General features: G+C 47.2%; 3 protein-coding genes across 31 annotated transcripts; 1 reads left to right on the top strand and 2 right to left on the bottom strand.

The window, feature by feature from the left end:
- Positions 1–49,427: 49,427 nt before the first annotated feature.
- Positions 49,428–143,305, bottom strand: MYLK4 (myosin light chain kinase family member 4). Of its 21 annotated transcripts, none has more exons than XM_082345660.1 (15): positions 126,061–126,194; positions 87,650–87,761; positions 85,380–86,372; positions 77,003–77,081; positions 76,215–76,770; positions 73,315–73,420; positions 69,405–69,498; positions 69,221–69,330; positions 68,187–68,328; positions 63,885–63,955; positions 62,982–63,110; positions 62,182–62,334; positions 59,426–59,504; positions 55,927–55,999; positions 49,428–53,330 (listed from the first exon to the last, which is right to left on the bottom strand). In XM_082345660.1, exons 5-14 carry the CDS (start codon positions 76,414–76,416, stop codon positions 55,952–55,954), a joined length of 1,134 nt encoding a protein of 377 aa, XP_082201786.1. In that variant the 5' UTR covers positions 76,417–76,770; positions 77,003–77,081; positions 85,380–86,372; positions 87,650–87,761; positions 126,061–126,194; the 3' UTR covers positions 49,428–53,330; positions 55,927–55,951. The 21 variants fall into 21 exon arrangements, with proteins under 21 accessions (XP_082201786.1, XP_082201790.1, XP_082201800.1 ...); XM_082345664.1 differs by lacking the exon at positions 126,061–126,194 and adding an exon at positions 122,151–122,258; XM_082345674.1 differs by lacking the exon at positions 126,061–126,194 and adding exons at positions 95,010–95,154; positions 110,996–111,165 and having other exon boundaries at positions 85,380–92,810.
- Positions 143,306–143,441: 136 nt separating this feature from the next.
- WRNIP1 (WRN helicase interacting protein 1) lies at positions 143,442–158,072 on the top strand. Of its 8 annotated transcripts, none has more exons than XR_014232355.1 (10): positions 143,442–144,379; positions 146,217–146,408; positions 146,848–147,089; positions 150,280–150,327; positions 150,835–150,882; positions 152,754–152,983; positions 155,483–155,638; positions 155,886–155,995; positions 156,725–156,804; positions 157,363–157,503. XR_014232355.1 is itself a non-coding variant. In XM_082345649.1 (10 exons), exons 1-10 carry the CDS (start codon positions 143,642–143,644, stop codon positions 157,636–157,638), a joined length of 2,166 nt encoding a protein of 721 aa, XP_082201775.1. In that variant the 5' UTR covers positions 143,442–143,641; the 3' UTR covers positions 157,639–158,072. The 8 variants fall into 8 exon arrangements, 7 of the variants coding, with proteins under 7 accessions (XP_082201775.1, XP_082201777.1, XP_082201776.1 ...); XM_082345649.1 differs by having other exon boundaries at positions 155,840–155,995; positions 157,363–158,072; XM_082345651.1 differs by lacking the exon at positions 155,886–155,995 and having other exon boundaries at positions 157,363–158,072.
- Positions 158,073–178,736: 20,664 nt separating this feature from the next.
- On the bottom strand, positions 178,737–188,776 carry SERPINB1 (serpin family B member 1). 2 transcript variants are annotated; one of them, XM_082346158.1, is made up of 7 exons: positions 188,645–188,776; positions 186,606–186,780; positions 184,778–184,915; positions 183,982–184,099; positions 182,476–182,618; positions 182,223–182,390; positions 178,737–180,099 (listed from the first exon to the last, which is right to left on the bottom strand). In XM_082346158.1, the coding sequence occupies exons 2-7, from the start codon at positions 186,771–186,773 to the stop codon at positions 179,698–179,700; spliced, it is 1,137 nt and encodes a 378-aa protein (XP_082202284.1). In that variant the 5' UTR covers positions 186,774–186,780; positions 188,645–188,776; the 3' UTR covers positions 178,737–179,697. The 2 variants fall into 2 exon arrangements, with proteins under 2 accessions (XP_082202284.1, XP_082202285.1); XM_082346159.1 differs by lacking the exon at positions 188,645–188,776 and adding an exon at positions 187,690–188,067.
- Positions 188,777–202,680: the final 13,904 nt, after the last annotated feature.

The raw sequence follows: 202,680 nt of genomic DNA, 5'->3' as shown, positions 1-202,680 counted from the left end.
ACCAATTCCATTTCCTGAAATTCATCCTACGGAAACAAGTCTAGAAGTGATCATGGCAGTACTTGCCCATTGAAGTCCCGTGGAGTTAGGTGGCCAGGGACTCCTCCCACTTAGGAGAGAGGGACGCAGCCGAGGGTCACCGGGAGGGATGCTTATGGGGGCGACACAGCATGCATTGCCAGTTCCTGGAGGAAAGGGGTCTGGAGAGCTAAAGAGGGCATCCAGTAAAAGGGTACCATACCAGGGGGAGTGCTCAGATCTGAAAACAAAGGCCCCACTCTGGGGGCCCAATAAAAAACTGTAGCACTCAGGGAGCAGAGCCAGGGAGACTGAGAATCGTCCCCCACACCACCCCCCGCCCCTGGTTAGCGTTTGCATCACCCTCTTTTCAAGTTCAGGAGCATAAAGCTGAGAAAGAGTGTTACCCAAGCTTTCATTCTCGTAAAGGGGGAGCAGATCTAACCCCGGTCTCCTGTGTTAAGTTCCCTGCTGTTCGGGTCTGGCTTCCTTCTTGGCGCCTTTGCTGCTCTTTCTGCTCCTTGCTTTCTCCCAGGACCAGGGTAAAAGGTCTTTCTGCGGCAGCGGTCGATGTGGCAACCTGCAAACCAGGCTTGGGAGGGACAGGCACTCGTGGAAGCGTTTCCCAGTGTCACGGCCTCCGGACTGTGTCCGCTGACAGTTTCCAGAAAGTATCCGAGAGGTCTGGAGGCTGAGAAGGAGCTCTGTGTGCCAGGGTCGGGTTTCTCCCGGCTTCTCTGCATAAATTTCCCTTCATAAGTTACAGGTCCTGCCAGCGAGTTGTGAACAGAGACCAGTAACGTAAGAGGTGATTTGGAGGTACACAGAGGCCTCTCCAGTTCTTTAAAAGTCAGTTCCTTTTTGTTTGTCTGTTTTTACCAGGAGGTGGAAAGTCAGGCTTTGAGGACCTCAAGGGTCTCAGCAGAGCCTTTGGGAACCAATGTTGGTCAGGATTCAGTTACCTGGTCTGAGCCCGTGGACTGAGTTATTAAAAGATTGAAAAAAACCTTCTCCTCCAGACTTAAGATCACAGACGTGGGAGGTAGATTTTGCGTCCCCTGCCCTTTATTTCCTCTCTGACTGTTGCACCTGACCACTGAGCTGGCGGTTCCCGGTAAATCACAGAAACGTGGATGTTCTGCTGTTTGGTGCCCCTCCTTCTGGGCCAGGCAGACATTTTCTTAAAGAGCCAGGGTGTGATTTTTCTAGGCTCTGTGGGGTCAGATGGCCTCTGTCACAACCGCTCAACTCTGCCGTTTGAAAGTAGCCACCGACAATCCCCAGACACATGGGCGTAGCTGTGTTCAAATAAAACTTTATTGACAGGATATGGCTGGACTTGGCCCCCAGGCCATGGTTTGCTGACCTCTGTTCCAGTCAAAACTCCTGGACCTCACATTCTGTTTTTCCACTTATTCCATCTCTTTTTCTTACTTCTTCCAAGTTTCATGTAACTTCTGTAATATAACCAGCCCACCAACAACCAAAAAGGAGAAATTTGGGGTTTGAACAACTTGGTACCGGGCGAATCTGAATACACCCCTTCCTCTGGATTCCTGTTCCCAGGGTGGGTACTTATGGTTGTCTTTAAATGTCTATTTTGCATTTCCCAGTCTATCTGAAGCGGCTGGTGCTGCATGAAGAGATGGGGCCCAGGGACTAATTTTGCAAGGCAGTGTCCTGAGCTGGATTCTCTTTGTGGCCAATTATTAAGAGCATTTTTACCCCCTGCTTTTAGCTACTGTTTGCATTAAATGCGCACGGGCAAGGAGGGAGCCATTCTAATCCCTGCAACACCCTCCCATTGCCTATAACCCCTGCTGCTCATAAAGGCTGCCATCACCCTAGCATAACACTTAGCCCTCGCAGTGTTGGATTGAATCGTAGCTCCTTTGATTGAGATCCTACTAAGCGCAAAAAAGCCTCCAGGTTACTATGTCCTTGTTGCGTATAATCACCCTGACAACTCTGGTGTCCCGTTAGCCGGAAGACATGATAGACCTAGAGGTTTACTCCACTGTGCAAAAAGGTGCAGCCAAGAAGGAGGCCTAAGTTTGTCTGCCTTCCAACCCCGTGACTTTAATTATTATACAACTGTTATTATTAATTTGCCCATTTATGCCTACACTCACCCACCAAATACTCACCAAGCTTTTCTCATTCCCCAGGTGCTGGGCCAGGTACTGGGGACGTAGCAGCGAACGAGGAGACCTAGTCCCGTGGACCAGGAGCTCCAGATGCTCACCCGTAATCACGCATAAACGCATCAACATGACTGTGGCTTGAGCTGCGAAGAAGAGCCCAGGGAGACATGTGGGAACATGACCAGGGGGCCAAAGCTCCTTAGCCCACCTCCCATCATGGTCAGAAACTTATTCAAGGACCGCGATTGCCCTTGTGTTATCTGCTATGTTATGTGACTGTCCTATTGGGACAGTTCTGTTTTCTTCACCTTCTCTATCTGGGTGCACACAGATGAATGGTGGTGGAGACCAGCGTGACCTCTGTGGCATCCTGTAAGCAACCGGAAGGAATGAGATGAACGTATAGCAACATGGAGAGACTGAAAGCCTAGGGCCGTTGGGGGAAAGTAGTAAAAAGAACACAATGTATACGCAGCGCCGTTTATGGAAGTCGAAGCACATGCATACAAAACTACTCAATATAGTGTATAAAGAGGTGCATGATTATTTAGGGATCTGTACAAAACACCCTGTACGGGGCCTGGGGGCAGGCGTGGGGGGCTAGCTGGGAAGTCAGGGATAAAGGGAAAAACCAAAGCAAGAGAGGAGCCTTGCACAGCCTGTCCTGAGAAATAAGGTTGATTACATTTCTGTAATAAACAACAAAAGCAAAATGTCATTTGACAAAGGAAGTCACCTCGATGTTGTACTGGATAGAGGGTGATGACCTTTCAGTGCTGCCCCTGAGCCTCAGGCAGGAAAACGGGCAGGAAAGACAGAGGCAGAGAGGAAAACAAGGCAGAAAGCAAGCAGAAAGCACAGCCCCGAGGACAGTGAGGGACGCGCCTGTGTTTATATAAACACGTGCCCTGAGGGGGGGTGACCCCTTAGCGATAAGGACCATATCTTCAGTACTTAATAGAAGACTCTCTCAAATGGCCAGCCAAGGCTGAGTGGTGTCCCCAAGTCTTTGAGGGGCGGCAGCAGGGACGTCGCTGTCGAGTGCTCTTCCTGGAACATTCACTGTGCAGTCCGTGCGGGGCTGTGAAACGGTAGCTGATGCCTGGCGTCGATGTTCTCACGGAGTCGTGGGTCCTCTCCGACACAGCGTGACATGAAGAAACGCTGGCCGGGACCCCCAGAGGAGCGAGCATCTGGGCTCTGCCTCATCCACAGACTGTTCCAGAAACTGTCTGTCATTTCAGTTATTTGCAGCAACAAAGCCACTGCATTTGTTAGGAAACACCAAATACATCTTTCCGCCCCCCCGCTCCCCAAGGTAATGAATATCCAGCTTGGAAAGGAAAGAATGCAGGACATCTCCCCCAGCGGTCAAGGGCCAAGAAAAGTAGGCTACGTTTTTTCTCTTGCCTCCAAATAAAATCTTGGACAAGATGGCAGTGGCCTCGAGAGGGCTCACCAAAGCTGTTTTGATTTGCCAGCGTTCTGCTCGGAGAACTGATTTGTAGGTTAAAAGTATGCAGTGTACGAAAGCGGGAATCATTTATTTCTTGACTGACCTTGGGCCTTGATTTATCTCAAAACCGAGAGAACTTTCCTCTTGGTGAAGGAGGGCTAATTCTTTCAGTAAGTCCTTGAAAGCTCCCTGCCATCAAAAACAATCCATATGCTGAATGCACAGAAACAGGAACGCTCTGACTTTCAGGAAGGTGTCGTGGGGAGTAGCAGGGAGGGAAGGAGATGCGAGAAGAAAAAGAGGCCGGAAGATCTAGGAGAAAGGATGCTTAGCTAATTATGCACGTTTCAAGATGGTAAAGAAAGCCCAGTTTGGGGAAGGATGAAGGTGGTCCTTGCCCCGCGGCCCGCGAGCCCTCCCCGGTCCCCTCGCTGGCTGACCTCCCCCTGACTCAGGGAGGGGAGAAGAGTGAGGCCCTGTGTCCTCGCGGGCAGGGCCTTCCTGTGACCCGCCGGGGACCCCGCGGCCCCTTTCCCACAGCCCTCCCCTAGAGCCCTGCCGCAGCTCTCGGTTTATTTGTTCAGGTGAGTAAACTCTGTATCGAATGCTGGTTTCTCAGTTGCTTTTAATTAGGCTTCTGGGCTCCACTCTTTCATCTTGGTGGAATCTGCGTCACTTTTCTCCAGCTATTTTTGGTTCTAAAGCCCTGGGTTTGCTTTCATTCGGCTAATTGAAGGCACACAGGAAAGGAGAAAGGGGATAATCCCCATCACTCGATGTTTCTTAAGGTTGTGATAAACCACACGTTTTTTTAGCGGCAGAAAATCGCTTTCAAAATGTTAACTCTGCAGCCTCTTCCCTGAGGGGCCAGGGTGCCGACCCACCAAGGCTCCAAGCGAAGGTCATGTGGGCTCCTCGGAAGCCCAGAATTCCAGGGAGAAGGTGGGCGGGCAGGTGAGACGTCCGATGTGGCCAAATAGCCCCTCCATGACTTTCCCTTTCCAGCCACTCAAGCCCTTCGGCTCTGGCTGAGATCCTTGAATGATACATTCGCAAAGCTCTGGGTGAAGGCTCAGGCTGACACCTATTAACATCAGAGAACAGTGCGGTTGGCGATGACCTTGAAATGTCCCTTGAAATGAACAGCCAGCTGCCAGGTGCTTCTTTAATCTCAGAAAGGGCAATATATATATATGTATTTGTGTGTGTATACATATATATTAGTATAATTTTATTAAATCTTACTAAAATTAAAAGATGATAAATATAAAAAGATCATTTTTTTGCCCTTTGGACCAAAATAGTCTCTGAAAACTATATTTATGAAGTATGTATAATTTGTTGTTTTTACCAAGGCTATTTAGTAAACTTTAGATCTTGTTAGAGTAAGAAAAATAGGTTTATGTAGGGCAAATATTTAGGTTTATCACTGTTACTCTATTTTTATAATTGATAGATATGATTATGGGTGCTCTACACAGTTTCTACAAAATGGAAAAAAAAACCCTACTTTTTTGTTACCAAAAAAATAGAAATCATATTTACATTTCTATCTTAATATACTGTTGTCCCCCAAGTCCATTCCAGGAGACAAAACAGTACAAACAACCAACTACTTTTTTTTTTTTGTATAATGTTGGGTTTATGTGAGACTTTATATCTTTTTTTTTTCCAACTACTTTTAACTTAAGAAATAAAGTACTTACATGGATCCAAGACAATCAATTGACAATAAATTCAAGTTTCATGTTAAAGTAGCCTTCATAAGACAACGAATGGGAAAAATAGTTGCAATTCATACACAAAAAGGGGCTATAACTAATACCTAAATAGCTCTCACAAGTCCATGAGAAAAAGACCAAGATCCAGTAGAAAATGGGGAAAAGGACACTTTACAGACACGATCACAGACATTTAAATGTATGAGAAGGTGCTCAACCTCACTCGCAATGAGTAAAATGCAAATTAAGCTAGACTGAGATTTCATTATCCAACCCCCAGTTTGTTTGTTTGAACAAAATGAGTAACATGGTATGGTTGCCAACGGAGGGAAAAGGTCGCTCACGAAAAGCTGATGGGAACACATGCTGTTTTCAACTTCTATGGGGAATCTGGCAACAGATATTAAAATTATAAATGCAAATGCTCTTTGACCCAAAGTTATTTTTCTAAGAATTTATCCTATAAAAATATTCATCCAGGGGAGAAATAAAATATACACAAGGTTGTTCACTGGCACTGGCTGCAATAGCAGAAGATTAGAAACAACCCAAATTTCATCAATAAGGGTCTGGTTAAATAATTTTGTTATAACCCTGTGATGGAATATTATACAGCTGTAAAAAATGAGGAATCTCTATTAAACAATCCCCACTACATATTATTAAGTGGAAAAAGAGTAGTGTCTGTAATACATTATGACTTGCTAATAATAGGAGATAAATGTAGATGATAGCGGCAAGGAATAAAGGCAGAGATAACCAGTGTCTGGCACCTACTGGGTTTGTGTTTGTTTGCAACAATATAAAATAGCTCTGGAAGGATATATAAGAAACATTTATGTGCCTGCACAAGGATTAGGTGTACTGGAGAACTAGGTTGGAAGAATTTTTGTCATATACACTATTATTGGTTAAACTGTGTCCCCCAAAGATATGTTGAACTTTTATCCTATGAATGGGACCTTTTTTGGAAATAGGGTCTTACACTGAAGATGTAATCAAGCTAAAACGAAATCATACTGGATTGGGTGGCTCTAATCCAATGTGACTGTTGTCCTTATTAGAAGGAAAAAGACAGACAGACACACACACACACACACACACACACACACACACACATACACACAGGGAGACAGTCGAGACAAAATGAAGGTAGACATTGGGAGGACGTGTCTACAAGCCAAGGAACCCCAAAGATTGCCAGCAAACCCCCCGAAGCCAGGAGGGGGGCCTGGAACAGAGCCTCCTCCCAGACCTGAGAAGGAGGAACCCAGCCATCACCTCGATTTCAGCTCCCGCCTCCAGGCTGTGAGACAAGGAATCTCTGTTGCTCTAAGCCACCCAGCTGGAGGTGCTTTGTTACAGCAGCCCCAGGAAACGAATGCACACCCTCTGTAATTTTTGAGTTTTGAACCGTGTGAATGTAGTATCTGTTCAAAGAAATAAATAAGTAGATTGAAAATTTTTTGGCCAAAAGTAAGAAGAAATATAAAGTAGGTTTTCTTATCCCACGGCTCTGGTGTCATTTCTAAAACCATACAGAATTTCACAAGATATCTGGGGAATTCGTTTCAATGGAGTCAGCCGCACTTAGGCGAACAGTGTGAAAATGAAAGAACTAAACCAGCAGAAGCCGAGGGGATGCGGGACTCCGCCCTCTGTGCCGCTGTCCCTGAACGCCCGCCCCGAGCTGAGACTCAGCTACGGATAGAGTGGCTCTTTTTCCATCTTGCCTTCATACCACACTTTTTTTTTTAAAAAAAGAAAGAAGGTGAAGTCATTTGATGAGCAAGAGAGTCTGCCTGAGCCCATTGAAGCGACTGGAGCTATTAGGAGATCTGGTCTGGAGGGCTTTCAGCCACCGTCTGTCCACAACTAGCAGTGACAACAGATCAGCCCCACAAGTGCAGTGCTGGCGCCACTGACTCCTGGGCTCCTTCTCCGCTTCTAGAGTTAGACTGTGGCTTCTTGCAAACTGGGACTGGGTCATATTTATATTTGATATTAGCTCTGAAATCGAAAAAGTTGTTGTGATCTCAGTGCAACCAAGACATTGAAATGTCTGATCAACTCAATAAAGTCAAACAAAACCAGCTATTGACATTAGATGGTCAACTGAATTTTTTTTTAAAAGAAAGTACTTTTTAAAAGGATGTTTTAGATTTATTTAAAAATTATAAAGATAGTACAGAGTGTTCCTGTTTGTCCCACATCCATTTTCCCCTATTTTTAAAAAATTATTTATTTATTTATTTATTTATGGCTGTGTTGGGTCTTCGTTTCTGTGCAAGGGCTTTCTCTAGTTGCAGCGAACGGGGGCCCCTCTTCATCGCGGTGCACGGGCCTCTCACTATCACAACCTCTCTTGTTGCGGAGCACAGGCTCCAGATGCGCAGGCTCAGTAGTTGTGGCTCACGGGCCCAGTTGCTCCGCGGCATGTGGGATCTTCCCAGACCAGGGCTCGAACCCGTGTCCCCTGCATTGGCAGGCAGATTCTCAACCACTGCGCCACCAGGGAAGCCCCCATTTTCCCCTATTTTTAACCTTACACCAGTTTGGTACATTTGTTACAATTAATGAACCAATATGATAACATTGTTATTAACTAAACTTGATACTTTATTCAGACTTTCTTACTTTTTACCTAATGTCCTCCTTCTGTCCCAGGATCCCATCCAGGGCACCTCATCACACTGAGTTATCATGGGATAACTTAGGCTCCTCTGGGCTGTGACGATTTCTCAGACTTTCCTGGTTTTGGATGACTTGGATGGCTTTGAGGAGGGCTGGGCAGGAATTTTGTAGAATGTCTCTCAGTCGGGAATTGTCTGGATTTTTTTCCTCATGATTAGCTTGGATCATGGTTTTGGGGAGGAAGACCACAGGCAAAATGCCATTCTCATCACTTCCTATCAAGGGCACACACTGGCAGGGTGACTTGTCACTGTCAACATTGACCTTGACCCCTGGCTGGGGTCGTGTCTGCCAGGCTTCTCTGCTTCAAAGTCACTCTGTTCCACCTGCTTTCCACACGGTCCTCATTGCAAGGAAACCACTGTGCACATCACACGCTTAGGGGTGAGGGGTCCTGCTCAGCCTCCTTGAGGACAGAATGTATCCATAAATTATATGGAATTTTCTACAGAGAAGATTTGTCTCTTTTATACCCATTTATTTATTTATTCAATCATTTGTTTATATCAGTATAGGCTCATGGATATTTATTAAATTCAGTGCTACTTTATTTACTTAGCTGAATCTTTTTATTAAATAGAATGATTGTTTTGGCATTGTGAGCAGATCAGCTTAAAACCCAAAGCTCACCACACAACTGCACCCCACAGTCTCTGTGTGTGTTCACATGGTAACGAGGGACCAGTGCTAGGAACTCACTTTTTGACCACGTGGGGGCCAGGGGCGCCCACCGTGCTGCGTGAGGGCTGCACGGCTGCGAATGGAGCAGGCCGCGTGCCCCCCGCATGCATCGTCAACCTCGGGTTTGGCTTGTTTATTTGCACATAGCATTAGAATGTGGGGCAACGACAGAGACCCTCTAATTCCTGTCCTCAGGAAGCTCCAATAGTCATCCGAGCAGGCAAGAGGCACCCCCAAACTCACACAAGAGGAGAGAGAAAAGCAAGTACGGAGTAATTATAAACCAAAGCATGTCAGGTGTGCTATAGGACACAGTTTATCAAGGATGCTTTCCTTGACATGGCACAGGAATAGACTATTTTAGAAAAGTTTTATTTTTAAAAAAGCGAGAACTGGAGATGTGAGACATCATTGGAAGGAACAATGGGGTCAAGTGTAGATTTTTCTACACTAGTATTTTTGAAGGAAGAATAAACAGATTATCCATAAAACTGAGAAGGAGAATGTGGTGAGATCCCAGAGTGTGGATGAGGGGCCCCTGGACAGAGCAAAGTCTTTGAGGCACAGAAGTGACGGAGGGGTTGGGGTGGGAAAGACAGTGGAGATGAGGGTGATGTTACACCCACGGAGAGCGTGGGGAAGCATGAAACACCCGCATTTGACCTCAGAGGGAATCTGTGTCATCAGGCTCCATAGGGAATGAAGCAAAAAGAAGAATATTCCTTATCTGGGAGGCAAAATAGTCCATGGATGCTTTTCTTTTTCAGTTTTATCGAAGTACAATTGACAAATAAAATTGTAAGATATTTACAGTATACAATGCAATGATTTATGGAAATATACATTATGAAAGGATCCCCCCATCTAGGGAGGAATTCATTAACACACCCGTCACCTCATGTCACATGTTAGCTTTTTTTTTTTTTTTTTGGTGAGAACACTTAAGTTCTGCTCTCTTAGCAAGTGTCAGCTATACTATATGGTGTTAGCAACTGTAGTCACCACGTTACACATTAGAGCCTCAGCCCTCACTCACTTTATAACTCTGTGGGTTGGAAACATCTACAAAAAGTTCATTACGTTTTGGGGAAGCGCAGGTAGGATGATTCCGAAAGTCCCAGCTTGAGCTGCTGGAATCGTTCTTGAGAAAGATGGTTTCAATCCTAGAAGTTCACCACATTTTACTGCCCACCCTTCTGCCATGGCCCCAGGAGATCTGCTATGTCTAAATCCTAATATGATCAGAACACTTCCAAGGACTGAAAGAAAACAGTGACATTACAAATATTAGAATAACAGTGGTGTGGTTTAAATGTCCTCTACACACCATAGCTGCTAACAATGATTTCTTGTTTCCAAACCTCATACGCTGCTTTGCACAAAGCAAATACAGTTACTGGGATATGTTTTAAAAAAACAGCTACATCTCTACAGAGTGAAGTAAGTCAGAAAGAGAAAAACAAATATCATATATTAACACATATGTGTGGAATCTAGAAAAATAGTACAGATGAGCATATTTCCAGGGCAGGAATAGAGATGCAGACGTAGAGAACGGACGTGTGGACACAGGGTGGGAAGGGGAGGGTGGGATGAATTGGGAGATCTGGATTGACATAAATACACTACCACGTGTAAAACAGATAGCTAGTGGGAACCTGCTGTATAGCACAGGGAGCTCAGCTTGGTGCTCTGTGACAACCTAGATGAGTGGGATGGGGGGCTGGGAGGGAGGTCCAAGAGGGAGGGGATATAGGTATACATATAGCTGATTCAGTTTGTTGTATAGCAGAAACTAACACAACATTGTAAAGCAATTACACTCCAATAAAAAAAAAACAACAAAAAAAGCTTGGAGATAGAAGTTTTAGTTTTCAGTCTGAGATTTAAAAATAAATGTCGTACTTAACTGTTAAATTACCTTTTAAAGCATGGCATCTGCCTTTCCTCACCCAAGTCAAAGTTCTTTGGGTTCCTTACATTTTCTCCAAAACTATCATCCTCTTGTGCTTCCTTCCCCAGAGATTCCACCAAACAGATGCTGGATATGAGATTACAAAGGTACAGTCTTTTCACTTACAGCATTGCAAATGTTTGAAAAAGATCACAGCGCATGTTCTGAACAAACGAGGACAGTGATTTTCTCTCAGGAAGCTTGACGTGGCAACGGTTCGGGTGACAACAAATCCCCTGGCCACCAAGTGAATGAGCACCGTCAGGGTATTCACATCTTAACTTCCTGCTGATATTCTGAAAATGGTCCGTGCTACTCTGTTCTCAGTTCAGCTGACCTCACATGGACCAGCCAAGTGGCCATGGAGACTGGGGACGCTGGGTTCTATCCCTGTTGTCACCTTGTTTCTTAGGTGTTGGAAGTAATGGGAATCCATCAAAACCCCAAATCCTTCAAACAAAGCTCACTGGTTACCTGGAGATCTGCTCTCTCCCCCTCGCTAAGAAGCATAAATGCCTTTTCGGCTGGAAAGTGTCGCAACCAACACTTTCAGGTGTCTCCCCATCTTGTGTTTGTGACACTTTTCTTTACAAACTTCGTCTTTTGTGTCAGACTGGCTACAACGATCATAGCTAACATTTATAGTCATTTGTATTCATTTACCCCTTATAATGATCGCTGGCAGGTACTGTTCTTACCCCATTTTACAGATGAGAAAACCAAGGCACACCTTGCCTGTCCAGGAACAGACCCTCGTCATCGGGTTCCAGACCCCACACTCACACCTGCTCTGCTACCCACCCTGGCTTCCAACCCCAACTTGCTGTGTGAACGTGGGTCAGTCAGCTGACTTCTTTTATCTTTGTCCTCTCATCTTTAAATGAGGGTGATAATACCTATCACAAGGGGACGGGTCAGAATGGAATGACATTGTAATTTACGTACGTTCCTGCTATGTGCTCCATAGATGTTGGACGTTACTTTTATTTGGGGTCACGTTTTCCGTTGATAACATTGAGCTGTATTATATGTCAGGCACTAGCCTCACACTGAGGGTGCTGGTGTATTAGTTTCCAGTTGCTGCCATGACAAATTACCATAAACGTGGTAGCGTGAGTTTGTTATGTTAAGCTGTGTGGGTCAGAAGTCCCAAATGGGTCTCATTGGCTAAAATCAAGGTGTCAGGAGGGTGGCACACCTCTGGAGACTCCGGGGAAAATCCATTGCCTTATCGTCCAGCATCTAAAGGCTCCTGCTTTCTTTGGCCCTTGCTCCATCTTCAATGCCAACAATGACGGTTGAGTCCTTCTCATGTCCACTGTTCCGACCTCTGCTCCCATCACATCTTTTTTTTCCCCTTGTGATTGCTCTGGGCTCACCCAGATGATCCCGGATGACCCCCATCTCAAGGACCTTATCTGAAGTGTGCCTGCAAAGTCCCCTTTGCCATGTAAGGTAAAAATCTTCAAAGGCTGGGGGAATTAGGACACGGACCTCTTTGGGGGTCATTCTTCTGCCTACAGATAGTCCCTGATTTAATGAGGTTAACTTATGACCCCATCTCCAGCTGAGAAAGCTTAGAAATAAGAGATGAAATGGTTTACAGAGGCCGTTGGAAAGGCCAGTGGTGCTGAACCTTGTCAGACCATGTTAAGATTTGGGGAAACTGAGCTTTTTATGAAACACTTAGATTCCTCTCTAAAAACACAATACATCCGATTAAAAAGAAAGACAGAAAAGAGAAAAGAAGTCAGTGTACAGCTTTACATGAGCCCGGCCTTCGTGGAGCACTTGGGAGATTTAACCACACCGTGCTTCCCATTTGGAAGCTGGGACCCCCCTTGCCAGCGGAGCTGGCTTTACTCTGATAGACCCCAGCTGAGGTAGGTAAAAGGCTGTAACATAGAAAACTGTCTCCACAAATCAGGAAAACAACTGATTCTCATGGGTTTTTAGTATGTAGGTCAGTAAGTTTGCTGAAATTGCCATTCGGTTCAGGAACTGGAAGAGATCGTTTTGGTCGTCTGCCCTAACTTCATTGTTTGCTGGATGGGGTAGGTGGGACCCAGAGAGGCCGCTGGTGGACCAAGGCCGCCCCCCAGCGAGCGGCAGAGCCAGGGCGGGCCTGGGACCAGTGACTCACATCCAACCTTCCTGGGTTCTGACTCAGGGGGGAAATTCTTTGTTTTAAAAGTTAAATCTTTCTGTCTCAAAACTACTGGACTTCCTGCATCTGTAGGGAAAATAGCACTGTGTGTGTGTGTGTGTGTGTGTGTGTGTGTGTGTAGCCAAGAAAAAGTGGTGGTAAAACCACATGCCATTTAATAGTGAAATGATGGCATCAAGGATGAGGAGTCAAGAAGAAGATCCTTCTTATTAGCTTTGAAAAGAAGTCTGGATGTAAGTAAAGATTTAAATCTGCAAATACTGCGCTTCCTCAGTTCACGTCGTGAATACACATGAGCCCCACCCCTCCTCCTCACTGCCGCCTGCAGACCCAGGAGGGGTCGTCATCGCCCCCGTTGCCTAATTGCTTACACCCCCGCCCGGCCCCCCTCCAGCGCTCCTCCTGAAACAGTCTCTCTAAAAATGCAGTGTGTCCCTCCGCCCCTCCGAAAGCTCCGTGCCTCTGCCTCAGTCTCAACACAGGGGCCACCTCGCCCAGGACCCTGCTCCCTGGCCACTGCTTCTCCAATCCCAACCCCCTGTTCTCCCCCCAGATCACAGGCTCCAGACACGCCTGACAGAGCAGCGTGCACAGAACCGGCCACCTGGCTCAGCCCCCGCGCCCTTGCACGGGCCCCACCCGCTGCGGTGAGATGCCTGCCCCGCCCCTCTGCGGTGAGGCGTCCCTGCAGCCCGTGCGGACTTCATCTCAAGCATCACCTCCTGGGCGGCATCTCCTGGACCCCCTTTGGTGCCACTGTCGGGCCCTTGTTGACCACTATAGCCCCTGTGCCCTCTTCACGGTTATTTTGTTTACTTGTACATCCTTCAGGGTCTGACACATACAGGAGCTCAAGGCTTATTTGACGGATAAATGAGTACATAAGTCTCTGAATTTAGCTTGAGGCAGGAAGTGGTGAAAAAACCCGTCTTAGCTGAACAAGCAGTCCTTCCAAAGGGCACGGCTAACCCTTTCCAGCGTGGCTTTTCCGAGCATCACGCTGTGCTTGACTCCCGGGAGCATGAACGTGCAGGGAGTCTGCATTTCTGAATGGAAACACATCCTGAGGAAGTGGGCTGTGTGGGGACTTTCTCATGCTTTGTTCTTTCTGGCTCTTACACATCACTGTGTATTCCTGCAGCAGAAACGCCCCAGATAGGGAGCCCTGGAGCACACTGGGCCATCAAGGGGTGGAAACTCGCATTAGAGCTCCAGGACAAGAGAGCAAAGGGTTCCAGAATAACTACATACTGACCATCTACCCAGGCTCAGGGAATTGCTCAGCTCTCCTCGTGGGCGCATGAAGTAATATTTTCTGTACGTATTCAGTAAGAGGCTCAGTGGTGGAGCACATGGGCTCTGGAGGTGGACCAGCCTGGGTTCAGTCCCAGCCTGGACACCTGCTGAATGTGTGACCTTTGATATGCAAGGGCTCTAACCCTCCATTTTTCCCTCTTTGAAGCAGTGGTTGTTGTGAACATTGAGAAAACGCAGGGGAGACACTAAGCAGGGTGCCTGGCATATAGAAAGCAATCGACATGTTCAAAGCTGGTGATGGTCCTTCAGTTGAACTTTTCTACTTCGGAACAAGTTGCTGGCTTGAACTGTCTCCAGATAAACGCACCATACCTCGTATGTCATCTTATAACCCATGCTACTGGGATGTCAGGGAGATAATCCTCTTCTTATAGGTTGCAGTTAATTTGCTTCAGTTAATGGAATCGTGTGTGTAAATTCCATTTGCTCACCTAAGTGACTCACATGATAATTTTCCTGATACGTCAAGTGGTTTGGTCCTCTGTTGCTGCATAAAAATACTACCCCTTAAATGTATATTGCTAAGAGAAAGAAGCCAATCTGAAAAGGCTGCCTGCTGTATGAGCCCAACGATATGACATTCTGGAAAAGGCAGAGCCACGTAAAAAGACCACAATGAAAAGATCAGTGATTGTCGGGGTTGGAGGGTGAAGGAGGGAGGGATAAATCGTAGAGCACAGGAGATTTTTAGGGCAGTGAAATTTTTCTGTATGATACTGTAATGGTGGTCGTGTGACATCGCAGATTTGTCAAAACCCATAGAAAGTATAACATGTTGCTGGAAAACTGGAGCACAGTGGCATTGTTTGCAAATAATTAACAGGAGGGGTGGTTTAAATTCATGAAAATTCTCAGTTATAGTCATAAAAAAGGCAATATTATTACTTTCAAGCACCAGCACCATTAGACACAGGCTAACTGTATTTCTTGCTAAGCTCTTAAATAGTGCAGCAGACATCCATCCCAACAAAGCCACTGGGAGGGATGGGTGGGTTCCTCCCGGGACCTTCGGGACGGATGAGTAGGTCCAGTTCTTCCCTCCACGACTGGGCCCCAGGAGTCTTGGATGGAAGCAGTGTCTCGGAGACGTGTGGTCCTGCCGCCTCCCCGATGGCTCCCCCCCGCTGTGCCGCGGCCTCAGGGACTCTCTCCTCCAGCCTTGCCCTCCTGCTACTGGCTAGCACGTTTGCCTGCATCCTAAATCTTTTCTCCTCTAGTGACTTACACGTGGGGTGCACAAAAGCCAGAGGCGTTCCTAGACCATTTTTCTTTCTGGCCTGGCACCTACCTCCAGCGAGTCTGAAGAGACTTGGACAGATGTCAGTGTCATAGAAGGAAGGCAAGCCAAAAGATGAACTGGGGCTGAGAAAAATCCGCGGACTGGAAAAATAACGAAATCACAGGGCTGGGGGAGAAGCAGAGTGTGCTAATCAAAATGGGGCTCATTTCAGGATGGACAGATGAGTTGAGGGACTCCCTAGGGGAGGAGGGGGGGGAGAGGGGGGATGAGGGGGCTGAGGGAGGGGGGGAAGGGAAAGGAAGAGAAGAGACAGGCGAAGGAGGAAGAAAGCGGTGGCAGAAGAGCCAGATTCCATGGGGAGCAGCTGGAGGAATTCTTTTTTTTTTTCTTTTTTTTAAAATAAATTCATTTATTTACTTTTGGCTGCGTTGGGTCTTCGTTGCTGTGTGCGGGCTCTTCATTGTGGTGGCTTCTCTTGTTGCGGAGCACGGGTTTCAGTAGTTGTGGCATGCGAGCTCAGTTGCTCCGCGGCATGTGGGATCTTCCCGGACCAGGGCTCAGAACCCATGTCCCCTGCATTGGCAGGCGGATTCTTAACCACTGCACCACCAGGGAAGTCCAGCTGGAGGAATTCTGGCAAATATTTTGACATAAGACAGGTTGAAGTAAAGCCCAGGCCAAAAAGACCCTCTTTTCCCTGGGGTTATAAAGCCAGGAGTGCATAGAGAAGCACAAAGAAAGGGCTGGGACTTGAGGGGCTGGGCAACAGAAACGGTCCCCTGGGAGGAGAGCAGCAGAGCTGAGCTCACCTGGGCTGCGCGGGCAACGTGGGACCAGGTGCCACTCAGCAGGGCCGGGTGGCTCACAGCGTCAGCGGGACGGGCACCTGCAGGGGTCCCACCTTTGCGACATGCACTCATAGGGCGGCGCGGGTCTCCGGGAGTGAGGAGAGGAGGGGAAGGACCGCAAATCCCACCCGAGGCCGTGCTTTTGGAAGGGAAAGCTTTTCTCATCCTTTTGCTGGATGACAGCAGCCAATTTTATCCAAAGTGAGCGTCAGGGGTTAGGCGAGACACGCTATCTTCTCGGTACCTGCACAGCTAGGGGGTACAGGAGCTCTATATAACAAGCGAAAGTTTATAATTCATGCATGAACTACCTAGAAATGATTTTCAGTTGTTTAGAGTATTTTATGGCCTTAAGTAGGCAGAATATTCTACCACAGTTGCACTATTAACATAGCCTTTCTCCTTGGAGAGAACGAAAATAAACTTTAGTTAATGCTCCCAGCCCATATTGCAAACTTGGTAATCTACATGGTTTTCTTTCTCTTTGTACCACTTCCCTTAGAAAGATATGCACCCATGACCTGTATTACCCAGCAATAATCACACATGTCACTAAGATACGCTGTGTGCTCTGAGAACACGAGGGAGTGGATGCCAAAGTGTGTTTGTAACTAGCTAGCAAAGGCTTTGCCTCTAGAGCACAGTTACTCAAGTTCTGAAAATCATTTCCATCTGATGAAGGTTTGGGGGCCTAGTATGACAGGAGGGGATGGGGTCAGCCAGTAATCTGATCTCCACAAAAATTGTCACAATTATCACCTATGCGGGTGGTCTTGGCCCAGGTTCAAACTGACCTGGAACAAAGAAAGAATCACTTCTCTCATTCTTGTTCTTGGAGGCCTGGCTATCCTAGTTCCAGGGCTCTCCGTGGTTAATGAAGGGTGAAATGCATGCTGTCCATGAGGCTGAAGCCAGCACAGGACTTGAAAGACCAAAAGCCGTTCATCTCAAAGCCCAGCGCACTTAGAAGACGGCTGCCATGGGCAGAATTCTAAGATGCAGCCAAGATTTCCATCCGTGGTGTGCACACACCTCCCCGTTGTTCAGTTAAAGGCTAACCTGAGCACTGCTGTGAAGGGATTTACAGATGTAAGTGAGGTCCCAAGTCAACTGACCTTAAGATGGGGAGGTGATCCAGTGGGCCTGACCTGATCACACGAGGTCTTTCACTCTGATGTTGGGCTCAGAGATTCAGAGCAGGAGAGGGATTTGACACAGCCTTGCTGACTTGGAGAGGAACGGGCCACATGGCAAGGAACGCAGGTGACCGCTGTGACGGAGAGCAGGTCTCCACTGACACCAGCAGGGAAAGGGGGACCTCAGTCCTACAACCACAGGGCACTGAATTCTGCCAGCAGTGAGCATGGGCTTGGAAACAGATGTTTTTCTACAGAACCTCCAGACAGACAAGAACCCAGCCAGGCAGTGCTGGACTTCTGATCTACAGAAACATTAATAATATTGAGATAACAAATTGTAGCTTTAAACCACTCAGTCTGTGATAATTCTTTATTCTGCAGTGGAAGACGTGTACAGCCCCCCTCTGCATCCTACACCACAACACCTGCAGCCCTCGGATTCTCAGAGGTGGGAGAGCGGGTCCAGAACGATGGTGAGATGAGAAAGGCACAAAATTCAAGGTGGGGGTGGGGAGGTAAAAAACTCAGTCATTAAGATAAATAGCATTTCAAAATTGTGATCAAACGCACATAACATGAAATTTACCTCTTAACCATTTTTAGGTTCAGTGGTGTCAAGTACATTCACACTGCTGTGCCCTGGCACCACCCTCCCTCCCCAGAACTCTTTTCATCTTTCGACACTGAAACTCTGCCCCTTTCATACAGCAACTTCCCAGATAAATAACATCTGAATGCAATACTTTTTTATTAAAGTTTATTTCTTAGAGCAGTGTTAGGTTCACAGCAAAACTGAGAGGAAGGTGCAGAAATTTCCCGCCTCTCCCCTGCGCCGCCTGCCACATGCACAGCTCCCCGCATTATCAGAACCCCAACAGTGACACAGTTGTTCTGATCGATGACCCTGCACTGACCCATCGTCATCACCAGAGTCTGATGTTTACATTAGGGTTCACTCCTGGTGGCATACATTCCATCGCTTTGGACAAATGCGTAATGACATGTATTCATCATAACGGTGTCGTATAGAATAGTTCCACTGCCCCCCAAATCCTCTGTGCTCCACCTGCACATCCCTCCCTCCCTCCCCCCAGCCCTGGGCAACCACTGATCTTTTCACTGTGTCCATAGTTTTGCCTTTTCTAGGATGTCGTGGAGTTGGAATCCTACAGTGTGCAGCCTTTGCAGATTGGCTTCTTCACTTCGTGATATGCCTTTAAGTTTCCTAATGCAATATTTTTTAAAGATCAAAATCAATGCAAAAAAATCCAGGATGAACAAAATATCAAAATGTACAGGCTGGATCGGTATTAGCGGCCCCTAAAACATCTTCACACTTTAACTCACTCCGCAATCTGATCACGTAACAGACTCTGCCTTGTAATAAAATTGGGACATTTGCTTTGACCATTTGCTGCCAATATTTTCGCTTCCTTTGAGGAGATCGTCTAAGTGAATTATTAAGTCGGCCATGACAGATTGGACAGGGAGCCTGGCAGCCTCTCGGGTATTCCTGCTCGCCCAGCCCCTCCCCTGCCGGACATTTCTGGGAAGTTCATAGGTGGTGGGTGGTGTAGATTACAGCTGAGAAATTAGTCCAGATCATGCAAATAAATAAGGATGGGAGAGTCAGCGTGGAGCACGTGTCCTCAGCTTCCAGCACAACCTCCCATCACTGTTTCCAGAGCTTTTCCTGGCGTGGCTTCAAAATAACTTCGTTCTGAATTTCAGCAGAAAAGTACTTCCAGGGGTGAGAGAATTACTTTGTGACGGGAAAGGCAGAGTCCTGTCCCTTTCCAGCCCCCTCCCCAGCCATGGGGCACTGTGACGTGGGGATGGAGGGGCTGCAGATGCTGGTCCCCTCCTTTAAACAGGGCTCTGGGTGGGGAGCAGCCCCAGGAGGCAGCCCGAGCCTGACGGCCTGTGATTCACTGGGACCAGCATCTCCAAGGGACCCCAGAGCTCATCGCAGGGACCGGGAAGGAAAGACGTCATTCCTTTGAGCTGGGTCCAGGGAGGATGTCAGAAGATGCCATTTCTGACATCTCTCTGATGGAAGAGGGTCTCCAGGCTTCTCAGATGTCAAGGAGTGACTTGGCCAGTGTTGGTTTCTGAGGGGGTGGGATCCGTGGGTGAGGGGGAAGCGCTCCAAGTCTGACAGCAACTGTGTGGGGAGATGACGGAGGAGAAACACAGTGGTCGGGGCCGGGAGCGAGAGCAGCCTGAAGGCTCTTCCGGGCACGTCCACTCCCGAGAGCCACCTGGCTCCGGTCCAGGTGGTGAGAAGCCATCAAGTGCTCTTTCTTGCTCATGAGATAAAAGGCACCCCTCCCTCCTGCTCCCAGGAGAGAAGAGAAGGTTCCTGAACAGATCAAGGAAACCCATGGGCTCACAGGAATGAAGCACTTGCTGCTTTCTTATGTTTATTCTCCTGTTATGAATACGCCACTTTGAAAAAGGAATATAGATGGTTTTTATTGTTGATCTCCTGGAAACAGCTCTTAGCTCTTAGAGCGGAGCCTCCTTGAGTTTTCAAGGGTCTCTGAAAGCAAAGGCCGGAAATTCTGCATCTCTTCATAAGTTTTATGAATCTTGACACTGGGAGAACAAGATCCACACCCTCCGCTAGAGTTGTGAGCAGTTCCTCAGAAGCAACTGCCCTATAGAAAAGGAAGAGACAGACTGGAGCGTGCTTTGGGGCCAGATCCCTGCGCCCAGCATCTTCACGTAGGCCCTTTACACCGGCCTTCACACCTGCTGCGCGGGGAGGATTCATCTCTCAATTTCACTGATGAGGAAACAAGCTCTCGAGAGTTTAGGCCTCTTCCAGGTCAGCCAGCCCCTGCCCTTCTCACTGTGTCCGCCGGCCCCAGAGATGGATTTTGCGGAGCTGAGTGTGGCGCACGGGGTGGGCGTCGAAGGGGCAAGAGTGCTGTGAATGAGCCAAGTCAGACTGTGGGTTTGTCCCCAGTGGTCTAAGGCTTGCTTTTGAGAAATGGGCTGTTTTATGCTCTGCATTTTGCTAGCCTGGGTGGGATAAAGTTAAAGGGACAGTTGGGCTTTATTGTTATTTTCCCAGAAATGGTCATTCTGGGATTCCCGGGATTCGAATCCAACTGGCCCTGCCTTGGAAGAAAGTGAAGACCCCAGAAGCCCGTGGTGGTCCATGCACCCCGGACCCCACCTTGTGCAGCACAGGTGTCTCCGCGTGATCCAGTCCCACAGGTGGGGATGTGTCCCCCTCTGCCGCCCACCATGCTTCCTCCATGCTCTTAGAGTGATACAGGAGGTACAGGGGCCACAGTACCACCTTTGATGCACATGTAAAATGAGATCCAGAGGCTAGGAGCTTTCCCCCAGTAGCGAGACTTCAGCTGGTGTCCCGATGGCGTGTTTCCACGGCAGGGAATGGTGCAGGATCACCTGACACCTCATGCGGCCATGGCGGGGCTTGTTGGATGAGGGACCTGGGATGCCCTGGGTCTCGTCCAAGGCCTGGCAGAGGCCGACTCTTTTTTCCTGACCTCAAAAGAGAGGCTGGGTGCTGCTCCCCTGGTCTTGCCGAATGGCTCAGGGCAGGGGTGCGGGTCCGAAGGGGGCTATAACATTAGGTGCCTCCGACAAGGTGAGTATGACGTACCCACATTTTCTCAGCGTGAAAACTCACTCCCGGAGCTGCTCAGGGAGCGGCCGTGGTGCGCTCTCCCTGGAAATTCTGCCCATGTTGAAGTATGTAATGCAGTGAATGTGGCTGCCTTTTTGTTTGATACAAAAACAGCAAAAACGAATTTCAGCTCTAAACCACCTACTTCACCAACACAGAACTTATCTGAAATAGTCTCGAGAACAGCACACCCCTCACCACCAAGATCGTCTCTTTTCCTGATGGTGAAACGCAAAGCAAAGAAGCAAAGAGGAGAGGGAACGGGGAAACATTTCAGACTGTACAGGTGCGCTTCTCTGTCATCCTTTTAGTAGGGAAGTTCATACAAAAACAAAACAAAATGCAAATAAAATTACAACCTTAAGCGTTGTGTGTTTATTCTAAATTCGTCTCGATTGGCATTACCACTTGATATGTCTTCCCTACATCCTGGGCCTCTAATTGTGATTTTCTTTCCTCCCCCGTTAGATTTCTGTTCTTTTGAAGTTAGGAAATGTCAGTGGTTTCTTTCAAGCATTTCTGGGCGAGACTTTTTTTTTTTTTTTTAAGAGTCAGAGCAGGAAGAGGCCATTCAGCTTATCTCGTTCACTTCCTGAAATCCAAACAAGCTCTCAGAAAACCGCATCACACCCCATCCATTCAGCCAGGGTCTCGGCACTTGGACAGGAGATTTCAGAGCCATTTCGACTTTATAAAAAACCTTCAGAACTGGTTTGAAAAGCCTCCAAAGATTTGGAGAAATAACTTAGAAAGTTTGAGGCTAAAATTGGTGTGGTTATTTCCCTCCCGAGGAAATGATTCAGAAAAATCCTTTCTTTCCTCAGAGAATTCCATCCCAGTTGGCCTCCCAAAGCTCCCAAGTGGACTGATGGCTGATATTTTCAAACTTTTGTTCTAATTCTATTTATCCGTTGAGTAGAGGATACCTGCAGCTGTGCTTGTAACTCCTGGTCCTAATTGAGAACCAGACTTTGAGATTTGCATGTGATGGAAATGAACAGTTTTGAATGAATCTACTTGCCCTCATCAGATAATACCTATTTAAGAGTCATTTACAGAACCTTAAGCTTCTCACTATGCAAAAAAAAAAAAAAAAAAAGCCCAAATTCCAATCCAAACTCCCCATCTCATTTTCTCAAAAAAGGTTTGAAGCTCCTCGCCTTTAAGACAGTTACGAGGAGAACCAGTGGTCAGTACAAATCAACTAAGTTCCCCAAAACAGCTCCATCTTGGGCAATAATCTGTGTCCTTTCAGGATTCCTCCCATTTTAATGTGGGAAAGCAGAAATGTCAAGCAAAATATACTGCTAAGGACCAGGCAGCAGGAAGCAGGCAGTGTCCAATCCACCCTTCTCGTTTGACATGACAAAGCTCCTTAGAAAGTACCTGGCGTGGTCTTGGCAACTTGACAAACAGTGTGGGTTAGTGTGAGTGAGTCTTTAATGCCACAGCCATTAAGGCTACAATTAACTCTGAGTGGTCGAGTCTCTGAATAGAAGCAGTTGCTCCCAGGGGCCTGCAAGGGTTGCTGTGTTCAGTGCTGGCCACCAGGAATCTGCTTGCCGTTATCAAGGCAGACAGTAAATGTATTCATCCATCAACCCCGCTGCTCGGTGGTGGGAGCCCTAAGCCAACACTCATCAGAGGAGCCAGGCTGGGCTCCGGCCACAGAATGAGCCCAGCCGTCCAATGTGGGTTTTTTTTTTTTAAGTTTCATTATCAAACCACAAGGTTTGTAGTCATATTTCATTGTCAGAGTTAAAAATAAAAGTCAGTCCCCAAATCACGACGTCCAATTCTTTCTATTAGGGTGTGATTGCTTGCTATTTTTGAACGAATTCCAGTGACATCGTAAACAGCAAGCTTCTTTGATAAAGGAGACACTATTCACAAGTGAATCACGAAGATAGTTCTTGCTTATCCTTTTAAGCAGCACAGTTTTATATGAATCGTATCCATTGCGGTTACATTTTTTTCCAAAATATATTACAGACTTCTCAGCCATCATAATACCTGATTTTTAAAAAATTACAGTAACATATACATAACGTAAAGCTTACGATTCTAATCACTGTTAAGTGTACAGTTCAGTGGTGTTAAATACATTCACACTGTTGTGCAACCGTCACCACCATCCGTAGCAACTGATTATTTTTAACATAAATGAACCTTGCTTTGACGACTCAGCGTCACCATTATAAACCTCAGCGCTGTGTGTGTTGTAATATTACTCACGATGGGGACAAATGAAGTGTTTGTGCAGTTTATCCCGTATATTAGGTAACCTCAGGCCCCTCATGTTTTGGGGTCGTGATATGGTTTCTATTGCTCCTGTTTCTGTTGTTCTCTGTCTTCTCCCATCAGGGTGTAACAACCATTTATCTCTGCTTTCAGGACACTTTCGTGTGACACCCACTCTATCTGAATCTCCTGCAGGGAAAGCCAGTGATCAAACTTGCCGAAATGTGCTGAACGAAGAGCCCAGCCACCGAGAAAGCTTTCCCGTGAGTAAGGGTCAAAATAGCCTGTGACCGGGCCTCACGATGTGCATTTTCGAGCTTTGGAAAACATTTCTGCTTCTTTCAGATTCTTCACTGTGTCTTGGATTGTAGTGATTGACATACATCTGACCTGTAAATAAGGGAAGACTCTTATCCTTGTGACTCTTGGTTGCCTGAAGCTCCCTTGACATCAAAAGGCAAAAGGCAGCAGTACCATCTGGAGGCCTGTTCCCCACTGTGAAAGCAACGGAGAAAATTCAATTAAGGAGACAAAAATTTAAGCAAACTCCCTTTCAGACTCCTATCATTTCCTGCCATAGAAATAAAAGACAGATTCTTTCTCTATTTGCTCTCAATTTGTCTTGACCGTATCATCTTTGCTCATGAGATTATTCCTCCTAAATGTAGCCGGCAGAGAAATAAACTCAGAACCTAGACGTTGAGGCCACCTTGGAGAGGGTGAAACACATGAGGAGACCGTGTCTGCAAGTACCTCCCTCCTTTCTGCTCAGTATCTGCTGGGCAGACTGGGTGGGTGAGGATTTTCTCTGAGACCATCTGCTACGGGTACTTCATTTTGCTGTTTTAATTAAGTCAGTGGTTCTCAACTGGGGGTGATTTTGCCCCCATGGGACATTTGGCAAGGTCTGGAGGCAACTGTTATTTTCACAGCTGGGGAGGGGTATCGAGAGGGTAGAGGCCAGGGAGGCTGTCGAACAGCCTCCAAAGAACAGGAGCCCCTGCTGTCCCCCACCCAGCATGGACTCTTCAGTCCTCATGTCAACAGCGCTAAGTTGCGGAAAGCCATGGCTGAGCGGTCCTGAGGATAACAGAAGAGACGGATGCTGCAGGGAGGGGACAGAGAGGAACCCGGTGACTACAAGTGTTTGTGGGCGGAAGGAGTTCCTGAGAGTGGATTTCTGAAGCTAGAGAACTATTGGTTTGGGGGGGGACTAGATCTTAGAAGATGTAAATGATCCTGTTAAGAAGTTGAGGCTGCAAGGTTTAGCTGATCTGAGCGTTCTGAGAACTGTTGTAATTGTGTATATTACAACCATTTTATTTATATCTATACGGAGAGAGAGAGGGTGCTGTATCTACATATAGAGAGACATGGATAGCTAATTTACATACACACACGCACACACACACACACATACACACACGCTATTGGCTCTGTTTCTCTGGAGAACCCTGTCATATCACTAACTGGTTTGTAAGAAAAAACTTTGAAGACAGTTTAAATTTCCAACATTAGGAGCCAATATATTCATATAAAGGAATACAAAATATTCATTAAAATGAACAAGTAAGTTTACGTCTGGATCAGCTTTTGAAAACAAAATGTTGAATATACAAAATGGTCCTAAACGATGTACACAACAGGATGACGCTTATGTAAACTAAAAACAACATAAAACAATACTATGCCTTTATTATGGAAAGTAGAAGTGTAATACAACTACAAACGCTAGGACTGGAAGGAAACACATCAAGGGAATCAGAGCTGTGGCCTCTGAGGAAGGAGGGGATGGATGAGGAGAAGAAATGGGGCCAAGAAGGAGCCCAAAGAAGGACCTCAGTGTCCTGAGTAATATGTGGTTGTTTCATAAAAAATGCCTGAGGCATGAAGGACAAGATGTCAGCGTTTGCTCTTTGTAGATGGTGGTTGTCATGGGTTGAATTCTGGTCCCTCTCAAAATCCATCCAAAAGGAACCTGAGAAGGTGATGTTATTTGAAAAGAGAGTCTGTGCAGATGTAACTGAGTGGGGGGTTTGGGGTGAGATCACCTTGGATTCAAGTCGGTCCCAAATCCAAAGACAAGCCCTTCCCATCATGGACTTCAATTCTGCTTCAAATATGTTCATACACTGGAGAAAGAATGAAGGCACCATGCAAAAACGTGAAGGTTAGATCTTGTCCTTCTTGAGGTGGTTCCAGACCTCTGGTTTTGGCATCAGAATATGGTCTTAAAAGCATCCCGCCTGCCCTCGGTCCTCTCTTCCTTGCCGTGGCAGCCGTGGAGGACACATGCTCCCTGGCAGAGCCACGGGGGAAATGGTCTGGACTCCTGCTCACCTTTGAGAGAAGAGCCGCCCTGCAAGGTGGCCGGCCTGCCCTTGGATAACAGAGGTCAACTTTCGTTGCGTTACGAGACCCAGGGGCTTCTTTGTTTCTGCAGCATGGCCCGTTTTTCCTGACTAATACAGGCCCTGCAGCAGTTGTCTCATTCTTTACTCCTCTGGCCCCCTGGAGCGTCAGCATCCACAGACCTGCCATCGAAATTCTCCGAATGACTCGGTTCAGTCCGTTCTCCTTAGGATTATTCAGCCATTAGCAAACACGCATTAAAATCCATTTATAGTCTCTGCCACTTGGATTTCACAGATACCGTTTTGTAGCCAACAGTTTACCTCTCTCATCTAACTCAGAAAAGCATATTGTACTTAGAACACCATCTGCACCATAATGAAAACAAAGCCGCGTTCACAGCTGGTGCTGGATCCCAAACGTGGTTGGACCAGCACAGGTCTGCTTATGCATGCACTCTTCAGAAAGCGGGGGTCAGCCCGGTGCTGGTGCAAGGTGTGTGCGCACGTGTGTGTCTCTGTGGAGTCTGATCCCTCCTGGCCCCAAACTGCCCTTTTCTGTAGACTTCTCTCACACAAAGCAGCTCCCGTGTGATGGAGACATGGCTTTTAGGGAAGCAGCGAGGTGACGCAGGGCACAGCCTTGAAGTTGGAGGGACCTGGGTTCCAAGCCCGGCCCCTCTCGGCTGCGTGTGCTTGTGTTATCTCCTGAGTGATTCCATTTCCTCGAATGGAAGATGGGCAATCGTGTCGCCTCATGGTATTTGTCATGAGTACTGAAAGTGCTTCACAGAGGGCCTGGCTAGTCTTGAGCTCTTATCGTAGTCGAATGGCCGGACAGAAATCCCCGAAGGTCTATTGCCCACAAATCAAAAAAGAAAGAGGATGGATGTGGTTGGCATCTCCACGACCACGTCTGTAGAATCCTGCCTCCCAGGGGCAGAAGCTGAAATATCTTGGAAGCTGATGGGAGACCAGGTTGGGAAGAGCAGATGTTAGCAGCAGCCCTGCCCGAGGAGGGGAGCAGACACGGGGCCGGGTGAGGACACCCTGCAGCCAGGAAGGCAATTCCCTTCATGGAAATTCCAGGCCCACTCTGTTGGGCAAATCTGAAGACCAAACAGCCACCCGCTTCAGCTCGATCAGATGTGTTATGACCAATTTTCAAGCAGGAAAAACCTGGGTACTGACAAGTTCGTCTTGAAATTAATGCAGAAGAGAGAAGTCCTGAAGGCTATTCATTACAATGTTCCTGGTTATCCCTGCATGACGGTATTTCAGGTGATTTTTCATACTTTATTTTACAAAAGCAATAAAGTCATTTTCATAAGAAAAATAAGAAAAAACAATGGAAATAAGGAGGAAGTACCCCAAGTTCTGAGTCAGAGACCCAACTTCAAATCCCGGCTCTGCCACCACCAGCTGTGACCCTGAGAGAGTCCCATCCTCTCTGAGGGCCTCAATTCCACATCTCAGAATGGAGATAATAGTATTTACCTCCTAGGTTATCTGAAGCTTAAACTGCATAACTTATGGCACACAAAACAGCTAGAATAGGGCTCGGAAAGCAGTACAGATTTTTAAAAATTTTAATACTCCAAAACAACCTGCCGGGGACCAGAAGGTATTTACTTTATGGGACAATGGGACCACCCCCAGCAAAGTCTGAGAAGGGCCATGTTCTCCCTCGCCTCCCAAGGCCTCCAAGACCCTGGCTTGGGGTAGGGGGCTCGAGGGAGAAGGGGATGGGGAAGTCTCAGCTGTGGAAGCCGAAGGATGATGTCGTATCTCCCATCAGATTGCGGCTCTCACAGCCAAACTGACATTCAGCCCAGAGAAGTGTCTGAAGCCACAGCAACTGTGCAGCCCCCGTACATGTGCCCCCCACCCCCAGCCCTGGCCATCCCACCCCGAAGCCCTCACCCAGAGGGGCAGTGGCTCAAGCCCATCTCCACTGTAAACTGGCGTCCGGGCTCTTCTCTGTGGGGCTCCTTGTTGGGGGAAGACTTGGGGCGGGGGTGCCGTGCGTCTCACCGCGGGCGCCCTCTATATTTGTCCTCTGTTTCCTGCTTGCTGCCATCCATCTCTTTCCAGAAGCTGGCAGGTTAGCTGGAGGTGAATCCCCCTGCCAGCTCCTCTGTCTTCCCATCTTCAGTTTAGATTTCTCGGGAGGGCCGGGAATCCACACTCGGCTCATCAATAACGTCATCAGCAAATCCTTCCACGTCCTCCTCCTCCCCTCCTTCCTCCCCTCACTGGATTACGACCTGGCGGCCCCGGGGCTCCAGCCTCCCTGTCTTCCCGTCTCCCTCCTCCCGGGGCCCCAACCTTTCCCTCCCTGTTTTACGCCTCCGCTGACCATTTCATCACTGCAGGAACACTCAGTTGCTTTACCGTGACATTGCCATTCTTGGGGCTTTCCCAGGGCTTGCAGTTTTGTAGCAGAGAGGGATTTCTTACCTAAAGCAGAACAATGGTCTTGTTTTTAAAGGTAGCAAGCAGTAGGCTAAAAGGATAAGGTATTCTAAAGGTGTTCAGCCCACGGCACTCACACTGAGAGAAGTGATTTTCCTGGGCACAGTTTGCCCCCTTTCCTTAACCAAATGTGCACAGGCCGTGGCCTCGGTGACGCTGCCTGGGCCTCCCTCCATGGCTTGTCGGACAGGTTCCCAGGTGCGTCCAGCAGGGTCCCCTCCCTCCCTCCTACGCACCGGTGAAGGGTGGGCTGCAGGAGACCCTCTGGGCCCGGTCTTCACAGCAGCCCTGGGCCAGCCCCGCTCCAGACTGGAGCAATGGAAGGAAGGCAGACAGGCCGCCGAGCTCTGGACGCCTTCTCCTCTCCGCCGGTGGGAAGGCCTGTGGGATAAAGGCGACATCCTTATGCCCTGTGTAGACACGCACGCCCACGGCTCCAGTCTTCTCAGGAAGTAGCAAAGTGCAGCTGAGGGACCTGGTGTCTGAGAGCCCAGGGGCTTCGTTCCAGCTCTCAGATGTATCTCGTTGGCCATGTAACCTTGACCATCTGGCCTTCAGCTTCCTCCTCTGTGAAGACAACGCTGCTTGGCTAGATCGCTGGGAGAACCGCTTAGAATAAAGTAGGTAGATGCGGCACGTTTGATGGGCCGGACGGGGGACGCAGAGCACGTGGGCGCAGGCACCGCTGAGCTGGAGGTGGGCGCTTGCTCCAGTCTGTGGTTTTATTTTTGTTTTTATCCCATCCACGCGCTGCCCTCGGGCTCGCCCCCTTTCCAACGTCCCGGAGCCGGATTTATAATTTTTCAGCTGCCGTTCAAAAGGCTCCATCCGCAACCTCCACGCTGCTCAGAGCGCTGCCCCGGGCACCCCCTGCCCCTGCTCAGGGCCCCCTTTGCCTCAGTTCCCTAAACCACCAGGAGCGCGTTCGACCCCCCCGGAGCCGAGCAGGGCCTTCCCGAGCCGGTCCCAGCCCTGGACTGAGGACGGGGCTGAGCCGGGCCCAGCAGGTCCCGCCGGAGTGTTCGGACTGCTCACGTCCAGAGCTGGTCCTGCCTCTGTCTTCTGTGGGAACAGTCATGCGTGCGCCCCGCTGGCTAGAGCCGCTTTCCCTGCTGGCTGGGACACGGGTGGCCCTGCTGCTGACCCCTCCCCACCCTGGCCGCTGCCTTGGCCGCCAGGGCCCTTGTGTCAGCAGATTTCTTTCCAGACGTCCACTTGCGTGCGTCCATCAGACCACCTGACGCGGTGCCGGGGTTGCTCCCCTCGCTGGGTGAAGCTTCCGCGGGCTTTCTCTGAAGCAGCTGGGGGCGGGGAATCTGCGGAGGAATGGCGCTTTGTAAATCAAAAAATAATAACGGAGCGCAGGCTACGCGCTGGAGGCTGGACGTGCCTTGGCATCCCCGCCGGCGCGGGAGCCGCGGGGCGCTAGCGAATGACCACACTGCCCCCTGGTGGCCAAGCCGAGCTAGCGCCGAGGGTGCACGCGGACCCGTGTCACCACTAAAATCCCATAGAAACCAAAGCGGAGCAATCAGAAGAATTCCCCAGGAAGCGTTCAAGCTGGGAAGAAGCATAGGCGAAAACTCCCATTTTTTTAAGACTCTGAATTTTTTTTGGTCCCCCAATAATGAGCCGAATTTCTGAGTAGTTCAGAGCTCACTAAAGAAGCCTAGACTTTTTAGGGCATTTTATAATGCTGCTTTTCATAAACAAAATATTTAAGACATTGCTATCTCTGTTAATAAGAGTGACCAGAAATGCTTGTGAAACTCTAAAAGGAATGAAAGTCTGTGCTTCCTTTGCATTACGTAAAAATGCAGGGTTTTAAGTTTAATTATTCAGACTGGGAACTTCACATCTAAACTCTGAGTTTAGGTTCTTAGCCAGAAACCTGGCCTCTGCTCCCATCCACACGCCCGTGAGAACGGCATGCGTGACATTGGATGTGTAAGCCAAGCTTGAAGAAGTCTGCCCTCTAACAGAGCATTTCATTAAAGTTTCAACCACTGGCTGTAAACATCTCCAGTCTAGACTGAGGAAAAAGCTGAAGCATATCTGGAAATCGGGGTGGAGTTTCGTAGTCCAAGAAGGCATACTCCTTCTGGTATTTTCCACTCTCTCGACTATTTCTTCATAACTGGAAGAATCCTGTTTCCCGTTCCACCCCATTATTGCGTGAGAAAGATTAATACGATGGATTTTTATAAAGCACTTTGAGCTTCTTTCAAGGGAACAGCTTCATGAAAGTAACTTCAGTCAGGGAGGAGAAACGCGACCGATATTTAGGTGTGTGCTCCCAAAGAAGAAGCGCTCTAAACATTATGGATCAAATCTGCCTTAAAAGAAACGGCTATCAACCTCAGGGAAGCATGCAAGTGGCGTTGTGCATTTACTTTATGGTGCTTACACACCTGATGAATAGATATATTGGTCTGGAAGAAGTGATGTTTTCCAACGGAGCTAGAAGTATCACAGTTAGAAAAAGTAAAACCCAAACAAACACAGAGAAATATACAAAGGCCCTAAGTGTGTGAACTGGGGGCTTTCCCTCCTCAGATGGGGGAGGGGAACTGACCGGAGGGCTCCTTGTGCAGAGAAAGAGCAGCTACTGTGGCTGCAGGTGGGCGCCACCCCTGCAGTGAGGTGGGAAACCATCTCCCCGTCGAGAGCTCTTCTTTCCCTGGTTTCAGTGCTGCTTTCTTCTTTTTTTAATTGTGGTAAAATGCACCAAAGGAAAATCTACCATCTTAACCACTTAAAGTGTACAGGTCAGGGGCGCCAAGGCCATCACCACCATCCACCTCCGGAGCTCTTTTCTTCTTGCAAAACTGAGACTCCGTCCCCATTAAACGCTGACCCCCCTCCCCGTCCCGCCAGCCCCTGGAAACCACCCTCCTACTTTCTGTCTCTATGAACTTGACTACTCCAGGGACCTCGTACAAGTGGAATCATCTAGTATCTGTCATTTTGTGACTGGCTAATTTCACTAAGCATGTTCTCAAGGTTCATCCATGTTGTAGCCTGTGTCAGAATTTCCTTCCTTTTTAAGGCCACATAATATTCCATTGTGTGGATGGACCACATCCTGTTTATCCATCATCCAGTAACAGTTAGGGTGCTTCCACCTTTTGGCTACTGTGGATACTGCTGCTGTGAACATGGCACATTTTTGAGTCCTTGCTTTTAATTCTTTTGGGTGTATATTCAGAAGAATGAAATTGCTGGATCATATAGTAACTCTATGTTTAATTTTTTAGGAAATAACTGTACTGTTTTCCATAACAGCTACACCTTTTACATTCCCACCAACAGTGCACGAGGGCTCCAATACACCGGTTTTCTGTTTCTTAGATGGAGGCTCCGGGTGGGTTTCAGGTGACAGAGCTGCCGCCCTCTGGTTAGTGAGATGCTCACACCCCCTGCCCGGGGGTTTTACAGTAGGTGATTTCTTTTCATAGTATCTCAGGAGAGAAAGTGGTGAGTCGAGCTTACTCGCCATGGACTTGTGATGACCCTCTTCCTTCTGCCCCACCCCCCCAACTTCTCCGGCCCTCCCTCCACAAAGGACCTTGGGAGCTGGTGGAGGGAGGACCTCCAGGACTTGGGGACCCTGGAGCCCATGTGGCCCAGTGCCTGGGTGGGACCCAGGGGGCAGCAGCCGCCAGGCTGGGCCTCCCACCACCTCACAAAGCCCCAGCACCCCAAACGTATCAGCCTCGAGGTCCAGGGCCCAGTGGCCACCTGGTCAGGGGCCTGTGCTGATATGGGTCCCACGGGAACCTGGGAATGAGGAGGGACCCCAGATTATAAGGGAACAAGACCCTGATAGACAGAAATGACCCCTGGGAAGCTGCTGTGGCCCCAACCAGGTCTGGGAGTGAGTGGGATGGAAAGTCATCCCAAAGAGCCTGTTTACGGCCAGCGCTGGCCTCCTCAGGCACCATTTGTATGTGAGGTGGCGATTGTGGCCCAGCTGTTCTCAACTGGCCATTTTTATCACTGGCCTTTTATTTGCACTTGATTTTATTGTAGGGAGCAGAGAATTATAACCCCAGACTATTGCTGTGGTTAGGAGATATGCACAGCTTCCCATGAAAGCTTAATCTATCTGCCTGTTTTGGTGTTTGAATATTTAAAACAAGATAAAAATAATTGGAAGGGATCATCTCTTTTTTCACTTCTCAGCACTCATCTTTACTTCCTCAGTTTCCTACTGAAAAATCTACATTAACTCTGCAAATTGTCGCAAATATAGACAAACCTCAGTTATGAACCCATTTCAAAGGGCGGTAAGTGGCGGCACTGGGGGACCAAGCATCCCACAGTCATGGGGACTTTCTTCTTAGGGACGGAATGGAATTCTGTATGCGGTTAGAGCTTCCCCAAGTGAAGACCGCAAGAGTGGACTCAGTGAAACACACCTGAGAAATAAACAGAGTCATGTTACTCAGTAAAAAACCCAAGTTGCCATCTTTCCTACCGTTAGAGTCATTCCCCGGGTTTCACGGTCCTGCAGCTTCTGCTTTTACCCCCGTTCCTTCCGCAGTGAGTGGTCCCTGACCTTGATACACGTGAGGACCGCCGGGGAGGTCTTGACGAGCTCAGGGCCCAGGCTGCCCAGAGGGAGGGATGGCAGTGGCCAGCGTAGGGCCGGGCAGCAGGTGTGAAGGGTCCCCAGCCCACTGGCAGGTGCAGGCCGGGCTGGAGACCACCGCACGCAGAGGGAGCGCACGCGACACCTGAGCTGCGGGGGGAAACGCAGCAGCAGGATGCTTCCCAAGAAAGGATGCATCGAAGATTCGTCGGCTCAGGTGGCCTCGGAGAGAAGCGTGGCTTTTTAGGCAATTCGAAAGTAAAGCAAAGCACAAAACACATCAACACACGTGCGAAACCAAAACTGAGAGTGGAGTCTTGTGAACCCCTTTTCACCCAAAGACTTTCCTCCTCCAGCCTCACTAAAAATGCTCTCTAGGTGTGACTTTCACTAATTCGCTCCACAGAGTAAATGACCACAGAGAACCGGAGTGATGCCCTGGGGTTCTCGACCTCAATCCCTCTCCCCGTGACCTCTGCACGCACATGCACATGCACCCACGCAGTGCACACACGTGTATACATGTGTGCACACAGGTACCCAGACACATGCACGCACTCTCACAGACACACGCACTAATCGCCACAGTATGAATCTTCGTCTCCCTTTCCAGCCTTAGATTAGCTTTCTTCTTGCCTTTCAAAAACCTCCTCCTCTTTCCCTGAGAGTCGCTATTTCCCAGGGCCCTTCTACACTTCTAAAAAATAAATCTACAAGTTCTTTTGATTTTAGAGAATCTCGTTTTTAAAAAATACAGAGAAATAGACCAGGTCATAGAAATAGCAAGCACAGGAGATAAGAATATAGAAAATTCTGGAACCATGGCTCCAACACTGCTAATTGCCTTTTCTAAGATATTTGGAAACAGTCTCCAGGCTCTGGCTTCTGGCTGTGTTTCCCAGGAAGCTAGAGTGCCTCAGGGCTTTTTATGCCTGAGGGTGAAATCCACACCTCTGGCAATGCCCCCGGCACTCACCGTAAGTCCAGTGTCACGAGGTCCCTTTCTCAGCACCTTGCTGAGGGCTCTGAGCCTTAACTTCAAAGACCAACCCTACCAGGGCAGAGACAAATGGGGGAGGGAGAATCGAGTGACGTGGGGTCTTTGCTGCCTGCTCCCTGAACATGGGGGATACAGGGACGGCTTCCTTCCTGCAGACTCCAAGTGGGCCGAGTTGGTGGAGGGAGAAACTTGACCGCACAGTAACTTCCAGCCCTTGCTAGTTTAGCCAGTTATTAAATCTGGTAGAGATGGTTAGAGGCTCATCAGCTTAAAAGAACAAAATATGGGGCAATGTTGAATAACCGACGAGTAATGTCAAAATACGACAAAACACTAATGTCAAAACGTGCCACCAGCCTGTGAAAATTTCAGGTTGCTAACGTGTCTTTCAGAGCAGGTGTTCCAAGCTCTCGGGAGCACGTGGCCTGCTGAAGCATCCACGTTCTTGGAAGGCTTGCCCCAGCTCTGCCGGAAGCAGCTCGACTCAGTGATTTAGCTGCCAGGGCTTCAGATCTTCACGGGTAAATTAGCGGTGGTAACATCTACCTAGGTCAATGCTTCCCCTAAGAATATTTTAGGACATTGCTCACCAGCAATCATATCTGCACAATCAACACCTGAAAAGGTGCTCAACATTGTTACTCGTCAGAGAGACGCAGACTTAAGCCACACTCAGATAGCACCAGTCTCCTCAAGTAATCAGGGTTGGCTGGACCCACGATCCCAAGGACGGGGAGCAGCTGGGATTCGTCTCCTATGGGGGGAACACACAACGGTACAACCACTTTGGAAAACCATGTGGCCGGATGGTAAACTTGTGCTTACCTACGACCCGGCATCCAATGCTTGGGTATTTACCCAAGGGAAAGAAATCATAAGTCCACGAGGAGACTCAAACGCCGACACTCAGAACTGGAAACACCTCGAATGCCCTTTGGCTGCTAAATGAATGAACAGAGTCTGGAATACCCATGGGATGAATGATCCTACTCAGTGATAGAAAGGAACAAAAGATTAGCACAAGCAACAGCAGAATGAAACATTGTGCTAAGCGAAGGAAACTGACTTCCTTCACAGAAAACTGCATCTTGCTTGATCCCATCTATATGAAAGTCCAGAAAAGGCGGGACTATAATGACATAAAGGTTATCAGTAGTGGCCAGGGTTAGGGTCAGGAGAGGGCATGGACTGCAGAGAGGTCAGGGACATGTTTAGGGTGATCGTGGCAATGGCTGTGGAGAAAGCTAGCAGAATTCATCACACCGTACCCTGCAGTGTGTGTGAGGTGCACAGTGTGTGCATTTCAGATACCTGAATTTTATTATGTGTAAATAATGCCTCAATAAGGCTAGAAAAAATTAAATCCCCCACCGACATCCTTTCCAGTACCATCATTGCGACGTTATCCTGGGGGCGGGCTAGGCGGGGTACCTGCTGGTTCCCACTCACGGCCCGCATCGCACACTCATGGGACAGGTGGCAAGTTTAGGGCTCAGTCCCTGTGGTTTCTCAGGTGATAACTGTTTTCCTTTGGGACAGAGGCTGGTGGCAGAGCGGCTCTCAGGTCCCCTTGCTGTCTCAGGGGGCCCTCCGTGGGGTGGCGGGGCCCTGCAGGGAGGGATGGTGCGGGCTGAGCAAAGGGGCAGGTCGCAAATCCAGTGCGGGAACGTGCAGCGGGGAAACCGTCGCGGGAAGGAGCCTTCGTGCTCCCGTTGCCTCAAAAATAAACACAAGGCCGTCTGTTCATTCACGTGGCAGGTGGATGGTTGATTCAAATCAATTGACCTTCGCTTGCACTTGGTGGAGTGGCGGAAATGACCTGGGCAGTGGTCGTTTTGCCTCAGGACGTGGGGAGGGTGTCTGTTTTAGTTTGAGTGAGTTTGAAAGCAGAGCCTGAGACGTGACTTTGGACGCAGTGGTTTACGGGGAAAGCCGTCCCACGAAGGAGTGAGGGGAGGAGAGAGGAGGACCTAGGGGCAGCGGGGTCTGTGGAGGCCGTGTCATTGGGAACGGGCTGCGCTCCCCTGGGGACTCTGAGGATGGGGTAGGATGTACCTCAGCCCCCCTCTCCCTGGCGGGCTTTGGGCATTTCTCTCTGATCCAGTTCCCATGGGTTGGGGGTCCCCTGGGGTTTTCCTCCAGGGCTGCGGACGAGGTCACTTTCTGTGGCTCAGGAAGAGGTCCTGCACCTGGAAAGCCAGGTGAGGGCTGGGACCCGCCCCTGCAGCTGCCCCGAGCCCAGGCGTGTGGCACCAGCTACAGGTCAGAGTTCAAAGAAGGGCACAGGCAACAACAATCTTTCTGGCCAAAGAGAACCCAAACCCAGCACCCTCTGAGACGCTACAGGGGCAGAGGGTTCATCTCGTGGGGCACTTTGGGTGGCCCTCCGTGCTGCTGCAAGGCAGGAAGGCTTCCCAAGTCGCCACTGGCCCTCCGGTCCTGTGTCCCTGTCACGGTGTGGGTCTCCCTGACTCCGGAAGAATCAGAGGTGTGAGATTGTGGTCACGTGCCTCTCATCCTAAGACTTAGGCTAACCATTGCACAGACAAGACTTAGGCTAAACCATCACACAGACAAGACTTAGGCTAAACCATTGCACAGACGAGACTTAGGCTAAACCATCACACAGACAAACACAGGGAGGAGGTTTAACTGTTTCACTTTATTGGTGTCCAATTCCTCCCAAGGAAGCCAGGGTCACACTTCCTGCCCTGGGCCCTGCACCTGCAGTGAAGGCCCCACATCTAAATGGAACACAAGGTGCACTGGGGAGAATCTGATACCCCAGCCTCACTCCTGGGGCCGGTGGATGGAGTGTACACGTGGCTAATAAGAGCTCCGGGCGGCCAGACGCTTGCCAAAGGCCTGACGGATCATCTGGGCTTTTTGAACTTTTCTTTGGAGACGGGGGATGACCAGCAGGTTTCTGCCATTTTTGAAATATCAGCTGAATGCACCCGGCCTGCTCTGCGGAGGCCACTCCACCCTGGGGCTCTGAGGAAATGTCTCTGATTCTCCAAGAAGCTCACATCCTGGAACAAAACGCTTGTCCTCTTGAAGGAGGAGAGCCAAAGCCCCCGAGCAACTCACAGAGGGGGAATCAGAGGCAAGAGGCAGAGTCCAGATAAGCTCTTAGTAACAAACACGTTTTATTAACAGTGGTGTTTCCCTGCATCACGACTTCCCAGGACCTGGCTGCACACTCTGGGTAACTGCGAGGCCAGCCTATTCCCAGAGCACATTTGACACTTAACAAAAAAAACCTGCACTAGTTTAAACAGTTCCAGAATGGCTGACCAATATGAAAGAAGCTGTATAGTAGAAGGAAGAGTGAAAACGTAACAGAGCATTTTCCTTTTGAATGAACAGATAGATCGTAACACAGAGATGACAGATAAGTGCACCTAACAAGTCAAGCTCAGAGGCACGTTTCCAGAGAACAATTACCTGGTAAACGCTGACCTGGCTGAGGAGAAGGCTGGGGTATCAGGTGAGCCCCCAGGAACATCTATGTCTTCAACTTAGATTTGTGGCCCTCCAGGGCAGGTGCTACAAGGCAGCACATACCCCACCTGTGTCTGTGTGTGTGTGTGTGTGTGTGTGTGTGTGTGTGTGTGTTTAAACAGTTTTCCATCCTTAACCTAAATTTACTCTGATGTTTGACATATGAATTCATGATCGTTTGGCTTAACCTTTGTTAAAGGTTTCCTTGAAGGTGAAACCCTGTGTGTGTGTGTGTGTGCGTGTGCGTGTGTGTAGCTTCACGCAGAATAGAAAACAATACCAGTGAACATGGGCATAAAGAGAGTTTCTTTACGGTGCCATTGGTGCCATTGGGCCGTCACGTGTGTCAAAGGAGCTTCTCCTCGGTAAACCCTCGGGAGAAGATGCATTTTTCACAATGGAGAGAATTTCAGAGTCTCTTGAATGGGCTCTTTTGCCTTGTTTCTCCCATGCCCCTTGATCTGGGACCATCCTCACCAGACCAGCGCGCAGCCTGTAAACAGACAGTGGAGACAGTAGAGGGGGAGCATGTCTCACTGTGGCTTTTCGGATGTAGAAGGGCCTTAGGGTAAACCCCGACCTGTCCACATTCAAAGCAAGTGACCTCACAGTTACCTCGCTGTAGAAGAATCGGCTCCCTTGTGTGGAGAGTGGCATTACAGCCCAGATTCCTACAGAGAGGAAGCTAGAGAATGAGGGTAAATCTCTTAGCACAGTATCACGCACAAATTATCTGCTTAATTAATGGTGATAACTATGGACATGGTACACCAGATGGCTTTTCATGCACATAAGCACCAACATTTATGTCGACTGAAAAAAATGCACAATGTGAGAGTTGTGAGTTAAGTTTTATTTGGGGTAAAATGAGGACTATAGCCCAGGAGGCAGCATCTCAGAGAGCTCTGGGGAACTGCTCCCAAGAGGTGGGCTTTCTCTAGTTGCGGCGAGCGGGGGCTACTCTTCGTTGCGGTGCCTGGGCTCCTCATTGTGGTGGCTTCTCTTGTTGCAGAGCACGGGCTCTAGGCACGCGGGCTTCAGTAGTTGTGGCATGCGGTCTCAGTAGTTGTGGCGCATGGGCTTAGTTGCTCCGCAGCATGCGGGATCTTCCTGGACCAGGTCTCGAGCACGTGTCCCCTGCGTTGGCAGGTGGATTCTTAACCGCTGCGCTACCAGGGAAGCCCTTTTAAAGTATTTTTAAAAGAAAACCCAATATCCATTTCTGATGAAAACTCTCAGAAAACTAGGAATAGGAGGAAAGTCCCTTAACCTGATAAAAGCCATCTATGAAGACCGTAGAGCTAACATTATACTTAGTGTTGAAGGGTTGAATGCTTTGTTCCCTAAGATCAGGAGCAAGACAAGGTTGTCTGCTCTCACCATGTCTTTCAATATTGTACTTATTGCCAGTGCAATAAGATAAGAAAAGAAATAAAAGCCATCCAGATTGGAAAGGAAAAAATTAAAATTGTCTTTATTTGCAGATGACGTAAACATATATGCAGAAAATTCAATGGAATACACAAAAATCTATGAATATTATTGAGCTCAGTAAAGTCAAAGGATATAAGATCAATCTGAAAAAAATCAACTTTATTTTTATAATAGCCAATAAACAATCAAAAACTAAAACTTTAAAAATACATTTACCATAGCATCAAGGAACATGAAATACTCAGTGATAAAATCTGACAGAAAGAGTGAGAGACCTGAATACTGAAAACAGTAAAACACTGATGAGAGTAATTAAAGAAGGTCTAATTAAACATATGAATAAACTGTGTTTATGTGTCAGAAGACTCAGTATTTTTAAGACGTCAGTTCTCCTCACATTAATTTATAGGTTCAATGAAATCCCAGTCAAACTTCAAGCAGACTTCCTTTGAAGAAATTAACAAACTCATTCAAAAATTCATATGGAAATGTAAAGAATATAGAATAGCCAAAACAATTTGAATAATAAAAATGTTAGAGGACAAATAATACATAATTTTTAGACATTATAAAACTCTAGTAATCGAGAGAGTGTGGTCTAAGCATCAAGACAGACAAATAGATCAATGAAACTAAACAGAGTCCACACTGCACAAATATGTTCAACTGATTTTAGATAAAGACATAAAGTCAGTGCAATGCAAAAAGAATTTTTTTTAACAAATAGTACTTAAACAATTGGATATCCATAGGCAAGCAAATAAACAAACATTTACCCACACCTTGTAGCACAAGAAAAATTAACTCCAAAAGTATTATGAATCTAAATGAAAAGTTCCAGAGGAAAACAGAAGAGAAAATTTTTGTGACTTTTGGTTAAACAAAGATATCTTAGATATGACATCAAAAGCATGATCCATAAAAAAATAAGTTGATGAATTGAACTTCAAAATTAAAAACTTCTGCCATTTGAGGATTATAGACCTAAATGTAAGGCCAGACACTATGAAACTCTTAGAGGAAAACATAGGCAGAACACTCTATGACATAAATCACAGCAAGATCCTTTTGACCCACCTCCTAGAGAAATAGAAATAAAAACAAAAATAAACAAATGGGACCTAATGAAACTTAAAAACCTTTTGCACAGCAAAGGAAACCATAAACAAGACGAAAAGACAACCCTCAGAATGGGAGAAAATACTTGCAAATGAAGCAACTGACAAAGGATTAATCTCCAAAATTTACAAGCAGCTCATGCAGCTCAATATCAAAAAAATAAACAACCCGATCCAAAAATGGGCAGAAGACCTAAATAGATATTTCTCCAAAGAAGATATACAGATTGCCAACAAACACATGAAAGGATGCTTAACATCACTAATCATTAGAGAAATGCAAATCAAAACTACAATGAGGTATCACCTCACACCAGTCAGAATGGCTATCATCAAAAAGGTCTACATACAATAAATGCTAGAGAGGGTGTGGAGAAAAGGGAACCCTCTTGCACTGTTGGTGGGAATGTAAATTGATACAGCCACTATGGAGAACAGTATGGAGGTTCCTTAAAAAACTAAAAATAGAACTACCATACGACCCAGCAACCCCACTACTGGGCATACACCCTGAGAAAACCATAATTCAAAAAGAGTCATGTACCACAATGTTCATTGCAGCACTATTTACAATAGTCAGGACAGGGAAGCAACCTAAGTGTCCATCGACAGATGAATGGATAAAGAAGATGTGGCACATATATACAATGGAATATTACTCAGCCATAAAAAGAAATGAAATTGAGTTATTTGTAGCGAGGTGGATGGACCTAGAATCTGTCATACAGAGTGAAGTAAGTCAGAAAGAGAAAAACAAATACCGTATGCTAACACGTATATATGGAATCTAAAAAAAAAAAGGTTCTGGGGCTTCCCTGGTGGCGCAGTGGTTAAGAATCTGCCATTTGAAAGACATTGTCAAGAGAATAAAAAGATAAGCCAGGATGGACAGGGATAAAATATTTGCAAATTGTATATCTAATAAAAGACCTGCCTCCAAAATATATCGATAACTCTCAAAACTCAATAATAAGAAAACAAACAACCAATAAAAGGGGGGAAAATCTGAACAGTTACTTCACCAAAGAAGATATACAGATGGAACTTAAATTCACAAAAAGATACTCAGATTAAAGGGCCATTAGGAAATTGAAACTAAAACCACAATGAGATACCACTACCCATTTCTTAGAATGGCTAAAATGAAAAGTGCTGACTACACCAAGTGCTGGCAAAGAGGTGGAAGAACAGGTGAGGATGTCAAATGGCACAGCTAATGTGGAAAACAGTTTGGCAGTTCCTTAAGAAGTTAAAATATTCATCTACCATATGATTCAGCCATTCCACTGTCAGGTATTTAAAGAAAACAAACAAACAAAAACACATATGTCCATACAAAGACTTGTATGTGCGTGTTCATAGCAGCTTTACTTGCGATAGCCCAAATTTGTACAAAACCCAAATGACCATCAACAGATGGATGCATAAAATGGGTTAATACTCGGCAATATAAGTAAAGGAACTATTGATATCACATGGATGGATCTACTGATATAACATGGATGGATCTCAAGATAAGTGGGTTGCATGAGAAGAGCCAGACGAAAAATAAGTACACACTATATGAGTCTGTTTCTATGAAATTCTAGAAAATGCAAACTGATAAGTATCTGATCAGTTAGAAAACAGATCAATGTTTGTATCGGAAGGTAGGAGTGAGCTTCGAGGGATAGGAAGAAGTCTCACCAAGAAGCACACAGAAATTTTGGAGGGCGATGGCTATGTTCATCATCTTGATTGTGAAGATAGTTTCACAGGTACGTACACATGTCAAAACTTAAAGTGTACACTTTATAAAACAGGGCAGTGAGCTGTTCCTGAATAGGAATTCTAAACACGCGCGAAGTAAAGAAAACGTGATCGCAATAAATGAATAGCTACAGAGGATGACTATTTTGAGGACAACAGTCATTCAAGTGTATACGTTTTAGGTATATTTCTAAAGTCAGTACCCTCAACATCTCATTAATTACTTTATGTATTCCATTGTTTCCAGGTGGTTATCATTATATCTGCCTCTGTCGCAATAAAGGAAAACTGGAAATGGTGAATAGAATTGGCCTAGGAGTTTGATCTTTCAGGTCAAGTATATATTGATTAAATGAGTTTTTATTTACTCTTAATTTCTTTCCATTGCCTTGACAATAGATAGTCTGTTCACAAGTCTAGGGATGTGTGTGTACGTGCATACGTGAACATTCAGAAAAGACTGTTTTTAAGGTCAGAAAGTCCATTGCCGCATACACCCATCTAAGCCTGATTTTTTGTCCCCAGCTGCCTCTGTAATGTTACCACATAATAATTACCAATAACTAATAAAAGTGGCTATTAAGTTGCTATGCAGTAAAACTCCTGTTTAAAGGCTAAACAGTAAACCCTGTTTACTGTGACAAAATGGAGCCCTTACTTTGCTGATATGGACAAAGTCTCTCTTACCCTCTACTTTAAAGAGCATTATTTTGAAATTACAGGTCCCAGTAGATTGTCACAACAGGGACCATCATTATCCAGTTTGTTCCTTTTTGTGTTATTACTAATGTCCTTATGTGGCAAAGTACCCTAACCAAACAGTTTATGTTTTAAGAAACAGCTGGACGTTAGCCGAATTTGTAAGCTAGCACAGCCAGGACCAAAAGAACTCCTGAGTGAGACAGAGGCAAAGTGAAAGCTGTTGCAGGAAACCCGACCAAAACTGTGGCATCCGACTTACTAGGAGTTAGCAGAAGGTAGGCTTGAGAGAGTAGTGAAAACCATATATCCCCTTGGAGAGCTGTGAGCTACTGCACACAAGAAAAGCTGCTAAGTGAATTATGGAATGATAAGATTTGGGACAAATAGGTAGATTTTCAGTGAAAGAGGTTTTTAAAAATGATTTTAAAAGCATTTATAAAAGCAGACCATACATTGTCTTTTGAAACCTTAGGAAAACTTCATAATGTTTTGAAATATAAAGTTCAATTTTATAAACATATGGGTAAGTTTGAAATTACTCAGAATATTAAAATTAATTTGAAAACAATTAAAATTCAGAAAAACCTCAGGTGTGGGTCCAAGTTCTGGACAACATTAATATGGTATGAAAATTGCTAAGGAAATTTACAGTGAACAGGTGTGTGAAGTAATTGAGGGGAGAAGAAGTTCAGACATTAATGAGCAAGAATTATGAATAACCTTGTTAGGTCGTTCTCTCTCAAGTTGACATATTTTTAAGCATATGCAGAAAGGAAATATTTTTAAAATTATGAGTACACATGGAAAATAAAATCTTACTTATGCATAATATTCTGTACTTTTGCCATCGATCACTTAATGGGCTGTAGAAGGAAAACAAAAAAGGGTCTTAAACCAAAAGAAAAATATGATTCTAAATACTTTTGGAAATTCATTCAATAAGTATGGCTAATAGTGTTGAAATGGTCTCATTCCAAATCCAGCAAAATAAGGATTCATGTACTCAAAACTTAGCTCTCTTGAAATGTGGAGAGAAAAGGATAATTATGCCCCAAATAAGACCCCACATCCTACACTCAAGGAACTTACAGGAGGAGGGAAACCAGACCCAAAAAGCAGAAGCTAGAAAGTAATGTGACAACTGCTACGAGAAATATATAGAGGGTATGACAAGGACATAAGGGCTTTGCCCTGGATTGGGAGACACGGTGGGAGTTGGGGGCTTATCAGGTAGAGAGACCAGTGGAAAACATTTCACACAGAGAGATGAGGACGTATGAAGCTTCAGAATCATAAGCAGGTGTCTTGTACTGGCGCCGTCAGCATGTAGAGCATCACCATAACGAAAACCCAAAAGATGGGAGAGGCTTTGGGAACAGGCAGTGGGAAGAACCTGGAAAGACTCTGGGGAGAGTGACCTTGGAAGCGTGAAGAGCCTTGAAGAGTGTTTCATGAAGTCCTGATGCCCTTGGAAGAGGCTGAGAGTGAGGGCTTGAAGGAAAGCAAAGAAAATGTTATTTGAAACTGGAAGAAAAGGATCTTCGGTATTGAGAGGCAGAGAGTTTAGCAACACTGTTACCTGCAGTAATGGGAGAGGTGGAGGGGACTTCCCTGAGTGGTCCAGTGGTTGAGACTTCGTCATCCAATGCAGGGGGTGTGGGTTCAATCCCTCCCTGATCAGGGAGCTAGGATCCCATGTGCCTCATGGCCTAAAAAACAAAAACAAAAAGAAACATAAAAATAAGACAGAAGCAGTATTGTAACAAATTCAATAAAGACTTAAAAAAAATTTTTTTTTAAATGGGGGAGGTGGAAAACTTACCAAATGAGCTGTGTGGTCTAGCTAAGGAGACTTCCAGGGACTGTTGAAAGTCCTTCTTGGTTTCTTCTTGTAATTGCTGCTTGTAATAAAATGTGAGAAAAGACAGCTACACTACAGGAAAGACTTTTAAATAAAAAGAAATTTTAAAACTCAGCCTCTCCAGACAACAAACGATACTACAGTTAAGAAATGGCTTCCAAGTAAAGATCAAATCCAGGGCACTCTGAAGAAAACATGGTCTGATCATGAAGCCAAGAATTTAAAATCTTTGTTAAGACCTCAGAAATATCCAAGGCAGTACATCAGAGAATCATTCAGCCAAACAATAGGGTTTCTGGGAAGTTTGAGGGCGTTGCCCTGTAGGAGGCAGAGGTCTGTGGGTGTGGCCTTTTTCTACCGGAGTCAACCCCAATAAAACACGCAGATGACCTCTAACGCTTTTAAAAGATTTCTATTGCCAGGTGCACTGCCCGCTTGGAGTGAAATGGGCAGAGAGAACACAAAGAGGAAAGAGACCTTTGTATCCGCCAACTTCTCCTGGCAGGAAGAAGGCCGAGAAATTTACACAGCTGCACACAGACTAGCTTTCGGGGACAAGGAAGGAGGACTCAGAGGGTGAAGCTGAGATCCCAGAGGGCAGAGCCGAGAGTAAACGGTGAGTCATTCCTGGGAGGAGTGAGGCTGAGTCCTGAACAAGGAGCTCCCAACATGAGCCCGCTGAATTTTACAACTGCTATGGACCAGTCACTCTCGCACGCTGTCCCTTTGCCCTCATTTTGAATAGGAATATTAGTGGCTGTCCTATGCCTGTGCACCATTGCGGGTTAGGTGTGTGTGTGGTGAGGGAGGGGTGGCTTTTCTCTTTCGTTCACGTGTCTTTGGACCAAGGAACTTCACTAAGGAGCTTCGCTAAGGAAGACTCATTCACAACCAGACTCAATGTAGATGGTGAGATTCCTGATTCTGAGCTGCTGTCGTAGCAGGATGAGACCTTGAGGGGCCTTTGGGGTGGGTGAGGTGTTTTGCATATGTGGGAGGGATGTGTGTCACTGAGGAGCCATAGGGGAGACAATGGTCACTAGCCTTCAGAATGGCCCCTCATGATTCTCACCTCATGATTCTTGCCTTGTGTCATCCCTCCCCATGTGGGGACATGAGGGAGTAGGTCATAAAAGAGATCGAGATTTCCATCTTTCTCTCTCTTTGATTCCTCGCTCTGAGAAGCCAGCGTCACAGGAGCTGCGCCATGGAGAGGTTCACCTGGCAAGGAGCTGTGGTCTCCTGCCAAAAACCAGCATCAATTTGCGAACTCTGCAATCCAGCCGCCTGGGAAACAGATTCTCCTCTAGTCGTGGTCTTTTCTAGCACGAGTTGTCTGTGATAGAGAGAAATAGCACACACATAGTGTGAACCCTTTATTGGTGCCTGAATGGTCTAAAGGCATTACTTTCAAACTTTTAGCAACCGTGGTGTCCCAAAAGACCCACATCTAAAGCCCTAACCTGGTCAGAGACACCATATTATGACCCCGCTGAAAGCCTAGGAAATAATTCCTGTGTCTTTAGGGTGGGAGTGGTGGAATGCAGCAAATGATGCTGAAAAGTAAGGTCGATCCCACTAGCATGTGAGGGTCTCAAAGCTGACATTAGGGAGTTTAATTTTTTTTTTTTTAGACTAAAGTTCTAAACTTTAAAGTGATATAAATAATTAGATTTGTGTTTTTGAAATAAAATTAACAACATGGAGGATTGGAGGAGCAAGAGACTTGAGTCCAGGAGAGTAACTGTGAAATCCGGGAGGGCTATGAAGTACGGGGTGTGTATTGGCAGGTGCCGCCAGGTGAGGGATGGAGAGGGAAGAAGCAGGAGGTGACCTGAGAGGGGCAGGTGCTCATCACAAGTCCAACTCTCCACAGAAAATTGCAGGATCTTAGTTTTAAGAGGAACGTGGGCTCAGAGGGGCCATCCCCCTGGTTGTGATGAGTGTGGCCCTCGAGTCTCCTAGAGCAGCAGGATTCTTCCTTGGGCTTCACATCTACGTTAGGGACATGCATTGTTAGACTGTTAAGAGGGACAGAAAGTGCTTGTGTTTGATGGTCCTGTAATCATCCACAAGCATTAGCTGATTCTGTATGGCAGAGATGTCACTAAAGGTAACAAACAGGGAGCCAGGGGGTTTTATGAGAGCTGCATTTTGGAGCAGGACAGATCTTCATGAGAAAGAAGGGAGAGGAAGGGGGCTGTACGTTCCTCAACCAGCTCAGTGATGGGCCAAACGCAGAAGCTGGAGGGCTTTTTTAAGGAAGAATTGTGTGAAATGCTATAGCCAACCTGTATGATTTTGTCTGTGATTTATTGGAAAAGTCTGTGACATAGAAGTTAGTTAACATTTGAAGGATGTTACCCTAATCAAGAATTTACACTCCAGGACTTAGTAAGTAGCATTTAAAGTCAACATAAGAAGCCTGGTTTGTACAATCTCTTCTTCTAGCCTCATATCCATTCAACACCAGAGGAGTTTGAAATTGACATAATGGATACTAGAAAATGATTTTTTTCTGATTGGTGAAATAAGTAGTGTTTAGAGTATGGATTGGCTAGAAATGTTGTACAGACACTTCCACTCTTAAGTGAAGAATAAGAATATAATATAATATTAGAATAATAATAATAATGTCATAATCCTTTTGTGATAAGAATCCAACAAGCTCAGGAGCCTATACGCTTGGGAGAGGCCCCCAGGCATTAGAATTTTGTTGAGGCTGATGTCAGACCTTTATCAAGGATGCTGTCATCTGATGTCACTAAATAGTAACTTGGATCTTGGGATTAGAATTTTTTCACATCTATCTTGAGCGACCCTTGCATACAAGACACTGTCACGAGACCTAAGAGGCCAGCGAGCTGAAGCTTCACTGGGCTCACACAGCAGTTTATATAACTTTGGCTGTTCCTGCTGCCATCATTCGTAGGAAAGGCAGAATTCAGCCTGAACCTTGCTGTCACTGGACCAAATACCACCCAGCAGCCGGGTTCTGGGGGAGGTTCACTCAGCTCTACCTACTGGCTGCTGGTAGTAGCTCCCGAGAGCCTAGCAGGTGTGGTGGCTCAGGTCTGAGCACAAAGACTGAGGCGGACAGGCGGTGAGCCTTCTCCACGCTTCCCCCTGGCTGCCTGGCTGGGTGCGCAGCCTGAGAGTGATGGGGGCCCCGGGAAACCCCACATCACGTACCTGGAGGGCTGCCAGGAGGCAGCGCCCTCGGCAGGGCAGCAGGTGTCGGGTGGACCAGAGCTGCAGGTGAACGCCTCTCCCTGGCACGCTGGCGCCTAAGCTTGTGTACGGGTATTTTAGAATTCTCTAGTAACAGCTGCGTGAGCTGTGAGGGGGCTGAGCTCTGCAGGGGAGGCCACGAGCCACCTAAGCACAGGTATCTTTCCCGAGAACCTATTTGTACCCACAGCGATGTCCGGGGACACAGATCACAAGCTCCCGGGAAACCCTGTGTTAGGGGCAGCAGAAGTAAGTTACTGAAGGGGGGGCTTCAGGAGCCCCTCATCCCCCTGATGGGTCCGGATCCCACGGTGGGTGGTGGTCGCCGTTCAGAGCAGGGAGGGGTCGGCGAAGTGACGACGTGGGTTTAGTGTCTCCCTTGGGGAGAAGGTGAGGGACACCACCCCGTCCCCTCACCCCGGGAGAAGGCGAGGAGAGGGGCCGGGAGGGCAGTGACCAGTTCTTGCCCCCGAGCCCCAGGCCCCAGCCGTGAGACTCTTCCTGGCAAGGGTGGAGCTGGACTCCGGGACCCGCCTTGTGCCGATACCAGAGGCTGAAGGAAAAGTGCTTCTCTGCTCGGAGCATTTCTGACAGCAAACGTGCAGGGTTTTTCTCGCAGGAACGGTCCTGACACTCACTGCTTGGAGTCAGCGCAGACCCCCGGCTTCCAGGCCCACAGACTCCCCCCAACCCAGACACGCTTCTGTCCGACTGGACTACACACCAAGGCTTCCCAAGACTCCCTCCTAAGCTTCAATAATTTGAATTATAACTGGTTAACAGAACCCAGGGAATAACTTCCTTACTATTCGCAGTCTATTAGGAAGGATACAGTAAAGGACACAGATGAACAGCCTGATGTAGAGGTGCGCAGGGCGAGGTCTAGGAGGGTCCGGGGCACAGGAGCTTCTGTCCCCATGGAGCTGGGGTGCGTCACCCTGCAGACCCCTTCATTTAGGGTTTTTAATAGAGGTTTCAATACACAGGCGTGATGGATCGACTCATGGGCCATTGGTGACTAGCTCAATCCCTGGCTTCTTTCCCCTCCCTGGAGGTGGGGGGCAGCAGGGGTGGGGTTCTCTGATCACGTGGTTGGGTCACTGACCACCGGCCTCATCCTCTGAGAGTCACCTGAGGGGCAGTAGCTCAGGTGTGCTTGCTCAGGAAATTCTGAGGGTTCTAGGAGCTCTGTGCCAGGAACTGGGGACCAGAAGCAAAGACACAGTTGTGCTTATGTCACAACATCATCTAAGAGGGCCCGTGAGGTTTTCTCCCTGGGGAGGAAGTCAGAAGGCCTCGCCTGGACGCTGGGTAGGAAAGACTGAGGCTCGAACGAGAGGGAAGGAAGGCTTTGTGTGAACACAGGGCCCACTTCTGCTTCCAATGGAGACACCAGAAAACTCAGCAGGTCCGTCTCAGCCAGGTGCGGGTGGAGGGCCCCGTCCCTGCTGGGATAAAGTGGGGACACCGGCGAGGCCCCAGGTCATCCTCAGACACACGGCTCAGAGCTGACCAGTCACGGCAGCGTTCGAGCCGGGATGCTGGCCCAGAAGGCGACCTGGCGGCCCCCCACTGGGGGGCCGTTTCGTCCTGAGTCTTTCAGTGGTAGGTCTTCTGAGGCAGACATCTTTCTGGGTGTGAAGAATCTGCCCCAAGTCACTTTAAAGAGTGAGCTGCTGCTAATTGCCGCTATAATTTGTCACACACTGTTCTGGCACTAGACACTTCATATATATATCTCTGTCAATATATTTGTGTTAAAATTAGGGGAAAAACCCTGAGCCTTGTGTTGGTTCATCGTACACACTATGTTTTCAAGTGGGGGGCGGTTTTCCCCAGGGCTCCTGCGGATGGTCCTGGGGCCCCTGCAAGTGTAGCTTGGGTTCTTGATATCACAGGACATAATATGTCAGCCTCATCTGAAGGAGAGCGTTTGGATGGCATTTGCAATGTCCACGTCATTGCATAAATTAGCTCATTTACCAAAGGATAAACAGATCCAAGTTTATTCTTCAATATAATACATATATATGACTGTTACACATCTTTATAAGGCAAAGGAGTACAGCTGAATGAAACTACGTTCAGAAATAGAAAATACACACAATATATGCAACCACCACATTATGGCTCCGTTTTTATTTCTTATCTCCACTGAGAAACCTCATCCAAAGGGCTCGCTGGCGTCTATCAGCCAGAACAACTACAGAGCACACAGGACTCAACATAGGCCCAGGCGGGTGTAGGGCATCTTCTGCCCCTTTGAGTGGGCAGTAGGGGGTGAGTTAGAAGCCTTCACGGAAGGTGAAACTGCCCATACAAAGACCACTTAGGGAAAACACACCTGACTGCGTCAGAAGCTGGGAGAAACACTCAGACCTTCTAAGGCGAGAAGCTGTAGATTTCATGCAACGCACGGAAGTCACCCTAATCCGGGAAGTCACATCCAGTAAGTGCAGCATCACGTTTCCTTTAGGACAGAAAGCAACTTGACTTTTGGAAACATACTTTTCATCTCACAGAGGCTCTAGAGGAGCACGGTGATGGATAAGAAGATGCACTCTGATTCTAACTTAAGAAAAAGAGAAAGAAGTAAAAAAATAAAAGGATGGAGCAGAAGCCAAGTGGGTGGCATCATGGCCGCTGAGAAGGGCGCGGCCATGGAGGAGCTCCCTGAACCCACTATGGAGTCGCCAGGGGACAGAGCTGAGCTGAGCCCCCGCCCTCGGCCGCTGAGGTCCCCGCCCTGCCCTCGTTACCAGGTCACAAATCCGTTTCCAAATGAGGTCCCCCCGACTGGCCTACATTTCAGACTGAAGAAGCTCACGTCTGATACTGCCCCCCTACCCCAACCCGGGGGGTGGGGGGCGGGTCAGGGTAGTGGGAGCGGAAGGACAAAAAAGGAATAAAACGAGAGCCTTGCTCGTTTCCCTAATACAAAATCCATACTTTGATTCTAAAACAAGAAAAAAATTTTGCTGCACTAATTTCCATAAAAACGGTGAAAACGTTGGTGTTCACACATCTTCAGACCACATCACATCAGCGTCGGCGGCAGCGTGACAGTGCACCAGGCCAGTTTACATTTTTGAGGAAAGAAAGCAAAATAATATCAAGTCAGACAGAAAGCAACTACAAGCAAACCTACGGTACTCAACAGATGTGAGTTACCCAACTTCAACCCAGAAAGAGTTTCCCCGAGTTAATTCAGGTGAGAATCCATTCCAGAGGGTTTTATGTCACAAATTGGGCATGAGCTCTTTTCTCCCTGATTTTTAAACAGCAACAGATTCTGGGTAACCGTTGGTATCTGACGAATTACGAATGTGATGTGCTTTTTCCTTAATAGCTTGTGAAGTTTACTTCTCTCCAGGCAGCAGGAAGTGCCCCACTGGTGCTTAATTTCCTGCACTTACTGGAGAAACGGCAGCGGCCTAAAGGGAGTGAGCAAGATTGTCACGTCCATTAAGAGGGTGGAGAAGCAATGCGGCCTCCAGGCCTCGTGACTTCTTGGAAAAGTTGATCACAATAACCCCAGTGCAGCCAGACTCCGCTCCTCGGGTCCACGCTCGAATCTGGTTTGATTCTTCCGATGTGCAAAGCCCGCTTCCCATCAGAGCGGCCACGTGCTGCAAGGCGTGGAGGGAGGGGACCGGCCGAGCAGGAGACCGAAACTCTCCCATTTCACCGTAACCGCAGACTGTAATAATCAGCTCTGCAGTGCAGACTCTCCCCCGCTCCCATATAAAAGGCCCCCTGCTGGCATGGGGACACGTCCCCATCCGAGGTGGAAATATAGCTGCAAATCCTAAGGAGAGCCATTTCCAAAGTAGAGTCTCCTTTCTAAACCCCTAAAAAGAAATCACACCCACTGACCGTGGGGTCATCAGTGGATGAATTTGGCAAAGAAATCACTGCTTCATTTGGCCGAAGCCATCCCCTTCCTGTGTGTGCAGCAGGGCCTGGGGAAAGTGAGCCGGGGTGGATGCGATCTGCACGCCCTGCAAAGGCCCCCTGCTCGGGCCGGAGGGGAACACACCAGACCCCCGTGTCCTGTTCAGCATTTGAGTGGATGCCAGCTCTCTGCGGGCTGAGTATTAAGCCTGCACCAGCTTGTATGTTTCCAGACTCGATGAATACCAGCAGCTAAAGATAGCGCGGTAACATAACACTTCAATCACAGGGCTGTGTGTGTGTGTGTGTGTGTGTGTGTGTGTGTGTGTGTGTGTGTATTTTAAGGAAACTAAATTAAACATTTGAAACATAGTCACAGAACAGGAACAGGAGAAGCCAACCTTGGATAAATGCATAGGCCCAAGGAAGAAAGAAAGAGATGCATCGTAATGCAAGAGCAGAGGCCGGAAAGGAGGACCTTCCACAGCCAGCACGACCAATAAATTGGCGTGTGGCCTGAACTAATGACACCTCGTCTTCTGCCTCTGCTTCCCCCGTACCTGAAACACAAGAAAAAGGATGTTGCAAGCGTAGTTATCCGTGGGCAGGCGATGAGGATTCACCGGTGGGATGCTGGGAAAAGCCAACGCACGTCAGGTCCGCCCTGGCCCAGGCAGCCCCGAGCTGCTCTTATTTTGTTTTGTCGCTGTTGAGACAACTGCAGGCTAGAACGATTTAAGCTAAAAATAAAGACATTATTATAGCTGATCTCAAGACAACAGGTACTTGGAAGTGGAAAATGTGAGGGAGGCTTAAGATGCTAGTGGCGGGCGTGGTGCTGGGCGTGTAATCCCTCTGCATCGCTTCTGCTTTGTAAAGAAACAACGCCCATTCCTGCAGCAGGGCTCACGTCCCCTGTTAAATGTCTGTGACAAAATGGCACACGAGCTCGGGAACAAGAAGACGCTTCCAACTGGAAATCACTGTCACATCCCCAAAGTGAGCGGAGGTGCCCCTGGCCTTCAGTGTCCAAGGCTCCCTGCACGGGGCTGAGCCACAGAGACGCCACGTGGGTGAGGTCACTGGTCCTCACACGGGCTGGCATTTATCTGGGTCACTTTGACAGGAAACACGGCACTGTCCCCCTCAGGACCCACCAGACCCACCTCTTCTTGTTGCAGGCACGTTGAGGGACGCTCTCGGGACTGTTAACATTATTCCAAAGGTCCTGATTGTAAAGACTAACCATACACCATCTCTCAAAGCCAGTGTGCTCCATGTGGATGAAGTTTCCCTCGGAAGAGCGCGGGGTGCAGGGCGACAACACACGTGCCTCGCTTGGAAGTAGATCTGCTGCTTAGAAGACACTGCTGCTCCTGGGGGGGATTTCAGAATAAATGAAGATAGAATGTCTGATGCTTCTTGCCTCAGAATTCAAAGGAAGCTTATGTTCCAGAAGGCAAATTACTTATCAATTGGATTCACCTGATTTCAGACCAAAGCCAAGTAATAGAGTCTGAGAAACTAAGCGGTCAAGGGCGCACCAGACTTAGAATTTTTTCTGGCGCCGTACTCACCGCTTTGAAAGGCAATTCTCCCTCTAAATGTATCCAACGTGGTTTTTTTTTTACATATACATACATGCTTTTTCTTATTCTTTTCTGTTATGGTTTATCACAGGTTATTGAATGTAGTTCCCTGTGCTCTACAGTAGGACCTTGTTGTTTATTCATTCTATATATAATAGTTAACCTCTGCATCCAACATGTTTTAAAATCTCAACTAAATCTCCAGTATGATTGCTCTAGGGATCTGAGAAATTGCAGAAATAATGCACCCCGTGCCCCAGTGACTGAGATCGAAAGTTCTAAAGCTCAGGATGGCAGGGAAACGTCTTCTGGGGTGTGCACTGCTGCAGGGAGTGGGCTGTGAGGCGGGGTGCAGGCTTGCCTGCCCCCTGGGCCGCAGCTCTGGGTGCCCCCGGCCCCACGAGCCTGGCAGAGGTACTCAGAGTTCTCTGAGTGTGGCAGCTTCCCCTCCCCCAGAGCCACCAGTCTCCTTAGGGGTCAAGGCATCAGAACTGCTGATTTTTCCAAAAATCTTCTCCAAGCAGCAGCAACCGCAGCAGTTTTCCTGCAAAGCAAACAAAATATGACTCTTGTTAATTCAGCAGGGCTTTTAAAATTGTAATTAGTTGGTTGCGCCCCTTAGGAAAACCACAGATGACTTTTTATAATGTGTGTGTCTGTGAGGAAAAAAAGAAACCCCTTGAAGGATCCCACTGCTTACCAGAGCTGGGTGGTTTTTCTCTGTTGTTGTTGTTTTAGTTTATGCAAGCTATTTTAATACTATTTGCCATGTCGAAGGACAAGACCTCTTTGTTTCACCTGAAGCACAGCCAGCTCCAAAGCTGCTGCCAGCTTGACCCGCTTCAAAGTGAGGCTGGGATGCGTGTGGGAATCTTCCCACGTGCTTTACGACCACATGTGACCCAGGGCCGCATCTATCGATACGTCATTCCTATAGATCTGAGGGCGTGTCCCCAGGGCATGTCTCACGGCCTGGCAAAGAGCCATGGAAATGAGAAACGAAAACGCCACCTGGTTGATTTTTAGAGCGTTTCCTCAACCCATCCAAAAACCTCTAACCAACTGCAGGAGATTCCTATGCCTCAATTTACATTGCAGATTAGGCCTTACCATAAGGCCTGGGAGCCGTTCTTTTTCCGCAGGAATCATCTTCAACCACTAGATTTTAGAAATCAATATTGTCTCAGAATTGGTTTTACTCGTATGGTGTCTTGCCGAAAGCCCTGTCTTAGCCTGGCAGGAAGGAGTGTGGAGAATGATCTACTTTTCTAGCACAGCGCTCTTGTCAAAGGAGTCTGCTCCCAGAGTAAATATCTGAAGCTTACATTTTCATTTGAAAAAGAAAAAACAGTGAGAAAGTCAGCCAGGAAGCACCCACATGGCGCGGACATGCAGTGGTAACGGGTGGGCTTGTGTGGCCCCTCGAGGGATTGGGGGGCCCGGGAAAGGAAGGCGGCCAGCCCGAGCGGATGGCGCCAGGCGGACACGGCCAAGTTTGGCGAGGTCTCCCTGAGCATCTCCAGCAAAGACGCCGTCTCTCTGTGCCAGGGTGACCAGACCAACGCTTCTGTCTTTGTCCTCCGCATGCCTGGCGGTGCCTGGCCGCTGCCACCCTCCATCGCCTTGGGCTTAAGGGCCAACCTCCTTGGAAGGACTCAGCCATCTCCCGCCACCTTTTCCCCTCATCCTGCCCCCCCAGACCCTGGCAACAGGCCTGCCTCGCTGTCCCCCACTGAATTCCTTCCCTCCAGGCCTCCAGAGTCACCCCAGTGCTTATGGTGGGAAGCTGGTTTGTGGTCAACCCTTGGGGTTTGTGGTCGCTGGGGACGAAGCTGCCTCTGGGAGGGATGGGGTGGGGGGGCGGGGAGAGAAGGACCGACCAGGCCCAGCTGTCTGCGGACGCCAGGGCTCCCGGCTCCCGGCGAGGCCGGGCTGTACCACGTCCCAGGCCCCGGGGCACGGAGCGCCCTCCACACTGTCTCCAGACACAAAACTACTTCCTCCTGTCCCCAAACTCTGAGTCCTTGCTATTTTGGACAGACAAGAACGGCCTTTGTACGTAGAAAGCAAAGCCTCCCTGTTCACTGCTCCTCAATCTCCAAATAAGTGACAGAATCCTCAGTAAGTGACCCTCATACCAAAGGCTGAATGCTCGCCTAATGCTGGTCCGTGACTTTGATGATGATTTACTGAATTATTGCTGTGCTACCCGATCTTATTCTACAACAGATTCAAGGCAGCTTACAAGAGTATATACAGTCAAACAGACAAAAAAACCCCTCAGGACCACAGTAAATATGAATCAGAATAAGAGATTAAGGTGAGTGGGCAGCAAGAAGGCAGCCTCACGAGCCACGAGTCCAGCAGAGGTGGTGAAGCCGAGCTGCACAGCCGGCCGTGGACCTGCTGCCCGAGACGAGGGAGCTGGCTGGCTGGGGGGTGAATGTCCCCCGCGCCGGATGCAAATGCTGGGATTTCTAAAAGTCCTCTGTAATAAGTACACTTCCCTAGGCCTCTCCTATAGGCCATAAATCAGGCCATTTATTGACGTAACAGAAGATATGCACATGTAAAACTCTCTCTCTGAATAATTCTGACAAAATTCTAAGCAGGGCAGAGGCTTTGTATGAATAGGTCGTTCCTTGGGGTCCCAGAGTGGGTCCAGACCCAGAGGCAGCTCATGGGGGTAAAGAAGCGTGAGCTTTAGGGTAGGATCTCGCTCTACCATTGACTAGGGGCGTGGTCTTGGGGGGTCAATCCTAGGTTTTCCCATCTCTACAAAGAAGGTATTATTTCCCCTGATCTCACACAGTTGTTGCAAAAACTCCCAAGGACCGTTTCTGTGCAGGTGTTACTTCCTGAGCACCTACTGTGTGCCAGGCCCTGGTCTCCGGGCTTTGCTTGGATGATCTCATTGGAGCCGCTCAACAAGCATAGGAAGTGAGACTATTTCTGGACCACAAATCTGGAACCGGAGGTTTCTGCACTAGAAAATGGCAGACGGGGTGCAAACACAGCAGCCCGGTTTCAGGGCCCCCCCAGAGGAAACGCTGCCCCGCTTCCCACACAGTCAGATAGCCCTTCTCTCCCCTCCCCTCTCTAGGCTCAAACGCCTCTTCAGGAAAAGGCCTGAGACCAACCTTTCAAGAGGGCGCCCTCCGGGGACTATTTGGCCACCAGGTCCTGGGCATCAGAGCAGCAATTCTTCCTCTTCTAGGAAAACCAAGAAGAGAGTTTCGAGAAGGATTAGAACCTTTCATCAGCTCCTGACTTGAGATCTGACAACACTTGAAGAGGCAGTGACTTGTCACCGGGCATGTCCTGCCCTTGCAGAGACGTCCCTGGAGGCTGAACGGCTGACGGCCTCTTACAGACGCACCAACCGGCCCCAGAGTCCAGCTCGAGGGCGTCCCCACTCTCCCCTAAAGCTCCATCATCACCACCCTTCCCCTCAGAGTCACGGACAAAGAGCTTTGTACCACATGACACTTGACTTTTACACGTGTGTGTTTTGTCAAAACTCATGTCAACAACTGCTCACTTCGACAAAGCACAAGAGTCAAGACAGACTGACCAAAGCATGAGTCAGACACAGACACTGCTTTTTCCAGACGTTCTCAAATCCAGCTGAAAAGATTTAAGTGCCGGGGCAGAGTCTCGAGAGGACGGAGAGAGTGTCCCCAGTTTGGGGCTTGAGAAGGCCTTCCTGGAGGAGGTGGCAGTGAAAGTGGGCCTCAGAAACTGGCTGGGATTTGGGCTGATCTGGAAGGAGCCGTGGGGATAGGGCTGGGAACATGACATCGGGATGCATTGGGGCCCTAACTGCTGGGTGTGGGTGTTCATGGTGCACGAGGGGAAAGACTGGAAGATTTTTTTGATCAGGGAATCATATAATCAGAACTGTAATTAATGAAATGATGATTTGGTGAATTAGAGAAGAGAGTGGGCGGAGGTTGAATATCAGCTCGAACATTATCTTATTAGCTCACTAAATGGGAAGAAGGGCGTGAGCTGAGGCAGGTGCACGGGGGCGGGAAGGAAAGGTGGAAGGTCATTAGCTCTGGGAGGAAAGAGTCATGTCGCCTTTGTTCAGTTTTCCTTCCTCTGGCCACAAAGCATGGAATACAGGAGGTGCTTGCTAAGTTCTCACAGATTTGCAGTGAGGCTCTGCTCCTTCCCAGGTGAGAGCTGTTTCTGATGGAAGATGGGTCACATGTGGATGGTGACACAGGGGAAAGGTGAGAACCTCAGCCTTGTAAGCGTAACAGAGAAGGCAGAGAACTTCAGGGCCTCAGCGTCTAAGAAGGAAAATCCTTCCTAAATTCATTGACCACAGTCACACTCAGCGGTTCAGAAACAGGAAGTGCTTTTAAGCACGAAGTAATTAAACGAGATGAAAGTTTATTAAGAAAACTTTTAAAAATAGAATTTAGATTTAAATAGTTTGGGTAAGAGTTAAGTTTTCAACTTAGAGTTGAATTCTGATTCTGTAGAACATAGAACCAAGATTATTCCAGAAATGAATCTTCTGGGAAAAATTAGTCTCAATATTTCACTGAAAAATAAACTATATTAAGCTTGAGTGTTGGCCTTCAGTAACACCAACGATGTCCTACAAGGATGGTTCCGGAATCGTCACAGCAGGATGGCGGAGTGGGGACCCTCGTCTGACTCCTGAGCCTGCTGCCGGCCACGGGATGCTGGATGGGTCCATTACCCGGTCTTCAGCGGCCTCATCCACATAGCGGGGATGTCAACAGCGCCCGTTTCGGAGGCTTGGCCTGAGGGCCAAATGAGCTAATTTTCATAAAGCAGTTAGAACGGTGCCTGGCACAGCACTGTATAATTATAACTTCCATGGAAACTAACTGGATTTATACAATGGAATTTTTTTAAAAATCCTCACTGTTCTTGAAATATCTGTTCACCTTAGGTACCAGCAGTTGGATAGAATAACAAAAAGGTGATTTTTGTTGTTGTTGTCATTATATGGTTTAAAAAATATTTTTAAACACTTTTAAACTGTATAATGTCATTAATTATCTGTCGCGGTTTCCATATTGTCGACCACGTCAAAGTGTATTTGGACACCAATAAGCTTGGATAAAAATACATCGGTGGAAAATTGGCCCAGAATAGGTTGGTAACCCTAATAAGCAGTTTATGCAGTCTGGGTGAGGTACCTACTAGGGAATAAGCCTATTTTTACTTGACATCAGTACCAATTATCAAGGAAAGGTATATTCAGACACAAATAAAACTTACTACTGATGCTGAATTTAGAAGTGAAGTTAATTTCAATAAAAACTGGATGTGGAAAAAATGAGTACCAGGGGTATAGTCATCCCAAGGTTTTGGTCAGTGGAAAAGCTCCATTCCAAAGTGCCAGGAGGTGCAGGAGCAGAGGTGGAGGAAAGGAGAGCGTATCACACACCTCCGGCACCAGGACGCGACAGCAGCCGTCCCAACTGCTACTCGCGCCAGGCCTGCATCCCCAGAGAGGCCTGACGGCAAAGGGTGCTCATTGCCTCTCTGTGTTCTTGCCCCATTGACCACCCTGCATATTCAGCAAAGTTACTTAAATGTTACACATCTGCTTCTGTGTTATTGCTGTATTCCACAGTATTTGGATGGAGATGGTCTGAAGGGGGCTGTGCTAGTAATTCAGGTGACAGGCGTCCCGGGCAAGATAACCACTCGGATGGAGAGGATTGTACAGATTCCAGAAATAATTGGGGAAAATCATGTATAGAAACTTGGAGATAAACTACAGATGAGATGAGGGGATTGAATGAGAGGAAGGAAGCAAAGAGATGCTCTGGGGTCCAGCTGAGGCCATTCGGGGTAGGTGCCACTCTGGGAGGATGGTTGAGAATGAGGTGAGGTCGGGGCGGGGCGGGGCAGGGTGAGTTCCGTTTAGGGCTGAGAACATCCACGTGGAAATGCCCCGCGCACAGGTGGCTGTTGGGATCTGAAGCTTAGGAAGGGAATCTGTGCTGAAGAGGCAGACGAGGAAGTTGGGGTGTCAACAGTAATTAAGGCAAAGAGAGCCAACGGGGTCTCCATTCAAGAAGTGCCCACAGGGCACCGCTCAGTTTCTCTGAATGTACACTCCAGGAACCTTCATTTAGTTTTTGGTAAGAGTCTCCTTCACATGTACTTGTATTAATTTCTTGACCAAGCTGAATATTATAGGTTTTTGGCACCAAAGCAGACTAAACCAGGTAAGCACAGAAGTTAGAATTCTGAGTTGTGTTTTAAGGAGAATATTTACCTTGAATGTACATTAACATGTGTTCTCCAAAGCTTTACATGTTTATATACCCTAGGCTATATGTGTGCGTGGGCACAGTTACAGGGATACAATTCACTTTGTAATGGATACAGTAGTTAAATAATAAATGTAATAAATAGTTCCGCTGAAAATAAGTCTCTACTAGACAATGTAATTAGCATTCATTAAAAACATAAATTGCTCAATAAACGCTTTTGAAGCAATTTAACACTTTAGCACAAGATTTGAAGCCCAAGAGAAATTAATTAGAAAGAACTTCACTCAAGGCTAAGGTGCCTCTAGCATCTGATCATCAGAAGATTGAAGCCGACTAGAAAAGAGGGAAAACCAGGAGCCACGGTTACCTGTGCGCTGAGCCTGGAGTGGAGCTTGTGATCCGACAGCCAAGGGTGCTTGAGGGCTTCACTTGCACTTATTCTCCAACTAAAGGGAAATGCAGGGGGTTATTGTATCCCCTGCATTTGGATCCTCCCCTTCCACCCAAGGCTCTAAACGAGATAGAAATGTATCTCTCTCTCACATAATAGTCTAGGGCTGGCCTGGTTCCAGGCTCCAAACACGGCAAAAGAGACCTCGGCTCTGACCACTGCCTTTGGGAGACCAGATGGCTGAATGTCGAAGACAAGCAAGGCAAATAATTCAGAATTCTTGTTAATAACTGAACATTTATCTTCAAATAGAAGTAACCATTCTTGATGGAATGTCTGAGCTTCATAAATTGAACTTCTATCAGTCAGTTGAAGAATAAACATATATTTATTAATATAAGACAAAATTCTACTATGATTCTTGATGATTGCAAAAGCAATTTATGTGTCAAAACTTTTGAATAATATGTACTGCTAATGTTTGAATTAAGAAGTTTTGAGAGTCAAATAAATGAAGAAATAGATGGAACGTCAATGTAAGTATTGAGAGAGAGTATATTAGAAATTCTTGAGCCAACAAAGGTTTATACAATTAAAAAATATATGAGGAAGAATCATAAAGATTATATATCATAATTTTAAGCTTTGTAAACCTGTCTTGTGTGCTAATGTTTATCACATTAAACAAAATAACCTTTCAAACTAAAAAATTATGAGTGAGTGCAATAATCTGAAGTCTGCTTCTGAAACAGTATCAAGAAAGTAGTTTCAAGCAGTCATGAAGTTCAGTCTCTAGAATTGCTTCAATAAAATTGCTTCATTAGACACCAAATATTTAAGTATAAGAAGAGGATGTAATGGAAAAGAATCTGAAAAAGAATATATATGTATAACTGAATCACTTTTCTGTACACTTGAAACTAACACAGCATTTTAAATTAACTACACTTCAACTAAAAAGAAGATGAGGAGAGAAGTCTTTACTTTAGTCAATGAAGGATAACTTGGTGACAACATCACCAGTAGGACCCTAAATGAATAGATATAATTAAAAAAAAAAAACTCTGGACCTCCATCAACTTCAGCTGGAAGAGTTATTCTGTTGACTACCATAAATTTTCCGTGTTGGACCCCAGAAGCATTGCAACAGCTGATCGTGCTAAAAAATTATTCCTGCACTCCAGTGTCAAACTTTTAAGAGCTGACTATTAAAAAGTTAACTATAACATTGTACTAATAATTAAATATTTAATACAATTCCAAGTTTACTTTTGTAGCCCAGAAATTTATTCTATGATAGTCATGGTTGGCATTGGCCTTGGTTTCATTCATGCACTGACTTGAATGCTTAGCCAGTTGTTTTTCTGCCCAAACACGCAATTGTTGCTCTTTAGGTAAAGAACGAAGCCCTCAGACTGAGGGTGGGCAGAGCCAGGGTGCTGGAGCCCCTGAGCCAGCTGGGCCGCTGCTTCCCTGCTCTGAGCCTCAGCTCCCTCATCTGGAAAGTAACTGTGACAGCATCCACATGCCACAGGATCAGCTGGAGGATTAAACCAGCTGACACATAAGAGCACGTGTGTAACATAGGTTCGCAGTAAGTGTGGATTTCTCAGCCTCCAAAGATTTGACGGAGATGACATTTTGCATCTGTTCTCTGCTGGCATTCAGCAATGTACAGACAGCGATGCTGGTTACATCATCAGCGATGCTGGTACAATATACAGACAGTGATGCTGTCCTTCCTTATCTTTCTTGGCTCTAAAGAGCTCTCCGATTGACACTCCAGCCGGGCTAAGCCCTCCACACCTTTCAGGCTCAGTTCTGGCCCGTGTCAATACACTCCATCTTTAATAAATGTTAACCACATTTCACTGCCTCTTTTAAAATATACCCGTGTCTTCTATTAGCTCGTGACTTAATTAAAGGCAGGGACTGGGCTTTATACATCTGTTCTCAAAGCCCCAGACATATTTCCTGGCAGCTTGGAGATAGTCAGTTAAGTGCCGCATGAAGGAGTATGTCAGGCTCCGCACCAGACCCGTTACCCCTGCCGTTCCCTGACCCCCATCACCCCCATGGTTCTAAAATGCAAGCCCCTATATTTCAGTATCACTACTCTTCATCCACTGAATTTTGAATTATGTGATTTTAGCAGGGCAGAAAAATAGAAGTCCATGTAATACATAACACGGCCTTGCGTTGATTATCGGTTCTGCCACTTAACTAGCCGTATGATCTTGGAGTCTCATGCATAGAATATTATTGATAACTTCCACCCATGGAGCTGGGTGGGGTTAAAGAGATAATGTCTGTAAGGCAGTTGGTACAGTCTTGTCCATAGCAGGCTCTCAAATGAAATGATCATCAAGTGTTCACCTACATGGAGCCACATGTGCCTCGTAGATGTGAAAGGGATCATGGGAATAACTTGTCCCAAACCCTTCATTTTGAGGGTGAGTGCACAGAGGTCCAGCAAGAGACCCTAACTGCCTTGTTGGAAAAGGCAGAAGGATGGGTTTTTGCAGCCCCATTCAAGCCTCGTGACCATGGCAGTCCCAGATCTCAGGAAACTGGGTCAAGAGCATCAAACTCATTCTAACTACGACTCTGCAGGTGCATCACAGATGTCACTGAGGGGGGGATAGTTCTCTGACATGAGTTCTCACAACCCTGGTGGAGCGTGCGTCTCTGTTACCCCTACTTCTTCCTGAGCACAGAGTGGATGTGATCACCTCTTCTCCTTGATCAGAAGCTTGGAGATGAACCCCCGGGCCTCCTCCGAGATGTCCTGAAATCCTTCATCCTCCAGATCCCACCTGCAGGCCAGGATGTTGTTCAGGGTCTCGGCGTCGTTATCTCCCAGGAAGGGGGACAAACCGCTGAGTCTGTAAGACACGGCGTCCGGGGTGAGTAGTCTTTAAACACCTTCAAACCTTGTACAGATAAGTTGCCTTCTTGGTTCTGTCCTTTAAAACTGAAAGAAGGCAAATCACCAAGAATTAAGCATAATTTTATAATATGTTTTTGCAATCGAGAAAATGTTATGTCTCCCACCCAACTCCTAACTTAAACAAGGTCACAATGAAGGCGGCAGCTACCCTCAGATATGAATCTCAGAGAAGAGTAAAACTGTCTTTTTAAAGCACTTTACAGCTAGCAAAGTGCTGTCACATCCGCAGGTGGCAACTGCCGGGAACGCCACTTCTGAAGAGTACGGCTACTCAGTCATTTCAGGGATCAGGACACAAGTTTGGGGGCGGTTGTTTTTTTCTAACTTCTTTGGGGGCACTAGGTGTTGTCCTAGGGTTAGGGTGATGAATGAAGAAGACATCCTTTTACTTTTCCAGGGGATGTACAGGGAAAGAGTTGACTCCTTTCACCCGCGGGAGTCAGCAGAACCCAGGAAGTATCTGACTATGGAACAGAGTTATTTATTTTCGAAAGACCTAAATTAGGGTTTTTATTCAAAATAGCAAATAGAATATGCGGGGCGATTGAGAACAAGCGTCAGAGGGGCTGGGGGTCCACTTACAGCATGTAAGTGATGACTCCCACGCTCCACATGTCCGTGGAAAAGGAAACAAAATCATAGTTCACAACTTCAGGGGCGAGGAATTCTGGAGTTCCGAAGTTCACCTTCAGCTTCTCTCTGGGTTTGTATCTGAAATTTAGGAGACAATGCAGAGGAATGAAGAGGGTCAATCAAAAGTCAAAAAGCACGGAAATGCAAAGGATGCAGTCTACAAGCAAAAGAACTGCAGCCACACAGCAAATTTAAAATAAAGAGACGCTAAAGGAAATCACATATTGAAGAGCTGGTGTCCAAAACTTGTAAAGAAGCTTCCCACTAGAAAGCCTTAATAATCTGAAATTATTGTGAGAAAAGCCACTTGGAATAATTTCGAGCACAAATTATGGAACACGACAAAAGGAGCAGTGATACAGACTGTGACGTGTTGATGGCTTGAATGAGCCTGTTTTAATGAATAAAGAAGATGCGGTAATTTACGACCATTTAATATTTTCACTAATGCGCTGAGGTCCATGCAAAGTCTTTGCTCCCTTAAGAAGCTTATCTGTGCCAGAACCCTTTGCAATCTTGCTCACACTATTAATTTTTTTAAGTAAATATTCTCTTTACACATGGAACAAATATAAAAGACTAAGACAAACTCTTACAAATCCTGAATTAATGTCTTCAAGTTTAATAACTGCACTATATTAGGTTTTAATATTCCGTATTTTTCTTGCGTGCACTGTGGAAACTCCTAAACGTTCAAATTCTGAAGCCAGCAAGGTAAAGCTGAAACATAACTCTGGTTAATTCTAAATGGGGATATGAAACCAAGGGGTAGATCAGATTTTTCTTTGCAAAGAAAGAGCACCCATCATGCTCCCTAACTCAGTTCATACACCTATGTCCAAATTGACATACCTTCTGGCCAATCCAAAGTCAATAATTTTTATTTGTTTAGTATCCCGATTCACACACAGGATGTTCTCAGGCTGCCAGGAGAAAGAGACACATTAGCAATGAAAACAACCATCCTTCACTCAAATTGTCCCTGAACCACAACTAAAAATACAACGATGCTCGGGAAAAACATATCAGGCCTTTCCCTCTGGGGCTGGCTTGTCTGCGTGGGTATTTTCTCCTTTAATTATGTGGTGGACAAGGCTGGAGGTCCCCTGCCTAGCTCGCCTGGCCCTGCCCATCCCTTCCCCAGCTCTGCCGCCGACGATCACGCCTGAGTTCAGGCCGAGGCCTACTGCCTCAGGACTTTCCAAACGGACTGGTGGGGGCCATCTCAGCCTTGACATCTGCCCCCTAAAATTATTAAGTATGAATTTCCCCTTCTTGGAGGAATATTTTTCCTGAGGATTTATGAGTTCCAGGAGAAATGGCCTGATTCATTCCACCAGCCACACTGAATATGCACTGTAATGAGAACGGCCCTGACCTCCAGACTCCCCTTGTGCTCAATCTGTGGGAAAGTCACATGTAAAAGGAGGGCTCCCTCACCCCCGCTCGCTCTTCCTTCTCAGCAATTCCAGAGTTTTGCTGAGTTTGGTCTCAGTGCCTAAAACCCTTGACTAAGTGTTCCCTTGGAGTTTGAGTCTGGAAAGACTTTGCCCCGCCAACCGGACAGTCTCAGGGTGAGGAGGAGAAAGGTAGGTAGCACTACAACTCAGTGTTTACAGAATGTCTTACAAGTGTGCCTACCTTTGTTAAGACAGAAAAACCGAGGTCTGGGAAAAATAAGGGATTTGTTTTAAAGTCAAGGTCATCCATAAAAGAGAAATAAAATTTTCAAAGAATTGCCTGAAACTTCCAAGCTCTAATTAACCCCAACCCTTCCCTAAGTGCTGGGGGGAAGGGGGGGTTAGCCAAGTTGCCAAATCCCCAGGATTCGTGTCCCGTCCTTCAGGTGGGATCATGGCTGCTCCTCCCCTGCCTGTCTAGGTAGAGAAGAGGTTAGAATGAGATCAGAAACTCAGAAACACTTTACGAAATGACCTAGTGTCACCTTGCCGATAAGCAACAGTCCATTTGGTTGGGCATAATGTCTTTGGAAGCCTTTTTCTAAAATATCTCTAAAACAGATGTCTATAAGAAAAGGCGACTTATGGAGAAGTTGGTGCTATACAAGAAGATTTGGCCTCATGCTTAAATAACTGATCGATCATGTATAAAGCTGTCCAATTGCCAAAGAGCACCGTGACATAAAATATTTGCATGCAGAATGTAAAGAAACAGCTCTGGGGGCACTTTAAAAAGTTAAATTTTTTTCCTAATTATGAAATTAAAGCATATTCATTGAATAAGTTTTGCAAAACACAAAATATATATAAAGGAGACCATTCTTAAGCCACCTATAATCTCCCCTACATAGTGACAAGCATTCAATATTTTGGGCCCCTTTCCTTCCAAGGAGCTTTCTGAAAGGGATGCCTGACCCTTAATGATTCATCCAGCTGTCGCTTTTATTATGATCTTTACATACAAGCCACAGCTAAAATTGCCCGTTGCAAGTCCTCAATCAACATTATGAAGCCACATATGGAGTTGTTTGACTTATGACAGGTCAGGTCCTCATTTCAATTGCCAATCAAACCCCTTTAGGGATATTTGTAGAATATCTACACTCAATGAAAATGCTCCGTGAAAATATGCATTATCAAACCAGTTCATAGCCACGGGCTTCGCAAATGATTTTTAACCTCTGACTTTGTCATTTTATATATCGCTTCCTCCTGCCCTGTGAGTGGGAGAGGCAAAGGACATAAATCAAGAGAGTAAGGGAAGCCAAGTTAGAGGAGCAGCGGCCCATGGAAACCTATTTAAGGAAGTTAAATTTATTCAGCTCTGCAATCCCTGATGACTTGCAGTAGATGGTATGTTACACAGAATATATATTTTATCTCACTGTCATGCTGTGCAAACAGGGAAATGAGAAAATGACTGAGCCACACAAGAAGATGAACTTTATGAAATTAGAGCTGGTCGGAGTTATTGGTCTTTCACTGGTTGTAACTATGCACAGTCCAATTCTAGGGACTTCATAATGGGAGAGAGAGCAAAAGGAAAGGCTCATTAAGTAAGAGGAGAAAGAAGGCTTGGCTCCCCGCTGTTGCCACAGGCTTTCCACTGTTCCCAGGGTGCTGCCCAGCCCCACCCTGCCACCCTTCTGCCCCTCGCCCTTTTAGCACCTCCCTCTGGCTGCCCTGTATCCCATTCTGCCATAGGTTTCTCCTCTGTGCTCTAGTATGCCTGTAGAAAAACAATCCCTAAAGTCCTCAGTTTCCTAAAAGGTTTTAGGAGAGTGCAGGGAATTCTTGGAGAGCTGGAAAGTTTGGCTACAACCAGGAAATTCTGAGTTATCTAAAATTCTCCCACCTACTCATCCTAATAATGAGAGGATGCAACACGGATGCTGTGATGGTGTTGGTGATGGTGATGATGGTGCTGATGGTGATAATGGTGGTGATGGTGGTGGTGGTGGTGGTGGTGATGATGATGATGGTGGTGGTAGTGGTGGTGATGGTGATGGTGGTGGTTATTATGGTGGTGGTGATGATGGTGATGATGGTGGTGGTGGTGGTGGTGGTGGTGATGGTGATGGTGGTGGTGGTGATGATGGTGATGGTGGTGGTGGTGATGGTGGTGGTGGTGGTGGTGATGATGGTGATGGTGGTGGTGGTGATGGTGGTGGTGATGATGGTGATGGTGGTGGTGGTGGTGGTGATGGTGGTGGTGATGATGGTGGTGGTGGTGGTGATGGTGGTGGTGGTGGTGGTGATGATGGTGGTGGTGGTGGTGGTGATGGTGGTGGTGGTGGTGGTGATGATGGTGATGGTGGTGGTGGTGATGGTGGTGGTAATGATGGTGATGGTGGTGGTGATGATGGTGGTGGTGGTGGTGATGATGGTGATGGTAGTGGTGGTGATGATGGTGATGGTGGTGGTGGTGATGATGGTGGTGGTGGTGATGGTGGTGGGGTGGTGATGATGGTGATGGTGGTGGTGGTGATGGTGATGGTAGTGGTGGTGATGATGGGGATGGTGGTGGTGGTGGTGATGATGGTGATGGTGGTGGTGGTGATGATGGTGGTGGTGGTGGTGATGATGTTGATGGTGGTGGTGATGATGGTGATGGTGGTGGTGGTGGTGGTGATGATGGTGGTGGTGGTGATGATGGTGGTGGTGGTGGTGGTGATAGTGGTGGTGATGGTGGTGGTGGTGATGATGGTGATGGTGGTGGTGGTGGTGATGATGGTGATGGTGGTGGTGATGGTGGTGATGGTGGTGATGGTGGTGGTGGTGATGGTGGTGGTGATGATGGTGGTGGTGGTGGTGGTGATGGTGATGGTGGTGGTGGTGATGGTGGTGGTGGTGGTGTTGGTGATGATGGTGATGGTGGTGGTGGTGATGGTGGTGGTGGTGGTGGTGATGATGGTGGTGGTGATGATGGTGATGGTGGTGGTGGTGATGGTGATGGTAGTGGTGGTGATGATGGTGATGGTGGTGGTGGTGGTGATGATGGTGATGGTGGTGGTGGTGGTGGTGGTGGTGATGATGGTGGTGGTGATGATGGTGATGGTGGTGGTGCTGGTGATGGTCATGATGGTGGTGATGATGGCGATGGTGGTCATGGTGGTGGTGATGATGGTGATGGTGGTGGTGATGGTCATGATGGTGGTGGTGATGGTGGTGTTGATGGTGGTGGTAGTGGTGGTGATGGTGGTGGTGATGGTCATGATGGTGGTAATGATGGTGATGGTGGTGGTGGTGGCAATGATGGTGATGATGGTGATGGTGGTGGTGATGGTGGCGATGATGGTGATGGTGGTGGTGGTGGTGATGGTGGCCATGATGGTGATGGTCATGATGGTGGTGATGGTGGTGGTGATGATGGTGATGGTGGTGGCGATGATGGGGGTGGTGGTGGTGGAAACCATCCCCCATGTGAATTCCTTTAACAAAGGCAAGTTACAAGAATCTGAATAGCTGTTCCCTACAGATGGAGACATGCACATATTAGGAGGTGAGAGAAGTTGAGAATGGGGAGATGAGGCTAAGAATCCAGATTTTCAAATTCCTGAATATGTACCTAGTGACAGGATCAATCTCCCGAGCTGGTGTACAGTACCCAACAACACCCCCTGATTCAAGTCCACTCACTGAGGGGAGGGTTTGGGAAGGGTTTACATTTCAGATGATGCAAAACACACGCTACCTTCAGGTCTAAGTGTAGGATGTACATCTGATGCATGTGTCTTATCCCCTCACATATCTGCCTGGTGAACAGGATGGTATCAAGCTCGGTCAGATTGTAGTTGTCATCAATGATGCGGTCGAAGAGCTCCCCTCCGTCCACACTGCAGGGAAAGAGGGGGGCGTCCTGAGTCACGACCTCCTGATGAGCACGTCTTTCTCATGTCTGAGCCTCTCTGACCCTTCCAACAGGTGTGTGGGCAGCTATGTCTCTACCTTCTCAGTTAGATGCCTCTTACGTTGGAAGGCCCTTATTTGAGCCACCATCACTTTCACAGATGGAAAGTCTCAAAGCCCTCTCATCCAGTGGCTACAGCTCTGGGATGGGTCCATCTCTGCCGTCTCCTAATGCATATGGAGGATGAAGAGGGTGCTAAGAAGGCAGGGAGAGGGATTCCAAATACCACGGGAAGGTTAGACTGATTTCAGTGGTAAAATGCTTCTATGTGGCTGATGCTGGATATTTTATCATCCAAAATCCCCATTGCACAGTGATAAACAAAACCCAAAAGGGGGGCTAGGGGTGGGGAAATGATGTGAATCACAAACACCGATTCAGTGTCAGAATGACTCACTTTCTAACTAAACACTTACTACGTTTTTATAAAAGTAATTTGAAACAGAAGCTTCTTAGCCCTACTTATAAGAGTTTGACATGAACTTTGTATTAGCAATTAGGTCAAAGGTGAGATGCAGTTCAAGATTCACTTTCCTCCAGGTTACCCAGAACAAGAGTTAAGCTGGGGTTTTGACAGTGCAGCTTGGAAATAAAGCTAAATCTCTGTTGTCGTCCTGCTACTTATCAACAAAATCTCACATGGAGACGTCAATTCCTGAGTAATTTCCTTCCCGAAGTGGATGAGATTCTGACACATGCAAGTCAGAATCAGGGCGCCCCAGCATGGTCCAGCAGCTCCGAGGCAGGACAGAGCTGCAGCCGCGTATAAAGGGGCCCTGGTTGTGTGTGGAGGTTTGGGGCAGTGGCGGGGGACATACTACTCCATGACCAGGACGATGTCGTTCTTAGACTCGAAGGCGTCGTAGAGCTGGATGAGGTTCACGTGGTCCAGCTGGTTCATGACGTTGATCTCATTCTTCACTTCATCCTGGGAAGAGGGAAGGGCAGGTTTAGCGCCGTGAGGACAACATCCAGGTGGGGTCCACACTGCACAGCCCTTACCTTGTCCTTCATGCCTCTGGTCTTGATGATCTTGGCCGCCAGCTTCAGACCTGTGGCTTTCTCCTCACACTTGTGAACCTGGCCGAAGCACCCCCTGCCGGAGAAGAGGACGAGGCCCAGCATGAGGGTCTGTCCCCACCAGGGCCCTGCTCCAGTCACTGCCCAGTGGACAATACAGCTGGCCGGCACCCCTCTTTTTGACTTTGAATGAGCAAGCCTGTTATGCACGTGCTGTAGCCAATATCTCCTAGAACAGGGACTTCCCTGGTCGCACAGTGGTTAAGAATCCACCTGCCAATGCAGCGGACACGGGTTCGAGCCCTGGTCCGGGAGGATCCCATATGCCGTGGAGCAATAAGCGCATGCGCCATGACTACTGACCCTGCGCTCTAGAGGCCGCGAGCCACAACTACTGAAGCCTGCGCACCTAGAGCTCATGCTCCACAACAAGTGAAGCCACTGCAATGAGAAGCCCCGCTCACTGCAACTAGAGAAAGCCTGTGCACAGCAACGAAGACCCAACACAGCGAAAAATTAATTAATTAATTAATTAATTAATTAATTTAAAAAAAATCTCCTAGAACACGTCAAGTTCTGATACAGGCCACTGGCATCAGAATTCCCTGGGGGGCAATGTCCCAGCCCTACTCCAGCCCTACTGATGCAGGAAGGCCGGGGGAGGCCCCAGAAGCTGCACTTTCACGACACCCCTTGGGTGGTTCATATGCACCCTAAAATTTGAGAACTTCCATCATAGAAAAAATAGAGTCTTTATGAATACATATGAATGTAACAAGCTAGGCTTCGTAAGCATATGAGTGATACAGGCTGTAGGTCAGGCATATCAGATTACTTTTGGAAACTGCATATAAATAAGTAAGAAGTAATAACAAAATTGCATATAGACACATTTAATCAAAATACGTATTACATAATCACCTGTGAGATTTTGTGACAGTTTAGCTTGGATATAAATTTAAATATACTTCTTCTTTTTTAATAAATTTATTTATTTTTATTTTATTTATTTTTGGATCTGTTGGGTCTTCGTTGCTGCGTGTGGGCTTTCTCTGGTTGTGGCGAGCAGGCTTCTCACTGCGGTGGCTTCTCTTGTTGCGGAGCACGGGATCTAGGCGCGTGGGCTTCAGTAGCTGTGGCACTTGGGCTCGGTAGTTGTGGCTCGCGGGCTCTAGAGCGCAGGCTCAGTAGTTGTGGCGCACGGGCTTCGTTGCTCCACGGCATGTGGGATCTTCCCAGACCAGGGCTCGAACCCGTGTCCCCTGCATTGGCAGGTGGATTCTTAACCACTGCATCACCAGGGAAGTTCTAAATATACTTCTTAAGACAGCTTCTTTCAAATATCCTCACATACCGAAATGCACACTCAAGAACAACCTTCAGATTTGACTTGCTTGCTGTGATGCCCGATTTAGTGAAATAACTGGAACCCACGTGCCTGCCTGTGTCGCACTGGCCGCACGCAGGAGCAGAAAGAGAGCTCCCCAGCGTCGTGGCCAGAAGCCCACAGCAGAGGGAGGGCTGCTGCAACGGTGACGGGGTGGGAGTCGGGGTGAGGGCACCGCATCCACCCGACTCAGCCACGCTCCCTGAACAGAAGCAGATGGGTCCGTAAGCACAGCCAAGTGTGACTTCAATCCCACCCAGCGGCCCAGGCGTGGTCTCTTTCCTGGAGCTCATGAACCTACAGCCCCAGGCGCTTCAGATGTGGCTGTTCATTACGAAAGGGCTTGTTTCTTAATTAGCAACGGCCCCCAGGACAGCCTGGCCCAGCAGTGGTGCCACATCACTGTTTTGCTTTAGGACTACCCCGTCCGTCTCTCGGGCCTGGTTTATTCTGCAAAGCCTTGAGTGATGAGGTGACCTCACAGGGTCCCTGCTGGTCCACCAGGCTGATAACCTCATGCTAACTGAACGGGGTGAGCAGGGACTCTAATCCCCCTACAGGCCACGGGGGAGATGAACCCCAGGAAAATTCAGGGGCCTGACACCGCATGCAGGGTCCAGGGATCCTTGCCATGGTGCAATAGCTCTGCCCAAAGTGCAGGATGATTTGCTGCATCTTGACTCTCCTACTACTGAGAAGGAGGTCCACCTGCTGATGACCTCTTTGCGTTTTGAGGCAAACGTACACATCTGACTGTGTTCCCCTAACTTACTTACTGAGCCCAGAACAGGGGGTGATGGGCAGCTGGTCCTGCCTGCAGGATGACAAAGAAGAGCGAACGCTGCCCAAAGGGGCAGGAAGGAAACTCTAAGAGTCACTGACAAACCTCGACCAGAAGCACGCGCAAACCCTGGCGGTTGTTTCAAAGCCGCTTCTGCAAATAACTTCTCTCCTTTAGAGAAACAGTCGCTGGCTTGCCACCCAAGTATCCCTTTCCCCCTCAGCCCATCCTCACAGGCTGAGGGGCCTTCACCACAATGGATCAGCCGGCCGGCCGAGGAGGAGGAAGTTCAGGTGCATCCGCGCGACAAAGGGCAAAAGGTAAATGGGATGGGAAGAGGGGGGAGGGGCTTTGCAAAATCAACCTCACCCCCAAGGACCACAGGCAGGAACGCGCTCTGTAGTAGCCACGCGGGTTTTCCCTGTGTTGGTAAGTAAATATCTATATATTTGTATAAATGTTCTGTTTTCCTCTTCCTATTTTACATGGATATGCTGATGGGAGTCAACTGAATAATTTAAGCCTTAAGTTCCAAGATCTCACAGGGTGATTGTGACTGAAGAAGGAACTTCCCCCAGTGATGGACCTGCCCCCGATAGACCTGACTCTTCCTTCTTCAGGGAGATGTGGATGTCCTGCCAATAAGTCCTTCTGAGAGGCAAGTAACCGACTGAAATACAGTAATAATAGTAACTCATACGGTAACAGCACAAACGGAAACCAACAATGACAAACACGTGCCATGAGAAATACAGTGTTCGCTCATTTCTACATTCTGTTCCTCGGTTTTCAAGCTTCTAAACCTTCTGGGGACTCACTCCAGACACGACAGCACAGGAAGTGAAGTAGATGTTAAATGTGGAGGGTAGTCACCACATCAACCTCTCCGGCATCAGTGACGATTTTCAGAAATGGTTAACATCTCTTAAAATGTTTGCTTATGATGTGTCCGGTTCTCTGGTTGAGACTGGCAAACACTTATGAAATTCTCAAGATCCGTCTCTTTGTTCATAGCGGCACTATTTACAATAGCCAAGACATGGAAGCAACCTAAGTGTCCATCGACAGATGAATGAGGAAGATGTGGTACATATACACAATGGAATACTACTCAGCCATAAAAAAGAATGAAATAATGTCATTTGCGGCAACATGGGTGGACCTAGAGATTGTCGTACTAAGTGCAGTAAGTCAGACAAAGACAAATTATCATAGGATATCATTTATAGGTGGAATCTAAAAAAATGATACAAACGAACTTATTTACAAAACAGAAACAGACCCACAGACATAGAAAACAAACTTATGGTTACCAAAGGGGAAAGGCGGGGCAGTGGGGGGAGGATAAATTAGGAGTTTGGGATTAACATGTACACACTACTATATATAAAATAGATAAGCAACAAGAACCCACTGAATAGTACAGGGAACTCTACTCAATATTCGGTAATAACCTATAATGGAAAAAAATCTGAAAAAGAATAGATATATGTATATGTATAACTGAATCACTGTGCTGTACACCTGAAACTAACACAACATTATAAATTAACTATACTCCAATATAAAATAAAAATTTAAAACATGAAAAAGCAGTACAAAAACTAAAACAATAAAAATAAAAACACTTATAAGAATTGAAACAACAAAAAAAGACCTCTCTCTTAGAAAGCACTCTTCTTTCTTCTTTCGTCGAGAGAGTATTGAAGCTGAGCGCTACTCACCCTCCCAAGACTTCTGTTTTGCTCACGGTGTAGAAGCTGTTGACGGCGGCCTGCTTGGCTGTCACGATGCGGTGATCAAACGGCGCAGGCGGTGCCCAGGCCTCGTCTGGAGGTGAGAGAAGGGCCGCGTGAGAAGCGGCCCGAGGGCCAAGCCTGGGCCTGAGTGCAAATGTGCTCATTTAATAATAAAACACAATGGGCCACCTGTTTTATTTCTAATGATCCAGGGAATGTAAGTTTTCATTTCATGTTAGGATTTATGGCTCATGAAGGTGACGCGCAACACCTTTGAGAAAGGGTGTCAGGGCCTCTGAACCGTGGCATCTATCTCCCTCAGGGCAGCTTTCAGAAACGTCAAACAACTGAAAATCTCCAAGCCCTGTACAGTCCAAACAGGTAATACTTCCAAACTGGAGACATTTGAACACAAACCCCAGAAACTGTTTGACCCATTTTTTTAAAAGCACCACTGATAAACTCCATTATTTTCTTTAAGGCACAGAGAAAAAGATGAAAAATTTCTTCATGTCATTGACAGTTTTGATATTACTATATATGACTTTCCAAAATATTTTAGCCAGTATTCAAGACACATTTAAGGCACACAGATGCATTTTTCCTGGCTGAAATAAAACACCCAGTAAAACTGGCGAAGTATATATTGTACAGCTCTCAAATTTCTCCCGCTTTCCACCTTCCAGCCTAAGCATCTAACCTCCAGTCCGGCTCAGTTCTAAAATACATAGTTACTCACTAATATTCTTCCAGTATCCTTTTTACTTTTCCATGGTTACTGCTGTTAAAATTTGCTTGCCGTGAACCTATTCATTTCCCCATTTATTCATTACTTAAACATCTACTGCGTGCAGCTTCTTACATGTGTACAAAGGGTACAAAGGGTACAAAGGGAAGTGAGTAGATAATAACTTTGCTTTCAAAAATTTACATTTATTCAAAATGTAATTCTTGAGCACTTATCTTGAGCTAGGTACTTTGCCAAGTGTTTTTTAAGATTCAGATAATATAAATCTCTGGGCAATTGATTTGATGGGGGCATTCTCCCTTCACACCATAAATATGCTGAAAAGTGAAGAAGGTAGGAAAGAATTCTCTTGGTGGCATTCGTCTCTTCAGACCAAAAAAAACCCCAAAAGTGATTGAGTTATGAACACAAATGGCATCAATGTGGCATGACGTCTCCTTCAGGCTGTTAGGCTAAGTGAAATTTAGTCGGAAATGTTTGCTGGAAAGGTTAGGGAGCTTTAAACGGCTGGAACAAAAGCCGTTTCCTACCCAGGGGGGTCACCAGATCTTGCTGCCTGGGGGGTCTTTGCTCCAGGGAACCCCAGGACTTTGTCTTGTTGGTGCCCCCGGCGCCTCCGGCTTCCTGTGTCCTCCATGTGCATCTGTCACCTGCACCTGCCGCATCTATTCTGCTCTTCTTGTTCTCCTGGACCAAGCTCACCTCCGCCCCTCTCTGCTTACTGACGTCCGAGGGCTCTGTTGGATCAGAGTTCTGCAAAACAGGTCCTGTCGCTGACTTTCCTGTGGTTCGGGATGTGAAAATAGCTTTTATGCTGCTGATACACCTGGAAAATAAAATCCAGCCACAGCTCTCAAAGTTTCCGGGAGAAAACTTTCAGATGGCCAAATTTCTGAGCACTAAAGCTTCCTCAAGACGATGCTTTGCTGCAGGGACGTAGGCTTCGTGATGGGGAGTTGGCGATGTCAGTGTTTGGGGTGAGATGAAGCAGGATGTGTCCCCATCATCGCAAGCAGCACGGTTACAGGCGGAGATGACCAGCGTCCCGGAGACCCTCCCTAACAGCCTCGCAGTGACCCCAAGTAGGTCCACTGACCCTTTACAAAGGCAGTCATTTTATGACTCCCTAACTAATTTGAAATTCATTTTTCACTTCCTTTCCTTAAAGAAGATAGAAGTGACCACGTTAAAGCAAAATCAAAGGAGCAATGGTCTCTGAATAATAACAGCAGTGAGAGTCAGCCTTTACTGGTGAAAGAATTGACCTAATTTAAGTTTCCCAATAGCTCCAGACCTTACTAAAAACATCTCTGCAGTGATGGACTTTCTTAGTAAACATTAGTGTTTACATTTAATTCTTGGAAAATTAGACTTCTCTACAATTAGTTTCCAAAATACATTAGTTAAGAATGAAATAAGGGGAATTCCCTGGCGCTCCAGTGGTTAGGACTCCACGCTCTCACTGCTGAGGACCTGGGTTCAATCCCTGGTCAGGGAACTAAAATTCCACAAGCTGCGCGGGGAGGCCAAAAAAAAAAAAAAAAGAAATAAGAATTATGTCTTAAATCCCTAAAAAATACCACAGATGTTTGAATTGGGATGCTCTTTGTTCCAAACAGATTCTGTGGCTCTTCATAACGTAGATTAATTCATTTTAGCTGGCTATATAATTGCCTGAATTTATATGTGAAACTTCACGGTTGATGAAGAATCATTCAATAACCTACTGTGTACTCAATCCTCACAATATTTGGGAAGCAGCCAATTTATACATCTGATCAATGTGATCAGTTTTCAGTTATCGATCTTAGGAAGGATGTGCTCTATACTGCTAAAAATAAGAAACTTTTACTTGATATTTAAAAAATACTGGATGTGATTACTACTAATCATTATATCCATCTACCATTTGGTAGAAGACTTAGAAAACAATAAAATGCCTGAAAATGTCACAGGCAAGAAGAAAAAATAACGGCAAGAAAACGTGGCCAAGAAAAATCCACACAGCTGGGAAAGCGGCTTCTACACCACTGCTTTAAAGAGTCACTTCAGTTACCCTCCGATATGGACTTAAATTGCAATGGCGCATAGATCTGCAGAAAACGTCAGCTGTGGAAGCACATGCTTTAAACCCTACCTTTCATAGGATTGACCACTGTCAGTTCTATAAACACACTGCTCTTTATTTGAACTCTTGTCCAGCACTGTTTCATCTGGAATTTCAGATTCTCCTTTTTCCTTAGCTTCTCGGTCACCAGGCTTTTCCTGAGAACGAAGCCCATTTTTCTCTTCTTTGAACACTGGCCATTCATTTTTATCTGCAGAGCCTTGCTTATCATCCCCAGAGCTATTATTTTCTTGTCGGCTCAGTCTCTCTGGGCATGAAATGCCTCTCCCGTCTTCGCTTTCTCTTGGCTCTGTGGAATTTCTTAGAGCAAAATCTTCTATTTCATCCTGTGGTCTTTCTGTATGAAATGCGGCGAAACTTCTCTGAACTAGAGGCAGGGGTCTTCTAAGCCTGTTTCATGTTGAGCTTTATTAAACGTTTCTTTCTCAGATTGTTCTTCTGGGAAGATCTCTCTAAAAGCCACCATAGGACACAATGTTTTAACGGAGGACGCATGTGATCGGTGTAATTTTGGCTTCACAGAATGGCATCTCTATACAGGCTTCTCTTTATCGGCAGATAAAAGCTTTGGGGAAGCAAAGTAGGAGAAAACGTGACCAATGGACTGACAGCTGGGCCCCCAAAGAATTTCTAGTTTGTAACTAGTAGGACCCAAAGCCAATCAAACAAAGGTATTCAAACAGCACTTCACCCGACACAGGGCATCACGAACATGTAACTTCCTTTGAACAAGAACAACCTCGCGACTTGTATAACAGAGCTTGACCCACAAATATCTAGTCTTATAAAAAGGTTACCTGTGGGAGGCACTGTCCTTTTGCCTTTGGCTGGTGCTCTTTCCTTCTGGCCGGGGTGTGAGCACAACTGCTCCTTAGCCTGTGGGCACACGATTGAGTAATGAGTAATGTGACTTACACATCACATCAGGCTCTCTCGACCTCAGCACTTCTGACACTTGGGGCTGGAGAATTCTTTGTTATGGGGAATGTCACGAGGATTATAAGACGTTTAGCAACATCTCTGGCCTCTGCCCACCCGAAGCCCACAGTACTCTCCCCCACCCAGGTGTAATAGCCAAAAAAAAAGCCTCCAGAAATTGCTAAATGTCTCCGGTGGGCAAACTCACCCCATATTGAGAACCATTATATTACACAATTCAAACACAGAAAAAAATACCAAAATAAATAGTAATTTAGAGGGCAGAACAGCCTGAATTAATGAAGGCCTGTACAGACTATAGTATTTGAAAGCAAATGACCTCACTATTTTAAAAGAAATTTTGTAAAACTCTGGCATTGTTTGTAGAAGAAGGCCCATCTTCATGGATAGATAAAGGATATTGTAACGTGTTTGTCACCCTTGACCTCTGTTTGTATTGTCTTGATATAGTTCACATATAAATCAAATAAAAATGAGAGGCTATATGTGAGTGGGTTTTGTAAACCAGAAAGTAGGAGAGTAAAGTAAGCTTTTATAAAAGGGGCTTCTACATTGCTGAGAACAGATGGCCCCTTTCTAAGGAGATAAACGTTCTTCTCACAGTCCTGGTCTCTCTGAATTAGCTAAGCAAACCCTTTTAAAATACCACATAAAAGGTAAACATTAGCCCAATCCACCCAAATTATCACAAGTTCTGAAGTTATACGTTATAAGTTAATGAAATTGTTTGGATGTCCAAAGAATCAGTCTTTTTTTCTTTGGAAAGAGAGTAAAATTTGCCTGAGGGTGACTTGCAAGCATGAAACACCATGTAAGTGCAGGTCATAGATATCAAGACAAATTATAAATGTGCTTTTAAACAATCCAAAGGGCAGTCCCATAGGTTCAGAGCATTTCCATTTTTCAGATAAGGACCTTCAAACACAGAGGCATGTTTAGTAAATCTGCAGAAAAGCAAAATTATAGATTAGAGCCCAGGAGTTTGGAACTTTCTCTTTTAAGTGAAAGGGCAGGAAAATGTCCTTTAGTTTCCCTCCTCTATACTTGCACAGCAATCAGCACATACTCCCACCCCAGTATAGACTGCAACATTTTCTTAAACATTTTTTCTCATCAATTTCCCACTAGATTATAGGCCTCAAGTGGGCAAAAAGACTGATTCATCTTTGAATCCTTGGCACTTAGCCCAGGGATATAATGATGGTGGAGGTGATGATGGTGTTGGTGATGATGGTGATGGTGGTGATGATGGTGTTGGTGATGATGGTGATGGTGGTGATGGTGGTGATGATGGTGTTGGTGATGATGGTGATGGTGGTGATGATGGTGACGGTGATGGTGATGGGAGTGATGATGGTGATGGTGGTGATGATGGTGTTGGTGATGATGGTGATGGTGGTGATGATGGTGTTGGTGATGATGGTGATGGTGGTGATGATGGTGTTGGTGATGATGGTGATGGTGGTGATGATGGTGACAGTGATGGTGATGGTGGTGATGATGGTGTTGGTGATGATGGTGATGGTGGTGATGATGGTGATGGTGATGGTGATGGGGGTGATGATGGTGATGGTGGTGATGATGGTGTTGGTGATAATGGTGATGGTGGTGATGGTGGTGTTGGTGATGATGGTGATGGTGGTGATGATGGTGATGGTGGTGATGGTGGTGTTGGTGATGATGGTGACGGTGATGGTGATGGGGGTGATGATGGTGATGGTGATGATGGTGATGACAATGATGATGGCTAATATATACTAAGTACTGATTACATACCAGGCACATTTCTAAGCACATTACATTATTAATTGCTTGTTCCTTATAGCAACCTTTTGGGATAGATACTATTAGCCCCATTTTATAATAAAGTTGGGTAATTTCACAGGGTTATATAATTCAGAAATGGTACAACCAGGATCCTAACTCTGAACTACAGCTGTACTGTCACTCTGAAAAAAGAAATAGAAGCTTATAGGCAAGGTATATCTTTAATATTGATTGGATATCTACCATACAGCCAGCAACACAGGAGACAAGAAAAAAGATTAAAAGAGAACGGCATAAAATAGAAACAAATTAGTAAAGAAATAAATATTTATTGGTCAAAAGATTAGAATAAACATGGAAGAGAGGAGAGGAAGAGAATTTCACTCCAATTTTGAAAATGAGTCAGATAAGATAATTTAACAAATTTTTAAAGATATTTTATAGCTTTGTCTTTCAATGCTTCTCTTTTGCAGTGAAAACCCCTGGTGGACAGGCATTTTTCTCCTGGGTTTATTCTGGGTGGCGTGAATGTGATGGTAAAAGCAAAGGTGGGCTTAGTAACAAAAACTGGTGTGTCAGTTAATTTCAGTCTATCAAAATATGTAAAATTGAGAATTTGGCTGTAAGCCTCCAGGCGTTTGCCTCCAGGGACGTCTCAGTGTCCATGGTGGGTGCCCACAGGATGTGCTGACGCTCTCTGGGTGCAGTGTTCTGATTTGACCAACAGGAGAACTATCAGTTCTGAGGAAGGTAAGAAACAAGCTTCCAAACCAGACCATTTTTTCCTTTAATTATATATCAGATATGATTCACCATTTAGATAACGTAAGAAGGTCTTTATTCATTGCCACAGGCTATCATATTTTCATTTCCCTAGGTCATACTGACATCTAGAGGAACTTTGAACTGAAGAGTTCCCGAAAAACAGAAGACGTTTTCTCCTTTTCTGTTTCTGGACAGCGACTTCAGTACGAAGTTCGTTCTTAGTGTTTCCAAGTTATATGTAGAAGTTGCTAAAATAGGAAGTACAGGTGTGTAAGCACATCTTGTTTGTTTTCCAAAAAGAAACGTATTCTGTACTGATTAAAGAGGACTGGTCAGTGCTGGAAGCATGAAGCTCCTGGAAGGATTATGATCACGGTCTGCTAAGGGATAAAAAAATCAGGTCAGACACCGTGTCCTTTGCTGAATTCACGCTGATGGACCAGACGAGCACGAAGGCCACATTTCACTCACAGTCACTCATTAATTTGTTCACTTAATCATTACTCATATATTTGCACATGGATTCCTTTTGTAACCATTTCCCCATTCCTTTTATAATATCAGTGGATTTAGAATGACTCGGGGAAGAAAGGGGATTTGGCCCAAATACCCAAGTATTCAAAACACAGTTCTGCCCTCTCTACTCTGTCCCGTTTCCGGGCTGGTGTCCTGAGTGGGCCTGTGCTCCCAAGCTTGTCCAGCTAGTCTCTGAGGGGCATGGAGGAAATGTCAGAACTAATTTCTATTCTTTCTCCGTTCTTTTCAAATGTATATTTTACTTATGTTTGAAAATATGTATTAGTAATATTGAGCACATATAATTTATGTCTGTAATATATGAAATGTTTATAAAAGTATGTATACATGTATTGCTTATCCATTTATATCATTTATAAATACAGTAAAATATTGCCATATGCTTTAAAATATTTTGCCAATAGCAGTGAACAATCAAAATACTTCGGAGACCATTCCTCTAGATAACACTATTTCTCACATTCTGCTTTTCTGAAATATGTGCTTTAGAGAAGAATCATTCTAATTAGCAGGTTCAAGGGCAAGTACCTAATTAGAGCTATCAGCTCAATTCTTGCAAACTCTTCCCCACCTCCTACAAAGTACTGCTTTTAAGAGGTCAGGATTCGTTCTTCAGATGACCTTTGTGACAGAGTAAACCAACTGCATGCACTTCATACTCCTGTCTCTGTTGTAGTTTCGCTTGTTGCCGTGGAATCGAGACCCTTAGAGGAAGCAACACGGGTGCACAGGTGTGTGCCGTGTACCACCAGCCCAACACTAAAACCCTACTTTTCCTGAGTGGTGAGATAACCAAAAGCGAAATTAATTCGATTGAACAACTTTGCCCAATCCCTCTTTCATGCCCATTCAATAAAAATCTATTTTAAGAAGCAAGCCTGAAATGGCTTTGAAATAACAGAAAGACTGAGATGGTTGCTACCTTCTCTGGACGGTCCTTTCCTGGGTTATGGCACTGTCCCCAGCCCAGGGGTACAGACCTTTCCCTGCACCTCTTCTTCCCCAGCACCACACGAAGGGTCAGGGTTCTAGAAGTGCCTGGTGAACCCGTGTGCACGAAGGAAGAAGTGCTTTCCGGACTGGTGGTCTCATGGCGAGAACATCCGTGTGTCAGGCTGCATCTCTGAAAAGCCGGACGGCCCCAGGCACCACCTGACGCGCACCCTGCCACTAATTCACATTCTTTGCGTCACTTAGCTGATGTTAAGTGACATCCACAGCCCTGCATTTGGGGACTACAGTTGCTTCAGAAAACTGTTTTCTTAACATCACAATGGGACACGACTAAACTAACCGCATAAATCCTGAGCTGAGGGTATATTACTGCTTATGGAGATGCCAAGATGAACACGTTTGGTAATTTTAACATTATGCCTTAGAAATACAAAAGCAAAATTATAACAACTGTAATGACCTTGTTAAACTCTGATTAGAATCCTCGTGGGGAAGAGAGAAAAACAGAGGCTAAAAGAAGACAAAGAGAGGAATTTTCAGAAGAAACATTAAAACCGTGTTTCCTCGCCTGAGCATAGAAGATGACTGTAGAGATCACTTGTGAGAGAAATCTATTTCTCTTCATCCTCAGGGCACACTCAGATTCCCTGGGCATTAAGGAGAAAGCTCCCTAAAGTCCCTGGCTGATACAACCCCCTTTGTGATGTGCAGGGCCTGGTAGGACAGGATCTGACGGAGGCAGCAAGGCAAGTGCTGACCCTGACCTCAGAGCCCAGCGGGTGCACCCTCCCCAGGCTGCGGAAAACATCGGGGATAATCAGATGGAAGACTAAAGCCTCTTGGTGTGTCCACAATTCCAGGGACAGGCTTCATCCAGAAACCAAGGAAATAGGACTCCTCACGGGTGTATGTCAAGAAAGGGCCCGGAATCAAAGGCATTGGTTCAGGAAAGTCTAATCGGAGGCTCTGTCAAGGGAAGAGACGTGGGCAGTTTTGCTTTCATTGGATCATAAGCTGCGTGGACGGTTCCATAAAAAGGCAGCACACTGCACAGGGGGCAGCGCCTCCAGCCAGAGAAGATGGATGGGGACCAGCACCGCTCAGAGGTCCTGGCAGGTTACTCCCCCCTGGCCACAGATTTCACTTAATGTGAACACACTTTTGAGTCTTCTTATCTCCACAAGCCCTGCTGCGGCCGAGGCCCCGTGGCCATAGGTGGGTGCTGAGCGGGGCTGTGCAGACCCAGGGTTACGGGAGAGGCCGGCCCTTGGTCTGCCCTGCCCCCTCGGGGGCCAGGCTGTGGACCAGAGCCGCAGGCTACTGGCAACATAGGCCTCCTCCGCTCTCCTCTCCAGCCTGGCTTTGTCGATTCGAAAGGACTGGTTAGATTTAACCTGGAGCAAAGGAAAAGTCTTCTCCTAAAGATCCAGTCACGTTGGGTACTTGGATCATAAGGATTTTATTTTCCCTCGTCTCACTGCTGATGGATGAGCTCACCTGAGACATCTCATACCAGATTCGTATTTTCTGATTTCCTACCCACCGCCATCTCTTCTGTCTGCCCCGAACAGGGAATGCTCAGCCCTCCGACTCGTACCTGCTCTTTTCCCACAAGCTGCCCACGAGACTCTGCCTGGCAGCCCCGTGCCACCCCCTTCCCCACCTGCCCAGACTCCCCCGCGCTCTGACCTGGTGCTTCCCAGCCACCCGGGGTGGCGGGACGGCCGGCAGCGACCAGCGCCCGGGGCCCACCGGGGAGTCTCACGACCCTGCCCTGGTGGAGCCTGGACACGGAGGCTGTGGGGCCCGCACGGACCGTCAGGCTCTGCCGGGTTTGGGGGCCGCGGCTCGCCGGCCCCGCCCCTCTGGCTTTGGAGGCGCTTTGGTCCCTCCCGGCCCGGGCGGCCCCACCAGAGTGTGGAGGCCAGGAAGACCCCGGGGAGGCCGGTTTCTCGTGTTTCCCTTTATCCCTGCAGCCTCCCACCCACCTTCAAGGGTCTGACCCTCCCCAGGGTGCAGGATTACCCAGCAGACCACTGCCTCCCAGGGGCACGTGTGGAAATGGGTCTGGGGCACAGCCCCGAAGACCACAGCCCCCGGGTTGACCTCGGGGGGCATCGGGGTGGGGGGAGCCAAGAAAAAGCCCGCGCTGCCAAGCACCCCTCGGGACCCTCCGCCCGGGACCCTCCGCCCGGATCTTCCGCCTGGACCCTCCGCCCGGCCTGCTGGTCAAAATGTAGTCATGGCCAGTGATTTAATTCCTCCACCAAAATGGAGGTGAGCAGAGGAGGGGAGACTCAGGCTGAAGTGGAAGAACACTACCTTCCAGGGCGCAGAAGTATTTACACACTCCACACAGAAGTGTGTCTGACACCCCGAATCATTGCAGGCCTCTGCCTTCTTGGGATTCTGTCCCCAGAATAGAACCTGGCACTTCACACCGGGCGGCAAAGTCACTGAGGAACGGCGGCGGGTGTGCGTGTGTGTGTAACCAGTTTCAAACGCAGGTATAAATGGGATTAGAGCTCCTTGAGGTTCATTTGATTAAAATGAGCCTTACTTCGTAATATTCCTCTCATACCACAGAAGACCCAACCTTGGAATGTTTTCACATGAAGTTTACTACGTTTTATCATCACCTAATAAAACTCTTTGATTTCTCCCCGCTGCAGACAGTTTTGTAAGGATTCGTTTCACACGGTGTTCTCAGTCTGTTTTTTAATTTTTATTTTAGGTTCACTTTTATCACTCCGTCCCCTGTCTCCTGCTCCGAGTAAGCGGTGGGCGGTTCAGCCCAAGCCCCCCACCCCGCATGGGCCTTCTTGGAGGCGGGCACCTCCCGGGGGCCCAGTGTTCCCCAAGGGAGGGGCTGTGTGGTCCCTTGGTGGTAAGGGAAGTTCAGAGGTCTGAACTTAGATTCACTAAACGAAATATTTAACCTCACGTTTCGCCTTTCCACAGCTTCCCCAGGGCAGCAAATTTTGAAAGCACGTTACAAAGCAAAGTGGCTTTCAAAGGCTATCTCTGAAAAACAGTGAGAAGCTGCAAAGCTCTTAAAAAGTCTCTGAATGTGGAATGTAATACAAACTCTGTAGATATAAACCCATCTGTTATGACTATCCCCAAACATTTAGTTGCCTGGTCCCTTCTACTCAAAGTAGGTCCGTGGCCAGCACCACCAGGGAGCTTGTTAGAAATGCAGACTGTCAGCCCCACCACACCCACCGGCTCAGAATCTGTGCTTTCACCAATCCCGCAAGGCTCCCATGAATGCTAACATTGAGAAGCGCTGGCCAAGCGCTGGCCTAGGCAACACACGTAACGACCTGGTGTAGAGAAGCCTTTGAATAAAGGCTTGTAATTTTATTTTTGCTACCCCTACGAGTTATCATTAGTGGGAAATTGGAAAGTGTGCCTTGACAGTCAAGGGGAGAGCCGTGGGCGATGAGTGAAGAGGACGCGGGTGTTTCTGCCAGCACCCCCTTTGCTGCCTTAGGCCTTGGGGCAGTGGTTCTGCAGTTTACTAAGCTCCTGCCCCAGAGAGCCTTAACTAGTAGCTCTGGGTTGGAGCCCAAGAACACTTTTCACGAACTCTGTGATTCTGATGTAAGTGGTCCAGGGGCCACACTTTGAGGAACCACAGGGAATTCCTACTCGTTATTCAACACCGTACCCAAGAAGGTTTCCCGTTGTGAATTCTCCCTTGAAACACTCCTTCCCTTAGCCTTATACTGAAAGAGGAATCAGTCCTTCTTCCATGTGTGTTGGCTGTGCATCTATCATGCATTTATCATAGCGACCGTGCCTAGACACCTCGGTATCCTTAGCGTCTAACTCTGTGCTTGATCAATTGATTAATTGATCAATCGATCGATTAGTAAGCGGGGGGATGCTGATGCCAGACGGTATTTGCTGAGCACCTCAGTCACCTGTATAAAATGTTATCTTGAGGGATGACCTATTTATTATATCCTTTATTACATCCTCCTCAGTATGAGGCTAGACGTCCAGCTCCCAGGCTCCTGGGCCACCTAGAAGTCCCCACGCTCACGTAGTGGGCTTTGTGGGTCTGTACCTCTGAGAGAAAGCCCATGCTCTGCTCAGATCGTTGTGTCACCAGTTATGTATCATTTTACCACTTTCTCAACAAATGTCTCATACCTAATAAAAATCATTTGCTTAATGTATATATTTCAGATCTATTATTCATACCTCTGTATTGACCGTAACTCCCTTAACATGCTTCAGAGACACTTAATGAACACTTCCGATGATGGAAAGGAGAAGAGGTTAGAGTATCAGCACTGCTACGTTTTACTTCATTAGGATTATGAAACAGTTTTGCCTGAAGGCAAGAGTGAGCAGCAGCTATTTCCTTTGAAATGTCTGATTAAATTTCTTTGTACATCACCTAGCTCAACACTGGAATAGGTGCTAAGTCAATGCCTTTGCCTTTGCCACTGAAGTCCTTCACTGTGTTTGCCCTGGGATTAAGGAGCCAGCCTATACGTTATTCTAATGCTCCTTCAGCTCTCCAAGTCTACGATGCCACAGGATCTAGACTACAACTTGGTAGAGTTAAAGGGCACACTCCAAATCTTTGTCTGCTGGCACGAAACCACTTCTTGGGGGCTTTTTCAAGTACCTTCACCCTTGGAATCTATCTCCTGTTGCGATGATGGTTTAGTAGTAACCAGATGCCTGCGTGGAAATGTCTTTAGGGCAGATCGTAGAAAGCAGTGTGCTTGTTTGTTTGGCTGCGTGATATTAATTTTCCATTTCTCAGCTGGCGGGGCGTTGCTTCAATGGTGTTGGCTTCTCCCCACTGCATTAGGCCCTGTCGACACGGGGAGGGGGCGGTCTCTTGGGAACTTTATCAACGGAGGCCCGTTTCCCCCTCTCCGAGGGGAAGGGAGTGTGGTGGGTTAGTCCTGTTTCTTCCCCAGCATCGCTCAGAGGCAGTGACGTGGGGATAGGCTTGTATGACGCGCACGTCAGCTCCTTTGCAAATTTGTAGTCTCGGGCAGCCTTGGCAATGAGCCTGTCCTCCTTCTTTAAACAGGGAGCTTCATTCACTGATTCAAATAAGAATAACAGTCTCTTGTTTGCCAAGGTGAGAGACTGCTGCGTCAATGAACAAAACCAATACAAGCGAAAAGGTAGCATTTTTCATTATGGAAATCAGCTCTTTATCTTCTACAATAGCTGAAGGCAGAACCAGGAGAAATAGGAAAAATCAGCTTAGACGAAACATCACAGGTTTAAATTAGATTTTAAAAAGAAATTAAGATAATGGAAGTAGTTTTCTGCACAGTGAGGTGGGTTAGATACATAACTGTTTTGTATTCCCAACCACACAATTTACCACAAAAGAACCCAGTATTTTAACAGTTCAAAATAAGACAAAGAAATAGAAAACTTACTAAATCATAAAATCTATTTAGAATTTGAAGAGACTTTCAAGGGCATGTAGCCCGATCAGCTCAACCGAAAATGAGAAAAACGAGATTCTTCCCAATTCCACCCAATTATAGGAGATTTTAATAATATTTGAAACGTTTCTGCTAAAAGGGGTGGCTCTGGATAATACTGGTGGTTCTTCCTACAACACCTTCATCCTTAAAAGTGTTAACAGGGCCTCATGGAGTACAGACTCTGTCCTCGTTTTCTCTCACTAAACATCTACCCACCACAGTACATATTCCAAATGTACACACAGTTCTCAATATCCCATTTGTTATTACACAGTAGTTTTCTGTGACTTTTAGAAGAATAGGCAACTATAGATGAATTTATGTTAGGAATTGGTATAAGCATAAGCATTAACCTGTGTTATGGTATCGGTTTGCCAGAGTGAGAAGGGCATAGGTCAAGTAAACTTTAAAGTGCCTATTTTTGTTTGGAGGAAAAGCCTCTCAAATAAGACACGATAATGGACAGGATTAAGGAAACTCGATTAGCACCTGCAGGAGGTATCTAAAGAGAGTCTCTAGGCTTGCACTGGACAGGGCCTGAGGACGAGGAGGGGCTGGTCTGCTTTCCTTGGCTTGTTGGGGCCCCGCCTGGAATTCCCTGTGGGTTTCAGGAGAGCAAAATCCTGTGTCGTGTACTGCCATAGGAAGCACAAACGGCGCACACGTGCTCGCCCACCTTCCTGGAGACCGTTTGCTAGACTACGCCCAGAACAGCAGTCAATAACTAAGTGCCTCCGATGGGGTGACGGGCGGCCTCGGCCGCAGCACTGCACAATCACCGCTGCAAGGTGCAGTCGTGGGTATTCCAAGAGCAGGACTGCAGTCCGTTTTCAGTTACGGACCTCGTATAAAACCGTACTCCATCTACATTCCCTCCATTCAGCTGTGCCCCCCTCAACGTGACTAACGAACTCTTTCTTCTCTGTGAACCTGACTGACACACAAAGGTAACCCCCTTAGGTAAAAGTCACGAGCAAAATGCTCATATAAAACCACGGGGGCCGATACCTGTTTGCTCTTTTCCTCTGTTAACTGAGAGGCACGGCGTGCTTCATGCTCACAGGCTAGGCTATCTCGTCAAATTCCAGAAAATACATCTAAACTGTGAAATGAGAAGCTGCTAAAAGAAAAAAAAAAAAAAAATAGAAGTAACTTTTTCCAACTCTTCTGGTCACATCTCATTATTTTCATGTATTAGAATTTAGGCAATAGTCTAAATATACTTGAATTTCACATTTAACGAGACCAGTTCAATTTGGCATTTAACAATCACTGTAAAATTTTTCATTTTGATTTAATTCAGTTATAAGCAATATATTTTTCAAACTGACCTCATTATTGGTGGAGTACATTTACACAAGTATATAACTTACAATAGCAACATCAGTCAAATCTGAACATGAAAGTTTCGTTTCTTTACATGCTATTACTTTGCTGTTGTTCATTTCCTATTCACTCCCACAGAATTACTCGTATTGGCACCAACTTTGCCTATTCAATAGAGAAGTAGCATTATTTAAAAATAAATAAGTTCAGTTTCCAGGTAGATGTTATAAAAAATATTAAGTACTTTTTATGACTTCTAGTCTTAGTTAGTATCACCTCAAAATTTCTTCTCTACTAAAAGTTATGACAATTAATGTCAAAGTCAAATGCAGGGTTTTTTTCTTTTTAATTTTAAAGAAAATGAACCAGATGAGGATTACAACTCCTATAAAAATCCACATTCTATAAAACGAGGACTCCAGCTGCAAAAAAATCCTCAACTCAAAATCCTAAAATCTAGGGGTTTTTTCAAGTGATTAAATAACTAAGACTAGTTTATATTATAATACGGATATATAATTTTTAATGGAATAGCATACCATTTATATGCATTTCATAATCATCCATATTTTTATTAAATCTTGGTCCCATCAATACTGATTTAACCAAATTTACGTCTGCAAAGTGTACATAACCTTTTCCCCCTAGATGATCTAATATCTTTATTAAAATTTAAAAATAAGAATTTTGATAGAATTATCCTAACCCTATATGTAAATATACTTCCTCTAAACAATGTTTTATTTTAATAATTAATAATGTTAAAATAAGCTTCCTTACTAAATTCAAGTACTAATCAAAGAACACCAGCTCCAAACTAAAAAAAAACTTGGGAAAGTTGACTGAATCTATAAACATACTTGTGCTTAGAAATAATAGAAATGTGTTCTTAGGAGTGATATTCTTTGATGAAAACTCTGTTTTTTAAATTTGCCTTCAAGCATTACATTTTGTTACCTTCTCTTTCAATAGTTTTTCAAATCATTTTTTCAGAGGTTACCAAAGAGTTGATCTTTTCTTAATCAAAGTTTAACATCACAGATTTGCCATACAATGTAGCCTTTGTCACCATGACTTTTGGCTGTGAAAAAAGGAAAAAAAATCACATCTCACCTTCCCATTCCCTCCAGTGACAGCACAGAAGGAGTTGTCCACTCTCAGATGTGCTGTGACCTAAGCCATCAGTCTCATTAGCCTCAGGTAGCCCAGGAGTTAATTAGGTACTAAGATGCTCAGGGATTCTGCCAGCTCTCAGCTTCTCACAGGGCTGTGTCTTGTTTATATCCAGGACTATATGTTCCTTCCACTTAATATTTTGGCTTCTTACTTTGTACTCCAACTCCAATGAAAAGTTCTGGTCTCCTCCCCACCCGGCTCCCTCAGTGCAGAAGTCTTTATTAAGACCGGGTTTGTCTTCTGGCTGCGACACCTCAGTATTTTCCCTACACAGCTCACATCCTTGAAAACACTACCTGGTTTCTTTCTAAATGAGCACCTCTGGTAGGGCACTTGTAAAAATATCTAAAAGTTAAAATCTAAAACCTCCCTTTGTAAGCCATGTGCCTCTCAGGTTTCAGATGATGCCCATTCTCTTAGACGATGCTTTCACCTCATCCCATTAGTGGTCCTCATGATTTACGCGTGATCAGGAACTGAGAGCTGTTTGGCATTTCTTCCTGCTTTGGCCTTCATCTACCAGGCTTCTCCGTCCACTAGTGTATTTGACATCTATGAGCATTGAGCCCTGGTTTATTCTCCTTGGAGAACTCACCGACACTTTCAGCTAAACTCTATACAAATGATCTCAGAATTCTGTCTTTAATCCCATAATCCCAACGATTGCTAGATCTCAACATTTTGCCATGCTATAAGGCTTTCAAACGGTACAAATCTAAAATAAAACCCAACATCTTATGCCTGCATCGGCTTGCCTTCGGTGATTCCAGGCTCTGTCAACAGCGCTGTGACGATCTTAAGTGTAGATCTGCCAGGGAGCCCCAGGGTCCGGCTGAAAACAAGCCAGGGCCAGGCCTGAGCCTTGCACTAAAGTCCCCCATCCTCCCACCGGTACAGCCCTCAGAGGAGGCTCACCGACCTTAGACCCAAGGCCATGGCAAGCTCCACCGTGTAGGCATGCGACTAGTACCAGGACTCCAACAAGTGAGCACAGAAAAACAAATGGGAATCCAGAGGAACACTGCTGTGAGTTCCAAATGGGAGAACAAACCCTGAAAGGTCTGCTCGTGGTGAATAGGGCCCCGATGCTAAGCCTGGGTCCCAGGGTGCAGCAATAGTCTCTAGGGGGGAGCCCAACAAGGTCAAGATCTAGACTCGGCTCTGACACACACAGCGAAACTTGAAATGGGGACCAGCGAAGCCTGGTCCTAATGTCTGGGGTCTCCTTGGGAGACGGGGCGCTCTAGCCTGGGGACTTGGGTCTAGGAGGCTCACATGAGAACTCAGGGTGCCCACGGGGGAGCTACACATCTGAGAGCCATGGAGAGGTCAGGATCAGCTTCACGCAATGGCCTGATGTACAGAAAGGAGCCCAGGGGCTGGGCAGAGACACTTCATTTCCCAAGAATTCTGCTAGGGAGAATCTCCTAGACTAAAGCTCCTCTGTCTAAGGAAGGGCAGAGAGGTCAAGGCTGCTTAGCGTTTCCTGCCTCGCCCCAAGCCTGTGGGTCCACTGATCCCTGAGACCAGCCTGTGGGGAGCTGAGGGCCGGGACACCTTGGAAAGGAGGCGGATGCTTACAACTGAAGGTCCTGAGAACAGGTTCAAGGTCGAAATGCACATTACAGGGCAGCGACCTGCGACCCCAGCTGCACCATAGAATCACCTGGAGAGCCTCTGAAAAATACCAGCCCTGGTGTCCCATTCCAGGCCAACTGTACCCAAGTCTCTGGAGTGGGACCCTCACTTCAACATTTTCTAAAGGCTTAGACTTGTCAGACTTAGCAAATGAAAACATAGGATGCCCAGTTAAATTCAAATTCAGATGAACAACAAATAATTTTTTAATATACGTTATGTCCCTTACTAAAAAAATCATTCATTGTTTATCTGAAATTCCATTTTAAGTGGTGCCCTGTATATTTTCTGGGGCAACTCATGTGAGTAATGTACAGTCAAGGCTTGGGGACAGCTGCCCTGGGGTTAGCCTGCCAAGGTCTTAGCCCTCTAATTTGCAAAGTTTGTCTTACGTGGAAAGTGAGTTCTGTCACAGCCGAGACTCTCCTGCGAGGTTTATGAACTAGGGTTTAATTCACCAGACTTCAATGGTGTGTGCAGGAGACAGCCAGGGTCGACAGCAGGGACGTAAGCAAGACAGTGTCGCTGTCCTCCAGGGACTAGCCGTCCAGAGGTGCAATAAAATAATACATTATTTCCTATTAAAATAAGAAATAATTTCTTTAAAATATTTACCCAATTAGTAACTGATCATGTTGACATCTCTGTTTATGAGAGAAGTCTATTTGGAGCAAGACTTACAGAAATAAAACCTTTTAGATGGAATATCAAAACTTCATTCTTAAAAATTAACCACTTTGAAATACTGATTTAAAGCTTCTGCTGTCTATAGGTTTTCTGGCACTGAAAGCTACCTCCAGGTTCGGAGGATGCCTCACTCCTGCAGGCTGCTCTCAGCTGTGGAGGTGGAAGCTCCCAAGCCCTGGGGTTCCTTAGGAGATTCGAAGCACACCTTTTAGTGTTCTTTAAAGATGGAGTTTGAAATGTTGAACAGGATGACGCAAGGGACAAGGGGCCAAGTCATAGCACAGACTGTCTTACAATATCTCATAGTAGCACAAATACTTTGTTACTAATAACGTCCCAGGTACTGAAATCTGCCAGCCTTTCATTTTCCAGATCAGAGTGGTAAGTTTATTCTCAGAATAATGTCTCTTGCACTGACCAGTTTCCAGGTGCGTTTTCTTGAGTGGGAGGGACAGCGTGGACCTGTGGCCAGTCTGCTGGACTGTACGTACCCCGCACACAACCGTGGACACAAGTCCAGGAGGGGAACAGCCATCCTCCACATGTGCCACAACAGAAAGCAACTGAGGACCATGGCTCCAGGTTCATATCAATCCACAATTAACGTGTATTGAGGATGGTTCTCTAATTAACCACAACTTCACCCGGCTCTTCTGTTATCCAGTTTACATGCCTCTGAATTTCCCACAAGACATGGTAAGAAACTTAATTGCAGAAATTAATCTAAATCATGGCACTCTCACATCAGCCAGTTTAGTAACCCAGGAGAAAAAGGAATAAGATGAATTTAGCACGACATTTCCTTGATGAATGCAAGTTACAAAATTTTTGGCGATAGCAGCCCCTATCTTTACCCCCAGATGGTCCATATCCTAAATACTCTTAGCCACCAGTTACTTCCAAATTTTCTCATTAAATTCTCTTACCTATGGCTCAGTAGAGATGGAATGAAATGAGGGAAAGACTTTTTACTTTCAAACTTTGTTTGAGTATGACACGGGAAGGAAATTTCTGGCTATCCTGCATGAGCTTTTCTGTGGGGTGTCAGCCCTGGTTCACGAACAAGCTTTAACAGGGTGGTATCATCTGAGAAGCTGTAAAGTGCAAAGATGCTTTGGAAGGGCATCTCACACGTAACATTATCCACTAGTTAAAAACTATTTTTAAGTAATGCTAACGTTGGGTATCTTTGGTTTAAAAGACATAGGCAACTTTTAAGGTCTATAATTTTAAAGTAGGCTCTGAGGATTTCGTTCCAAAGAGCAACATAAGACTGGTGATTGTTTTTCATGATAACAAAAGCTCTTTCCTCCAGTCATGGCATCCTTGACAAAAGGTGCTTCTGTAAAGATATAAATAATAAATCAAAGTTATACATTTTGCAGGTAAATATACAATAGAATACATATCAGAGTTGGCACGTGAGGTAGGTTTTTCTCATCTTTTGTTTTAAAGCAGAAAAGGGCCTGCTGTTCACTGGTTTATTTAAGGAAACCATCTCCATGTTCCCACTAATGCTCACCGCAACCTAAAACCCTCAGGCGCTGATCCTGCTGTCCCTGTAACAACAGCTTCGTCATGCTCTGGGGCACATGCTCGGCAGAGGCCACCTGAGTTGAGGAATGACCTCCGTGGAGAGAAGCCACAAAAGTCAGCTGGTTGCCTTTGTCTATCAGTGGCGTCCACATGCTGTGTCCGTGAGCCCCTGTGTTCTTGGCCACTCAGGTCTCCAGCTAGTAATTCCAGAAGATGGACCATTTATGCGTGGGCTTGCATATTTGCAAATAGCCTGGTGAGGGCTGCCCAGACCTGTGTGTCTACTTCAGGCCACTTAAAATCCAGCAGGAAAGCACCAGTCACTCAAAGACCATTGCCAGTGACATAGAACTTCACATGATCTCTGACTTGAGCCAAGCAGGACAACAACAAGAGACCCAGGAAATTCTTTAGTCTACGACGTTCATGTTTTGAGAAGTTGGCTTTAATGATCATGAGAGTCATCGGCAGTGGTGCCTAAGCTTAAGCCAAGCAGAGTTAACCAGCCTGAGTCTCAAAGTCTCGTGAGGAGCACTGGTGGTACCCACCGAGGTTAGGGAGGCCCGGGGGCGGGGGCGGCGTGCCCGTCTTCATGGAGCTGGGCTTTACCACCAGGATTTATGGAGAAGGGGCCGGACGCAAGCTACACCTCTGCCGCTGCTCCACAGAATACTTTGCTTCAAGCCATACAAAGTCCTGAAGAAAGCAGGCTATTCAGATGCATGAAATCTTAACTCTCAGCGGGGATCATCTCTGTCAAATGGACCACTGGTCCACAGCCAGGATGCGGGGTTCTAGTAACGTTTCTGTTAACCAACTGCGTCCCCTGCAGAAGCCACTTCATATCTCAAAGACTATGGTTCTCTCAGTCAAATGGGCTTATCTCCGCTAGTTCCAAAGATTATTGAGAGGCTAAGATACAGTGACAAATGTGCAAGTGTTTTTGGAAAAAGAAAAGCAACACAGACACTAAGTTGGTGTGGTCTCCCTGGAACAAGCCTGTTCAGCTGTCTGCACAAACGGTGTCTGCTCCGACTCCTCCGCTGCCTCGGTCAAGTCCACCTCCAACGCTGAAATAGGAGGAGTGTCCGTGCCTGACCCTGACACTTGGAAGAGCACTCTCCCATTTGCATAAGGGCTAGCACAAAGCTGTCACCAGTATTACGTTAGAGAGGGCCGTTCCCACCCCAGAGTCAGGGCATGATTTAATGGTCAGGAATCCCTGGAGAGGTCTCTGGGGATCACCACGGGCGGGCGATGCAGGGTTTCCCAGCCAGCTCCTTCTAAAGGTCGGATCCCGTATTTGGGCCCAGGCGTAGGTGGATGAATGTACCCTGAGCTACCATTCGGTGGAGAACTTTGCTTTCATGGTTCCTCCTCGAAACACTCCCACCAAACCCAGAATGAAGAATGCTTTTTCTTGAGTGAAAAGTAACATAAGCCAAACCACAGTGAGACACCACCCCACACCCATCGCACCACGGAGCCTAGCAAAAAAACAACAAGTAAGTGTCGGTGAGGATGTGGAGAAATTGGAACCCTGCGCTCTGCTGGCGGAAACGTAAAATGGCGCAGCCACTGGGGAAGATAGTGTGGCAGTTTCTCCAAAACTTTAACGTGGAGTTGCCATATGACCCAGCAATCCCTCTTCTGGGTATACACCCAAAAGAATTAAAAGCAAGGATTCAAAGAGATATTTGCACACCCATGTTCATAGCAGCATTATGCACAATGGCCAAGATGTGGAAGCAACCCAAGTGTCTGTTGATGTGGTCCATCCATACAATGGAGTATTGTTCAGCCTTAGAAAGGAAGGAAATTCTGATACAGGCTGAAACCTGGAGCCTCTTTTTTTATGTTATGTATATTTTTATGTTTTATGTCATGTATATTTTACTGCGATTTTTAAAAAAGTAATATAAGCTAATTTCATATGTTTCACTGTTTGAGAACTTTCTTAGGAGAAAGTAGGCTGATCCAGACAATTGTGGGCTGAGAAAAGTACCGGGTTACGGTTTTCCTGCAGCATCAAAGGTCTGAGCACAGGAGCTTGTATTGACCAAGGGGAAAGAGCATATCCTCAAAGGCATCTGAATCAAGGGTTTCTGCTGACTTCCAAGAGTGAACTAGGCCTGCTTCCAGTGTCCAGCCTGTAGGATTGAAATCACAAACAAACATGTTCTGCTCAGGTTCAACTCTGCTTCGGAAAGAGGTACATCTTTGTACCATATGGAAAATAAAGGCATTTTCCCTGCCCGAGGAGGAGATGAAATGTCCACACAGTAGAAGAACTCAGCACACTCAAGTCCCTTGGAAAGTCCAAGATTTATGGACCCTCTTCTGTGCTAGCCCGGGGTCCATGGTTTGTTACCCCCACCTCCCAGGCTCCCAAGACCGAGGCCGCCATGGGCTTTAGAGCCTTTGTGCTCTGCTCGAAGCCCCCCACGCCCTCCCATCACCACCCCTCCTCTGCTCCTTTAGAAAAACACTCCAGTGAATGCTTCTTTGTAAATGTAGAAGAATAACAGAAATGAAAGGATTCTGAGTGAGCACTGCTGAGAGCACACTGGCTAAGAGACATAATTATCTCATTTCTTCCTCTGTTCCCCAAAGTAGTTGAGGTTACTACTATGTGGTTAGAACATTTTAAAAATTGGACTTGGGGCTATGATCAATACTTTTAAATGATCAACAATTTTTATGGACACAAAATTGACAGAATTTTCAAGGTATCACAGTTAATCAAAATATCATAATCACTTTTCATTTTTGATAAGTTGAAAATAGCCCTGTATGTACTAAGCAATGAGCAGAATGTTTAAGAGTGATCCTGTTTGGATAAATTCTTTAAATCACATACATATATGCTGGTATTTCTAAAAGAAATCACAGGAAATGATTAACAGTGTTCACTGTGAAAAGAAACTTGAATTGGGGCCATAGAGTAATTTCTCATCATTTTAGAGTTTCCTGTACAGTTCAAATTTGTTACCCCATGGTGTGTGTATACATATTCATTCATTCATTCATTCATTCATTCAGGATAGAATGCTGGGTATGCTCGGAGGAATAAGACAGAGCCCCTGACAGAAAATTCTTATAATCTAGTGAGAAAAACTGATAAGTACATTATTAAAATAATTATCATGTATGTGTTATAGTTGCTTAAGAAACTGGATTCACATCCTGACTTGGCCGTTTCCTAGCTGTATGACCTTGGGCAAGCCACTTAACCTTTCATCTGTAATTTTCATCTGTAAAATGAGGATAATAACAGTTCTTACCTTACAGAGTTTTCATGAGCATTAAGAGAACATATATAAAGCACTTAGACCAGTGCCTGGCACACAGTAAGCTCTCAACAAACGCCTGATGCTATTACAGTGAAGATACAGACAGGAATTACACCAGCACAGGGGAAAGAGGGATTCCTCCTGCCTGGGTCCTGGGTTATCAAGGCTTTGAAGTAGAGTTGCTGCTTGAGCCGGGCCTGAAAAGATAAATAGGTTTTTGCCAGGTGAATAGGAGGGAAAGGCCATCTCAGGGAAAGAGAACAGTCTGAGGAAACGCAGGGCGATGTGGGCGTCTGGACAGCCGCCCCAAACAGGTGAAGTGAACTCCTGAACTTTCCTTCCAGGAGCTTCTCAAGGAAATAAAAAAGAAAGAGCAACTCTGTTCATTTTTAAAGTCCAGTACGTAATTTGTGTAAAGTCCCACCCTTGGTATGGCATTTCAGACTCACTTGTTAAATTGCTTTTTTATAGTTTTCTTGGTAGAAGTTCACACCTGATCAAACATCTGTAAATGAGCCAGTATAAAAAATGAAAATCCTGAAATACAAAGCAGACACGCACGCAGACCTCCAGAGCGGACGTGCAGCGGGGAGTGAACTTGTACTTTTCGAAATCCAATTTGCACCTGCTTCTGGGGTCGAGCAGTTTACAAGATGCCGTTTGGCACTGGAAACGTTCACCCCAGCATCCACCACGTGGGACTCCAGATGAAGGTCCAGCACCTCACATCTGCCTGCTTGTCCCCAAGTCTGAGGCTGGCCTGTGACCCTGGGCTCCTCAGTTTAAAGCCACGTTGAGTAAGTACCTCTGTGTGGGAGTCTCCACGCCGAGAAGCTTTCACAGACCTCATCTCCATCCCCTTCCCAGAAGCAGATGTTACTATTTCCTCCTTGTAGAGGGAAAGCTGCACTTCTGAGAAGTAAAGCCATTTGTCCAAGTTCCTGACCCATAGCTCAGGACTGTGTCCACCTCTTCTGCCTCCACATTCAGTGCTCTTTTGACTGCTACGAGTTGCCTCCTCTGAGAAATGCTTAAACCCAGCACACCAAGATGCCATACCCGTAGAATAGAGTGTTAGGGACGTCTGACCTGTGGTCTCCAGTCCACACACTGAGAAGCCCCTCGCTGCCCATGGTTCCAGACGCACTCTCAGCCTTGTGTCTGTCTGGACTGACCATGTCATAGGTTGCTAGCGGCCTATCCAATGTCCTTCTCCCATCTTCCCTTCTAAGAGACCCCTGGATAATGTGCTCGGCTGAAAAACTACATTCTTCAGCCTCCATTGCAGAGGGGGTGACCACTGAGACATAAGCATGAAAGAGCAAAAGGCTTTCAAAGGAAAACTTTTTGCCCTTCAGTCCTCAAGTTGCAACAAAAGCATTTGTCTTGTGTGGCAGGAGCTCCAGCAACCTCCTTGGGACCATGAAGAAAAGGCCAGAGGATTTCAGAGACCTTGGCTGTAAACCAACACCCCTGGACCTCTTGAATGTCAGGGTCTAAACCTTCAGGTATTTAATTCACCAGAATTAGAATTCTGTTTCTAAAAGTCACATACAATTCCTGAGTGATACACTGACTAAACATGGGCACGTACTAACTCTTACCATTGTTCAAATGTTTGTTTACACTGGTGTGGTTAGTAAAAGTCAAACCTGTTTGAAAGAATCAGTGAATAAAGATAGCTTTTAGTCATGTATTTTCTCAACAGAAAATAACAGAGGTATAGCTGCTATTATTAGGGAGTCTGTGAATTTTCAAATTTTACATTCATAAGGCTGAATGTCACTAGTCTCATTGGAGCCTTAAAGTGACTTTTGAAGGCCAGTTCTCTGCATTCTCTTTTACTCCACTGACATCACTTAGGACTGCTGTTGTAGACAGGCCAGCAAGGCGTGAGCAGAGTCCCAGGGCTTCTAAGGGAAAGCCAGGACTCTACACACACACACACACACGTTCTTCAAAGGGCAGGATGTGCAGCTAAATCTGGGCTTACATCCTTGAGTCGCATCCACCCACGCATGGGAGAAAGCACTCCAGTCCGCTCCAGGCATAAAGACCAGCACATTGGATGTTTATCAGTGAGGAAGGAAGGAAGGAAGGATGGAAGGAAAGAAGGAAAGAGGGAGGGAGGGTGGGAGGGAGGACAGAGCAATGGGCCATAGTAAAAAGAGACAAACCAATGGCATTTCCGGAGACCGGAAGGCTGAGGCACCATTTCCCCCTGAGAGCACGAAGAGAGGGCCACTGTCTCACAGGTACGTTTGTGAGTTTGAAAGCCATTAAATACAGTAACTTCCCATCTAGCGACAGAATTGAATGTGCCAAATAATTTTGTATTCATTGACTGTGAAAATGCATGGCATTTTATAGCCCTTGAATTCCTTGCCTGTGTTTAGCGGTTTATTAATTGTAGATGACATGTTACAGTTCAGTTTGCCTTTCTGTTATTTTCATTAGAGTAAACCCTCCACAATTCCAAGTTCAGGTAGATGAAAAGTCTGTAAAAAGAAAAATTTATGAAATTTGCTTAAAGAGAAGCAAGAATTTTATTTCAGTTCTGTTAATTCAGTAATACAGATTAATAGCTAATAAAGTGCAGTTCAGGGCATAGCAAATCAGATTCACATCAGTAGCAGCATTTGTAATCAGAGGAACTTTTTGTCTTTCTGCATATAAGTTCTAATAATATCCTTGAATATTTTTTCTCTTAACCAGTTTACCAATCTGCAGTGTCATTTACACTAATTTTTTTAATTAAAAAAAAATGGAGAAAGGCAAACTTCAGCTGAGTCCATCATCACTAATTATAAATTAGTCAAGTTTGACCACGTGAGGTTTTAACTATACAGCTGACTGTGGTACCAGTGCTCTCATATTTAAAGAAAATTTGGGTTGATTTTAAGGTAGTAGCCCCTTCTGAATAAATGAAGTGAAATTAAAATTACTGCTGATATATTTGTACAAATGTCAATATACACTAGAACTGAACTAGAAGGCCCCTTCCGGTTTAAAACTGACCTCTGCAAAGTGTCCTTTCCTCCCTATCTTACTCTATGCTCTGCTCCTTCTTCAGACCCTATTAAAATAGCAGTAAAGGGACCTGTGAAACGGCAAACACACACACATGCACACACACACACACACACACACACACACAAGGTCAAAAAATAACAAGAGAAGACATGGCAGTAATAGAATTTTGGAAACTGGAGGCAGATGGGTAAGTGGTCATCAACTGGGTACAGCCAGGAAAGCTGAATCTTAAGACAGCAGAGGAGGAACACTGAAAAGCAACTTGAATTGTCCCGCAAAACACTGGAAACTTCAAAAAATACTAATCCCTTTATCTTAGTCCCTGAGATTACAATTTAATTGGTCTGCCATGTGGTCTGGATGTTGGCATTTTTAAAGATTTCCTACGTGATTGTAATATGCAGACAAATTTTGGGACTTCTGCCCTAATATGAAAAACAGAGGCTAAAACTAATGAAGCAAAGCAAGCTGGAGGAAGCAGAGGTGATGCAGGAAAAAAAAAAAACTTTTTAAAAAACTCATCAATATCCTCATAAAACATATTAAATCTCTGTTACAAGAACAGGATTCCCATAAAAGAAACACTCAGAGAATAGGAAAGAGTTCCTGGAATTGACTCTGATAGTTGACAAGAGAACTTAAAGGAGCTTCCACAATAAAGAAATCTCCCTTAAAGCAGAGCAGAGGAGGAAAATAGAAGTGAAGGGATAAGAAATTTCGAGACCAGGTGAGGAGATCCAACACTCAAATACTAGGAGTTCCAGAACAAAAACAAGAGAACATGAAATTGACCAAGAGTTTCCCAGATGGAAGGATGTGAGAGCCCAGTAAACATCCTGCACAGTGGACAAAACACCCATACAAGGTCTGTCATTGTGAAATTTCACAATATCAGGGACAAATAGAGGGTGTCACAAGCTGCTAGAGAGAAGAATATCTGCCACTTACAAAGGGTCAGGATTCTGAACTCATTTGGACTTCTCAACAGCAACATGGAAGCTAGAAAATGACGGTACAATGCCTACCAAATTCTGAAAAGAAACTATTTTGAACCCAGCCAGATAAACTATTATCCAAGTGCATGTGTAAACTAAAGACATTTTCAGACGTGTAAGATCTCAAAAATATCACATTAGGAAACTACTGGAAGGTGTATTCCATCTAAACAAAGGAGTAAAACAAGAAAGAGAAGCAAAGGATACACAACAGAGGATGCCCTATCCAACAGAGGATAGGAGACAGGGTTTCTCCAGTAGAAATGCTAGGACATCAGCTGTGCTTCAGGCTTAGAGGGCAACCACTGTACAGTAGAATAAAATTCAGATTGGTCAGAAGTCTCTGGGAGGAATTTCTTCAAGAAGATAAATTTGATAGGATACCTAATGTATCTGAAGGTATGTAGAAAAGATTTGGACAATTAATAGATGGTTTGGTTTTGAATTCATGATACGTACTTTTAAAAGCTAAGCAAATTTTAAAAATCAAGGCGACCAATAACTCCAGGGAAAAGAAAGGGCTGAGCAAAAAATGAAAATTCATAATAATGCTCTACACTGCTCTCAGTCATTGCTCTCACAATAACTGAAACACTGAATTTTTATTTAACCAAAAATTATAATATAACTATGTTGGGAGAATGGGGAAAAGGAGCAAAACATAAAAGGTGTGTGTGAGGGGGGTGAAGGTAGAGATGAAAGAGACCCAATCCTTACCTTTCTCTCAATACCATTTGATTTGAAAAGCTTAAATATGAAAAGGAAAAAGAACATACACATTATTTAGATATATGGAGATAACTGAAAGAATTAGCTAAAACAAATGAAAATATTTACCTCTGGTGAGGGGGAACATAGGGACAAAAGTAGTAGAAATACTATGTCTCATGAAAAGCTTTGAGGAACTTTTTTTTTTTTTTTTTAAATCTTGTGTTCCAAACCCCTAAATCTGGGTATGTTATCTTCTCATATGGTTGCTCTTTCTTTTTTTTTTTTTTTTTTAAACTTTGTGTTTATTTATTTATTTATTTATGGCTGTGTTGGGTCTTCGTCTCTGTGCGAGGGCTTTCTCTAGTTGCGGCAAGCGGGGGCCACTCTTCATCGCGGTGCGCGGGCCTCTCATTATCGCGGCCTCTCTTGTTGCAGAGCACATCAGCAGGCAGATTCTCAACCACTGCGCCACCAGGGAAGCCCAGCTTTGAGGAACTTTATGGATCTTTAGAGTAAGTGAATGTATAATGAATACCAAAAAAATTATATGAAAAATCTAAAGATTTTTATGTAAAAATATTTTTATGTATTTTATATAAAAAATGTTTACTTATGAGTGGGCTGTCCCAATTTTTAGCATGACAATTGAAATCCTATAATATCACCTTAATAATTTGTTTTTACACTGAATAATTCACATTTTTTTCAATGATACACCAACCTCTCATATTTTCACTTCTTTAATTAAAAAAAGGAAAGTTGGGGCTTCCCTGGTGGCGCAGTGGTTGAGAATCTGCCTGCCAATGCAGGGGACACGGGTTCGAGCCCTGGTCTGGGAAGATCCCACATGCCGTGGAGCAACTGGGCCCGTGAGCCACAACTACTGAGCCTGCGCGTCTGGAGCCTGTGCTCCGCAACAAGAGAGGCCGCGATGGTGAGAGGCCCGCGCACCGCGATGAAGAGTGGCCCCCGCTCGCCGCAACTAGAGAAAGCCCTCGCACAGAAACGAAGACCCAACACAGCCAAAAATAAATAAATAAATTTTTTTAAAAAAAGGAAAGTTATGCGAGCTCTGATAACTATCAAGCTGATCAGGTAGGGCCCACCCCTGCAGAGCATCGGAAAGAGTCTATTTTAAAGCTTGAAGTTGGAGCAGATGTGCTCAAGCAATCCCACACGCAAACGCTGGGGGGCACAGAAGATGCTCAGAAACGCTGGGGGGCGCCCTCGGCCTGGGCGCTCCTGAGGTTCTCCTGCCCTCACTGGCACCCCAGGGGCTGCGTTTGCTCTTTCATTTAGAATCAATTTTCCATATTTCCTCTTCAGCGTGGCCCATCCAAAGCACCTCATAAAGTTAGGGTTTTGGCTTTTCACATCTTCAGTAAGAGCTCAGGTGGAAGTGGTCGGGCTGTGGGTGCCTCTGGCTCCAGCCATCCCGGGCTAGACAGATGCCCTTCATGAGGCTGCTAGCACTCGTAGGAGCTTTGCTATTTCTGGGCTCTTCTCCACAAAGGGATTTTGTCTGTTTCCATACCCGTCACCCTGGCTCTCTGGTGGATCACTTTGAAGACGGCCTTGCCCTCCTTCAGTGCCCTGCAGCCAAGAACGGCATTTCTACTCCTCGCCCAGCACCTGTGCCAATGGGCTAGACTCACAAGGGCCATTGCGGCGACTTCCTAGTCACCACCACCAAAGCCATGGATCCTGGCGTTCCTGCTCCTCAGGGTCCAGCAGGGGCTTGCTCTGGGCAGGGGCATATTAAGGAAAAACAACAGGAATCCCAGAGCATTCACATCCAAAGGGGCTCTGAAAAAGGTGCTTCGACTTTGATCCAGCTGAGGAGAAACAAATCCCTACCTCAAGCAGAACGGCATTTAGAGACCCTGGCTGAGGAACAAAAATGCAAAGGGTCAGTGAGAGCCTTCTGAGAAATCGTGGAGGAAAGAAGATAGCGTTTTGGGGGGCGGGGGGGGGTGGCAAGTATAAAAAAAATCACACTACAGAAACTCATCCTTTAGACCTCTATGGTCAGTTGCTAACCTCATGTGTACTGAGGGAATATACATCAGAACTCCACATACATCAGGATTCAGTATTAAAACAAAATAAAAGACTCCTACGGCTGGGAGTGGCATTAAGTGTGTCTCATCCAAGCTCCTTTTACAACATCCTGACACATGGTTCCAGCTTCAAGCCCACGACTTCCCCAGCCTGTTCTGGGAGGGCAGGACCTCAGGATTTGGAAGGCCCTTCTTGTCCACCAAGGTCAGAACTCCTGGTGTCTTATCTTCAAGACACCGGCCTCAAGGATCCACCCAGGAGCAAGTAGGGCTTCTCTCACTGTCAGCTGCACACATTAACCCGGAGTTAAGGGCACTGGGACATTTCTGAAAAGGCTAGGAAGAAATCAGCATCTCCAATGTACTTAGGAAACGTACACCGCTTGTGAAAGTCCAAAAATGGTACTGAGACACTGTAGCTGCAGAATTGCAAAAAAAAAAAGTAAAATGTTTCAGGTTACAGACAGATGTAATAAAAAGCAGAGCAGATGTAGTAGGTGAGAAAGAGGAAGGGGGTCCGGGCACACAAAGCCGTAGCCATTTGCCAGGAAATGGTTTAAGTGCTTTGTGTGAAACCAGGTCTCAGAGTTAGGGGTTCCGCTTAAGTAAATTCCATCCTTGATGTGCTCTCCCTGTGGCCGTTCACACCAACTCAGAGGAGACAAACGCCATGCCTGGGGTTGTTAGGTGACTACAGGAGACACAGTGAAATGCAGGAGAGGCTCAGAGGAGACTCAGACCTTACCATGTAATTACTATGTAATTAACCAAATGGTAATTCAGGCTAAAACAGACTTCTATGTACACATCTTAAAACTGGATATTTTTACCTTGTGGCAGGAGAGACCACTTTCATGATACTTTGAGTTGTAAACATGTCACAGGCTGTTGTCCTCTGAAATGGGGTCCTTGTAGAGTCCCTGTGGGGCTTCAGAGAACATAGATGTGGGCAGATGGGTGGCAGCCCCAGAGCTTGGAGAATTTGCTCTTTCTGGTCGACCTTCATCAATCTTGAAGAACTGTCCCCATTAACTAACTCAAAGTCAAAGGCCGCTGCCCTTTAAAACGAAATGGGTCCAACACAACCTCAAACACAGGCGTTTGGATTCTGTTTCCCTACGATTCTGGCCCCAAGGAAGAAGCAAGACACTGGAAACCCTACAAGGATTTTGGGGTAAAAATGGAAACTAAGAAGGGGGACATGCCAGGAAAGGGGCTGCCCAAGGTCGGGGGGCGGGGCCACTGGAGAGCTCCCCCTTCTCCCCCAGAGCCTCAGAGCACAGCCCTCCACATCGGTGGGCAGGAAACCCCCAGAGGTCAGGCATTCTTTCACTGAAAACAAAGTCTGTGTTCCCAAAATTTTAGAATCCTAAGAATCACTTAAGCAGGACTATTAGAAATTTGATTTCATAGGTCTGGAGTGATTGGGTCGCATCTCATCGTTATTATCATTAATAGCAACCACTTTCTGAGGACTCACCACGGCCTGGCTGCCCTTGTTTAGTCCGCTAAGTGCTCATGTCCCCTCCCTTCTACACAGGTAAACTGAGGCTCAGAAAGGTTCTGCGGTGACTCCAACGTCACTTGGGTAGTAAGTAGCAGAGCCCAGATCTCTGCTTCTAAAGGTAACCAGGTACCGCAGTTTGAACAACAAGGTCCCCACAAGGGGCATCGGACACCAGGCAGTGGTCCTAGGCTGTGGGAAGACGGTCTTCGTACGTAGGGCGTGGGGAGTCAGTGAAACCTTACTGCTCTCTGCAGAAGGGAGGTTTGCACCCCACCAGTCTGGAGGGGCCACTTGTATCTCTTTAATTTAACTCATCCTGTATTGTTTGAAGGAAGAGCTTAAAAATAAGAAAGTTTGGCAATCGCAGCCTTGAGGAGATTTAAGCCCTTTATCAGGACCTCGGGGCCTTGAGCCCGCCTGCCTTTCCATCCTCACCTGCCACCTCCCGTCTTACCCAGCCTGCTGGGCCCCTTCTTCTACCTGTGACTTTCCCACCAGGTTAGGCTGGGACTCCAGAACCAAGCGGGGGGGGACTCCAGAACCAAGCGGGGGGCCCTCCAATGCATTTCTCTTCCATTCTGGTTATCACGGTGACCAAAAGTCCTCTGTACCCGGCCGGCTTCTCTTCACCAGCGTGGAAACCCAGGACAGTCACATCTCCTTCTTCTTGACTTTCAAATCAATCTGTCAAGCCCCCGCCTCCCAGTCAGCCACTCTCTGCAACCCCGCAACCCAGGCGAGAGACCACCCATGGTGCCCGCAGGCCCCCGGTGTCTGAGCTCCGCCTCTGTCCCTGCCTTCTGCTGGGCTGTGACAGCACCCAGATCTGTAAGGACACCGGTGCCCCAGCAGTGGGCACGGGCGCCTCCACTCCCTCCGTTTCCAGCCCACCAGCTGTGCCCACACCCGGCTCCCGGGTTCCAGGGTCAGCTCACGGCCACCGTCACAAAGCACCTCGTGGGCAGCCTGTTCACAGGCTGTGCACTGCTACAATGTAACTGAAAAGACAGGAGGCCCGTGAAATGTGGATTTCAGAGAAGCAACGAGTAACTTCTGAGTATAAGTATGTCCCAAATATTACATGGACATACTTACGCTAAAAACGATGCATTATTTCTCTGAAATTCAAATTTCACTGAGGTCCTGAACTTTATTTGGCAGCCCTGCCCGAGCCCCTGCCTGCAGCCCTGGGCCAGACGCCCTCGTTAGGCCTCTTGGGACCCTGTCTGGACTGTGGGCTCAGTTCATCGGATGTGTCTTAGTGACTCTGAACCTCCTGGGCAGACGCTGAAGGCCTCATTTTGTTCCCTCCTCCGGGGCATTTTTGAGCGTTTAGTACCAAGACCCCTGGGAAAGCAGTTTTTGACAAACTACAAAGGAGCCTATTAAAACCTACCCCGGGGCAGTGGTCTCTGTGATTTTTCATTGACGTAACCGAGAAGGGTCACTGGAGCAACTGCTCCCAGCAGGAGCTCCGGGCCAAGCAGCTTTACCTCGTCCAGGTGTCCAGGTGGGGACGCGGTCGGCAACCTTCAGATGCCTCCTCTCCTCCCCTCTCGAGCACCGCCTTCCCAGGAAACCCACCACAGTCTTTCGCAAATGCGTTATTTTATTTGGAGTCTTAGGAATAAACTCTCAGCAGTTCAACAGGAATGAGTGGTCAGCTGGCTAAGAACAAAGCTCGTCGTGCCAGCGAGACATCCACGGTGTGTGCTTCACACGCTGAGCAAAGCTGCCGGGGTTGGGGGGGGAGGAAGGTGGGCTGAGAGCCAGTTGTGGTTGAGCTCTCCACCTCGGGGCTGAGCCCACGAAAGGGACTTCTTCTCCCGTAAGCGTCGTCGGCTGGCCAGGATGTCAGGCCACCGGGCACATGGAAGGATGTCCCCACAAATCTACTGCCCTGGGGGGAGCAGTTTGGAAAACTTTGTACCACAGGACTTTGCCAGCCTGGTGTGACCCTCTAGCCCAGGAGGACGGGCGGAGAAAGGGCGAGAAAACAGAGGAAGGGGTCAAGTCTCAAACACCCAGCTTTCCTTAACTGCACATCGACTAAAGAACTCTAAATAGCCACAGAAGCAGGTCCCTCCGTGGTTAAAGGCTCTGGCATTTACTTAAGAGGCTAATTCTCAGGCCACATTCTCTTACTCAGCACTTATAATCAAAATAATCAGTCCAGTGTCTGAGGAGGAGCAGGGAATGAATGGGGCAGTGTAAGAGTCCCCAGCTGCTAATGAAATATTTAAAAATCCAGGACAGGGATGGCCTGTACTATTTCATACAAAGGAGACTCTTACCGTGCCCCCCACATACGCTGCTTTTTTTTTTTTTTTTGGTTTTTTTTTTTTGCAAGGGGAAAAAAATAGAATTTATGCACCTTAAAAAAATATGAAGTGAAAAATTATCCATTGGCACAGCAAAGACCTATTTCCAGGAAACAGGTTTTAAAAGAAAATTCTTGACATCCTGAGGTTAAGCCAGGAGGTGTCATGACTTTGAACGTGGATGATGAAAGAGCCACTGTGTCCAGGTGCCGCGCAGGCCTGACTCGTTTCATCGTTAAGGGAGGTTGGTTAAAGCCCTGGTCGTGGTCCAAAAATATCCTGGCAGTTAGCGTCCTGCATTAAAATTTATAAACCACGAAAGACCTTTTCTCACAGAAAAGCTAATTCAGTCTGGACAGCCTGGAAAAAGAGTATTTAAGGGGTAGTCATCAGAAGTGGTTATATGGAAAACTAGAGGTAAGTAATTCTTTTTACTCCCCTAAAACATGCTAAAAATATAGCAATAGTAACTTCAGAAGGAAGGGAAATGGCACCAAGTATAATCTCATTTCTAAGAAGTCCTAGGAACGAGGCCGAGAACTACCAGAATTAGCTTTCGGGGGTGATAAAATAATGGCAGGGGTATTAGCAGGAAGTGGGCCTGACCAAGGGGTGGAAACGGGCCCCCCTTGGTATCGGCTCTGCAGCCAGCCCAGAGGTACCCCTGTCTCGGCTCTGGCCGGTCAGTCTGCAAGGGCATCTTTTCCATCTCCCACTGCCTTCCTCCCTCCTTCACTCTGAGCCTTTATTGGGCTCCTCCTGTATGCTGCCCTGGCTCTGTTCCTGCCCACGCTTCAGGTGTGAGCTTAAGAGGCCTTCCCTACTCCCACAGATTAGGGAAACCCCCTGCATCTGCCCTGCTCTCAGCCCTCTGCACCCCTTCCATTGCCTGGCTTCTCTGTAAGGCTGCGGGGGAGAGGGGAGCCCCGTGCTTCTCACCACGGTGTCCGGCCTCACCGCCCCCCCCACACACACACCCACTGGGTGCTCAGGGAATATCAGTGAGATGGATGAATGCCAGACTCTGTGAGTTCAGTTCTATGTACCTATTTTATCTTTTATTCCAAAAGGACCTGGAGATGCGGCTCTGAAGTTAGCCTTTTAAGGGGATCGGCCAAGAAAAGTGGCAGCAAAGACAGGGTGACCATCGAGATAGCTGGCCGTGATGTGACCCTCCTACAGCAGTGAGGGGTCAGCAGGCACCCACCTGACAGCCTGGAGTGACCCACTCTGCTCACCTAAGTGACAGCAGAGAAAGCCCTAAACGGGCCCATTTGCAGGACTGTCCCAGGAAGTCAGCCAGAATTCCCATTCTTGGAGAATTACTGTCCGCAAGAACCACGCTTGAACTGCCCATCTTGTTTTCTTCCAGATTCATACAAGCCAACATTTCACCCTCAACTAGATGATGAGCTTCTAGAGTGATAGGAACAGGAGTGACATCGCCGTTTGCTGAGCACTCGCTGTGTACCGGGCACAGCGCTAAGCGTTTTCTACACAGTCTGGGTGTATCTGCCCAGCAGCCCTCAGGAGAGCCACGTCACTAACCCCCGTGCCACCCGCTGAGCAAGCCGCGGCAATCACTGTAGGTCCGACAGCTAACATGACGGGCGTTTCTTTGTCCTCCTCTGTGGATCCTAGGGGGTATCTGGGCACTCGGGAGGCATTTAGTAAATTCTTCCACTTCGCCTGAGCAGCACGGTACAAGTCCTTGCATTTCTGGTCACAGATGTTCCCACCTGGGTCCCACATTCTGAGCAACCATCTGAGCTGGGCCCTGGCCTTGACAGAGTTTGCTGCCAGCTCCAAAGCGCCCTAGGACTGCTGTTCTGTGCCAGCCGTGCTGAGGGAACCCCGAGGCCACCAGCACCTAGGGCAGGTGTGGGCCAGCATTCTGGGAGGGGAACTGACTCTGCTGCTAGCTAAGGCCCTAAAACTGGAAATCGAGCGGGTTTTGCAAGAATGGCCAAAGGGACTGCACTGGTGCTTCATTGCTGCTCAAAGTGACCTCGGGCTGCAAAAAGCTTGGCCTTCTCTCCATCTACGCTTGGCTGTTCCTCCCAAACATTCCTTCACTCACACCCTCCCTTGACCAACCCTGTCCCCATGTGCTCTCTCCATCTATTTGTGGACTCGTTTAGTAAGAACTCTCGGGTTGGATTTCATTCAGGTTCTCAAGTCGATTCAAGGAAGGTCCACTTTATTGCAATTCTTCACAGAAACGGGCCCTTCCTGCTGGGACGCATGGCAACAGGACTGTCATTTCTTCTTCAAACCTTGTGTAACATCTTCCTTCTGTTAAGATGATTTTTAATCTGTTGGTTTTACCCTCGTGAAACCTCTTTTGCTACCCCAACTAATCCCACAAAACATTTATTGATACAACTGACGCAAAGATAAAAGAGTTATGGTGGGAACGGAAATATATACCTAAACTAGCGTTGCCACAGTTTCCCATGAATTCATAATCCCCAGAGACCAAACGAGCACTGGAGGGGCAAGAAACTCGGTGACATCAGCCAACATTCATGTAACTCTCAGAACCGAGAACCTTCTAACACGTGTGTTGTGATCAGCCTTATTCCACAGATGAGGAAACCCGAGTGGTCACAAGACTAACTTAGTTAGAAGAGGTGGGTGATGAGTACTCATCGCACAGAGAGATCAAATATTTCAAGTTTAATATATTTTTTATGGCCTAACCAACCCCCAGCAAAGACGCATTATCATCTTTTTAGTTGCCAGTTATAACAAGTTCCGAGAGAGGAGAGTGAGCCAGGCAGGAGTCAGATGGAGTCCCTAGAAGGGGCCCAGCCGACCGCACTTCTCCCAACAATCCCCGGACGGCCGTTAGAAGCACACATTCCCTCATGGGGACTCCGCTGCAGTGGCTTTAGGGACCTGGGATCTGCGTTTGCCAAGCATCCAGCTGGTGCTCACCCGCAGGAGAGTTTGAGAGATGCTGTCCTGGATAAACAAATATCAGAGGGCCACCCAGCTCGCTCAAAGTCAAGGTCACTCATCCAAAGTGAGGAGCCCAGCCCGGATGGACCCACGAGCTCCAGACACAGTGACCTTTCCTCTTGACCCCGGGAGCTTCGCAAGCAGTGCCGTCCTAAGTAGACGCAATGGATCCAGCCGCTCCGCACACACGTGCTCATGTCTACACACTAGAAAGCCCGCAAGAGGGACTCAGTCACAAGATGAATCTCACAGATTACCCCTTTACTCAGCACACTTTCAATTAGACCACCTGCTGCTTCACAGACAAGGGCAGACCAAGGACTTTCCATGACGCAGTGGCTCATCACGGGCCCCCACCTTTCAAATGGGCGAGGAGCTCGGGGTCCAGACCCATCTGAGAGGCCCAGTGACCTTCACAGGGAGACAGGCCACGCCCAGCACCTCACACGTCCCTCACCCCAGCTTATCTAACTGGCCACAGTACAAGTTTTGTATTTTGTCTGCTGGGAAATCTAATGGAAAGAACTATTATTAGACATATTTATTTTATCAAGGAAAATATGCTCTTAAAATGTTCAAGAAAGGATTTTGCCTGGTTCCCAAGAAACAGCCTGACAAACTCCTGGAAGAATATATACACTATACACACACACACACACACACACACACACACACACACATATATACACACATATACACTGGCATTCTGGATATGTTTGTATGTATATAATATGTAAGCATTATTCACAACTGTGGTAGTAAATGTTTTTCTTTCAGCATTTTTTTACACTAAACTTTAATTAACCCTTCATTTTTCAATTGCAGAAGATAACAAACATTCTACTGTTTCTTACGCTTTAATGCGCACATGAGCAGGAACCTTGTTCAGATGCAGATTCCTACCCAGCAGGTCTGGGTGGGACCTGATAGTCTGCATCTCTAACCAGCTCCCAGGTGATGCTGGAGAGCCATGGACCACTCTTTGAGTAAAAAAAAAGTCCAGTTTGTGGTGAATGACCATCTTCATCACACGTAAAACAGCAACTGTCAAAGATTAGAATACATAAAAGAAACAAACAAATGAAAACTATGTTCAGATTAACTTACTCTTTCTTGGATAATCTCAAAATGGACTGCAGAATGTATACAATGCCTCTTGGCCATAATTGTAAACACGTTTCACTCAATTTTATGAGAGCCATTTCAGAGAACAAGCTGATAGACAAATTTTGACTTGAGAGAAAGAGGCAGAAGGCAGCCAGAGCTACAGGTGTCCTGTTACTACGGACACTCTGATCCCTGGGTAAATGAAGAAAGCCCGGGTATATCAGATCACACTGACCTCTCAAAGTCGACTCTGACAGTCTAGAAATGATGAAAATTTCATTCAAGCACATCCTCTTGGAACTCGTGGGGAAAATTCCAACACCAATATTATTCCAAATATTCTGCTATTTGGAGCTTCACCCTACTCATTACTTTGTTTGAATATTTGAAATAAGTATACTAATAATTATCCTCACTTCAAAGGCTTAAAATACGAAACTGTCCCTAAACTGTGCTGGTAATAACTAGAACACAAATGAAAATGGACACGCGTAATACAGGTGCTGTGAAGGATACAAAGAAATACAGGGAACGATCCCCATGGGGAAGGAGCCCCAGCTTTTTAGGAGCAGAGGCCAAACCTGAGTAACTACCAGAAAGGGCATCAAAACTACCCACACAAATGGCACAGGGTATTTAAACGGTGTACTTAAAGGATGACGTAGTCAGTGCAAACTGGGGAGGTCGGATTAGAATCAACTGTGCTGGGATTTGAATCTGACCTTGAAGGACAGAAGGATCCCAAAGGGCACAGGAGAGGAGAGAGAATGAGGAAAGGTGTGGTGAAAGGTAAAAAAGTGGGAACAGAAGTTACATTTGGGTCACATCTCTGCACCAGGCACCAAGCCACTTGCTAACAGGTGGATTAGCTCATTTCATCCTAAACTTCTCCTGCGAGGTTGGCATCATTACACCACTTTGGTGAACCACGGATGGAGACTCAGGTCACACAGCTGGTAAGGGCTCCCACGGGAACTTGAATCTGGGTCTCTGATACCCAAGTCAATAATCGGTTTTCTCTAAACCAGCCTTCCCGCAGGTGCACCTGGCGGCACCCTGCGATATGGATATGAGTCAGGAAACAGAGACTTCAGTGGTCAAATAAACTCTGAAAGCTCTTAGGATAAATAATACTAATAACATTTCAGATATGAGTTAACATTTATTGAATGCTTCCCATGTGCCTGGTTAAAAACGGCTTTGTTGTTGTTGTTTTAGCAGCGGAACCTCTCAGAGCCTTTAATGTTCTAACGTGCATTGAGAATTTCCAATATTATGTGTTGGGGAATAATATTAATAATCCCACGTAAGATGATGTTGATTGTGCAAACACATAATATTAAAATAGAATAACGGGAAATGGGCTGATGGGCTTCAGCTTAGGTCATCATCTGCTGAGACAAGCTGACGCTTCAGACATCATGACAGGTGACTGTCCCCTCTTCCCTTTAATCCCCAGATAACTGCATCAGAATACACAGCTCTGTAATAAACTCTGTGTGGCCCACTGAGCTTGGGACCAGGGACAGAGGGTGGGGAGGCGGAGAATGCAGCTTCCCGCAGGGTGTTCAACAGCTGGCTCAGTGGGGTCTGGTCAATCACCATTTGAAATATCAAGAGACGAAGGTTGGGCTTCCCTGGTGGCGCAGTGGTTGAGAATCTGCCTGCCAATGCAGGGGACACGGGTTCGAGCCCTGGTATGGGAAGATCCCACATGCCACGGAGCAACTGGGCCCGTGAGCCACAATTACTGAGCCTGCGCGTCTGGAGCCTGTGCTCCGCAACAAGAGAGGCCGCGATGGTGAGAGGCCCGCGCACCGCGATGAAGAGTGGTCCCCACTTGCCGCAACTAGAGAAAGCCCTCACACAGAAATGAAGACTGAACACAGTCATAAATAAATAAATAAATAAATAAAAGAACGTGAATTTCTAAAAAAAAAAGCTGCACTCGCATCTTGGGGAGGGTCTAGGACTGGTCAGCTGTGAAAAAAGAAACAAGATAATTGGCTAAAGGTAAACAAAGACCCAGAAGACCCGTCCTACATGTGATTTAAATCACCCTTTCACGGTACTCCTCATTAGAGAGGACACCCATATCCTTTCTCTCCGTGTATTTCTGCCTTGCTTCCGTCTTAAATAAACTGTTAAAAAAAAAAAAAAGAGAGACGAAGGTTCCTGACGGGACACCAGTGGAACCCCTCCTGCCCTTTTATCACACCGGTGACCATAACTGTTCTAATCTGAGGGTTTGTAAATCTTTGTAAACTCTAACTACGTCAGGCTTGAACTACTGTGCACTGCCCCGCTCCCATGTCATGGTGGAAACCATGTTCAATAAAATAAATAGTCCTGCTTTCTCTCATGTTCTATTAAGCCCACGTTGCTAAATCTTTCTGTGTTTTTCAAATAACACAACCCCACCATTAAGCATTTGGTGATTTTCCAAGTCATGTTCCCATTACGGTCCTGTGAATAGCTGGGCCTCTTGAGAGGGGATTCGTGCGGCCTGGATGGAGTGCTGTTCTCTGCCTTGGGATCTCTGAAGATCACGCATCTTATCTGTACACATCCTTGGATGACAGTGAGAGAAATACTAACCCATTTTGCCATCATCCCAGATGTCAGAAACCTTTCAAGAAGTCACATCCAGAATTTGGTGTTTGACAGGATGTGACAGTGGAAGGAAGGGTCAATAGTACAAGACAGTGAGGTCAAGATCACTGAGGTTTCCAACCCAGTCACCAGGAAACCTGGAAGGAAATTCTGGGTGGAAAGACAGGAGAGGGGAAATGTCCCTCGGGAACTGGAGTGCGGGGCTCTCAGTAGGAAAGAGGTCAGGCCACAGAAGAGACGCCACTGCTGCGTAAAGGCTCAGCTGCTGCTAAGAATAAACGTTTACTGCTTTGTCTGTGGTGCCCTCTCTCTATGCCAAGCACCGCATTAACTACTTCACACAACAACCCTGTGGGGTCGGTATTGTTAACCCCAGATGAGGAAGTAGGTGAGAGAGGCCGAATAATATGCTCGGTGTCATAAAGGCAGCAAAAGGCAGAAATGAAATCCAAGCTTGTGGTCTTACACTAAACTATGTGCACAGTAAAAACGGCTCACCTTGTAGCTCCTCACTATTAAGTACAAGCACCTGCAAAAATACCACGTATCAATTCTACTGTAAAAGCTGAACAAGATAGCCCTGGATTATCCACCTTCCTGATCCATCGTCCACTATCTTTAGTGGAAACTCAATTCCAATCAATAGGCAGGACTCAACTATGATTAATAAAGTACAGAGAATATAGAAACTGTCGTGTATTGTATAACAAACAAATTAAGTATCTTATGGCATGCTGACAAACAGCATTTAGTTTATAATTTTGCAGCCTTATTATATGTTTGAGAAAATCATTAGTTCCAATGTTTTGTTTCCTGGCTTCTCCTCTGTCCAGGAATCACAGGCTGAGAACAGGCTGATGGCAGCCTCAAGACATTGGTTTCAACAATTGGAAGGGTGAGAATGTAAACTGGTGCAGCCACTGTGGGAAACAGTATGGAGATTCCTCAAAAAGCTAAAAATATAGCTACCATATGATCCTGTAATCCCACTCCTGGGTATATAGCCAAAGAAAACAAAAACACTAATTCGAAAAGATACATGCACCCCAATGTTCATAATTGCATTATTTTTACAATAGCCAAGATATGGAAGCAACCCAAGTGTCCCTTAAGAGATGAATGGGTAAAGAGGATGTAGTATATATATGCAATGGAGTATCACTCAGCTTTAAAAAAGAATGAAATAATGCCATTTGAAACAACATGGATGGACCTAGAGGGTATTATGCTTAGTGAAATAAGTCAGAGAATGACAAATGCTGTATGATATCACTTATATGTGGGATCTAAAAAAATAATACAAATGAATGGATATGCAAAACAGAAACAGACTCTCAGACATAGAAAACAAACTAGTGGTTATGAAAGGGGAGGGAGAAGGGGGAGGGGCAAATAAGGGGTATGGAATTAACAAACTACTATGTATAAAACAGATAAGCAACAAGGATATATTGTACAGCACAGAGAAATATAGCCACTATTTTGTAATAACTTTAAATGGAGTATAGTCTATAAAAACATTGAATCACTATGTTGTACATCTGAAGTTAATATTGTAAATCAAACTATACTTCAATTAAATAATTACTTAAACAATTTTTAAAAACCAACTGGGTTACCCAGAGCTGCTCTGGCCTCATGGCAGGGCTGCAGTAACTTTTGTAACTTCTTCCCACTGGAGGTCACTGTTACATTGGTTCCAGAGAAGAGACTCAATTTGCTGAGAAAAAGAAACTAGCCCGTGTTTATCTATCTACCCAGTCTGGCTGCGTTGGCATTAAGGCAGTGGTCTCCAACCTCCTTGGCACCAGGGACCAGTTTCGTGGAAGACAATTTTTCCACAGACGAGGGGGCGGGGAGGGGGGATGGTTTGGGGATGATTCAAGCGCATTACATTTACTGTGCACTTTATTTCTATTGCTATTGCATTGTAATATATAATGAAATAATTATACAACTCACCATAATGCTGACAGGAGGTGGAGCTCAGGCGGCAATGCGAGCGATGGGGAGCGGCTGTAAATACAGATGGAGCTTCGCTCGCCCGCCCCTCCCCCCACCTCCTCCTGTGCGGCCCAGTTCCTAGCAGGCCACTGACTGGTACTGGGCCGTGGCCCGGGGGTTGGGGACCCCTGCCTTACGGAACAGAACAACCAAACAAAACAATCACCAAAGGTGAAATGTATTTCAGATAATGTGAAGATAATACAAACTGTCCTTAGAAAATTCATCAGAGGTGGTTTTCAAATACTTAATGTTTAATTTCTGAAAAATAAATTCCAGTTAAATGGTCTACAAATAACCCTAGTTCTCTGCTTCATGTGTTGGGCTAACTAATCCATTCAAAAAGAGGTATCGTGGTATATAGTTGCATAACTTTGGGCAAGTTCCTGACCTCAGTTTACTCATCTGCAAAACAGAGATGATAATTATACCAAATTCATGGGATCATTGTGAGGATTAACGGGGATGAGAAGTGCTCAGTGCAGCGCCGGGAGCGTGACAAACACAACATAAGGGCTAGTGACCCTCACTATCATCCTTAGAGCTGATCAAAGTAGTGCCCACAAGGTTTACATGAGTTCATATCCGTAAAGTGCCTAAAACAGGATCTGGCACACAGTGAGGGCCATTTACATGTTTGTTAAATAAAACAGGTAAATACATAGACCCTAGTTTGAAGCATAAATCCTAAGTAGGTAAAATGCAAACAAAGCCTTAAGAATATAGAAACTTACCTATATTATCCTATCAATTAAGCATGCTCATTCCGGAAGGTTAGGAAGAAATGAGACCTTACGCTCGTCGTCATCCATTTTTAAATTTCGAAATAAGTAGAGATCGCCAAGTAGTCTAAAGGAAGACCCTAACATAAACATCTCTGTGTAGGCGTGTTGAGCTGCAGACCATGTGTACCCTTTAAATAAATGATCTCGTTTCATCAGATTCTGCCTCTTTTTCAGATCATCAGTGACCACCAGTAAGGGAAACTGCTCTGGTCCTTGGGTCTCAAGTGTCTGCCCTCCAAATGGAGATGCATTCGGCAACGATTACTGGAAATTCTTCATTCAGTGGGAGCTCAGTGCTTCTTCACTGAGTAAATTAATATAGAATCTAGGCACAAAGATTTACGTGAATTCTTAGACTCCGATACAGACTGATTAAATGCATTTATATTCCTGCTTCACTGAGTACATTCTTAAGGAAACCTGGCTCTTTAAAAAACGAAAACTAAAGCTTTGAGTGTCTGGCGGTGAAAAGTGCTGTGGTTACTAGTACACTCTGGTGCCACGGCCTGATTTTGTGTGGAGGTGTCAACAGTTTTACCCACCACTGCCTTTTTGTCACTAGCGCAGATGTCAAGGCAGTGAAAAAAAGCAAAAATATTAGAATAGAACAGAAAAGAGTTTTGACCGTGCAGACCTCTAAAAGAGTCTTAGGGTCCCCTGGTGGGTTCAGGGACCTCACTCTGAGAACTGCTGGTCCCAGGGAAAGACAGAGCTGGACAGCGTAGATTCATCACGTGTTCCCCTTGGCTGGTCCAGCCTCTCCTTCTCTGGACCATTTGTGAAAACCCCCGGGGCTGTTGGGACCCTCCTTAGGGTTCAGGCTGGACAGCGTGATAAGCGTCTTCTGAGGCCACACCATGGTGCTTTCTAAAGCTCTCTCCCGAGAACTGTAGAGGCCTGAGAGATTCAGGGGGGGGCCAGGGCCTTCGGCAGATGCTGGGAGACTTGGAAGCTCCACGTAAACTCTTCACGTCCTGCCACCTCCCCTCCTGCCCCCTGGCATCCGAGGGAGCTCAGACCCCTTTCAGGTTGGGGAGCCATCCTGCAAACCATATATACACTGGACTCCAAGACACCCAAGCTGGACGTGGGCCCCGGAACTGACAGGTGCCCTGGGACAGGCCCAGGGTAGAGCAGCACCTGCCAGGGGTGGACAGTCTGCCTGTCAGATCTCCGCAGTCAATATCCCAGGGCTCCGCCTGTGCCCTGCCATACCCCAAACAGAGCACAACTCAACTCAGAATCGTATGGCTGGAAGGGGATGCACCATCATAAAGCGTCTACGTTGTACAGAAGGTAGAGACCTTTCTTTGGGACACAGAAAAAAAAACATTTATGAATTAAAATCTTGTCTTTATAATTCATTTCTACACTTACGCCTATCCTAATTTAGTTTGGATAAGCCCTGAACGGTATAAAAAACATCAGGAAAGGAAAGGTGGCATCCGTGTTCACTGCTCCCATTTGGAGTGCAAACCCTGCAAGCTGAAGGTCCACTAGACAAACCAGGTTGGGCTCACACCCCCTCACTTCCAGCCTGGTCTCTGCCTCTTTTCAGAACCTCCTGACTCCTGACCGCGGACCGGGCATCAGTCTGCCCCGTCACGACCTGAGCCCTCTAACGGGCTCCTTGTCACACAGAGCCCAGCTCCCAGCTTGAGGCCTGGGGTGTTGTCCCCAGGGCAGCAGCCGGGGAGCAGGGGAGTCAGGAAGAGGTGGCACCAAGGCCGAGGCCAGGCCCGCCTGACGCTCGGCCACCCTGCGAGGGGCCCGCAGGGCCTGTGCCCGCTGATCCAGGGACTGCCCCACGGCTGCCGTGCCGGGTCCGCGTGGGAACGGCCAGCAGGAACGTGACAGCGGCCTCACCTAGGGTGGCCCAGCCCCCTGTGAAGAAGGCGGCCTCTGATCTGGACGTGGCTGGACATGGGGAAAGGACAGTCCCTCGATGCAGCGACCCTGGGACAGGCCCCCTTTACCTCTCCTGGGCTTTGAGTTCCCTCAGAGAAGGACCTGGGTCAGCTGACCTCCAAGGTCTCTCGGGAGCTATGCTTCCCAGGCCCCCGACCTCCTTTAACATCCCATCCATCGCGGAAACGCCACAGTGGCCTGCGCTCCTTGGGATCCCGGGTACACGAAGCCAGGAGCCACTCTCACACCGCAGGTCTGGGCTGCCAGCCTGTCGTTTGCACACAGTCAATGGACTAGCCAATCAGACGTCTTTCCCTGATCAAAAGTTGTAAATGACGGGTGCGGTTCACCCACACGCAACTGAAAATGCTGGGGGTTTGTCACCCTGCGGACGGCCCTTGGAATGGCAGGGGGCGATGCGGCCTTCGGGGCTCCCTTGTTTCACACCCCCGGACCCCACTCCCGCTCCCACTCCCACTCCCTGAAGTCGATTCCCAGGACAATCCCAGCATCTGCATTCGAGCTCCCGACTCGGCGCCGCTTTCTGCTGGGACCTCAGGAGCGATGGCAGGGAGAACCGGGGCCAGCATGCGAGGGGCACTGGCTGAATTTGACCTGTTAGGGGTTTGCTATGTGTCTGTGTCCAGAGCGGAGACTTTGGGCCTCTCTTCTCTCCACTGCTGTCTGCTTATCACCCCCGCCCATCTTTGTTATCATCTCTATGTTTGGGGCGGAAAGTCAGAAATAAAGCCCAAAGTGCCCAGTGGCCCAGGACAAAGCCCTGGACACAGCGCCCCGAGACCAGTGTCCAGCGGCTGACGTGGCATCACCTCCTTACTAGGGGTTTGGGGTGACTTTCGGTTGTGAACTAATAAACCATTTTTAAAATTTATATGTGTGTTATTGTGTATTTGAAAATCTAGAATAAGCACATCTAAAACATGATTCCAGGGACTTCCCTGGTGGTGCAGTGGTTAAGAATCCTCCTGCCAATGCAGGGGACACGGGTTCGAGCCCTGGTCCGGGAAGATCCCACATGCCACGGAGCAACAAAGCCCGTGAGCCACAACTACTGAGCCTGTGCTCTAGAGCCCGCGAGCCACAACTACTGAGCCCACGTGCCGCAACTACTGAAGCCTGCGTGCCTAGAGCCCGTGCTCCGCAACAAGAGAAGCCACCACAATGAAAAGCCCATGCACCACAACGAAGAGTAGCCCCCGCTCGCTGCAACTAGAGAAAGCCCGCACAGCAACAAAGACCCAAATGCAGCCAAAATAAATGAATAAATAAATAAATAAATTTATTTTTTAAAAAAACATGATTCCACTCTATTCTTGCTTTTGCTAAAAATTTTTAATGACTTGGTTTGTGAAAATATTAACTAATAAGAGTAAAAGTAGTATGTAGATGTAGCAAAAATCATGAAAGGGGTGTGAGAAAAACTGAAGTCCGGGAAACACTGATAGATAAATGTGCTTTTTACAACCATAATGTCTTGGGTAAGTGGATCAGGACACAGTTTGGTCAACTGTATTTAGGAATTTCATTATCAATATGCTAATCATTTTCTTACTTAGGAACACAGACTTGATTTGCAATATTTATATATTTTGCTACCCTGCTTTAACTTTTAGAGAGAGAAAATAAGATATTTTTTTCATAGTACACCAAATGATATGAAACTATCACAACTTTAATTATTCTGAGAACCTGAAATGACACAAACATAAACTGGGACTCCCAGAATCTCACACGGGCAGGGAGCTGCCCCCAGGATATTGGGAAGCCTTTCAATTGTTCTATGTCCTGAATGGAGACCGACATCCAGATAGGATTCTCTGATGCCCTGAAAAGGCAGCTCCTAAAACTACGCACTTGTAGAAACTTCTAAGACAAGAGGTTGCACACATTTCTAAATAATCATTAGCAATGGAAAAAAACAAGAGGATGTGTTGCACAACCTGATTTAAGAGACATTTTCTTTACAGTTAAAAAGTTACAAAAACTTTTTTTAGGGGACTTCCCTGGTGGTTCAGTGGTTGGGAATCCACCTGCCAATGCAGGGGACACGGGTTCGAGCCCTGGTCTGGGAAGATCCCACATGCCACGGAGCAACGAAGCCCGTGCACCACAACTACTGAGCCTGTGCTCTAGAGCCCGTGAGCCACAACTACTGAGCCCGTGTGCCACAACTACTGAGCCCGCATGCCACAACTACTGAAGCCCACGCGCCTAGAGTCCATGCTCCGCAACAAGAGAAGCCACCACAATGAGAAGCCTGCGCACCGCAACGAAGAGTAGCCCCCGCTCGCCGCAACTAGAGAAAGCCTGCGCAGAGCAACGAAGACCCAATGCCGCCAAAAATAAATAAATAAATAAATAAATTTATTTTTTTAAAAAAACACACCCAAAGCACTCCTAATTAGCCCAGCTATCTGTCAGCCTCTCCTCTGGGAAACACTTGGAGGCCATGTCTCATAGCCAGGGGAGTAACCCATTCTTTTCCCTGTGCAAGATGAAAGCGCACAGTGTTTCCCACTGGAGGTGTGCTCAACAGCCAAAAATGATTGATGCTCGGGCAACAGCGACAGTTATTGTGTCAGGTGCATGGACAGGAGCAGGGCCACCACGAAAGCCTAACTCCTTGAGTTCTGGGTCCTCTGAGCACCACCAGGACGAACAGCTGGTAGTTTGTTTTTGTTTTGTTTTGTTTTGTTTTTGGCCATGCCACGTGGCATGTGGCATCCTAGTTCCCTGACCAGGGATCGAACCTGGGCCCCCTGCGTTGGAAGCACGAAGGCTTAACCACTGGACCGCCAGGGAAGTCCCCATGGTGGTTTCTTGTTGAATAAGATACAAATCAGGCGTTTATATGCAGGTATAGGGATATATCACCCAACTCCCCTGCAGAAATTTTTTAACCACAAATTAACGCATTTTCAACACAGGCAATATCCAAGGAGGTAAAAATTAACTCCTTAGGAGGGGTGAAAAAATCTTACTCTTTTTATGTGCAAAGCACAGATACACCTATAATACATGAACATGAATACAGTGCGTCTGTGGTATTAAGGTTTCATGGGAGGGGTCCCTGGGATGGGGAGATGGTGATGAGAAAGATGCGGAGTACCGTTGTCAATCCACTTCCTGTGGGAACAAGGATCCAAAACGCTCCCTGTAGTGTTTGCTAAACTGCCTTATATTGTCTTAAAAATAATTCATCTATGCTAATTGATAAAAGAATTAAAAATGTGGAAAGAACTGATTTCCCAGATATGAATACCCTCTGTTGGGAAGAGCTAAAATCCTTAGAATCTGAATTCTTTCTCTTCTTACAGAATTCCACTGTTTTCCTGACAGAATTCCATTCCTAGAACAGCTACGGCATCACAGGAAAGGCATCATGGGGCAACGGTTCAAAGGAAAAAGCACGGAAGGCCGTGCTCGGTAGCTTTGTCAGAAGAGGTGATCACTCTTCAGACACTGCTTTTGCAGAGACTTCTCTGTAAGGGGAAAGGATGCTTTGCTTTTGTGCCATTTTGTTTTCCTAAGTCATGTAAGAGGTAAGAGAAGAAGAGAGGCTGACATTATTCTTAGCTCTCACCGACAAAAATAGTGCATGTCAGGAATGGCTGTCTCCAGATTCCCCGAAAGTTGGTGGAGAGGTTGACATATGAAGTGTGCCACCTGCCTCTCCTGGTCCCAACCCCCAAGGCGGCCGTCCTGGGCGAGGATTGAGACAGGACATGCCTCCCCTCTGCAGGGCAAGCCCACTCCCTGGCTGGAAACACTCAAATAGGACAGTAACACAGATCCGCCACAGTTCAAAGTGACGATGTTACTACCTGCGTGTCCTCAAGGGCAGGCGCCTGTCTGCGGCCTCCCCGTGTCATCACGGACCGGAGCACACGCCAGAGGATGGGAGACGAGAGAAGGCACACGCTGCCTACGATCCAGACGCCTTTTCTTCTAAGTGACAAGTCCATCCCCGCCTTCCCTCCCCTGGCCCAGCGCGAGCACCTTCCCAAGCAAAACTCTGCTCTGAGCAGGAGCGTTGCCCAGCCCGCAGGGCTCTGCAGGACCCCAAGGGAGACGCTTCCAGTTACACCATCAGCGAGTAATCTGCCTCTTTAAAAGGAGAAAATAGGATGGCCCATGTGACAGATCTGAAACAGGTGCGGCGGCAGAGGGAGACGGGCTGGCGACAAGTGACACCCCCGAGAATGCGCTCGTCTCCAGTTCAAGGACAATTAGCACCACGGAAACTGGGCCGCTGCCAGTGAGCTTCCTCCTGCCCTCGCGGTCCGGCGAGGAGCACAGAGGCGGGGTGGGGACACGCAGCCCTAAACATCACAACCCCTCCACCCGCAGCTCCGCTATTTTGAGATCTAAGTTAGAGTCACTGTGACTGCCGCTGATGGTCCAATTTCATGGCGGTTAGGCAGGAAAGGCCACCTGCTATTCAATGTGCCAACTGCCACCACGCTTTGCCCCAACCCACTCTAGCCTGTTCCCATCCTGTTGATGACTGACTGTCTTGTCCTGTTTGGTCTCTGGAGCATTTGGAGCGGTTAAACATTCCAGGGGCTGTGATCCCACCCCCTTGGGGCCGTCCTCACTTCTGCCCGATAGCTTCCCTTCCTCCCCTGGGGACCACGCCTGGGGGTGGAGGGTAGGAGGCTAGGGGTCTCAGGAAGGCGGGGGAAACCAGAGGACAGGAGATGAGCACAGATAACAAACGCCGGGCACAAAAAGCAGGGATGCATACAGCAAATGGGGGCGGGCCGAGGAAGGCGGACGCAACCGCGGGGATTTGGCCTCCGGTTGTCTGAGAACGGAAGCTCCTTGGTCTTCCATTAAGCAAACAGAAAGTGTGTGTGTGTTTGTGTGTGTGTATCAAAACAGCAAATTAGATCTGAGGGAAATGCAGCACAGGGCTTATTTAGATAGGTAATAGAGAATGAACAAAAGAGGAAAACCTGGATTTGATTGTGTAAAAGTAATACTAATTACAGTTATGAGAGCCGTTATCATTTACAAGTTAATGGTACATACACAGTAGCTATTAAACTCATCACTCATATGTGCCACATTAGTTATTTAAGTTTTACTTTATTCAACACCATATTATGTGGCTTTAGATCTAGTGTATTATAGTGTATCTGCTAAAAGCCTTTAAAATGCTATACTATTTAGGTGATTTTGAACAGCCTTTGGAATATAAAAGAATGAGAAAAGTCATCTGAAAACAGAATTAAAAGGAAAGTTGGAAAACAAAAGGAACAAAACATAGTAGAAAAGTAGAGTGTGTGGAATTTAATCAATTCAACAAAAAATAAAGCGGAGGAAAAGAAGGAAGAGAGTTCAAAATAAATCCAGAGGAGGAAAAATGAGTGAAATAGAAAAACCTGGTTAAGAGCAGGAAAAGAAGAAGAATCTGAGCTTCACCAAACTATGTTAACAAACATAAGTTGTTGAATGCATAGATGATTTTTTCCTCTTAGGAGAGGAAAGACTCTTCTAGAAAGAAATTGAGCCTCAAGCCTTCAGAACAGTTTGCGTGTCACTTGAGTGTCTGAAGTTCAGTGTAAACTCTTGTCGGTGTACTGCAGGGAGGGTCTCGACTACGGTTAGCTGAGCTAAGCTTCTCAAGGAGAGGAGGGGTAAAGAGACAGGGAGCCAGGTGGGAAAACGATGCGAGCATTTTTATGGTTCCTGGAGAGGAGGGTGTGGGGTGGTGAGGATCTCCCGTGGCCCGGCAGGAGGCTGAGCCAAGTCAGTCCAGCTCCGTCTGCATTCCGGAGGACATCCGAGCCGCTGGAAGGCCCTCCTCGCCCACCCCTGCCAGTCCTGCTGGCCGCCCGTGCACCCACCCACTGGGCGAGCGAGGGCGCCCGGGGCCGGGGCCTTGGCAGACACAGAGAGAAGAGCTCCACGCCTCCCGACCGTGTGCCCGTCCGTCCTCCACAAGGCGAGACAGAGAGCCGGGGAGACTGCTGACATCTCTGGGCCCTGAGCCATTTACCAAGAAGAAACTGAATGGGACACATGGCCATTCCTCCCCACCTTCCACACAGCAGTGACCGCAGGGCCCACGCCAGGGCCCAGGTGACACAGGGGACATCAGACCAATCGCAAAGGACGTTCTTCTAGGGTCTCTGAGGAACAACATTCTCAGTGCTTCCCTCAGAAATATCCTAAAACATTTAACTTCCCAGTCATTTTGATTTCTAATATTCTGGAACGGTTCACCACAAAAACAATTCTTCCTAAAAATGTTCATGTTTCTGCTTAGCACCATTTCGCTCTTTAAAGATATGGCCTACTTACAAAAATTATATCACAGAACCTGGAGAAAAACAGTCCTGGAAACATAATCAAATTCATAGAAACTATTGCAAATAGTTGGTTATTTCACAGTCGTCCTGTAGGAATATTGTGTCTCCTCTATTCTACAGAAATTCGTGAACAGAAGAGGAAACTCTTCTGTTCATTCATTTGTACTGTAAAGCAGCTCTAATGAGGAAGCCCTCGTATCTGACTTAAATTTTGCCCGTGGAAGTTTCTTCTTGGTGTTTGCTGAACAAGACGTTAGCTCATCAGGAAAGTGGAGGTCTCAAAACACCCACGTTTCAACCTGACTCGTTTCTTCTATCCAGTACATTTTACACACTCACGATGAAAAGACTCCTCCGCCCTTTACATCTAACAGCTTTAGTTCATTGTCTATTGCATCGTTAGAAATGCCCTTCCTACCTGGACAGGGGTTTTCAGAACAGTAGTCAGACAAAGAGGGATGTATCCCAAACCTACCTAAGAATCACTTGCTCTGATTATTAAAAATAATGATCCCCAGCCCTCAACCAGAATGCAGGACTCACTTAAATAGACCTGTTTGTTCCGCAAACATTCTTGGTGCCTATTCAGTGCCGTGACCAGGAAAGCAGCCAAGAATGCAAGGTGGAGTGATGTGAAGTCCTGACGTTGAGGAGGGCATCCAGAGAAGGGTGACAAACAAGTTCCAAACAATTGCAGGTGCTAGAGCGAGGCCCACGCCGGGCGGGCAGGAAGGGAGCTCCGTGGATGGTGAGGGAGACCCAGCGAGCTCAGACAGGGGACGGGGTGTGGCTGGCCAACACCCACTAAACGCCTACCCTGGTGACAGAGCCTGTGCTGAGTGCTTTACATACATTCAATGTTCCAACAGCTACGGCCCCACTATTCAGACAGGCAGCCCCCGGGTTGCTTTAGTAACGGCCAAAGAGCTAGTGGCCAGAATGGGGCTCTGCACGAGGTGTGCCATCGGCAAGGGCTTGTCCCTGACTCTGACCACCACTGTCAACAGCGAGGACCTCAGGGTCTTGAGGAAGTTAGAAACTTCTGCAGGGCAATTGTGGCCCTCGCAGTGCTTCTCTGGATTTCATGCCCAAACCCATCCTTTTAAACCATCCTTCCTAAGAAATGTGTGTTTCCATACGTTCACCCTCGTAACCTGTAAACCAGCCACCAGGCTGAGGAGCTGCCTGCAGGGGAGAGGTGCACGTTCAAAGGCTCCCTAATGACACTGCACCCACCTGTATGTACACCTCCGTGAAACAGAATGGAAGTTTGCCTGTTCATGAAGTTTCCTTAACTCTACACAAGTGACCAAACAGACTCGGAAAACGGCCGTATAAATGGCGACAGGTATTGCTTTGTGTGAGAAAAGATAAAGTAGAACTGACACTTTTCAGGAGACTAAATTAGCACAGTTACCTCACTCTTCCCAGATCTCGAATCCTGCTCACTAGAACTTTCTTCCAGAATACACTTCACTTCCTCCACCTCTTCCATGCACTGAAAAAAGGCCATTTTCTCCAGCTGGTCACCGTGGTAACACGTGTTGATTTCTTCCAGCCTCTTCACTTTTAGCATCGTGGTGGTGAGTCCGACTAAGTTCCTGTCTGGTGTGTGGTTTTCGTCCCCCTCTGTCTCTGACTTGTAAATCAGGGCGCAGGCGTGGCTTCTGAGTCTGCCCCCCTCTTGACCGCGAGGAGGAGAAACAAGAGTCCTCATCACCGACTCGCACATTGGACTCTGTGGGAAAACGACCACTGGGAATTTAGAAGTCGCTTCTATTCGAACAGAAGGGACCCACAATTAGGAAGAGAAATGCAAGTATCAATACTGAGTTTCCAACGCTGGAACTCTGGAAGGAAGAAGGTTTCTTCCCCACTTTCTTCTACAAAAGCAAACAGTCAGAAGCCACCTTAAGTGTCACTGGGCAACTAAAATTTTCCCTCATTACCTAAAATAAGTGTTTACGTTAAGTTTACGTCAAGTGGCTGGTATAAGTATGGGAGACACAGTTTCTCTGGGTTTAAGTGGATTGCTGGCTTTGCCCCTCCTGGCCCCGATGGGAAGGGCTTGCTGCGTAAGGAAGGGGCTCTCTAGCGCCCCCCCGTGGGAATTCTGTGCCCTCGGAGGAGTGCTCGCCACCAGAGGAGCCATTTCCAGAGCCCCTCTCTGCCTACGTCTTAAACGGTTTGGTGTTTACTTTAAAAAGAACTTTGTCTCCTAACAATCCTCTCACATAGATTAAGATTCCCAGAGACCTTTCTTTTTGCATCCTCAGCAGCAGCTAAGTACCAAAGATTTCACATCCTTGTGCTTTCCTTGAAATACTTCCCTTACAAATGTAAGTAATACACGTTCTACTGCTCTGATACTGAAGATCCACGCGTATGTATGTGCCTATGCCTCTCCTGATCATTAGGGGAGACTGATGAGAACTTGTGGCCGGTTCCCTCCTGAGGCCCCCTGCTGGAGGTTTTCTGGAAATTGCTTCTTCCAGCTTTTGCTCAGTTTGAAATCATCTGTAATTAGCTCCACAAAATGTCGTCTTTCATTTTCTCCACTCAACTAGTAAAAATAATGCCTTGAGTTACAAATTATTTAAAATCCAATGCTCTACAAAATTCTACTGAACCACACAAAGACCTTACATTTAAACACACTAAACTGTAAGCAGGATCAACCAGAGCTCTGTAAAATATACTATAGACCAACATCAGTGTTCTTACAAGTTGCCCTGAAAACAATTATTATTAAAATAAGGATTTCATGGCTACGTCTAAGACAAACTACAACTAAAATCTAATATGTAATTGTAGATGGTACTCAAGTTGGCTCAGGAAGCCACATAAAAATTAACATATTAAAACAAAAGCTTGGGTCCAAGATATAAAAATTTTGCAGAGAAAATAATAAATGCTAAGCTCTACCTGGAGTTTGGTACAACTTGTTGTTTAAGGTGATGTAGAAAGACAGAAAATAAGAGTAATTACCATTTATAGGAGGACATGCTGGGGTCCAGACCATTCCAAGCGCAGAGTATAAGTTCCAGCAGATAAAAGGGAGTTTGCAGAGTTCAAAACAACTACGCAATTCCCTGGTAAAAGTCTTGACTCACTGTCAGAGTAAGTCTTCTGAAAAGACAAGTGTCCACTCTGAGAGGAAGTATCCGCTCTCTCAAATGCCACTTTGAGCCCCTGTTTAAACTCAGATGGTCCTTGATCTCATGTTGCTCAGCTGTTGCCTTCTTAGTCAGACAGGGAAGAATATTAATTTTAGACACTAGGCTTTTCAAAGCCGATGGCTCCATTTCAGAGGTCAGGTAAGGAGAGGACAGACCGTAACAGTGGATGAAGTATCACCTTCACCTTCTTGTCCCGTCAGGGTGCCAACACTCTCAGGACTACAGCGCTGCGTTTGTCTTTTGCCATCAGACGCTCCGCTCTCCTGCCCGTTTCAGACTCGGCATTTAGGGCACGCTTCCAGCCAGAGGGTTTAGCTGTGGGAACCACACAGCCACCTTTTTTGCCCACCTTACACTTTGAACACATCCAACTACAGTAGGAGTGAGCTTCTGATGGCCAAAGCACTCCGCAAGTCCTTAAAATTATTTGCAACATCTCCAGCTGTTTACAGCTGCAGGGAAAGTTCAAAGGCACAGGCATGAAGGGGAGTTACAAGAACAGTAATAAACTCTCCCTACAAGCGACACTCTGCCTTCCCCTGCCTTCCATCACAGGCCAAGAAAAGAGAATCCAGTGCCGGCAAACCACCTGCCTGATCCCAACAGCAGTGGATGCCTAGATTTACTGAAGTTGCATAAAGCCTTGATTCCCCAGAAAATCAAACTAATAATGCAGACGATCCTGCAATTCTTTAACTTTCGCCTCTTCAGAGCCTTTGCCAACCCCTCCACTCCCCAACCCAACACCAGTCTCTAGTGCCCTCCTGCTTTTCCAAAAAAAAGTTTCTTATTTTTAATTCAGATCAATGTATTCCATATAAAATAAAAATACGTTTTCATTTTGAGTAGCATATAAAGAATTATAGCAAGATCTTTAAAAAGCCAAACGTTGGATATTTTTCTAGGATTAGAGAAGTTTGCTCTTCAGCAAGAATACCCAAACAATATTATGTATTGTGAAAGATAAATTATGTGACACAACTGTTATGAAAAGACTGAACTGATTTGAGGTTATCAATTTTCCTTGGAGTAATTAAACTGTGAAAAAGTACTGATAAGGTGACCAATCCCCACACCCAGTGAAAACCATGTGTATGGCCTTCGGCTAATTTGACAGTACCCTCTACCCAGACCATCCAATCAGTGGAAGCAGACTTTCTGTCCCCTCAGCTCCAGCAAACCAGCCGCAGGCTCTAATCAGCCAGAGGTCAGCAGAAACTGCTCCTTTGCATATTTCCTTAATATTTTTTTTTCATATTAGTAGTTTAAGATCTACAGAAAATGTAAAAAGTGAAAGGGTAGCAGAGAGTCCCCCTATGCTCTGCACCCAATTTCCCGGACTTTTAACCGCTTACATGGGTATAGTACACTTGTCACAATGAATGAATCAGTGCTGATACATTATTATGAACTAAACTCCATACTTTATTCAGACTTAATGAGTTCTTCCCTAATGCCCCTTTTCTGTGTTGGAATCTCATCCAGGATTTCATATTCCATTTAGAAACTCTAGGATTTATGACGGATTGGATACAGGGAGTGAAGGAAAGATGGTAGGCAAGGATGACTTTCTATATTTTTTCCTGAGCACGTGAAGGAGAGAGTTGACATTGACTGGGATGGAGAAGGTCATGGGAGGAGTAACTCTGGGGGAAAAAGTCAGGCCCTCAGTGTTTGACAGGTCTATTAGACATCTGAGTTGAACAGGTTGTGATATAGAAATCTAGGCTTCAGGGGAGAGGTCCAGGTTGGAGATATAAATTTGGAAGTCGTCACACGCAGATAAGTTTCATGCACAATATGTATTCAATAAGCATCTGTCAATTGATTACTAGAGAGAAGGTTTTTAATTATGTCTTTTTGTCCTAAAGGAAAAGTCAATTAAAAGAACCCATGCTACTTGTCTTCTAAAATTAAACGACAGTAGTGCAGTTCTGCTGTGTCGCACTATTTCTAGCTGCTGGCAGCACAGAGGACAAGCAGCCTGGTACAATACTGACCACCAAGAAAAACAGGTAATGCATGCATACCCACTGTGGTCTACCCACCTAGCCTCAGCACCCTAAGTCCATACCCATAAAATCACTGGAACGTCTTTAAAGATGCTCTAAGGCAGCGGTCCCCAATCTTTTTTGGCACCAGGGATGGGTTTCGTGGAAGACAATTTTTCCAGGGACGGGGTGGGGGGGATGGTTCAGGCAGAAACGCGAGCGATGGGGAGCAATGGGGAGCGATGGGGAGCGGCAGGTGAAGCTTCGCTCGCTTGCCCACCGCTCACCTCCTGCTGTGCGGCCCCGTTCCTAACAGGGACCCCTACTCTAAGGTGTGGAAAAATTCACAGTGAGGCTAGAAGCAGCCCCAGCGGTACTTTTGCTGGATTGCCCTCATATTTTGGAGTTGCAAACCTTTTTTAAAAATACTAACCTCAGGAAAACAGCATTCCACAGAGCCATAGAAATTGTGCTGCTTTCAAGGGACATTGACCAGCAAGAGACCGTGCTGTCATAGGAGCGGGCGAGGCAGGCACTGCCAGTGACTCTGTGTGCTGGTCGGCGTCCAAAGCAGCCTGGACAATGCTAATGGTTTCTGCGTGTGCACAGCGTTCGGAATGTCTCAGAACAAGGGCTCTTAAACGTCTACACACACAAGTGGAGCAATCTTCACAAACACCAAAATGCAGGTGAAAGGCATCCCTGTTATGCACATAGCTACTGAATTTTCTTCCTTTCAACAAGCACCACTGAGTATGATTGGTAAGAGCAAAAACTGATACGCTGCACTTCACCAAAATTCAAAATCTGCTCTTCACAAGACACCATAGGAAAATGGAAAGACAAGCTACAGACTCGGAGAAAATACTGTGGAATCATTTTGATAAACGACTTTGATATTTGATATTTGATAAACGACTCATATCCTGAAACAAACTCTTACAAATCAACAATATGATGACAACCCAATTTTTAAAATGGACAAGAGATTTGAAGGCTATCTTACCAAAGAAGATAGATAAAAGAATAGTTAATATGCACATAAAAAATGCTCCGAAATCTGTCATTAGAGAGATGAAAGTTAAAATCACAATGAAATAACATTTCACACCCGCCGGAAGAGCTATAATAAAAAGACAGAAGAAGGCAAATGTTGGTAAGGATGTGGCGTCACGGGAACCCTCAGCACACATGTCGGAGGGAGTGTAAAACGGTGCAGGTGCCTTGGGAAATAGTTAGTTCCTTAAAAGGTTATTCCCCATATGACCTAACAATTCTTCTCCCAGGTATCTTCCCAAGAGAAATGAAAACATTTGAACACACAAAGCCTCGCATGCAAACGTTCACAGCCGCATTATTCACAACAGCCCAAAACTGGAAACAACCCGAGTGTCCAGCGATGGATTCAGTGAATGGAGGAAGGTAACTGATACATCCATTCAAATGCAATACTACTCAACAATGAAAAGGAATGAAGCACTAATCCCTGCTACAAGCTGGATAAACAAAAACATTGTGCTAAGAGAAAAAAAGCCAGAAACAAAGACTGTATACTGTAAAGTTCCATTTGCATGCAATGTCCAGAAAAGGCACATCTATAGACACAGGAAGTAGATTTAGGTTGCCTGAGGCTGCGAGCAGGAACAGGGATTAACTGTAAACAGAATCATATTGGGGTGATGGAAAGGTTCAAAAACATTTTGAACAACTCATTAAGTTTCCAAACACGTAGTTGAATTGTACACTTACAATGGGTGAATTTTATGATACGTAAATTACACTTCAATAAAGTAATTAAGAAAGCAGAAAACCCAATAATATGAATAATGAAAGGTAAACTTGTTAAAAGAAGAAAGAAAAGCACCAGTGAATAGTTTGTGGCTGGCTGTTTCAGGTGACCCAGGTTGGATCCAAGGAGTCATAAATCATACCCGACGCTTGCCGGGTCACCTGGGGCCAGAGAAAAGGAAGAGGAAACGGTGAGTGGGAAAGAGTTAAGACTCTCACTCTTCTCTTCTCCGGGTAGGAATACCACATAGTGTATGATTTTGTAATTAGTAGAAAATGAACAGAAATTTAAAACTCATTTCTATCTCACTTTCTACTTGGAGACAGGAAACTCCGAGGCAGGAGGACAGTCATGTTATGGAACATTCAGACTTGTTTACAACCCAGTTGATATTAGACCCTTAAAATGTCCAAGTGACAGTGAGTAAGTAGCTAAATTTTGTGTCATAAAAAATGAAAATAAGATGGGAGGATTGAAAACAATTAGATAAAAATATAGCTGGGGCCATTTAAAAATTAGTCTCCTCGGAAGTACTAAACAGTGTTTTCTGTTCATTACTTCTATAACGGTTGCACAATTTGTTCATCTAATTATAGCCTTTTTTACTTTCTTGTAAAATATAAATACATGTCACTGAGTTAATATACTGCCTAGAAAACATGTGTGATATTCAACAGGAACAGAGTACACGGTGCAATCCTATTCATAAATTCATAAATACATTTCCAAAGCTCATACGACTTTTACATAATTTTTGTTAGACATGTTTCCTTTACTCTGAATTATTTTTTTAGAACTTAAAACCTGCAGAGAATTTGCATGAACAGTAGAGTGAATATCGATACACCCTGCACGTGGACTCACCAAATGGTTATGTTTTCGGTATTTGCTGTCTCTCTCTCTTTTCTGAGAGTAAGTTACAGACCTTGTGAAACTCTATCCCTAAATACATTGGCATATGTCTCCTTGAGAACAAAGACAGGATCCAACCAAAAATCACACAGCACATTTAGTTGAGATGTCTTTTTAGTCTCTTTTTATCTATTCAAGGAACAATAACCCAGTCTTTCTTTTTTTCTTTAACCTTTCATGACATTGATATTTTTGAAGACTTCAGACCAATTTCTTCAGAAAATATCGCTCAATTTGAATTGCCTGATTGTTTCTTCACATTTGGAACCAGGCAAACCTCTGATCATGAAAACCACATCAGTGATGGTGCATCTTTCTAGGAATGTCTCAATAGGTGGTACGTGATGTAGCTTGTGTCATGATTCATATAATTTGGTATCCTGATTCAGGTGGTGTCTGCCAGATTTCTCCACAGTAAAGTTACCCTCATTTCTTTTGTAATTAATAAGTAACTTATGAGATTTTTATGGGTATCCTCTTCCACAACAATCTATCACTCCATGACTTTAGTATCCATTCTTGCATGAATCAGTTGTTACCACAGTGATTGTTAAGCGGTGATTTTCTAATTCTATGATTTTCTGCATTTATTACTTGGTTGTTCTTCTTCTAAGAAGAGTCCTCCATCCCCAGCCTGATCCCCGTCCCTATTTAGTGTCATTTCTAAACATGATACACATTCCCTGTGTTAGTCATGTTGATGCTCAAATTGTCCCAGATTTGGTCAATGGGAGCACCTCTGTACTTCTGACATATCACTACTGTTTTGGGGGGCACTTCCTTACTTTCTGGCGTAATGAGATGTTCAAAGCTCACCATGTCATTTTCCTGCCCTGTTTCTAGAATCTGCCATCTCCCAGAGAAGCCCTGGCTCCTTTCAGGGAAGAAGGGTATTTAGAAACCAAGACCAGGGCAATGGGGGTGCTCTTTGCTACTGGGGTGTCATTGCTTCTAGTCCTTTCAGTGGACAGAGCTGGAAATATAATTTTTTTAAATCCTGAGTTCATTCTTATAGTTTTCTAATTCCAACCCAGCACCACAGGATTCTCTCTGATCCTTCCCCCATTACACAAATGTACCTCCCTCCCATTAATTCATTAAGCCTGAAAATGAAAGAACAAAATAAAATGCCTGCTGTAAGGTAAAATTCATGCTTCTGTTGAGATTATTCTAAACAATTGGGAAAAGTGAGAGTATTCATGCCCAAATTTTAAAAATTCCATTCTACAGCATGAATCATCATTTTTTTTTCCAGTTGGAATTTGACAAAGGGTATATTTATGTTTCCATTCTTGAGAATGCTTTTCTACCTTCTAAACTGGAAGTGAATTTTAGGAGCTGGAAGAAGCTTATGACAGGAACAAGGCATGAAATTACAGAAGTGCAAAGCCCAAGACATGCTCTTCTGACCAAATGTTGGCCTGCTTTTCCCAAGAGCTTGGTAAGGTTCAGTAGAGAAATTTTCCATGGGGAAATGCTATAGCAGAGAGGGTAACAGTGGCTGAAGGGGAGGTGGGTGAAAACTCTGCATACTCTCAGGTTTGGGTTATTTCTTATTAAAGGTAAAAGTTGTATCTTCAGGTAGAAGATAAATTTGGCTATTATGTAATGGTTCATAATAGGTTTTTAGGTTTTATCCTACATATTCAAAAGTATTGACGTTTCTTGGTGCAAAAGGACCATGGCAGCTGGTAAAATGGTAAAAGGGCATTGTAAGTCCCAGCTCTTACATGGGAAACACTTTCAGCATAAATGAAGCCTGGGAGGGCACAGCGTGGCACGCTCCTAACACTTCTGGTTGGAATGTAAACTGCCCTCATCTTTAGGGAGGGCAATTTGGCCATTCTCTTTGACCCCATTTGCATTCGTAAGATTTTTGCCCCAAAGAAATAGAATTGTAAAATATTATCTTTGAAGCAATACACGATGACATTATTTACTACATTTAAAACATTGAAATAAAACCTAAGTACAAGTTGATTGAATAGTTGTGGTTCTCCCATAAGAAAGAACATTACACTTCCATTAAGTCGTGTGCAGAAGAATACTTAACAATGTCAGAACAAAATGAGTGTGGCGGTTTCGGGGAAGTAGTTGTTGGGGTAGATTTACTTCTGGGTAGACTTGCCAGGAGGCGCCGCCCTCCGGGGGCCAGCTTCACGAAGGGACGTCTATTAGGCCCCTCCGCTTGAGGTTAGACCCCTGGCTCAGGTAGACCCTGGGCTCATGACCGTCACCCTCGCCTGCAGAGGCCACCCAAGGCCAGGCCCACGGTGGGCAGAATTAGCAAAAGCCCTCGGGGCAAAAGGAACTCTTGTGCTCAGGTCCCTCTGGTCTGTTTGGATTTGGATTCCCTTGGATTTTTGCCAGGTAGTTCCTATTTTATCAGGTTTTTGATACTTTTAAGAAGATTTCTAAACCATTTGATTCAGCATTTTTACTTGTTTTCAGCAGTTACTTGTGTTGATCTGAAGTTCCTAGCTGCCATTATTGGAAATGGAAACCCCTTGAATTAATTTTTTTCTTTAATTGAGGTGAAATTTGCTAACAGTGAAATGTACAGAGCTTGGATCTACAGTTCGATGGGTTTTGAGAAATGTGTGTTCCTAATTAACCAATATCCCAACCAGGATACAGAACATTTCCGTTTTGCCCCCTTTCAGTCAATGCCCTTGTCTCAGCAACACCGATTTCTAACACTCCAGCTTCCTTAGACGCGCCTGTTCTTGAACTTCCTTCCAACGGACTCACCATCTGTGCCCTTTGTGTCTGGTTTCATTCACTCAACATAATATTTATGAGAATCACGTGCGGTTTTGCATGTATCACCAGTTCATCCTCTTCTAATTCAACGTAGCATTTCACACACCACAATCTGTTTATACATCACCTGCAGATTTACATTGTTTCCAGGGGGTTTTTTTGTTTGTTTGTTTTGCTATTACAAATAAAGCTTCTATAAACATTCTTCTACAAGACTTTTTATACATATGTTCTCATCTCTTTCGGGTAAATACCTCAGAGTACAATTGATGGGTCATAGGGCAGGTGTATGTTTAATTTTATAAGAAATCAACAAGTTTTTCAAAGAGCCCATTTTAGGCTTGCACCAGCAATGCACCAGCAATGCACCAGCAACGCACCAGCAATGTGTGAGCGTTCCAGCCGCTCTGTATCCTCGTTAACATTTGGTATTGACAGTCATGTGAATTTTGGTCATCCTTATGGGCAGGAAATAGGATCTTGCTGTGGTTTTTAAAATCAACCTTATTGAGATATAACTTATGTAAATAAACTGCACCCATTTTAAAGGTACAGTTTGATGAGTTTTGATAAATGCATATGATGGTGTAACCATCTCAATTAATATATACCATATTTCTATCACTAGCCAAAAAATCCCTCATGCCCTGGCCACCAATAATCCCCATCCCTTCACCCACTGATATAATTTCTACACTACAGATTAGCTTTGCCTGGTCTAGAATTTCACGTAATTGGAATCATACAATATATATACTGTTTTGTGTCTGACTTCTTTTATTCAGCACAGTGTTTCTAAGATTTATCATTGCTGTGTGTTGGCAGTTTATTTTTTTACCAAGTAGAATTCCATTGCATGAGTAAACCAAACTTTGTTTTTCCATTCCACTGTTGATGGGCGTTTGCAGTGTTTCCAGTCTGGGGTTATTATGAATGAGGCTGCGCTAACCATTTGCGTACAACCCGTTTTGTGGACACACTTTGAACATGTTTTCATCTCTCCTGGGTAAATTCTCTGGGAACAGAATTACTGGATGACATGGCAAGGGTGTGTTTCCCTTTTTAAGAAAACTGCCAAATGATTTTCCAAAATGATTTTACCATTTTATGTTCTCACAAGCAATGCTTTGACTTCCAACTGTGCCTTGTCTTTGCCAACATGTAATGTTGTCAGTCTCTTTATTTTCAGTCATTCCAGAGGGAGCGTAGTGGCATCTCACTGTGGTTTTAATGTGCATTTCACTGTACCTGTTTCATGTGTTTTTCTATCCATGTATCTTCTTTTGTGAAGTATTCTTTTATACCTTTTGCCCACTTAAAAATGGAGGTGTTGGGAGGGGGAAGGGTAAGCTGGGAGGAAGTGAGAGAGTGGCATGGACATATATACACTACCAAACGTAAAATAGATAGCTAGTGGGAAGCAGCTGCATAGCACAGGGAGATCAGCTTGGTGCTTTGTGTCCACCTAGAGGGGTGGGATAGGGAGGGTGGGAGGGAGACGCAAAAGGGAGGGGATATGGGGATATATGTATATGTATAGCTGATTCACTTTGTTATAAAGCAGAAACAAACACACCATTGTAAAGCAATTATACTCCAATAAAGATGTTTAAAAAAAAAGATTTAAAATGGAGGTATTTTGTCTTCTTATTGAGTTGCAATAATTCTTTATATACTCTGGAAATAAGTCCAGTGAGGATATATGTATTACAAATATTTTCTCTCAGGCTATGGCTTGTGTTTTCATTTTCCCACAGATGTCTTTTTTTTTTTTTAACATCTTCATTGGAGTATAATTGCTTTACAATGTTGTGTTAGTTTCTGCTGTATAACAAAGTGTATCAGTTATACACATACATATATCCCCATATCTCTTCCCTCTGGCGTCTCCGTCCCACCCTCCCTATCCCACCCCTCTAGGTGGACACAAAGCACCAAGCTGATCTCCCTGTGCTATGCAGCTGCTTCCCACTAGCTATCTATTTTACGTTTGGTAGTGTATATATGTCCATGCCACTCTCTCACTTCCTCCCAGCTTACCCTTCCCCCTCCCCGTGTCCTCAAGTCTATTCTCTACGTCGGCATCCTTATTCCTGTCCTGCCCCTAAGTTCTTCATAACCTTTTTTTTTTTTAGATTCCATGTATATGTGTAAGCATACAGTATTTGTTTTTCTCTTTCTGACTTATTTCACTCTGTATGACAGACCCTAGGTCCATCCACCTCACTACAAATAACTCAGTTTCGTTTCTTTTTATGGCTGAGTAATATTCCATTCCCACAGATGTCTCCTGAAGAGCAGATGTTTTTTAAACTTTAATTAAGTTCAATTGATATATATATATATATATATATATATATTCATGTGTGTATTTTTAATGACCAGTGCTGTTTATGCCCTCACTAAGAAATCTTCATGTACCCCAAAGCCGTGAAGATATTCTTCCACGTTTCCCTGTAGAAGCTTCATACTTTTAGCTTTTACATCAAGGCCTATGAGCCATCTTGAATTAATTTTTGCCTGTGGTGCAAGGTAGAAACCAAGGTTCACTTTTTCTCTTTCACTTACTCAGGTCGGACGGGATCACCTGTTGAACTCCACGTTAACTTTTAATACGCTTCTTTAACAACATCTCTGAGATCCTCTTTACCCTCGCCTCATTCTACCAACCAGTCGCTTAGCAGCTCCCAGTGTATCCCCTACTCATTGCTGGAAACTCCTCGAAGAGTTGCTGAAATGTGCTGCAAGCTGTTCTGTGGGCTGCAGTCCTCACGTGTGTCTGCAGGGTCCTCCTGCCCTGCCAGGCGAAGACCATGGTCAAGACCCTCCTGGAAGAAGCCTGGGCGTCGGCCCTGCTGATGGGGCCTCGGTGTGAGCACCAGGGTCTGAGCGGGGGCAGGGCAGAGCTAGGGGATGTCGCCTCCCCTCCAGCGCAGCGCTGCTGGGTCCTCCAGATCTAGATCCCTGCCCAGACGTCAGCTCGTCTTCTGGTCTTCAGCCCTCTCGCCGTAGGCTTTCAAATTCAGTTTGATGGACAAGAAGGAAACGGGTGTCATGGCTCACCCTTCACTTGCTCTTCTTCCTTCCGTGAAAAATCCGTCCCTCCCCAAAGCAACCCAGTCTTTCCTCCCAGTGGCAATTCTGCACTGTTCCTAGGAGACCATCTTAGTCTCACCTCCCAAAAAGTGCCCTTTCTCTTTATGGAAGGGTTCTCTGAATATCTCCATGTCGGCAGAAAGTCTTCATCTAATCTTTCCATAACTAAAAGCCCCACTCAGGTGGTCTTTCTGGAAGAAACAGAATGTTCCTGCTGTGAACCTCAGGGGAAAGGGCCAAGCCTGCACTTGACGCCTGCCTGACGGCTTTCACTTACTGGTCCCATTCAAGCACAGCCCAGCGCTCCCTATGTGTCAGGCATGGGGCCTGCACTGTCCTATAATGGAAGTTGGGCAGGAGTGGAAACAGACATGCAAATGGGCAGTTATAATACTGAGGCATCTGTCATAAGGGACAGACAAGGCGTCGAATAAGCAAAGGGACCAAACCAGCCTGGAGGGTCAGGGACAATTAACAGGACTTCTCTAAACCGAAGAGTAAGTAGTAACCCAGACGCAGCAAAGGACTGGAAAGGTCTCCAGGGCGAGAAGTGTGGGAAGAAACGACGAATATCTTTAGTGTTTTCATCATTAAATATAATGGTGGCTGCCAGTTTGAGGAAAAACAAAACAAAACAAAAACCATCATGTTAAGGAGGTATCTTTCTCTATTTTACTAGAAGTTTTTTAAAATCAGGGATTGAAGTAGGATTTTGGCTCTGTCACTTCACTGTTCACTTTATAAGGTAAAGAGACCTGCTTTCTCCAACAATGTAATGATAACTAGTACTGGCCAATGCAATTCAGAAAGAAAACAAAATAACAGATAAATGTGTTGGAAAGAGGAAAAGTATTGTTCTGATACCAACTCTCCGACACCAATTGGGTGTCCTGCAATTCAATTCTGCTCTGACGCCCACCCACCAGAGTTAGTATCAGAACCCATGGATCAGGGCAGAGTCCTCACAATAATGACCCATTTCAGACTCCAGCCTCAAGGCTCAGGGACCAGCACTCCTACCAACCAGCTACAAACATGGGGGTCCCACAACCCCCGCCCTCAGGTCTGATAATTCCCTGGAACAAATCACAGAACTCACTGAAAAAAATTTCAGTTTTTTAACAAAGGATGCACATAACACGAGGTCTGGAGGATCCCGGACGCAGCTTCCACGCCCTCTGCATGGCGACAGGGCTCATCCCACCCCCATCGCTATATTCACCAACCTGGAAGCTCCACCAGCGCTGGTGTCCGGAGGTTTTATTGGGGTTCTACTATGTAGGCACGACTGATTAAATCACCGGTCGTGTGCTTGAAGGCAATCTCCAACATCCCTCCCCTCCCCAGCGATGGCTGGCCTGAAGTTCCAACCTCTAATTGTGTGGTTGGTGTTTCTGGTGACCAGTTCCCATCCTGAAGCTCTCTGGGGACCCACCAGGAGTCGCCTCATTGGCCCTCCTGTCACTCAGGAAATTCCAAGGATTTTTGAAGCTCGGTGCCAAGAACTGATGACAAAGTTCAGATGCATTCTTTTTGTACTACAAGTATCAATTGAAAATCACTTAAAACTAATAGAAGAGTTTCCCCCAAAAAAGCCAAATATGAAATAAATTATAAAAGTCAAAGCACTTCTTTTATACCAGTAAGACCAGTAATAAAATAGAACAATCCGGCAGTCTTATTACAGTAGCAAGAAAATGTATACAATTTACTAAAGTTAATAAGAAACGTGGCATAGATTCCAGGGGACACAAGGGAAAGTCAGGAAAAGAAAGGCATATGAGGTTGGGTTAGGCAAGAGGACTCCCAAAGCAGGAAGGGGAACAGACGACCGTGGGGCTGACTTTTGGGATGGTGACTAAAGATGGCAGGGATGTGCGTCATGGTGGGATTAACTGAACTCAAAATGTCCAACATACCTTGGGTATGATTACGAGGGGCAAGATGACGCCTGAGGTCCGATAATACTAGGAGGCTTATTATGCGGCAGCACTCGGGACCTGCACCAGGCTGAGACTTGCCTTGTGGCCACTGAATAGATGGCTGATCTGAGAGCTGAGCCACACACGGACTCCGTCATCCCCACTGTGACTCTGGGGCGGAGGACAGAGTCGGCTACGCTGCTCAGAGTGAACGCCAAGTCCGGCTGAAGACAAGAAAGCAGTGAGGGATTAACGGAGGACATTCAAGCCGAGGGTTTACTGCTTTACGTTGAGCTCATTGACTGCAACCTTATGATAGAGTTTACACTTACTTGTATTTATGCTGATTTAAAAAGAAAGTTTAAATCTGGTTAGAGGCTGGTATGGTTTACTCATTTTATTTTTCTACCATCACCATCTAGCGGAGAAAACTTTGAACTTCAGGCAGAATGAGCTGGGGTTCAGGAAAACAGAGTAATAGAGGGCTTACTCTGTGCTCAGCACGGTACTAAACACCTTTACATTCATAAGATCACTTAATTCTTACAACAGATTGAGAGGGAGGCATTACTGTTCCCCTCTTAGATTTGGAAGCTGAGTCTGGGAGGGGAAGGAGCTCACCCAAGGCCACACCATGTCCAACTCAAGCCCAGATTCTAGGGCAGGTCCAGTGCACTTTCACCTCACAGGCCATCCAAATGGTGCGATTTTATTCATGTATGAGACCATAGGAGTAAAGTACATATACGTATATGGAGAGTTTTGTCTTTTCGTATGATGTTTCCTTTTTCTTATTTTTTCTTTTATATATTATATATACGAGCAGAACACTTGTATAAAAATAAAATGGGACTATACTATATAGTTTTGTATCTTCTTTTACTCCATATTACGCAATGAATATTTTCCCATTACAGTAAAAACTTTTGAAAATATATATTAGGTAACAATAAAGACAGATATAGAATTACATTTATATGTAAATACACAGTGTAGTCTTAAGATATATTTTTCTTTTTGAAATGCATTTTAAAAGACTGCAATAGGGTGCTGAAATATCAACAATGAGAATCTCTGAGTAGATTTTCCATAATAAGCATATATTATTTCTTAAAAAAAAATAAGTTTTAAGCTTTACATTTATTAAAAGACTCAGGAAGCTTCAGAGTTGTTGCCCAGTTTGTTGTCATTATTTTAAAATATTTTGCTTGTGTTAGAGGAGACCACATGTCCATCTATTTCTATACGTGTTTAAAATTAACGTAGTGTATTATATTTCCATATTTAGTACTTTCCTTCACAACTCATTTTGAGGACGGCCCTAGAACCTGACGGGCAGCAGAATACGCTGCACCAAACCGTGCCAGTTTGGCCTGAGGATTATACTGAGCTGAAGGCAATTAGGCTGATACAAGAAAAGCTCTCTGCTCTCTCCCTACTTCCTAAGAGCAGGACATAAATTTGCAAAGGTGTGTCCCCCCCTCCCATCTACCAGGAAGGGCAGAAGTTAATCACTGGAGAAAACTCTAGACCCTCATCAGCCCAGAGGTGGCACTGAAGGAATCTGCATAACCAACTTTACTAACTAGTTCTTGTCTCCTATCAGTTTCCCATATATTTGCCTTCCCCCAATTTGCCGCCCTAAAAACTCAAGGTCCTTTTCCTTTGTCTTGTCGCTTCTCTACAAATGTTTTGTTCTTTTGATAAATTGCTACGTAACCCCGCCCATCACCAGGTACTCCGTGTGTAGGGGCGCTGCAAATGTTAACAGTCTGTTTTTCTTTTTAATCTGTCTTTTGTCAGTTAAATTCACAGGGCCCGAGCTAATAACCCTAAGACAAGGAGAGAAGATTTCTTTCCCCGCCCGCAAACCTCTTCTCAAAAGTACTTGCTTTTGTGAAGTTCGGGGGCTGGATGCTCTGGGCGATAAGTAAAAGGCTATATAAAAGCTCATGATCCTACATTTCAAATTGTATGATGGCCAAACAATAAAAGACTCCATAACTCATTCTCACTTACCTTTTCTACTAATGCTACTTTTGAGCCTAACATACGTAGTTGGAAAAACTATCAGAAAGTCAGATTTCAGTCCTCTCAACACTTGCCAGCAGGTTGGGACACATGCTTCACAACCAGTATCAACTGCAAAAACACTTCCTTTGCCCTTTCCTTTTATACCATCTTTTACCTAATTCTAGTTTATTTGTGAGGCATTCCTTTTTGTAAAATCATCTCATATGAAGAGGCTCATTTAACCCTTAGGGGTTTGCGTTTGGGTAAGTTCCAAGGAGATGTTCTTGTGCAGATTAAATAAACATCCCAGTTTCGTCAACATTTAGGAAAGTCCCTTCTTTTCTAAAATTGTCTCACTTTCGTTTTCATTCCCCTTCTATTTTCTTCTTCTAAATACCAAAAATGCAGGTTTGTGTCACATTTCTGAAGAAGTTTAGAGAAAAGCAGGAACGCGTGCCAGAGACAGTCATCCCGTCGCCCCAGGCCAGACCCCTCGCGAGTCTCAACCCGACGTCCCTCGGCCCGGGGGCGGCGCGCGCGGCAGAGCCTAACGCCGCCTCGAGATGCCCGCGCATTTCTAACGTTTAACTACAAAACGGCCGTGAGACGCCACGTGTGTGACCGCGCGTTTGGGGTAAAAGGCCAACAATCTGGAACGGGCGGTTCTCTTTCTGTATTTCTGGCCGCCGCCGCCGCCCAGGCGAACACTCCCACTCGGGAAGATCTTCGTCTTCCCTTTGCTCCGTCCCCACCCAGCTCCCCGCCGGCGCGTCCCGCGTCTCTCCCATTTCTCCGCCCCCTGCCCTCCGCCCCCTGCCCTCCGCCCCCTGCCCTCCGCCACGCGCGGAAAGCCACTCCCCTCGCGCAGCCGCGGCGCGTTTCCACGGCTCCGCCGGCGCCCCGTCCACGGAGGATAGGCCTGCGCACGCGCAACCCGCTGGCCTCTCGCGAGCCCGGCCGGAAGGGAACGCACTGCAGCCGGGAGAACGTCCACGGACTACACTTCCCGACAGGCCGCGCGAGCCGTTGCCCACGGCGGCCAGGCGAACCTCCGTGGACTACATTTCCCGACAGGCCGCGCGAACCGTTGCGAGCGGCCGCGGACTACGTTTCCCGTCAGGCCGCGCGGGCCGTTGCCAGCGGCTGCCGGGCGAGGGGCCGTGGACTCCGCTTCCCGGCGCGCCGCGCGAGGCGCCGGGGCCGCCGGCCGAGGGCGGGCCGATGCGGGCAGCCCGGACGTGAGGCATGAGCGGCGCCCTCCGCCGGCCCGCTCGCGTCCTGCCGCCTCCCCGAGCGAGGGTCGCGCGGCGCGGGGCCTAGCGCGGCGGCCGCCATGGAGGTGAGCGGGCCCGAGGACGACCCGTTCCTGGCGCAGCTGCACCGGGTGCAGTGCCCTGTGTGCCAGCAGACCATGCCCGCCGCGCACATCAACTCGCACCTGGACCGCTGTCTGCTGCTGCACCCGGCGGGCCACGCGGAGCCCGCGCCGCCCCGCGCCAAGCGGCGCCGGCCGTCCGAGAGCTCGGCGCTCAAGCAGCCGGCCACGCCGACGGCGGCCGAGAGCAGCGAGGGCGAGGCCGAGGAGCCGGACGACGGCGGCGAGACCGAGAGCCGAGAGAGCTACGACGCGCCGCCCACACCCAGCGGCGCGCGGCTCATCCCCGACTTCCCGGTGGCGCGGTCCGGTAGCCCCGGCGGGAAGGGCGCGGGGCAGCGGCCGGCGGCGGCGGCGGGCAGCGCGTCCCCGCGGAGCTGGGACGAGGCGGAGGCGCCGGAGGAGGAGGAGGCGGCGGGCGACGCGGACGGCGAGGACGACGCGGGCCGCTGGGACGCGGACGCCGCCGCCGCCTTCGAGGCCCCGGGGGGCCGCCCGCACGCCCGGGCCCCCGCGGCCGAGGAGGTGCGGCAGCTGCTGGAGGGGAAGCCGCTGGCCGACACGATGCGGCCCGACGCGCTGCAGGACTTCGTGGGGCAGGGCCGCGCCGTGGGGCCCGAGACGCTGCTGCGCTCGCTGCTCGAGGCCAACGAGGTGCCCTCGATCATCCTGTGGGGGCCGCCGGGCTGCGGCAAGGTGAGCGCGTCCGCTCGCCCCGCAGCGCCCCCCGGGCCGCAGGCGCGTTCTCCGGGCGTTTCCAGGGTGAAGGTGTCTGAATGCGGGGGGTGCGCGGGAATCGGGGGACCCCCGCGGCGGGCCGCCCAGGGCCGTGGTCCGTCCTGTTCCGGGGGCGGGTGGAGTCAGGTGTGCAGCCTGCAGTCGGGAATTGTAGAATTTCTGTTGTGCTGCTTCCGACTCCTTGTAGCCGGTGGTTTTTTCAACAGACGGGTCTTCCTCAAAACTTGAGACTGCGCTCGCTTAACAGGACTGACGGGAGAACTCCTTCCCCCTGCGAGCCGCCTTCATCCACCGTTTCCATAACTGTCCTTAGGATGGCTTGTCCTTTAAAGAAGCAACATCGGTGCATCGCGGTGGCCAGTGCTTTCTTAGGGGCTGGCACAAGCCCAGAGGAGGGCACTTAGGATGTTGGCGTCACTGGAAGAGCGCTGGGGAGACTGGGAAGGAGCCCTAAGGAGACAGGAGCTAGGACGGATAAAAGAGAAAGCGAGGAGGTGCTGAAATACATATTTTCTTATCTTCAGGGAAAGGGGGGAGAAGGAGCGCCAGTGAGCGAAAAGCAAAGCCCAGGGTGCGGTGCGAAGGGGCTCAGAGCTGTGGGGTTCAGACTCGTCAGCGCACAAGGGCTTTTACGATTTTTCTCCAGTTCTTCTTTCCAGCTTCGTCTCCCACAGCTTAATCGCATCTCCGTTTATTCCAGTTCCTAGCGTGTGTCCTGCTCGTGGTGTGCCTTCTTGTTTGCACTGGAGCTTTTCTTCAGCCAGGAACAATCAGAGTTGACTCAGGAAGCATGGCACCGCGCGGTAGCGTTCTTAGCGATTCCCTAGAGCTCTTAAGACGGTCAGGACAGCTAATCAGGTGGAGGACGTAGGGGCAGATGGCAAGAAAAACGCCCCTGTGGCGGGGAGCTCACAGCAGATGCCTGGCAAGAGAGCCAGTGGGCCGAGCTGCTCAGGGTGGTGGGTGGTCAGCGGCCACGAGCCAAGCAGATGTGGCCTGTAGGCTGGGATCGCTGAGGGGCAGCCGCGGTACCTGACGGTGCTGTGTGACTCTCAGAAAGTCAAACGCCCCCAGCCCACTCATTCAGGAGCAGGTTTGCCTCTCTCGTGACACAGTCTTCCGTTTGTCTTTACCTCCATCCGTAACTGCTATACTTCACTGCTGGCAGTAATAATAAAGTTAATAATAGCGTGTGTGTGTTTATCAAGCATCCGTTAAGCGCCAGGCGCTGAGCACCGCTTTCCCTGCGTCTCTCCGTCGCTTCCCGGGAAGCGCTGACAGGTCGCGGTGCTGCTGTTCCATCTCTGTCCCCAGTGGACAGTCCCACGGGGTGGGGGTCGTCCTTGGTCTCTCAGTTCAAGCGCTGGCTCTCCTCTTCCGAGCTGCCCTGCGGAGCTTCCAGAAGTGGCCCAGTCAGCCCCGTGGGTCTGCGCCTCACCCGTCGGTGGTGCTGTTTTCTTGGTTGGGAGAGGTCACGGCTGTCGCCAGGCTCTGCTGCCGCAAGGTGGCCGCTCTTTCCGGGGATTCTAGAGATCTTAGCGTGCCCAGGAAGGCATCGGATGGGGTTAGACACGAAGGAGAGGAGATCAGGATCGGCCGAACTTTCAGCTGCTTTCCCGTTTCCTTCGTAACACTCTTCCCCACGTTTGGAAGCGCGCTGCGCCGTCTCCGATCGTGTCTGCTGCCGAGCGCGCCTCTGCGTTCAGGCTGCGCGTAGCCGCCCCGCGGCTGCTCTGCCAGCCTGGGCGCGCGTCTCTCCATCTCATCCGCTTCCACGCTCTGCCCTCTGTCGCAGACCACGCTGGCCCACATCATAGCTAACAACAGCAAGAAACACAGCGTGAGGTTCGTGACGCTGTCGGCCACCAGCGCCAAGACAACCGACGTGCGCGACGCCATCAAACAAGCTCAGAACGAGAAGCGCTTTTTCAAGAGGAAAACCATCCTTTTTATTGACGAGATTCATCGGTTCAATAAGTCTCAGCAGGTACGTGCACTTCTTTCTACTTTCTTTTGGTCCTTGTGAACGCTGACGTGAGTGTAAAGCCCGTGAGGTCGCTGCATAATGCCCGGGGCTGGGGATGATGATAGCTCTGCGTCTGCAGAAACCTAGACCCTCAGCCCTTCTCCTTTATGCCTGTGTGCTCACTTTTTCTTAGCGTTTTTTTTTGCTGACCAGAAAATGCTTCCTCTATCTGCTAAATGAAATTGTTGCTGTATCTCTGAGCCATACATATCAGAAAAACCACTTTGGGTCAAGCTTCCAATTTTCATAAATGTTTAAACATCAGGACTCACAGTGAGCAGTCTAAGTTCCTAACCTAATCCTGAACTCAGAATTAGGAGAAGGAAGGAACAGCCGACTTACCCAGGATCCTGCAGGTTGTCGACTGGGGTCAATTTCTTTTGTTTTCCTCCACGATCAGGACACGTTCCTTCCTCACGTGGAGTGTGGAACCATCACGCTGATTGGGGCGACCACGGAGAACCCCTCCTTCCAGGTCAACGCTGCTCTTCTGAGCCGCTGCCGGGTTATCGTTCTCGAGAAGCTTCCAGTGGAGGCTGTGGTGACTGTCTTGATGCGGGCGATCAACTCCCTGGGGATCCACGTCCTGGACTCCAGCCGCCCCGCCGACCCTCTGAGCCACGGCAGCAACAGCGGTTCTGAGTAAGTGACTCCGACTCTGGCAGGGCCCTGGGGCAGCACCTCCCGGAGAATCCCCGGCTGGGGCTGGAGGGGCGGGATGGAGAAACGTCCTTCTAGGAGAGACGGGGTCCTTCTAGGAGAGACGGGGACGGAGGAGGGAAGTGCTGGGTTACAGACAGGCAGACAGGCTGGCTCTGTCTCTGCAGCCGGTTCCTGGCTTTTCACATGTGAGTTAGAGCCCATCGTGGGCTTATCTGTAGTTCTTCCAGCTTTAACTGCTTAGCCCCTTACTTTAGTACTTGGGTGTTTGCTTTTGTGCTGACAGATGTGGGTCTTTTCCTAGCACACTTCTTTTTCGAAGCGTGGAAGACCGACCATGAGAAGGCTTATTGATTATTTTCTTCACAGGATAGACTTACCTTACGAATCTTTTGAAGTTTATGCTCAGATTCTAATTTCCTGTTCCTGCAGTTTTTTTTCTTTTTAAGACACTAAGAATTAATATAAACATTACCATGAAACTCCTTTAGCCTTTTTAGGATGGTTTTTGAGCACTCTAGAAGTCAAACTCAGTTCCGTGAAAGTAAAGAAATTTTAACTGAAAATGATGCATTAAAGGCCATCCCTTTCCTCTTGGCGATCTCTTTCTGTACCGTGAGAGCTGCGTGATGCACGGGCTGTGTATCGTGGATGATTGGCTGGGTTACTTGGGTCAGAGGTTTTCCCGTATTTGTATTAGGGCGTATTCCTCAGCTGCCCCAGGGTCCCGCATCAGCAGCCGTAACGCCGGAGGCCGAGGCCCATCCGCTGGGAGGCTGGTGCCTCCACCCTCACCCCCACTGCTCTGGAGCTGCTCTTCTGTGAGGATTAAAGCACAGACCAAATTTTAGGCTCAGGGCTTAGGTTTCAGCTGCCCCTCCCCGTGTGTCCGGCCTCCGCCGCTCACTCCTGTCTTGGACGCAGGAGGAGCTATGTGGTGCCTCGTGAGAGCCCTGGACACGGCCGAGGACCCTATCGGCCCCAGGTCGTGTGGCTTTAGGGTAGAGCTGAGGCGGGACCGCCACCCGCGGTGGGAGCTCCAGGAGGGGCCTCCACGTGCGGGGCGTGCGCCGGGGTCTGCAGGGCTGCTGCCCTCTCTGCGCGCCCACTCTGACTTTCCGCCAAGCAGCACGTCCACTGCGGACTCACGGAAGCGCGTGATCAAGGGAAATCGAGAGGGAGAAAAATCCTGACTTTTGCGTGTGTGTTTTTCGTGCATGTACTGGTTGTCGTTATACGTCTACAACTTTCTATCCCACGTTTTTGTTTATCTAGGGTAATTTATTTATTTTATTCACATCAGTATTTCGTGGGATGACTGTCAGGTTGTTCCCTCGCCCCATCACTGCCGTGCCGTAGTTTAAGTGGAATGAGGACCAGAGCAGCAGGCAGAGGGAAGAGTATCAGGCTTAATTCGTGGGTCTGCTTGTTAGCAGTTCTGACGAGAAGTTAAGTTGGGAGACGTCACAGGTCATTTGCTCAGGAGGCTGAGACACAAAAAGGCCGAGTCATGTGCCCCAGATCACACAGTTTGAATGATGGAGCTGGATTTTGAAAGCGTGCTTCTAACCCAGTTGGAAGAAGGAGGCTGAAGTTCAAGGAGTTACTTAGTACCTCCTTGGTACTGAGTGAAGGTGCTACTGGTGAGTACTAACATTCTAACCTTTTTCTGTGCTTCTTCGTGTCCAGGCAGACTGTATTAATTTGTAAAGGATTAGGAACCAAAGGCTTCCATCCATAATTTAGCAGTTGTGTCTTTTGACCAGATCTGCGTGTCACACTTACCAGGGATACAGTTTGAAAAGGCATGTGCCCGGGGTCAGGCCCTGGAGGCTGTGGAGTCGGTAAATCTGTGCTGAGAGCCACACACCTGGATTTTAGGAAGGTTTTCTGTAACGTGACACACGTCGCTCTTGTTACCCTGACCGTGGAGTGTTCCTTTTCCTTAGAGAGAGTCACAGAGCGTTGTTTTGTCATTCAGGGAGCGGTTAACCGAGCCACGTATGTGCTTCTGTTCTGCATGAAATAACAGGCATGTTTTCACTTACTTCACTCCTCCTGCAGCTTAGACATCCAGCCGTAGAATCCTCTAGATAGCAGGAAAACAAGGTGCAGAAAGATGCAGGCCTTGGAAGGAAAGAGGGAAGGAGGGAGCTGGCCTTGCTGCACGCGCCCAGGTTCCGGCTCAGACCACATGCTGCTCTCCAGCTAGAGGACGAGGCTGTCACTTCCTCCCTCTCTGGGTCTCATTACTTTGGAATGTGATCTTTCCCAGTGCACTTAAACCATTTTTTCCCTTATTATGGGACAGTTTTTTAAATCACGGTATAACGATATAATTTACTGTCTACTGCTTATTTCTCTGTGGGATGCTGTGCAATTTCAGGCACTCTATCTCCAAGGTAGCTTGCGCCTCAGTTAATTCTTTGATGACTTTGGAAAGTTACTTGCAAATGAGAAACATTGTAAAAGTGGACGCTTCCGTTTTACAATAGCCTTAAACTCTCTGGAGCCGGAGTACTGTCCACGTGATCTGTGCAGCAGAGGCTGTTTGTTGCGGAATTTTGCCAGGGGCGGTGCCCGCGTCCCTGCCTCTGTTCTCGCGTGACCCTCCTCCGTTCCCTCTCCTGAGATCTCAAGGTGTTTTGGCGCGTTTATTCCTCTTCGGAAGCTGGCTGGTGGCAGCGGGGGTCGGGATGGGCTGGCGGGGGCCGGGACCTCCGGCCGCGTCCTGTGCAGCAATCCTGGCGGCAAGTTCCCAACAGAGACTTAGCGCGTGACCGTCCCGAGTGGCACCTTGGCTAGTGGAGCCCAGGTGCTGACAGATTTGTTTGTGTTTAAAGAGATTCATTTTGGACGGGGCTGAAATTGGAGTGTGGCTCGCATGGCAGGGGGTGTGGAGCACTGGGGGCCGGGGTGGGCGCCCTCCCGTCCCCCCGACTCCAGGCCTGACGGACGGGATGACAGTGGAACGGGGTGGACTTTGGTTAAGAGTCTAAACAGCGAAGGAAGGATTTCCTTTTCCACCATGCAGAACCCATCCCCAGTTTTAAAGGCTAATCACAGTCTGCTCGTCGGCTTCTCTCATCACGAGCGAGGCCCGTGAGGAGGCGTGGCAGCGCGGGAGGACTGGGCTGGGAGAGCACCCACCTGTCTGTTCTCTGCCCCCAAGCACTTCACGCCTCTCGGTGCCTCCGGTGGACCGTCACACAGGAGGGAGGTACGTGCACCAGAGCCCTGACCAGCAGGTGGCAGAGCAACAGGTGACGTCACCCCTTTGTCGCTAGTGTTTGCATTTTTTATAATCCCATTTGGTGAAAAAGTAATATTCAGAGTTCTGAGTAACTTGCTTGTATTTCAAAATTATATTTTTTGTTAGTAAGGTTGCAAACGCTATATGGTATGACCCCAATTTTGTTTTAAAAACTAGACTGGATATTTATAGGATAGAAATTCACGAGATGTTCAGAAGGTTCTACCTGCCACCCAGTATGTCCGGAACCCCAGGTCACACCACCCAGGTTCAGTGAGGTTGATAGTGACGTGGGTGGATGGCCCATAGAGGAAATTCAGCACATGACCTGGCAGCTGTTGTTCTCTAGGTGGTGCAGATAAGGGGTTTTTATGTTTTTGTTTTTTTTGTACTTTCCATATGTCACCATGTTTAAAAATACATGTTTCACTCTGAGATTGTGGGGAAATTGAAGTTAGTCCATTCGTTGTGCAGATGTGGAGTGCCTGATGTCCGCCAGGCACTGGGCATGAAGAATGAAACGTAATTCCAATCCTCGCGGCCCCGGCAGTGGCGGGGGGATGGAGAGACGGCGTGTCACCACCAAATGGCCCGCTCCAGGTGACGCTCACCCAGGGTTCCGGCTCCATCGCTTTCCTCCTGCAGATGGCCCTGCGGGCTCTTTGTTGCTAGGAAGCCTCCCAAGGGGATGGAAAGCGTTGCTTTTAGTAGTTCTGAGATGAGATGTTCAGGCCGTTTGGGTCTCTCTGCCCCCCCCAAACACACACACACGTCTATACACACACACGTGCACACACACACGTACACATACATGTATACAAGTACACACATACACGTGTACACGCGTGCACACGCATACACATACACATGCACACACGCACGCACACACGCGCACACACAGATGATGTGCCGTCACCGAGCCCCGACTGCCCTCCTCTTAGGCATACCTGGGCTGCCACACCCCCTCTGATGTGGGCCCGTGCAACACGTTCTCTTTAGTGTGGGTTGTCTAGTTTTTTCCAAGTCATCAAAAATCTGCTTCAGAAACGGGCCATCAGCTTTACGAAGAGCCAGTGAGGCGGCCTCGGTGTGTGTGGTGTCTGATCAGGAAGGGAAGAGGGTGGGCCTGTAGGCTCTTCCCACAGCTCTGGGGCCCAGGCGGCTGTCAGGAGTCCTGGAAGAGTCGTTCACAGCGCAGCTAATCCCTGGGGTGGGAGGCGGTCCCCGGAAGGCTTGGCTGGCTTCGGTGAGGGAGCAGGGAGGTGAGTGAGAGCAGTGGTTTGGGATCGTCAGGGAGTGAGGTGCAGATTGGGGTCGTTCAGGCTGTTCCCCAAAGCGAGGTGGGGGGTGGGTGTGTGGTCAGGAACTCTGCGTGGACCTCCGTAGACAAGCTGGGCCCCTTTTGTGGCCGCCTCCCACTCCCCGCCTTGGCCCAGCCCAGTGGATGCCTAGGAGTTGTTTCCCAAGCAGCTGATGAAGGTTGATGATGACATGGGTGAGCCGTAACTTTGGACGATTATTTTTTGCTTTGCACATGTGCAGCTGGCACCTAGCCGGAAGGAATAAGACCCCTCTATGTAACTAAACGTGTCACATATCTCGTGTAACTAGACTGGGAATAGGAAAAGTAGTTCAGTTAGACTCGAAAAGAAGTCACAGTTAGACCTCCTTTACGAAGGTCCGCGTGGGCTTAGTACCCCCGTGGCAGCGTGCCCCAGGCCTAAACCCCAGAGCCCTGCTTCTGGGTCCTGCTGTGCCCAGAGGGACTGGGGACCTGGTGGGTTGTTTGTAAAATAAGGGACATGTGTGTGCTTATGCAGTTGTCACTCAGTATCTGCGGGGGAATGGTTCCAGGGCCCCTGCCCCAACAGATACCAAAATCCGAGGGTGGTGGGCGCTCAGGTCCCTTCCGTAAAATGGCGCAGTGTTTGCATAGGACCCGAGCACATCCGTACACTTCACATCATCGCTAGAGGACTTACGATACCTAACACAGTGTAAATGACACGTAGATCGTTGTAAATATGTTGTGAGTGCTTTGTAAATGGTTGTTGGTGTGCAGCAGATTCAAGCTGTGCCTTTTGGAACTATCTGGAATCTTTCCCCCTGACGTTTTCCATCCGAGGCCGGTTGAATCCGTGGATGCGGAACCCACAGATGCAGAGGGCAGAGCGTCCAGTGAAATCACCTCGCGACTCCAGGGCGAGGCAGTTCCCAGTCTTGATGCCAACCCGCGTGACACCGTGGACCCGCTTTAACACAGTGGTTTGGGATCCAGGGCAGAGGCTGGAACCTCGGGTGGCTCGTTAGTGGCCTTGCGGGGACAGAAGGTCACAGAGCGCTGCGGGGTGAGCGTGTCCCCCGAGTGTGACGCGCTCCCGGTGGTGTTGCAGGCCCTCCGTGCTCATAGAGGACAAGGCGGTGGACACGCTGGCCCGCCTGAGCGACGGGGACGCGCGGGCCGGACTGAACGGGCTGCAGCTGGCGGTGCTGGCCAGGCTGAGCGCCAGGAAGGCGTTCGGGAAGAAGAGCGGGCAGAGCTACCCTCCCAGCCGCGTGCTGGTCACCGAGAGCGACGTGAAGGAAGGCCTCCAGCGCTCTCACATCCTGTACGACCGAGCAGGTGAGTGACCGCCCGAGCCGTGCGGCCCCCGGGCAGCTCCGCGTCGGTCATAGAGGCGCCTCCCGCCCAGAGCCCCGTGTCGCAGGCCTGCTTCCCGATTGCTCGGGTGCAGAGCAGGACGGCCCTGATGAGAGCGGGTGTGAGACTGCGGGAAGTTGGGTGCGCCTCTGATTTCAGTAGCTCACTGAGAGGTAGAATCCTTAATTCTTAGAGTCTCTGGGAAAAATTAAGTTTACATCGAACTTGGTGCTTTTATTTCATAGTAGTTTTTTAAAAAATTAAAGTTGACGTGTGTATGTATCTGTTTTCATAGAACCGTATTTACAGGTACCAAATATGATACCAGCTTTTATTAAATTCCTGACCCGGCGATATTAAATGTTGTAAGCACAGCACGTTTGTGTCTTTTTATAAAAGACGCGGGTGCTGAAGAGAGTCTGCTGCAGATGAGGCTGTAGGGTAGACTTGGGTCTGTGTGATTCTCGGCAGTCACACGGCAGGAGCTGGAGTAGATTTCTACACCTTTGAAAGGAAGCTGATGGCTCGAGCTGTCACTCTGCGTGCCGTGTCTGCAGTGTTTCCAGATGCTTCTTGGTGATGGAAGCTCCTCCTACTGGCCGGGGCGGGGCGTGGGGGAAGCTTGGCAATGACTGGTTCCGGGCATGGCCTCCTGATGAGGGCACCGAGCGGGCCATGTGACCCCTGGGAAGCGCCTCAGCCGACTGGGGGCACTAAGGACATGCTGGAAGCCCGTCACGGCCGCTCCTGTCCACGTCCCGACGCAGCCCAGGCATCTCAGCCCCCAGCACTTTGTGCCCCGAAGTTGTATGAATGCTCAGAAAATCTGAACAGTGAAACATTCTGGGTGTAGAGCATTGCTTCACTTTGGCCAAGTGCAAGGATTGGAGATGTGAACGAAATGTAAAATTTCCAGAGGTAGAAATAACGCCCACGTGCTGGACTCCCGTTGTTTCGGGGGGCTCTGGTCTTTCTCCCTTGTGGTTGTCCTAAGGTGATGCTTCATTCTGACGGGACCCACTGGAACTGCTCTCACGTGTCATCAGACCGTCAGCTAAAAATCAGAGAGCTGCCATCTAACATAATGGTAGCTAACGTGGAAGTTTGTTTTGTAATTTTCAAAACAACCTTAGGCGGTAGGTAACTATTAATGTTACCCCACTTTACAGATGGCAAAGCCTAAGTTCACAAAGCAAGTGCTAAAACTCATCCTCAAATCCAAGTCTGACGGATTCCGAGGACAGGACCTTCCCCCGTGTTGGTGCTGCCTGCACGCCAGCCCACCCCGCGGTCACCAGCCTCATCCCTGCAGCACGTATGTGTGCGCGCGCACACACACGCACACACACACACACATGCTGGTTCCGGCCTCTCGGGGTCACGTTCCATCAGGGGGAGCCACACATGACGGGGACCCCTGTTCTCCGCAGCTGTGTGCTGCCCGCCTGGGCCAGGCCTTGAGAACCCGCACGTTCTAGGAGCCTTCCCCTTCGTGCCGCCCCCGCTGTCACATCCCCACCCACAGTGGGTCGGCGGACACAAATGCACTTCAGATCCCAGAGAATCGTCCTCTCACAGGCTTTGTTCCATAAATACGGAGGATAGAGGCCTCGCCCTGGGAACCTGCTCGCTGGTACTCTTGGCCTTTTTTATAACTCTGCTGAGACAAAGACCGCCACCCCCAGGATTTTAATTATTTCTTTTCATGTCATCTAGCATATAGTAACCCACCTGTGGGATTTAGTAGATAGCTCAGATATTTCTGTGTCAGAGTGAGGAGGTTTCCTTTCCAAATGAGAAAAGTTCTCTGCCCTGCATTGAGGTGGAGGTTCTACACAAATAGTGTGGAATTCTAGGCTATAAAGTGGTGTATGATAAAAGCAAAAATAGAAGCTAGTATAGAATATCTAACCATGCACATTCCTACAGGGCTTGCTCTGTGCCTGGCGAACGTTATTAGTCAGCCCCGTGAGCTAGCTGGTCTTGCACCCATTTTACAGATGAGGGACCAAGACACAGACGCGGTCAGACTTGCCCACGGTCACGTGGCCGGTGCGCTTGGCATTTAAACCCAGGCCGCCTGGCTCCAGAGCCCGTGGCCTCGACCGTGTTACCTTCATCGTGGACCTAGTAAACGCGTGAGAGCCAAGGACCTTTGCAGCGGGGGAGGCTCAGGGCCGTCTCGTCGCTCACAGTTGACGAGGCGAGCGGAGGGGAGCTCTCCTGCGCCCTCCGTGTCCGCGGGTTGGCCGAGCCTGCGCTGCCGGCCCCCCTGCCCACATCCAGGCTCGGCGGCCCACACCGGTCGCCGGGCAGCTGGAGGGCGGCTGTCAAACCTCGCTCTCCTCAGGCCTTCCTGGGCCCCTCACTAGTGCAGGCTTCCTTGAAGTCGGCCGGGGGAGAGCAGCGCGCGGCCCGGATGGCGTGTGAGCGGCGGGTCCCGCGTCCCGCCGAGGCTGAGCGGTGCCCTTTGGTGTCCAGGAGAGGAGCATTACAACTGCATCTCCGCGCTGCACAAGTCCATGCGGGGCTCGGACCCGAGCGCCTCCCTCTACTGGCTGGGGCGCATGCTGGAGGGGGGCGAGGACCCGCTGTACGTGGCCCGGCGGCTCGTGAGGTTTGCCAGCGAGGACGTGGGTGAGTGACGGGGGGGCCGGGGCCCAGGGGTGCTGCTGCCTTCCGGCCTGGGAACCTCCTGGCTCCGTGCGGGGCAGGTGAGGAGGAGGAAGAGGGTCAGGGTGAGCACAGCCGCTTGTTCCTGGGGGGGGGGGGTGTGCTCGGGGTGTTGGTCTCCCAGAGTCACCGTTTTCTGCTTCCTCTGCGGTGGGGACCACGCAGGAGGACAGGCCCCCTCATATCATCTGCACTTTGCTGCATGTCACAGACAGTGCGTTTTTTACGAAGCGAAGGTTTGCGGCAACCCTGTGTCAAGCGGGTCTGGCAGCACCCTTTTTCCCACAGCAGCTGCTCCCATGGTGTCTCTGTCGCACTTCGGTAATTCTCATGATATTTCACACTTCTTCGTCTCCGTTATATTTTTGTTATGGAGATAGTGATGAGTCATCTTTGATGCCACTACTACAAAAAGATTGGCTCACTGAAGGCTCAGATGATGGTTAGCATTTTTTTAGCAATAAAGTATTTTTAGACATAATGCTGTTGGTGACGGTAGAGTGTAAACATAACCTTTGTACGCACTGGGAAACCAAAGATTTCATGCGACTTGCTTTATTGCCGTATTCGCTTTATTGCAGTGGTCTAGAACCAAACCCACAATATCTCTGAGGTGCCTGTGTTGAAATAAAAGAAACATTTTAAATTTGCTTTGCAGTCAGGTGTTCTGGTTCCATCAGGCAGCTCCTGAGAAAGAGATGGAAGATTCTGGACACTATTTAAAGAAAACGACCAGAAAGATTTACCTTTCTTTGGTATTGGTAGATGTTCTGCTTTTAACGTGTCCATCCTTGTGACTGTCTCCGTGGCCTCTGCTCCTTACGTGGGTTGTACGTAGTCTCCTGTTTTTCCTACCAGATGCAGAGTTTTTATCCATGAGGAGACAGTTCTTGACACTGCGCAGTAACCACTCAGTAGATATCTCCAGTAAGGTAACGAGATCAGATTTTGCTGAGTGGATTTTTTGGTCAAAGTCTGCAGGCAGTGATGGGTCAGGATGGGGGTGTGCGTTATGACTTACACGTGCCTTTGTCTCTGTGTGTGTGGCAGGTCTGGCCGACCCATCTGCATTAACACAAGCAGTTGCTGCCTACCAAGGCTGTCACTTTATAGGCATGCCCGAGTGCGAGGTAAGGGAACCCGCTCCGTTCTTTGCAAATCAGTCCCTTGCTCTCACGCTGTGTCCCTTTGTGGTCCCTCACCATGGGTGCCTGGGCCACTGAAGAAGCTGCTTGGCTTTCTCACTCGCGTCTTAGAAGCTTAAGACTCTAGAGAGGGGACCTCAGGTGTCAGCAGGGTCATGTGTTCAAACTGGGGGAGTCCTGAGTGCCGAGGAGGTGCCCAGGGTTTCCTGGGGACGGAAGTGTCAGAGGAGCCAAACAGGAAATCTCTGCAAGTTCACCCACAAACAGAGCAGCTCCTGCTTATTAGCTTTATATATTCGGGTTTCAGGAAAATTTTCATATAATAAAAAGTTCTTTCAGTTTAAAAAAAAAGAAAAGAAAAGAAAACCAGTGGTCTGGTTCAGCCTCTCGCCTCAAGCAGGAATGTCTTCTTTCTGTCCTAGGTGATCCAGACTGTGGGCAAAGCGGGGGAGTAAAAGCCTGGGGGCGGGGATGGGGGCGGGGGGCTCTTCTCAGAACTAACCAGAGGCGGCGCCTCCGTGACCGTGGTGCCCTCTCGCCCAGGTGCTCCTGGCCCAGTGCGTTGTCTACTTGGCCCGAGCCCCGAAGTCTGTCGAGGTGTACAGCGCCTACAGCAACGTCAAGGCCTGCCTGCGGAGCCACCAGGGGCCCCTGCCCCCCGTCCCCCTGCACCTGCGCAACGCGCCCACCAGGCTCATGAAGGACCTAGGCTACGGCCAGGGCTACAAGTACAACCCCGTGCACAGCGAGCCCGTGGACCAGGACTACCTGCCCGAAGAACTGAGGGGCGTGGATTTCTTTAAGCAGCGGCGGTGCTGACTCTGAGGCTGGGCCGGGCCGGGGGAGGCCCTGGATCGCCGGGTGGGCGGCCTGGCGGGAGTCACAGCAGGCCGACCTTCCGTGCCAGCGGTGTAAGCGTTCCTGCGGGGGGGCGCGGTTCCTTCAGCCGAACGTGTGGCGTCGAAATTGTGTTCGTTTGCACTCTGTGCGACGTTATGCTCATGAAACGGTCTGGCAGCTTTGTGCAATGAATTAACGTTACGAGGGATGACCTATTTTGTCATAGTATTTAAGTCATAATGTCATTTCAGAATTCAGTTCTGTAGGGTTTTTTTCCTTTAAAAAATGGATATTCTGGGTAGTTTCAATTGGTAAAAAAATGTAATTGTGATTTAATACTGCATAGTGTTTTGGGTATTTTTTTTATATGCAAAGGTCTTATAAGCCAATAAAACTATTTCAAAGTACTTCAATTCTTGCCTGTTTTTCCACCTGGGATCCAAGGTACCAACATCTGTCACCATCACATTTTGATAGGTAAGCACTGTGAAAGAAAAATTTTCATAGGTGACGTTGGAAAGTTTGGAAGTCCGTGTATCTTCCGAAAATTAACTTTTAACCATTTTGAAGGATTGTAAATGGCTTCTGAAAGAATCAGCAGCTCCCGTCCCGGGCCTCCCCACTTCTCCAGACTCTTGAAGCCCCGTGTTTCTAAATGATATATCCGGTTTTGCCTCTGTGTTTGCTAAAGCTGAATATGCCCCCGCATGCGCACACACACACACACACACACACACACATCACACACACACATCCAGAGCTTCGCTTCCTTTGTATCTACTGCTGATGTAACCAGAAGTGGGGTCCAGCTGCCTGCTGTGCAAAAGCCAGTAAAGAGGCCGGGTTGGTGGAAAGGAAAGTTTGCTTTATTTTGGATGCCGGCAGCCGGGGTGGGGGGAGGGTGAACTCGTGTCCAGAGGCCGACGCACCCCTGACAGGGGGCAAGGGCTTCTATAGGTGGAGGGAGGCGGCTACACGCAGAAACAGCACAGGCAGCTCTGACAGGCATCCTGATGTCGGCCATGCGGTGCTCTGACCAGCGTCGTCTTGATTAAGTGCAGTTAGTCTTCAGTTCCAGGGTCGGTTGGTTCCCGTTTCCTTGAGGCCGGTTCTCAGAACTGTGGCAGCTTGTGTCATGGCTACAGCCTGGTCGTCATGCAGTTCACTCCTTCCACCTGGTGGGGTTTCAGTATCTACAAGACGGCTCCCAGGATGTGGCTCAGAATACGATCTGTGGCCCTTGAGGAACTAAAGGGCCTTGACTATGCTTAATGACTAAACTATTGTCTTGTCCTGTTTGACCGCTTTTCTCTGTTTCTGCGTTTTCTCACTTCTCTGATTAAACTTATTCTTTGCCTAAAGTTTTTCCACAGACAAAAGGCAGGCTGAGGACAAGGGGGGAAGGACCCTAGGGTCCTGCCCCGTTTCACTGATTCTTCTCCAACTTCTTCCTAGCCATTTGGCACCCATTTCCCCGAGGACACTACCATCTACTCGTCTGTCGGTGGTCTACCCCGCAATATGACCCCTCCTGGGCACCTTTGCTCCATCCGGGTGTCACATCTGACCTCGGGATCCTGTGCTCTCCCTGCTCCGGTGGTGCAGATCCTGCAGTCGCTTTAAGGAGCGTGGACGCCTGGAAGGCAAGATGATTTTAGACCTTGAGAGCCTGGAAGTGCTCTTACTCTACCTTCAGACTTGCCTGATGGTTTGGGAATAAGTTCTAGGTTGGGCAGCGTTTGCCAGTTGCCTTCCTCTTGCCCACGTTGCTGTCGAGAAGTTTGACCTCTGCAGGCTGAGCGAATCTTCTCTCTCTGTTCCCGGGGTCGGAAAGTTTGCGATGATTTTCCTGGGCATTTGGTGGAGTCTTTCAATCTGGAAGCTCAGGTCTTTGAGTTCTGGGAAAGTTTCTATTCTTTTCATTCAATAAACACTGAGTGCCTGCCTCACGCTGGGCTCTCGTTGGGAACATAAGTGAACAAACAACAACAACAACAGACAACAATCCTGTGCTCGTGAAACGGCGTGGAAAAGAGCATTTCAATATGGCAACGGGATAAGTGCTAAGGAAGAAGTACTGCCCCGGGATGGACGTAGACAGGAGGGGGTGTGGTCCAGATGTTCGGGTGGCCAAGCAGACCTCCGCGAGAACGAGAGGGGGAGTGTGTCCGGTGAGGCCATCCGGCACGTGGAGGAGCAGAGGTAGTGAGCGTCGTCAGGAGATGATGGTGTGGAGCCTTCTTGGTCGTGGGAGACTTGGCTTTTACTCGGGGTATCTAGCAAAGGAGTGACGTGGTGGGACTTAGGTGTCTTGAGGGTCACCTGTGCTGTGGCCCGGAGACAGGACGGAAGGGAGGAGGGGCGGCCAAGGGCCAGGCGGCATCTGCGAAGCCTGGGAGGTGCTGGTGCGCGAGCGGTGGTGGCGGAGATGGTAAGGCTGGCTGGTCTGGTCATGAGGGCGCTTGAAGGACGAGCCAATAAAATTTGGTGACAGGTCGTGTGTGGCGTGTATGTGTGAAAGAGGAGGTGGCCATGGCTTTCGCTTACTGAGGTCATGATATGTACCAGCTTGGTTCTTAGCACTTTGCAGGGACTACTTATTTGAATCCTCGTAATAACCCAGTAAACTAAGTACCATTATTCACATTTTCGGGATAAGGAGGCTGGGGCACAGAAAGGTTGGGTAACTTGCCCTGGACCACCCAGCTCATAAAGGGGGGGCCTCGGATGCAGAGGCCCGCTCTCACCTGTGGATTCTTCTCACCTGCACTTTCTCTGGTCCGTCTTTCTGGAATAGCCTCTGGAGCTTGGCCCTCTGGAGGTTGTATATGTTTCTTTCCTCCTTATTTTCCATCCTTTGTCTTTTTGCTCTACTCCCTGAGAGAGTTCCTCAACTTTATTTTTCCTGTTTGCCATCATCATGTTATAAATTTCCGAGAGCTCACTTTTTTGGTAATGTCCTTTTTTTTGTTGTAGCCTGTGTGTGTTTGGTGATTACTTATCTTATCTCCCTGAGGATATTAAATTTGTTTTTAATTTTCTCCCTGTATGTTCTCTTTCCTTCCACGGTTGTTTTTTCTGTTCATTTTGGCCTCTTCCTCAGATGTCCAGCAACCCCGGGTTAGGTGCTCCCGTTCAGCTCAAGAGCAGATTGGAAGCTCAGAGCATGGGGCGGGGACGGGGCACGGGGTGTGACTTTGATCCTCAAGGAGCCATTTGTTGGAAACCCTGGAAGCCAGGGTCTTCAGGGCTTTTCCTCTTGGGCTGGTTAGAGCCCCAGAGAACCTCTTCTGTTCTCTCGCCAAGTGGAGAAAAGTCTGCTCCCTGCGTTCTAGGTGCCACGTGGGCAGGCGTCTCCCAGCGAGCAGTGTGTGTGTGTGTGTGTGTGTGTTGTGTGTGTGTGTGTGTATGTCCCCTTGATCTCTGCGTGTGAAGTGGGACCCAGGCCCCCAGCTCTATCTGGGGTCCAGTTCGGAGATCCTCCTGGAGTGGGAGAGGATGACCACTGCCGTTGGAGCCCTGGAGACGCCTGCCGCATGAACGAGGCGGGTTCTTGCTGTCTCCGCTGGGACCTGCCAAGTGCGTTGCCAGGCGCCCATCCTCTCCCCGGGCTCAGCGCCGTGCTGCTCTGTCTCCGGCGTACGATCCCTTCACTGCACGGTTGGCGGGCGCTTGGGAAGACATGCAGTGAGACACGGGTTCAGTCCATCGCCTTGACTAGGATTCAGGATAATTAAGGTTTGCAGCTCACAACCGTAGGGACTCAAGGCCTGGCCTTTGACCAGAGTGGGGAGGCCTTACGTAGACGGCGTGGGGTCAGGGGGGACTCAGCCTCCGCTGCACGTCCTGGCAGGAGTGGGGGGAGGGTGGGAGAAGGAGGTGAGTGCCTGACCCCCGCTCCTACCCCGTGCCCCGCTGGTGCCCCCGTTGCAGCACCTGCCAGGTGCCCCCTGGTTGAAGAGCAGGACGGAAGGGGTGGAGCGCGGGTCCGGAGGGCCGGCGGGGCGGGCACGCCTAGAGCGGACGGATCTCTGAGCCCAGGCGTGTAGCGACCACATCTTAGACGAAACAAGGTTCCGCCTGATTGTGGACCTTGAGAAAACTAATAATAGGACCAGGAAAATGGTCAGATGTAAACAGTATATGAAAATCAGTAGCTTCTGGCCTATAATTGTAATCAGGAAATGTACCAAGAAAAATCCGCCCTTCTCAGTAACAGCGTGGAGGGAAACGTACTAGTCTCCGAGGAATAGGACCAAGGTGGAGACAAAAACCTCGAACAAAAGCAGGCAGAAGCCGTATTCCTCAACATTTTATTATAAACGTCATTAGTATAAACAGTTTTTAAATTTGGTTTTATATCCCCACCATGCTTGGCCCTTAAAAGGTGGTCAGTGTGTATTTGTTGACTGACAAAATGAGTGAATAAACTGTCACTGAGACATTTATGTCGGTGTCTGACAGGGGAGGCCTGCCCTCGCTCGACGTGTGTGTCCACCAGGAGGCGGGCTCCGCCGCGACAGCCGGTCTCAGCACAGCGGCCGCCTGGTGCCCGTGACCCCACTCAGCCAAGACTGGTTCAGCGTTTGTAGCTAACCTCATGGGCCAATCACCAGGTTTTTAAAAAGCTTACTATTTACCTGTCAGGTTACAAAAGTAACGTGACCGTTGCCAAAAAGGTACGAGAGGAGGTGCAGCCAAAAACAGAAGAAACCACACAGAAAAACAATAATAAAAGTCAACTTTAATTTTTCTTCTCAACAGTAACCACCGCTAGCTTTTTAGTATACGTCTTTGGGGTATTTTTTCCAATGTGTGTGAGAGAATTGGAAGCAACATCACCCGTTTCCTAGCCTGCTTACTTTTTCTCGCCTCACCCTGTGATTTGTCACGTCCTGGAATTGGCCTCAGTGGGTGACTTTCAGTGGCTGCGTACAGAGCCCCCAGGGGCCACGCGTTCTGTGTGACGCAGAGCACGGGCTGTGACAGCGGGCTCCTAAGAACCAGGAAGATGTGGTCTGGACCTCGGGCCACTTTCTCCAGCGCCTGGACTGCACCGCCTCGTCCCTTACCTGGCCCCTCCCCCTGCCCTCAAGCCCACCCGGGGAGGGGTCTGGTCGCATGCCACCAACCCTTCCCCGCCCCCCCGCCTGACCTCCCCACACCCTCAGTATGAAGACGGAGTCCGTGCTTTAGTCCACAAGACCGCATCCGCCCACCCGCTCCCACCCATCCGGCCCCACCACCCGTGCAGCAGCGTTCCCACCTCGCTCCCTCCCTCCCCGCCCTCAGCCCCTGCCCCCAGGTGGTGAAGGGCCAGCGCTCAGATCTGTCTCCTTGGGTGCGAGTCCTGTCTGTGCCACGTCTCCCCTGGGTGACCTCGGTCAGGGTCATCATCTTTGTTTTCACTCTCCTCATCTGTAGGATGGGGATCAAAATATTACCTAATCGCAGCGGGAATGACCTGCTGAGGACCATGCACGATGGCTGTGCGTCGTGACTGCTCAGGAAGGGTGAGTTATGAGCGTTTCTCGTTCTCCTGATCTCACCTCAAACATCACTTCCTTAGGGAGGCCTGTGACCCCTCAGGCCAGGTCAGGCCCCACCCCAGTTGCTCACCCACCCGGATGTGCTCGCACAGCCTGTGCCCTCGTGCTCAGAGCTCAGGGAGCGCTGGTGCCCTTGTGGATGTTGACTGCTCTCCCTCTGGACCGCGCAGGGTACGAGGCCAGCGCCCGGCCTGCAGCTCCTTTCGTCTGCTTCCCTGAGGGGCCGGGCTGAGCCCAGCAGGCCAGCCCGGGGATAGGGAGGGTTGCAGTCTTCCAGGGACACTTGACGTGTGTGCTGCCTGCTGTACGTCAGGCACTGTTGGAAGTGTTTTACGTTTATCATCGCAGTTTCCCAAATGACCAGCTGAGCCTCGTCTATGTTGTATCTAGAAGAGGACGTGGGACTCAGAGAGGCTGAGTGACTGTCCCGGGGCCACAGAGCGGGCTTGAAACCCAGGCAGCCTGGGCGCTTAGCCACCTTGCCCCTGGTTCTCGGACTCCCGTGCGCATCAGAACCCAGAATGCTGGTTCAGTCTGTCTGCGGTGGGGCTGAGAACGTGTTTCTAGTAGGTTCCCCGTGAGGCTGGTGCTGCCGATGCGTGCAGACCACACTTGGAGAGCCCCCGCGCCACCCGCCATCAGTGCCCAGGAAGAAGTTTCCAGTAGCCAGCGGGCTCCTCTAGATGTGGGTAGAACTGCACAGTTGCCTTTGCCCCCCTCCTGCCTCCTACCTGGACACTCATTTATCTTTCCTTTCTGGTTCCAACCACGTTCGGTGACTCGGGAGGACAAGTCCCCGTGTCACCTGGGCCTGCCCACCTCCCTTCTGTCGGGCCCTTCAAACCGCGGTTGCTGGTTTTCCCCAGCGGGGCTGGTTTAAATCATCCACCTTGAAATGGTCTCGCGTGTGTTGTGCTGGCCAGGCCTCCCCAGGCAGGGGAGGGTCGGCTGACGCCAGAGGAAAGGGCGTCTTTCTGCTGCTCTCGGAGGCTCCACAGCGGCCAGCTGGGCCCTAGGGAAGACAGAGATTTTCAAGCAACTCGATTTCTGTGCTTCTTGCCGACTTTGATTAATTTTCACTCCCGTTGTAGAACACGGGTTTGATTCACTTGGCTTCGCACGGAGGAATAGGAGCCTGCAGCCCGCAGTTCCTGCCTGCCCTGCCACTTCCTCGCTGTCACACCCCGTGGAAACCAGTATTGTGAAAACAGGAAGTCTCTTCTTGGGCCGAGGGCTTGGCAGACTGCACGCTTGCCCATGGGCATCGGAAGCCCGAGTCCTAGTGCGTGGAGGGAGGTGCCCGGCTGCTGCCCAGGGGTTGTGCCTGGGGCGCCCGGGTCCGGGCAGCCTCTGCTTGAGCAGCTGCAGGGTCCCGGCTGGTAATTCGTTGCTGAGGGAAGTTACATAACCGGCAACCTTCTAACTGTTCAACCGTTTCCTGGAGCAGAAAGTATTTGAGTTGGAGTCCTGCATTTCTTCCATTATCAATTTTTTGAAATCCTGCCTCAAGACCCAGCAAAAATGTGAAGGCTTCACTGAACCATCCAGTTAGAACAGACTGCCCCCGCCCCGCGCTGACATCGCGCCTGGCGGCTGGTGCTGCCTGTGATGCTGGCCTTTCAGCTTCGGATGATAATAAGCCTCCTGAGGGCAACCGTAGGAATGATCGTGGTAACCTCACGACGCCTGGCTCCTTGGAGGTTTTCAGCAAGCGCTTGTTTACTGATTTTCTTGCTGGAGAAGACGGTGACATTTGGGAGACGGGGTTCTGTCTCAGCCGGGCAGGTGCGAAGTGTCCCTGGTTCAGGGAGTGGATGCACCGTGTCGGGGCGTTCTCCCGGCCGCCTCGCTGAGCTGGGGAACGGCTGGGAATGACCGTGTAGGATATGGTACGAATTTTCTACTTCTGCACTAAAAGCAGAACCACCCAGGTCCCTTTTGCAGTATCTTTATTGAAGCAATAAACTGATTGCAAAGTCAATGTTTCCTTACCCGTCCACGTTCTAATGAAGTGAAATAAAAAGGATATAATGAACATGCTCAAGGTCATAATCGTGAGACAGAGTTGGACGACTTCTGGAATCTCAGCGTATCATTTAGTCTCTCCAAGCCTCAGGCTCCTCATCCCTTGCAGGAGGGTGGGTTACAATAACCTCTAAAAACACGTGCAGTTTGAGGATGTGTGGCTTGTGTTCACACCACAAAGCCGCCTAAAGGAAACTCCGCATTTTGCTGGTGAGCCATTCAATTCCAGCCTCCGTCCATGATGGGAAAACTAGACTTTGAGACAAAGCCATTGTCCAGCCGGTGGCAGGTCACTTCACTCCCTTGGGCCTCAATTCTCTCAGCTTGAAAGTGAGGATAAGAGAGGCCGCTGGGCCCTCTTTTACTTTGGAAGTTTCTTACGAAAATCAGGTAAGGTGACGTAGGTGCTGTCTAAAAGTGAGGGACTATGGCCCTTCTTGCCATTTATATAGGAAAGGGTCAGCGAGCATCGGCAGGTTTTCAGAGGCCTGACGATTGGAAGACAGACGTTTTTCGTTCGCTTGCTGGACATTCACACAGGAATGGACGGAACCCCAGCTGGTAAACCGTCCTCTGGTTCTTAGCCTCTTTCTCCCTGCAGACCGGGCTGCTTCCTTCTGGAGGGAGGACAGCCCTGAGGGCACAGGCTGGATGGAGGTCTGCTGTTGGTTGTCACCTGCCCTCTTAGCAGCCACAGCCAGATCTCTCCTCGCCCGTCTGCCCACACCTCCCCACTCCTGGGATAGGACGCTGCGAGCGTGTTGAAATCGCGGAAGGCCAGAGGCCGGTTCCTACCCGGGGCCTCCTCCAGCCCCTCTGCCAGGTAACTGTCACGGCCACGCGAAGGCAGAGCCGGGGAGAGACCGTCCCAGCACAGGGCTCAGGACTCTGCAGCCCTTCTCCCAAGCCAGGCCTGCCCGGAGGCGGCGTCTCACCCCGGGGTGGACGGCGCGTCATCCGGGCTTCTGCAGACCCAGCTCTGCCTTCCACGTCAGGGCCGCTCAGGTGAGCCTCTGGGCCAGCACAGCCTCCCCGGGGCCCGTGAGACGCGCAGGAAGCAAAGGATCCAGCCCAGTGAAGCAGCATCTCTGAGGGCTGCGCCCAGGAATCTGGGTTGTAACAAGGTCTCTCGGGGTTTCTGCACCCATTGCATATGGAGAAACGACGTTCTGAGTTATTCGGGGACTCTCTGGTGTCGTGACGCTGGGTGGGCACCTAGAATTCTGTGTGCTCGACCCGACCACCCCTCCCTGTGGGAACGTCCTGCTGCCTCAGCTCTAAGCGTGTGATGGCAGGGTTTCTGGGAGCCAGACTCCGTCCGGTGGCCTGCCGGGCGCCCCTCCTCCAGGCCCGGCTCCTCCTGGGCCCAGAGAGAACAGGCCTGGGCGCCCCTCTGGTCGTGACGCCCAGGTGTGCCAGTGTGGAAAGCAGGGTGAGGAAATGGCTGACCCCGAGGACAGCAGCCTGGGCGCGTTCCGGGCCGCAGCGCAGGTGTTTCCTGGTCCAGCTGCGTCCCCGGACACACCCCGGCCATCTCTTCAAGCTGCCAGTAGACAGCCCCCTTCTTTCCTCTTAACCAGGTGAAGCTGGGTTTCAACAACCTGCAGCAAGAGTTCTGACGATGGCCAGGAGGGCTAAAGAGGGCCGGGAGCCGGGCGGGTGGGATGTGGGCAGGGTAGAGGCTCGGGCCTGACTCAGGCCTTCAGGGTGCAGGGGGCAAAGGGCAGGGGACATGGCGGCTCTCGAGACCTCACACCCATCCTTCACTTGGTAACTTGGGATTTCCAGTTTCCTATTGAAAAAGCTCAAATTTATTTTGAAATGGGAGCCAGAAAGAGGGTCTTTGTCTCCAAGAACTATAACATCTGCTGGGAACACCTTTCTCTGTCATTTTTCGAGATCTCAGTCAGAAGCAGCCAGGGTTCGCTGACGCACCCCTCTGGCCTCGGTCCCTGTTCCCCCAGGGCCTGTCCGCCCAACCCTGCCCCGAGCCCTGACACCCCAATCGCTCACCCAGAGGTGCAGAGGGACGGTGAGGGGAGCTTGGGGTGTGGACTCAGGTGCCCTAGGTGTACACTCTGCACCTTGGTCTCTTCACCAGTAAAGCTGAGCTGAGGGCTCCCACTTAGAGGGCAGAGAGGAGTGAGAATAGTGACTCTAAAACGCCTGGCACATGGAAGGTGTTTCGTTATAGCTCTCTAAAGACCCCTATGTAATACCCCTTTCTACTGAAAGTAAAGATTTTTCCTTCTGATCCTGCCTATTTTCAGAAGTGGCCAGTGTCGTTTGTTTTCTGGGACCAGTCCAGGTGCGATTTTTGCTTCCACCTGGGAAGCCAGGTGTGCCAGACATTCCTTCTTATGACTTAGTGCTGGGGACCCTTTTCCTTGTGTGGTTAAAACATAAATAAATACGTAGAGCTGGGTGACAGTCTATTTCAGCCCTAAGATCAGATCACTTGTAGATAATCAGTGCTGTCTCACAGGCATCAAAGGACAGGAAAGGAATTTCTGAGTTTTTTTGTTTTTTGTTTTTTTAATAAGTTTATTTATTTATCTATTTATTTTTGGCTGCATTGGGTCTTTGTTGCTCTGCACGGGCTTTCTCTAGTTGCAGTGAGTGGGGGCTACTCTTCGTTGCAGTGCGCGGGCTTCTCATTGCGGTGGCCTCTCGTTGCGGAGCACAGGCTCTAGGCGCGCGGGCTCAGTAGTTGTGGCTCGCGGGCTCAGTAGTTGTGGTGCACGGGCTTAGTTGCTCCATGGCATGTGGGATCTTCCCAGACTAGGGCTCAAACCCGTGTCCCCTGCACTGGCAGGCAGATCCTTAACCATTGCGCCACGAGGGAAGTCCTTCTGAGTTATTTAATCCACTTCCTGCAGTAATTGTGCATCACCAACTGTCACTCTGCCTGCGTGACAGAGGCTCAACTGTGGTGGGGAAAGAACAGAGCAAAGTCAGTTATTCTGATAGATCATTTGTTCTATCATAACTGTCTCCATCAATACGCCTAACAAACACCATTTCCTAATTCAGTCATCCTGATAATACTGCTGCCTGGAACAAACAAACAAAAAAACGCATTAAAATAAATAACAGTAGATTATGGTCATGGAGAGTTTAGCCTGAGACCGGCCTCCGCTCAGTAAGTGTGTGATTAACAAAGTTACCCCCTCTCCTGACTGTGCACTGAATCAAATTCCTACAACACCAGTTAGTTCCATCCGAGTTTCTACAGGTGTTCCGAGTTTGCTGGAGAAAGGTCCAGAAAGGCCTCCTTTGAACAGAGTGGAGAAGGAAGAAGTGGGGACCAGCCTGCCCTTCAGAGACCTCGCGGCACCACGTCTCGACTTAAACCCCTTGTGATCACTGGACCTGGTTACCTAGTTGTATTCACTCATTTATTCATTAAAAGATGGAATGTGTAAGTTCTGGGAATATCAAAATCAATGAGAGAACTTCCAAGCTAAGTTTATGGCAGGCCAAATGTACTCATAATTAAAATACTTCTACATGTAACTGGGAAAGAGTTGGCACTTTATGTCAGAGAGTAAATCTGCTAGTAATAGGCAGGCTTGGTTCGGTGCCATCTCCTACATCAGAATCCATCTTTCTCTCCTTCACACTCCAGCAGGGCTCATACAGCATCTTCGGTATTATAGTACTGTTCATGGTCTGGTTTGTATTGTAGTTGTATTATTAGGATCTGAAGAAGGAACAAAAATAAGAAAGAAATGGGTCTTTGCCTTCAAGGAGCTTACAATCTACTAGCAGCTTTAAGCCAGGGTCACCAGTGATAATTCAGAGAAGTATCTGGTGTGGGTGAGAATATCGGTGTATCAGGAGAAGATTCGGGAGGAGGAGGCGTGTTGACAGGGGACTTGAAGGTTGAGTAGTATTTCCATAGTTACGGGTGTAGAAACCAACATTCTGGAACGAGGAAAGGGCACAGACAGCTCTGCTTCCATGTAGAGAAGGGTTTCTCAACCGCGTGCGGCACTGTTGACATTTGGGGTCAGATCATTCTCTGCGAGGGGCCGTCTTGTGCACTGTAGGCCGTTCCCACCTCCCCGCCAGATGCCCTGGCACCTCCCCCGAGAAGATGTCTCCAGATGTTGCCACACGCCCCTGGGGCTGGGGGCAAGACCGCCTCGGTCAAGACCCCTGATGGAGAACATACACAGACACGGAGAGGCAGGTATATGAGGACGTGTGTCTACATCACTGAGGACAGACGCAGGAGAGAAGCAGCTGACGACCCTGGCTGATTCTCAGTGAGATCTCAAACCACGACGGAGGAGGACGATGTCGCCCCCAGACTGTCACAGTCCTTGCAGACAGAGGCCCACCAGGGCCCATTATTTTGTCATTTTCCCCAGAGCCCGGTGTTCTCATGGTCTCGCGCCCATCAAGCTTGTTCTCCGATCCTCAGCCCTACAGAGATGTGATGACTGATCTTCACTAGGACATCAGTGGTGCCTGAAGACAGTTATTCCTGTAGCAAGCATTTTTATGTTAAAGCACGCCTGATTCTTTACGGCAACAGGATGTAGCTTAGCCGTAGAATCTCAGGCATTAGTCAGAGGGTCTGTGCGGGCAGAGGACATGGAACCCTCCAGGAACAGCTGCAGATGTTCAGCGCGTCTCCTTGGCTCAGACCGGCCCTCGTTCAGGTACAGTAAGTGCTCAGCGCCCTCCAAGTTTGAATGACAACTGCTTAAGAATCTGCCAACGTTTTTACCACTAGAAAAAGGAAACATGCCTGGTTGCTTTGTGTTGAAAACTCAAAGCACCACATTCCTCCGGCTCCCCAAGAAAATCCAGTTCTGACCAAATTCCTTACAGCGCATGACCCTGAGCCCGAACGCGAACGAACTTCACCTATGTCTCCCCCAGAACAGCTGTGCGCTCCGCCACCAGCCTCACAGGTCACATTTTAAAAGTCAGCAGGGATTTTTCCCGCAATGCTTCAAACTCAAAGTTGAGACGCAGTCATAGCAGTGAAACTCACTCAGCCTCTTAGGATTAAGCCTGGTGAATCCGTCACTCTGTTTCTGTGCCTGGTAATTCAGGAATGTAAAGAGACTTCATCCTGAGCAAGAGGGAGCAGAAGAGGGGTAGATTTGCTGAAGATATAGAAACCATGATAAGAGGCGATATGAAATCAACAAGAAAACAGTTGCCAGGCAACACGCTTGGTTGTCAGAGCGACAGAGCGGTCTTCAATAATAGCCCACAAGCAATCTTGGATAACAGCCCATAAAGCTCTGAGCTAGAAAGCGTCGACGTCAGGAGTGGGTGACAGCAAATACTCTTCCAGAGAACGAAAGCATCTGGCTCCCTCGTTCCGTTCCATAAATGTGGACCATGCCGTAAACACAGGCCCCAGGGGTCTGCACATCTGAGGAGGGTAGTGTCCCTGCTACCTGGAACATTTGGTGGCTTTTGTTTTTCTCATGGTCGTAGCCCTGGCTGTACATTAAATTTTTACTCAGCACAGTGAACTGCAGTCACAGGACGCACCCAATTGTCCCCAGTATCTTGCTTTGCAAGCCTGGCACAGTCTCGCTGACTTGATCACCAGCATGTGGCCAGTGGGGCCCATTCCTGAGCAGGACGGTGACCAGGCGTGAAGATGGCAGGATGTTAGGGTTTGGGGGAAACTTACAGAACGTGGGCCTCATTCATCACTTTTCCAGGTGAAGGATGTGGCCCCCATGATGCGCCATTGCCCACCTCCTTTTGCTCTCTGGGTCTGCCCTTCCTAGTAGAACCTGCCCTCTGGGCTCTGAGTCCTCTGCAGCTGACCTCGTCCTCCCATTTTCCTCCGTAAAAGGACTCCTTGACAGCAAGGACTCTGCCATGCTCCTTCCTGGTCCCCGGCCGCCGGCACAGTACATTCACACGTCGCTACACAGGAGCACTAATACCTCCGCCTGACCAGTGACCTTCAAGACAAGCAGTAAGTCACAGTCAGCTCATCCCATCCCTGCGTTATCCTGAGTGCGGTACAGGGGCTAAGGGCTCTGCAGGCCAGACTCCAGGCTGAACCCTGGCTCTTTGTGACCCTTGACTTGCCTAATGTCTCTGTCTCTCGGTTTTGTCGTCTGTAAAATGAGGATACCAGTTATATCCAACTCAGCAGATTGTCTAGGGGATTAAACAAACTCATAGCAAGTTTGGAGAAGTTCCCGTCCCATGAGCACTCTGACCCTGTGAAGTGAGACACTACCTTCCTTTTACAGTTTGACCTATGCGGGAATCACATCAAAGCAGAATCTCCCCAGGTTACAGGTCGGAACTCGGCAGGACTGTGCCAGTGGGCAGGGTGGGTGCGTGGGGACGTGGTGGAGGAAGACAGGCCCCGTCCCTCTTTTTTGGGGTTTTCCCATGTGAAATGCTTGATTGCTGGGTTGGTGGTTCTTAGCAATATAAATTAAGCCATCATTCGGCTTTCCCTCACTGGGATTTTCCATGTCAATGCTGATTTTGATTTACTTTTATTTCTTCTAAAAAGCAGCACGCAAAGAAGCCTTACCAAGAGTTTTATTCATTGTTGTAACAGAACTGTGGTGGAACCGCTCAGAAAGACAGCGGTTTCCTGTGTAACTGGTCACAGCCTTGCTCAAAATTACAGGCTTTCTTAACACCCAACAGAGAAGAGCCAGCTAGGGATAGAAAAGCCAAATACTTTATTTGATGAATATATTTTTAAAATTTTATTGAAGTATAGTTGGTTTACAATGTGTTAATCTCTGCTGTACAGCAGAGTGACTCAGTTATACGTATATAGATTATTTTTCATATTCTTCTCCAGTATGGTTTATCACAGGATATTGGATATAGTTCCCTGTGCTAGGACCTTGTTGTTTATTTGGGGAATATTTTATCATCACACGTGCACAGAAAGCCAATACAGAGCTTCATTCCTCAAGGGTGGTGCTTTCTCCACAAGGCAAGTTGTCATTCAAAACAGATTTATCACAGGCTCCACACACGATACCTATATATCCACAAAATGTAAAATTAAGGAAACTCAGAGAGTATACAGACAGAACTCCTCTAGGTCTTTAGAAAGTAGAGGAGAGGGTACCTTGGCAGGGCTGTGACATCCAGGGGGCTGGGAGAATTCTACTTCTTGTTCTGGGTGCTGAATACATGGGTGAGTTCACTTCGTGAAACATTTTTGAGCTGTCCTACTTAAAGATATTGAAGGTACCACATAAAACACTGGTTAATTCCTAGCAAATGGCATTTATCAAAATACAGACATTTTTCAAAAGCTTAATAAGCTTTCTAAAGTCAAATAAAGGTGATCCCTAGTTAGGAAAATAGACGGTTGCAATGATTAAACAGAACAAACATTATCCAAAAGCAATGAAGAGAATGGGTGATACTGTGTGGCTAGTCACCCCGTTCCAGGATTGCCTGACCCCCACCCCAGGGAGCATCACTGATCACCTCTCCCTCTGACAATGCTGTGCCTCTGCCTCTGTCCTCAGCTCTCATGCTTTGTGCCTCTGTCCTCAGCTCTCATGCTTTGTGCCTCTGTCCTCAGCTCTCATGCTTTGTGCCTCTGTCCTCAGCTCTCATGCTTTGTGCCTCTGTCCTCAGCTCTCATGCTTTGTGCCTCTGTCCTCAGCTCTCATGCTTTGTGCCTCTGTCCTCAGCTCTCATGCTTTGTGCCTCTGTCCTCAGCTCTCATGCTTTGTGCCTCTGTCCTCAGCTCTCATGCTTTGTGCCTCTGTCCTCAGCTCTCATGCTTTGTGGTGCTGACTTCCTTGTGGTAATTGCCTCCCCAAGTGGATGGCCACCTCCAAGAGAATCACTCCGCCTTGTTTATCCTCTGTCTTCAGCAATCAGGACAAGGAGAGGCACACACTGGGTTCTCATTTTCCACCTGACGAATGGTTGGGTGCGCTTTCCGTGTGGGTCCTGTGGAATCATAGGACCACATGGATGAACCTCAAAAGCATGCTAAGTGAAAAGAGTCAAACACAAAAGAGCACATATTTTATGATTCCATGTATATAAAATTCTAGAACAAACAAAAGTAATCCATAGTGACATTAAAAGATTGGTACCGCAGCTACCACTGGGTCAGTTTACCAGAGGTATGAACTGGACGTAAGCTACCCTAGAGCGGGGATCTTGTTTGGTTCATTGTTGCATCCTTAGGGCCTGGTTCGGAGCTTAGTGCGTAATATACGCTAAGAGAATGCAAATTAAACCAGTGAATGACTTTGAAATCAGAACAAAGAGAATTCATTTGAACAATCTTAAGAGGTGCTTCATGCTATTGTTGTGGTTCAGTGGAAGATTGTGAATCTTGTTCTAGATTAACAGTATTTCTGGAGTTAATGTATGTTAAAAAAAAACCCACAATGATGAAAAAATCATCAATTTTTGAAAATTAATTCAGACAACAACAGCAAGTAGTATAGGACATAAAATATAGTAAGAAATTAATAAGTTTAAAAGGCACATAAGTCCTTACCTTTTAATATATTTAGGTCATATGAAAGCAATCGAAAATTTTAAGTATCTACTGTTTTGCCTTTATAGAAAACATCTGGGTTTACTAAAAAATGGGAAAATTTTTATGCAGTTTCCTAAATATTTCAGCTAATGTATCAGATTTTCACAGAAGACTAAAATTTGCGATGCATTTATTCTTTGAAAAATGACTTTTTAAAATATTGTGCAATAATAAAACATTTACATTTCTAACTGACGGGAAGCCCTTAGGTATCTGCTGAAGCAAAAGATCTTACTACCAGAATTTATTGTTAACAGATTTACAAAATAAAGGAAGGGTTGTCGTCAGAACTTCCGGAAAAACCTCTTTCAGTAACTTCCTCTGGCTATGCAGGCTGGTTTTTTAAATTCTCTCTCCTGTGTGCTAGAAAATCACCTGTGTTCCATGACACTTGTGGGATTTCACACTACAAATTATCCTTTTTGGCAGAGTAATTTGACAGATTCATTCACTCCGCACGCTCTGTCCATACCCTGTAGGCTGGGCTCCTGTCACACCAGCTACTGACTATTTATTCAGGTAGAAAGGATCTGGTGTCGCAGTTCTGTACATATGATTAGAACCCTGCAAGAAATGCTTTTACACTTTGTAACCTGTACATGTCTACGAGCCGTCGACCTCTCCAAGGTCGAAGTACAACAGATCCTTCCTTAGTCCTGAGTGGTTTTTTAAATGCCAGATTCATCCTCCAGTATATTTCTTATCCCCAACCGATGTACAGTTTTGTGCCAAGATCTCGGCTCTTGGCAGTGACCCTGGAGGGGGACAGGGTGCTGGATTTGTGCCACGATTTTGAGAGTAAAAAGGGCATTGCTAATAGTTCCAATAGAGTCGGACACACGCTGTTTTGAGCTGGGACGAGGGTCACACCTCATAAAGCAGGGCTCATGTTGAGTGAAGCTGTTTCTGGGCTCTCTGTTCTGTTCTATTTCTGACCATCTTTGCACCAAAACCCGCCCTATGTTATTTCTGCAGCTTTAGGTTAAGTCTTGATTCGATTAAGTATGTCTGCCTTTCTGGTTCTTCTTCAAGATTGTCTTTGTTATTCTTGGCCCTTTACATTGCTGTGTAAATATTAGAACCAACTGTCATGTTTCACCAAAAGCAAAACAAAACAAAAGCTGGGGATTTTTATTGGGCTTGCATTGATTTTGTAGATCAGTCAACACTTTTGAAATAATGAATCATGACCATGGTATAGCTCTCCATTTATTTAGATCTTCTTTATTTTCTCTCAATAATGTTGATAGCTTTCTGTACTATAGAGGTCCTGAACATCTTTTGTTGGTTTTATTACCAGGCACTTGAACATTTTTTGACATTTTTGTAAATGCTGTTAAAAAAAATTTTTTTAAACTGTTGATGTTACATAGAAATACAAATCAACTTTAAATTGCACTTGTAACCAGCAACATCTTACTTAACTCACTTTTAAATTCTAATAATTTAGACTTTTTATGAAAATAATAATCTAAAATAGGGAATTCCCTAGCGGTCCAGTGGTTAGGACCCCGCACTTTCACTGCCAAGGGCGCAGGTTCGATCCCTGTTTGGGGAACTAAAATCCCATAAACCACGAGGCGCGGCCAAAAAATAAATAAATAAATAATAAGTTAAAAAAAAAATCTATTGAGGACATGGGGAGGGGGAAGGGTAAGCTGTGACAAAGTGAGAGAGTGGCATGGACAGATATACACTACCAAACATAAAATAGATAGCTAGTGGGAAGCAGCCGCATAGCACAGGGAGATCAGCTCGGTGCTTTGTGACCACCTAGAGGGGTGGGATAGGGAGGGTGGGAGGGAGGGAGATGCAAGAGGGAAGAGATATGGGAACATATGTATATGTATAGCTGATTCACTTTGTTATAAAGCAGAAACTAACACACCATTGTAAAGCAATTATACTCCAATAAAGATGTTAAAAAAAAAAATCTAAAATACTCTTTTCTTCCTTTCAAATCATTATATATTTTATTTATTTTTCTCGAGTTACTGTATCAGCGAGGATCTTCATTAAATTATTGTATAAATGGTGGCAACATACATTCTTCTCAAATTGCAGGCCAGTTTCTCCTTTATTTCTTTCTATTTTTGCTAGTTTCATTTTGAGGGCGTGGTGTTGGGTGCATACAAATTTAGAATTGTTATGTTCCCCTAATGAGCTGAATCTTTTTACCATTATGAAATGTCTGTCTTTATCTCTGGAATAAGAGAAACTACTTTGCCTAATATTTTTAGCTACCTCTACTTTTATGGTTAGCATTTGCATGATATCTTTTCCGTTCTTTTCCTTTCAAATCCTCTCTATTTTTATGTTATAGATATATTTCCTGCAGACACCATCTAGTAATTTTTCAACCCTGCCTAACCATCTTTGTCTTTTAACTAGAACATTTAGTCAATTTACATTTTTAAGTAATTATTTGGAGTTTAATATACCATCTTGCTATTTGTCATGCCTGTTCTGTGTATCTCTTTCTCTTTTTTCTTTCCTCCTTCTGGATTGATTGTGTATTTATTGTTATTCCTTTTTCCTCTCTGGTTTATTTGGGAAATTATAAACCTGTTTGCTCTTCTTCTAGTGGTTACCTTAGACAGCACAACATGCATCCTTGACTTATCAAAATCTAATGTAATTGTACTTATACTTTTATTCTCTTCCCAGACTATGCAAGGACATTTGAACTTTTACATCCATTTTCTTCCCCAACTGCTATGCTATATATTTTAATTCTGTATATATTTGAAGGTCTATAGACATTATTACTGTTGTTTAATATTGTCAATATTTGTTTAAATTTACCATATTTACAGTTTTTTTCTTCCTCTTTATTCTTTCCTATAACTCTGACATTCCTTCTCCATAAAGAATATCCTCTAGAATTTTTTTTGAGTCTGCTGGTGGTGAACTCTCAGTTTTTGTTTGTCTGAAAAAATCTTGAGGGATATTTTTACTGGGTGTGGAATAATTCTAGGTTGGCAGGGTTTTCTGTTGCTATTTTCCCCAACATATTAAAAGAATCATTCTGTGATCTTCTGGCTTTCATCATTTCTGTTGATACATGTGTTATCTTTCTAACCACTGCTCCTGTGATGGTACTTTGTCCTTTTCCTTTGGTTGTTTTATCTGTCTTCTGATCATCTCTTAGTCTTTGGATTTCTGCTGTTTCACTGGATGCATCTAGAGATGTGTTTCTCTGTAGTATCCTGCTTGGGGCTTGAGCGGGACTTGGAGAATCTGTGAATTGATGTCATATCAGTTTGGAACCCTCATGTTGATTGTTAGCTCTTTAACCATTATTCTGCCCCACGCTGTCTCTTTTTTTCTCTTTTCCTGTGGAGTGTCTTCTTACTGACTCATTTGAGTTTTTTATCTTCCCTTTTGTATTTTTCCATCCTTTCGTCTTTCTGGATTTTATTTATTACATTTTTCTTTCTGGAAGAAATTATGATTTCTCCTGACCATGACAATTCAGTTTCTCTCTTTTGCTATATCTAATTTGCTAATAAATCTTATCTATTTAGTTCTTCATTCATTACTATATATTTGAGCTCTGGAATTTCTATTTCATTTTTATTCAAAGATGCAGTGTCTCTTTTAGGTTTCCAGTTTTCTGCTGAAATGTTTAACCTTGTCTTTTGTCATCTTGATCATAGAAAACCGTGTTGTTTTATAATTTGTGTGTGATGATTCTAATATTTGGGGCCCCCAGTACTTCTGTTTCTATTGTCTGGGGGTTTTTTTGGGGAGGTGGGACTGTTTTTTTTGCTGGTTTTAATATACGTTGTCATGGCTCTTCACCCATTCAGTTATCTTTGATTGTATGCTGGGTGTTGTATAAGAAAAGCTGATTAAAAAAAATAATTTGAGGTTTGTGGGTAATCTTTCCCCAGAGATGATTTTTGTTTGCTTCTGCCATATGCCTCTGGGTTTTAGCAAACCAGGATGAATGTAATCCAATTCTATGGGCTGGAATTTTCCAGGCTGTCCGACGACTTATAGCAGGGCTGCATTCCGAGACGGTTCACTCATACCTGTAGGGTGTCAAACAAAAGCACGGGAGGTATAATGGGGCCCCCGCCCTTGACAGGTCCAAACTCAGCCTACCTAGCCTAGAACATTGCCAAAATCCCCGCTTCACACCTCATTTCTCTCTTTTGGATTGGGAAATGCGTATGGGGCAAAAGTGATTTCCAACTGTGCCAGTTTCTCCTGGATCTTGGCCCAGTAATTCGTCATGATCATGTCAACCTTCCTCCTATGGGCTGATGCTTATTTTGTTTGGTTGGTTTTTCAGTTGGTCTTAGGAGGTTTGAGTTACCTAGTTCACCATTATGAGAAGTAGACGTTTTCCACATAAAATATGAACTGGGGGACTTCCCTGGTGGTCCAGTGGTTTGGCCTCCACGCTTTCACTGCTGAGGGCCCAGGTTCAATCCCTGGCTGGGGAGCCAAGATTCCACGTGCCACATGCAGGGAGGCCAAAAGAAAAAAAGAAAGAAAGAAAGAATTGGATCTAGTCTCTGCTCTTGAATTTACTAGTTTTTCCGATTTCAACAACTGACTGGTAGTCCGCGGGCCTGTTCCCTCAAATACAAAACAGAGGATTTGAGCAGATTGGCTTGGAGCCCATGTAACTTGATTAACACGATTTAGTCTAAATCACTGAGTAGCTTTTAGGGCGAGGAGGCAAAGGGAGGCGTAGCAGAAGGCAGTGACCGTGGCTTTTCTTGTTGTCCCCGTAGCTAAAAGCACCTGGGATATGGCAGGTGCTAGTAAGTATCTTAAGAAAACAAGAAGGAAGAAACGCTGCCAACGTGAGATTTGCTGAAATGTTGTTTTGTGCTGTAGAGTCACTCCCTATCAGCACAGACATGATCATTGGTCAGGCCAAGGACCCCCTTTTGCAGTCTTGGCTTGTCTGAGATCAGGGAGAAACAAGAAGAGGACTGAGGTCAGTCTGGTTTGCAGAATCTTAGGAAACTTTATTAACCAGCCCACCAGCTTTGGGGAGCACAGAGATGCAGCATTTCACGCCCCCTTCCAAGGAGTGCATTGACAAAGGGTTATATTAATCAGAGTACATCCTCACCCCATCTCCCACCACAGCGGTGCACAAAGCCATCCCATTACCATAAAAACCTGTACTGTATTATGGACGTCAAGAGCCTTTATCAGAAAACACGGCAGAAGCCGGTAAACAGTGAGATCTCTGCGCCACTTCTTTGCTTAATAGTATCTCCTACGACATTTTTCTTTTTGTCATTCCTTGGCATCTTTCATGGTAAGACACCTACTGCTTGATTCCTTGTGATCCCACACCAACTCATATCAGGAGGGAAAAGGGAGAACAAAAAATGGGAGGGGTTAGGTTATCACCAGGTGGCTCTTTGATAGTTTGAAACCTGGAGGGCTGTAATGGGATACAAATCCTGCAGAACACAGGGTCAGAGACATTGCCAAGGCAAGTCTGTCTTCATAACGCAGACCCTTAATTGGGGCGCTCTGCGGTATTTCAATTGAATATCTGTTTTTAAGCCTCCCTTCAACAATCAGGGTGTCTCTATATTACGGCTTCCAAAAGTCTATCTGTAAAACAGATGACAGAGTGACCGTGTTCCCCCCGGCTCTCAGGAAAGTATAGCAACTTCATAGATTTCTACGTTGTCAAGAATCGTCTGATTTTTTTCTTTCTTTTTTTAACTTGATGCATTCAAAAGAAATCACTGGATTTTTTTAGCATAAAAAAAGAAGAACAGATACCCATGCCAAGTTAATGGGTGTAACCAGCCAACAGAACTGAGCTTACAAAGGAGATTAAAGATTCATTTTTGGATAGTAGTTTTACTGGTAAAGATCTATGAAAATGGTCACCATTGAAAGGGCAGGTAAAACGCTCCAAGCTTGACCTTGTATTTCTAGTCTCTATGGGGAAGAAAGTCTGCCGAGGAACAGGATGTTAGCGGAGGGATTGTGCCGAATGAAGAAAATGAACGGATGGTCGGCAGTGAAATCCTCCTCCGGCATCAGCATGGCGAAGGTGGCCACGTTCGCGGTGGCAGCCGCCGCCTCCGTGCCCTCCTCGTTCACTTCCACGAAGGACTGGTGGACCACCTTCGATATGAAGAGGCCTCTGGCTCCCGACATGCCGGACAGGTCAGCCTTGCTACTGAAGAGCTCCTGCACACCCAGGCAGGCCAGCGGAGCGCTGAGCTCGTAGCTCTCCTCCAGCCTAAACCTGGGCAACTGGACGTTGACCTCAAGGAGATCCAGATTCTCGGGTCTGGTCCACTCACGCAGCTTTTCCAAAGTCAGCTGTTGCTCGATCTGGATTCAGAGTGGGCAAAAAGAAGAGCTGAAATCATGTGATGTAAGTAAGTTAATGAAGCATTGTTTGAATGAATGGGCCCATATCAGCTGCTCACTAGTTTCCTTCATGTTTTGTACCAAAACAGATTCCATTTGGAGGATTTCATTTCTTTCTGGCTATTGGTGATAATGAACCGAGCTGCGTTCCAAGCCACCAAGGGCCCATCCACCCAGGACTCAGCAAGCCCCTGCCACGCTGGATCACTGGCCATCCCGGCTAAAATTACCCTAATTGGTCGAGTGATGCAAGAGGATATTTTAAAGCTTTCTTCCATTTATTTTATTCTGTTTATCCTGAACCCCAGTGATCACTGTGGTGATCTGTGAACCTCACACAGCTGAAGTTATCTCTAATAGATTTAGCTCATTGGTAAAAACAGAAATGGGCCTAGTTCCTCATCTAAAATGGGATCACAGTAGTACGTACTTGGAGCACCATAAGTGCTGAATGAGTCACGCTATACAAGCGCTGCGTAACGTCAGCTACTGTCGTTACTATTATTGCTGCTACTGCACTGGAACAGAAGCACGTTCCACTTTTCTACTGATGCTGGTAATTCCAGACTTCCTTTTTTATATTCAGGAACGGACAAATATGGAAATACAATAGAAAGAAGGAACACACTGGTTTTAACTTATGCTCTAGAGCTGCAAATGGCTAATATTAAACGCCTTCCAGTAGCAAGTTTGGTCAGGGATGGGGAGGGGAAAAGCACACAACAGGCCAGAGACACTGAAGAAAAACCTCACTCTTCACAGTTTTGCCTCTTCCTGGTCCTGGCAAGAGATACCATTGCCTTTAAATGACAAATAACAGAAACCGCAGGCAAAGTTCAGGTTAGGAAGTGGGCTTATCTCTCAGACTAACAGGTCACATGGATCTTTTTCTGTCATGTAGCAATTGGGCATTTAATGCACAATCTACGTGGACTGGGGTGAGAATGAGCAGATTTTATAGCACATGGTGAAACTATATACTATAATGTTTGAGGGTTTTTAATTTTAAAAAGTGTTTTAATGAAACAGTCCTCATTTATGGCACGTTCCTCTGAAGTTCATCTAAGGGAGTCTCCACGAGCTGCCACTGGCCAGCGTTACACTTGGTCTGTACCTTAGATGTTCCCACCATGTTGTACACTGATAGTAGGTGAACATTTAAATGTGGGGCTTCCATGAAAATGAACAAAACTGAGTTATCTGTAGTGAGGTGGATGGACCTAGAGTCTGTCACACAGAGTGAAGTAAGTCAGAGAGACAAAAACAAATACCGTATGCTAAGGCATATGTATGGAATCTAAAAAAGCGGTACTGATGAACCTAGGGGCAGGGCAGGAATAAAGACGCAGACATAGAGAACGGACTTGAGGACACAGGGAGGGGGAAGGGGAAACTGGGACGAAGTGAGAGAGTGGCATGGACATATATACACTACCAAACGTAAAATAGGTAGCTAGTGGGAAGTAGCCGCATAGCACAGGGAGATCAGCTTGGTGCTTTGTGACCACCTAGAGGGGTGGGATAGGGAGGGAGGGAGGGAGACGGAAGAGGGAGGGGATATGGGGATATATGTATACGCATAGCTGATTCACTTTGTTATACAGCAGCAACTAACACAACAATGTGAAGCAATTATACTCCAATAAAGATATTTTTTAAAGTACAATAAAAAAATAAATAAAATTATATGCGCAGGAAAAAAAAAAGTTCTCATCACAAGAAAAAAAAATTATAACTATGTATGGTGATGGATGTTGACTTATGGTAATCATTTCATAATATATGCATTTATAGAATCATTATGTTGTACTCCTGAAACTAACATAATGTTACATGTCATTATACCTCAATAATAACAGCCTCTATAAACATAAATAAATAAATAAATACATGTGGAGCTTCGCAGTGGTACATGCAGATGGGCTACTTTACAAAGGAGTGACAGGAAACTGGGAAGGAACACCGGGTCACCTCACTAAACAAAGAACAAGCACCTACACCCGACACACACACACACACACACACACACACACACACACACACAGGGTCCGCGCATCACTCGGGGAGGGGGGGGGGTGCCGCACCTTCTTCAGACCCGTGGACTCGTCCTGGATGTCATCCGGCAGCAGGATGACCATGCTGAGGTCCTCACCCTGGTAGGGCAGTTCCAGCACCCGGCACTTAAGGTCCTTGATGTAGCCAAACGGAAATTTCTTCTTCTGATACATCATTTTCACTGTTTTTGTGTCTTTCTGAACAATTAAAACACAGATCACTAACATTGTTGTCAGCGTGGCTTTAGAGCACACAGTCATCTAGACGGTCACCTCCCCTCACCTTATTCAGTCTGAAAGGTGCATCTTTTGTGGCCTCCATCATGAATTTCTCCCGCCAGTTTCCTTTGAAATAGATGGCATTCACCAGCACCAGCTTAGTCATGCTATCAACCGTACCTGAGGCCAACAGCTCTGGAATTTTCCCTAAAAAGACAAAGTTAGCTTTTTAAAAATCCACCTGTCAGAATTCCAAATTTGAACTGACCTTTGATTAGCAATGAAATGCAACTCAAATGCTTCCTTCTACTTAATTTCCTTTAACATGGTACTAAGTTAGCCAAGCCCCCTGGGGTGCTTCTACTTTAAATAAACCAACTCGAGGGGCAGATCAGGGTGACACAAACTGCCCCCAAAGGGCCGATGCTTCAAAACAAGTCAATTGTTTAAAGGCTAAAAGCAGGAAAATTCTTCTTTTCTGGAATGTGTGATAAACAGTGGGCCTCATTTTGTGACTGGCCATTCTCTTTCAGGAAAAGAAAAATTTCTTAACCAAAATGTTTTTAGTCACTAATAAATAAATCCCTTCTTCAAATCTTCCAAGTTAGATGCCTAACCCTGAAACACAGGACCCACTCATGATGGGGCATGGCCGTGACAGTCCCTTATGGAAGGAACACAGGTGTCCTGTGGGTGCTTCAACCGTTCCGTGACTACGACAGAAACACAAACCAGAAAAACGGCCTGAGGAGACTCAGCCCCACCTCCCGACCCTGGTTTCTTAGACAAGATGTTGGCAAAAAGTATTTATGACCACAGCGGCTTGTAAATATTGATTCACAAGATTTTCATCTCTTTTAGTCTACAGTCAATGTTAGTTTTCATTTTAAAATGTAGTTTGGGGAACTTATGGGTAGAAAACATTTAGCGTCTTCAGTTGAATCATGTTTACATTTCCACTTTGAGGAATTCCTACATTTGAAAGCTGTCTGCGGACATCCCCCCGTGGCGCAGTGGTTAAGAATCCGCCTGCCAATGCAGGAGACTAAGGGTTCGAGCCCTGGTCCAGGAAGATCCCACATGCCGCGGAGCAACTAAGCCCGTGCGCCACAACTACTGAGCCTGCGCTCTAGAGCCTGTGAGCCACAACTACTGAGCCTGCGTGCTACAACTACTGAAGCCCGTGCGCCTAGAGCCCGTGCTCTGCAACAAGAGAAGCCACCGCAATGAGAAGCCCGCGCACCGCAACGAAGAGTAGCCCCCGCTTGCCTCAACTAGAGAAAGCCTGCGCGCAGCAATGAAGACCCAACACAGCCAAAAATAAATAAATAAAATAAATAAATGTATTTAAAAAGGAAGGAAGGAAAGAAAGAAAGAAAAAGAAAGAAAGAGAGAAAGAAGGCAAGCTGTCTGGCCCTGGGCAGTGCAAGGTGGACCCCCCCCAGGGTCAGGCTGAGGGGCTAGGGAAGGGGAGAGGGGGTCACCTGCAAGGGGGAGGCGGGGGGAGGCGGGGGGAGGCGGGAGGAGGAAGGAAGCATCAGTGTGTACGACCAGGGCTGCCCTCGCTCACCTTCCGTCTGCCCTTTGACCCACTCGTTTATGGCCTTCCTTGCGTCTTCGGTGGCCTGCAGAAAATCCACACTGGCCAGTTCAGCGCCGTACATTTTCTGAGTTGAAGCTAAGAACTCCTGTTTAAGAAAAAAAAAAAAAAAGGAAATGTGAGTAACTCCTACTCCATACAGAAATGATTTTCTAAAATCCTTAAAAGCAACGGAAATTGTCCCAAAAGGCATACTTCATTGTAACAAAAAAAATTCTAACCCTTCTACTTTTTTTAGTATAGTGAAAAACACATAGCCTTCAATTGACGATCTTAAGCACTTTTAAGTGTACAGTTCAGTAGTTTCAGTGTTGTATAAAATTTACCAATTCCTGAGGACTTCCCTGGTGCTCCAGTGGTTAAGACTCTGTGCTTCCACTGCGGGGGGCAGGGGTTCAATCCCTGGTCAGGGAACTAAGATCCCACGTGCCACGCGGCACAGCCCAAATAAAATAAAACAAAATTTACCAATTCTTTTCTACCCCTTGACTAACATTTTCATAAACAAGCAAATACTGATTGTACTTGAAAGTGAATTATGGAATTCACTCTTGCTTTAGCAAAACAGCCAGGGTCAATCTTTTCACTGTGGAGACTAGAAAATGAAATCACATCCATTTATGGGAATACTGTCTGTCGTGTTTTCATTCTAGATCATTTTTCTGAATGTTTATAAAAATTAAAGCTGACTTCTGTGACTTGATTGTGCTGGAAAAAAGTCTGCCTTGTCTAGTCAGTTTTGGAACATGAAGAGCAAAGTACTTACAGGGAGGAAATCATAGCTTTTCTCTCCAAATAACCTATTAGCAAGTTTCAGAATATAGGGAGCTCCATGTTTGTTGATATCAGCATTCAAACTCTGAAATCTTGAATGAATCTCCTCAACCCCTTTGAAATAGAGAGCCTAAAAGAAAGAAAACATTATTTCTATAACCATTTATTTTGAAATTATAAGCTGGTACCTTGGCATTTGCTGCCATCAAATTAAATTAATATTACTAATTATTGATGATCCCCAGCCATCATCATTTTTCATTTTTTATTGGAGAACATCATTAGTCACTTTTCGTTGGAGAACAAGTAATAATAGAAAATCCAAAATGTATAGCTTGGTGAAACATAATAAGTATATTGGAAACTGTTTTCCCATCACTTTTTTGTTATAATTATAGTTCCACAAATAGGAGTGGTTAACAAGCTAAATATTTATACAAGTCTGCTTTTTTCCCAAAAAATCATAAGTGGTATGTTCATATGTATATTCTATACAAATATAATTTTACTGAAAGTTCTCAGAAATAAACAGTAAAAATAAGAATCATCAGCTATGTAAGTACACAAAGATAGTACAGATTGAGAGGTTTTTACTTTTTTTAATTGCACTACTGGCATCAGTAACTCACTTACTTAACAATAATTTCTTTAAACTTAACATGGCGCAAAGTTTAATTCCCATACATCAGTTACATCTAGAGTCCCTTTATGGTTTTATGAGGCCTGGGCTGGTTCCTTGCTTTTAAGGACAAGAAACGAACCTCCACCCTGTACAAAGTCCAGTTACTCACTGAGATATGGAATGTGTGTGGGGGTGCTGTGACGGATCTCTTTAGTGGAAATGGGGGTAAAAACTTAAGGCTGTTCTTTACTGAGCTTATTAAGTTCCTGGAAAGCCTCAAAACAGAAGCTCAGATTACCTTGCAGCGGACGACTAACAGTGATTAGTACCGGGGTTTTTTTTTAAAGTGGATTTTTGAAAACTTTCAAATGCTTTTGTATCTGCAGTGATGAAAAAGGTTGGTTTTTCCTAAAGTACAGAAATAGAAGCTTTGCAGCTGGAACAGGCCCATAAACGTGAATCCGGGCTGGACCTTCCCTGGCTCTAAGTGCAGCGTAATCTGTGACCCGTGTGTTAGAAAGACCTTCACTTTCACCCCTCTTTTCAAGGAAAGCCAGAGTTCCCCGCTCAGCATAAAGCACGCCCCGCACGCAGGTGCCCTCCACACCCACCAAGGAGAGGCAGGGCCCTCAGCATCCCCGCCCCCTCTCCCTGCAGGGCCCTCCTGCTCACACAGGAACGGGGGTCACAGCCCACCAGGGCACACCTGGTGCCAGGCCCAGGGGTAGGAACACGGAGTCACAGGCTCTCGTGTCCCCTTGACTTCTCGACTAGGTGTCATTATGCTCAAAAGTATCAAGACACAGCCGACATTATGTGAGTAGCTGAGCACCACAGGCAAAGCAGAAACTGGACAGGCCTGGGCGGGGGAGGACGTGGCGTTGCTGGAACAGAAGCAGCGCACAGCGGGGGGCTGTCAGCTTTCTTCCTGCTCCGGCCTCAGTCCCACAAAAAACAGAGCCTGGCACATCACAGGTGCTCAGTAAAGACTGGATCATGAATGACAGCCTGCATCCCAGTGGATTTTTCCTGGGGCTTTTTCTGAAAGTCTGACTTCATGAAGTATAATATATAATATAACACACAATGCTGAACACCGAAATACAGTTTTCTACAAATGCGCTGCAAGAGCTCAAAGGCACAACTTTCTGGTACGGTCTGTGGTAGGCACCAGCTGGGAAAGCTAGTTTCTGCTGACCTTGGACACCTGCGCTGCGGTATTGCCTCTGGCGCCCAGAAAGGTCATGGCCAGCGCTGATGAAATGCTGAAGGGGGAGATGAAGATGTTGCCGGCAGGATCGCTCTTGTTCAGGGTGCGGAACAGGTCCAAGGCGAAGCGGGTGTTTGCTGTGCTCAGCTGCTCCATGGTGAGGCTGCAACACAGAGCAGAGCCCCGAGCTGCCCGCTGCCACACCAGCCAACGAGCAATGCCACTTCCCTATCTCCTCCTCAACTCAGGCCAGCCACTCTGAAATACCCTGAAACGAACCTGTACTTTCTCTCTCCCTCTCTGTCTCTCTCTCTCTGTCTCTCTCTCGCGGAGGGCAAGAACACTCCACGTGCGCAAATGTGGGAGCTTGGGGCGACTGGCCAAGGATTCAGCAGTGACAGGGGATCAGGACTCTATGTCCTAAAGGGCCCTGGCCGTGCAGACAGGTGCATCTGGGCCCTTCCCCACCACACGTGGGAGCGCACACTTCCCACCCTCTGGAGGGTTCAAGTCTCTGATTCATTTGAGCCATGAATCCACTGCCCACTTTTACCTGAAAAAGAATGTTTCTATTAGAAAATCATAGCTACCTGCTACTCATTAAAGCAAATTCCAGGGACTTCCCTGGTGGTGCAGTGGTTAAGAATTCGCCTGCCAACGCAGGGGACACAGGTTCGAGCCCTGGTCTGGGAAGATCCCACATGCCGCGGAGCAACTAGGCCCGTGAGCCACAGCTACTGAGCCTGCGCTCTAGAGCCCGCGAGCCACAACTACTGAAGCCCGTGTGCCACAACTACTGAAGCCTGAGCGTCTGGAGCCTGTGCTCCGCAACAAGAGAGGCCGCGACAGTGAAAGGCCCGCGCACCGCGATGAAGAGTGGCCCCCGCTTGCCACAACTAGAGAAAGCCCTCGCATAGAAACGAAGACCCAACACAGCCCAAAAAATTAAATAAATAAATAAAAGTCAGGAGCTCTTTAAAAAAAAAAAAAAAGCAAATTCCAGCAAAAGAGACAGAAGTATCCTCATTTTTGAGATTCACTTGCTGGTGTTTAGAGAGGTCCCCAGTCTCACAGCTGGTGAAGGATATGAGAGTGGGAACCCAACACAGGCCCCGGGGTCAGGCCGGGCAGCCGGACAAGGAGAAGGTGACAAGTATCCTCTGTCACTCCTGCGGGCAGGGAGGGTCTGCAGGTGAAGCGCCTGGCCTTTCGCTCAGCTCAGCCAAGCACTCTCCCCACCTGACCTCGACTCTCAGCGCACATACAGCCGGGGAAGAGGAACAGTCGTGCTAGCTGCCCGGCGTGTAAGTCCTAAGTTGAATTATTACTGTTGTTGCTGATAAATAATCTCCAGGATCGCACTGGCCTCCCTTCCCTGCCTCCAGCCGCAGAAAGGAGAAGCCGCTCCGCCGGGGCTGCCTGCAAACCGTCACCGAGAGAGAAACATTCCGGACTCGCTTCGGCTTCGGCTTCCGCCTTCAGGCCCCAGGGAGCGACCTCTGTCGGCCGCAGGCCGCCCGGCCTAGCTCCGGGGACGCGGCGCCGGGGACCCCGGGTGGGGCGCAGGGCAGGTGGCGGTAACCACCGGACTCGGGGACCCCGCGGGGCGCACAGCGGGGCGGGGTGACCACCGGACTCGGGGACCCCGCGCGGCGCACGGCGGGGCGGGGTGACCACCAGACACGGGGACCCCGCGGGGCGCACGGCGGGGCGGGGTGACCACCGGACTCGGGGACCCCGCGGGGCGCACGGCGGGGCGGGGTGACCACCGGACTCGGGGACCCCGCGGGGCGCACGGCGGGGCGGGGTGACCACCAGACACGGGGACCCCGCGGGGCGCACGGCGGGGCGGGGTGACCACCGGACTCGGGGACCCCGCGGGGCGCACGGCGGGGCGGGGTGACCACCGGACACGGGGACCCCGCGGGGCGCACGGCGGGGCGGGATGACCACCGGACGCGGGACCCCGCGGGGTGCTCGCGGATCGGAGCCTCCCCCGCCCGGCCCAGATGCCTGCCCGGCCTTACCCGCTGCTCGGCTGCCTGCGAGGTCGGGGGAGAACGCCGAGCGCGGCCCTTATAGCGGCGGAAGGGAGTGTCGCCGGCAGGCGGGGGCGGCGCGGGTGGGCAGGGCGGCCCTGCCCCGGGATGATTTACTTCCTAGGAGTCGGGGCTGCGGCTGGGCGGGGCACAGGGCAGGCGAGCGGGGCTCCACGCGGCGCGCTCGCGGGGGCCCAGCACCTCTCTGAGTTCCAGGCAAACTCAGCTCTCCGTAAAGGAGCTGATGGACTATTTCCTACTAAGATGTGAATGACTGAGATGACAAGGTGCCACCTCTTAGAGGGCAAAGCAGCCTCTTTGGAATCTTATCCAAACACTCTGAACTCCGGGTTACTGGGGGCTGGGGGGGAGTGTGAGGAGGGGTCTCTAGGGTGAGATAAAGCAGCATCAGTTCCAAACAGCATCCTTGATTCACTGTCCCTCAGGAACCCATGAGTTCAGCCCCAAGACCCCCCTGGCAAGTGATGACCCCACCAGGCTGGGTCAACTCACATACCCGACGCACACCATGAGAACGCCCATCCGTGTGAATAAAGTATTTCTCACCCATTATACTAAAATGTAAACTGATCAGTTTTTCCCCTATATGTAACGTTAAAGTAGAATGACTATCGTTGAAGAATAAAAGCAGTAACTCTTTCTGTGAGGTCTTTCCCCCCCCCCCCCTTTAAATGCCTGGGTATGTAATTTCACCAAAATTGATAGTACTTGAGGGTATGTAATAATTCTGCATTCTTGAAACTTCTCCCGTGCTTTTTTGCAAATCTCAACATGAAAAGGGGACAAAGGAAAAATCCTATTTTTAAATTAGTATGGATAATACAGTGTAAATAGGTTTGTAGATCTTTTTGACTCTGAGAATTTGTTTATAAGGGGCAGAGAAGACCCAGTAATGAGAGATAAAAATACTCTCTATATTTTTTTTAAAAAGTAGTAAGACTTTAATAACTAAGATTGTAGAGTGTTTTACAGCTGATTGGAATAAAGAAACCAACATTTATTGAAAGCCAGTCATAGTTAAGTTGAGTGGTTTGATAAAACCGGTAACGTCTCCACCATCTCTCAGAGAGCTAGAGACGCCTCATCAGCTTCTAGCAAGAGGTCGGTGTGAGGAAGCCGAGAGAAAGAGGCTACGCTGTAAAGCTGTTAAATTAAAATCCCAGACACGTAAACCAAGGAAAAACGGGTTCTGAATTTTCTTTTTTTCTCCTAACATTTTGTATTTGTACTCACCTGGAGTTAGTAATCTGAGTCAAATATGAAATGAAACCACTTCCTAAATCAATACATTTACTGTATAAGGTTCGGACAGAAGGGACTTTATACACCAATCATCCATCAATCCGCGTGCTGTGCAAGGTCGAGGCAGAGTGACCACTCTGTGCGCTCTTGCGGCTTCAGAGTGTAAACGGCCCCTGACCAAGGTCACACAGAGATTCTCGGACACGCAGGATGGCACGTCCCGTGCTGTGCAGTGTTGGGCTTATCTGCTCAGCTCTAAGGTGTGGTACCCTGGCTAGATCAGCGATTTCGACCCCTGGGACAGACCCAACAGAATGCGTGTGAGGGCGGGCGCCCAGAGACATGCGCAAGCATGTTCATAACAGCGGGACTTGAGTCAGGTCCAAGCAGAAGAATGGAGAAATCATACAGCAGAACAGCGTACAACAGCGGAAATGAACAAACCGCGGCAACGCACAGCGACTCGGCTGCATCTCCAAGCGCACCGCGAAAGGAGAACGCGCACGCAGCGGTGTGAGCTGTGTGCTTCTGGTTACACAGAGTTCAGAAACGCAGAACCAACCCGTGGGGTTAGAGGTCAGGAGAGAAGGGGACCCTTGGGGAGGAAGGAAGATTGCACTGACTACATTTTCCTATGTTCTGTTTCCTTGATGCTCTGGCATCATGCTCTTGATCCTGGAGAGACTGCGAGCCCAGGGCAGGCGGGTTCCCAGAGATGGGGAACGACTCCGCTGCAAGCACACCTTGACATACAGACCAACCAGCTCAGTGACCTCACTCTCAACTCTCTCCTTTATCAAAGCCCCACCGGCCCTAAACCGCCCCAGCACCAGGCAGCTAGAGCCCACCCGCATAGCCCGAGCCCACCAAAATGATCCAAACGATCCAGTCCAGTCCCAAGCTTACCCAGTGCACCGACCGTGTCTTGCCTGTTCCTTCCTGCAAGAGCCCAAATAAAGGCCCCAATAAAGGCCCCACCACCTCTGCTCTCTCCTCCTCTGCTTCCTGGCCCACCTGGGTGCTTCCCAGGTCCCACGCGATGTGGCGTATCATCGTGTGCCTCCTATCCCCGGGGATCTGTGCCTATAAACCTCCTTCGTGACACTCACATCCATGTCAGCTGCCTTGGGAGGCCGGATTAGAGCAAATCCCCAGTTCATTTTTAACACAAGGGTTGTGAGTGGGAGCGGCTTGGGCAGGGGAGGGCTTCTGGGGTGCTGCTTACCTGCCATGTCTTGACATGGGTGGTTACACAGGTGTATTGATTTTGTGATAATGCACTGAGTTGTACACATAAATTGTGTGCTCTGCTGCATGTATGTTATACTTTAACAGAAATCAGTACAAAGTAGCAACAAAACACACTGAACATAGGTAATTGTTTCCTGTCTCTCCCCCTCCCACCCTTACCCTCCGACCAGGATTAGTCAGCTTGAAGCTGGTCGGGGCCCTTTGCCACCCAGCATCTCCACTCCCCTAACTGTGCTGGGTGTGTCCGAGGGACTCAGAGGAGCTAGTGACCCCCTGCCCTTCCTGTTCTCCTACACCCAGCCACACACAAATCCCCAAATCCAGGTAAGAAGTGTCCTGTCTACTCTCATGTGGGGACATGTCAGTCCTTGGTTCAAGGTGCCAAATGAAAAAGGTGCCGTATAAATTTTTCCAAGATCCACAGCTAGGTTCGTAAAATCCATGGTAAGGAGAAAAATCCCAAACAGGCACCAATAGATGTTTGAGAACTAATCGTCCTTATGTTACTGACCTCAAGGTTAATTGTACTGTGGTTAGGGAACATGGTCTCTATATTACTTCAATCGTGAGAAGTGTTTTGACACTTGCTTAATGACCCAGTATATGGTCAATTTTTGTAAATACCCCTTGTATTCAGATACATCCTAAATCCATTAGGGGCAGTGTTCTCTATATGACCATTAGGATGAGGGCACTAATCATTTTATCCAACTCTGTACTTAGATTCACTACGCATGTTTAGCAAGATAATGACTAAATACCAGTATTTCTATCAACAAACAGAAAATGAAATTAAAAGAAAAATACCACTTAAAATAACATCAAAAAAATCAAGTACCTGGAAATATAGCTAATAAAATATATGCAAAACCTCTATAAAGTCAGACGCTCAAAACAAGGTGAATTAATGATAGAAGGTGTTACAAGGACATAGTCATTGAACGTGAATCTGATTCTAAATAGGACACACAAGAGAGTGAGCACTCCTATCCCGTCCCTCATCAGCGGACCAGTCTTGGACCAAAAGGAGAGCGTCACCCCGTGAACACACAGTGTGCGCCCCTTTCTTCCAACCTGAGGTCCTAGAGGCACCACCTCTTCACCCCCGCCCCTCAGGGGAATGTGTGGATGCCACCAACACTGCTTCCCTCCAAGTCCTCCTGGCCGGCTTGTCCTACAAGAATAAGGGGACTGTCAGTCCTCTACAGGGTTTCCTCCTGCCTGAATTATCCCTGCTGCTCACACAGCCTGAAAGTGGAAATGAGCTCCTCTCAGACTTGTCCCCACCTTCAAATCGCTGATTACTGGACATCCAGAACATCCACAAAAATCTTGATTTTTTTTTTCCTCTCTTCAAAAGTAATTTTGAATTCGCTTGTTTTCCGATTCAGTTTAAGAAATTAAATAAGTGAATTATTATACTTTTGATCAACTTGAAGCTTGGCGGGGTTAGAGGTCTCACAGTGGTGTTTTGTAAATACGTTAAATGGGATTATTATGAGCACATTATCTCCATGTTGGAGTGCACTCTAGATAACAAGCTATTTTATTTTAGATATTCAATCTCTAAACATAAACAAAATTTATAATAGTCCATGAGCATGGAAACATTTTAAACTTAAAAAGTAATTTTTGTATACCAAGCGCTGTATTTACTATAGTTAAAAGAGAAATGTGGGCACTTCCCTGGTGGTGCAGTGGTTAAGAATCTGCCTGCCAATTCAGGGGACACGGGTTCAAGCCCTGGTCTGGGAAGATCCCACATGCCGCGGAGCAACTATGCCCATGGGCAACAACTACTGAGCCCGCGTGCCTAGAGCACGTGCTCCGCAGCAAGAGAAGCCACCACAATGAGAAGCCCGTGCACCACAACGAAGAGTAGCCCCCGCTCACCTCAACTAGAGAAAGCCCGCACACAGCAACAATGACCCAATGCAGCCAAAAATAAATAAATAAATTTATAAAAAAAATTTTAATACAAAGAAAAAATATTAAAAGCAGCAAGGGAAAAGCAACAATTAACATACAAGGGAATCCCCATAAGGTTAACAGCTGATCTTTCAGCAGAAACTCTGCAAGCCAGAAGGAAGTGGCAGGACATATTTAAAGTGATGAAAGGGAAAAACCTACAACCAAGATTACTCTACCCAGCAAGGATCTCATTCAGATGTGACGGAGAAATTAAAACCTTGACAGACAAGCAAAAGCTAAGAGACTTCAGCACCACCAAACCAGCTTTACAACAAATGCTAAAGGAACTTGTCTAGGCAGGAAACACAAGCAAAAGAAAATACTTACAATAACAAGCCCAAAACAATTAAGAAAATGGTAATAGGAACATACATATCGGTAACTACCTTAAATGTAAACGGATTAAATGCTTCAACCAAAAGACATAGACTGGCTGAATGGATACAAAAACAAGACCTGCATATATGCTGTCTACAAGAGACCCACTTCAGGCCTAGGGACACATACAGACTGAAAGTGAGGGGATGGAAAAAGATATTCCATGCAAATGGAAATCAAAAGAAAGCTGGAGTAGCAATTCACATATCAGACAAAACAGACTTTAAAATAAAGACTATTTCAAGAGACAGAGAAGGACACTACATAATGATCAAGGGATCAATCCAAGAAGATATAACAATTGTAAATATTTATGCACCCAACATAGGAGCACCTCAATACATAAGGCAAATGGTAACAGCCATAAAAGGGGAAATCAACAGTAACACAATAATAGTAGGGGACTTTAACACCCCACTTTCACCAATGGACTTTAACACCCCACTTTCATCCAAAATGAAAATAAATAAGGAAACACAAGCTTTAAATGATACATTAAACAAGATGGAGTTAACTGATATTTATAGGACATTGCATCCAAAAACAGCAGATTACACTTGCTTCTCAAGTACTCATGGAACATTCTCCAGGATAGACCATATCTTGGGTCACAAATCAAGCCTTGGTAAATTTAAGAAAATTAAAATCGTATCAAGTATCTTTTCTGGCCATAGCACTATGAGACTAGATATCAATTATAGGAAAAAAATCTGTAAAAAATACAAACACATGGAGGCTACACAATATGCTACTAACTAACCAAGAGATCACTGAAGAAATCAGAGGAAATCACAAAATACCTAGAAACAAATGACAATGAAAACACGACAACCCAAAACCTGTGAGATGCAGCAAAAGCAGTTCTAAAAGGGAAGTTTATAGCAATACAATCCTACCTCAAGAAACAAGAAACATCTCAAATAAACAACCTAACCTTCCACCTAAGGTAATTAGAGAAAGAAGAACAAAAAAAACCCAAAGTTAGCAGAAGGAAAGAAATCATAAAGATCAGATCAGAAATAAATGAAAAAGAAATGAAGGAAACAATAGCAAAGATCAATAAAACTACAAGCTGGTTCTTTGAGAAGATAAACAAAATAGATAAACCATTAGCCAGACTCATCAAGAAAAAAAGGGAGAAGACTCAAATCAACAGAATTAGAAATGAAAAAGGAGAAGTAACAACTGACACTGCAGAAATACAAAGGATCATGGGAGATTACCACAAGTAACTCTATGCCAATAAAATGGACAACCTGGAAGAAATGGAAAAATTCTTAAAAAAGCACAACCTTCCGAGACTGGACCAGGAAGAAATAGAAAATATAAACAGACCAATCACAAGCACTGAAATTGAGACTGTATTTAAAAATCTTCCAACAAACAAAAGTCCAGGACCAGATGGCTAAACAACACGAAAAGACAACCCTCAGAATGGGAGAAAATATTTGCAAACAAAGCAACTGACAAAGGATTAATCTCCAAAATATACAAGCAGCTCATGCAGCTCAATATCAAAAAAACAAACAACCCAATCTAAAAATGGGCAGAAGACCTAAATAGACATTTCTCCAAAGAAGGTATACAGATGGCCAACAAACACATGAAAGGATGCTCAACATCACTACTCATTAGAGAAATGCAAATCAAAACTACAATGAGGTATCACCTCACACCACTCAGAATGGCCATCATCAAAAAATCTACAAACAATAAATGCTGGAGAAGGTGTGGAGAAAAGGGAACCCTCTTGCACTGTTGGCGGGAATGTAAATTGATACAGCCACTATGCAGAACAGTATGGAGTTTCCTTAAAAAACTAAAAATAGAACTACAATACGACCCAGCAATCCCACTATTGGGCATATACCCAGAGAAAACTATAATTCAAAAAGAGTCATGTACCACAATGTTCATTGCAGCTCTATTTACCATAGTCAGGACATGGAAGCAACCTAAGTGTCCATCGACAGATGAATGGATAAAGAAGATGTGGCACATAAATACAATGGAATATTACTCAGCCATAAAAAGAAACGAAATTGAGTTATTTGTAGTGAGGTGGATGGATCTAGAGTCTGTCATACAGAGTGAAGTAAGTCAGAAAGAGAAAAACAAATGCCGTATGCTAACGCATATATATGGAATCTTAAAAAAAAAATGGTCATGAAGAACCTAGGGGCAGGACAGGAATAAAGATGCAGACATAGAGAATGGACTTGAGGACACAGGGAGGGGGAAGGGTAAGCTGGGACGAAGTGAGAGAGTGGCATGAACATATGTACACTACCAAACGTAAAACAGATAGCTAATGGTAAGCAGCTGCATAGCACAGGGAGATCAGCTTGGTGCTTTGTGTCCACCTAGAGGGGTGGGATAGGGAGGGTGGGAGGGAGACGCAAGAGGGAGGAGATATGGGGATATATGTATATATATAGTTGATTCACTTTGTTATACAGCAGAAACTAACACAAAATTGTAAAGCAATTATACTCCAATAAAGATGTTAAAAAAAAAGAGAAATGTGAAAATAACTTGACATGTACTTAAATAATTGTTTGACATGTTTGTAATAATTTAATTTTAATTTGTTAAAACAGTAAGAAAAATGAGTCAAAATCACTTTACAAATACTAATGTTTTCCTATAAATAGTCTGAGAATTTTAGGTGAGACATAGTAATTTCATGACAATGAATAACTTTGGTCCCTGGGCTGTAGTTGCAGGTGACTGGACCCTCCTAGGAAATTCTAAATCAGCTACATTCTCATGTCTTTATCAGCTTAAGTGACTGAGGCCACAGAAAGAGATAAAATAACCTCTCAGAGTTTCTTGTAGTCTTTTTATTTTCTATCAAATAATGGAACAAAGCAAACCTAGCAGTAAACTTTCAGCTGTGTAACATAGCTTTATCCTCTAGAGGGCGTAATTTCATCATGACACGCACCGCTGACTTTGCTGAGATGTCTAAACACCAGGATCACACAAATAGTTTTTCTCGTTCAAGCAAGCTCAGTTCCTGCTACTAGGGTAGCTGAAATTTCCATACCTGTGAAATAACTCAGTCGGGGTTTTCCTGTGACCTCACCTCCTCATTTCGTAGACCTCCCTTCTTGGTCTCAGGTTAGAAGGCCTCTTTCTCCACTTCTTCGTCCTGCTATGGCCCCTTCCTGGAGTGACCAATGCATCCTAATTCTGGTCTCTTCTCGCCACCTCTTCCGGAGGTGGTCCCTGGCCTCTCCCCTCATCCCAAGTTACATTCTTTTGCTTCCAGCATCTGTCGCCATCAGAAATTATCCTATTGAGGAGCAGAATGTCACATCACGGAAACAGGGCTTCGACCCAGTTGTTGGCTGCTGGACCCCAGGGTCCAGAATAGCACCTGACAGAGAGTAGATGTTCCATAAATATCGTTGGGTAGATGCACAAATAAGTGAATGAAGGTTGTAGCCCAGGGCGAATCAAGCTGTGTGGACAGATGATGGGATGCTGATTGGTAAAATTTCTCGATGAATGGTAAGTGGGAGAGAAGGCTTTCCAAATGGAAAGGATAGACCGACGCTAATTTACGTGGAAGGGGAGGCTTTGCAGCAACATGGATGGACCTAGAGATGATCATACTAAGTGACCCAAGTCAGACAGAGAAAGACAAATATCATATGATATCACTTATACGTGGAATCTAAAAAAATGATACAAATGAACTTATTTCTGTTTCTTATGAAACAGAAATAGAGTCACAGACACAGAAAACAAACTTATGGTTACTAAAGGGGAAAGGCGGGGTGGGATAAATTAGGAATTTGGGATTGAAATATACACACTACTATATATAAAATGGATAAACAACAAGGACCTACTGCATAGCACAGGGAACTATACTCAATATTTTGTAATAACCTATAAGGGAAAAGAATCTGAAAATTTATATATATATAAATTATAATTATAATTATAAAATATATAAATATAAATTATAATTTATAATTATAATTTATAATTATAATTTATATTTATAATTATATAAATATAAATTATAATTTATATAATAATTTATATATATATATAACTGAATCACTTTGCTATACACCTGAAACTAACACAACATTGTAAGTCAACTATACTTCACTAAAAAATAAATAAATTTTAAAAGAAGTAATTACAAAAAAAAAAAAAAAAACGAAGAAGTAATTACAAAATAGAAGTGGAGCCCAAAGAGGACAAGTTCAAGTCCCAGTACACACATAACATAAGAGAGAAAATGATACACAACAGAACATGGTACAGAGTCTGCCCTGGGAACTCAGAACCGAGAAAGGCATTTACCAAAGCCTCTCATTATTACTCAGAGGGCAGGATGATAGTAAAGAATTGTTAGCTGGTTGTAGAAATGACCCAACGTGTGGCTCACTTGAGGTGTGCCACAGGGCTGTGCCCTTGGCGTGGTCCTGTTTCACCCTGCCACAAACCACTTCAATGGAGGCATAGAAGGACACGGACAGTAAATGTGCAAAAAGCACAACTCTGTTGCAGGGGGTGACAGAACTGAGATTCAAAAGAGCTCCACTGGCTGAGATGTTATCTCAAACCAACATGAAGAATGTCATGAAGAGAATATAGACATTTTCAGTTTAGATGTTAAGAAATCAGTTTTGCAGACACCAGAGGAGAGGGGCCTGTTTGAGTAGCAGTTCACATGAAAAAAAGTCGTGAAATTTTAAGTGACCACGAACTCAATATTCACCAAGATGGTTACAAAGGTCTTAGTATTAATAGAAGCAGGCGGTCCACATTCGGCGAGGGGGAGCGTCACCGCCCCGTGCTCTGGCCTGATCTATCTAGCTGTGCGTGCCACAGATACTCAGAGGGGACGAGGGTGGTGCTCTGCAAGGGATGCTGGAAGGAACAGGACTGGCTTAATTCAAAGAGAGTAAGACTCCGAAACGGGCAGGGAGGAAACCATCAGGACGACGAAGGCGACTCAGTATGACAGCTCGTAAGGGAGCCCCCGTGGTACCTGAGTCTGAGCTCAGCGCTGCCTGTTTGTCCTTGAGGCAAAGGTTGCACACCCTCAGGGTCCCAGCTGCATCAGCTATAAACTGAGGATGATAACGGCAGCCTCCTAAGGTCTGGGGTGGATTCAATGAAACGTCCCTGAATGCTGGAATCAATATAGATAAGGCCCGGAAGGGCTGGAGCAGTGCCCAACAGATAGTGCGATACAAGCACAAGAACTGGATGTTGTCGTTGAGACTTAGGACAAATAGCAGGCGTGTTTAGGGTGTGGCGACAGAAAATGTAACCCTAGTGAGAGCGCGCGTCCCAGGAATCACAACCGCGGATCCCGTCCATTCCGCGCAAGTGAGGACGGGCACTCACCCCCCGGAGCAGCGAGCCCCTGGCTCCTGGGTGGGGGCCCGACGGGGTGGCCTGGGCCGGAACCCAACCCCAGCGCTCCCCGCCCCCTTCCGACAGCTCCTTCGCAGGAACCCCTTCTTTCATTGCCTTACTTCCCATCGCGCCCGGGAAGATGTCATTTCAAAGCTTCTCGAACCCACAGCTCATCTGTGCGAGGGGAGCGTCCTCGGCCGGGAAGGCCCCTCGTCACCTGTTAGCTTCCAGCACCAAGTGGGGGTCCTGCGCTCGGCTCGTCTGACACCAGCTCCCGGGGTGAGCGCGGGCCCGCAGGCTGGGGCTCAGCCCTGCGAGGTGCCCTCGCTGCGACACCAGCCGCAAGCCCCAGGGACCAGCTGTGCTCCCGGCCGACGGGCTACAGGCTCGCCCCCTCCTCAGCGTCCATGACTCTCCAGGACGGCCCACAGACCCCAGGAAGGCGCTCTGCTTACTACTGCTGGTTTGTTGTCAAGGATGCAACCCAGGGCCAGCCAAATGGAAGAGCTGCACAGGACAAGGGTTGGGGTGGGGGTGAGGCGTGGAGCCGCCGTGCCCGCCCCGGGCACACACCCTCCCAGAGCCCCGATGTGCCCCCCAGCCCAGAAACGCTCCAGATCTTGTTGTTCAGGGGTTTTTTTCTTTTTCTTTTTTAATCAAGGTATGATTGACTAAATCATTGGCCACATGGTTGAACTCAATCTCCAGCCCCTCCCCTCCCCAGAGGTCGGCGGGGGGATGCTAAAAGTCCCAACCCTTAAGGGCGCCGTCTCCCCACTGCGGCCAGCCCTTCCTCTGAAACTGTCTAGAGGCCAGCATGAGTCCCTTTATTAGCGTAAATAAGTCTGGTTGAGAGAGGCTCCTTGTGAATAACCGAAGACACTCGTATCACCCAGGAAATTCCCCAGACTCCTGAAGCTCTGTGTCGGGAACAGGGAACAAAGACCGAGTGCATTTTTATTACATCACAGCTAAACCTACCGATCACTCAGCTCTACCAGGCTCCAACCGTCCTGGTCAGATGGACGCTCCCGACGGGAGGGGCTGAGAACGCACGACAGCATCACGGGAAAGTCCACCTAGACCTGCAGAGGTCCTCGGCCGTCACCCACATCAGCCCGTGTCTTTGACAGACAGCCAGTGAGCAGAGGAATTCAGAGACTGTTGCCCAAAGTTGCCCACCTCTCAGAGCGAATCAAAAGGCGCAAGTTCTCTCTGCGGGGCGGAGGGTACTTTCCCAGCCCGGCCACGTGTCATCACGGTACAAACCACCTCCACACAGGGAGGTCTCCATCCATCACGATGAAGTGTTGACCCCCCAGGCAAAACCTCCCTGAGGGCACTGCCCCGGAGCCTGCCTCAGCAGAGCGGGCCGTCCACCCCGCGTCCAGAGAGCCTTCGTAATGCCCCCAAGGAACCTCTTCAAGAACCTGGGAGGTGCCCGCCGAGACCCTCTGTGGAGTTGCTTGGGATGGGAGGTGGGAGTGGGGAGGAACCCCAAAGGGCAGTGTCCAGAAAGGGGTGCTTTCAGAGGAGGTGGCCTGGGGATGGACCCCGCTGGTGCTGAGGGGAATGGGTGGGGTGTGAAGGGGGTGAATTGTCCTGCCCGACGGACAGCAGGGAACTGGGGGTTGGAAGGGCAGCCAGAGGCTGGCCCCTGGCCAGAGAAGAGAGGGGAAGAAACATAAACGCTTCTGCTGGAAAGTTGGGGGGCCGAGATGGGATTGTAGGTGTTGGCTGAGGCTGTGTCCTCTGACCCTCCCTGCAGCTCTCTCCCCACTCCCCTGACCGGTTTCTGCAGGAGCCCAACGTCAGCAGTTGCAAACCTACTTCCTGGCATAAAGTTCATTTCCCCTTTGGATGAAGCCAATTAGCTAACCCAGAGGGTCACTCCAACTACCAGGTGATGAACTATGTGTCATAAATGGTGCTGTCAGGTCCTCTTACTTGAGGACTAGTTATGGTTTATCTTGAGAACATACGTGTAATGGGTTGTACCTGCCTTGTTATCATATTAAAAGGTGAGGTTTCTTCCTATCTTTGTGGCCTCTTAGCAGATTGCCTGCGGTGCACGCCACATTCTGGTTCAATCATGAAACTCTTTCCTTTCTCTTCTACCTTTGTGGAGAGGTTTTCTGGGTTGGTAGGAGATTTTGTTTTTAGTTATATTTCCCCAACAGTGCATGGTTCTAGGTGACTTGATCACACGTGTAGATTTGTGCAATCAAGGTACAGAATGTTTCCTTCGCCACAAAGATCTCTCGCCCCCATATATACCCACCCCAAACTCCCTCTCCCCATCTCTCAACCCTTGGCAACCACCAATCTGTTCTCTATCTCTATAATTTTCTCATGTCAAGAATATTATGTAAACAGAATTGCACAGTGCGTAACATTGGCAGATGGGCTTCTCTCACTCAGCATGCTTCCCTTGAGATGCATCCAAGTTGTTGTCTGTCTCCCTTTTTATTGCTCAGTGATCTTCTGTGGTATGAAAGCACCACAACTTTTTAAACCATTCATCCATTGAGGACATTGAGGTGGTTTCCAAACACAAGTACAGCTGCTATAATCATTCATGTACAGGTTTATTTGTGAACAAAAGTTTTCTTTTCTCTGGGGTAAATGTCAAGCTGCAGTTGTCGGGTCATATAGTAAGTGCAGGTTTAGTTTTTAAGAAAATACCCAACTCTTTCTAGAGTGGCTGTATCAGTTTACATCCTTACCAGAAATGTCTGAGTCATGCAGTTTCTCCAAATCCTTGTCAGCCTTTGGTGTCATCACTCTTTTTTATCTTAGTCATTTCAACGGATGTGGAGTGACATCGCATCGTGGTTCTAATTTGCCTGACGGCTAATGATGTTGAATGTCTTTTCTTGTGTTTATCTGCCATCTATAAAGCCTCTCCAACCATACTGTCTTTTGCCCATTTTTCTAGTTGGATTTTTTGTTTTGCTGTTGGCTTTTGAATGTTCTTCATACGTTCTAGATACAAGTCGTTTGTCAGATTATGTAGTTTGCAAATATTTTCTCCCAGTCTGTAGCTTGTCTTTTCCTTCTCTTCACTGAGTATTTTGCAGAGAAAAAAAAATTAATTTTCATGAGGTTGATGTCGACCCTGATCACCTGGCCAAGGCAGTGTTTGTCAGGTTTCTCTGTTGTAACTCGCACTCTCCAACTGTGAGACGTGTGGTCCCCACCATCCGCCATGCACTTACTTAATTGTTCAATTAATAACATCACTTTTAATCAAGATAGGGCTGCCGAGAGTCCCCCAGACTCCTTGATACGGATACAAGGCAAGACACATTTTCTAGTCACAATTCCTCAGGTGAAATCCCCTTAAATGCCCAAGTTTCACTTCGGTATCTTCAATCTACCTAATTAGTGAGGCTGCTTGGTGATGTTGGGAGTGAGCTTTAACCTTGCAGTTAATGTTGAACTTGGAAAGTCTGTATAAAAAGATGCCAACATTCAATTTTGGGGGAAATTTCCCAAAAAAGCATACAATCTCCTAGTTAGTTATAAGAAGTGAATCTGATCCTTACTCTATAGAAATCAGACTGCTCTCCTGCCTGGGTGAAATGGCCTTGGTAACTTCTTCCTATAATCTACAGCCTATTGTGTTTACGTGGGTGTGCAAACAGTCTAACCTCCTTGTCTCGTATTTTGTGTGAGGCTGTGTTTGAAGATTCTGTGCCTTAAAGGGCACCGGATCAGGTAACCAGTGCCAAGCAGAAGTCTCGACCAAGAAGTATCTGCGTTCCTTC

Source organism: Balaenoptera borealis (genome assembly GCF_965194805.1).
Source record: "Balaenoptera borealis genome assembly, chromosome: 12".
Taxonomy (NCBI): Eukaryota; Metazoa; Chordata; class Mammalia; order Artiodactyla; family Balaenopteridae; genus Balaenoptera; species Balaenoptera borealis.
The sequence above is the reverse complement of the archived record's forward strand: the minus strand, read 5'-3'. Positions and strand labels throughout refer to the sequence as shown.

Bases quoted from the DNA above. Each gene is read 5' to 3' on its own strand.
- MYLK4 (XM_082345667.1), bottom strand. The intron at 69,499-73,314 runs GTGAGTAGCGCT...CTTCTCCGGCAG, and splicing joins AAAACAGAAGTCTTGGGAGG to GGGGTGCTTCGGCCAGGTTC. The intron at 57,568-59,425 runs GTAACCGTGGCT...TTTGGCCCTCAG, and splicing joins ACTCCAGGCTCAGCGCACAG to GCCAAGCCTCCGAAACGGGC.
- WRNIP1 (XM_082345649.1), top strand. From the start codon at position 143,642: ATGGAGGTGAGCGGGCCCGAGGACGACCCGTTCCTGGCGCAGCTGCAC. The intron at 144,380-146,216 runs GTGAGCGCGTCC...CCTCTGTCGCAG, and splicing joins GGCCGCCGGGCTGCGGCAAG to ACCACGCTGGCCCACATCAT. The intron at 152,984-155,482 runs GTGAGTGACCGC...TTTGGTGTCCAG, and splicing joins CATCCTGTACGACCGAGCAG to GAGAGGAGCATTACAACTGC.
- SERPINB1 (XM_082346158.1), bottom strand. From the start codon at position 186,773: ATGGAGCAGCTGAGCACAGCAAACACCCGCTTCGCCTTGGACCTGTTC. The intron at 184,916-186,605 runs GTCAGCAGAAAC...TCTTTCTTTTAG, and splicing joins CCGCAGCGCAGGTGTCCAAG to GCTCTCTATTTCAAAGGGGT. The intron at 184,100-184,777 runs GTAAGTACTTTG...TTTCTTAAACAG, and splicing joins AAAGCTATGATTTCCTCCCT to GAGTTCTTAGCTTCAACTCA.